Raw genomic sequence first — 288,358 nt, forward strand, 5'->3', positions numbered from 1 at the left:
ATGTTTACTACTGCAATTCACACAGTTTGCTACAATATGGGAAAATACAAGTTTTGTGCACCAATTATATAATCTTTAGACGACAGTACCAATGATAGTGTCTAGTTACATACCATTATGATGTAAGTTATTCATAGTCTTTAGGCATATTTGTGTCTTGTGTTAACTTTAATAAACAAATGTTTCACTGTAAATGCCAGATTTCATACCTGATTATAATTTGATGAAATCCATGGAATTGTGCAAGAAAATTGAAGGATAAAAACAAATAATAATAACATGTAAGTGTTAATAACAAAAAAATTATACTATGTGAAATAACGTGCATCCTTCATATTAAATATATCATTTCATTTATTTTTTGTAAATCTGAAGCAATTTCAACAACTTGACTGTTAGTTTACATTTAAGTTTCAAATAAATGGATTCATGAATGATAACAAAAAAACACTGCAATGTAAGATATGTGAATATGTTTTTGAGGCCAAATATTTCTATATCTAGAAAAAATAGTAAAACGTAGAGGTGGCAAGCAGTGTAGAGCTTTCTGAACTAAGTGAGATTGTTAAATTACCCAGACACAGCTCTGCACACATACACACACAACCTGTATAGGATAATATGGGATTTCATACCAGTGCAAAGAATGGGACACCATGTTCCTGTTCAGTGTTAAAGTTCTTATAGCTAACTGTCAGAAAAATTTACAAGTCCTACAATTCTGTTCAAGTGTTAAAAGCTCATCATACTAGCTGTCAAAGCATCTGTAAGTCCAGTTGGGTTTTAGCTCAGTGCTAGAGTGCACAATTAACTATTAAAGCTACGTTTTTATAACTCCTGCACAAAATTTTACAAGTCCATGAAACTTTCGCTCAAAAAGTTTCAGTGATCGAGACACTGTTCATACTACCACACATCTGTTCTTAGTCAAATCTCAAAGTAAGCTCCTTACAGCCAATATGGCCACCATCCTTAGTACATGCGCTCAGCTGCAATGAAATTCTCAAATTTACACTTAAGTTATTGATATTACACATATCACATATAAAAAAAAGGAAGGAAGATTACTGTTTAACATCCCATCCACAACAAGAAATACTGAAGAAATACTGAAGAAGAAAATTGGCCACACCATTTCAAAGGAACCATTCCGGCATTTGCTTAAAACAATCTGGGGAAATCATGGAAAATCTAAATCTGGATGTCATTTTGAATCAGGTTTTCATTAGCTTTCTCTTGGTGTCCACAGATTTTAACTGGACTCCTTAGTTTTCTTGTTATTTACATAATATTCAGTGAGACAGTTTACTTCCATTATTACCTATTAATCATTATTAAATTCACATGACTACAGACAGCTACTAATGTGGCCTGGTATAGACTCACACAGAAAGAACAAACTTCCAGGTGGATAAATTATTTCTTAGCAGTAACATAAACAGAGACATTTCTTATTAACAACAAGGGTTGCTTAAATCAGTCATATTGGTAACTGCTTACAACTTGATAATCAGGGACCAGTCTTACTGCAATATAACATGACAAACTATCACTGCAAGTCTAACAGAAAAATTTCTTTGCTGAGATGGATCCCAGTTTGGACAGCTGCCTGAAATGCACAGTCATGGAAAAAAATCTAAGACCATTAGATACCAGGTCCTGGCATTAGAGTCCACAGAGAAAAGGTCACAGTGTATCGATCATGTTGGACAGCTGGTGACTCCTAGGGGACTCCGAAGGCACTGGCATCCAGAAAGAGCATCAGCTTCAGCTGGATCCTGGTTTAGAGCTGGAACTGATGGCTGTGTGGACACTTCATAGAGGAGATCCTTGTTCAATTCAGGCAACTGAACTGTCCTCATAGCAGACAGATGGCGCCCTAAATACCTACCCAGCAGAAGGAGATCCAACTTGTGGAGGAAAAGTAATGCTCGTGATTGCAGTGCTGTTGACGCTGATACCAGTGCTGCTGGTGGCGAGGCTGATGCCTCTCGTGGTGAGTCCAGCGCCACACTTTTCTGTGGCATCTGCACGAGGTTCTTTTGACAACAAACTGGACTGCTGATATTGATGTCCAGAACGTGTCCATATTCACAGTACTAGTTCCAGCTGTATTTAGATTCCTGGTACATGAGATGGCTCCAGCAGGAGATGCTTGCAATACTGTGCTACCTGCCAGTCGTGGGCATATGCCAGGTAGCTGTAGTGGTACATAAATAGTCATGATGCAGCAGCTGCTGCAGTCTACTTTCTCTTACTCACCACTACTTTTACTCATTTATAAACTTTTTTGTGTTAAGATAAGATTTTTAGTTCTTGGAATGAACATTCCGACTCATAATTCAAAACGTATTACATAAACAAAAATTCTAACACTATATTTTGATAGTACTGTTCAACTGTTATCTTCAGACACGTGCTTCTTTAAATCGCTTAAGGTATTTGGAAGTTATTAATTTCTTAAGTTCATAATATTTTCAAATCTTACATCTACAATATCTTAAGTACCATTCTGTATACCAAATGGATGTTTAAAGTCACTTTCTTGTCTCATTTTTCTCTTTCATTTGGTGTTCTTGTTTAACTTGTAACTGTTATATATGACTTTGTACACAATGCTGAGGAGAGGTGGGCTACTAAATGGTGCTGCTGCTGTCATCATAGGAAAGTTGCACAGGAGCAGGAATGATGAATGAACAAGAAAATACAGTAAACAAAATATTTACTTACTGATGGCTTTCACCTATTGTATGAAGGCTCATTACACACAATGCAGCAAGGAATAGAGGTCAGCTAATACAACAGCAATAAGGATAGGGCTCTCTGAACTAAAGCACGAATGATGGAGTCAGAGCCATGCTACGTGGCATCTGCATAGTTTTATTCTGAGTCTGCCAGTCGTCCTATATCGTGACAGCAGAGGGTGCTCGTGGAATGGAGCTGCTGGAGGCGTGACAGAGGTGTGGTTCAGAGAGCATGCATAATTGGGTCCACCAGATCCTGCATGACCACTATTGGCGTCTAACAGAAACTTGTGTTGCTGTTGCCAACTTATAATGCCCGTGGGGTGGTATCTATTTGTGAGACCACAGTAACTATAATGGTTTAGATTTTATTTATTTTGTGGCCACGAAATGAATTTTGAACCTCTGAGTCTGTGCCACAGTTCCATCTCAACCACTAGTGTCCTGTAACAACCAAGTGTCCAAGTTTTACACATTCCTGGCATTAATTCTCTGCGTTCCCTGTTACCCTACTGTTAGGTGGTTTGCTTCACGGTCTCTCATTCCACCAGTTGCGGAGTCTGAAAATGTTGTCTGCTGCCAGCAGAAAGCTCCTGTGTTTAATGTCTCAAATCACCCCCATTACTGCTCCATGAATGCTGGAAGTGGAGTCGCAAGTAGCACCAATTGCACTTAGAATTCCATGCCTGGCAACAATTGTACTTAGAATTCCATGCCTGGCAAAGTTAATTAATCAAATGGAACACAAATTTCAGAAGTTACAGTACCACAAAAGATTTAAGCCTATAACTCTTACAGTTCATTTTCATATTGTCTGGTTATTAGTTTGTTTTGCATTAGACGTGAGATTAAGTTTCATAGCACAATTAAGTGTTTCTCATTGCAGGAATATACTTTTCTACTACACCCTTCATCGTCTTTCTGGCAACTCTTGTACTCATTACATGGATGCAGCTTAATCATCAGTACATTTGTAGTCTCTCCTGCCAGCCATGCAATTTGGTCACTAGCAAGAATTGAACAGATAATCAAATGAATTACCTGCAAAATGTGAATCTGAATAAGAGAACAACCAGTTACATTGAAATTCATAACCTCTACTACCCAGAAATGTAACAATCAAAACAAAATTTTATGGACAGACATGACACAAACAAACAGACTGATAATGTTCACTTGGGACACTACTTAACACAGACGTTTCATGTGCTTTCCAAATGAGTTATGGCAAAATGTGCATCTGAATAAAAGAACAACTGGTCGGATTGAAATTCATCCCCTCTGCTATCCAGATTGTAACAATCAAAACAAAATGTTATGGACAATCATGACACAAACAAACAGATTGATAATGTTCACATGGTATTGGTTAATACAGACTTTTAATTTGCTTTCCAACTTGTGACTTTCAATGAAAGAAACAACCCAAGCCATTGATACTGTACAGCACTCACACAAAGCCTCTCCGGTCAAAATGAGATAAAAACATGACGTGGTCAAAGGTCAAAATATATAGATTTTACATGATCAAAGTCATGAGCAAGTGTTCAACTCAATATTCCAACTCTCTCATTTTTAAAAAGACAATTGCAAAGCCATTCCTGACCACAAGTTGATACAAAGTTAAACATAAAAAATTGTAGCACTGGACTTTAAAAAATGAATTAGTATTAATCCAGAAAAGCAAGTAGATCTGACAAAACATATTCAATACTGAACCTAGCTTCCTATGATGACAAATCTCTGAAATATCCCACTCACAATCAAAAATCATAAAATTAGCTGTCGAGCTGACATTCAATCTGTTGCATAGGACGATCCCCACATACCAAAACTTTCGCTTATAACCAAAAGAAGAACCTCCTCACAACAAAATTACCCCACAAAATTGACTAAACTTACACACAATAAGTCATTAGCTTCGTATCTAACATCTAAAATTATCACGTCCTTGACTTACTGTACTTGCTGCTTGTACTGATCAATTCATCAGCAAAGATTTCCACCTAAATATAATTCAAGAATACCGTACAGCTCAAAATGCATCTACAAATTAATAACTAAGCTACATTACAGGTACTCATCACTGATCTGCTTACCCTAACCTTTCTCTCTTCACTTTTGCACTTACTTGTTAAATTTCCTCCAACTCATCCATGTTAGATTGTTCTACATACAAACTAGCCACTAAATTCTCCCCAGTGAATGTCCTCTTCAATTTCAATTTCTTTCCTCTGCCTAAAGCATTCAGTTCTAGTGTTTTGTCTTCACAACACATGCTGCCTTCTGTTTCCCCTAAAAGCTGTTTTTGATTTATGTAAGTGACATAAAATATTGCACCCAAAGTTACAAAGTAGTTCTTTATGTTGATGATATGCCCATCTGCGTAAAAAGGAATCATTTAATGAACTAAAGATCCATTGTAATAATGTAACAAATGAAACAGTTCAATAATTTAACGAAAGCCACCAAAATGTAAGGACCAGTAAAACATGTCTCATGTATTTCAACAGTAGTATTATGATTAAATTAAATTATACACAGGCAATGAATTAGTAAAAAGAAGAGTTTAGTGTGAAATTCTTTTTTTAAGAATTCAAAGCAATCTAAAATGGAACATACATGTTGACACTCTAGCATGTATGTTGTCTATGAATATATTTGCAGTTACAATATTATGAAAAGGATAGTTGCTGCTCAACATATAACATAGATGCTGAGTTGCAGATCGGCGCAACAAAAAGATTATCACAAAATGAGCTTTCAGCCAACAAGGCCTTTGTCAAAAAACACACACACACACACACACACACACACACACACACACACACGTAAATGCAACTCACACACAAATGACCAGTCTCTGGCAGCTGAAGCCAAACTACAAGCAGCAGCACATGATGGGAGGCAAGCCTAGTGGGATTAAGGAGGATGCTAGTGTGGGGAGGGGGAAGGATAGCAGCGTAGGGGTGGGACACAGTAAAGTGCTGCTAGTGGGAGCTTGCAGGGACAAGGTGTAGAGAGGGTAGAGCAGCTAGGGGAGATGGGAGGCTAGACACTGGGTGGGGGAGAGAGGAGGTAGTGGAAAAGGAGAGAAGTTAAAACACTGGGTGCAATGGTGGCTGTGTAGTGCTGGAATGGGAACAGGGAAGGTGCTGATGGATAAGGATAATGGCTAATGAAGGTTGAGGCCAGGATGGTTACAGGAATGTGGTATATACTGCAGGGAGAGTTCCCACTTGTGCAATTCAGAAATGGTGGTGTTGGTGGGGAAGGATCCATATGGTACAGGCAGTGAAGCAGTCACTGAAATGAAGGATATAATGTTTGACAGCGTGCTCAGCAACAGGGTGGTCCACTTGTTTCTTGGCGACAGTTTGTCGGTGGCCATTCATGCGGACAGACAGCTTGTTGGTTGTCATGCCTACATAGAATGGAGCACAGTGGTTGCAGCTTAGCTTGTAGATTACGTAACTGGTTTCGCAGGTAGCCCTGCCTTTGATGGGATAGGTGACGTTCATGACCGGACTAGAGTAGGTGGTGGTGGGCAGCTGTATTGGACAGGTTTTGCATCTAGGTCTATTACAGGCATATGAGCCATGAGGCAAGGGGTTGGGAGCAGGGGTTGTGTGGGGGTTGATGAGGATATTGTTTAGGTTCAGTGGGCAGCAGAATACCACTGTAGGAGGGATGGGAAGGATAGTGGATAGGACATTTCTCATTTAAGGGCATGACAGGTAGTCAGAAACCTGGTGAAGAATGTAATTCATTTGCTCCAATCCTGGGTGGTACTGAATGACGAGGGGAATGCTCCTCTGTGGCGATTAGGGAGGAGGTTGTTGGTTTGGAATCTGTCGGGCATTGGGAAAGGTAGTGTTCAGTGGCGGTAAGGCCATGGGCATTATAGACTTTAGTGTAAAGGGATGTATCATCAGTAGTGATGAGCAGAGAGCACTGTGTGGTAAAGGACCAAGAACTGTGGAGAGTCAATGGAGGAAGTGGTTGGCATCTTTTATATAGGAGATATAGGAGGGTAGGTTGCAGGTAATAGGTTGAAGGTGTTGGTCTGTGAGAGCAGTGATTCACTCAGAGGAGGCACGGTAACTGGCCACAATGGGGTGTCCTTGTTGCTTGAGATTATGGACTTCAGGAAGCATGTAGAAGGTAGGAGTGTGGGGAGTGGTAGGGGTGATGAGAGAAATGGACTCTAAGGAGAGGTTCTGAGATGGGCCATAGGATTTGGGAAGAGACTGGAGATCCTGCTGGATTTCTGAAATGTGGTCTCTGTGGCAGTTTTGTATGTGGATGAATCTGACAGCTGGCAGAGTCCTTCTGCCAGATAATCCTTGCAGTTCAAAACAACAGTGGCGGAGCCTTTGCAACACATAGAATTATGAGTTCGGAATCAGTTTTTAAGTGGTGGATTGTGGTTCTTTCTGCAGATTTAAGGTTAGTTTGCACGTTGAGGGATTTGATGAATGATGGCGAAGCCAGGTTCGAGGTTAAGAAATTCTGGAAAGTTAACATGTAGTGATTTGGGGACAGTGGGAGTGGATCACGGTTGGATGGAGAAATGTACTGAGTCAGGCAGTGTTCAACATTGGTTTTTGGTTGAGTCTGATTGGTAGCAATAGTGGCAAAAAAGTGTAGGGATCAGGAGAAGGAGAGGAGATATTTACTAAGAACAGTCCTGCACGATTGAATTTCAGAGTGGGGCAAAAGGTGAGACTTTTGGAAATGACTGATTTTCTGTGGGGCAAAGGCTTTTGGAGGAAATGTTCATGACTGTGTTTCAGGTCTGTTTAGGTTCTGGATTCTGCATGGTTTTGCAACCCCAGACATTACTCTGAACATTACTAAGAAAACCAGACTGTCTGGGCTAATCCCAGATGTATGGTAAGCCTATCACTCTTCAAACCACCCATAGAATCATCCAGATCATTTTTTTCAAATCATCTTTCAAATCTCTAATCATAACTCTTAGTTGACTTAACACTGAACGAAACAGTGACGACTCTTGTAAAATTTTACCAATGTGTTACAGTGTGGTGGCCTATAGCCCTTTCACTTACAAGGGTAATAATTGTAACTATATTAAATATATTATACATACATAAATTGAACTGGTTAGATCTAGTTAAATTTAATAAGTAATAATTTAACATAGCGAGGAATAAAATAATAGAGAAATGGAAATAGTGGGAATCAAACACAGTCCGCTGAAGCAGAAGTATGCTACCTCGTCTGTCTGACATCTGCCAGTCCAGTTTTCTACATAGTCTACACATAAATCTTTAGAGAGCATTTTACCTTTTCCTATAGCTTAATCAGGTGAAATATATCAAGGAACTTGAAATGGGCATCTACCTGCTTGTATTAACATAGTTTGAGCCAAATTGGAGAGCCTCAACTGACATGCACCTGCTGTTAGATTTACATTTGGAGAAGATGCTATTTAAATTGCACTTACTCTTCATAAGATCTACTGGAAAAGGGCTTCTTTAGCATATCATCTAAAGAAAAGACTTTCATTCTAAAAGAAGGTGGCATTTTCCACTTTTGTTGCATTAATTATATTTGTTCACCACTAGTTTCAGCCTTCTGTGCATCTCAAGTGAATTTGTGGCTATGCATGAGAAAACTATGCCTTACATGTTGAAAGATCAGTGACTTTAAAATTTAGTGTTTTCTGTTCATTTTGGTTCACAAATGCTGTCTTGCTGCTTTGACAGCTTGACGTTTACAGAGGCATATAATACCTTTGTAAATGGCAAGCTGTCAAAACAACAAGAAAACACTTGTGAACCATTCAGAAACAAAAATATAAGGACCCTGACATTTCAGTATGTAAGGCACAGTCTTCTACTGTAGAACCACAAAATCACTTGAGAATGCCCTAGAAGGATGAAACTAGTCCTGACCAAATAAAATTAATACAGCAAAAGTGGGAAACGCCACCTTCTTTTAAGAAATTCATTGCTGTGGTACACACTATAGAAAAGAAAACAACTTTCATTTTAAGTTTGCTACTATACTCACCTTTTCATACAACCATCCATAGCCTTTTGACTTACACGGGCAGTAATTGTAACTAAAATGAAAATATTATTTATGTGAATTGAAGAGTTTAAATATATTTAAATTTTATAATAATTATTTAACACTGTGAGGAATAAAATAAAATATGTTACATGCAATATCAAAGAAAGATATAGACATATTGCTGTGAGCAATGTAGCATTCATAGTGCCGGAAGGGGTGGCATCACATCAGAGAATATGCAATCAAAAACACACAGCAGCACCTCTTCTCTGAGCTGATTGTAGTGCGGTTGACCATTATCTCAGCACTCAAAACTGGTTTCTAGTTACCACAGAGAGTGCACTTGAAACATGTTTCTATCCATTTTATTTGCATATCAGCACACAATCAAAGAGAAATGGTGTAATTTTAGCATGATTTTGGCTTGCATTCAAAAGAAATGGCGTAATTTTAGTGTGATTTTTGGACTGCATTAGAACAGGAATGGCATGTTTTTAGTGGGATATTTACAGTATTGGCAAACAATAACCAGCCGCCACTGGAACAGAACATACAGCTAACTGAATTTTTGCCTACTGCATCCTAACTCTGTGCGCTTCTAGGTTTCCTTCCACTAGTGACCAACTTACAATCATTGGGTGATTTCTTAATTTCTTGCTGTGTCACTGGGTGATAAGAGAACTGAAAACCAGGAGTTGACCATGCATACCAGCTGTTTACTGCCACCACTGCCAACCGCTTGCTGTTCTGTGATGGTTTGATTCTGCTTCCAGAAACTGTCAAATGCTCCCACCATCTGCCAGATGCTCAGGAACTATTGCTTGTTGACTACTAATACCACTGCAACTTTCTCTTGTTACCTTAAGACACTCCTGCACTATTTAGCCAGTTTGTAAAACAAAGCAATCCCAGAAATGTGAGTAAACCCGTGTTAAATACTTGCCTTTCTTATAAACTTTTCGGTATTCTGTCAATTCAATGGTCTTAAAGTGCATGACCAATTTAATGTTCATTAGTTATGATGGTGTCTAGGTGATGGTCACACACCTGTCATATGCCCCAACAAATAGTTATGCTAAAAAAATTTTTTTAAAATCTATCAAACACCAGATCGTTAATATTAAGAAATAAAATATTTATTAAAACTTTAAGAATAGCAGACAAACTTCCTTGCAATTATGAAAGTAATAAGTGCAACACACCTCACTACAGTTCAGTGTTAAAAGTCCTTGAAGCTTACTGATAAAATTTTTTACAAGTCCAGTGGTTCTGCTCAAAAGTTAAAGTTCACTATGCTAGCTACAGAAACCTTTACATGACCAAATGCATAGCTGTTCAGTGCTAGATACACAACAAACTATTAAGACTTACATATGGTTTCAGAGCTCCTGCACAAAAGTTTACAAGTGCACAAAGCTGTCGTTCAAAGATTTCAATCACCTTACTCTGCGATGGACACACTGCTTATGCAACATACATCTATCATAGGTCAAATTTCAAAGTGAACTGCCAACAGTCATTATGGAAACCACCCTTAAGTAGACATGATCTGTCATAAAGAAATTCCAAAATTCACATTTAATTTCTTGCTACTATAGACATTACTCATGAAAAAAGGAAGGAATATTAGTGTTTAACACTCCATCAACAACAAAGTCGTTAAGAGATGGAGGCATTTGCTTTAAGTAATTTACAAAAGTCACATAAATACTAAAGCTTGATGGTTGGATGGGGATTTGAACCATTATCCTCCTGAATGCAAATCCATATTGCATAGAAATTAGGGCCTGAATTTCACCAGCTTTCCCTCACTGTCCATGTATCTTAGCTGGGTTCCTTAGTTTTGTTGATATTTTCATAATAATCAGTGAGCTAGCTTTATTTACTCTTATTTGCTATTAATTATTATTAAATGTAATGAAATATGCATGATTATATGGAGCTACTATATTGTGGTGTCTCATACTGCCATTACTTTTACTGATTTATAAGCCAATTGCATTAAGTTACATTTTTTAGTTCTAAGATTGAATGCTCCAACTCATAATTCAAAATGTGATTGATGACACTGTCCAAGTGCTAGTGGTGCACATTTGGTTCTTTAAAACTGATTAAGGCATTTAGAAGTTATTAATTTACGAAGTTGGTAGATATTTTCAAACTTCACATGTATAATGCTGTTCTGTCTACCAAGTGAATGTTTAGACTCATTTTCTTGTCTCATTTTCCTCTATTGTTCAGAGTTCCTGCAAAAGTTATAAGTATAAAGTTTTAGATTTTATGTATTTTGTGACAGTGAAATGAATTTTCAGCCTCTGAGACTGCGCCATGTATGCACCTAACTCCACCAGATTTCTGCAATGACCAAACAGCCAGGTTTTACCTGCTGTTGTTAATTCTCCATTTATTAATTAATGCTGCCCTCCTGTTGAGGTGGTTTACTTCACAGCCTCTCATTCAGTCAATTGTAGAGTATGAAAGTGTCATCTGTTGGCAGCAGAAAGCTACAGTTGCTACCTCCTCACAAGCAATGCTTGCCTGTGTCAGAAATCGCATGCCACATCCTGGCATGTGTCAAACCAGTGCGCATCTAGGTTCATCAGTGTCTCAATTGGGCATAAACATCCTGACCACTGTGTTGCAGAGAGTGCTACAAAGTAAAAACATGGCTGTTTGTTTCATCAAAACTGTGACTGGGCTCTTGGCACTATGAACCTTTCAAGTAATAACTTGCTCTTAATGCGTGCTCACATCCCACAACAAAAAGAACCTTAACTTTCGCCAAGAAGCATATACAGGGTGTTCCATTCAGCTTGACCATCCCAAATAACTTTTTGTCCAGAGGGAAAAAAAAAAAAATGTATCAAGCAAATGTTATTTAGCTACCAGAAGGACATTACCCAGCATGACTGCTTTTCTTGTAACTTTGTTCATTATCATTATCAAGAAACAAATAGCTATATGTGTTTTTTTAAAACAGTATCCTATTTTTTCTTTTGGTAATACACTCCCTCTCCTCAACAACTGTTCAGTAATGTAGCTCAATGTACCATTCATGTAAAAATAACGTTATTAATAATGTAACCCCAAACTGACCTTTGACTGTCTTGTACTACACACAGTGCTGATAATCAGGGAAAGACAACACATCTCCTTGCTGCAGTTGACGATAAACAGATGGAAATACATGGAAAATGCACATTTGTCATTCAGTCAACCTTCATTTGAATGTTTATGTGAGCACAATGTACAATTGTGAACTATTACTGATCACAAGAGTATTAAGTACACAAATATAGTGCAAGGAGCAATGAAACATTCAGGCGGTAATAGACCACTAACTCCTAATTTAATAGCAGTAAAGTAAAGGGGCCTTATTAGCAAAATAGAATGTACTGCCTCGTTTAGCCTAAGGTCTTTACAGAGAGCATGGTGACATGCATACTACATTAAACTTGCAGGTTTTTCTTAAATTTTCTTATTGAATGGTAACAAATAGTTTTATACAGAGATATGTATACTTTACAGTGATGATTGATTAAACGTGTGGTTGGGTTGGTACATAATCATAATTTTTAAGGGTGATAAGTGTAACCAGGAATGGAGTATACTAACTACCTACATATCTGTCTTACTTGTAGGGAAACAGAAGCAAGTATGAGGTCAGTATGATTTTTGTAGTTTGAAGGTACCATGGAAACGTAATTGAAAGTAAACATGTAGCCCCTGGAGCAAGCATAAAAAGTTGAAGAGTAAAAGTTCAATTTTCTATATTCAGTTCGATACGTCCTGGATCATGACCCTTTGACCAGGATGGCAATTGTTTTCTGTCGCTAACATTGTTCGGGTTGGCGTAAAGGGATGTACAATTGTAGCTGCTTCTTTCTTGTCATTATTATTATTAAACATTTGTGTGTGCACATTTCTTAAGTCATGTTGTCATTGTTTCCACTTTCCTCCCAGACATTGGGTCACTTGGCAATAATTTACTTCTTGTTCTTTTGAAACTTTTGGTTAAACTTACTATCATCTTAACCGTATCGTCCTGATTTGGGCTATTCTTTTCATTATTCATGCTATCTAGATTTTCCTAAAATGGTAACTGGTTTTCAGCAGCCCAAACCCGGTACAAAATTTCTTTATGTACATAATAGAGTAGTTGTATCACTAATATTTTAGCTAAATGAACTGTGTCCTGTTGTTTGTCTAAATATTTAGATCATGTTAAATGACACTCAATATACTTTTTAAAGCTTCCCCACGGAGTATTGTAGTGCTTTTGATCGAGTAATTCTAAAGTTCATTTTTCTTGTATTGATTGTGACCAGTATTTATGACTAAATTTCTATTGAAAATCCTTCCATGAAGTAAATTCTTCCAAGTGAGCATTCCTCCACTCAGCAGCATCCCCTGCTAGGCAACTTCTATTTTCCAAGAATCCTACCCCACTTTTGAGGTGAAGATCTCAAAAAAAAAAAAAAAAAAAAAAAAAAAAAAAAAAAAAAAAAAAAAAAAAAAAAAAAAACAAAAAAACACCACCTTGTAAGAAGTATGTTGGGTATACATCTCTGTTAGGTTTAAGCTTTGGGAAATGCTTGTATAGATTCATGCTACTGCATAATTGTAGTCCTTCTAAATAAAGTATTTGCATCTAAAGATTTCCCTCTACACTGACTTTCTGTGATTTCTTGTTTCATTTTAGCTAACTGATCCCACAATTGTTTAAATTCATTATTTGGATGAGTTACTTCAACCCCAGAAAGCTGTACGCTATTTAAAGTTCATGCGCTCTTGAAATTTTTGATCTACTAAGGCCTGTACTTTTTCCTCCAAACCCACAAAGGTATCACGTAAAGAAATGGAATCTCCATTCTCCCTCCCTTGCTCTAAAAGTTCAATACGATTTTGCTCATCTGAGATCTGATTCTTTACAAGTTTACACTTCTTTACTGCAAATTCTTTGCAAACTGTCTAAATCAGTTTGAATTTCCTTAATTTGTTCTTGAATTTCATTATGTACAAGGTCACACTGTTGAAGCATTTCAGTATGAATTTCATTTTTTAAAACATTTAATTTATGATCTACTGTATTCACTAAACGTTCCTCCAAATGTTCAAGTTTCTCATCAAATTGAGCAAATCTGCATTATTATTGTTAAGTACCTCCTCCTTAGATGAATGTATTTTATTATTAATCTCTTTAAATCGATTCTGTATCTACTTAATAAATTCATCGAATTTTTCCAAAATTGTTTCTAAATTCTTTTTTTCTGAGGTGGTCATCTTTCTTGTGATGACAGGCATAAACAATTGTTTTATTTCTCATCTTAACACTCTTATTGTCTTAATTGTTTTCTCCACTTGTCTTACTACAAAACTCACAACACACACTATTTTTTAAATTGGTTGCAAGCACAGCTCACTGTTAACTTTATACTGTGTGCTGCCAATTGACTGCATGTCGAATGCTAGTTGCTCACAGCTGTATGCTGCCAACAAACTGGGTGTACGCTGCAATGTGCTGATGACTGCATGTGCGCTGCATTCTTTTGATGACTGCTTGTAGCCTGCTTGCTGTCATTGGGTGAATATTGGTTCATTTCTCCCCAACAAAGTTCTTCATTCTTTTTCACTCAATTTTATTATTCATTTCTGATTCAGTTTGACGTCTGTACTGTAGAGGATGTCTTGTTGTTTTATTTCCACTACCCTTGGCAATGCGTTTTCTCCTTGGCACTTTCTTACGAAATTTTCTTGAGAACTGGTTTTTTGTTAAATTTTATCTGTCTTTTAGCTGCTAAGGTCGCCACGTGAAGTGTTTCAGATTGCCTTGAGCTATGTGTTGGTATGTTATACTTCACCTCATGCACCAAACACTTAAATAAGTTGCCATCTGAACACTCCTTTTATATATAATGAATGTTGCTTACTATATGTTCAATCGCTGTTAAGTATTATTAAACGGGGTCCAGCTTGTGTGTGTCCTGAATCTGTGTGCTTCTTCCTCCAACCTGGCTCAGACTTTGTATCCTTACAGGCTGCAGATAAAGCTGCTGAAAATTAACTTCTCATTCTCATTTACTCCACCACATAAATAAGAAGTGAGTGTCAATTCACCTTCTTATATTATCTTCAAAATTACAACTCAGTATATGATAAATGAGGACAGCTACCAACTTGTATACTGCCACTCTGTACTACATATGTAACAGATCTGATATTCAACTTGATAATTAACAATTACAATACATTTCTTGTCTTCGATGTTTCATGTTCTTAGATTTCATGGAGCTCTTTCTTCTGCACCGCCCAGTCTGTAGAACTCCTATCTCCACCTCAGCAGGTAGGGTTGTCTGACTGCGACCCACTGCCATACAGTCACTGGATTGTTAGCTATGGTATGAGCATCTACGATTTGAAACACCTCCCAACAGTGGGGTGCTCACCACTTATCAACTACTCTTAATCAAGAACATCTTTTCTCTGACATTTGTATTTCAGGAGGTGATACCTCTCATTCAAGAAATGGGATGTGTCACTACAGTGTTTATATGAATGGTATGCTGTGATACACTACAGAACAGTTCTTGGGTAGAGGAAGTACCAGGATGCTACTTTAAAAAGCCTTGTTGTATGTTATATGTTAACCAGGGACCTAGAAATGACGGAGAGGCTCCATCTCCACCACAGCTGCAGTGGTCCACAACCCCACGACGACTACCACAGTCCACTTCACCCCTCCGCCGCCCCACACCAAACTCAGGGCTATTGTGGGGTTCGGCCCCCGGTGGACCTCTCCAGGGAACGTCTCACACCAGACGAGTGTAACCCCTATGTTTGCGTGGTGGAGTAATGGTGGTGTAGGTGTACGTGAAGAACTGGTTTTCGCACCAATCACCGACATAGTGTAGCTGAGACGGAATAAGGAGAACCACCCACATTCGCCAAGGCAGATGGAACAGCACCTAAAAACCATCCACAGACTGGCCGGCTCACCGGACCTCGATACAAGTCCGCTGGGTGGATTCATGCCGGGGACCAGACGCTCCTTCCTGCTCTGGAAAGCCATGCGTTATATCGCTCGGCTAACCAGGCAGACCTTAAAAAGACTTACTGCTGTTCATACCTTTCCAATGAAAATAGTTACAAGAAAGACAACCCTGGTGCTTAATGGTCTTCTGGTAGCTAAACAACATTTGCTTGATACATTTTTTAAATTTTACTTTTGGACAAAAAGTTATTCGAGGTGCCAAGATAAATGGGATACCCCATACAAAAGTGATGATATTATCCTAGCTTTTGAAACTATTAATTTCTTCCTTGGGGTCAGGTTGGGGAAAGTTAAAAACGAAGGTATGACCCTTGCCCATTATTCTCATTGCTCATGGCATTTCACTGATTCCCTTAACGTTTCGAGTCTGGTGTGCACGTGCACTGAAGAGGTCATTGGCCTTCCTCCTTGCTGTGTGTGTGTGTGTGTGTGTGTGTGTGTGTGTGTGTGTGTGTGTGTGTATGTGTGTTCTTTCGTGTGCGTCCAAAAGAACAGACACCACATATATACAATTACTGAATTTCCTTACTGTTCTGGTGACAGAACTCCATTAAATTCTGGTACTGTATTAGAAAATGAAGCTTTTAAATTGATCCATAAATTTTGTGCTAGCCAACCCTAATCACATTAACCGAATATCCATAGCCAATCACTGCAATGATTGGATTGTTCAGGTACAACTTTAGTTTAATGTCCCTCACACAGACAACACAATAGGTCAAATAATGCTGAACATACACATAACCATAGGGATGAAGTAACTTATCCACCTGGAAGTCTTTTCTTCCAATATTTCTATTTCATATAGGATTTTCCACTATTATATTTTCATATTAAGTTTTTTTCCTCAAAACTATTATTGCTGATTGCCTCTGTTTAAAATTATGTTGCATCTTACTATCATTAATGTATCTTTCTGGAACCAGAATTTTCTCTCACAATTCCAGAATTCTGGACATTTTATAACAGTCCACATTGTGATATCAGTGGAATAATGAATACTGGTACACCTGGTACACTAAACTTTCTCATTGGGTAATGTAGATGCTCTGAAGAGTTTCTGTTAGTCATTGAGGACACTATATATGTGATGTTGGGGTTGTTTAAGGAACATATCACACGGCAGAACCCATTAAACAAAAAATTCTGATTAAAGTACTCAAACACACACTAACCCTTATTCCTTCCTTTCTTTCCTATGTGTATATGCAAAATCTAATATGGGAAATTAGAAAATAAAAATTGATCAGTAAAAAATAAAAGTTCATTTTTATTGAAGATAATTTTTTATATAACTACTTTCTAATTTCACAAAGTAGAAATGGCAAAATGCAGAAATAGTGGACTCAGGGTCAAAGGGTAACAAATATTTTTTTTTAAAAAATAACTTCCTATACAGTCAATAAATATCTGCATGAAACAAAATGAGAGATTCATATAAAAACTATATAAAGAGCTAGATTTTCCAATAAACTGATTTCTTTTTACGTAGGTAAGATGTGTACATAAAACAGTAATAAATAACAAATTTTGCATGCAAAAAGCTCAAACTTAATTCAATAGTATACCTTTTACAGCAATTTTTTAAGATCAACAGTTTCTGGAACATTATGATTAACACTATTATAACAACAAATATTCTCTCTGCAAATATATAACAATAATAACAACCAGTCTGAAATATAAATGCTTCCAAAACTTTGGTGTGTAGGTACTGTCAACAAAATAAACGTAAACTGATACTCATCCAAATGGCAAGGAACTATAGTATTTAATTATATGACAGCAAATGCAAAAGAACATTGTTTTCACATCATCTCAGTATTGTTTTGCATGGAAAATGCAACACTCCTGATTACCTTTCAAAGGTACATTTGTAGTCACCAGCAACAAAATGAGCAGTCTCAGAAAGTGGAATGTTTCATTCGATATACTTGTGATATTTATTTTTCCATAGGTTGAGGTGACAGCTCTCCAGTCAGGCATTCAGGAAAGAGCTCTAAAGCAACAATATCCAGAAGAGTATATGCAAGCTGCAATAAAATAACAGTTTATTATTTAAAACACTGTAGACTGACAGAGAGGATATAAACAATGGTTTTTGTAATTAAAAAAAAGGGGAGTGGATATATGGACACACATATCTACAAAAGTGATTGAGCAGAAAATGAATGTTAGTAGTGGAATGAATAAAAGGGGAGAGAAAAATGTCTGCAGGTGAACTGTGAAAACAGTGTTCTGGAAAAATTTAATGCAAAGTAAAAGAGGAAAGAATCAAAGCTGGCAAACCAAGAGAAGTACAACAAACTGAAGGAAAAGCAAGTAATAATGAAACGAAAAGATTTTGGAGTTAACACACTAGGAACTCCAACAAGAGAAAATTGAGGAACTTAGATTCATATATAATGGGCATATGAAGAGAATGGGGGAGACAAGGAACAAGTAGCTAAAAGGAGTGGAAGGCAACCTTCTGAAGAGAGAAGACTGGTCCAGAGCGGTAACAGAGGGGTGGTGTGCAAACCGGAGAAGATAGAGAGGCTTGTGTTCCAAGAATATGAATAAAAGGATGAAGAAGGAGAAGATGAAGAATAAGGTGGTGGTGGTGGTGGTGGTGGTGGTGATTAAGATTATTGTCAGCTCTCAGCATAAAGGTGTGCCCCGCTGTTAGTGAAATATATCTGGGATTACTGATCAACACAAAACATTTTCAGTATAGTACATTTATTTATTGATTTATGCGCTTGCTTTGTACATGACACGTTACACAAGCAGGAGGCCTGTTACTGAGTATTCACAGTTTTATGCTTTGTTTTGAAGCATTCAGTTTTAATATATGCAAAAAATCACAATTTTTATTATACTTATTGGTGTTAACATATTTGTAAGAGGTGCAGAAAAATTGTCTACTTCTACATACAGGTTCTATTGTTCACAACTCTAGTGTACGAAAATAAGGAAATATGTTAATTTTCTAGAAAGAGTGAGAAGATGGCGTGAAAAATTAATTAGGTGGAAAAATGACTTGGCTACATATATACTTGGGAATTGACCAAAGACTTATAACTAATTATAAATTTATGAACAATTAGATAAAAACTTTTCTCTGCGGTGATGAGGGACTTTAAGTAAAGCTGCATGAGAAGTTAAAACTGTCTGTCGGTCTAGGACTTGAATCTGGTATCTGCCTTTAACAGGTAGTATGTTACTGTCTCAACCACTAGAGAGGTAATTGGTCCTTGAAGTGTTCCCGGACGTGATTCTGACAAGAGGCAAAGGTCTGGGTTTCCGTCCCAGTCCAGTACACAATTTTAACTTCTCAGGAAGGTTAACTTCAAGAACTCTGTAAAGAGTTGTATCTTTATAATAAATTAAAGCTTTGTTTTTGGGCAGGATTTCTGCTTGATCTCGGTTCTTCATAATTTATGCACTGTGAATTTGGAAAGCTTGACTAGTAAAATGTAACTTTAAAAGTACTTTGGTCCCAATTCAGTGCACAGTTAGAATTTTTAAGAAAAGTACATTTCTTTAAATATTCTCTTAGGCTGGTATTAAACTATCAAATTTCTCTGAGAAAGACATTTGATTGAATGTTTATCATATTTCTTTTACAAAGATCTTTCTAGTGGAGCAAAAAGGAGTATTACATTGTTATCAAATATTTTGTCATATTTCTTTCAGAATGGCCAATGAAGACTTGTTACCATGCTTTGCAGTTGTATTCACTACAACTACACTGTGTTTATACTGGAGGGGGGGGGGGAGGGGGGGGGGGGTGTGCAGAAAGCACTGTGCAGAAGCAAGTATGTTTCTGTCATTGTGCCCATACATTGGAGGCTGTGCTTTTTTGTAAGTGCTGTCGTTTTTGTGTTGTTACTTTCATCTAGGGAGTGATTTGCAACTGGAAGTGTTTTTAGTGTGTGCACACAATGCCAGGTTGTACTGTCATTGGCTGTAATTCTAACAACTGCAACACAAAAGGAATGGAACTTAAGCTTCATGTATTTCAACAGCATACTTCATGCTGTTGAAATGCCACAGAAAAGATGCCGTGAATGTTGCATATGACAGAATATGTTCTCATCAATTTAAAGACACTGATTATGACACAGAATTGTGTTTGGAACTGCTAAATTTACCATGGAAATAAGTGCTGAAGTGTGATGCATTTCCATCATGTAATTTGCCTTGCAGTAGTAGTGCCAATTTTGAAGGATGTTTTAGTGATGATGAAATTGCAGGCTGGAATACTGATTGACAGGGAATGTATTTGTGTTTTGTCATTTGATGAAATAAACACTGATAGCAGAATTTGTTATGATCAGCAAGATGACAGGATACTTGGACCCCATAGAAATGTCCTCATTTTACGGTGCAAATGTTGTTTGCGATCTGGAAGCATCCTATCAACTTCAATTTTGATATTCAAATGACAGTGGCACTCTTGACCAAAATAACTGTTTCCTTGGCAAGTATTTTCTTTGCTGTCATGGCTGTAGTAGCAGACATGAGTGCAAAGAATACTTCTGTCTGGAAAGAGTTTGGCATTACTCACAAAAACACTTGTTTTCTGCACCCAAGTGATCCTCTGAAGTGTTTGTGGGGTCTTTGCTGGCATCCCACATTTGCTAAAACTCTTGAAGATCCATTTATTTGATCAAGGCATTACGTTGGAAAACAAGGCAGTTACAAAAGCCATGTTCGAGAAACTGTTAATTTTGGACAGTAGCGAGATAAAAATATAACCTTAGTTATCTCAGTAACAAATTACAGTGAAGGGCAGAGAACAACAGCAAGTGTGCCCAGCAGCTCAATTACTATCTCAAACAACTGAACAGGCAATTCGCTATTTAATGCCTGAAGAAGGACACACCAGTGATTTCATACTGATGGCAGATGAGTTCTTCAGTGTGTTCAGTTCAAGGAGTCACAAAAGTAATAAACCACTAGCCTATGGATTTGGTACGGGCCCAAGAACAATGCCCACATAAATTTTATAAATGCTGCAAGAACTTGCATGTTGGCTCTTCAAAGCATCTTCAAAACTGTTCGGTTACTTCTGGGCCTGTCTGGAGAATTTTTCCCTTCCAAGAGGCCCTGAACATTTTTATGATCATCCATCACCAGTTGTGGTAAAGAGCTGGATAAGACCGTTGTTGTTGGGAGTGGACACCTGCTGTATACCTCTTTCAAATGCATTGTCTGTTGAGCCAGGTGAGGAAGGAAGATTTGTGACTGCAACAGTGTTTGGCAGCATCCAGCCAGATATGTCTGAGGCATTGGCAATGGCTGAAGGACAGAAGAAGAGCGAAGACCTAGATCTCGCAGTTGCAGATTGGCTTCTGACTGCAATGTCGAAGGATTCAATTATCTTACTGGATACATAGCATACTGGAGCAGACAGCATGACAGATCACTGGCCATATCCACTGGCACATTGCTCACGAAACTAGAGGACACATGAAGTGGATGGCTGGGCATAATTTCTTGAAGGGATTTCTTTGTACCCTCAAAAAATTGGCTTGAAACAGCTAGCAAACGTGAAGTAATTTTTTCCCAGATCCAAGGACACAACAATTTGTCCAGGAAAAGTGTGCTATACTTTCTGAGTATTTCCCCTCTGTTCACCCAGAAACAATAAAAATTTATGCCAGGATGAAAATTTTTATTTGACTATTCTGGCTGTCATCAAAAGACAAGGCAAAGAAGACAGAGGCAGCACACCATTGCATAGCAAAGAAGTGGCACTTGTTATCACCTTAGGGTACAAATCAACAGTATTTTCAGAAATTAAGTTTGCATGAACCTAGATTAGAGACAGAAGTGAAGGTCCTCTGACAGCATTTGTTTGACAACTACCTAGCAAGATTTCAAGACTGATGGTGCCAAGGTTTGACTTATTTCCTAGCTTTGTTGAATAGTAGGCTTGGTAAGTAAAATCGCATTTTGCAGTGCTATCAAAAAGTTCTTGATCTAATGTACACGACAGTGTCTACCTATTAACTGAAGTTGTTTTAAGCTTGTGATACATACAAAATGAAAATGAGCATTAGCTGTATACCTCTGTTTATTTGTTAAAACTTTTCTTTTGAGGCAACTTGGAAAATTGCATTTATTTTGACAGAAAACTTTAAATGTAGACTATACTGTGCACTTATTTTCGGATGGTTTGATTCGATAGGGGCTTGAATCTTTTTAAGTCAGCAGTGTCTGTTTAAAATTTGTAGAAGTTACAGACTGTAGCAATAATGTTCTAGCAATATCGGAATAACAATTTACATTTCATTATTCCAGTAGAGACTAAAACATACCACAAATACATTGCATACATGCATGGCCTGCATGCTATAGCACTGTTTTTGAGACAGACACTGTTCCATAGTGGTGTCACAGCATCAGTCAGCATCCCAGCTTCCCAGAATGCTTACTGCCTAATCTTATTTTCCTATGGACCTTGTGTTTACATTTGGAAGAAGAATGAAAAAAAAAGGAAACATACTTGAGTGAAGCCTTGGGTGTCACAGTGAGATGATAAAAGCACTCAACAAATTTGTTACTGGGGTTCAACATTGAGAATGAAAAGTTGTATAAAAATTATCTGCATATGGCAAGAGTACATTCCACTATGCACTCAGCAAAGTGGTTCCTCACATTATGAAGCAGGATACGCGCCTCAGAAATGCTATATCCATGTTTATAAACAGTAAATTAAACCTATGGTAAAATATCTTACGTGGATATCAATCAACAGTGAGCTTCTGAAGCCCTTTGTTGTATTACTATTATGTCTTGAATTTATGTTTTGTACTGCATGTACATTTAGCTGGCTAAATGGCCGTTAGCTGCTGGAGGCAAAATAAACAAATAAATGTTAACATTTAACTAATGAAGTTAAGTTTGTCCTTGCAGTAAACAGAAGACGATCACTTTTTTTGATCAAATTTGAGGTCAGAAGACAGATTTAATTAAATAATATTAGAGAAGGAAAGTTGCTACTCATCACACAGCAGAGACGCTGAGCTGTGATAGGCACAACAAAAAGATTCACACAATTATAGCTTTTTGCCACAACGGCCTTTGTCAACAGCAGACACATATACACACACACATACATACACTCACACAAACGCAACAAGCACACATGTCTGCTGTCTCAGGCAACTGAAACCACACTGTGCAAATGCAACTCGCATGCACGTCTGCAGTCTCAGGCAACTGAAACCACACAGCAGTGTGGTTTCAGTTGCCTGAGACTGCAGACGTTTGTGAGAGTTGTGTTTGTGTGAACGTGTGTGTATGTGTGTCTACTGCTGACTTAATGGCTGGAAGCTATAATTGTGTGAATCTTTTTGTTGTGGCTATCACGACTCAGCATCTCCGATATATGGTGAGTAGCAACTTTCCTTCTCTAATATTGTTCTATTCCATTCTGGATTTTCCATTGTTTGATTTAATTAAATGAATTTGACAAAAGGCAACATTTGACAGAAGTTTCCTATTATGTTATGTCAAATATACTGGGCAAACCAATATTGTCAAAAAATTTGATACGGTAATACTGGCTTTAAGTAAAAAAGCGTAATTTCGTACTTTCTACACATAGCAGTTATTTTAGTAATGATCAAAGTAGTTTTTCCCGAGTATTCAATTCATATGCTATAAAAGTTTCTGCTCAGTCTAGAGCTGGTGGCACACACAATTTTGTTTTTTTGCATCACACATTCTTCTTCATAATGAGGATGGTTGTCTGCCACAAACTGCAGCTTTCACAAATTAGCAAGGGGGACTGGAATGAACCTCCCTGACAAGATACAGCTGAATGCTGGTTCAGATTTTAACATTAGTTCTAATGTTGAGTATCAACTTTGATCTGTCAGAATAAAACCTATGAAAAATCAGTTGAGTGAGCAACAAACAGTGCACATCTTATCCCTACCAACTGCAGCTTTTCCCACCACCTCCAATTTTTAATGGTCTTAGAAACAGCTGCCGATCTCATGTCTGTACTGAATATGGCAGCAGGTGTTATATGAGCCCCTTCAATCACTCTCTGAAAGCTAATCACATTTTCCTATTGGGCACACACAAAGATTTCCACTATGTGGAAAATTTCTTTAACTTCCATATTTGTTGAAATAATAATAATAAGACTATGGCCATGGAAGAAGGAGAAATCTCTATTGCCAAACACATTTTTGATTCACTTAATTACACTGAACTCCTGCTCGAAATTGTACAAATTAATGACGCAGGAATGATCTCATTTCAGCTTCAAATATGTAAATAAGAGAACTCTATGACAGGTGAGATAAATGATTTTTTTTACTTCATAGAAATTTGAAACACTGATGAGATTGGTTGCTGCTGTTGGTGTCATTCTCTGAAGGTGACAACAAGTCATTCTGAATAATCTCAAATTCAACTTCATACATAAATATAATGCTATCATCTGAGATATGCAGTATCCACAGTGAGTTGTTGTTGTTGTTGTTGTTGTTGTTGATGATGATGATAATATCTTCAGTCTGGAGACTGGTTTGAGGCACCTCTCCATGCTAATCTATCCTGTACAATCCACTTACAGTTACCTACATCCATTTGAATCTGTTTATCCTACTTGTCTCTCAGTCTGCCTTTACAATTTTTTAGCCCCCATGCTTCCCTCCAGAACCAAATTGATGATTCCTTGGTGTCTCAGAATGTGTCCTATCAGCTAATCCTTTCTTTTAGTCAAGTTGTGCCATACACTTATTTACTCCCAAATTAAATTCAGTGCCTCCTCATTAGTTATGCAATCTATTCCTTTAATTTTCAGCATTCTTCAATAGCACCACATTTCAAAAGCTTCTATTCTCTTCTTGTCTGAACTGCTAATCATTCACTATTCACTTTTAAACAAGGCTACACTCCAAACAAATAACTTCATGAAAGACTTCCTACTAATTAAATGCGTTGATGATGCGAACAGGATTCTCTCATCCAGTTGTCAACCTCACCTGCACAGGGTGCACACTGCCTAGCAGGTGAGGCTCTGTCGACCATATAACCATAGCAGCAAGTGCACAGCAATGCTGTACCATACTCACCCAGTTGAGTTACAAGCAGTGGCCGGTAAAGTTCAGAGATAGCAGCCCCCTCACCAGTCTTAGATGTGATGGATCGATGTCCCATTCAGGGACTCAATAAACATATTTACAGCACTTAATTATCATCAGAAAGAGGAGACAGATTACGTGATATGACACGGGCAATAATGGGAATAAGAGGAAATGGTTTAATGAAACTTGGAAAGTTGCAGCTGGTACATTAGGGGAATTGCTCTTAAGGACAGGACACTGAATTAGATAAACATTTGAATGAAAAGGAAACAGATTTTTTGGCAATTACAGACACAAAGGAGAAAATGTGGAAATATGTAGATGACTATATAATGACCTACAGTGGAGTACAACAGGAGCAAAGAGCAAGTAAAGGTGTTGCCGTCTATGTTCGAAGAAAATTGTAAGATGAAATACTGACCAATGAATAAGTGAATGAAAGCAGGTTGCTAGTAGGAATGAAAGGTCCAAGAGGATTCTTAACAATAATAGTGTCGTATGTCCCTGAAGAGTGCAAAACTGACAAGTGCAAAACCTTGGATAAACAATCACAAATGACACTAAACAGATACAATAAAAATCAATTGTACTCATGAGATATCTCAATGCTACAATTGGAAATATACCAATTCCAAAAATATCAGGCACATTTGGAGAAAACACATGTAAATAAAAAGCTACAAGATCTGCTTCCTGTAATCATCCAAATATGACCAATAGCTTATTTAGGAAGAAAGACATATACAAATTTAGCTGACTAGCAACACTATATACTTCTGTTATATGTTATACAATAATAAATGAGAAATTTCCTGAAAAGGTTAGAGATACCACAGTTTATCAAGAAGAAGATATTGGATTAGATTACTTCTTATCAGTGTCAATAACTGACATCTACGTGAAGTGGAGAACATCAAAGAAAGCAACTAGGGAACTAAAGGAACAACAAGTTTTTAAGGTGTACCTTTTGGAAGATAGCAGTATGAGAGATCTACACCAAGCTCAGATGATAAAAACATTAGCAAATTTGGAAATGACTTGGAAGAAGAATCAAAAAACTTAAAACAACAGTAACTAATGAGGTACAGGGGAAGAAATGGAAACACAGGAAATAATGAGTAGTAAGGATTTGGAAACAAGAAATGGAATCAGCAATGAAAGAAAAACAAGAAGTTTTCAACCTGTACATAAATAATCTCACAAATGAAAGCTATAATGCATATAAGGAGGAAAGACTTAATGTGAAACACTTAACCTGTAAACTATACGCAGAATCATGGGAATGCTTTATTAGCAATACAATCAGTTTAAAGTGATTAACAAACTCAGTGCACAAGAAAAGGATAGTACATTTGTCAATAATATAGGAGATGAGGGATGGATAGACTACTACAAAAAAATTATGGTGTGATAAGAGTGCAATTCAGACATTAGCTGAACTAAATGACATGAAAGACCTGGATGATGGTGATATAAGTTAACTGACGGAAGCTCTAAAAGTTACAAAGAAGAAGAAAGACACTGGTTTATATTGTATTAAAAAAAAAACTGTGGAAATATAGGGTGTTATTTCTACATGATGAAACAGAGTGTTATTTCTATGTGATGAGAGACGAAATGGTGAAGACAGCAGAGATCAAATAGGGAAAAAAGTCTAGGCCTAGTAGAAATTGTTGCATATCACAGGAGATATTGAATTTATATATCTAAAAACAAAGATGATGTGACTTACCAAACGAAAGCGCTGGCACGTCGATAGGCACACAAACAAACACAAACATACACACAAAATTCAAGATTTCGCAACAAACTGTTGCCTCATCAGGAAAGAGGGAAGGAGAGGGAAAGATGAAAGGAAGTGGGTTTTAAGGGAGAGGGTAAGGAGTCATTCCAATCCCGGGAGTGGAAAGATATGTGTGTGTGTGCGAGTGTATACCCGTCCTTTTTTCCCCCTAAGGTAAGTCTTTCCGCTCCCGGGATTGGAATGACTCCTTATCCTCTACCTTAAAACCCACATCCTTTCGTCTTTCCCTCTCCTTCCCTCTTTCCTGATGAGGCAACAGTTTGTTGCGAAAGCTTGAATTTTGTGTGTATGTTTGTGTTTGTTTGTGTGTCTATCGACGTGCCAGTGCTTTCGTTTGGTAAGTCACATCATCTTTGTTTTTAGATATATTTTTCCCATGTGGAATGTTTCCCTCTATTAAGAGATATTGAATTTAATTGATTAAAGGAGAAAATACAAAAAGGAGCAAAAGAAGCAAGCAAAAATGAACAGAAATGTCTAAATAAGGAGAGTGATGGGAAGTGCACAATGGTTACACAGGAATGGCTAGAGAACAAATGTATTGTTGTAGATATGTGCCTGACTAGGGAAAGGCAGATGCTGCCTTTAGGGAAATTAGAGAGATCTTTGGGGAAAAGAGAAGCAGCTGTATGAATATCAAGATGCTCAGATGGAAAACCGTACTAAGCAAAGAAGGGAAGCTGCAAGGTGGAATGAATATTATAACTTCAAGAACAATGTAATAATTCTCATTCCAAAGGAGACAGGTGTTAACCCGTGTGAATACTACCAACTATCAGTTTAATAAGCCATGGTTGCAAACCACAGACACAGTTTATTTACAGAAGAATGGAGAAACTGGTAGAAGGGTAGAAGCCAACTTGTGAGATCAGTTTGGATTCCAGAGAAATGATGGAACACGTGAGGCAATACTGACACCATGACTTACCTTAAAAGACAGGTTAAGGTAAGGCAAACCTACCTTTACAGTATTTATAGATTTGGAGAAAACTTTTGACAATGTTCACTGGCATATAATCTTTAAATATCTGAAGGCAGCAGGGGAAAAATACAGGGAGCAAAAGGCTATTTGCAACTTGTAAAGAAGCTGAATGGCAGTTATAAGTATTAAAGGACATGAAAGGGAAGCATTGGCTAACAAGGAAGTGAGGCAGTGTTGTAGCCTATCCTCAATATTATTCAATCTGTACATTGAGCTAGCCGTGGAGAAAAGCAATGAGAAATTTGGAAATGGAATTTAACTTCAGGGAGAAGAAATAAATACTTTGAGGTTTGTTGTTGACATTGTAATTCTGGCAGAGACAACAAAGGACTTGGAAATGTAGTTAAATGGAATGTACAGAGTATCGAAAGGAGGATATAAGCGCAACATAAACAAAAGCAAAACAAAGATAATGGAATGTAGGCGTAGTTGAATTAGATCACAACATGATGCTGAGGTAATTAGACTAGGAAATGAGAAACTACAAGTTGTAGATGTGATCTGCTATTTGCGTAATAAAACAACTTATGATGGCTGATGTAGACAGGACATAAAATGTAGAATGACAATCCAAGAAAATTGTTTCTAAAGAAGAGAAATTTGTTAGTGCAGAATAAAAATTTAAGTGTTACGAAGTCTTTTCTGAAGGCATTTGTCTGGAGTGCAGCCTTGCATGTAAATGAAACATGGACAATAAGCAGCTCAGACAAGACGAGAATAGGAGCTTTTGAAATATGGTTGCAAAAAAAGCTGAGTAGCATGTGGTGTAGTGGTTATGATACTAAACTGTTGCAAGGAGGGTCGTGAGTTCAAAACTCACCTGGACTGTACAATTTTAATTTCGGCCGGAGGCAGTTCGCTTGAGCTCTTGTATGTGCAAGTGCTGAATAAACCTTCGTTAAGTGAAGTTAGTGTTTGTCATTTATCGAATTACACCTTCTTCTACGCGACAATATGATGTAACTAATGAGGAGGGGCTGAATGGAACTGCAGAGAAAAAAATCTATGACATAACTTACTGAAAGAAGGGATCAGATGATACGATGCATTCTGAAAGGTCAAGGAATTTTTAGTTTAGTATTAGAGGGAAGTGTGGAGGGTAAAAATTGCAGAAGGAGACCAAGGAATGATTACAGTAAGTAGGTTCAAATAGATATGGGTTGCAGTAGTTATTCGGAGATGAAGAGGTTTGTACAGGATAGAATAGTGTGAGGAACTACAGCCAACCAGTCTTCAGACTGAAGACCACAACAACAACGATAACAACAATATTCCTAAAACCAACAATATAGGAAACATGAGTCTGCCTTGAATGAGATTTTCACTCTGCAGTGGAGTGTGCGCTGATATGAAACTTCCTGGCAGATTAAAACTGTGTGCTGGACCGAGACTCGAACTCGGGACCTTTGCCTTTCGTGGGCAAGTGCTCTACCAACTGAGCTACCCAAGCACGACTCACGCCCCATCCTCACAGCTTTACTTCAGCCAGTACCTTGTCTCCTACCTTCCAAACTTTACAGAAGCTCTTCTGCGAACCTTGCAGAACTAACACTCCTGAAAGAAAGGATATTGCGAAGACATGGCTTAGCCACAGCCTGGGGGATGTTTCCAGAATGAGATTTTCACTTTGCAGCGGAGTCTGCGCTGATATGAAACTTCCTGGCAGATCAAAACTGTGTGCCGGACCGAGACTTGAACTCGGGACCTTTGCCTTTTGCGGGCAAGTGCTCTACCAAATTTCCGCTCCAGAGTGAAAATCTCATTTTTTTTTTTTAATTGTAAGCGGCAGTACTGAGCACAAAAGCAAGCTATGCAGCGAGCGGCAACAGGCCGTAAACACTCATTATCAGAAAGTGACAAACAATGCATGGCACAATACAGTAATGTATTTTCAGCTTAGAGTGACGTAAACACCTATAACAAAGAGAACGGCACTTATCAGATTAAAGAAAAATAAGCAATCAATTCAAACCAGACGAAGCCCGTGAAAAAGGAAAGGTACCCGTATAAATATGGACGGAGCGCCTGACGCATAGCAATGGCTACCTTTTTCTCTCACCTTGAATTTCGAGTCTCAAATTTCAGGTGCGGCTTAGATTCGGGAAAATTTTTTTTTCCTTGATTTAGAGTCTCATTTTTCAGGTGTGGCTTAGATTCGAACGTGGCTTAGATCAGCTATTGAAATTTCTTCGCTTTGTTGATAAAGGCACCAGGTCAGAAATACGTGTACGTGACAAATTTGCGCCGCTGCGTGAAGTATTTGAAGTATTGAATGGAATATTCCCACGGTACTTCAGAAGTGGACCTGACAATACAATTGATGAAATGTTGTGTCTTTTCAGAGGTCGTTGTCCTTTGAAAGTTTTCCTCAAAGACAAACCTGGAAAGTATGGAATATTAGTCAGAATGTTTTGTAGTGCAACTGAACGATACATAATAAAAATTGAAGTGTATGCTGGAAAAGACAGTAGACCTGCCAGTGAACAATGTCCTATTGAGATTGTGAAGAGACTGGTGGAGCCAATAAAGAATACAGGCTACAATGTCACAACTAGCCGCTTCTACACTTCTATAGGGTTGGCGGAGATTCTCTATCAAGACTACAAACTTAGATTGGTTGGGATACTCAAATCAAACAGAAAACATGTACCGCAGCAACTTAAGACGATAGCAGGCAGAGAGCTGTATTCCTCCAAATTCGCATCTTCTATGAAGCCACCAGTAATAATTACATCACAAAGGTAAAACCAAAGAAAAATCTGTTGATGATGTGTGCACAACATCGTAATGCAGGAGTAGAAGTTGATACACCAAAAAAGAAAACACACATAAGCCTGTACTATAATTCCACTAAGGGAGGAGTGGATACCATAGATCAAATGGTCAGGACATACTCTACAGAAAGGGGTATGAGAAGATGACCACTGTCAATGTTCTACAGCCTACTTGATATAGCTGCAGTTAACTCACACACTGTTCGAGATGAATGCGTCTAAATGGAATGAAGGGAAACCAAATGCCAGAAAACTGTATCTCCATGAATTAGGCTATGAACTTTTGAAACCATACGTAGAAGAGCGAGCCATGGATTTGAAAGGACTCCAGTTGCCTATTATTTGCATGATGGGAGAGATCCTAGGAAAGAAACTAGAGGCAAACAAAATTGCTGGAAATGAAGAACCAACTAGGAAAGCAAGGTGCTACTTATGCTTGAAGAATGCAAGTAACCAAAGAGCAAGACACAACATTACAAAAACCAAGTTAACATGTGGAAGCTGTGGGCACCATCTGTGTAAGACTCATTCAGAATCAACCATTTTGTGTGCAGGAGGTAAATGTCATCTGTAAGTGAAAATATTCTCTCCAAGTGAAAAGAGTCTTCCGAGAGTTTTCAACAAAGCTGTATTATTCAGTTAATAGATCAAAGAGTGCATAGAAACTTTAGACAGCCTTTGTATTCAATTACAAAGCTTCTTATCTTGTTTACACAAACTTTCATTGACCAAGATTTGACCATTCTTGGTTGTTATATTCACCCTATGAGTGTTAAAAAATTAAGCTTTCAATTATGTTGTCACTATTTCCTGTTAAACTAATATCTCAATGGAAACAGAATTACATAAAATAAATACATATTACAACAAATTACAAGATTTACAACTTATTGTAACACGGGCAAAATTTGCCCTTGGTTGGTGCTCCGTGTAACCTAAAATACCTTGGTGTTTCTAGGGTTAAATAATGTTAGCAACAGGCTGCAGCCATATTTCAAACCCTTGCCAACTACTGCTTCCCTTCTCAGGCCCCTGTACTCTCATAACGGCAGTCTAGTTGCTGTACAACATGTATTAACATTTTGTTCCCTGTATTTTATCCCTGCTACATTCAGAATTTCATGAATGTCTTCCAGTCAAAACTGTCAAAAGCTTTCTTTAAATCTACAAATGCTGTAAATGTAGATTTGGATTTCTTTAACCTACCTTCCGAGAAAGGTAATAGGGTCACTATTGCTTCGTGTGTTCCTACATTTCTCCAGAATCCACAATTATCATTCCCCAAGGCCAGCTTCTACCAGATTTTCCATTACTCTGTACATAAAATGTGTCAGTATTTTGCAACCAGGCCTTATTAAACAAATATTTCAATAATATTCACATCTGTCAACACCTGCTTTCTTTGGAACTGGAATTATAACATTCTTCTTGAAGTCTGAGGGTATTTTGGCTGTCTCAGGTATTCAGAGTTGGTGGAATAGTTTTGTCATGGCTGGCTCTCCTAAGGATCTCAATATGTATGACGGAATCTTATCCACTTCACAGGCCTTATTTTGACTTAAATCTTCCAGTGCTCTGTCAAATTCTTCTCTCAGTATCACATCTCCCATTTCATCTTTGTCTACTTCCTCTACCATTCCTATAATATTGTCTTAAATTAATCACTTTTGTTGATGGCGTCTATACACTCCTTCTACCTTCCAGCTTTCCCTTTTCTGCTTAATACTAGCTTTTCATCAGAGCTCTTGATATTCATAAAATTGCTTCTCATTTCCCCAAAGGTATCTTTAACTTTCCTTTGCATGGTACCTATGTTTCCCAGAATCTTATATGCTCCTGCAGCAGTGGTCGTTAAACCAATACCGACATTGTGCAGCAGCACCTTGGGCCATTTGTGTATTCATCTTATTATTAACTAGTGACCTACATAAACTGGAGTGTTATGAACCCCAACAGACTAGTATAGTAAGGAAGTGATAAGCTGGCCGTTGGCCCTCAAGTACTGATTGTTAAATGTCGTCACCGTTCAAAACACTTCGTATCAACCTTTCTCTGACACCAAAGTTGTGGTGCTGGCTATTTGAGCAGATGATTAATAACAATAATTGTTCTTATATTCAAATGCATTATGCAACATGAAACACGATCACAAATATTTACTAAGCATCCTGAATGTGTTTTCTTGTACTCAATGTATTATATTACAACAGCCTTAAGTTAATTTCACATTTCTTGCATTTGAGGGTGACTGTCTGTGTAACGCACATTCACAATTCCATGTTATTTTCGTGTGAAAATTTATACCACACCACCTGCTCAGTACGAGTTGACAGTACTGGAAGACAAGCATTCCCATTCTCTAACCCAGAAGTGGTCATGCTACATATCCCTCTGACCCTGAGGTAAGCAGCCAACTTCACTTAACTCAGGGCAGAGTTCACCAAAAATTAAGCCCATCTTTAAAAGTTACTGTCTCATTAAGTGCTTTCATTCATATGTTATAAGGGTGGTTCATAAACTTCTCAGAATCACCATAAGAGGTCAGCACTAGTGCAACGAGTCATTCACATGATATTCATTGGACTGTTGCCTGTGAACACGAGCTACGCCAGTGCTCTTGGAAGAGCACTTGTTGTTCCCGTGTAGTGATTTGCGAAGATGGAAAGAATAGAGTGATTAAGTAGTGAAAGGTATGGAAGCAAAGGACACTCATGCTGATTTCCAGAATACACCGGTGGACTCTGCTCCTTCATATTCAACTGTTGCCAACTGGACAAATGAATTTAAATTTGGTCGGGAGAGCTTAGATGATGATCCATGCAGTGGTCGGCCAAGATGTGTCACTACTTCAGAAATTATTGCAAAAGTGCACAAAATGGTCATGGAGGATCGCCAACTGAAAGTGAGTGAAATTGGTCATGCTTGGCATATGTCATCTGAAAAGACATATCACATTTTAACAAAGAATTACAAATGAAAAAATTATCAACAAGATGGGTGTGGCTCTTGATGCTGGATCAAAAACACAGGAGAATGGACAAAGTAGAATTACATGAACTAAGGCATGGATTGTTGCCACACCTGCCTTATTCACCTGATATGACTCCATCAGACTTCCATCTCTTCCCAAAACTGAATTTTTTTTTTGGTGGACAGATTTATTTCAAACAAAGAACTGATAGCTGGAGTTGACAATAATTTTACAGGCCTGGAGGAAAGACATTTTCGATATGGCATCAAGGCACTGGAACACTGTTGGACCAAGTGCATTAATCTACAAGGAGACTATATTGAAAAATAAAAAAAGTTTCAGTGATGTAAGTGCATTTTTTTCTATTCCATTCTGAGAACTTTTCAAACCACACTTTTATTTAATGATTTCTACTAGGCTTTGGCTTTTTACCTAATTGATTCTCTGTTGCCTCTCAAAGCTGTCCATCCATCTTCTACTGTTTTCCCTTCCTCTGTTTCAGTCAAACTTTGCCTAATGTTCCCTTTGAAACTCTCATATCTGTCCTACCATAAAACAACCAATCTAAAACCTTCCAGTATCACAGGGTCTCTTCCATATGCAGACAACCTTCTTACATAATTCGAAAACCAAGTGTCAGCAATGATTAAATTACGCTCTGCACAAAGTAGTGTCAGTGAAGTTTCTCTTTCATTCCTTTCCTCAGTCGACATTCTCCTACTATTTTTCCTTCTCTTCCTATCAAATTTCAGTCCCCCATCACAGTTAAGTTTTCTTATCTATTAACTATCTGAATAATTCCTTTTATAGCATCATAAGTCTTTCAATCTCTTCAGCTAGTTGGCACATAAACTTGGTGTGAGTTGTTTTTATGTCTATCTTGGCTATGATAATGCATTCACTATGCTGTTTATAACAGCTTACTTGTATTCCTATTTTGTTATTCATTATTAGACCTACTCCTGCATTACCTCTATTTAATTTGTATTTATAACACTTACCTGATCAGAAGTGCCATTCTTTCTGCCATCACACTTCACTAATTCCCTCTATATCTAATGTCAACCTATCAATTACACATTTTAAATTCTCTAACCTCCATACCCCAGTAAGTGATCTGTTATGGCTTGTGGAATGTCACTTTTGTTTTTCCTGATGATAATATCCTCCTGCCAGGAGATCCAAATGAGGGACTATTTTCTCTTGAAAATTTCACCCAAGAGGACATCATCATATAACCACAAAGAAAAACTACACACACTTGAAAAAAAATGATGACTAGTTTACCCTCACTTTCAGCTGTTCACAGGTCCAGCACAGCAAGCCCATGTTGGCTAATTTTATAAAGCAAGTTCAGGCAATCATCCAGACTGCTGTCCTTGAAATACTGATGAAGACTGTTGCCCCTCTTCGGGAACCACATGTTTGTCTGGCCTCCCTGCAGACACCTCTTCATTGTTGTTACACCTATGGTATGGGTATCTGAATCTCTGAGTTACCTGAGCCACCCCACCTCAGCACAGTCTATGGGGGGTGGGGGTCAAAATATGAGTAATAAACACTTTGTGCGACACAGTATGTCTGTAGTAATTCAAAGCGCATTATGTTAACATTAAGTTATTAGCTTCTGTTTTGAGCACAAGTAAGAAAGATCCTTTCTTTTACTGACATCTCAATTCGACCACAAACTGATTATTAAAAGGACAGTTGAATTCTGATTGGCTCATTGTCATTTCTGTTGTTAAAGTATCTGAGATATACCTATCAATAACATAAAGTGATAGTGTTTTAAAGCAAAACTAATAGATTTAATAATGAAATCTACACTAATCGAAGAAAACACACAATAGTGACTAAAGTCTGGTTCGGAGTCACTATGTAATGTTTCAGTTCTTCTTCATCTTATATGCAGTTGGGAATCACACTGATGTGATGTGAAAGCACTTATTCATATTTGACAGCACACATTTGCATGTATCATCATCATCATGATCATCATCATTGCCATCATCATCTGCTGTAATGAAGAGTTACAGCTAGCTGCTAAGCATAACACAAAGTTTAGAAGTGCTCTCCCTTTCAGATCTTGCTCAACCACTCTTCATTCTGCACTATTCCCCATTCCAGGTTTCTACATCTCTCTTTCACATCTTAAGAGCATGAACGCAGTTTGAACCACACTGTCTGTCAGGCTCATCATCAGGCATCAGCCAAAAAATTGACTGACAGCTTAGGCATAGTAAATCCAGCATCCTTTTCTAGACATTAATGGACTGGATGGCACAATGATTTTGTGTTTAGAACTAAGCCCTGACAAAACAGTGAGCTATTTTGAGCATTCATACAAATTCTGTAGTGTGCATGAACATATCTACGTAAGAAATATCCTTAAATCTGCATATTATAATTACAAAAAATACTTCTCTGTCTACCTTCAAGTCATAGCTGGGGGCAGCTATACATTTATAACAGTCGATGAAGGAGCATATGGAAGATGGAATGACAGCAGTGTCTTTGAGGGTGATGCCATCTTATTTACTCCTAGCCATTACAGCCCATGAAAGGCCTTGACCCCTCTAATGATTGCAACTCATACTTTATGACCTTCTGCTCATTTCCTCCATCTTCTAGCTCCCACCTTTCTCAAGTCATTCTCTACATCATCCAGCCATCATTTCTTTGGTCTCCCTTTCCACCTTCTGCCACCTGAATTTCCTCTGTAGACCTTGACAATCTATCCTTTGACATCTGTTCTACATGGCCCAACCATGTTAATCTTTTGCCCTTCCAGTTCCTTATTTTACTGTATTCTCCATTGCTCTGCTTCACTCACTCCTCCAAAAATCTTTCTTAATATTTTCCTCTCCCAACTTCTCGGAATTTCTCTTCTGTCACAGTCACTGTCCATGTTTCTGAGCCATACATTACCACCAGTCTTATAACCATTCGATTGACAGTCACCTCTGATTTTCTGGTTATTCAGTCATCTTGGAGAGCACATGAAAAATGTGAAATATTTACATATCAAAATCAGTGCTGCAGACTTTGTTATGATTGCATATTTGTGCTTGTCACTGACAAATTAAACTGTTTTTTGAAATCATATACTAGTCACATTTAAACTGTGTGCAAGACCGTTACTTGAACCTAGAACCTTGTATTTCGTGGGCAACACAGTTACTAATTGAGTTATCTGGGTACTATTCATGACCTGCCCACATGGCTGTACTTGTACTTCCACCAGTATCCCTGTCCTACCTCCCAATTTTGTAGATGTTCTCCTGAATATCTTTTGAGACTAGCACTGCTGTTGGAAAGAAGGATAGTACTTAAAGGAATACAGGAGACCTTCCATGAAGTCTGGATGGGAGGACAGGGATACTGGTACAAGTACAGCTGAAAAGCTGGGTTGTGAGTAGTACATGAGTAGTTCCATCAGTAAGAGCATTGTCCACAAAAGGGCAAGGTTCATGGTTCAAGTCCCACTTCAGTACACAGTTTTACTCTGTCAGGGAGTTTCAAAACAGTGCAAACCTGCAGCAGCATGGAGGATTCATTCTGGATACAAAACTTTACTTACTTTAATTACAAAAACCTTTAGAATGAAAAAAAAAAGTTCAAAAGGTACGCTCCTGCAAAATTAACAGCCCCTAATTAACATTTTAGAGCATATGTTGCAAGTCTTTGAAACATGCAAAAAATTGTGAACCGTTTAATATTCTGACAGACAGGTGTCACATATAGGCAGTCTTCATTGCATGGAATGTACATGAACCCATGTTGCGTTTCTGGAAAGGTATTGGTGAAAATCTTTCGCTGCTGAATTTCCCTGAATTGTGTTAATAACCATCAGATGTAACACTGCATAGTATACATTAGCAGAACGAATGCTTCTGAAGTGCAGTGGTTTGTTTCTGTTTATACAGATGAATGTCTGCCACTCATGGTCTCGCAGTAGCATTCTCGCTTCCCGAGCACGGGGTCCCAAATTCGATTCCCGGCGGGGTCAAGGATTTTCACCTGCCCTGAGATGACTGGGTGTTGTTGTGTCATCTTCATAATCATCATTCATCTCCATTATGGTTAGAGGAAGGCAACGGCAAAACACCTCCATTAGGAGCTTGCCTAGTATGGTGGTGCGGGTCTCCCACATCGTTCCCCTATGCTCTGTCAAGAAGCATGGGACTTCATCATCATCGTACAGATGAATATGAAAAAGAAGTAGACGATGTAGGTGAGACACACTGCTAAGCTTGTCATCTCCCATTGACACATCATAAGCTTCAAAAATGTTTTGAATGTATTTTAACAGAAAGCACTGATACATAATGCACTACAAGAAACTGAATTATTTTTTGGCCTATCTTCTGATATCTAAAATAGGAAAACAATTTGAAAATTCAATATTTAAGAAATGTAAGTTTTTCAGAAGAAATTTATGTAATTCACTGAGAACTTTATGATTTTTTATCATTTTGAACAATATCTACTTTAATCTCAGATGTAATTATTCTTTAATTTATAATTCATGAGATCACAGCACATAACATTCTTATTAACAATTACCCTACTGAAAAGTCTGATATGATCATTAAATATTTATGTTTATTATACATAAATATTGGTTGTGTTCGTTATAATTCAGCACTATGACAAGATTATAACTTCAAGTTTTTGATCTTGATGTCTTTTTTACATTACCTGTTTGTTGAGAAGTGGGCTCTGAAGTGCAGTGAAAATTGTCAAAATCCCATCCTTGTATCTGCTGCCAAGCCATGAGTTGAGAACCCCTGGCAACAATGACTGAAGCTGACTAAGAGTAAAGGTGGCTCGTGCTTTTAATTCCAGTGCTGTCGGTGAGGAACCTTTATGGCCAAAGACAGCTCCTGTAAATGAATATTCTAAATATGAGTGACAAAATGAAATATGGGCTAAAAGGTAATGGACTAAAAGAACAGAACAACATGTCAATATATGCAGATTACATTGGCAACAGCAAAATGTATCTGAACTAAAAATAACAGTACTTTCATGCTTAACAACCACAAGTAATTTTGCGCTTATCTTGCATCTTATAGTGTTGTATCTTTTGGTGGTCAGTCCATGAAATCTAGAAGATTGTGAGGTGACAAAATTGTTGTAGCAGACTACAGGCAAGTGAATTGCCTAAACTTATTACGTATCATCATTTAGATATCAACCTGGATTTTTCGTAGTTTTGTCTGTTAGATAGGTAATGATGGATAGTACTTTGAATTATTATTGTGTTATTGGTTTTGTGCACGAAAAAATGTTGTTGTAGAAAGACGATGTACATTGGGACTGCAGTCTGAGAATGTACATTGTTCTCCAGCCAGGCAGAGTGTTGCAATGCTGCACACCAGGGAGCAAGCAGCGAGAGTGGGCTGGCCACCAGAAACATTAAACAACAGTTGAATAATTGTTAAAAGAAGTAATGATACTGTTCATTTGTACCTTTTAATGGCTCAGGATGATTTTAAAATGGTCTTATTGGACAGAATTAGTTTGACTGAGAAGTGGATTAGAGGTAGCACCAGTCTGGACAAATGGCTGAGAGAGCTGTTTGCTCCATGGATAGCCAGGTGTAAGACTATGAGGTGGTAAGTCAACTATCTGGTTTTACTTTGTGTAGTTTAATGTCGAAGTTCCAGAAAGGTGCAATCCGTTGTATAAAGTTATCCAAGGTTCTAACTCATACTATTTTACTGCCGCCAACTTACATTTCGCGGAAAGACCACAAAGATAAAATAAGAGAGATTAGGGCTCGTACAGAGGCATATAGACAGTAATTTTTCCCTCGTTCTGTTTGGAAGTGGAACAGGGAGAGAAGATGCTAGTTGTGGCACGAGGTACCCTCCGCCACGCACCGTATGATGGATTGCGGAGTATGTATGTAGATGTAGATGCAGATGTATTGAATCGAGGTTCCCTGACAGATGATGTATTGTGGAAAATTTGGTAACTTTGTTAAGAGCTATTAAATGCTGGAGCATAAAGAGCTGGTCTGTGGTGTGGTGGAATTCAGCCACAGATTGTTGGTTTGATGAAATGTCTTTGGATGCATTATTGTCTGACCTTGATGACTGTTTTAGAAATCAGCTTGGCTTTGACTTGTTTCTGTAGCACGAGAATCATACTACTGCTCACAGAATACTAAGGTAAGTGAGTGGTTTCTGGTGTTTTTGCAGGATATTAAAATGAGTCTTGAGTACATTATATCAGATTGAAGGCAGCTTATTGTTTAGCAGTATCCATTTTGTTGCAATTATGGAATATAATAGTGGTGTGAGAGTTTTGGTTTGTCCCAGCAGAGAATGAAATCAAGCTCGAGGTGAGTAGTAAAAGTTGGTTACAGGAGGAACTCTTAACTGAAGCATGAATGTGTCATTCTCTTCAGAAAACCAGGACCTGATTGGTCCAATCTGCAACAACATCAGTGGGATTTTGTGCAAACAGGCCAATGTCTGAAGCAGCTTAGCTTTGTTTTCCCATGTTAAATACAGATATAAAGTGACGGTAGCACTAGCTGTTTATTTTTGAATAGGCTACATTAGTTATTGTAGAAAGACGATGTACACTGGGACTGCAGTCTGAGAATGTACATATGTTCTCCAGGCAGGCAGAGTGTTGCAATGCTGCACACCAGGGAGCAAGCAGCGAGAGTGGGCTGGCCACCAGAAACATTAAACAACAGTTGAATAATTGTTAAAAGAAGTAATGATACTGTTCATTTGTACCTTTTAATGGCTCAGGATGATTTTAAAATGGTCTTATTGGACAGAATTAGTTTGACTGAGAAGTGGATTAGAGGTAGCGCCAGTCTGGACAAATGGCTGAGAGAGCTGTTTGCTCCATGGATAGCCAGGTGTAAGACTATGAGGTGGTAAGTCAACTATCTGGTTTTACTTTGTGTAGTTTAACATCATAGAGGGAGACCAAGAGATGAATACACTAAGCAGATTCAGAAGGATGTAGATTGCAGTACGTACTGGGAGATGAAGGAGCTTGCACAGGATAGAGTAGCATGGAGAGCTGCATCAAACCAGTCTCAGGACTGAAGACCACAACAACAACAACATTAGTTATTGTGTCTTGGGGAACCTGGGCGCTTGAACAAAACATCTTGTATTATAGACAAGCTTTTCTCAACAGAGCATCATATGTGGTCAACAAAAGCAAAATTAAAACTGTTTTTTTTTTTTTTTTTTTTGCCCCCCAGGCTTGTGATCTTTCCTTGCCTGATGTTCAGTTTGACTGAAAAAATCTTAAGATCATAGTAATAGGAAAGAAAATGTAATCTAAGTAGTAAGTAAAGTGTCAAGCAAAAGACTAAGTGATCAAAGATCATAGTCAGCTTCCATAAATGACTAAATGTGTTTGATATTAATCTCCAAAACAGATAATGAAGCACAGAAGTAATGAATTTGTCCTGTAAAAATTATATTAATTTTAGTTATTGTATTGAAGGATGAGAAGAAGTAAGCAATACAAATAAAGCACAAGAAAAGTTCTTGTGTAATATGCTAAGCAATAGGCAATAGGATGGATTATATCTCTCACTCCGTAATAGAAATATCTTTGTCCAGTTTTGCAGTAAATTTAAAACAGAAGGCAGTGAAGCCTATTTAATATTAACACAAACCAGATAAATGCATTAGTTCATAATGGGTAAGTCTCTTCTTTTTTCTTGCTTAGTGAGACAGTAATATGACCGTTATTTAATATTCATGGTAGCTAGCAAAATTTGTCTCTACTTATATTCACAGGCAATTTGCATGAAATCAGAACTCAACATTAATAATCATGTTATTAACATTAATAAACTATGTTATTAATATTAATAAAGTATGTAGATCAGCCATATCTAGTGCTGAGCTTTTGTGAAGTGGCAGTAGTAAATAGCTATTTTAGTGTCATACTGAACTGATCAAAACTAAAAGCAAATACTGTATCTTTAGAAACCTATACTAAGTTATCTTAGACTGAAATATGCAAACAGTTGAATAGAAAATTTGTGGATAGTTGTGGTTCATAAAGCAGGGTGTGATTAACTACATTCACATAGAATTCAGGCCACCTCAAGGAGATGTGCAGTATGCCGCACACATGCTGTTCCTGTTAGAACAGTGTGGATGTGTTCTTCATGTAATGTGGTGATGGTGGTGGTGGTGGTGGGAGGATGTATGGGACAGGTCTTGCATCTAGGTCTGTTACAGGGATATGAGCCATGAGGCAAAGGGCAGGGAGCACGAGTTGTGTAGGGATGGACGAGGATATTGTGTAGGCTTGGTGGCCAGTGGAATACCACTGTGGGAGGAGAGGGAAGGATGGTTGGTAGGATATTCCTCATTTCAGGCCACAACGAGAGGTAGTTGAAACCACAGTGGAGAATATGATTCCGTTGCTCCAGTCATGGGTTGTACTAAGTTACTAAGTCCTGAGGGGAATGCTCCTCTGTGGCCTTCTTAGTATAGAACAGGTGGCAGCTGTCGAAGTGGAGGGGATTGATGATGGTTGGTTGGTTTGATTTGGGTGGAGGTACTGATGTGGCTATCTTTGAAATGGAGGTCAATATTGAGGAAGGTGGCTTGACGGGTGGAGGAGGACCAGGTGACGTGAATGGTGGAGAAGGTGTTGAGGTACTGGAGGAATGTGGACAGGGTATCCTCACCCTCGATCCAGATCACAAAGACGTCATCAGTGAATATGAACCAGGTGAGAGGTTTGCGATTCTGGGTGGGTTAGAAATAACTCCTCTACATGATCCGTGAATAGGTTGGCACAGGATGGTGCTATGCGGAAGCCCATTGCCATAACCTGTATTTGTTTATGTCTTCAAAGGAAAAGATATTGTGGGTGAGGATATAGTTGGTCATGTTTATTTGGTTTACATACGTAATACATACTAGTGCATACTAACACTATTTTCTATGCATACGAAAACAACAAGATGTGTTTGATCTGACACCATCTTGTGGTAGGAATGTTAATAGTAATGGATAACCCACTTACTATACAGCACATCAAAATCTAACATTAAATATTTTGGGAAGGCAGCTAGACAACACACAGAACTATAAAACCAGTACCACATGCTTCTCATTGTCATTTGAAACAATGGGAAGGCACACACCAGCTCTCAGGACAAAAATTAAAACATGCTCATTTCAAATAGGATGTATCAACACTTATGTTTTAGGTGCCCTCCTTCTCTATTTGGAAGACAAGGAGAGCATCAAGGATATTCTACACGATACAGTTTGCTTGATACAACTGTCCAGTGAAAAGATAGGCACTCTGAAAATGAGAGAAAATGAAGAATTTCTTGCCAACATGTCTCATTTGCTCCAGGCCCACATGACAGCAAAATAATTATACACAGCAGATAGGAAACTTCTGGGAGCCCCAGCATGAGAACATATTCGATGAAGCAACAGATTAATTGCCCCAGGTTATGCCCATCCATGCAGACATTAATAAAATCTAAGTGCCAATTTAAAAACTCATAAAATGATTTTTCATGTAATTTGGAAAAAAGAGCTTCTTACACACCATCAGTACTAAAATTAACCTATTCCTCTCTAGCAACCAGGGGGATCCCCTACTCCATTCCTGGCTTAGGCATTAGTCTAAAGGCTGTCCCTCACACAGATCCCAATGGCCCAAACGCCTGTAGGTGGTTGTTGTACAAAGATTCTAGTGGTGTTCAGCATACAAAGATGGACACTGACAATTTGGGAGCAAACTCTGCCCTGCATGCAGTGGTATAACTAGGGTAACTGGCACCCAGAGCACTCTTTGAATTTGCAAGCCCCTTCCCCCTGCCAACAACTCCCGACTATTTTTTTAGATCTCATTGCCACTTGGCCCATTTATTAAGATCAGCATGACCTTTCTGTTAAGTAAAAGGTGCACATTTTGATAATAATGATAAACTATAGCTGACATATTCATCCCAAGAGAATTAGCAACTGTACTGATATTTAAAACAATTCTCACTTATTCTTCATTCTCAATAGCACGTTTTTAATTACATGATGTGTTTCAGTCTCTCTGGTTCATCTTCAGATCTAAAACAAAGCAAAACTTAATATGTAGAATCGAATATTTTACAATGAGTAGAAAAGAACTGTACATAAATGTAGAATTTACCTAAGCTGTTGTGTCAGCAACCCATCTTGCCTGTATCAGAACCTCATGCTAGAGTACTGTTTTAAATAGAAGATGATCCAGAGAGATCAAAATATGGCATAATGAAAAAGTGCAACTGAGAATGAGGAATAAATGAGAATTGTTTTAATAATGAAACAAGTCAAAGCATAAAACAACACAGAGTCAAAAGTAGAACTGCTTGCAACAGTATTGCAGTTCATTGTTGATTGTTTCACTGTTGATAAATGCAAAGCAATAAAAAAGCAAACTTAAAATATAATCTTTACACCTTGCTCCCTTGGCATAATGAAAGTGGCTCTATCTATCACTCAGAAAGAAGAAACAAGCGCCTCTGAACCAGGGAGAGGTATGTACTATGGAACCTTTGCTCAACACAGTCCACTTCAGGTATGCTCTTGATTTCCTTTTACACATCCATTTCCTTTCCCATTTTAGTGGCTTAAACATGAAAACACCATTCCCTTCTCCACCTTCTTCTCCCTCCCTCTTCCAGCTGCAGCCCCATGGAAACAGTGCCCAATGTACGTATCCCAGTTGCCATACCCTAGTTCTACCACTGCTTGGCAAACCATGGAAAGAATCCACCGTGAGAATAGTGATGGATTCCAAGAGTGCTAGTTCCACAAGGTAAGCAGAATATCTGTGGAGTCTGGAAAGTAGAAGAGAGGTACCTGCAGAAGTAAAGCTGTAAATGCAGTTCAGAGCAATGCCTGAAATGAGCAGTTGGTAGAGTACTGCCCATGAAAGGCAAAGTTCCCAGTTCAGTTCCACATTGGTTTAATCTGCCAGGACTGCCAGTTTCAAAACAGTAGACACCCCTTGGCAGAGTGAAAGATTCATTCAGGAAATATACGATGGAAGGGAGAGAAACTAATTATTAATGTCTAAAGTACTTCACAAATGATTAGTAAAATAAAATATTATCAAGTAATACTTACCCTGAAGAAGTCGTATTAAATGCGCAACACGAGGGGGCACAAGAAGATTCCGAAGCTTGGAATCCAGGTACACACAACATAAAGAATTAATGGTATTGTGGCATAAGGAACGTACGCCTAATGCAAGTCGCAGTACAGACTGCGAGGCTCCAAACACACGTACAACTGAAACATATCATTTAATTTCTGTATTTCTTACTTACTGAGTTTAGAAAGACTACAAAACATATTCTGTGAACAAAACTTCATTAAAATATAACATATTTTCAAGAAATACACATCTAGGATAGTCGCCCATTTCAACCTTCAGATTTGCTCATAAGCTCATTGCGATGACGACACAGTCATAAGGTGCAAAGGGAATGGGCCACCGACTGACATACCGTGCAGCAAGCCTGCGAGTTCCCACTGCTCTTGTAAGACACGTGAGACTCATTGACACACATATGGTGTTTGTCACAATGTTATTACAACGAAGGAGAATGTTCTATAAAAGTTAACAGGCTGGATGTACATTCTACTGGAGAGAAGCAGAATACACCGGGATAGTTCCAGATTGGACAATTTCAAGTTAGTAGTTGTTTAACTTTGTCAGAAATTTGTAACATTTAATGTCAGATGAATGAGGTACACAAGCCAATGTTATCAAATTTTTTCTAAAATTTTCCTTGTTCACCCTATCACCCATTTGAAATGAGAGTGCCTAAGTTTGTTTTCACAACTCCTGCAGTTTCTGAACACTGGCTTGTTAAAATTATGAAGACTGATGAATTTCTTTTGACCGTCAACTTTAAGTTATTTCAGTTCCATTTAACACTAAAAAGCTCAATTGCAAAGGTTTGGAGATATTGCCAGATTATCACATTAAAAAATAAGGTAAAACACAAGCTGAAACTTAAAGTAAGTTTTGCTACAGGATTTAGGAAAAGTTTTCTTTACTTCACCAGAAAACGTGAATAATTTTCTTATTTACCAAAGCAACTGTCCACCACATTTCAGCATGTAACCATGTCGCCAACAATCAGCACGATATTAACGATATTACTGTCTTTGATTTTTTCTTGCCGTTTAGTTTTGAAAAGTTGCTTTTAATTTTGAAGTGGTAAGAGAATAAGATAGGGAATTGTATTTGACAGAATAAATATGTTACTGTTATTTTTAATTTCAGATCAAGACGAAAGAATATTGTGTTTTATTGGTTAGAACATTAGAAAGGTTTTATGTTAAAGGTATCCCCATAAAACTGTCAAAGTTGATTTTTGGAAGAGAAGAACATAAGTTTCATGACCACTTGGTAGGCATAAATGGAATAAAAGCAGATCCACACAGGATATGAGCCATAAGAGAATGTCCAGAACCTAAAAGTACAAAACAATTGAAACCATTTCTGGGATCAGCAGGATACTATAGGAAATATATCCAACGTCAACCTAAAAATGTTGTTGTTGTTGTTGTCTTCAGTCCTGAGACTGGTTTGATGCAGCTCCCCATGCTAATCTATCCTGTGCAAGCTGCTTCATCTCCCAGTACCTACTGCAACCTACATCCTTCTGAATCTGTTTAGTGTGTTCATCTCTTGGTCTCCCTCTACGATTTTTACCCTCCACGCTGCTCTCCAATACTAAATTGGTGATCCGTTGATGCCTCAGGACATGTCCTACCAACCGATCCCTTCTTCTAGTCAAGTTGTGCCAGAAACTTCTCTTCGCCCCAATCCTATTCAATACCTCCTTGTTAGTTATATGGTCTACCCATCTAATCTTCAGCATTCTTCTGTAGTACCACATTTCAAAAGCTTCTATTCTCTTTTTGTCCAAACTAGTTATTGTCCATGTTTCACTTCCATACATGGCTACACTCCATACAAATACTTTCAGAAATGACTTCCTGACACTTAAATCTATACTCGATGTTAACAAATTTCTCTTCTTCAGAAACGCTTTCCTTGCCGTTGCCAGTCGACATTTTATATCCTCTCTACATCGACCATCATCAGTTATTTTGCTCCCCAAATAGCAAAACTCCTTTACTACTTTAAGTGTCTCATTTCCTAATCTAATTCCCTCAGCATCACCCAACTTAATTCGACTACATTCCATTATCCTCGTTTTGCTTTTGTTGATGTTCATCTTATATCCTCCTTTCAAGACACTATCCATTCCGTTCAACTGCTCTTCCAGGTCCTTTGCTGTTTCTGACAGAATTACAATGTCATCGGCGAACCTCAAAGTTTTTATTTCTTCTCCTTGGATTTTAATACCTACTGTGAATTTTTCTTTTGTTTCCTTCACTGCTTGCTCAATATACAGATTGAATAACATCGGGGATAGGCTACAACCCTGTCTCACTCCCTTCCCAACCACTGCTTCCATTTCATGCCCCTTGACTCTTATAACTGCCATCTGGTTTCTGTACAAATTTAAATAGCTTTTCGCTCCCTGTATTTTACCCCTGCCGCCTTCAGAATTTGAAAGAGAGTATTCCAGTCAACATTGTCAAAAGCTTTCTCTAAGTCTACAAATGCTAGAAACGTAGGTTTGCCTTTCCTTAAGCTAGCTTCTAAGATAAGTCGTAGGGTCAGTATTGCCTCACATGTTCCAATATTTCTACGGAATCCAAACTGATCTTCCGTGAGGCCAGCTTCTACCAGTTTTTCCATTCATCTGTAAACAATTCGCGTTAGTGTTTTGCATCCGTGACTTATTAAACTGATTGTTTGGTAATTTTCACATCTGTCAGCACCTGCTTTCTTTGGGATTGGAATTATTATATTCTTCTTGAAGTCTGAGGGAATTTCACCTGTCTCATACATCTTGCTCGCCAGATGGTAGAGTTTTGTCAGGACTGGCTCTCCCAAGGCTGTCAGTAGTTCTAATGGAATGTTGTCCACTCACGGGGCCTTGTTTCGACTCAGGTCTTTCAGTGCTCTGTCACACTCTTCATGCAGTATCGTATCTCCCATTTCATCTTCATCTACATCCTCTTCCATTTCCATAATATTGTCCACAAGAACATCGCCCTTGTACAGACCCTCTATATACTCCTTCCACCTTTCTGCTTTCCCTTCTTTGCTTAGAAATGGGTTTCCATCTGAGCTCTTGATATTCATACAAGTGTTTCTCTTTTCTCCAAAGGTCTCTTTAATTTTCCTGTAAGCAGTATCTATCTTACCCCTAGTGATATAAGCCTCTACATCCTTACATTTGTGCTCTAGCCATCCCTGCTTAGCCACTTTGCACTTCCTGTCGATCTCATTTTTGAGAAGTTTGTATTCATTTTTGCCTTCTTCATTTACTGCTTTTTTATGTTTTCTCCTTTCATCAATTAAATTCAATATTTCTTCTGTTACCCAAGGATTTCTACTAGCCCTTGTCTTTTTACCTACTTGATCCTCTGCTGCCTTCACTACTTCATCCCTCAGAGCTACCCATTCATCTTCTACTGTATTTCTTTCCCCCATTCCTGTCAATTGTTCCCTTATGCTCTCCCTGAAACTCTGTACAACCTCTGGTTTAGTCAGTTTATCCAGGTCCCATCTCCTTAAATTCCCAACTTTTTGCAGTTTCTCCAGTTTTAATCTACAGTTCATAACCAACAGATTGTGGTCAGAGTCCACATCTGCCCCTGGAAATGTCTTACAATTTAAAACCTGGTTCCTAAATCTTTGTCTTACCATTATATAATCTATCTGAAACCTGTCACTATCTCCAGGCTTCTTCCATGTATACAACCTTCTTTCATGATTCTTGAACCAAGTGTAGCTATGATTAAGTTATGCTCTGTGCTAAATTCTACCAGGCGGCTTCCTCTTTCATTTCTTAGCCACAATCCATATTCACCTACTACGTTTCCTTCTCTTCCTTTTCCTACTACCGAATTCCAGTCACCCATGACTATTAAATTTTCGTCCCCCTTCACTATCTGAATAATTTCTTTTATTTCATCATACATTTCTTCAATTTCTTCATCATCTGCAGAGCCAGTTTGCATATAAACGTGTACTACTGTAGCAGGCATGGGCTTCTTGTCTATCTTGGCCACAATAATGCGTTCACTATGCTGTTTGTAGTAGCTTACCCGCACTCCTATTTTTTTATTCATTATTAAACCTACTCCTGCATTACCCCTATTTGATTTTGTATTTATAACGCTGTATTCGCGTGACCAAAAGTCTTGTTCCTCCTGCCAGCAAATTTTACTAATTCCTACTATATCTAACTTTAACCTATCCATTTCCCTTATTAAATTTTCTAACCTACCTGCTCGATTAAGGAATCTGACATTCCATGCTCCGATCCATAGAACACCAGTTTTCTTTCTCCAGATAACGACGTCCTCCTGAGTAGTCCCCGCCCGGAGATCCGAATGGGGGACTATTTTACCTCCGGAATATTTTACCCAAGAGGACGCCATCATCATTTAACCATACAGTAAAGCTGCATGCCCTCGGGAAAAATTACGGCTGTAGTTTCCTCTTGCTTTCAGCCGTTCGCAGTACCAGCACAGCAAGGCCGTTTTGGTTAGTGTTACAAGGCAAGATCAGTCAATCATCCAGACTGTTGCCCCTGCAACTACTGAAAAGGCTACTGCCCCTCTTCAGGAACCACACGTTTGTCTGGCCTCTCAACAGATACTCTTCCGTTGTGGTTGCACCTATGGTATGGCTATCTGTATCGCTGAGGCACGCAAGCCTCCCCACCAACGGCAAGGTCCATGGTTCTTGGGGGTGGCGGGGGGGTGGGGGGAGGTGAGGAACCTAAGAATAATCCAAAGTTATTAAACTTATTGAAGAAAAACACTAAATGGATTTGGGGTGATGAGAAGTCTCAGGCCTTTAATGAGATTAAAGTAGCCCTAGTGGAGGCACCCATTTTAAAACGCCCACAGATGGCCAAACTTTTCAAGTTAAGTACTGACGCCTCAGAGTATGGAATAGCGTGTGCATTGTTCCAGGGAGAGTGGGATATTAGCAAGTGAGTGAGAAAATATTACGCTACCTTTTGCGAGTCAAGCTCTAACCAAACATGAGTTGAACTACAAAGCAACAGACAAATAAATTACTTGCTGTAGTGTAGAGTATTAAGAAAATGGTGCGTGAATGATTAGGTACAAACAGAAGGATGTGGAGTTCCCTTCAACATTAATTTTTTACCAATAAGTAATACTAATAATGAAGTACGAAACCTAGCCTTAAGAATAAAGAAAGATATGACTGACAATCCATATTTTGGAGATAAGAGAAAAACCTTAGGCCAAGGAGGAACAACAGATAATGGTATTGTAGAATTGGCTAGGGTAAATCATGTTTTGTTTTGGGGAGTACAGAAAATTAGACTCAAATGGAGACTGTGTGTACCGAAACCCATAGGACTTCATTTAGTTACGTTTGTTCATCATGGTTATGGATGCTTAGGGGTAGAAAAATGTGTTCAGCGTGTGGTAAAATTTTACTGCTTTAAGAATTGAAGTAAAAATCTACTGTCTGTACTGCATACATGAGAAACTTGCCAAAGGCTGAAAGACAACAATCAAGCAATAATATGTAAGTTATATCTGCTAATACCTAAATGTTTGCATGGCTTCATGGCTGCTGATTTCTTTGGCCAATTATCAACAAGAAGAGAAGGGGTAACTTTTGTATTTGTACGAGTTGAGTGTTTGTCTAAATATATTAAACTCTACCCTATTAAGTATACCAACCCAGAGGAGGTGATTAGAACAGGAATATCCTCAGAGATAGCAAAGCCATATAGATTGTTGACCATCAATGGCCCACAGTTTGTGAGTAAAGTGATTAGAACAGGAATATTCCTCAGAGATAGGAAAGCCATATAGATTGTTGACCATCAATGGCCCACAGTTTGTGAGTAAAGTCTTTAAAGAGTTTCTAACATGGGAAAATGTTAGACACACTGTATCTTGAAATACCACACAAAGTAACCCTTGTGGACTTATCATGAAAGAAATTGATAGGTTATGTAGGAAGTACTGTTCAGACAGACATACACCATGGGCACAGAAAATACCACAGTTATGAATAATACTTAATGAACAATATCTATGGTTTATTTCTCAAAAAAAAAAAAAAAAAAAGCCAGATAAATTCATAGACGAGCCACTGTTGAAACTGTTTAAATGGCCAGACAATGATGATAATGTACATGGAGACAACTTAAATGATGTTATAAAAGAAAATTTACAATGAACAGTAGATAAAGGCTGCATGAATATTATTAAAAAGCTATGACACCTACTTTTGATGTGGATGACGTGGTACTAATCAAGGAAGTACACCACAGTTCAAATTTGAAAAAGGAAACAAGTTTTTCCCTCAGAATATTGGTCCTTACAGTTTTAAATGTACCACATCCCAAAGCAGTTTTCTCGGTCAATCCAGAAACCGGTCAAGGAAAGGGATTATATAATACTGATATGTTACAGCAGTATACAATACCATTAAATTAAACTTGGGAAAGAAAGACAGTAGCAAAAAGTGTGTAAACAAATACTGTCAACTGTTATTTAATCAGCTGTTAAGTATTTCTTTCATGTAAGATTGCTGACCAAAGAGGCAACTTGCTGGGGCCACTCCTGTTCCTTATTTATATAAACGATATGCCCTCTAGCATTACAGGTAACTATAAATTATTTCTGTTTGCTTATGACACTAGCTTAGTAGTAAGGCGTGTTGTGTGCAACATTGATTCAGTTTCAAATAGTGCAGTTCATGACCTAAGTTCATGGCTTGTACAAAATAAACTAAAGCTAAATCAAAGTAAGACTCAGTTTTTACAGTTTATAAGGTACAATTCAACAAAACCTGACATTTTAAGTTCACAGAATGGGCATATGATTAGTGAAACTGAACAGTTCAAACTTCTAGGTGTTCAGATAGATAGAAAACTGTTGTGGAAAATCCACATTCAGGATCTTGTTCAAAGACATAATGCTGCCATTTTTACTATTCGAACGGTATCTGAAGTCAGTGATCGTTCGACATGAAAATTAGTCTACTTTGCTTATTTTCATTTGCTTATGTCATATGGTATTATATTTTTGGGTAACTCTTCCCATTCTAAAAGGATATTTTTGGCTCAGAAATGAGCAGTTTGGGCAATAAATAGTGTAAGTCGACAAAAGTTTACAAACCTTTTGTCGACCCCTGTTCACGAGTCTGGGTATTTTGGCATTGGCCTCTCAATATATATATCCCTTACTGTTGTTTCTTGTTAACAATATTAGCTTATTCCCAAGAATAAGCAGCTTTCACTCAGTTAATACTCGACAGAAATCAAACTTGCATTTGGATCGGACTTCCTTAACTCTTGCGTAGAAAGGTGTACAGTATACTGCTGCATCCATTTTCAATAAGCTACCATTTGAATTCAAAAATCTTAGCAGTAATCCACGAGCTCTGAAATTGAAACTGAAGAGTTTCCTCATGGGTCACTCCTATTCTGTCAAGGAGTTCCTTGAAAAATTAAGCTGATTCTTGTTGTATTGTTGACTGTGTTTACTTAAATTTATTAGTTGATTTTTTGGGTTCATAAACATTTTATTTTTATCTGTAATTCCTTTTATGTTGTAGTTTTATGTACTGACACGTTCCATGACCTTGGAGCTTTGCTCCTCAATTTGGTCCCACGGAATTTGAAGTGTAAATAAAATAAAAATAAAACAGGATTGCATGGTAGGGGCGATTTCATATATAATGACTACAATGGACTACTCTCATGACACAATGTCATGATTATCAAGGACATCATAATGATTATCTTTTAACCGTGTAGTAATTTCATGCGTTGGGGGAGGGTTTATAGGGGAGGTGTGGGATTTGTGCGTACTACATGTCATACAAGTGTGTGACCCTGGTTTAAGGAGCATCTCCTCCAAACTGGATAATAAACTGAGAAAGTAAAAATTAGCTAACTCTGTAGTTTACCACGAGTATTTAAGTCTCTGCATAATCTGATGTTTGAGTCTAAAATTATGTACAACAAGTGCTTCATCCAAAGACAAGAATACAAATTAATGGTTAAAGAGGTGAAAGTACTCTAAAAGAAAGCAATGTAATTATGGTTTGCTCTATGTCAATATGCGACAAGAAAGAGGAGCTTGTGGCGAAACAGGCGCTGTATCATTGGAGAAATACAGAGGCGAACGAGTATGCCGGGATTTGCCCAGTGCACTGCTAATAGTGCCAAGTCACCACAAGACATCTGTGCATAGCACACAAGCATTGTGCCATAATTTAAGAATGGAATTAAACGTTAAAGTCGCTTTTACAAACTTTATTAGCATGTGCTTTAGTATATTAATTTGTAAACTGTCAAATCTCAGAATGATCAGATCAATAGTTTTCCCAAAATACGTCATTTTAAGAAAAAAATAAGTGGTGCTAAATAATAAAGCTAGAAACCCAAAAATTGGTCATAATGTGCAGATGTATGTCAAAATTAACTGGTACAAGACTCAACACGATAAAAGAAACATTTTGCCCAGAATCCGCATTTTTAAGAAAAATTGAAGGTGCTAAATATTTGACTCAGAAATATGAAAATTTGTATAAAGCTTCAGTTAAACATAGAAACATTAATTATGTAGCCACATTGAGCTACCTCTAACAGTTTTCGTGTAATTTGCAGAAAACAAAATTTGGAACTAAAATGTCCTTATTTGTAGTAGGTTAAGTATCTGTTATATTAATGCTAGAATGTTTTGGTTACAGCATGTGATGAAACCTAGTAAATAACAGAGCTATAACAAGTTTCAAGACCTGGATGTAAATCATAACAATACAAGATCTCTTAAATTTGTAGTTCAGAGGTGAGGTTCTACTGTCAGTTCCGTTCTGAAAATGCTAGACGGTACAGTTTAAATGCAGGTGAGCTAAAACATTTTCTGTGATTTTAACCAACTTAACTACATGTATACAAACAATATGAAGATTCTAAATTAATAAACAACAGTGTTATGAAATATTATGTGTCCGAGAAAGCGGCCGTTTAGAGGCTGTTACCGTGGGCATAGGGCAGATGACAGCAGGTGTTCCCTTGGCCATCTGCTGCGCTACATATATAAATACAGTCCAAGATGCAAGACTAGGCTTCACTGGATCACTTGGATTTCACAGAAGTAACTGTTAGTGTGCTACCCGCAAAGTTAACAAATCCACGTGGCAAATGGTGATACTTATTTTCCAGTTTTGTGGTGAGCAATTAATTTGAGTATCAAAAGCCCCCTAGGGTGAAAGACAACCTAATAGGAACTTACTGTAGACGTCGCCTCTGAACTGCTCATAGAGCTTTTTAGGATAGAGAGATTTATTGTCGATATTAACATTATGAATATTAGAATGTTGAGCGTGTGAAACTTTACCAAATACAGCTATCAATTAGAACTCAAAATCTTCATTTACCATCATAGTCCTGATCCCACTGAGCAAACAGAGAATAGAAACATCTCTTTCAGTGGACTGGACAAGAATGTGGACTTGCAGACTGGGAACTATGGTCAGTATGTTCTCCATCGCTTTCTGGTTGACCACAGAAATAGTTTCCAGGCTCTCGTAAAAGATGGCAAACAATATTCTAATATTTCGAATATTATTTCCTATCACTTGTGAATTATTATTACTAGAAACCTATCGCCCCGCAAGCTATTAAATACAAAACAAAGTTACTGAAAATTCTAATTAGAGAATATGTATGTTTGAAGTGATTGCTTGTTAAGTGTATGATCACATCTTTTATCTTCGTAGAGGAATATGTAGTGGTCCATACCATTCATGGAAGGACATATATCATGTATGTCAAATATAGAGCTCAGAGTAGTTTGTAAACACCAGGCCCATACTGGGGAAAAGTGTTACTCAACAGGTGCAGAGTCTATTTGTTGGGGAACATTTGTAATCTCCGTGGAGCAACGAGGAACAAATATGCTCTGGTACCATGGAAGATCCCCAGCACCAAGGAAGATGAATATGATGTATATAAGTGATTGTCATTGTACACTATTCACAGAATGTTAAAGAGAGGTCCTTGAGACAATAATGTTAGTTGATTCCCATGAAACGAATAACCTTTTTGTGAAAGTTTGTGACAATATACAGAGGTAAATTGGAACCAATCTACAATTTATTTAAATCGGAATGCAGTGTTTCATTTTATAACCGCTTCACTCATAGAAATCTGTGCAGAAGAAAGAAGATTGCTGCTGAGGAAGAACAAGGCACGGCATAGCAGGTCCTTTAGGCAAATCACAAGAGTTGCAAGGCTGAATATCTACACCAATCTAATAAGGGGCTGGTAAGGCAGCAGTGATAGGTGTAGCTGAATGGAGTAATAGGTCTAGAGCAGATGTTGCTCCACCAGTCAAAACATCACCACAATAGCTAAATGCAGCAGTCATCATCCACTAATAAACACTCTTTATCAAAGTGCACTCTTCCATACACTGCTAATTGCAGATCCAATGGCTCTATTTAAGTTTTTATCACACAGTCTAATTTCCACTGCTTGTGTAACTATAGAGCTCCAACAGTTCAATCCACAGGCCAGAATTCTCATATGTTTTAATATAATCTTGTGTTTATTTAACAAGCTGCTCTCACCCACAGCTGATTTTTCAAAATTCCTGTACTTACAATTATATTGATGTTCAACACAGTGACTGGCAATAGTTTGTAGACTGCTCCACGTAACCGCTGCCACACTCATCAGGAGTATTATAAATCCATGGTACTCTCAGGCTGAGATTATCTTTAACAGGTTGCAACATATCCTTAACTTTACTGGGAGGGTGAAAGACTGGTCTGAATAATTGCCTGTGTAGATCTCCAGCTATCTTACTATTGTTACATTGCACAATGACAGTTGCATTGTGTGTTGGTTCTCTTGACTTTGTTGAACAGCGTTGCATCTTGGGCTTCCTCAACAGAGTCGACATAATACCACGAACTGAATACCTGATCCTTCTGAACACCAATATCACATAAATAATCACAGAATTGAGGTGCTACTTGTCCAAAATAGTCCTGGCTCTGTGTATTACGGTGTTCGGCTTAGCTCTCTTTAAGTTAGATGGTGAAAGCAATGCTCATTTTGATGCAAATCTATATGCATTGGTTTTTGCACAAAGAATGGCTTAGCCATCTGTCTGCTTCGCATTCGACCAACACATCTAAGAAAGGCAGCTTTCTGTCTGTCTCCATCTCTGTCATAAATATTATGTTTGGATGCATATTGTTCATATGGTCAATGAAATGTTGCGGCTACTCACTGCCATGCAACCAGATGAAAAATTTATATGGTAGAAGCAAGATGGATGGAGGAGGCATTATTCAACACTTGTTCCTTAAAATGGTCCACGAAAAAAATTAGCTGTGGTTGATGTCGACAGCAGAGCACAGCCTGTTAAATTAACATATGATTATGTTTTAGAATATGAGAATTCTGGCCCATGCATCATACTACTGGAGCTCCATACATAGAAAAGCAGTGGAAATTAGGCTATTTGATAAAAACTTCAATAGACACACCAGTTACGCACTTAATAATGCATGACAGATGCATGCACTTTATGAAGAAAGAGCACAGAGGCAGAATTCTCATAGTTTACCACCTGACACTAGAGGTGGTGCTGCAAGTTATGCAGAGCACAGGTGAATGTACACAGAGTCACCTACCTCAGTACATGCCATTTCCATGATATTTACATTTACATACATACTCTGCAAGTTACTATACAGTGCATGACAGTGTGTACCCTGTACCACTACTAGACATTCCCTTGACCATTCACTCACGACTGTAGCAAACAAAAAACAACTGTCTATATGTCTACATATGTGCCCTTCTTTTCATCTTCATGGTCCTTAATTGAAATATACATTGGTGGCAATAGAATCATATTACAGTCAGTGGTATTTGTTGGTTCTCTAAACTTTCTCTATAGTGTTTTGTAAAAAGAACATCCTCTTCCCTCCAGGTATTCCCATTTGAGTTCACAAAGCATCTCCATAACATCTGTATTCCTGTCGAACTTATGGGTAATAAATCTAGCAGTACACATTTGAATTGCTTAGATGTCTTCCAATAATCTGACCTGGCAGGGATCCTAAATGCTTGTGCAGTAATCAAGAATGAGTTGTGCCAGTGTTCTATAGTGACATCCTTTATAGATAAGCTACATTATCCTTGTATCTCCCAGTAAACTGAAGTAGACCATTCGCCTTTCCTACTGCTTATCTTACAATCTTATTCCAATTCATGTCACTTTGCAATGGTATCGCCAGATATTTAATCAACATGACTGTGTCAAGCAGTAAACCACTAATTCTGCATTTGACACAACAGAATTGTTTTTCCTACTCATTCATTTCAACTTACATTTTCCTACATTTTGAGCAAGCTGCCACTCATCACACCAAATATAAATTCTTTCAAAGTCAATCTATATCCTCCTACAATCATTATATGACAACACACTCCCACACACTAAAACTTCATCAGCAAACAGTCACAGATTGCTGCTCACCCTACCTGTTAGATCGTTTATGTATATAGAGAACAACAGTGATTCTATCACACTTCCCTAGAACAATCCTGATAATACCCTTGTCTCTGATGAACACTCACTGTCAAGGACAACACACTAGATTCTATAACTTATGAGGTCTATGAGCCACTCACATACCTGGGAACCTATTATGTATGCTCGGACCTTCATTAACAGCCTGCATTGGTGCACTGTGTCAAATGCTTCCCACAAATCTAGGAACATTGAATCTGCCTGCTGCCCTTCATCCATGGTTTGCAGGATACTGTTGCAAGAAAAAGGAAATTACACAAGAGATGCTTTCAAAATCCACTCCGATTTGCAGACAGAAGTTTTTCCATCTGAAGCTCATTTATTATATTCAAACTTAAAATATGCTCAAGAATTCTATAATAAACTGATGTTAAGAATATTAGTCTGTAATTATGCGGGTTCATTCTTTTACACTTCTAATATCCAGGCACTTTTTCCAGTTGCTTGGGATCTGGTGCTGGGTGAGAGATATGCAATTAATGCAAGCTAAGTAAGGCACCAATGCCAAAGAATACTGTCTGTAAAAGTGAACTGGGATTCCACTTTTACCTGGTAACTAGTTTTCAACTCTTTCAGTCGCTTCTCAATGCCAGGAATGCCTATTTCTATGTTCTCCATAAGGCAGCCAATGCAATGATTATGACTGTGGAATTTGTACGATTTGCACATCGATTTATAGACACACGATCTATATTAGCTTTTTCTGTTAACATTTCCGCATTCTATTTTGAATCAAGAGTGTAACAATAGCTGCTTCCTTAGCATTTTCTGAATTTTGTTATTGAACAGCGGTGGGCCTTTTCCATCCTTAATCCATTTACTTGACACAAACTCCACCAGAGAGCAATTTAAAATCAGTTTAACTTCAACCACATTTCCGCTATATCTGTTATCCCAATTAATTGATCTCCATTCAGTGTTTAAGTGGGAGGCTAACTACTGCTTCTCTGCTCTTCTGAACATAAAATCTCTTCTAACATTCTTGATGGACTGATTAATTTTGGTAACCACCATGGATACAATGACATCATGATCACTAATTCCTGTCTCCATACTGACACTGTCAATAAATCCTGCACTTTTGTAACTACAAGATCTAAAATTCTTCCACTGCATGTGTGTTGTCAAACTAGCTGCTCAAGATAGTTTTCAAAAAATGTCTTCATTACTACTTCACAAAACTGTCTACCCACACCACATGCTATGAATCCATAGGTGTCCCTGGTCTATACTCTGTAGACTGAAGTCACCTGCAACTAATGTTGCATGATCATTGTACTTCCATGTTACTGAGTGTAAACTTTGTTTGGATGATTCTACAACTATTATGGCACAATTGGGTGACCAGCATAAACGTTTCATTACTAACTTGAGTTCACACAGGCTGGTTACTACAGTCAAACTTAATTTCAACTTCTACACACAAATTATTTTTGTTGGCTGCAATGAACACTTCTCCTCCTATGGCATTTAACCTACCTTTTCGAAATATGTTGCAGGCATGCCTTGTTAAATATTTTGAAGCTTTCTATTTCAAATTTCATGGAGAGCAATAAATTCAGGAACTTTGTTATAAATGATTTGGCAATTTATTGCTAAGATTTTGACATTCAAACTGTCTTTATTTTGCACATAGTCTGATTTTGCTCTCCACATATCTATTAGCAAATGTTGATCAGACAACCTCAAGCAATCGCATAGCCTAAAAAGTCGCTATGTGCTCTCTGCAAGTACTTTTCTACGCCAATAGTTGCTTCCTTTGTGTAGTACACTGCTGACCTATTGAAGGGAGTCTTACAATTCTCCAGCTCATACAGAAAAAATCTGCAGGCACAACCATCCCAGAATCGATGGAGCTTCTGGTTGAGACCCTCCACTTGGCTCCAAACCAAAATACTCCAATCACTTCAGGGTACAATACTGAAAATAGTGAGCTCTGCTTGCATCCCGCACGTGAGGCCAGCTGTCTTTCCCACTTCCATCAGCACCCCATATGAACTGAGGATGGCCTCAGAACCCAAGCAACAGGCTTCATTGGTGCCAACATGAGCCACAGTAAGACGATGACTACCACCTGCAACCTCAATAGCCACAGGCAGGACCACCTCTAAACCTTGGATGAGGTTCCCTGACAGACATTAGCATATACTGGACTTCTTTCCACCCTTGGACATTATTTCCCTCAAGTGCTCCTTAATACACCTAACATTGGAGCTCCCAATAACTAGTAAACGCCCTCCCTCCATGTGCCTACTCAAACTCTGCTGAAGGAGCGGCCATTTGTCCACACACAGGGTGAATGGCTGGGGCATTGAAATCAGCTGTAAATCTCAGATACCAGGCTGTGTAGTCGGTTTAGTGTCCCCAGTCTTGCTGAAGTTTACAAATGGTGCAAACTGACATTGACAGTGGTGATGACTCACTGACTATCTACTGGCAATATGTGATCTACATTAATGGTGGCAATCTATAGTGTAATGGGCTAAGTGACTATAATGTCTAAGTGTCACTGGCAGGTGACAAATCAACAACTGAGCTAACTGCTAATAGAAAGACTGTGAGATATAAAAGGAGTGTTCAAAAAGAAATGAGCCGGAGGCATAATTACAGACACCAGTACCTGTATGTTAGAAGTATTGACCCTGGCTGTTGAGACACTTGTCCCACTGTGACACAAGGCGGTGAATGGCTGTCTCATAAAATTCCCGGGACTGCGATGTTAACCAGTTCCGCACGTACTGCTGTACATCGTCGTCTGAGGCGAGTTTGCCCCTCAGAGCCTTTTTAAGGGGACAAATAATGGCATAATCACAAGAAGAGAGGTCCGGATTGTCTGGAGGGTGGCCGAGAACCTCCCATTTGAATGTCTGCAGGAGTGCCGCGACTGTGTTGGCAATATGAGGCTTTGCTTTGTCGTGGAGCTGAATGACCCTACAGGTGAGATTGCATGGTTGTTTTGACTTGAGTGCTTGACGAAGGGTGATCAAGGTTTGTGGGTAACACTGGGTATTCACTGTTGTCCTGTGCTGAAGGAAGTGAATCAGAAGGGGGCCATCTTGGTTCAAAAAAGAACATTAGCAAAATCTTTCCTGCACTCATTTGGATGGTCTTGGCTTTTTATTTTTTGTTGGTGGTGGTCCTGGATGCTTCTACTGGAGACTTTGTCGTTTTGATTGTGGTTCGAAATGATGACACCATGACTCATCTCCAGCCACCACTCGTACCAGGTACGCATTCTTTTCCCGAGCATAGCACTGCAGGTAAGCAAGACAGTGGGCCGCGACATGCTTCCTGGTGTGGTTGAAGACTGTGGGGCACCCATTGGGCACACACTCTGTGCATGTGCAGTCGTTCCTTCATGATGGCGTGAACACTTCCAACGCTCAATCTGACCATGGCGCCTATGGCTTTCACTGTCACTCGGCAGTCCTGGGTAATGATTGCATCCACCAGCTGGACGATTCCATTGGTAATGTAGTGTGGTGCTCCAGACTGTGCATCATTGGCTAACGACACCTGTCCTTCCCTGAAGCGCTTGTGCCGCACCTTGACCCTTGAAAGGGACATGCAGTGTTCGCTGTACACTTGTGACATTTGTCGATGAATGTTCGTTCCTCCTACTCCTTCCGCTGTCAGAAAACGAACAAAACCTCTTTGCTCTTCTGCTGATGCCTCCATATCACTGTTTGCAATGCGACCGGCAGTGCTGGACAATTTATGCATGCTGCTGCTGGCTCTGTATAGTTACGTGATGTGCACACGTGCCCTCTAGTGATGGGCTGTGAACTTCCATGCTCTGGTTGGAACCACACCTCATTACTCACGCCATGATATTAGCTTCCCATCACTGGTTTGCGCATTCCCGACACTGGCACATTTCTTTTTGAACGTGCCAGGATGAAGCAGTATACAGAACTGTGTCTGTATAAAAAGCTCAAGTTCAGAGGCAGGTACCAGTTAGATTATTGGTTACTTTTATGCATCGTAAATTATGGTCATTAATTTGTGGTACCATGTGAAATGTATCATTGGGATTTAAAGAAATATTAGCTCATGTTTGATCAATTGTAAGAATAATGCGATCTCTCTCTCTCTCTCTCTCTCTCTCTCTCTCACACACACACACACACACACACACACACACACACACAAGATATTTATGAGGTGGGAAGCAAACGTGATTTCAGTTTGGATGAAAAGTTCTCAATGAACTTGCCGCGTCTCAATCAGATAAAATCCCAAGCTTTCTATGACTGCCTCCATCATCATCACTGTCATCATCAGGGGTCAAATCTGACTCACGAGTTATGAAACTGAGGCTCCCACTTTTATGCCAGAGGATGGCATCAGATTGGCTACATTAAGTAGAAAGCTCAGTTGGATGCCACATGCAGTTCGAGAATCAGCAGAGAGCATATTATATCACTCGCTCCTTGGTAGAAGAGAGTTTACTTATTTAGCTTTTTCTATGCCATTCTGTAGTTGAATTCTCAAATTCCTTGCATGCTTCTGTGTTTCAGAGGTGTAGTCTTGTGTTTTAGTAATGGTGTGGTACACATTTTCACTGTCCACATTGCCACTGTCGTGTTTTGTTTGAACAGCCAGTGACTATTGTAGAAATCTCAGTGAGGTGCCAGCCTCCATTCACGAAACAGCAAGAGAATAGACTGTTTGTGTCTGTCATTGTGGAGTGAACTAGCATTAGCTGACAGGCTCACTGTTTTTCTAGTAGCTTGTATTTGTGTTCTTGTCAAGTGTGGTAGTGCAAATCTTTGCCTAAAAGCCAACAAGGCTCATTTTAATCTTTTTTTACTTGCCTATTGTTTCCAATATAATTTTAGTAATAGGATGGATAGGGAGGGTGCAAGCAGTTGTGGATGCAGGAGGAGCTGTCCACAATTTACGAGCAGCTGAAAACGCTGTCGGTTGAGGTCAGCCTTCCACAGGCCACTGCCTTGGGGTGTAGCAGTGGCAGAGAAACTGCTGTGTTGCATGGTGCAACTCAGGTTGCATTTGTTTTTCTTACAGGCTCTGTTGCTGAGACATGTACCAGCATACCAGACAGAGGGCAACCACTCTCACAGCATAGTGTGTGGTACGTTGTAATGTGCTCGCATTGCTTGAGGCAGAGATTCAACTTGCACTTAGAATCGTTGCAAATACCGTATTTACTTGAATCTAAGCCGCACTCGAATCTAAGCCGCACCTGAAAAATTTGACTCGAAATCAAGGGAAAAAAAAATTTTCCGAATCTAAGCCGCACCTGAAATCTGAGACTCGAAATTCAAGGGGAGAGAAAAGTTTTAGGCCACACCTCCAAATCGAAACAAAGTTAGTCCATTGTAATATGAGACACAATTTAGGTCGAATGAATGACGATACGGTTACAGTAGTTTGGTTTGAGTTGTAAGCTTAGCAGTAGCCATTGCTATGTGTCAGACGCTCCGTCTGTATTTATACGGGTACCCTTCCTTTTTCACGTGCTTTGTCTGGTTTGAATTGATTGATTATTTTTCTTTGAACCAATAGGTGCCGTTCTCTTTGTTATAGGTGTTTACGTCACTCTAAGCTGAAAATGCATTACTGTACTGTGTCATGCATTGTCGCATTCTGATAATGAGTGTTTACGGCCTGTCACCGCTTGCGGCGTGGCTTGCTTTTGTGCATGCTACTGCCGCTTACAATAAAAAAAAGAGAGGAATTGTCTCATAAGCGAAACAATGGCAAGAGACTGCTATTTGTTGTTACTTACACTGCTGCTTTCTTTGATAATGATCAACAAGAACCAAATAATAGAGTGTGTATGATAGAAGATGTTCTGAACGAGAGTTTAGCGAAAATATTTCTCCGTTTGATAATCTTTGCAGACGCCTCTTTAGTACATTAAATTCTGCACAGAAATTACTGTCATCTTAGATTTAAAAATCTAGTCAATTGCCGTGCTTCATTTCTGACAGTATCACTATTAGGCATAAGAATAATACGAATATAAACATGACATGATATGTATATTCTTCCGCGTTTGCTGTTGTCTCACTCTAGTTTCGTAGTTTATTAGGCAGACAGGATTTAAATGAGATAGCAGCAAACACGAAAGAATACATGGCAAAACGTTTATATTCGTATTATACTTACTGTGAAGAGAATACTGCATGTGATTCACAATTCATAAAAGTTCCTATTAGCAACCATCTCTTCTCACAGGTAGGAAAAAATTCAGAACGTAAAGTTGGCCATATTTACAAACATCCCAAACAGTCCTGCCAATCGGATTTTCGTAATACATTGAAATGCTGTGACATTCGAAGATGAACAATACGGAATTTGTATTTACTTCGTAGGATAATGTATGAAAATGCAGTGGTCGAAACTCGAAGCGGAGAAAAAAGCTCGCCTTCCATCTTTTTTTTTTTTTTTTAATTTATTTACTTACGCAGAGGTTTTGGCACCAGTATTTACCTTTGTGCCTGCAAAACACCTGTGTAGCGCTACATATATTCGACGGCAGAAGTTAGTTGTGGCGGCACCCACCAACATTTTTCAGTACATCCGCATACTTTGCACTTGATTCTAAGCCGCAGGTGGTTTTTTGGATTACAAAAACAGGAAAAAAAGTGCAGCTTAGATTCGAGTAAATACGGTATTGGTGAGAGACAAATCAGTTAAGTTGACATATTTTGCACATTTTCATCCAATAATGTCATACAGAATAATGTTCCAGGATGTCTCATCTTTAAGAAAGAAAATCTTCATTGTGCAAAAATGTGCTGTGACACTAATATCTTGTAGACTGCATCAGAGTACATTTATTCCCTTATGAAGTTTGTTGTTAATAGCCCACTGCAGTTCAAGAGGAACAATGAGGTATGTAATTACAATACTAGAAGGACAAATAACATTCATTACTCCACATTAAGGTTGTCTTTAGCACAGAAAGGGATGCACAATGCTGTAAAAAATTTTTTTTTATCATTTACGCAGTGATATAAAACACCTGACAGACAGCAAAGTAAAATTTGATAACAAACTGAGAAAGTTTCTCCTTGACAATTCCATCTATTCTGTACAAAAATTTCTGATACGGTAATGTGTAAAAAGAGGTGAGTAGGAATTATTAACCCATTTTTTCTATTTGTAAATTATATGTTCAGAATATAACAGTATGTACATATTAATTTGCGATGTGAAATGTATAATGATTTGTTCTGCATCATTAGGATCTATCGTGCAAAATGATCCATGAAACATGTTACTAACTAACTAGCTAACTAATTAATTCAGAAAATATCCTTGAACAACCTATGAAATTTTGTTAATGTATTTTAGGCTCATTACGTAAATTTTTAAAAGGCTTCTTCATGAATTGAAAGATGAAGTTACAAAGCACAAGTTTTCAAGCAGATGTTGAAGATTTTTGTCTATAAAAACTGTGTCTATTATTTGCACTAATACTTACAGCCAATGTCACTGCAATTTTTGTTACTTTACCATATTAAACTGAATCGATTGTTGCTAATACTATTGTTATACAGTTGCACCAGCAATGTTACATGGTCCAGCCACTCTTATTTGAGTTTTATACAGAATTCTCAAATCACTGACTATTAGTAATCTTTTACACACACGCACACACACACACACAAAACCACCACCACCACCACCACCACCACCACCACAACACCATAATCATAATCATCATCATCATCACCATCAACAACAACTCAATGTATTTACGGTTTTTTGTTTTGCTTCATGTACTGCCATGTTCCAACATTATAAGATAATATTATAAATGTCTCAAAGGGTAAAAAATAAAATAAAAGCAATGAACTTCATATGATATCAATTGCTGACTCGCTTTTTCAAGTCATTTAATCATTCAGTCACACATTGTGTTCCATATATCCCACCACGACAGAGATGCGGAATGGATAAAGTTATACATTAACAGGCAGAAGTAGGCAGTGCTAACTTCTTCTGTAAAATATATCAACAGATTATGACTAGTACTAATCTGCTCATATGACAATTATTGGAATTACTTTTAGATTACTGCAAATATGTATATTAGGAAACAAATTGCTATTTTATTTACTTTTTTTAAGGCACTGCTCCTCTGCTTTCACTACTCAGTTACTGTTTTCACCCAATAATTCAAGCAAAGCATTAACCTTACACAGAACACTATCAGCTGGATATCTACTGAATGTTCAAGTTCTGTTTAATAGAAATTATATCTAGAAAAAATTACTTTTATTTCTGTCAATGATCACAAAACGTTTGGTCCTGAAACTAATGGTTTTGGTCAGCAATGACCATCTTCAGATCTGTTTTACAATGTGTCCTAATATTCTCCTGAATCCCCCAGGATCACTCTTTTAATCTGCGACAATGTCTCAGCTTTGGAAATTATATTTACATTCTTGAGTCCCATTTTTCCAATAAATTTTTAGAGGAGTGGCTAATGAGATATTCTAACAATGGAAAATCCAGGATGGAATGTAACAATATTATGAGAAGGGAAGTTGCCACTCACCATGTAGCGGAGATGCTGAATCACAGGTAGAGACAACACAAAGACTCTCACAATTAAAGCTTTTGGCCATAGGCCTTCGCCAACAATAGACACACATACGCACACGTGCATGTGCACATGCACACGCACACTCACGCAAACACAACACACACACGATTGCAGACTCAGGCGGAGGCCTGCGGCCTATGGTCGAAACCACACTGGTTTCAGTTGCCTGAGACTGCAGTCGTGTGTGTGAGTTATGTTGTGTGATTTTGTGTGTCTATAGCTGACAAAGGTCTATGGCCGAAAGCTTTAATTGTGAGAGTCTTTGTGTTGTGCCTATCTGCGACTCAGCATCTCCGCTATATGGCGAGTGGCAACGTTTCTTCTCATAATAATGAAATATTCTTTTATTCGGTTTTTAAATATCTGGAGATTTTCAATTTCCAATTTGACATCTAACTGCAAACAAATACAGACTTTTGCACAAGAGTATAAAGCTCCATTCTGACTTGTATAGGGTGATGCGCGCAGTATTTATTGTTATTCTAGTATTGCAGCCATGTCATTTTTATTTCTTTGGAACTGCCTAATACGAAGTTTTGTAAGCACAATGGAAAAATCATGCACATGTTAATATGAGAGAAAGCTAATGCATTGTATGTGGCAGAGATGGTGGAGGTGGGGGTGGGGGAGATAGACAGGTCAGAAAATAAAACATATAGAAATTGAAAAGGGAGTGAAGAATGGAAACTGAAACTGAAGAAATTAACGTAAATTAAGACCAGGTGGGTGGTGAGAACAAAGGAAATGCTGTAATGCCAGTTCCCACCTGCAGAGTTATGTGGAACTGGTCTCTGGGGGAAGAATCTAGATGGCACTTATGGTGGAGCAGGCACCGAGGTCATGAAAGTCATGTTGTATTACATTTTGTACAACAGGATATTGCGTTTTGGCCAATGTACACCATCAGCCTATGCCCATTCATCGTAACTGATAACTTGGTGGTAGTGATGGCAATGTAAAAAGCTGAACGAACAGTGCTTACAAAGCAGTTGCTACATAACCTATCATTTCACAGGTTGCTCTCCCTCTAATAGTATTACCGTATATACTCGAATAATCCGCGCATATTTTTTCCCGAATTTTAGGATGAAAAACTGGGGTGCGCGGATTATTCGAAACATTGTTGGTGCTGCTCCGCCTCCAACAATACATCCCATTATACTGTTGCATTGTTGTGGCCTCAGTCTGTGACGCATCAGTAGCATGTTAGGAGTGAAGTATTAACGTCTTCAAACTTGTTAATTATGGCTACAAGTTCTCGTTATCACTCGTACACTGCTAAAGAAAAAGTGAAGATTATTGAAGAAGCCGAGAATATTGGAAACCATGCAGCGGGAAGAAAGTACGACGTGAGTGAGAGTCATATTCGCGACAGGCGAAAAAATAAAACGCTGCTTCAAGAAACTAATAGAAATCGCCGGGCATTTCACAACCAAAAAGCGAAGCATCCGGACCTCGAGAAAAGGCTCTGCGATTATGTAGATGAGAAGCGACAATACGGATGCGCAGTGACGAGTGAAATGTGCCAACTTAAAGCATTGTCTTTAGCCAAAGAACTAGGCATTACCAGTTTCAAAGCTAGCCGGGGCTGGGTATCAAGATTTTTCAACCAAAATGGTTTAGGATTCCGGAGGAAAACTACTATCGCTCAGCGGCTTCCAGGCGATTACGAGGAAAAAATAGTGAAATTTCATCATTATGTGATAAATCTGCGCCATAAACAGTCCTATATATTATCGCAAATTGGTAATGCGGATCAAACGCCAGTCTATTTTGAGATGCCGCTCGACAACACAGTGAAAAGGAAAGGAGAATCCAGCATAATGATACGAACCGGTGGCAGTGAGAACAAAGATGTACAGTGATGTTGTGTGTAACTGGCGATGGACGAAAGCTACCACCTTACGTGATATTTAAAAGGAAAACTATTCCGAAAGTATCAGTAAAAGGCATACCGGTATTAGTGAGAGCGAATCCGAAAGGGTGGATGGACAATGAACTTATAATTGACTGGGTGACACATGTTTGGCAATGTCGTCGTCGTCCTTTTTTTGCTATTGTAGGCACACGTAGAGTCCCGGCTGGCGGTGATAATGTTCCCCGGCTGCCCGCCCGTCTAATGGGCCAGCCGGCCAGCTGCACGCCACTGGCCGCCCGCCCGGTTGAGTTTTAACAATGTATCAACCTGTACAGCAGTGTTGCTTCAAACCAGTAGTTATTATACATACTTTTGAACACATCATAACGTTGGAACAATTTTTTTGTAAATAAAACAAATTAAAGCAAAAAATATATTTTTTTCCCTCTTCCTCAAAGTTTGGGTGCGCGGATTATTCGAGTATATACGCTATGTGTTTTGCCATTTACAGAACTGGTATAGGTGGTGGTAGGAGGGTGCATAGTGCGTGTCTTACAGTGGAAGCGGTCACAAGGGTAGGGAATTTGAGTGCAGAAGGAGCATAGGATATTATGGAGATGGAGAGGATAGCAAAGAGCTATTCCAGGCCTGCTCGGCAAAATCCCATACAGAATGGACCTCCTTTCAAGGCATCATTTTAGGAATCACAGCCTTGTCGATGTAGCTGATTAACGCTTTCAAAATCAGGGTAATACTGAGTGAGTAACACGAGGTGTACTCTTAAGTTGTTTTTTGGTGGGATCACCAGTACCAGGGCCACCACATCCAATCCTAGTACTGCTGAGCCTTCCCAAAAGCAACTTAGGAGTACATCTTTTGTCAATCAGTATTATTTTCATCTTGAATGTACTAATCAGTTACATCGGCAAGGCTGTGACTTCCTAAAATCATACCCTGAAATTAGGTCCACTCTGTCCAACAGTTTGCCCACAACACTTGGAATAGCTTTTCGTCCCCTTTCCAACCTCTACAATATCCTTATCAGACACTATGCTGTTGTGACAGTGCCATGACATTTAACAGTGCCGCCACGACAGTACGCGCAAACAGTAAGAGGCGCTCCGCAACTCGGCTGAGCGCGGGAGCGCCACCTAGCTACGAACGGCGCCAGCCGCATGTCACGGCACGGCAGTCGAATAAGAGATACTGAGTTGTTATCATGTAACGAGCTATTGTTTCTAAGTGAGTGTGTTTGAATATCCACGCAATTATTGGTGATTAAAGGTTATAACACTTTTTGGCGACAAGGTCGGATATTTTCACTGCGTTGTGGATTTGTGCGTTCATGACAGGGAAGACATGGAACAGCTTATGCAAGCGCTCATTGAACAACAAACACAGCTGACGGCTGCTATTCAGGCGTTGTCGACGTCGCTTACTCATCGTCTGTCTTCCTCTTCTCTGCCTCCATTCCCTCCTTACGACGAGGCCACTGAAGATTGGGAGGATTATGAGAAGCGTTTGCGGCAACACTTCTTGGCTTTCGGCTTTGTCGATGCTCCTATGTGTAAGTCGTTATTTCTATCTTTGATTTCCCCACGGATCTATCAACTGCTATCTCAGTTAGCCCCTCTGTGGGAACCAGCCTCTCTGTCCTTCCAAGAAATGTGTGACTTATTGTCTACCTATTACCGGAAAAACACCCACGTCATTGCCGCCCGCGTGGCGTTCTACCGGTGTCGTAAACAGCCCCATCAATCTTACCGGGCTTGGGCGGCGGAACTACGCGGTGGTAGTAAATGTCAGTTTGTCACGGACACTCATCATGAGTCTTATGCTGATTCAATGGTTAGGGATGCTATTCCACGGCTTGCTCCTGATAAAGAAGTTCGGCAACGTGCCCTACAACTGCCAAACCCGTTGTTGTCGGAAGTTCTAAGCATCGCTCAATCCTTTGAAGTGTCTCACGCTGCTGGCGCGCAAATAGACGCGTGGTGTGATGTAGGCGCTGTACAGTCAACTTTCGACACGGACAATTTGCCTGTTTCACAGGAGAACGAAGATGTGGCGGCGGTTCACTCGCGTAAGCAACGTCGCGTTGGGCCGCAACACTCGAAGCGAAAACAGCAACCACAGAAGCAGGTTCGTTCTGCACTTCCTTCTTGTCCACGTTGTTTCATACAGCATGACAGGGCCGCGTGTCCAAAATGTTGGGCCACGTGTAATTCATTTAGGAAAAAAGGCCACATTGCTTCTGTGTGTCAGTCCCCTAAAGTTCCTGTCGACGAGGACGAGGCATCGGACATGGATGTTCACTGTGTGCTTTCTCAAACAAATAAGTTGTTTGTTACTGTTCGTGTTCTGGATAAAGACATTTGCATGCAAGTGGACACTGGCTCTGCAGTAACTCTCATTAATTCTCGCACGTATTTGGAGTTGGGCTCCCCTCTCTTGTCTCCAGTTACGCGAAATCTGAGAACTTATAATAAACAGAAAATTTCTATCATTGGCCACTTTGATGCTTCCACTGCCTACAAGTCTGTTGTTAGGCCCCTCACGTTTTATGTGGTGGATCATGCGGGCACTGAAAACCTGTTCGGTTATGATGCTTTCCAGTTGTTCGGGTTCTCCATTGATGATGATGTGCACCTCATATCTGAGGATATTCCGTATCAACAGCTGGATGGATTGTGTTCCGAATTTTCATCCGTGTTCTCTGCTGGTCTGGGTCGTGCCAAGGATTTTGAAGCCCACATTACTCTTAAACCTACAGCTCGCCCTAAGTTTTTCCGGACACGCCCTATTCCGGTGGCGTTGCGTGCACCTGTCAAGGCTGAGATAGACAGGTTAACAGCTTCAGGGATTCTCCTTCCTATTACCTCCAGCGAATGGGCATCGCCAATCGTGGTGGTTTCTAAACCAAACGGGAGTCTGCGATTGTGTGGCGATTTTAAAGCCACTGTCAACGCTCAGAGCCTCATTGACATTTATCATCTTCCCCGTCCTGAGGAGTTATTTATCAAGCTCGCTGGGGCCAGTTCTTTTCCAAACTTGACTTATCGGAGGCGTACCATCAGTTGCCGTTGGATGCTTCTTCCAAGGAATTTCTCGTCATCAACACTCCTTGTGGGTTGTATCAGTACCAGCGGTTACCATTTGGCATCGCTAGCGTGCCGGCCATTTTTCAGCGGTTTTTGGAACAGCTCACAGCGGTTTTTGGAACAGCTCACGACTTCCTTTCCCGGCTGCATAAACTATCTGGATGACATTGTTGTCACGGAGGCCTCCACTGAGAAGCACCTTCGCAATTTGCATTCACTGTTTCGGACTTTTCCACACTTCTTATCGCTTCACGCCTCTGGATGATCGCAGCCCTGCTGAACTCTTGCATGGCCGCCAACCGCGCACTCTACTGCACCTGCTTCACCCTGTCAGGCCTTGTGCTGTGTCCCCTAGTGCGGGAAAATACTCGGTGGGCACGAGGGTAATGGATCCTGCCCTAAATGGATTCCGGGGGTGGTCAAGGCTCTTTGCGGCCGCCGGCTTTGTGAAATACGTACGGACGACGGCATGGCTGTTCGCCATTATGACCAGATGTGCCCACGAGTGGTGGCCACGCCGGTGCCACCGTCCCTTCCTTCGCCTCCACCAGCCTGAGAAGCCAGTCCTGTCGCTGCTGCCGATCTACCGTACGTGTTGATGCAGCCGACGTCGCTACCGCTTCCGAGTACGCCGGAACCGGCCCCAGTCGCGACGCCGCCTTCTCCGGGACCCATCTCGCTGGAGCACACCCCCAGGTCCACGACACCTATGGATGCTGCTCCGGAGTTTTCACCCATCATCTCGTCCAGGAGGCACGTTCCACGCACGAGCTTCTGTCCTGGACATTTTTGATCATACTCTCGTGTCTCTCCGCGGGATCTTCTCGGGGCCTCACAAGAGGCCATGGATGTCTTCGCACTGTCCATGCCTCCGAGGAAGTGAGAGTTTTTTTTTTTTAAGGGGGGAAAAGTGTTGTGACAGTGCCACGACATTTAACAGTGCCGCCACGACAGTACGTGCAAACGGCGATAGAGGTGCTCCGCAACTCGGCTGAGCGCGGGAGCGCCACCTAGCTACGAACGGCGCCAGCCGCATGTCACGGCACGGCAGTCGAATAAGAGATACCGAGTTGTTATCATGTAACGAGCAATTGTTTCTAAGTGAGTGTGTTTGAATATCCACATAATTATTGGTGATTAAAGGTTATAACATATGCTCCCTCTGCACCCATTTCCTACGCTCTACGCACCCTCCTACCATTGCCTATACGAGTCCTGTAACTGGCAAAACATATACTATCAAAAGGAGAGCCACCTGTAAATGACACACCATGTACCAGCCTTTATGCAAGCACTGTTCAGCTTTTTACATTGGCATGATTACCACCAAGTTATCAATTAGCATGAATGGGCATAGGCTGAGGGTATACACTTGCAACAAACAAAATCGTGTTGAAGAGCATATTCTACAACAAGACAGTCATGACCTTGGTGTCTGTTTCTCCGTAAGTGGCATCTGGATTCTTCCCCCAAACACCAGTTTCTCATAACTCTGCAGGTGGGAACCAGTATTACAACATGCCCTTGGTTCTCACCACCCACCTGGCCTTAAGCTTGGTTCTCACCACCCACCTGGCCTTAATTTATGTTAATACTTCCATCTCAGCATTCCATTCTTCACTTCCTTTTAGTTTTCTACAGCTTTTCTGACCTGTCTATTCGCCTCCCACTCCTGCCTCCCCCTCCCCCCTCTCCAACCTGTACCACATACAATGTACTTAGCCTTCCGCTCTTATTAAATCATATATGATTTTTTGTCAGTAATCTTTGTATTGCGTATTTCCCTATCTTCCATCTTTAAGCTCTCCAATTTTTAAATCTTGTCCATTGCAGTCTTTCGTCTTTCCTTCTCATCCTGTCTAGTATGTCTCCTTGAACTGGTTCTGGAAGATTTTTCCAAAGTCTCCCCATTTCCTAAACTTGACCAGACCTTTTCCTTCAACCCTCTTCCTTCCCCGTCGACCCTTCTGCCAATGAAGTAGCTACCGGCTCTGAAGGTTTGCAAATTTCTGTACCTTTATATGCGTGTTCTCCTCTTGCTGCTTGGTCGGTAGATCTTACATATATTTCCTAAGATTCTCTGAAATAGTTTGACTACCTGAAAAGTAATGCTACAACTCGGAAGATTGTGTCTTCACTTTTTTCAAGCTTTCTAAAAGATCAATGACAACATCTTATTTTTGACGTGTCACCTTCGGCCCCTCTCATTCCTTCACTTCTTTCTCACGATGCCATGTATCTCACACAGAATAGTGCTTATTTCAGCAAACTATAAAATGCACTCAATCTCCATCAGAGGAATATGACAGACCACTTGGAGTTGCACAATTCACTTCGTACATAAACTGATATAACATTTAAATTTTGTGAGGTGAAGAGCAATACATCTTTTGAGAGTCCACCAATAATTACTACTTTTTATTTACTTGTCTGACAATCAGCACTTCATTGTAAAGATGAGGAGTGGTCTGTCATTTCAAATACCATTCATCTCTGAATTTATGGATTTTATTTGACGAGCCAATGGCAGAAGAGAACAAATGTGTGTCACAGCACGTGAAAAAGATGTGAGCAGTATGAATAAACATAGCTAGTTTTGTATATATTCAACAGCAAAGTGGCAGTGAATCAAGTATATAACACAATGACCTTAAGTTACACTTCACAAATCACATTAACTGCAAATACAGCAACTTACGAAGATAGAGCACACAGTCATAGAATCCTTGAATAGGCAATGCACTTCCACCCATTCCTGCCCCTGCCAGAGCAAATAGTGGTTGATGACGGTCTAACCCAAAGTTGTCTCCAAATACAGGATGAGTGAGACAACGTACTTTCTGAGGCTCTTTAGCATTAACATCTTTCCATTCATACTTGCTGAAACAGGAAATACAGGCTTACACAATGTCAATCGAAAAAGCATACTAATTTCATTTAACACTCAATAAATTAAGACTTGTGTGAATGAAACACACACAAAATACATCAAATATGTAACCAAAGCTACTTATTCTCCGAAAGAAAGTAACAAATATGATACTTTTATCTTCTTTTAGAAAGAGGCATGTTTAAGAATTGATTTCCAACTTGCATTTTGTTGTTGCAGTGTTCCATCAGAAGGTCGGTTTGATGGAGCTCTTCACACTAGTCTATCCTGAGCAAGCCTCTTCACCTCTGCATAACTACTGCAACCCACATCTATTTGAACCTCTTTACTACAGTCAAGCCTTTATGCCTGTCTGCAATTTTTTCCACTCAAACTTCCTTCCATTACCAAATTGATAATTGCTTGATGCTCCAGAGTATATCCTATTACCTAGTACTTTTTTTAGTCCAACTGTGTCATAGATTTCTTTTTTCCTTAAGAGTGATTCAGTACTTCCTCATTAATGATTCATTCTCCCCACTGAACCTTCAGCATACTTTTGTAACATCACATTTCAAAAGCCTCTATTCTCTTCATGCCTGAACTGCTTATTGCCCATGTTTCACTTCTGTGCAAGGCTAAACACCACACAAATACCTTCAGAAAAGACTACCTAACATTTAAATTTATATTTGATGTTGACAAATTTCTCTTTTCAGGAATCATCTTTTGCCATTGCCAGTCTACATTTTATATCTGCTCTAGTTTCGTCATTGCCTGTTATTTTTTAGTCTAATTTCCTCAGTGATTTGTAATTTGATCGGAGTACATTCAATAACCCTTGTTTTTCTTTTGCGGATGTTCACCTTTAATCTGTTTTCAATACACTAATCACTCTAATGGTACTTCGCATGTTTTACTTAACTTGTATGCCAGGTGGAATAGTTTGGAATGATCTCAATAATTCTGAGGAAATGTCACCTTCTCTGGGAACCTTGTCTCCACTTACATCTTTTGGCACCCTGTCAAACTCTTCCCATAGTATCGTATCTCACATCTCGTTTTCACCTACTTTCTCTTCTATTTCTATAATATTGCCTTCAAGTTTGTTTCCCTTATACAGACATTCCATATTTCCATATATTCCTTCTACATGAAGATCAGATTGAAAGAAAGTATGGTGAGATAAAGGAAATTATTCAGATAGTTAAGGGAGATAAAAATTTAATTGTCATGGGTGACCGGAATCCAGCAATAGGAATATGAAGAGATGGAAAAGTACTAGGAGAACATGGACGAGAGGAAGGAATGACGTATGAAGCTGTCTCATAGAATTTTGCACAGAGCATAATTTAATCACTGCTAACACTTGGATTGAGAATCATGAAAGGAGACTGTATACTTGAAAGAAACCAGATGAATTTCGAAGGTTACAGACTGATTATATGTACAATGGTAAGACACACATTTCAAAATCAGATTTTATATGGTAAGACATTTCAAGATGTATATATATAAGATCATAAATATTGGTTATGAATTGCAGACTGACCTGAAGAAGTTGCAAAAATGTAGAATAATAAGGAGATGGGACCTGGATAAATTGAAGGAACCAAAGGTCGTTGATAGTTTAAGAGGAATCATCAGGCAATGTTGGATTGAAACCGGGGGAAAAAACTACAATAGACGATGAATGGATAGCTTTGGGAGATGAAATACAAAAGGCAGCAGAGGATAACACAGGTAAAATGATAAAGCCTGGTAGACATCCTGGATAAAAATGGAGATACTGAATTAATTTGATGAAAGGAGAAAATATAAAATTGCTTCAAATGAAGCAGATAAAACGGAATACACACGTCTAAAAAATGAGACTGATGGGAAGTGTTATGTAACTTTCTGAATATCAACAAATTTTATGGCAAGGCAGTATTAATCAAAAAAGGAAAGTTGGAAGGTGGAAGGAATATTTAGAGTGCCTCTACAAGAATTATGAACTTTAAGACAATATTATACAAATGGAATAGGAATAGATGAAGATGATGTGGAAGATATGATAACTGCGAGAAGAATTTGACAGAACACTGAAACACCTAAACAATACAAAGCCCCTGGGATAGGTATATTTTCATGGAATTATTGAGATGTTTGGGAGTGCTAGCCACGACAAAACTACTCCACCTAGAGTGCAAGATGTATGAGATGGGTGAAATGTGCCCAAATTTCACGGAGAATGTAATAATTCCAATTCTTAAGAAGGCACGTGTTGACAGGTGGACTACTACCGAACCATACATTTTATAAGTCATGATTACAAAATGTTGATACTAATTATCTAGAGAAGAATGGAAAAACTGATAAAAGTCAACCTCGGGAAAGATCAGTTTGGATTCCTGAGAAACGGAGGAACACACAAAGCAATACTGATCCCATGACTTATTTTAGAAGACAGTTTATGGAAAGACAAACCTACATTTATAGCATCTATAGATTGCTAAAAACCTTTTGCCAAGCCCACAATCTGAAATTTAAAAATTAGCAGGGATAAAATAGAGGGAGAGGAAAGTTATTTACAACTTGTACAGAAACCAGACCACAGTTATAGATGTCATAGGACATGAAATGGAAGGGAGTGATTAAGGGGTAGTCTATCCCCAATGTTATTCACTCTAAATATTGAGCAGGCTGCAAAGGTAACCAAGAAGAAATTTAGAAGGAAAATGAGAATAAATAAAAACTTTAAGGTTTGTTGATGATAGTGTAATTGTTTCAGTGATGGCAAAGGTTTTGAAAGGTCAATTGAACAGAATGGATAGTGTCTTGAAAGAAAATAAGATGAACACCAGTAAAACAAGGGTAATAGTGTGTCATTATTATCATCACCACCATCACCATCTTGCGCATGTTCCATGGCTGGCGATGCTCCTCGCTTCCTACATTCCACTTCCTCCAATCATGCTAGTCTCCTTCTTGCAGTCCTCTGGCATCCATTGCACCCCGGACCTCTGATTCCATCTCCTCCTAGGTTGTCAAAACATTCTTTTGTCTGCTGGTGTCCACTGCCACATTTTCTTTGGTCAGAGGTTGCTGTCCATCCTTTCTAGATGTCCATACCATCTCAGACATTTCACCTCTATGGTGAAATTGATTTAAATCAGGAGATGCTGAGGTAATTAAATTAGGAAATGAGAAACTAATAGTTGTAGATAAGTTCTGCTATTTGGGCAATAAAATATCTGATGGTGACCAAAGTAGAGGGGATGTAAAATGCAGACTAGCAATAGCAACAAAAGCACTCCTGGAAAAGAGGAATTTGTCAACATCTAATATCAATTTAAATGTTAGGAAGTCTTTTCTGAAAGTATTTGTCTGGTACATAGCACCGTGCAGAAATGAAATGTGGACAACAAGCAGTACAGACAAGAAGAGAATAGAAGCTTTTGAAATGCAGTGCTATAGAAGAATATTGTAGATTAAATCTTTAATTTTGTTTTCAATTGATAGTACTGTAAGCATTTGTAACATCTTGATGTGTGATACTACTGTTAGACAAGTAAGGAAGTAATAAAATGGGGAGGAGGGCAACACACACCTGAGAGAGATAGATAGAGAGAGAGAGAGAGAGAGAGAGAGAGAGAGAGAGAGATGCTGCAGATATTAACTTTCTGTCTGCCATAATAGTAATCAATGTAATCAAATGTGCTTTCATTACTAATGAAGACTGCAATGCAAAAGAAAGAAATCTTCATCCCTGAACAGAATCTTTTATTAGAATTATTCATCTTTGTGCAAGTATGGAAGTTATTAGTTTAATAGAGCAACAGCGATATCTGTAATTTGTATGTGGTCAAGAGGAATGCTTGCCGTACATCTGGGATTAGCCCAGTCAGTCTTGGTTTTTTTTTTTTTTTTTTAGTTCTGTCTGGGGTTGTAAAAATGTCCAAGGTTTGAAAATTTTATTACTAATGAGGTTCTCTCTCTCTCTCTCTCTCTCTCTCTCTCTCTCTCTCTCTCTCTCTCTCTCTCTCCCCCCCCCCCCCCCCCCTCCTCCCCTTCTTCTTCTTTTTAATTATCTTCAATCTATATGTTCGACAGCACATTTTGAAACATTCTCTTATGGCCTCCCCTCACCCTGCGCCCTAGAGCTGACCTAGAAGCAAGCACTGACTCAATGAGGACAAACAGCTAATGATCCTTCCACAACTTTTCACCTGGTCATTTCGCAACACAACATTGACAACGTGTTTATCTTGTTTCCATGTGTGAGGTATCTCATTTACACGTTTCTCGCCATTTTATCTCTATTTGACTTTTGTTTCATCACTAAGCAATGTATAAAAGAAAGTGTTTGCTTAATGTCAAAATGCAACAGGAAAACAAATTTTTGAAACTGTGTAATGACAGTAACAATGAATGTGTTTATTGCACACAATGTACCAGAGAATTTTCTGTTGAACATAAATGAAATTAACTACCATGTCGAAACAGCTGAGATCTTTTTAAGACTAAAGATGAGAATAACAATGATCTGGAGTGTGCTGCTAAAGAGTCTACATTTTCGTAGCATACTGTTAGGAATGAACACCATTTCTGAAAATAGTCACATCTAGTGATAAATACACTGACTAAATAAATTTAATAATTCAGTAAAATGTTTTAACTAATTTCAAAAGTGTGCCCTGACTGGATTATTAAATTAAAAACAATGATTCAATCGGGGCTTTTAGAAAAATCACAGGATGAACGCTGGTAGCAGATTTATAAAGCAAACAGGATAGTCAGAAAATTTTTGTCTTCCTTGAATATACTCCTACAGCACTGAATCTTGTTTTCTACAAACCAAGCAAGGGTACAACTGAAAAGAAGCAAGGGGATGGCTAACTCACGGGATTAAACAATATTGTGCTAGGAAGAGAGACCTTCCTTATTCAGAGGACATGGTATAGTGAACTGTTGTAATTCCATTACTACCAGTATCATAAGAGCCTACAATCTGTCATTAAGAATAAAACTTATTCACTATGTTCCAAATATAAAACATCCAAGAATAAAACAAAAGCATTCTGAACTCTATTAAAAAAAAAAAAAAAAAAAAAAAAAAAAATGAACAAAAACAGTAATTCAAATGGAATTGAGTACAAATGGTCGCCCAAAAGAAATTGGTGCCCCGGAAAGCATCTCTGGCAGAAATGGTAAAGCATTCAAAACATTGGTGATGAAATTCAATTACTTCCTTACAGTGGCAGCAAATATTACACCTACTAATAAACAAATAAAAAAGCCAAAATATAGGTGCAACAGATTTACTTTGGCAGACACTACATGAACCACCAAGTAACATTAATTTCAAAAATACTATCTCAACCAGAATTACAAAATTCACCAAGTCCCTAAAAAGTAGTAATGCTTGCTGGCTATAATGGTGTTTCTAGTGCAATACTAAAATCTTGTTCTGACTTGATAGGACTACCCTTAAGCTATCTTTGTAGCCAGTCAACAATGTAGGGAGAAACATATATTGCTAGTCACTGCAAAGATGACAGACTTGAGATGCAGACAGTTACAATGGAAAGACTGTTACACATTTAACTCTTGGCCAAAGCCTTCTTCAGAAAAGGAAAAATACACACACATTCATTCGTACAAGCAAGCACACCTCACACACACACGACCGCCATGTGTGCATAAGGTGTGCTTGCTTGTACGAATGAACGAATGTGTGTGTGTGTGTGTGTGTGTGTGTGTGTGTTTGCATGTTTTTCCTTTTCTGAAGAAGGCTTTGGACAAAAGCCAAATGTCTAACAGTCTTTTCATTGTGGCTGTCTGCAACTCAACGTGTCATCTTTATAGTGAGTAGCGCTCCATTTTTCTCCTTACATTGTTAATATTGCAACTGGGAATTTACATTGTTTGTAATTAGCAAATGACTCCCAATTTCCTGGTATGCTTAAATATTGTGTATCAACATCCACCTATAAATGACAAACAAGTAGCTCTAATTACACTTCTATTTCAGTCTTTAATCTTCTCAAACATTTTTGAGAAAATAGCTGGTTATAAAATACTGATTCAGTTACCTGAGCAGAATTTGCCAAGTGCCTGCGATTGTCTGTCATTTAGGGGTCTTCATACAGAAAGTACTACAGGACTTGAGCAATGAAATTTTGGCAGAGCTAAACAAAAAAAAAAAAAAAAAATATACGGTTGGTATATCTTATGTGACCTTGCCATTGCCTTCATGCACACCATAAAATTCTATCTGGCAAATTAATTATTAAGGCGTTAAATGGCATAAGAGAGAGCAGTTTGCACTGACAAACTGTGTCACAGGCATGAAACAAACCACAAAGTAGAGGATCATAACATGGGGGGTCCACAATGATAGCATCTGGGCCTGTTCTTGTTAACCTTCAAATACGATTTTGCAATGACTTTAAAGATGAAGATGTTTTGTGGTGAAACAACCATCATAATTAAGGCTCAAACAGAACCTTAGCAGACATAGTGCAGATGATATGATTGCATAGATTTTCCCTGGGTGATGATCTGTACTATGTTAGTCAGACTTGCAGTCAGATCCTCAAATCAATTTTACATAATGTTTCACTATTACAACCGGGTGCCATCTTCAAATGTGAAGCTGAACTGGTGAGAAACCAGAGCCATTGCACATCTATAGGCTGTGGAAGGCTCATGGTGTGTGTGCCGCAAGCACCACTGGTTATGAGTGATGGGATGAGTCATATATTGCAATAAAGATGTTTGGCTCTAAGATCTGCTGCTGACCTTGTCAAAGCACTGTGAGGTCATACATGTTAAATGTCCACAGTATGTATGATTAGTTTGAAATGTGTACATAAAAAGCACGCTAAGGTGGTCAGCACACAATGTGAAAATGACAACAAAGGATGAATGTTTTATACCATATTAGGATTCTGCCTTTAAAAGTAAGCTTCATATCAAAAAAACAGTTATGTGAAAATAAAAAATTATAAAAATGTCACTGACACTGTCATCAGCCTTTTAAAGGGGAATAAAAATGTATATTTTACATAATTATTTCATGGAATGATGGAGACCAGTTTTCTTCTGTGTGATTTAGTTTCTTGTCAAATAAACCCAATGAAAGTGTTTGCATATCAAAGTATCATGTGACTACTTAAGGGTTAAATCCCTTTAAAATTCTCTCATTTTTGGAGATGCTCCCAGCACATGGATGGAAAGCAACTGGTTTACATCCACCTACTGGTACAAATTCCGAGGCATGACAAATTGTTTATTAGAGTAAACCCTCTGCTTGAAGACAGACCTCAGGTGTTTTTCTTCTGACAAGCTGTCAGAATCGGAGATTGCCTGACCCTTTTGTGCCAGCATCCTAAAGACCCCACTGTGGTGATGCAATGGATGGCAGCTCACTGCATGAGGATACCTCACAATGTGTATGTGTACAGATTTGTGATAGAAACTGTGACCTCGAGTTCCATCATCTCTTTTATAAACCAACACATCCAACAAGGAAGCTTCATGACATCTTCAAGTTTCACTTACTGCTGGGACAAAGAGAATTAAAGAGTTACAGGAACATCCACATACCTAGGAAAACAGGTTGCTTTCCAAGCTGTCATCTTCAGAGTCCTATTCTCAAAATCTTCCACAAATAAGTTCACAACTATGAGTGATAAATGCTTCTTCACAGGCACTCCTTTACACTGTTCCAATGATAAATAAATAAAAAGTAAGCTGAAGTCAGCATATGATGGCAGACCTTTGTGGAAATGTCTCAACTACAATGTATTGCTCGTATCAGCACTCATCATCAATGGCATTTTCTTTCTAATTTACTAGGTTAAATTTAGCTGGCATAAGCAAAAATGGTATTAAGTAATATAGTGAATGTTTGCTGTTAAAGCAACATACGGATGATCTGCTTGCCTTCTGTTACTGTGTACATAGACTTGTTCCACTTCGTGATGAGATCTATGGAGCACTGTAAATGATTGAATTAATTATATAACTAACTAATTAATTCAGGCACACATATAAAGCAGGAGAGCTTCTGTAAAGTTTGGAAGGTTGGAGACAAGGTACTGGCAGAAGTAAAGCTGTGAATACCGGGCGTGAGTCGTGCTTTGGTAGCTCAGATGGTAGAGCACTTGCCCGCGAAAGGCAAAGGTCCCGAGTTCGAGTCTCCGTCGGGCACACAGTTTTAATCTGCCAGGAAGTTACATATAAAGCTATTTATGATGGAAAAGCACTACAAATCCAAATTTTAGTCACCATAAGTCATAAAGAACATTTACAGTTGTATTCACAAATCAACTGAGCGAACAGAACACTACTTTTCCTGAAAACAGTATCATACTGGATATGCTAAACGAAATTTCTCACATTTCCAAAAGTATTATGGATGCCATACAATTCTGTGAAGGGTTAGGGCTGTAGTTTGATTTGTGTGGGAATGATGTAAATCAGAATGCTTGTTACAGCTTTAAGAGCACCCTGTGTTTCTGTAAACATACATGAAATTAGCTGTCCGAAAATGTGTAATTATAACCTAACAATGGAAAATCCAGGATGGAATACCAACAATATTATGAAAAGAACATATCACTGCACACCCTACAGATGAGATGTTGAGCTGTAGACTGGCACAACAAAAACACTGTCTGGGGTCTCTGGCCAGAGACAGGAATCATGTGCGTGTGTGTTGAGCTTGTGTAAATCTGTGTCTGTTTTCTACGTTAGGAGCAAGACATTTAGCAGAAGCCTCAAAACGTACAGCAGCTTTTTTTATTGTACCTGTCTGTGACTCAACGTCTCCTCTATATGGCAAATAGCAATCTATCCTTTTCATAATATCATTGTAATTATAGTCATTTTGCAGCATAGTTCAAGTTATTCAATAATTTCTATTTTTATTGATCCATTTCTCATCTGAAAGGAGTAAAGCACAGCAAAATTTTAAAAGAAGCAGTTTTAGCTTCCAGGTAACACATATATAATACCACTATTCCCACTTCTGTGGAAATGTCTTTGCTGATTGGCATATGACATTGTCAGTCTAGAAATGGTTAATTTTAATTTAACATTCCTTACCTTGAACGATTTTTGCCTGTTTCACAGGTTGAAAGGAATGTAGCCAGGAAAGCATCAAGATGCTGACCTCTCTCTTTCCGTAACCTAATGGGAACTGTTCGACGAATCATTCGACCTAGACCTTCTGGTACTCCAACAGAAGCAGGAACAAATTCAGAAGGAGAACGCAGGAAAGCATGTAGTAAATCACTTCCACGCAGAGTTGGTTTCTGTAGCAGACGTTGCAAAAAGTCCTCAAATACCTGTGCAAATGGAAACCACGCAGTTCATTATTCTGATAATCACTTACTTGGATTCAAGGCCATTACTTACTTGGATTCGAGACCAGTCAGGTCACTGCTAATAATAATAACAAAATCACCACAGTAACAGAATATTTCTATTGTACAACAAAATGTGCATAATACTTCAAAATGACTACATAACAAACTCTCAAAACGCTTAAAAATTATGTTTTGAAATGAAATGTATACTACTCTGCTTTATAATGCCACTGAAAACACATGATGAAGTTCATAATAAGAGAAACAGTGGCACATAGCTGTCACAATTTACGTGTGTGTGTGTGTGTGTGTGTGTGTGTGTGTGTGTGTGTGTGTGTGTGTGTGTGTGTGTTGGTGGGGAGAGGGGGGGGGGGGGGGGGAGGTTGTATGTGTGTGCTCATGCACACTCAACTGAATGATGCATATATGATAACAGATTCAGTATGTGGATGGAAGAATTTACCCATTCACTCTTCCACAACTTCTCAGTCTGATTATTTGATCTAATCTTTCCATTTAGATTTCTCTCCAAATATGCTATGTCCACCAATAATGCTCTTGCCTGAAGTAAATTGGTACTGAAATCAATCACCATGTAAAAGTAATAATACGCTATACTATACCATCATTCATGCTGTTGCCAAAGTGGGTCAGATTTGCATGTCAGACACTGAAAGAACTTATGTACTGGACTGTACTATTAAACACCCTTTTTAACAGTGTGGGTTACAATCTGATGCTATCTAATTGATGCTACTGTTCTGCAAGAGGAACTACAGCCAAGAATTACATGGGTATTTTAGGTGTATCTGATTAATACAGGAGTTGTTTCCTACATGGAACGCTAAGTTTGAAGATTACAATGTCTCTATTCACATTTTTAACTCTGCTTGTACAGAGTTTAATGAAACATAATGAATTTTACTTTCACTTAATTTGTCCAGTTACCTAACTTGAAGACTATTCAGCATGTATGGTCAGTTTTAGAGCAGATTCACTCAACCCCTCCGCCCACCCATTTGTTGCATTCATTGTACAAGTCACAGCTGTAAGACAGAGCATGGTCACTTGTTGCACTAACCATATTTGTTCAGCCTTTACAATATTATAATTATCTGTATTTGTTCTTAGCAGAAGGTTTTACCCTTCTCCTTTTTTCTATAAAGTAAGGATAGTATCTTACAATTTTTTGCCACAAAAAACTTAATTTCAAGTTGCTTGCAGACAAGCACAATGAGAAGACTGTTGCACATAATAGCTTTTGGCCAAAGCCTTCTTCAGCAAACGCAAACACACACACACACACACACACACACACACACACACACACACACACACACAGAGAGAGAGAGAGAGAGAGAGAGAGAGAGAGAGAGAGAGAGAGAGAGAGAGGGAGGGAGAGGGAGAGAGAGAGAGAGAGAGAGAGAGAGAGAGAGAGAGAGACAGAGACAGAGAGACTTACACACAAGCAAGCAGACCTTATGCACATATGACTGCTACCACTGGCAGCTGTAGTGTACCACACTTGTTTTACTGTGCCTCTCTGCAAGGTGTCACCTTTATGGTGAGTAGCAATCTATCCTTTTCCTAACAGGTTGATATTCCAACCTGAGGTTTCCCCTGTTTCGTTATAAGTTGAATAGAGGAACTGTAAGTCATCTGTCAGCCTTTCTGACACAGTGTTAATATCATCTGAGCTACTCAGACAGTGAACATGATTCAGGAAGTGATATAAACCATAAACCTACCATTATTGTTCTGAAGCATTTCAAGAACAAGTGTGTTGGAAAACTAACACAATGGACAAGAGAATAGTAATAGAATGCTGGACAGTGAAGTTTGTTGAAGTAGGACAAGGGACAGGGGCAGAATGAAATCTGCTCTCACCTAGCAAGCAAGATGTGACAACATGGAGGGAACAGTAAATCAACTTGGAGCAAACCGTAAATACCATCAACGGTAGAAATCCATATTCTAGGACTAGAACAAGACATACTGTCATTTTAAGAGCTACAAGATTGTTTCTGTGTTTTGACACTACTGACCACATGGTTAAATGAACAACATGGTTGAAGTGAGAGTGAAAATGTTATTTTCATTCTGGTATAACATGAGAAATTACCAAGACTTGAAACAATCCATATTTGCATCACTTTTTAGGTTCACTATTATGACCAATTTCTGGGGTTAATGTAGCAGGTATTTACACAATGGCATATCTACTCTAGACATCACCCTCTCCTGAAATACTAAAATTGTTAATATACCTATGCAACTTGTAGAAGGAATTCTTTGGCAGCTGGTTCTCATGGGAAAGGCCAATAGCTTGCATCTCTACACCTAAACAATACAGCATATGTTTTTAATTAATCAATTTCATAGTAAAGTATTTTACAGTTGGGGTTTGGCTGCAGAGCAGGAGACCAATTGCTCTATTGGTTGCAGTGTGTGTGTGTGTGTGTGTGTGTGTGTGTGTGTGTGTGTGTGTGTGTGCGTGTGCGTGTGCGTGCGTGTGTGTGCATGCGCGTGTTGTGTGTGAATGTAAAATTACATGTACATGGAATGTCACCTCCTGAAGATAAAGTACTGCCCAGCTACACTGTCTATTTGTAGTAATTCTGAAGTTTTCTTAAGTGCATTTTTCTTCTGATGTGTAAATATGACATTGCGCTTCATAATTAATTGGCTGTGTGAGCACTCATTATGATCATGTCTTAAGTGCAAATTTAATGATGGTGATCTGAGGTAGTTAGCAAATACACACTATTCTGTGAATGCAGATAATATTACATGTATTTGACAAACTCAAAGACAAGTGATGTAACAATGAGAAGAGATCCATTTTTACTTTTATTTTATTAGTTTGCAAGTATTATCACACCCACACTTTTATTTATATATGGGTACATGGTAAATAATGCATGGGAGAACTTTCCAATCAGATAGTGCACAGCACTTACACTCCTTTAACGTAACACAGATGATATGATGTAACTTAAATTTTTTGAGAGAGAGGATTGTTGGCTGGTGCTTACAAAGGTGAATTTTCTATCTGACACAATATCTTACAAATCATATTTGTTAACCTTCATCTCTGACTGTTTGTGGCAATCAGTTATTAAAATTTGTCTTCCATCACCTGTCGCTTTGACTCCATAAATTCCACACCCCGTGGTCCAGATATTACTCTCTTTGGTGGAAGGTGTATGTCAGTAAATTCACCATGAAATTCAGTCAGCTTTGATTCAAGTACATAAAAATCATTATATCTTCTATCCACAGTCCAATGATATGATTCCGGATCATCTAAAGAAAAAAAAAGAAGACTAGGATTTTAGCACCTACATTGAAAGAAGTACATATCAAACATGAAAAATACCAGGAAAAAGGCACTTTAAATCTGGATGGGACAAGTGGAGTACGTCCGCATGTGGGAGTAAATTAAGGTAGTAAGTGAACAGAACAATAAACAAAAATTAGCAATAATGGAACAGAGATTTTGAAAGACAAAAACAGTAATGTCTGAATAAAAATTGGTATCAAAGATTAGAGAATGTAGGCATTTTGTACACAGATGGGCAGCAGGCGCTAGGCAAGGCATTCCTCTCCTACGAGGCCGGATAGGAAAGTCTGAAGGCTCTTATGAAGTGCTGCAGATATTTGCCTAACTTGTAAAAAAAAACTTCAGAAATTTGGGACTAAAATCATTTCTGTAATAACAGAATTCTACAAGTCTTAGAAAGTAAGGATATCGTTATAATAGAGGGAAACATTCCACGTAGGAAATATATATCTAAAAACAAAGATGATGTGACTTACCAAATGAAAGTGCTGGCAGGTCGACAGACACACAAACAAACACAAACATACACACAAAATTCAAGCTTTCACAACAAACTGTTGCCTCATCAGGAAAGAGGGAAGGAGAGGGAAAGACGAAAGGATGTGGGTTTTAAGGGAGAGGGTAAGGAGTCATTCCAATCCCGGGAGCGGAAAGACTTACCTCAGGGGGAAAAAAGGACGGGTATACACTCGCACACACACACACACATCCATCCACACATATACAGACACAAGCAGACATAGTCTGTATATGTATGGAGCAGACATTGTCTGCTTGTGTCTGTATATGTGTGGATGGATGTGTGTGTGTGTGCGAGTGTATACCCGTCCTTTTTTCCCCCTAAGGTAAGTCTTTCCGCTCCCGGGATTGGAATGACTCCTTACCCTCTCCCTTAAAACCCACATCCTTTCGTCTTTCCCTCTCCTTCCCTCTTTCCTGATGAGGCAACAGTTTGTTGCGAAAGCTTGAATTTTGTGTGTATGTTTGTGTTTGTTTGTGTGTCTGTCGACCTGCCAGCACTTTCATTTGGTAAGTCACATCATCTTTGTTTTTAGATATAAAGTGAGGATATCGTATTTTATAATCAGTATGGATACATAACAAAACAGTACCGCATAATGAAAGGAGTAAAAGTAACCACACATTGTATAGTTGTCACATAGAGCACAACAGTCATATAAGCAAAAGTGATACTGAGCTTTTGGGCAATGTCCCTTGAAGTTAACTAATATAAACACACAACACAAACATGGGTACACTGGCCTAGCTACCTATACTGTCTGAGTGCTGAGAAATAATTGGTGGATGGGTGGGTTGGTTGATTGGTTTGTGGTGTAGGTAGTGGTGGTGGCAGTGGTGTTTAAGGGACTAAACAGTAAGGTCATCCAACTCTTGTCTAAAGGATAGTCCACCTGGAGTTGGTGCTTCAATTATGATGTTGGATTGGTAAAATCAAGGCACTGAAAGCAATACCAATGCCAGAGATGAGATACAATTGTATCCCCAGAAGCTTATTTGTACTGAGAGGTACCTTCCTCCCATCTGCCCCCTCTCTACCCTTGCCCATCCAGTGCAATGTAAGACAGCAGCAGAATAAGTGAAAAGGCTAAAACAGTAATGAACACCCATAGCACTTCCAACAGTAAAACAAGGCATGAGAAATAATCAGGTCAGTAGGTGTGTGAACGCAATCAAGTGACCCTGGGGATCAGCATGGGGTGGGAGGCATCCCTTCCACAACTGTCCCACCCCAGTCTATTATAGTCAATGTGATAAAAGATGAAAACAGAACCCATTCTCAGAGGGAGCATACAATCCTGTTCATCTGTTCTTTTGCAACTAGTACCAAGGGCAAGGAATCCTTAAGGTCTTGCCTTCATCAGAGTGCCATATGAAGGGAACTCCCAAAAAGTAAACTAGGGTGCAGCAAAGGAAAGGGATATTCACATCTAAATGTAATTAAAGCAGTGTAAAAGAGGGATGACCATGGCAGCTGATGGGAAGGTAGAGTCCAGGTCCATCTTCGTCCAGAAAGGAGTTCAACACATTATAACTGAGAATAACTACCACTTTCTCCCTGGAAATAAAGTATCAGTTCAACTGTAGAGGCAAGAAGTCCAGAAGACCACACTTGGGGTGGACAGCCAGAAGGAGCAAGCATTTCACTAAGATGTGTGTCGAGCTCCATAACAACTACATGAGGGTGGCTAATTAGATAAGATAAAACTACTGGTTAATCTGGTGTGAAGATGATATAGGGTGATGCATGTCTTCTGGAAAAAACAGAAGCAGGATAGGACTGCAGCTACAGTCTCCCCAATACTATGGAGTTTATTGGAGGGGACAGTTGCCCACTAGATCTGTTCCCTTTCCAAATGAGTAGACACCTTATCTGATCCCATAAATCTGCACCTGAGATCATCATAGTAAATGTTGGGTAAGTAACTGCTTGTCTAGCCAGATGGTTGGCCACTTTGTTCCACAGGATACCTGCCTAACTTGTGGTGCATAGAAAGACAGCTGAGCAGGTAGTATGACTAAGGTCAGAGAGAAGATTATGAATAGTGGATATTATAGGATGGCAAGAATAATATTTGTGTGTAGCCTGGAGGCTATCAACTGAGTCACTACAAATTAAAACACAGCTGAGGGCAGTCTGTTTAATAAAATGTAGGGCTCTGTTAATGGCCATCAGCTCTGCCCTAAAAACATATTGTTCATGACTGATGGGAAATGTAAAAGCATACCCTGTCTTATTCATGTTGTTACAGCTGTCAATGTAAATTATGGTAGCACCGTGATATTCCAGAGGAACTGAGAGCAACAGACGCCAAAAGGTATGGGGTGAATGAAATAATAGGTCCTTCAATTGGTCCTAATTATGGAATGGGTACCAACCAAGGAGGAGAGCATGGGAGTACACTGGGAGCCCACTCTAGGGGGGGCAGGGGGGAGGGGGTGGGAGTATGTGGACGTCCCAGCAGAGTGTTTCGAGTTGCATTCCAGTTGGAGAAACCAAGCCAAGGGGAATGTTGGTATTAACACTTCCTGTATGAAAAAAGAATTGATAAGTAAGATGAATAGTAAATTGTCATACAGTGATTCCATATTAAGTGGGCAATAGTTGGTACCATAGGAACTGAATAAACAAGATCCCTGCCCTGGGTAGGATAGTGCCTACGGGACTTGTCCAGTAGGTGCCACTGGCCAGTCTACTCCACAATCGTATACTGTATCCAAAAACATGGCAACCATAGTCCAGTTTGAAAGAGACCAAGACCTCATAAATACAGAGCAGTGTAGTGCAAACTGCACCCCATGATGAGTGGGCAAAGAAGCATTACACTTTTGCCTGTAGCTAGTATTATGTTAATGAATGTAGGGAAGCCGTGTCAGCTTTTTATCAAATCGGGACTGACTAATACGTCCATGTGCTCAGTCCCCAAGCAGAGTTCTGGGCCAGAACAAATCCTGATCCAGTGTCAAAAATGCACGATTCACATTTATGCAGGAGAAAACTGGAAGCAATTGGAAAGGGTCCAAGTGGAGGTCCTTCAGATGACTCCTTGGAGCTGGTGTTCAGCCAAGCCTAAAGCCTGGAGGCTATACCAAACACAAAAGTCATCAAGATAGAGCGTGGTGATAACCATTGGCCTGATGGCGGTCACTAGCCCACTGATGACGATAAGGAAGTGTGTGAATCAGTGCGGAGCCCTAAGGGATGCTACTCTCTTGGACCCATGGGGACTGCCTGTAACCTAAAACTACCAGTGATATAAAAACTGACAAATTAATATAAGAAGGATACCTCAAAAGCTCCAGTCTTGAAGGGTAATTAAAATATAAAGGCACCAAGGTGTGTCTTATTGACTGTGTAGGTGATAAAAAAACTCAAATGAGAGGTTGATGTTTAGAAAAAGCCTGTTGGATTGCCTTTTCCAACCTAAGCAGATGGTTGGTTGTGGATCATCTTTTCCGGAAACCACACTGATGAGGACAAAAGACCCCATGATTGAAGAATCCATCACAAAGCATAGTTGTCAGACTACCATAATTCAAGCACATCGTGGATGATGTTGGTGAGGCTAACCAGTTGGTAGCTGTCAATGAATGTTGGATTTCTCCTTGATTTAAGAATTAGGGTGATGAGACTATCTCATCACTGTGAAGGGTAGAAACACCTTCTAACCAAATACGGTTGAATATCCTGCGTAGATGGAGTCTGTGAGCTGCATTCAGATGTTGGAGCACCTGATTATGGATTGAATCAGGACCTGGAACCATATCATGTGATGAGTCGAAAGCTTAAAGTAATTCCCAGTCAGTAAAATGTTCATTATAAAATTCAGAGTTAAGGGGGCGATGTCTTCGACTTCTCATTTATGTGTTCAAAAGGTAGCTGGGAAGAAAGACGACATCAGTGTTGTTGAGACATTCAGCAAGAATAGACGCATCAGCAGAAATACCACCGTAGCGCAGGAGAGACAAAACAGTTGTTGATCTCTGGTGACTCAGTATGCTACAGAGCTTGACCCACATCTGTGATGAAGAGGCATATGTTCCCACAGAGGAGGCATAGCACTACTAACATTATTTCTTACCACATTTAATTATGTAGCCTTTGCATGGGACTGGTTAAAAGTGTAGAGGGCGGTCTGTGAATGATGCCACTTAGGTAGCAGCAAAGGTACGCTAATTGCCAGTTGGCCCTTCAGAGATTATGGGGGTGGGGGCTGATCCACATACCACGGTTGTTAAGTAGGGACAATCACACAGTGGCAACAAAATATTTTTACATCAAGTAAATATCCTGTAGCCCATAGTATGATATCCTTTAGCATTCTCGTTGCACATCCTATAAAACAGCTTTCAACAATCACTCATATGTTTGTCTACTCTTTATGTCTGCTTTACACATTTATTTGGCATTTTTTGCCATTAATGTTTATGTCTCAGTTCTGTCTCCAGTCTTTCTTGCAAGGCTCCCCTCCAATGATTGTTCTTGACTCCATTTACATTCTTCTTCTCTTCATACAGCTACGTACCACTTGCAATGGACACTTTTGTCCACCTACCTACATATGTGAATTCATTTCAGAAAAGAATCTGCACCTCTACCTAAAACTCAGTTCCTCATCCTGTCCCTGGAATGCTGTTTTCATGGAATTTCCCCAAGGGCCTAATCATAAAAATTCCTTTCTATGTATACCATACCATCCTCACCTTTTTCACAATTATCTACAAGTTTTCAGATTCCACCAGCCACACGTCACCAACCCAGTAATACAAAACCAAATTTCCATGCTAAATGCAATCATAATTTTACACACCCCATCACTCAAATGGTAGTCTTTGCTCTCCAATAACTGGAGGAGCACTCCAAACTACACGTCCAAACGTTATTCAATCTTTTGTTACCCTGGGCCCATCTTGCAATGCCACTGTCCAACAGTACCTATCCTGCTCTCAGTGAACCTTCTCACCTCAATGTCAAAGCATCCAGACCATCCCTAGCTGAATTCTAACGTATGCCATATTGCCTGAGGCTCCCAAACAACATTCCACAAAGTTCAGATAAACCCTGAATACTGTTGTCAGCCTATCCACCAAGAATCCCAAAACCACAGCAGTTTTAGTCCTTTGCAAAGATCTCACACATTCAGCCTCACTCTCAGATTCAATTACACCAGACTGGTCGAAGATCTACTCCCCTTCACCTGTACCCTACAGTGGAAAAATTTTCTTGCAAACCAACCATCCGACCAAAATTGAGCAAAAGCTAACACTGAATATGTTTCTCCCAGTTCATACCCCATTCAACCATGATTTCTTGGCAGAAGAAAGAGTAGCCATCCACTGTGTTAAAACACTCCCTAGTTTGATCATGCTTCCTACTACAGAAGCTCCATCATTGTTGTGTGTGTTTTTGGTTTAAGATTTTAACATAATTGTCTCAGGGCCAGCTAACAAAGAGGACATATCGGCAGGTACATTAAACTCGGACCTCTTAATTGAATATAAAAAAAAAACAGCCATTTAAATTGTGGTACACTGAAACTGCCACAACAAGCACTATACACTGGACGATCGTCACACTGCAGAAGAAAGCAATGGCTCTCAGGACTGTGTTCTACATGTAGATAAAAGGGAAGCAGTTCAACTTGCCTTGTGGGTAGAAGAAGGAAAACCATGGTCACAATGTTGACTTTCTAGCTGAATACATTATTATCCATAATTTCTCGCATGATTCTGTGCCTGAGCAGTGATATTATCACATGCAGGGGGATGGCCACTGATCCACCTAATTATCACTGTAAGCCTCCCTGGTTTCCATGTTTACTAATTAATTTCTATGAATTCTACATGCCCTTGTACCCAGCAGAATGACACCTCTTTCCCCAACATTTGCAGGTTGAGAAGGGCTCCCTGAATAATGCGGACTACATCGGTTGGATACCATCATTTTAAAGACTGAAGAACTCTCAGGGAGTCAAAGTGTATGAGGAATTTTGCAGCCTGAATATATCTAAACTGCTGAGTAGTAAACTATCCTTTTCATAATAATGTTGTTATTCCATCTTGATTTTCCACTGATACAATTCTGTGATATGTGTAATGCTGAAATTTATATTTAAGATTCTGATTTAAAAGCTGCATAACTGCTTTAAAGATACTTAATTTGTACATGTAAGGTGACCATTAATTTTCATATTTTGATTGCTACTGTAATGTGCTATCACTGAGAAAGCCTATTCTACAATATGTGGTCAAAGGCATATAAGGAATGTGAATCTGACATTCACACATTTCATTAAAGTGTCCCTGGCAAAGTTTAAGCTATCATAAAGACAAAGGACAACACACCACACATTTATGTCCACTAACAAATGACCAGATACTTTTGATCAGAAGGTGTAACTGCAGAAATGTCATCAGATAAAACCAATATTAAGTGTTCAGATGGTTTTGGCCTGAGTCCTTTATGTTATCAACTTTTTATTCCTTGCTTAACTATTGATGACAATTGTACTATTGTGCAGATGTCAGTATATCTGCCTTTATCTCTTCTTTGGGTGCACAAGGTTTACTATCCATTATTACCAAGTATAGGTCTCTCTAGCTCCTTAAGGAAGGTTTAGCTACTGCACTTCTACGAGTGCAATTTTTTTCCCATAACTGGTCTCAGTGTCAATATGTTAACTTTTTGTGTCAGCTTTTCACAGTGGTCACAAATGATGTTGCACAGATAGGTGCCTGTTGCACCTTATATTTGTCTTTTCTTTCTTTAATTTTTCCTCCACTTTGCTGGAAGGTACTCAATGTGTTACTTTAATTTCTTGTATCTTTTACATCTTCAAGTGATGGGACAATCTTGAATCCGGACTGTATGACTCTCATCCCAATTAACGTACGAGGGTGGAGATGAAGAAACTGTGTTGGGTGTTTGGACATCTTAGTCACAATTTCTGTACGTTGGCTGACCTTTACACACCAGTAAAGTGTCTCCAAAATTGCTGAAATTTTAAGCACATTAAAGCGTTTGATATACCAAATCAGACTTTGAAGCATATATAGCCTGCTTTGATATATTCAGGATAACTGAAAGTCAAAATAAATGCAGCTAGTTCTCCTTTGCAGTTCCTCAATTATTTTTTTCATGTTTTGTACATCAGTCACTCCATTGGCTCCCCACTGTTCCTTTTAATTCACTTTTGCTGAAATTTAGTGTGTGTTGGGTACTCATCAAGTTGTTTCAAATTCTTTATCAGTGTTGTTTGATGTGAAGCAGCAATTTCCACTACAAATTTCCAATTTTGGAGGCATTTTATTGACTTCAGCAATTTTAGAATCCCATAAAAAGTCCTCTGAATATAGAAAGACAAAACTTTTCTAATGTATTGTTGTCTCTCTTTATGATTAGAAACATATTCTGGCAGTTGATCTACATTCTGTTACTATTACCTGTTGAATGTGTGTGTTGAGAAGATGTTGAGAAGAGCTGAACTCTTCACTACCTCTACTGAGTTCAGTGTTACTACTATCCAATGGCCCAGCTGATCCACTGGTAGTATTTTTATTTGCTGGAGGCAACATGGGCATTCAGAGCAGCTGTAGATATACATACTAACTCAAGCAGAGCCCTGATTACCTGGGCAAGTGTTATACAACCCCACAGGTTGCCTTATAATGACTGTTTAACCACAACAACCTCCATTGTCTTAGCATGTGGTACAACTTTTTCTGTGATATTCTATGGTCTACTGCTGCAACAAACAGTGGCCACTGAAGTATGTAACGAACTTAAAATTACAGAGCACCAGCTGTTCTGAGTAGCACAAAGATATGTATTCAACAGACATGAACTCGGTCACCTGAGATTGTGCTCTCTCAGGTGCTTACCATTTAGAACCACCTAAGGGGCACATATAACTTACAAGTAACTACAAATACAGTGATAATTATGCTTTCCCACTGTCATTATGAACCACAACATCACCTTGCATAAGGCATATGCTAATTTTATGACTCTTCCATCTACAGGCCTTGCCACAATTATCCCATCCCAGATGTCCAGTATAACCTCCAATAACATCAAATCTCAAGGTCCAACCCAGAATATCTCTCCTGACACAGTCTTCCTATTCTCCACATCTAAGACTCTGTCCTCTCCCTGCACCCCACGTATCCACCTTCTTTGTGCTTCCTAATATCTATAAACCAAACTGTCTGATATCAAACCTGCAGAATGTCCAAGGGCAGCCTCATATGCCAACTTGCTTACTGATCATCTGGAATACACCTTTCTAGCTACCCATGTAGAAATATGTCTAGTTCAGGTCCAATGATGGTTCTTTGTGCTATGAACTGAAGATGAAGACTCACCAGTCTCGTCCTTACAAAGCCGCAACTACTCCTATACTTACCATTTCACCTGATCCTATCTGGCTCAGCAAAATGTCACACTCCACCTGTTAGGTAGCTCCATAAATATCTATGTACATATGCAGTCCATCAGCCACCAGTACCCCCACTTCTTTTAGTGCCACCCATCCCACATTAAACACATTAAAAAATCTCTCCTACACCATCTAGCCATCTGTTGTTCTCCTCTCCCACTGTTCTATAAACCCTCACAAACAAACATGACCACTTCACTATATGCCACACGATACTTTCCCTGCTTGTGCTACAATGGGTATATATATTGCCACATTTCAACTGTTTCCTGCTGCCTCTACCTCACAGACATCAGTATCCCTTCCTCCACACTTCCCTTCCTCCTCCTTGTTCTTCCCACATCATCTGATAACTCCTCACCCCTGTAGGATTACAGTTCCAATACAATGTAGCCAATCAGGACAAATTAGCTGTGTATGGGTCTGTTTAGTTTTGTTAGTTAGCTCTGAAGGTCATTGTCCAAATGCTCAACAAGCATATCAGTCTTTTTTGTGTGTCTGTAGACCACTTAAAAACTCAACTATGGGATAAGAGGTTATTTTTACTCCTTTCATTAATTGCATTCTACTCAGAAATCTCTGTCACATAAATAATATGTGATAATGGTTATTCTAAATAAAGTTCACAAACAACAGTTGACTAAAAAATGAGTAGCCAAGCTGATGAAAACGTGGGGTACTGATGTTAACAGCTGTAATGTAAGTAGATTAAATTCATGTTATGTGGTAGCAGCAGACATTTACCGGAACAAAATTTGTTGGAACATTTAGCTTCAGAATTAGAGCCCACAATTTGACAATACAGAAAAAATATTTAGTGACCAAGTACATGAGTCTTCTAGGACCTCAGATTATTGGATAAACAATAGGATAGCATAAAATGGAAAAAGACAGATGGGCAAAGGGGGGAAAGGAAAGAGTACTAAGATATTTGTTTAAATTGAGGTGTTTACAAATCAAGTGTGTCATCTACACTGTGTACCACTTATCAAAGATAAACCTTTGTAACCCAAAGTTGTGAAATAGCAGTGCTTCTGCAGCTGAAAATTTATGTCCTGGAGATCTGTTTTATTAATATTCTAGAAAAGCTTTTGCCTTAAATCATGTAATTTTGTTTCACTCTGATAATACAATATATGTGGTATTTAATTACCTTGCAACTTAAATTATAGCTAGTATCTGAACCATATTATGTAAAAAGTAGTCCCACAGAAATGATCAGCTGGGTATAAAAAGATCAAGCCTGCTAGAGGATGGGAGACAATTGGTGAGTGACATAATAGTGCGTACACAGACAAAGTAACACATTGAAACTGTGGCTGTAGAAAAGATTGTTACACTGATGGAAAAAATCACAACACCAAAAGATAATTAATGTAGAGTAATGAAAGTTTGGGAATGCATTTGTCCAGGTAATGCCTGAATTTCTCTAAGGCTATAGATATTGTGATAAGAAATAGCTCAGTAGGGAGTTCAGTTGAAGATGATTAAACATCTCTAGAAAGGGCAATAAGGGAAGTTGGAAAGAAAAACATAGCAGGTAGCTGTGAAAAAACCATGGGTAACAGAAGAAATACTTCAGTTGATCGATGAAAGAAGGAAGTACAAAAATGTTCAGGGAAATTATGGACTATAGAAATACAAGTCACTTAGGAATGAAATAAATAGGAAGTGCAAGGAAGATGAGGTGAAATGACTGCAAGGAAAGTGCGGAGAAATCGAAAAAGAAATGATTGTCAGAAGGACTGATCCAGCATATAGAAGCAGCCTTTGGTGAAATTGAAACCAAGGGTGGTAACATTAAGAGTGAAATGGGAAGTCCACTGTTAAATGCAGAGGAGACAGCAGATAGGTGGAAAGAGTACACTAAAGGCCTCTATAAGCAGGAAGACCTGTCGATATTGAAGAGACAGGGTATACAGTATTAGAATCAGAATTTATAAGAGCTCTGGGAGACTTAAATAAGGCAGAAGGGATAGATAACATTTCATCACAATTTCTAAAATCATTTGGGGGAAGTGGCAACAAAATGAATATTCATATTGGTGTGTAGAATGTATGAAACTGGTGATACACTATTTGACTTTCAGAAAAAATATCATCCACACAATTCCAAAGACTGCTAGAGTTGACAAGTGCAAGAATTATTGCACAATCAGCTTAACAACTCAGGCATCCACGTTATTGACATGAATAATATACAGAAGAAATGAAAAGAAAACTGAGGGTGTGTTAGGTGATGACCAGTTTGGCTTTAGGAAAGGTAAAGGCACCAGAGAGGCAGTTCTGACATTGTGGTGGATAATGAAAGTAAGGCTAAAGAAAAATCAAGACACATTCATAGGATTTGTCGTCCTGCGGCCTGGGGCGGTGGGGGAGGGGGGGGGGGGGGGGGGGGAGAAAGAAAGGAGAAGGAGAAGAAGAAGAAAAGAAAGAAAGAAAGCATTCGAAAATGCCAAACGGTGCTAGATGTTTGAAATTCTTAGAAAAATAAGGATAAGCCATAGGGACAGATGTATAATATACAACTCATACAACAGCCAGGAGGGAATAATAAGAGTGGAAGACCAAGAACGAAATGCTCAGATTAAAAATGATGTATGACAGGGATGTAGTCTTTCAAACCTACTGTTCAATCTATGCATCAAAGAAGCAATGATATAACAAATGAAAGGTTCAAGAGTGAAATTAAAATTCAAGGTAAAACAGTATCAATGATACGGTTTGCTGATGACATTACTATACTCAGTGAAAGTGAAGAAGAATTACAGGATCTGCTGAATGGAATTAACAGTACAGAATATGGACTGAAAGTAAATTGAAGAAAAAGAAGTAGCAGAAATGGGAACTGCGAGAAACTTAACATTAGCATTGATGGTCACAAAGTAGATGAAGTTAAGAACTTCTGCTACCTAGACAGCAAAATAACTCATGACGGATGAAGCAAGGACGAAATCAAGAGCAGATTAGCATGGCTGAAAAGGGCATTCCTGGCCGAGAGAAGTCTGCTAGTATCAAACATTAGCCGTAACTTGAGGAAGGAATTTCTGAGAATGTACATTTGGAGCACAGCACTGTATGGTAGCGAAACATGCACTGTTGGGAAACTCGAACAGATGAAAATCGCAGCTGTTGAGATATGGTGCTACTGACAAATGTTGAAAATTAGCTGGCCTGATACGGCAAGGAATGAGGGGGCCCTGTGCAGAATTGCAGAGGAAAAGAATATATGGAAAACACTGACAAGAAGAAGGGACAGGATGACGGGACATCTGTTAAGACGCCAAGCAATAGCTTCCATGGTATCAGAGGGAGCAGTAGAGGGTAAAAACTGTAGAGAATGACAGAGATTGCAACACATTCAGCAAATAGCTGAGGATGTAGGTCGCAAGTGGTACTCTGATGAAGAGGTCGGTGCAGCGACGGGCCATATCAAACCAGTCACAAGACTGATGACTAAAAAAAAGTAACCTATCTAGGTGATTAACATTGCAAGGTCACAGGTTAATGTAAGCACGAGATATGCCCTTGCAAATATGAAATGATAGTACATTAATAACTGGTGTACCTACCAGAATGTTGAATGCAAGCACACAAATATGCATGCATTGCATTATACAGTGGTCAGATGTCAGTTTGTGGGGTGGAGTTCCACACCTATTGCACCTGTCAATACAGGGACAAATAATACTGGCTGTGGATGACGCTGAAGCTGTCATCCAACGATGTCCCAGATGTGCTCAATTGGAGACAGATCTGGTATCAAGCAGGAAAGGCAACACATCGACACTCTGTCGAGCATGTCGGGTTACAACAGCAGTATGTGGGTGAGCGTCGTACTGTTGGAAAACACCCCCTGGAATGCTGTTCAAGAATGGTAGCACAACATATTGAATCACCAGATTGACATACAAATTTGAAGTCAGAGTACAAGGGACAAACTCGACATGCTCCTGCTGTCACACAAAATTGCACTCCAGGTGTGTCTAGCACATGGACAGGTTGGTTGCAGATCTCAACTGGCCTCCTCCTAACCAACACATGGAAATCACAGGCACCAAGGCAGATACACCCTTCACCAGAAAACACAATAGACTCCCACCCTGCCCTCCAATGAGATCTTGCCTGACACCACTGAAGTCACAAATGGTGAAGGTTTGGGGTGAGTGTAATGCACGTTACAGGACATATGGCTCAGAGCTGTCCTCGAAGTGCCCGATTTGTAACAGTTCGTTGAGCCACTCTGGTGGCAATTGCTGCTCAAACTGCTGTTGCAGATGCAGTATGATGCGCCACAGCCCAGCCATATGCTGAACACAATGGTCTTCCCTCTCAGTAGTGCCACACGGACGTCCAGAACCCGATCTTCTTGTGACTGTACAATCTCGAGACCACTGCTACCAACAATCAAGTACAGTGGCTACATTCCTGCCAAGCCTTTCTGCAATATCATAGAAGGAACATCCAATTTCTCGTAGCCTCATTATACAACCTCATTCAAACTCAGTGGGGTGTTAATAATGGCTTCTTCATTGCCTTAAAGGCATTTTTGACTAACAACAGCTCACCGTGTCCAGTCACAAAGCCGCCACTCTTATGTGACTGCTGCAAAATTTGAATAGACACCATCTTTCAGATGTAGAAATATGTCTACTAACTTTTGTTTATGTTGCCAGCTCCTTCTTGGTGTTGTTATTTTTATTTTCTGTCAATTTACATGCCTGGGACATTAATTGGCCTGAAAGCTGTATATTATTAGCAGAAGACCAGAAAAATTCTGTAGAAGCATAACAGAGCAAGGTGACTATATACGGGTTTTCAACATTGCATCTGCATGCTTTCCAATGATAATAACAGTTAACGTGTCAAATGTCCACTGGAAAATATTTTTAAATATTGGGGCAATATAGAGAACAATGCATAACTGTTTTGAGATGTCAAATGCCAACACAATGAGAAGAATCTCATGTGTGTCGTATCAGGGCTGCTGGCAGCCTAAGCCCAAAGAGGTTCAGAGTGATATCAGAAAGCACCACAACACAATGGTGCAGTGTGATTTGCTTACCCTAAAGATGAAAGAGTCACCACTATTGGATGTTGCTGAGAGGAATTTACTGCGCACATAGCAGGGCGTACAGTCAGAGCATTGAATTTCGTGTGTACGTTTGTGTTTGTTTGTGTGTCTGTCGACCTGCCAGCACTTTCGTTCGGTCGATAGACACACAAACTGGTCTCAGTCAATGGTCCATGTCCATTCAGCTGTATCTCATGTTTGGGTTTATGTTCTTGCTCTGTAACTCAGTATTTCGTCTTGAGTACCTCCTCCTCAAGACTTTGTCTCCATATGGTACCCATCACGTACCCTCATAATTAAGGAAGGAAGAAAGGGAGTGAGGGAGAAAAATTACAATTTAATTTCCTAAACATGAAACGGTCATTAGAGAATGTGGACAAACTCAAGTTGGGTACGGAAATAGATGTATCCTTTCCAAAGCAGCCATCCCAGCATTTTCTTTAAGTGATACAGGAAACTATAGAAGTCCTCTGGACAACCATTCGGGGATTGGAACTGCCATCCCCCGCCCCCTCCCCCCACCACCAAATGTGAGCACAGGTTTCTTAGGCATGGTACCATCTCACTCGGTCACATGCCCTTGAAATGTTGTCTAGTTGAAAACCAAACTAGTACCGTTGATGTCTTTTGTTATTGTTATCTGTACTTCAGTTTGTCCAGCTTTCATGGGCTGAGTTCCCTTAAACTAAAAATATTTGAGTAGCAGGCAACAACATTAACAATTAGTTTGAAGAATCTTCTACGTTACTGTTAGAACTTATCTAGATCATTCACTACAGGACACAATAATGTCAGAGAAACACTGTGCAAGCAAACGAAATCAGTAATCACATGAAGAGTGTAGATAAAGCAAAAAGGCAATTTTTGGGAGCCTCCATTTAGTGTACGCACCAAGCCACTTCTTAAAACCAGATATATTAATTTTTGACTACATATAAGCTACATTTAATACACTTTAATAATTATTATTTTTATCTATTATGTAACAAGATTTTTCAAGTTTCATTGGTGTCTCTGTGTGTGGCATATAAAAGTGAAACTTACGCCTGAAACAGGAAATGCTTTCACAATACTGACTTCTTTCACAATGTTATGATAGTACACAGAATGGAGCAAGAATCTAGTCATTAACTGTCGAGAAGCATGATCAATTAATAATGGGGGTTTCATGTTTTTCTAGAGCTTAGAGATGTTTATGCTGTATGTTAAGCATTGAACAAAGGAGATCAGTAGAGTTTCCAAATGTTTCGGACAGCTTAAAATTCTCTAAAAATATAATGTATGGAATCAAACACTTAAATAATTTTCTAATTATGATAAGTAAGTATATTAACTTAAAACATAAAAAAATGCATATACATACCTTCTTCTCGAACATCTATCCGCTGAACATCAATACGGAACACAGGAAAAGATTTGCTGTTAATGTCTGTCTGAGTTTCGACAGAGGGTATTGATATCCTCCATGCACTCAGGTCACGGTACGTAGAAACCTCTGAGAGCTGGAGTTCTTCTGCCTGCCAGTGAATAAAAACAATAAAAGTAATTCATTACCTACTTACATAAAAATTTCAAAGTATGTACTACATGATAGTCCACTGTATTCCATTAATGATTAGGCAACACATCCTCTGGAATTATCATGGAGCCAGTATTATGCAAGTGTACTCTTTACTGTCACAGCTTCTCACTTTCTATGGAATTGTCTGCATGATTTGTTATAAGTGTCTGTTTTCTTCAATTCCTGCTGCAACTTGGTGAATGATACCTGATCCAGTTTAGTGACTTCGATCTAGTTACCATTTGAACTAAAAAGCTGACACCTATCCTTAACCTTGTGTGGCAAAATAAGGATCAAAATTCCCAACACCACCAAGATTGGAATGTGCTATCTCCATATCAACCATTCCTGCACTAGTGTAATGCTGTGGAGATGGACACAATCAGTAGAGCCAACTGTTATTATAACTGATTATATTTTCAATCATTTTTCTCTTATTTCAAAAAGAGTGGGCCAAATGCTTAATGGTACCGTAACTCTACAATGCAAAAATGGTGATGAATCTAACTCTATAACCCCCACTTGCATATGATAATATTTTAAGGTATACATGACAAATTTTTTCTCAGTGTTCTTTTAATATTGTAACATATACATGGCAAGATGTTTCTCAGTGTGCTTTAACAGCCTGTAACTTCAGCAATTGCATTGTGCTACCTATTCTTTCTGGGAATCCACTCACTAGTATCGAAGACTGTTTGTCTTTGGTTTCTTACTTTAAAGAAACCAGCTGTTAATTAAACAACATGCAAGAGGGATTACAACTAATTTATGCTGTAACCACTTTGATTTGCATGTTGGTATATACAAAATGTTGTGTAATGTGTGTGTTGGATGCTTCAAACATGCATTTTGGTCAACTGTGAAATTGTGTGCATACAATTAAACCTCAAACAGTTCTGCTGAATGCAAATGTTATCCAAGTATATTTGTTACATTTTTACTGAGCCCTGGGCATATTCTATGAACATTTACAAAATTTGTTCCATTTTTGTACTTACAAATTCTGATTCACCCAAGTCTAATAACGCATCATTGTCAAATGTATGTCCTTCTACAGGCTGGGCTCTTAATGCACCTTTGATCTTTCGAAGGTGGCTGCGAACTTTCGCTACTGTATCTCCTTCAGCTGCTTTCTTGAATGCTCTGTTAATTAAAAACAGGATGTTATTATGCTCAGATCAATACAATCTGCCCATAGAGTGAGCTGGAATCAACGAAACTATTGCAGTTATGGTCTAATATCAAATAATCTCTCAGAAATACACCTTTGCTACATGGAGGAGCCAAAACATTACAACCACATGCTTAACGGGGAGTTGGTCCATCTTTGGAATGTAGCACAGTAGCAATTCTGCACAGCATGGACTCAAAAAGTCATTGATAGGTTCCAGAGGTATGTGGCACAAAATAACTATGCACAATACACAAAGTTCCAGTATAATACGGGCCAGTCATTTGTGGCCATGGAGCTAGAACCCAATAGTGTCCCAAATGTGTTCAACCGAGTTCAGATCTGGCAAATTTGCTGGCTAATATTCAACATAAGTTCACCATCATGTTCCTCAAACCAGTATAGATAGCACTATTTTGGCCTTCTGACACAGACAGTTATGCAGCTGGAAGACATCACCAACACTGAGGAGATATCAAACATGAAGAGATGCAGATCACCTGCAATAATTTCATGTAGCCTACAGCTGTCATCACACTTTCAATTACTACCACAGGTCCCACGGAAGCCCGTAGCATAATACTGCTCCCACCAGCCTGTGTCCATGGTGTAGTACATGTTTCAAGCAGTCATTCATGTGGACGACAGCATCTCTGGACATGACCATTGACCTAGAGAAACAAGAATGTGATTCATCCAACAAAGCAATATGTTACTGCTAATCTACACTCCAATCTCAATAATCTGATGCTCCACTGCAATTGTACCAATTAAGTCGACATGGGAACAAATAAGGGTTGTTTATCGCATACACACATCTTCAACCCTGTGCGCTGAATGGTGTGCTCTGAAACATTCGGACCAGCACCAAGGCTGTACTCTGCCACAGATTGGCACCTACCTTTCTTTACAGAACAGGGAGGTCTCCATTCTCCACGAGACGTGGATGTCCAACACATTGTCACCTACTTGTGGTTTCACTGCTCTTCAACCACTTTCCATAGGTGTTCTCACACAGAAACATGCAAACAGTTCGCAATTCCAAGATGCTTATTCCCAGGTATCAGATGATAACAATCTGCCCCTTGTTAAGGTCACACATGCCAGAGGATTTTATCATTTGCAGCCCATATCATCAATCAACACTAGAATTATTTCTCGTTAGTCCCTGCTCTACTTTTTTACTTTCCTTTTCGCATCATATGCCAGCAGTGTCACCAGGCAACATTCAGTCTCATGATGGGCAGTGGTCATAATGTTCTGGCTCATCAGTATGTTGGTCTGCAGCAATTTAAGAAAATAAGTGCAAAGATTTACGTAATTTGTTTTGTGTCTGTTTCACAATTACCAGACCCTATGACAATGTATTGGCAGAATCCACAATACCAAAGAGGAAATTAGTAACTTAAAAATTGCTGTAAAGCTGAACTGATTTACTTTATTTGTAACATTATGTAATTCCATGCAGTAAGTACCGGAGAATGAACTTACAATAGAACAGTTATATTCCTGACAAATGAGACAGTCATCTAGCAACAAGTAACAAAATAAGAAAAACTGGAGCAGGGCAGATACACACACAAAAATTAGAATACGTAGAAAACAATCATACAACTTGGAGGCATGTTTAAGGAACACCATGAACTTAATTCCTAACATGAAAGATAAGGCAATGTCAGCATTCTGTCTCCACAACCCAAACTATATTCCTCAATGTTGCAATCCACTCTTAAACACATCAATAAAACATACCTTTACCGTGTAACTCTTCTCTATATGAGTATTGATACTGTGAAACCTATTGTATGCTTCAGTTCACTAAATATAACACTTTTGAGTGTGAGTTAATCTGTTATAAAACTATCATTATCAGCATATGTACCAGTAAATCACTCTTGCCACTGTCACTGCAATTATGACCTAAGGCTGATATGATGTCATGGTCCATACATTTACCTAAAGTCAATAAAATTGAGAGAGAACACCTCTGAGACCACGACTCCCATTTTCCACTCATTACTCTTATGTCAGAGATGGTCAATGAAAATTTTATTCTGCTCATTGCGCCACTCACTGTCCAATCTGGCTACTGTATTTGACCCTTACATGATTTTTTTTTCTTTTTCTTCCATCACCTCCAAGTTCACATCAACACATGTCATTGTGGAACGTAGGGCAATTGCAGGAGGCATTATGCTAATACATTGATTTTACTCTTCATGAGCCATAAGTAAGTCTTATAAATTATTTCAAAAGTGTCTCATTAATGAGGCCTAATACTTAAGTTATGTCGCTTTCAAAAGTGGTCCAAAAACATAGTATGTGTTTTAAATAAAATATTTTTTTCCTTTCTTTACTGCCCTTCAAAATATAGAAGGCATTAGACCAAATACAGCGAGATATTTCTGTTACATATTTCACTATTAAGGAGAGAAAAAAAACTGACCTGCACATTTTAACATATTTTCTATGCTGGCATGACCACAACAAAGTTTTCCAACTGAATGAATGGCACAGACAATGTGTCTCCACAAACAATATCCAATATTATCTTGCCGAACATGTTATGAAAGTGGTCAATTGTTTTTTTACACTGGTTTCTTGACTCTTCTTTTTCCCATTGCCTCCTGCAGTCTTCCTTTTTACCCTTTCATATTTAAATGAGCCAGATTCACTTTAATATATTTTATGTTTCTTTTGTCTCTCCCTCTTCCAACTTTGCCAGCCTTTCTTATGCTTACTGATATCTTTAATTCTCTTTTCTAAATAGTGTTTTCTTTGAAGAATAGCATTCATCCAAAACTGATCACTTACTACTAATTTGTAGCAGGTACAACAGTGTTTGAATCTTGGTTGTTACTCCAGTGTTAATGGTGAGTGGTTCTCTACATCTTCTCTCTCATTTGATCTGGATTGTTTGAGCGATTTTCTTTCTTCCCGTATCTGTATATCTCACCACTTGTTTCCATCCTTTCCTTTATATAAATAACTTTAAAAAGCTCCAATATGGAGAGAGACAACTATGCTTTCTAATTTACTCACTTTTGCCTTGATTAAGTATTAACTGTGAATGATTTAAGCATTTCTGAAACAAAATGTCCAGGAGAGCACATCTCGCAAATATTAGCACAAACAAGATTATATTTGAAACAACAAATTTAATATAACTGAGGAAGCAGCAACTACCCTGTTAGTTTGATTATGTTACATTTATCTTGAGTAAGTGCAGATAGTTTATATCAATTTAAAAATAATTAACATTAATGCATTTTCTAACAGCTGCTTAACATAGGCTTTGGCATTTACTAACACCCCTAAAGGTTCTTTTTCACGATACAACCTATGCGACATGATGGATGAATGAAGGAAGGAAAGAAAGAAAGAAATAATGAATGAATCCTTGGAACAGCTACTGAATTATTTAAGCAGACTAAAAATAATGAACTGAAATGAAATGAAATGAAAGCCTGATAAAACAAGCACCATAGAAAAAAGACACCCATCTGCCTTTCCGAGGTCAACATTTCTTTGTAAATACAAACTAAATACTATTTACCTGTGGACTGTGAAGTCTATCTATCTGTTTCATTACATTAAACTTACTACAGAGTTATTACTTTTTCTCTACAGTGAATCCTCACATTAATTTTTTCCTTGAAGTATTTAGAATACATTGCTGATGCAGCCACTCAATGTGAATGGAATGTTTGTTATTGAAGTTAACGTTAATGATATCTTTATTGTTTTACTATTTTAACAACATTAAGCTAAAGTAATTTACAAACATCATACAGCAATTTGACTCACTTGGTCAAGAAGAAAATCAAAGTTTTCACCACACTGATGATGCAACAAAGAGTCACAAAAAATGTTCCCATAAAGCAACATTTGCAGCTGCAATTTCCCTGACAAAAGTGAGTTTTTTATTTAAAACAACAATCATGCATATATAGACACACACACCACTGTGGCAACAACAATGATTGTTAACATGCATTTGGAAGGGCAGACTAGAGAGTGGTAACTCATGTAGAGAAAAGAGAGACTGGAAAAAAATTCAGAATCAGGTGAAGGGCAGACAAATTATTTTCAGATATCTCCTCCACCCTTCTGTCCTGATTCTGTCATTTTCCACACTATTTTTCTCCTGACCTGACAATATAACACACCTCCCCCCCCCCCCCCCCAAAAAAAAAAAGAGAGAGAGAGAGAGAATTTTTGTATTTGCACTAAAAAAAAGGGTGCACGGCAGTGTAATTTTCTTCACATTATATCATTCATCTAAAAGTGACTGATTACCTTGCACATCATATGCTCATTTCTTGTTCTAAAATATACTACAACACTGCCATATAATTGCAAAGATTTAACTACAGTTAACTGCACATGCAGAATCACACAATTCAAATACGGCAGACAAATTATTACAAATGAACCCAAAAGCCTAACTAGAAATACAGCAAGAGACATTGATAAAACACACAATTATAAAAATGCATAAAAGAAATAAATTTAAATAAAGACTCCTTACACATTATTTTATTGGATGAGAATAAAAGAAGCAAGCAAGGGTAGACAGTGGGGACATTCCTTGCTAGAAGACATATGTTAGTATAAACAAAGGTTAGTATAAACAAAGGTTGTTAACATGCATTTGGAAGGGCAGCCTAGAGAGTGGTAACTCATGTAGAGAAAAGAGAGACTGGAAAAAAATTCAGAATCAGGTTAAGGGCAGACAGATTATTCTCAGATATCTCCTCCACCCTTCTGTCCTGATTCTGTCATTTTCCACACTATTTTTCTCCTGACCTGACAATATACACTCCTGGAAATTGAAATAAGAACACCGTGAATTCATTGTCCCAGGAAGGGGAAACTTTATTGACACATTCCTGGGGTCAGATACATCACATGATCACACTGACAGAACCACAGGCACATAGACACAGGCAACAGAGCATGCACAATGTCGGCACTAGTACAGTGTATATCCACCTTTCGCAGCAATGCAGGCTGCTATTCACCCATGGAGACGATCGTAGAGATGCTGGATGTAGTCCTGTGGAACGGCTTGCCATGCCATTTCCACCTGGCGCCTCAGTTGGACCAGCGTTCGTGCTGGACGTGCAGACCGCGTGAGACAACGCTTCATCCAGTCCCAAACATGCTCAATGGGGGACAGATCCGGAGATCTTGCTGGCCAGGGTAGTTGACTTACACCTTCTAGAGCACGTTGGGTGGCACGGGATACATGCGGACGTGCATTGTCCTGTTGGAACAGCAAGTTCCCTTGCCGGTCTAGGAATGGTAGAAAGATGGGTTCGATGACGGTTTCGATGTACCGTGCACTATTCAGTGTCCCCTCGACGATCACCAGTGGTGTACGGCCAGTGTAGGAGATCGCTCCCCACACCATGATGCTGGGTGTTGGCCCTGTGTGCCTCGGTCGTATGCCGTCCTGATTGTGGCGCTCACCTGCACGGCGCCAAACACGCATACGACCATCATTGGCACCAAGGCAGAAGCGACTCTCATCGCTGAAGACGACACGTCTCCATTCGTCCCTCCATTCACGCCTGTCGCGACACCACTGGAGGCGGGCTGAACGATGTTGGGGCGTGAGCGGAAGACGGCCTAACGGTGTGCGGGACCGTAGCCCAGCTTCATGGAGACGGTTGCGAATGGTCCTCGCCGATACCCCAGGAGCAACAGTGTCCCTAATTTGCTGGGAAGTGGCGGTGCGGTCCCCTACGGCACTGCGTAGGATCCTACGGTCTTGGCGTGCATCCGTGCGTCGCTGTGGTCCGGTCCCAGGTCGACGGGCACGTGCACCTTCCGCCGACCACTGGCGACAACATCGATGTACTGTGGAGACCTCACGCCCCACGTGTTGAGCAATTCGGCGGTACGTCCACCCGGCCTCCCGCATGCCCACTATACGCCCTCGCTCAAAGTCCGTCAACTGCACATACGGTTCACGTCCACGCTGTCGCGGCATGCTACCAGTGTTAAAGACTGCGATGGAGCTCCGTATGCCACGGCAAACTGGCTGACACTGACGGTGGCGGTGCACAAATGCTGCGCAGCTAGCGCCATTCGACGGCCAACACCGCAGTTCCTGGTGTGTCCGCTGGGCCGTGCGTGTGATCATTGCTTGTACAGCCCTCTCGCAGTGTCCGGAGCAAGTATGGTGGGTCTGACACACCGGTGTCAATGTGTTCTTTTTTCCATTTCCAGGAGTGTATATTGTAGAACAAAAGCAAACTGGTGCTTTTCATTTATCATTATAATATTGTTCTACCAAGAACCGACAGAAGATTCTGTTAATATGATAAACAAAGGTCTTAATTTGTGGAAGAAATTGCTCAAACTGTACAGTTGGAGCACAATATCATACAGAAGTAAATATAGGATTGTGCGAAAACCAGAAAAAAAAGAGGACAGCACATGTACCAGTAAATCAAAGACACAAAAGCCATTAATAAGTACTCTCGCTTATCAATTAAAGAAAATATAAGTGCCTAAGAATGAGATATAAAGCCAACAGTAAATTTCACTTAGGAATGAAATTAACTAGAACTGCAAACAGGCTAAATCAGAGGTGATAAGAGATACATGTAATGATATAGGGAAAGAGATGATCACACAAAAAAATCAACACTGTCTAGAGGAAATTTAAATATAACTTCAGAGAAGTAATAAGTGAAAGGTTTAAATTACTTTGAGTAGTTGTGAAACCTTTGTTAAATGTTCAAGAACAGGGACGAGCTTAACGTAAAACTGGAAATGACACAGCAGCAAAAGAAGTGAAAGAATTATTCCATCTAGTAAACAAGAACGTGCAGTACAACCTAACTGACAAAGATATCAGAATTACACTGGTACATGTGAAAACAACTTTCTTCACTAAAATACATTTCTGTGAGAGTACAACAGTAAAACATGTAAATAAAACACAAACTGTGATGAATGGAGAGGAGGAGAAATTAGAACATTTAATAGCGGTCCTATTTAAGAATGCTATATATTACGTCGACAGGTGAGGTATGAGAGACAGAAGTAAGGTATGAAGTCTATGTAATACCTTGACCAACAGAAAAGAGTGGCAGAAGGAACATCAGTTATAGCATCCAGAGTTCACTTTGTGGTGGAAAGAGCTTCAGTGAAAAAAAAATTTAAGGGTGGGCAGAGATTGGAGGAAGCAATACAGATTACAGCCGTTTTTTTTGTGTGAAGCAGTTGTGTAGAGATGATTAGCACAAGAAGGAAAAAAATTGAGGAGGCTCACCGGAGCAAAAAATCAGTCACCTGGTGCAATACAAAGATGAATCATTAAGCCTTTACAGATGGTACAGAACTGAGTTATGTGCTCAACTGCAGGCATACTGCCTCTACATGAGTATATGGAAGTAGTTGGATATGGTGGTGTTTCGCGGTACGCTGTTCAACCTGTCTACAAGCGGTGTGGTGTAGCCACATGGCCATGAGATATGGTGTCAGAATTGTGGACAGAAAAAGATCCTGACAGAGAGAGAGATAGGAGATGCATTTAACGGCTTGTGACACAAAATCACTTCCAAACCTGACAGGAATTGCTGCATGCAGTTAATAAAGGTCCAGCATCACCTGTTAGCAGTAGAACATTGAGACAGGAACTGCACACAATGAAGATTTGTAGTCAATCACCTTGCAAGAGTACATTGCTCACACAGGCACATAAAGATGGTTCAAATGGCTCTGAGTACTATGGGACTTAACTTCTGAGGTCATCAGTCCCCTAGAACTTAGAACTACTTAAACCTAACTAACCTAAGGACATCACACACATCCATGCCCAAGGCAGGATTCGAATCTGCAACCGTAGCGGTCACGCGGTTCCAGACTGTAGCGCCTAGAACCGCTTGGCCACTGCAGCCGGCACATAAAGATGGCAACAGTAAAGTTCATCAGGCTTCAAGAATATGTGACTGGAATTCGGAACACTCCCCCTCCCTATTACATCGTGATGACCTGCAAAAGTATCTGATTTGAACTCCATAGAAAATTTGTGGGACATCTTAGAACAGCAGGTAAAATGCTGATATCAGCATCCCAACAATTTTGTGGAATTGTGCGATCAAATCCCCAGCGAGTGGCTTAACCTGGATGTGATTTACTTGCACAACACTGTGGACTCACTTCCTAACTGAATCCAGGTTGTTATAAAGTTCAGGGGTGGAGTTACAAGATATTAAATGGTGCTTGTAATGATTTCTCTACGGGTGACTTATTTTTTGTCAGGTGAGCTTCAATAAAACACTGTTTTAATGGATGCCGGACACAGTGTACATTCAGCACTAGTAGTAATTGCGGAAAATTAAAGACATTTTGAGTTTTACAAACTTCAGACTGAGGATGAGCACTTCAGTGATTGTAATGAGGACAATCAAAATATATTTTTATGGAACTTTTGAGAATAATTACAATGTTTCTGATGGTAAATAGAAAAATTAGTACAATAATGGAAATTTCACAATCGAAATGATGATAAAAAATATGGAAGGCCACTATTCACTTACAGATAAATGATGTGTAACGCACAGGAAAGCAAAACACAAAACTTATTTTTTTCTTCTTCAGCACTGCTGTAACTCCTTTCAAGAGAAATGATCTTAGGATGAAGTGTAGTGCAAGTGCATGAAGAACACGCAAAGCTTGAACATGGTCAGGTACATGCATATAATTTAGGCTATCGCTTGCAGGTGAGGGTCACACAGATCACTCATAATTGAACAAGCTACATAATTTGGCTCATTCTTTTGAACAGATTTTATATATACACTTAAGCATGTTCATGGTTTTTCTGACAGTTTTCAGATACTTATGTTTTATTCCAATACAATTTGGATGTATCTAGTGATAAGCAACAAAACTAGTAACAACTCATAAAAAAACTGCAAGGACAAAACAGCATGCATAACTGTAATACACCATTTATAACATCAAAAATTCATCTAAATGTTGAAATGAGGTGTATTTCATTGTACATTATAACTTCGCAGTACCTTCCCTTTGCTGGTGATCCTTGCTGCATTGGGGAACTGAATAAAAAATGATGGTTAAGACAAAATATACTGCCTATAATAAATAAGGTAATAATGGAGATCAGAGAGTACAATGACATATAACAAAGTATAGTGAATATATTTGTTTTTAAGCACAGGGATATTTAGACACACAATATACTGACGAAAGGCATAAAACCAAATCACATTGTCAACAAAAAACATAAACTTTGGAGAGCACTATGCAAGAATTGTATGGTTGATCAAAATGTGAAAAGTGTGAGAGAGGGAAGGAAGGCAGCTGACAGATTCCTCATGTTTTCTGTACAGGAAGGAAGATTAGGGTTAAATATCACATCAGTTTTGAGGGATCCAGAGATGGAGCTAAATCTTGGATCATAAAAAGAAATTGGCCATGTTCTCTTCAAGGGAGTCATCCTAGTACCTGTCTAAAATTGCTTAGGAAGATCACAAGAACGCTAGATCAGCGTAGCCATATGGGAATTTGAATAGCCATTTTTCCCAAATGTGAGGACATGCTCAGTATGTGTTCTATGGAATAAAATTTGTGAGATATTGTTAACTACACTATTCTACATATAATACACTCCTCCAATAGTTATCTAGCTTGACAAACACATCGGTCTCTCAGTTTCACAGATGGATGGGAAGTAATGTGTATCGAAAACACTTTTGCCAACCACTACAACTTGATTATTAAGATTGCTTTTCACTTGTTCTCTTGGGAATTAATACTGTGCCAGTTGTCCAATTGGGAAGTATGCACAGTTCAATGAGCTATCTGGTTTTCTCCTTGTAACTGAATGACTGTATGTGTACAGGTTTTCAGCTGAGTTTACAATCTCATTTTTGCATGTATTTCAAGACTGACAGAGTGAACAGTAAAAGTAACTACACACAATACAGTTGAGGTGCCCCAAGATGGGTTGCAGTGCTAGGATAACACAGCTATGTGTGTTTTGGTTATTTACTACAGTATAATTTAAACTAGTTGTCACTTAATGTTTAAGGTCCAAAGTTACGGCATTGTCAAATCAAGTACTGTCTGCAGGCAGCTGCAACAGTGCTTCACTCTCCACTGTGATAGGAAACTGCTTTAAAGCCTTTAGCTTCCAAAAAAATCAAGTAAAAAATGTCTAATCCACATAAGATGTATATCTCTATAGTTCTCTCATCATGTCAAATCTCTGCTCTTAGTTTTAATTAGAGCAAAAGTTACATTAATTGTTCTGAAACAGATTAAATTTTCCCATCAGCTTCAAACTTATCATGTCATACCTCAAAAACTATTGCTCCCATACCAATACTTCCCCCATCGCTGATGATTACCAAAATATCTCACTCAGCAATGAATCTTTTAATATTTTTGTGTGCAATGCATTTTTTATAAACATGCTTCTGAAAACCGCATTTTTATGCAATTGCATCAGTATTTCACGTATAACAAGTATGAAGTTTAATGTCTCTATCTCCCACAAAACAATGTAAAAGTTCTGAAATTTAAGTATAGTATCAATCTCCGTGGTATCTCTAAGCACGTCAATTTTTTTTTAATGCTCATTAGGGCCAGAGTTACATTGGTTATTGAAATAGGAGAAATTTTTTAAACTCTGTCCCAGATTCACCCAAGTTTCATCAAGCCAAACAATATTTTCAAAATGTGTTCTCAGTAATTCCCTAAGAAAGCAGCAATGCCAGGCAGCAACATCTTGGCATCAGATATCTGGGTGGGGACTTGTCAGGAAGATGTCATAATCAGGAAAAACAAAACTGGCATTTAGGAGTTTGGGGCATGGAATGTTAGATCCCCAGGCGGATAGGTTAGAGAATTTAGAAAGGGAAATGGAAACGTTGACATAAGATATAACGGAAATAAGTGAAATGTGGTGGCAGAACAGAGCTTCTGGTCAGGTCAGAACAGGGTCACCAACACAAATCAAACAGGCAGTAGTAGGCCAAAACATGAATAAGAAAACAGCAATGTGGGTATGCTAGTATGAACAACAAAGTGAACAAATTATCATAGTTACAATAAACACAGAGCAAGCACACACCACAGTAGCACAAGTTTATTTGCCAACTAGTTCCAGAGATGAAGATTAGATTGAAAAAAAGTATCATGAGAGAAAAAGAAATGGTTGAGATGGTTAGAGGAAATGAAAATTTAATTATGTTGGGTACAAACTTGGTAGCAAGAAAAGTAACAGAAGGGAAACTACTAGAACATGAAATGGGTAAGAAAATGGAGGAGGAACCACTTGGTAGAATTTCGCACAGAACATAGAAGGCTGTACATACAGAAGTGACCTGGGCTCTCTAGAAGGTTTCAGATCGATTATATAATGGTACAACAAATAATTTGAAACTAGATTTTAAACTTTAATACATTTCCAGGAGTCGATTAGGCTCTGACCATACTTTATTGTTTGTAAACTGTAGATTAAGATTGAAACAGGTGCACAGAATACAATAGAAGATGAAGTAATGGAGTCAGCAGAGGACCACATAGGTGAAAAGGCAATGCCTAGCTGTATTTGGATAACACAGGAGATACTGAATTTAACTGACAAAATGAGAAAATATAAAACTGCAGCACATGAAGCAGCTGGATGGGAATACAGGTGTCTAAAAAATGAGACTCTTAGAAAATGCAAAATGAATAAATAGAAATGGCTACAGGATTTTAAGTGTAAGGCTGTGGATATGTCCTTGACTAGGGGAAAATAATATTGTAGAAAGGGAAGAAGAAGTAGATGAAGACAAAATGGGAGATATGATACTGCAAGAATACTTTGACATAGGACTGAAAGATATACATGGAAACATGGCCCTTGGAATATACAGTATTCCCACAGAATTATTGAGATCCTTGGCAGAGCCAGCCATGACAACATTTTCCACGTGGTATGCAAGATACACAGAAGAGACAAAAGACACGGTGTACCTCCTAATACTATGTTGGACTATTTTTGCCTGGCAAAGTGCAGCAACTCTATGTGACATGGACTCAACAAGTCATTGGAAGTCCCCTGCAGAAATATTGAGCAATAATCCATAATTGCGAAAATGTTGCTGGTGCAGGATTTTGTGCACAAGCCTACATCTCAATTACATCCCATAAATGTTCTATGGGTTTCATGTTGGGTGATCTGGGTGGCCGAATCATTTGCTTGAACTGTCGAGAACATTCTCCAAACGAATTGAGAACAACTGTAGCCTGATGACATGGTGTAGTGAAATATGAAGTCCATGAATGGCTGCACATGATATCCAAGTATTCTACTACGGACACGAACTAGCTTTACACGTGCACCCTGGGTAACGCTAAATGAACTAGCAAAGTACAGGCGACCAGATAATCCTTAGTTGATCTCCTGGTCACGGCAAATCACGATGAATTCTAGCAAAACGAACCCTTTGACTAGAGAACTCGGATTGCTGATTCGAGTCTGCCACCTGAATATTGAAGGCATAAGTAGAGCCAAATGCATGTACTTGCATGAAGTTTTAACAAAGAACGACATTGACATAGTCGCAATTCTGGAGACCCATACTGAAGATGACGAGCAGCTAAGATCAAGGGGCATAATATCTGGCTATGACCTAATAGGCGCCACACACCACAGACATTATGGCACGGCAACATATGTCAGGAGAAATATCGAAGAAGTGGCTCTCGTATCAACATCTACCACAAACGAGATTCACGAAGTCATTATAAAAGTGGGTGAAGTCACAATAAATAATATATACAAGCCTCCAGGGCAATTGTGGCCCCCACAAGCCCTTCAAATCCTGCCTCACCCAGCAATATACGTGGGTGACTTTAATAGCCACCATGAACTGTGGAAATATCGAATATCTGACCAAAACGGCGAAGACCTGGTGAAATGGACAGAAGATCATAATACTCAACTAATCTTTGACGCCAAAGACTGAGGTACATTTAAATCAGCCGCTTGGCTAACTGAGACCTGCCCTGACCTCAGTTTTGTTACAACTGACAAGAACAACAAACCCCTGCCGGTCTCTCGCAGGGTACTTGAGGATTTCCCCCACTCTCAGCATTGTCCAGTGCTCTTAGAAATAGGTCTTACTATTCCCCTGATATCCTCTTATCCTCGTCCTAGATGGAACTTTGGGAGGGCAGATTGGGCTGCTTTCTCGGAGAAACTTGATAAATGCCTTGGATGGATACCCCCAACGTATAAGAACTACGAAAGATTTGTTGGAGCCGTCATCAGCTCAGCTAAAGTTAGTATGCCCAGAGGATTCAGAAACGAATATGTGCCAGGATGGAGCGAGGAAAGTGAACGGCTTTATAGACAGTTTCTGGACAATGGGGATAAAGAAATTGCAGACGATCTATTACATAGCCTAGACACGGCCAGGCATGCTAAGTGGATGGAGACCGTGGAACAAATGGATTTTACAAGATCAAGCAGAAGGGCATGGTCTTTGCTTCGGAGACTTGGAGGTGGAGGTAAAAATCTGCGAATGACCAGCGCTATGTCCCCAAATACAGTTGCGGTTCACATCAGCAAGACGTCCAGTGCCCCAAAGGAACGAGCCCATACTATAAAAATTAAAAAGGAGCTTAAAGAGCTAAAATCGACAGCAGAGAACAATACATCTTATTCCCAACCCTTTTCAGTCGAAGAGTTAAATATGGCCCTGAACGATATAAAACCAGGAAAGGCCCCAGGGTTTGATGGGATTCACCCAGAATTTCTGCTCCACTGTGGTAAATTTGCAAGATTATGGCTTGCACGATTCTTCTCTAACGTGTTGCAAACTGGAAAAATTCCGCATACTCTCAAAAAGGCTAAAATTGTTGCCATATTAAAACCGGGCAAACTGAGTGACCAACCTCAGAGCTACCGCCCAATCGCCTTACTCAGCATGATCTATAAATTACTGGAGAGACTTATGTACAACAGAATGAGCGAAGTCATCCTGGAGGCTGTACCGGTAGAACACGCGGGCTTTTGGCCGAAAAGAAGCTGCACGGATCAGGTCCTCGCTCTAACAACCTACATCGAGACGGACTTCCAAAGACAGCAAAAAACATCAGTGGTATTTGTTGACCTGACGGCGGCGTTCGACACTGTCTGGAGACAGGCCTGATTTATAAGCTCCTCCGCATCGTGCCATGTCTAAAAACGGCTAACCTTATCAACGAAATGCTCTGTAATAGACCATTCCAGGTTGTCATCGGTAACAACAGAAGTAAATTCATGAAACTTAATAATGGCCTGCCCCAAGGTTCAGTACTGGCTCCACTGCTTTTCAGCATGTATATAGCCGATATGCCTAGGACGAGATCCAAAATGTTCGGATATGCGGACGACTGGGCCTTGGCCACACAACACCGAGTGATGGAGGAAACTGAGATCACACTATCCAGCGATTTGACCACTCTAGGAAAATACTTCCGTGACTGGAGGCTCCAACCCAGCCCATCCAAAACAGAGGCCACTTGTTTCCACCTGAATAACAAATTAGCAAACAAAGAGCTCAAGATCCGCTTTGATGGCGGCATTCTTCCATATAATAGAACACCAAAGTATCTGGGCGTGACACTCGATAGAACATTGAGCTATAAACAACACCTTGTAAACACTGCTGAAAAAGTCAGAACTAGAAACAACATTGTCCAAAAGCTTTGTGGCACTAGTTGGGGGTCCACTGCCTCCGTTCTGCGTAGCTCTGCACTAGGACTTGTCTATTCTGCAGCAGATACTGTTCCCCAATATGGTTAAATAGTGCTCACATCAAGAAGGTGGATGCAGTCTTGAACCAAACGATGAGGCTTATCTCTGGAACGATCAGGTCAACTCCTGTCCAATGGCTGCCTGTATTGAGCCATATCCCGCCGCCACATTTGCGCAGAGAACACGCACTTCTCAGGGAGTGTTGAAAAATTCAAAAAACCCAGATCTTCCTATCCACACCCTGAGTAATGGAATTGAGCAAAATAGATTGAAATCCAGACACCCCCCTCTCGCAAGTGCCAAAGATCTGGTAAAGAACGCTTTTATTCTTGAGGACCGCTGGAGAGAAGAATGGGAGGAAAAGACACCGCCTCAGGTTAACACCTTATTGGGAACATCTAACAGACCTCGGGGCTTTGATTTGCCCCGCAAAATCTGGTCTACCCTTAACAGGATCAGGACGAGCCACGGCCGTTGTGCGGACTCCTTGTACAAATGGAGCATAGTGCCATCACCACAGTGCGACTGCGGCGCTGACAGGCAGACAATTCACCATATCGTGGTAGAATGCCCTCTGAGGGCCTACCCTGGGCCAACAAGGGACTTCATGGATGCGACTAACAGTGCAATCGATTATATTTCTAACCTAGATGTTTGTTTGTGATATTGTAACTGCTTTGTGTGTTATGTACTTTTAGATTTTTCATACGTGATTTGTACTTGTCATATGCTAAATAAATAAATAAATATCCAAGTAGCTGAATGTCACAATTTCCAGTCAATGACTGGTTCACTTTGACTACAGGACCCAGTCCTTTCTTTGTGAACACAGCTCACACCATTATGGAGCCACCACCAGCTTGCACAGTTCCTTACTGACAACTTGGGTACATGGCTTCATGGGGTCTGCATCACATTCAAACCCTACCATCAGCTCTTATCCACTGGGACTGAGAATCATCTAACTTGGCCACAGTTTATCAGTTGTCTATGGTCCAACTGAGATGGTAACAAGCTCAGGAGAGGTGCTACAGGTGATGTGCTGCTAGCAAAGGCACTTGCATCAGTAGTCTGCTGCCACAGCCTATTAACGCCAAATGTCATTGCACTGTCCTAATGAATAAATTAGTTGTCTGTACCATATTGATTCCTGCAGTTATTTCATGCAGTGTTGCTTGTCTGTTAGCACTGACAACTGGATGCAAACACAGATTTTCTGTCGTTAAGAGAAGGCCATTGGCTACTGTGTTGACCATGGTGAGCAGTAATGCCTGAAGTACGGTTCTCTTGACACTATGGATCTCAAATTATTATTCCCTAATGATTTCCAAAATGGAATGTCCCATGCATCTACCTCCAACTACCATTCCACATTCAAAATCTGTTGATTCCCATTGTGCAGCCATAATCACATTGGAAACCTTTTCACATGAATCACCTGAATACAAATGACACCTCTGCCAATGCACTGTCCTTTTATACCTTGTGTGCGCAATACTACCACCATCTGTATATACGTATATCGTTATCGCATGACGTCTGTCACCTCAGTGTTTGTAAGACAGGGCAACACCCTCAGACTTGACGAAAAATATAATATTTCTAATTCTAAAGAAGGCAGGTGTTGACAGGTGAATACCAATACACCATTAGTTTTGTAAGTTGTAGTTGCATCAATTAGTTACAGAAGAGTGGAAAAACTGGTAGAAGCTGAGTTTGGTTGTTGTTGTTTTGAGGGAAGAGACCAAATAGCGAGGTCATCGGTCTCATCGGATTAGGGAAGGACGGGGAAGGAAGTCGGCCGTGCCCTTTCAAAGGAACCATCCCGGCATTTGCCTGAAGTGATTTAAGAAAATCACAGAAAACCTAAATCAGGATGGCCGGATGTGGGATTGAACCGTCGTCCTCCTGAATGCGAGTCCAGTGTGCTAACCACTGCGCCACCTCGCTCGGTCGAAGCTGAGTTTGGGTTTTGGAGAAATGTAAGAACATGTGAGGTAATGTCTTTGAAATTTTGAATGTCACAGGGATGAATACAGGGAACAAAAGGTTATTTACAGCTTTTATATGAACAAGACTGCAGTTACAAGAGTTGAAGGATGTGAAAGGTAAGCAGTAATTGAAAAGGGAGGAGATATGGTTGTAGTTTATCTCTTACATTATTTAATCTGTACAATGAGTAAGCAGTGAAGGAAATCAAATACAAATTTGGAGAAGGAAATAAAGTTCAGGGAGAAGCAATAAAATCTTTGAGGTTTGCTGACGGCATTATCAGAGGCAGAAAAGAACTTAGAATTGTTAAATGGACTGGATGTTGCCTTGAAAAGGGACTGTAAGATCAACATCGACAAAAACAAAACAAGGGTAACGGAATGTAGTCCCATTAAACAAGGTGATGCTAAGGAAATTAGATTACGAAACGAGACTTTACAACAGAAAGCTGAGTTTTGCTGTTTTGACAGGAAAGCAAATGATGATGCCTGAAGTAAAGAGGATGTAAAATGTAGACTGGCAACAACAGATAAAAGTATTTCTGAAAAAGAGGATTTTGTTAACATCTGATGTCAATTTAAATGTTAAGTCTGAAGATATCTGTCAGGAGTGTAGCCTTGTACAGAAGTGAAATATGGGCAGTTCAAAATATAAGCTTTTGAAATGTGGCACAATGAAAGAATCCTGAAGATTAGATGGGAGGTTCAAATAACCAATGAGAAGGTACTGAATCAAATTTTCAACAACAACAAAAAAAAGGGATAGTTGATAGGACACATCAAGGACCATTCAGCTGGATAATGGGGAGAAGTGTGGGAGACCTAGGCATGAATGCAGCTGTTAGGTTCAAAAGGATGTAGTTTGTGTAGCACTTATTCAGAAATAAAGAGTTTTGTAGATGCACAAGTAACTTCAGGTGTACCCCAGAGATTGCTTTTCGTATTTTACATTAAGGACCTTGCAGACAATATTAACAGTAATATCAGGCTTTTAGAAGATGATGCAGTTATCTATAATGAAGTAATGTTTAAAGAAGCTGTGAAAATATTCAGTCAGTTCTTGATAAGATTTCAAAGTGGTGTAGGGCTTTGCAGCTTTCTCTAAATGTTTAGCAATGTAAAATAGTGCACTTCACAAATCGAAAAAACATAGTATCCTATGATTATAATGCCAATGAATCACTGCTGGAATTGGCCAACTCACACAAATACATGTGTGTAACACTTTGTAGGGATATGAAATGGAAATGATCACATAGATTCAGTCAAGGGTAAAGCAGGTTGTAGATTTCAGTTTAGTGATAGAATACTGGGGACGTGCAATCTATCTACACATGAGATTACTTACAAATCACTCTTGTGACCGCTTCTAGAATATTGCTCAAGTGTGTGGGACACGTAACAGGTAGAACTAACAGGGGATATTGAAAACATACAGAGAAGAGCAGCACAAATAGTCACAGGTTTGTTTGATCTGTGACAGATGGTCACAGAGATAATGAAAGAACTGAACTGGAAGACCCTTGAAGATAAACATAAAATATTGCGAGAAAGTCTATTTACAAAGTTTCTAGAATCAGCTTTAAATCATTACTATAGGAATACACTATGACCTCCTACGTATCACTCACATGACGATGACAAGATTAGAATAATTAGAAGAATGAATGCACAGAGGCATTCAAACAATCATTCTTCCCAAATTCCACACAAGGATGGAACAGGAAGAAACCCTAAAAACTGATACAACGGAACATACTCTTGCCATGCACTTCATGGTGGTTTGCAGAGTATAAATGTAGATGTAGAAATCAAACAATGGAAAATCCACAATGGAAGCTAACAGTATTATGAGAAGGAAAGTTGCTACTCACCATACAGTGCACATGCCGAGTCACAGATAGGCACACAAAAAGGCTCTCACAATTAAAGTGTGGTTTCAGTTGCATGAGACTGCAGCCTTGTGTGCGAGTTGCATTTGTGTGTGTGTGTGTGTGTGTGTGTGTGTGTGTGTGGGCATGTGCGCGCCCTCATGTGCCTATTGTTGATGAAGGCCTTACTGGCTGAAAGCTTTAATTGTCAAATTCTTTTGTGTTGTGCCTATCTGCGACTTAGCATCCCCGATATGGTGAGTAGCAACTTTCCTTCTCATAATAACACAGATGTAGATAGACCAGCAAGAAGAGCTGCATCAAACCAGTCTTCAGACTGAAGACCACAACTACTAAATGAAGGCTACTGTCCAAAACCTAAGCTTTAAGTCTCAAATCTTATTTACGTATCTGCCGACTGACAAATCCATCAACTTTAAGGTTTATAAATTATAGAGTGCAGGAATCAGTCTTCCTTTTTTGCAGATTTTATCTGGCAAATCCAGATTTTGGCTAGTGCCCAGCCATTATCAATGCACTATTTTCTAGTTTCAATGCATGTCCTTTAAAAGAACTTGTCACCGATGCCCAAACAGCAGGGAATGGACATGCATTGAGACTTTTCTAGTTTCAATCCATGTCCTTTCAAAGAACTGTCACTGACGCCCGAACAAGAGGGAATGGACATGCATTGAGACTAGAAAAGTCTCAATGCATGTCCATTCCCTGCTGTTTGAGCATCAGTGACAGTTCTTTGAAAGGACATGCATTGAAACTAGAAAACAGTGCATTGATAATGGCAAAGCACTAGCTAAAGTCTGGATTTGCCAAATAAAAGCTGCAAGAAAGGATGACTGAATGCCATGCTCTATAATTTATAAGTCAGATCACAGTCGCTGAGTGCACCCACACTCCTAATGGGAGGTAACCTGATAAACTTTAAGGTTAGTGTTAGGTTTCACTCTTTATGATCTGTCCACAACTTTCAAAATGAATGTCCCAGTAATGCTGATATTTGCAGCCATTCTTCCTCAGTTGCTACTTCAATTACATTTATCATCTAGATGAGGACAGATTTATCAGTCTTCTGCAAGTGAATGCTAATTTTTTTTACAAAACATGCTTATTCATGTTACGCATTATCAGAGGTTTTTTTCTTTTTTGTGTGTGTGTGTGTGTGTGTGTGTGTGTGTGTGTGTGTGTGTGTGTCCACAGACTCTTCTGTAGGCACTGACTGCACACAATAAAGGTTTCAGTTAATAGTATGCCATACTTATGCATTTCAGTTCGCCCTCCTTGTACCACACTGCACTTGGCCTTGCTAACTTGCTGTAATCAATCCTGCAGCAATTTAACAAGGCCATAGTGAGGGATCTGAAATAATAGATTCATATAGGGAATAATTCACAGTGGAAACTCCAGGTTGGAATATCAACAGTATTGAGAAAAGGACAGATTGCTACCGTAAAGATGACATACTGAGTTGCAGACAGGCACAATGAAAAGACTGTAGCAGTCTTTTTATTGTATCTGTCTGCAACTCAGTATGCTATCTTTAAGGTGAGTATCAATCTACCCTTTCCCTAACATTGTTGAATAATTCACAGCATCATTTATATTATATAAAAGTTATGATCAGAGGCACTGCTATGGTCGGCAAACGAAGTTGATAAATGTCTGTACTCTTACAATCTAATTACTCCCTGTACATAAATAATTTAAGTTCCACACTGTAAAAATTCAGAAAATACCCAAGTGAAAGCCTAGAGACCACAAACACATAAAACTAGGATTACTCTTTGTAATAATTATGAAAACTGCAATTCTGCTGAATGAATGATTTACTTATCTATAATTAGTTCTGAAACCAAGCAACACTTGACAGAAGAAATACATGTTGCCAATTGAAGGTGTTTTTGAGATCTAAAACTAATCATGTATAAATAAATTATTCACTGAACACAACTGTAAGTAGTAACAATGTTTTTCATATTGCTCTACTTCTAAATATTTGTGGCAATGGCACTATGAAGAAATTGTTCATTAATTTTGCTCCCTCTAAGGAAATTGTAAAATATTTTACTCATTACAAGCTGAATAGTATTTGTTAACAAAACTAATAATTATCTATCATGTTGCCCCAATTACGGGACACAATATTTGTTACCTAAAAAATGGAAAGAGCTAAACAAACAGCAACTTAAAATTCTTTATATTATACATAACTGCCACAGAAGTTTGAATAAAAGTAATTCTGCAAGAAAATAAGAAATGGTAGACAGTACAAACAAAGCAATGCAGAAAATTTTCCCTCATGTTTCTGATACAGAAAAATTATAGGACACTGATTTGGAATAGCCAAGTAACTAGTTAGATACTAGCTTAGTTGGCAGCTGCAAAGATAATGATTAACAATTAATGAGAAATAACATGACATTTGGTATACAACAGTGATCAAAACATTTACAACAGTTTTCAAAACATATAACAAGAAAATTTCTGAAAGTAATGACACACATTTAAAAACAAAAGTAACAAAGGCTGAAAATCTCTTCCACAGAGTATATGTTCACCTCCAGCTGTTACATGCACTTACAAGTGACCTAGCATGTTCTCTATGATGAGGTTCTGTAGCTCTTTCGGCAACTCATCCCATTCTTGAGACATAACTTTGACAAAAGCTTGGAGATTCTTTGGGCCATAGTTCCTCAACTCAATACATCCCTGACCTGCCCTCTACTAATCAAATCTAGAAGACTTGTCTGGTCAGTATATGGTACATAACTTCATTTGTGAGAAATTAAATACCCAAGCAGCTCAATGTGCAGATGTTTTTCAATCCATGAAAATGAAGTTTGTACAAATACCACCTATGAAAAATCTTACATGTGGTTGCAGTACCTCAGAGCTGTAAAACTGAATGATAGCAATACATGTCCAATCACCAATGAAGATATGAAGTATCATTTGCTCATCTAATATGATGTCTTCCTATATCAGAATCCACTCAACAGCAAACTGGTGCTCCTGTGATTTTACTTTTAGAGGCACCACCCAATGTCACTATGGAAACTAAGTAGCTGGTGTAACATTACTGTTGGTCATAATGGTGCCACTACCTAGATGACGCGCATCATCAGAATTGCCCTCTGATGAGGCCACGTCGGACTTCTGCATATAACATGGCCCGTGGCCAGTCGGAGTCCATTGTAATATCATCTGTAGAGTGTGTGGCAAGTGTGCTTTTGGTTTGGCTAAGATGTTTATATTGTGGAATCTATTTAATTTTACTCAACCTTATCAGTCCATCATCGTGAGTGGGACTCATACTGTCAGGTTTTTAGTATTCAGAGCCACTGCTGGGAGCTCCTGACATACAGCGTGTCAAAAAACTAGAACTACTGAGGCAGCTAAAGGATATGCAGATAATTTTATTGCAGGCATTGTTGGATTTAACTGAGAAATTAGTGTCCGGTACGTGTCTTTTTGTGAACTGGTTATTCTTAGTTGCACTGGGCTATCACAAACATTTCATGTGCTTAACAACCGTCTTCAAAGATTGGAAATATGTTTGGGGCACATTCTGTGCTTTTGAGATAGCAAAAACATCATCAAACTCTTGAAATGACATGTTTTGTACATTCAATGCTGTTGAGATGGCATCTGTGTGTGACCCACTTCAAGGCATCCAAAGATCCTATCTTACAAAAGGGGATCATTGCATCATGACACTGCACTTCACCAACTTATGACACACTGTTTACAAAGAAAGTACAAACATTATAGATTGAATGCACTGCTTTTCACTACATCTGAATCATAAGTTACTCAAAAAAGGGGGAACCCCTCTGCAATAGAAACAGTACATTCCTGTTTATAGAGAAGTCTTGTGGCTCATTTTTCTCATTTTCCCATTTTCCTCTTTCCTTGATTATGCTTAACTTTTGGATACTAGAACATGATGGCAGAGAAAAACTATGATGATCATTTACAGTAAGGTAGTGCCAGTTTAGTATAACACAAGAACTGTAAATAAACTGTTCAGTAATTGAATTAACAAGAAACTTTAATGGAGGCCAATTGTTACTGTGAAAGAAACAATAAAAGCAGACACTAAAAATATAATGGGAATAAGCTTTAGCAACTATAATGTGCAGATGGTGTGGAGAGACGTTCAACGACTGAAACAATCTGGCTGGTAGCAATACATTGCTGGACAATGCTTTTTTCTATAACTTGACTGGGCGGAAGGTAGAAAATGATTATTGATAGCATGGAAGAAATATACATTTTAATCTCATGTCTCAATTTGTGTTCCTCTGGTAAAAGCAGGTTTTAGATCTGATTTTTTAACTTCTTGTTGAAAAATATTTACTGCTGATTTCAAATTTTTAATGATATATGAATTATGAGAAGCTACGGTATGGAAATTCCAGAATGAGATTTTCACTCTGCAGCAGAGTGTGCACTGACATGAAACTTCCTGGCAGATTAAAACTGTGTGCCGGACCGAGACTCGAACTCGGAACCTTTGCCTTTCGCGGGCAAGTGCTCTACTACTTGAGCACTTGCCCGAGAAAGGCAAAGGTCCCGAGTTCGAGTCTCGGTCCAGCACAGAGTTTTAATCTGCCAGGAAGTTTCGTATCAGCACACACTCCATTGCAGAGTGAAAATCTCATTCTGGAAACATCCTCCAGGCTGTGGCTAAGCCATGTCTCTGCAATATCCTTTCTTTCAGGGGTGCTAGTTCTGCATGGTTTGCAGGAGAGCTTCTGTAAAGTTTGGAAGATAGGAGACGAGGTACTGGCAGAAGTAAGGCTGTGAGCACGGGGCGTGAGTCGTGCTTGGGTAGCTCAGATGGTAGAGCACTTGTCCTTGCCCGCGAAAGGCAAAGGTCCCGAGTTCGAGTCTCGGTCTGGCACACAGTTTTAATCTGCCAGAAAGGTATGGAAATCGTTAACAATGACAAGATTTATATATTTGTCATGGCAACATTGTCTCCTACAAGCATAGTTTTTATGCAGATGGATGCCATAATTCTACATACCTTGAGCCACTCTTTGAGAAACCACTGGGAAGTCTTTGGCCACACAACAGAACGAAGTACTGAAAAAAAGAGTTATTTTAAATGAATAAGTTGATTATGTCTATATACACTACAATTTGTGAATGTTGCAGCACCATAAAATTACAATCTCAGATTAAATACAGTTGGCCCACACATGGTCTACAATAACATAAAGGAATTATGCAAAATACTGAGTAGGGAAGCAAATTACAGGTGCAAAATCCATATTGTGGGAGGCACCAAGCACTATTACTTGTTCAGTAGGTGTCATGTCAAGTCAATGAACAGACAACTAAATTATTGTCTTTCCAACTGAAAATTATTCCTCACTTTTCCGTGGAAAATGTGAAATACAGTGAATAGGTGGGCCATGTAGCGCTCTCTCTCTCTCTCTCTCTCTCTCTCTCTCTCTCTCTCTCTCTCTACGACTCTCTCTTTCTTTCAACTATAGCAACTGTTGCTGTGAGTAGCCACAATTTGGATTATCTGTGAACATCCACATAATATCCAATTACATCCAACCCCTCACATCATGTACTGCCGATTAGTCTAGGACTCTTATCAGAGTGGCGTGTTTCATCATGGTTTTATGTAGTAAGTTTGAGAGCATTACAGTACTGCTGATTAAAATTCAGTGGTTGTTTCTATAAGAAACACATTGTGAATTACAGTGAGGTTTATTGTTAAAATTCAGGCAGCATATAATGAAAGAAGAATGGGCAACATATTACTACTTCTCAATATATGTCTCTCAAAATGGTACTGATATGCAAATCATAAAAAAATTTGAAGTAGTCGTATTTGTCATGCTCCTTTTCTGAATGGAATAGGGAAGGGGGTTACATTAGTGGTGCCAAAGTACATCTCATCACACACTGTTAGATAATTTGTGGAGTAGAGATGTATATGTTAGATTCATGTGCTATCCTACAGTTTCTACTACTTTACTATATGATGTATAAGGCATATTACTCCACAATCATAGAGGAGACGTTAAGAAGTTCAGGAAATGAGCACAAGGTATTGAAGTTAGTGCAATAATAGTATTACCATATCATTACTGAAATGAAATTCTTAAGTCACCCTTGGTTTCCAAATGTGTGATAATCCTTAGGCACAATGCAACCAAAGTTCAGGGTGAAACTAAATTCCCTTTACAGACTTTGACGACATGTTCCTTACATCAAAAGAAGAAAAAATGTCAGTAAACATGGGCTCTAAAATGCATACCTTAAGAGCTATGAGAATTGTTCAATAGGAGAGATGTTTTTCTCACTAGCAAAAATGAGTTAGAGCTCATACTGCTTGAAGTACTTTAGAGCTCACATTTACTGGACAATTTTTTCTTGCTTTGGTCCAGAGCACCTCATGCCATAATATGAAAAGCAAAGAGCTTGTAGTAGAAGAGATGTGTTTCGCAATATTGAACATGAAAAAGTGCTTATAGCTCTTAAAGCACACATTTTACAGCCCATGTTTACTAGACTTCTTTATTATTTCTGTGTAAGGAACCTGTCCTTATAGTCTGTAAAGGGAATTTAGTTACACTCTGTAATGTAACACATTTGTATAAACCATGTTTTATCACATATGGTAAATGGGAAAAATGAAAAGAAAGGTTTAACTCTATGTCCCTCAGAGTGAAAGACAGTGCAAAAGAGAAGGGACATTCCTATAGACTCTTATCCGATGGACAGAAATAATAACCAATAGGTGCTAGTATGTTTCACAAAAATGTGTGTACTTCAAAGAACCAGTGAGATATTTTATAGGGTATTCCTCAGTTCTGTAGAACTAATTACATCATCGCACGATCACTTGTAGAAGTAATACCGGTTCACAAATGATATCTTCTTGCTGAGGTCTTAAGAGTGAGGAAGTCTCCAAGTAAGGTAAATTCATGCAACAGTGTTCTGTAAATCTCACAAAAAATAAATTTCATGAACGTCAAACCAAGCAAGGTGTACATTAACAAAAAGAAGCAGCTGTCTGTAGCTTACTCTGTACACGGTATTAATAATGGCTTAGCATTAGACTGCTAAATTCTATTTCTGATTACGTGGTTTAAAATGAAATAATAAATTAACAACAATGACACTGTTTTGAAAAAAGCTTACGATGTATCACATGTTCTTAGCAACAGTTCTTTATCCATTGCTGTTTACTAACTGCATAAATGTTTGTGAGCCATCTGATAGCAAATACTTCATACATTGTGATCAGTAGATAACAGGCCAAGGAACATGCACACCAGTGTCCTAAACAATGCCAAGCTGGCTAGAGCCATAAGAATAGAAGTCATGCTGCAGTGTTTACGAAGTATGGCCCTTAGCTATTACATCCTAATCAGTCTACTACAGGGTGGTACAGAATAACAGGACTGTTTGAAATGAGTAGTGGCAGCCATGGGCAGGTGGCAGCACAGTGGGTTTGTGACAGTTAGCGAGTAAACAGTCCACCATTTCAGTAATCATGGATCACTGGAACGGACAACAGCATGCTTTAGCCATAAAAATGTTTTATAAAAACAATGATAGTTTGACAGTGGCACAGAGGGAGTTTCAACATTTTTGTAATTTAGGACACTATGATGCCGTTCCGTCGAAACAACAAATAACTTCGAAGCGACTGGATCTGCCCTCAAGAAGAAACCAACAGGACGACCAAGAAGTGTGTGTTCTCCAGCGAACATTGATGATATATGTGAGTCTGTCTTACGGAGTCCACGGCATTCAATTCATACGCAAGCAGCAGTGGTTGGAATGTCCCAGGGGAGTGTTCACAGAATTCTACAACTTGATTTAAAATTCCATCCATACAAACTACATATGGTGCAACAATTGAAGGACAACGATTACCTGTTGCGATTAGGATTCTGTCAACAAATGATAACAAAAATAAACAATGACAATGAATGTCTAAACAAGTTGTGGATGTCAGATGAAGCACATTTTCATCTCACAGGTTGTGTGAATAAACAGAACTACCGTTACTGGGCAAAAACAAATAATAATGACGTTCATGAGCGACCTTTACACACTAGTAAAGTGACAGTATGGTGCGGTGTTTCATCATATGGGATTACCAGACACTATTTTTTCGCAAATGAACAGGGAAACACAATAACTGTCAATGCTGATCGTTATGTGGAGATGTTACGAACTTTCATTAAACCTGCATTGAACAACTTTCCAAATGTCCAAGAAGCCTGGTTTCAACAGGATGGAGCCACATCACATACTTCATGGCAATCAATGGCATATGTGCAAGAATTGTTCTTCAAAGAATAACATATAGCACAACTTCCTTGGTCTACATTCTCCCTTAACACATCACTCATTGAACATGTCTGGGATGTAATTAGCTGGCAAGTTATGTGTCATGACTGTACAGCAACCATTACTGATGTTTTGTGAACAAACTTACAAACCATATGTACAGAGATGCACAAAAGATATATAGAGGTTCTCTATTATTGCATCCCAGAAAGTGTAGAACTCTAATTAAAGAATGTTTGATCTTTAGAGTCTCAAAGCAGTCCTGTAATCCTGACCACTTGTATAATGAAACAATTTGTTTTTCTTTACACTTCATCAGTGTATGATGCTGCTGTTGTCTTCAGTCCGAAGAGTAGTTTGACACAGCTCTCCATGCTACTCTACCCTGTGAAAGTCTCTTCATCTCCAAATAACTATGCAACCTACACCCTTTTGAACCTGCTTACTATATTCATCTCTTGGTCTCCCTGTACAATTTTTAACCCCCCCCCCCCCCCTCCCCCCAATCCAACACATACACTTCCCTCCAATACTAAATTGGCAACCTCTTGATGTCTCACAATGGGTCCTATTAACTGATCCCTTTTCTTAGTCCAATTTCTTTTCTCCACGTTTCTATTCAGTACCTTCCTCATTGGTACATGATCTAGCCATCTAATACTCAGTTTCTATTCTTTTCTGCCTGAACTGTTTATTGTCCATGTTTCACTTCCATACAAGGCTACATTCTAGACAAATACCTTCAGAAAAAACTTCACTGATACTTAAATCTGTGTTCACTGTTAAAAGATTTCTCGTCTTCAGAAACACTGCCAGTCTCTGTTTTATGTCCTCTCAACTTCGGCCATTATCAGTTATTTTACTGTCCAAATAGCAAAACTCATCTATTACTATATATACGCTATAGCTGTAATGAACATTTGTTAGGATATATATATATATATATATATATATATATATATATATATATATATATATATATATGTCTGCTTGTGTCTGTATGTGTGGATGGATATGTGCGCGTGTGCGAGTGTATACCTGTCCTTTTTTCCCCCTAAGGTAAGTCTTTCCGCTCCCGGGATTGGAATGACTCCTTACCCTCTCCTTTAAAACCCACTTCCTTTCGTCTTCCCCTCTCCTTCCCTCTTTCCTGATGAGGCAACAGTTTGTTGCGAAAGCTTGAATTTTGTGTGTATGTTTGTGTTTGTTTGTGTGTCTATCGACCTGCCAGCGCTTTTGTTCGGTAAGTCACCTCATCTTTGTTTATATATATATTGTTGAGTCGTACTTAAGTAAATAAATTAGTGAAATCAAAGTGAACTGGAAATTAGAATATAAATGGAAAACTTGGTTTAGTTTAGAGAGTTACATACTGGCATTCAGCGGGCAGAACAGAAGAAACAATGACTGTGGAGTCAGCGAGTTCCACATAAGCGGGCGCTGTCGATTCAGCCGTCAGGGCATCGCCCGACCGGCTCACGTGTTTCTCAGTTGTCGCATGTGAGCAAAGGCCCTCGCCTACATTCCAAGAGCCAATGACCGACATTAAGAAGATTCTTCGAGAAGCTTTTCAACGTGACGGAAGAGGCAATGACCAGCTCACGTGTTTCTCAGTCGTCACATGCGATCTGAGGCCCCCGCCTACATTCCAAGAGCCAATGACCCAGGTCAAGAAGATTCTTCGAGAAGCTTTTCAACGTGACAGAAGAGGCAATGGCCGTGAAGTCGTTCACCTCCAGTGAACTGAAGTGAATAAATACGCGAGACGCGGTGGGCCCGAGAGTTGAAGACGGATGAAGACAGATGAAGACAGATGAAGACAGACGGAGACGAAGACGAGAGACGAAGGAAGAAAAGAAGAGTAGCAGTAGTTTTCAGTCAGTTTCTGGGCTGAAGACCGTCATGCAAGAAGAGACTGCTTCATGCACAGATGCACCAAGTCCGCCGCTGTAATGGAATAGCAAGCAGCAGCCGCGGCGCCAGAAGACAGAAGTTAAAAGGTATTTGAAGTCTGGTTTTTACATACCCGGGTGACTCGTGAGGACGGGAAGGAGACGGCCTCACATCAGTAGTTACCTGTGAGCTGGGATGAAGACCTGACAGCCGAAGACTGGCAAGCGGGAGTCCGTGGTTCGAGTTCGGGACACTGGCCTTCCGCCGCCGCGCCGCTCCGCTGGTCGACGCACAACACACGCGGCCGCTTAGAGAAGAGAAACACTGGGACGCCACATTCAAGGTATCACCATCCGATGCACGACGTCGCTCGCAATAATTAAACGGGCCACCTCGCGCTGCGCGTCTCCGGTCAGCTGGGCGAGACGGCGACACGAGATACACACCGCTACGCGTAATCAGACGCCGCCGCCGCCGCCGCTGTCGCAGCAGAAGGCTACGCAAACGACACGGCTGCCGCTCTCCGAACCAGAACGTCCCAGTAAGATACAGTTGTATGAAACTTTCAATAAAAGTTATCTTATGTAAAAATGATGTTTCATTCGACCTCATACCCGAGCCAAGGAAGAACCCACCCTGCCCACATGTTAGAGAAAAGTTAATTTATTTAATATTTTCACCCTGACAGAACGCTTAGAATGCTCATCCTGACAATTGACAGCATCAAAAGAGAAAACCCAGTTACATTGAGTGACAGAACTGTCAGATTTAGTAACACAACTGTTACATTTGGGTGTCAGAAGCCGTTATAGTTGTTACAATTGGTGTCTCAGTTGTTACATTTGGTGTCAGAGAAAAAACCTTTGGCTCAATATGAGGTGTGAATGACAGTCACTAAAGGTCCCCAGTTATTATTTTTTAATGTGTGAAGGGATAGAGGTTTGCATAGCAGTCGTAATATTTTCTTTATTTAGAAGTGTATTTTCTCTCATGATTTTAAGAGTTTGTCGGAAATATTTAAACATCTTTTGAATTCAGTGTGGTAATATTGTGTAACTAATAGTTTGTAAAATGATGACACGAAATCGTACAAAGTCAGAGTCAGCACCACAAGCGGTTTCTACTGAGGAAGCTATTCAGATCTTAGTTAATCAGATAGAACAGCTTAAAAGTGATAATAATGCATTATTTAAGCGGTTGAGTGAGGTTAGGCAAACCAGTTCTATCCCTCCCACCCTAGATTCCTCAGCAGCAGCCTTAGTAACTCCTTTTTCAGGTAAACCTGGCGAGGACATAACAGCCTTTTTTGATGATTTAGTAGCAGCTGCAAAGTTAGGATCATGGTCAGATGAACAGCTCTTACAAATGACAAAGTTAAGATTGACAGGAGAGGCTAAAGCACACGTCTTATACCATGAATAATTACGGAATGCTCCAACATTTGAGGAATTGAAGAAAGGATTGCTTAAACGTTTTCAAAAACAGAACAGCTGTAGATTTTATAGGGAACAGTTAAACGCTATCACTCAGAGGCAAAACGAGTCGTTAGAAAGCTTTGTAGATAGGATTAGAAAAGTTAATATTAACACCTATCAGTTGACAACTAGTGATGAAGCAAATAAAGTTATTTTACAAGAGGCAGAAAATAGAGCTCTGGATACATTTTTACGAGGGTTGCCTCCTGAAACGTCCCGTCGTGTCAGGGCAGAGTTTCCTAAAAATTTAGCAGAAGCTGTATCTGTGGCGACAGCTTTTGAAGAAATTGACATTGCCACCAGATACAAGGAGAAGCGAAATATATTTTCAACAGGAGTACGATGTTTTAGGTGCGATCGACACGGACATATAGCAAAAAACTGCAGACAACCTCAATGCACTAATTGTCAAAGAATAGGTCACACATTCAAGGAATGCAGGTCTAAGAAAGTTTTTGGAAATAGAAATCAGTTAAACTCAAACGGGAATGTCGGAGCCGCCGCCAGGCGTTCCCAATAAAATTTCATGCCATTAAGGCGAATGTGAAGGCGGAATGCTGGTTATCTGCTACCATACAGGATAAAGAGGCAAAGATACTGGTGGATACAGGCGCAAACGTATCAATAGTAAGTAATAAATGTATTGGAGAAAAGAAATATGAGCCTCCAAGGTATAGATTGAGTGGAGTAGGAGGAGGTACAGTTAAGTCATTAGGATGTACATCATTGATTTTCTATATTCACGGTGTACAATTTCAGGAAGATGTAGAAGTGGTAACAAAGGTAACTGACGGGTACGACGCGATCCTAGGGTTGGATTTCCTGAATAAACATCACGCTAAAATCGACCTCAGACAGCAAACTGTAGAACTTAGCGGAATAGTGTTTCAGCTAGGTGACACCGCTGCAAAGGGCCCTCTGCCGCAAGATTTCTCTAACCGGAAGGCGAAATCAACTATACTGCGTGCAACGTCCTTGAAGGTTGATTCGCGGGATCAGATACCATCTGGCTCAGGAAAACTTCTCTGGATGACCATTGACCACGAAGTACCTACAGATACAGTGTGTCTAATAGAGCCTTTAGAGGAAAATGAGGAATTAGATGTATCACATTGTTTTGTACGTAGGAGTGTTGTACGGGTTCAAGACGTTGAGGGAGAAAGAAAAGTACCGGTACATATTGACAATTTCGGAGTGGAGGACAAAGAGTTGCATAAGGGAATATTAGTAGCTACAGTCAGTACTTTTGAAGAGGAAGATTTCATTTGGTCAGATATTAATGATGGTCAGAAACCAGACGCCTATAAAACCGCATTGCGCCAGAAGATTGAGCATTTGAAAGGAAAGGATAGTGACACGATAGAAGCAGTTTTACTTGAGTTCCAAGATTTATTTAATGCAGAAGGTCCATTGCCAGCAACAGACATCACACACCATAGGATCCCAACAGGAAATAGCCCCCCAGTTTATAGGAAGCCTTATAGAGTTGTGCATCACTTACAGCCAGTACTGGATGAATTTATAGAACAGCATCTAAAAGATGGAATTATAGAATATTCTGATTCGCCTTATAATTCAAATATTGTAATTATTCCAAAGAAGTCTCCCGACGGTACGAAACGATATAGATTTTGTTGTGACTACAGACACCTTAAAAAACAAACTATCTCAGATGTTTATCCTCTTCCAAACATTACAGATATCATTGACAGTTTGGGTAACAGTAAATACTTTTCAACAATCGATTTACGTAGCGGATATCATCAATTGGAAGTCGCACCTGAAGATAGGCATAAAACAGCATTTTCTACCCCTGGAGGCCACTGGCAATTTAAAAGAATGCCTTTCGGTTTGAAAAATGCACCAGCAACTTTTCAACGACTACTCGATGGAGTATTGCGAGGACTCAAAACTCAGCAATGTTTTGTATATCTAGACGATATTATTGTATTCTCCAGAGACATTAATGAACATGCTGTGCGTCTTCGTAATGTTTTTCAGAGACTTAGAAAAGCTAAATTAACATTAAATATGGAAAAATGTAGTTTTGCATTGACAGAGGTTACATACCTTGGGCATGTCATTAGTGAAAAAGGAATTAAAACAGATCCTCGATTAATTTCGGCAGTTAAGGACTTCCCAACACCACAACACGTTAAGGAGGTACAAAGTTTCATTGGTCTCGCATCGTACTATCGGAAATATGTTCAAAATTTTGCTGAAATTGCCCGACCCTTAACCCAATTGTTGAAAAAGGGTGCAAAATTTCATTGGTCTGAAGATTGTGAATCAGCATTTCAAACCCTTAAAGATAAGTTAACACACAGTCCAGTATTAGCCTACCCAGATTATAATAAAGAATTTATTTTATCCTGTGACGCAAGTGGTCATTCAGTAGGAGTTGTTTTGAGTCAGAATATTAATGGCGCTGAACACCCCATAGCCTACGCTTCGAGACAACTAACAACGGCAGAAAGAAATTATTCCACAACGGAGAAAGAATTGTTAAGTGTTATTTATGGTATCAAATACTTTAAATGCTACTTGTATGGTAGAAAATTCAAGGTCATTACAGACCACGCAGCTTTAAAATGGTTACTTGGATTAAAGGATCCATCTAGTCGTCTTACCCGTTGGGCCCTATGTCTTTCCGAAATGGATTTCGAAGTTATCCATAAACCAGGCAAAAAACACACGAATGCAGATTGCCTAAGTCGGAAAATAGCACTTTTGGAAGCAACAGGCCGAGATACTGAGGACTGGAGAAAGGCACAAGATGAGGATACAGAATGTAAAAAATACGCAACTCAAAAACAATTTTGCTTTGAAGATGGTGTATTATGCCGTAAAACAAAACTTGGACCGCGAATTGTTGTTCCCCAACACCTTAGACAAGAAATAATGGCAGAGGCCCACGATCATATCCTTGCAGGACACGGTGGACAGCGGACAACCGAAAGACGAGTAGCAGAGCGATTTTGGTGGCAAACCAGAAAGCAGGATGTTGCGCAGTACGTTCGTAATTGCATTGCGTGCGCACAAAGAGCTGAACTTTCTCGTTCAAAAATACCCTTACAGCGGCTCCCCGAGGCTTCATGTCCATTTCAAATCTGCGGAGTGGATCTCTACGGGCCATTTCATAAAACACCTGCTGGTAATAAGTATGTTCTTACAATTATCGATCACTTTTCCCGCTACCTAGCTATGGTGAGTCTCCCAGATCAGCAAGCAAATACAGTTGCCCAAGCTTTAGTTAACAACTGGATACTTAAATTTGGCGTACCTGAAGCTATTATCACGGATCAGGGATCTAATTTTATGTCTGAATTAATGAAACAGCTGTGCCACTTACTAAAAATGCGTAAATTACGCACAACTCCGTTACACCCTCAGTGCAACGGGCGCACAGAAAGAGTTCATCGGACAATTGGCAAGATGCTTAGTTATTATATTAACGAACAACATTCTAATTGGGATACGTATTTACCAATAATCGTGTCGGTATACAACGCCAAAACGCATGAAGCAACTGGCATGTCACCTTATGAAGTGGTCTATGGGAAAAAAATGCCATCCCCTTTTGATGTAATCAGGCAGAAAAACGGAAAAGTCGGAGAAACAGTAAGAGATTTCAGTCGAATGATGAAGGAGGTATGGAAAAAGGTTCAAAAATCTAATACAAAGGCTTTGGAACGACAGGAAAGATTAGGTAATACCCAAGCTAAATATCCAAATTACAAAATCGGTCAGTGGGTTATGCTTTCAACTCCTTACATAGCTAAAGGAAAAACGAAGAAATTTGTAACAAACTACAGAGGTCCTTATCAAATTATTGAGATCACGTCACCAGTCAACGTTAAATTGCAACTGCCCACCCGAACTACCATTGTCCATGCAAGTCGTTTAAAACCTTTTAAGGGCGCTCCAGATGTAATTCCTTCAACAATAGTATCTGCTTTTCCGAAGGGTGGAGGAAGTTCCCGTAAAGGAAAAAGAGTGGCCACGCCAGCACAACATACAGACATGGCACCATACAATCTTCGACCAAGAGTGCGAATGTCCTAGTTGAATCTTAGTAGACTGTGGACAGTATACAAATGTAAATAATTAATAAATTATAATGGTTTATTTTTTAAGAAAGAAAAGTTGAACGTAGAAACATGTAGATCTTGTAGTTAACAATGTATTCCTTCTGTTCTTTGTTTTTGTTTTTACTAGGTTGGTAGGTTCATAAACATGTTGTTTGCTTTTTTCAGAAAACGCCATGCAAGCATTTCCTACATAAAACCTATCCTACCTCAATTACTCCCTTGACAGTTCCCTTCTGAAGTCATAAACTCACAGCAAAGCAAAATTGATGCCAATGTCATGATGCAACATGTCTTAAAATTAAAAGGTGAACACAAAACTAAAATTATAATGCTAGGAACGGGTATATCTGGAACCTTTGTGTTGGTGTTTCTGCTTTCTTACAGTTTTCTTTTATTTAAGACGAAAAAATAAGCCAAATAATAATATACCACTTCATCAAATCCCTGTTAACTGGATACCACACTCTTAACTGGTGTACTTCAGCAGTTACTTTTGTGCATTAGCGTATTAATTTTGTTTATTGTACTTCATTCTTTATTAAACAGTCTCTTGTTAACATAAACAATACTGTAGAATAGATATTCTTGCATTAGTATAGGGTAGATTAAACAGCTGTTGCTATGTAATTTTCTAAGTGCAAAATCTATTTTTTGTTTATTCATTGTCACCAAGATTTGTTACCCTTATTACAACCATTTATGTGTGAACTATGTGATTCATGACCGTACAGTGCTTTTGTAAAGTGATAAAGTATTTTCCACATACTTAATTTGAAGCGTATGTAATCTTCTAAGTCGAGAGTTTTCAGTGCTTGTGCTTTTTCCGTGTGAAGAGTGGAGGAATGTTGAGTGGTAAATTCGAGGGCGAATTTCTCCGAAGGGTGGAGGAATGTTGAGTGGTACTTAAGTAAATAAATTAGTGAAATCAAAGTGAACTGGAAATTAGAATATAAATGGAAAACTTGGTTTAGTTTAGAGAGTTACATACTGGCATTCAGCGGGCAGAACAGAAGAAACAATGACTGTGGAGTCAGCGAGTTCCACATAAGCGGGCGCTGTCGATTCAGCCGTCAGGGCATCGCCCGACCGGCTCACGTGTTTCTCAGTTGTCGCATGTGAGCAAAGGCCCTCGCCTACATTCCAAGAGCCAATGACCGACATTAAGAAGATTCTTCGAGAAGCTTTTCAACGTGACGGAAGAGGCAATGACCAGCTCACGTGTTTCTCAGTCGTCACATGCGATCTGAGGCCCCCGCCTACATTCCAAGAGCCAATGACCCAGGTCAAGAAGATTCTTCGAGAAGCTTTTCAACGTGACAGAAGAGGCAATGGCCGTGAAGTCGTTCACCTCCAGTGAACTGAAGTGAATAAATACGCGAGACGCGGTGGGCCCGAGAGTTGAAGACGGATGAAGACAGATGAAGACAGATGAAGACAGACGGAGACGAAGACGAGAGACGAAGGAAGAAAAGAAGAGTAGCAGTAGTTTTCAGTCAGTTTCTGGGCTGAAGACCGTCATGCAAGAAGAGACTGCTTCATGCACAGATGCACCAAGTCCGCCGCTGTAATGGAATAGCAAGCAGCAGCCGCGGCGCCAGAAGACAGAAGTTAAAAGGTATTTGAAGTCTGGTTTTTACATACCCGGGTGACTCGTGAGGACGGGAAGGAGATGGCCTCACATCAGTAGTTACCTGTGAGCTGGGATGAAGACCTGACAGCCGAAGACTGGCAAGCGGGAGTCCGTGGTTCGAGTTCGGGACACTGGCCTTCCCCCGCCGCGCCGCTCCGCTGGTCGACGCACAACACACGCGGCCGCTTAGAGAAGAGAAACACTGGGACGCCACATTCAAGGTATCACCATCCGATGCACGACGTCGCTCGCAATAATTAAACGGGCCACCTCGTGCTGCGCGTCTCCGGTCAGCTGGGCGAGACGGCGACACGAGATACACACCGCTACGCGTAATCAGACGCCGCCGCCGCCGCCGCTGTCGCAGCAGAAGGCTACGCAAACGACACGGCTGCCGCTCTCCGAACCAGAACGTCCCAGTAAGATACAGTTGTACGAAACTTTCAATAAAAGTTATCTTATGTAAAAATGATGTTTCATTCGACCTCATACCCGAGCCAAGGAAGAACCCACCCCGCCCACATGTTAGAGAAAAGTTAATTTATTTAATATTTTCACCCTGACAGAACGCTTAGAATGCTCATCCTGACAACTGACAGCATCAAAAGAGAAAACCCAGTTACATTGAGTGACAGAACTGTCAGATTTAGTAACACAACTGTTACATTTGGGTGTCAGAAGCCGTTATAGTTGTTACAATTGGTGTCTCAGTTGTTACAATATATATATATATATATATATATATATATATATAGAGAGAGAGAGAGAGAGAGAGAGAGAGAGAGGGAAACATTCCACGTGGGAAAAAATTATATATAAAAACAAAGAAGAGGTGACTTACCGAACGAAAGCGCTGGCAGGTCGATAGACACACAAACAAACACAAACATACACACAAAATTCAAGCTTTCGCAACAAACTGTTGCCTCATCAGGAAAGAGGGAAGGAGAGGGGAAGACGAAAGGAAGTGGGTTTTAAGGGAGAGGGTAAGGAGTCATTCCAATCCCGGGAGCGGAAAGACTTACCTTATATATATATATATATATATATATATATATATATATATATATATATATGTGTGTGTGTGTGTGTGTGTGTGTGTGTGTGTGTCATCAGAACCAGGCTTAGGTTATTAATATGGCACTATGGCCACCAAACATTGTTTCCAAACTTAGCAGAGGTTTCTCATGACAGTGTGGGACAGGTACCCCTGGTGGAGAGGATAAAGTGCAGAGTTTGAATTAACCACAACTTTAAGGAGTTTTTTTTGTCATGTGTAGCACAACATATTTCAGAGATTTATTCCCATTATCAAGTACTTTGGGAGTTCAGATAAGTGTTGGATGTGGTGTCTGCTTGTATATTGTTCTGCCTACACTTCCCTGAAGCTGCCTTTTTATGTCCTCCAGATGACTGCTGGGAAAGAGGGGTGGAACGAAATACACAAGCAGACATCACACCCTTTACTTACATAAACTCCCGCAGCACATGAAAATGGGAATATTTCTGAAATGCATCATGCTACACATGCTGTCTTATTATTTCAATCATATCTGACTCAGCTGAAGGCTTCCTAAAATCATCATTTATGACTGATCTGATTAGTTCAGAGAGGTTACTGAGATGATTTCCTTTTCTAATTTTTTACAAGGTAAAATATATCTAAAACACAGATGATGTGACTTACCGAATGAAAGTGCTGGCAGGTCGATAGACATACAAACAAACACAAACATACACATGAAATTCAAGCTTTCGCAGCAAACTGTTACCTCATCAGGAAAGAGGGAAGGAGAGGGAAAGACGGAAGGATGTGGGTTTTAAGGGAGAGGGTAAGGAGTCATTCCAATCCCGGGAGTGGAAAGACTTACCTCAGGGGGAATGTCTGTGTATGTGCGGATGGATATGTGTGTGTGTGCGAGTGTATACCCCTTCTTTCCCCCTAAGGTAAGTCTTTCGGCTCCCAGAATTGGAATGACTCCTTACCCTCTCCCTTAAAACCCACATCCTTTCGTCTTTCCCTCTCGTTCCCTCTTTCCTGATGAGGTAACAGTTTGTTGCGAAAGCTTGAATTTCATGTGTATGTTTGTGTTTGTTTGTGCGTCTATCGACCTGCCAGCACTTTCGTTCGGTAAGTCACATCATCTGTGTTTTAGATATATTTTTCCCACATGGAATGTTTCCCTCTATTATATTCATATCATTTTTTACAAGGTAATATACACAATGAAAAATTGGCATGCTATAACTGTCTGCCAGAGTGTGACACGACACTAGATTCTGGGCTTTCAGGATCAGTACCTTATCTCTAGTGATGATACTGCGTTGATCTTTTGACTAAGAAAAGACACTGTAAATACTATACACTTCAACATGATTTGTGTGAACAAGATTAGATTTTAGATTAGAAAGTGTTTGTTAGAAACAACGATAAAATCTTGTTACTAAGTAAATTCAACATTTGTAAACTTTTTATGAAGGACTGTACTACAAGAGACAAATTCAGGTGGCAACTACTTGATGTCTCCTGGGAAAAAATCTATGTAGACATATACACTTCAGTGTGATGGGAAACTGCTTCATAATAACTGCAACATACTGGAGAGAACAAAATAAAGTGCACTGTAAGGGAACAGAATTACACAAAATTTTAAATATAGAAATTATTTAACAATACTACACCTTCCATTATGGTGCCTGGGAAAAAAGACAACAAAATCATATAAAAAAATAACCAGGTGAGATGCAATGTGAAGCAATGGAAGGAAGATTAAAAGTTTAATGTCCGATCAACAATGAGGTCATTAGGCAGGTGGACATGCCCATATTAAGGAAGGTTGGGGAAGGAGATCAGTCACACTCTTTCAAATAACCATCCCAGCATTTGCCTTAAGTGATTTAGGGAAATCATGGAAAACATAAATCAGGATGGCCGGATTCAGATTTGAACTGTTGTCCTTCCAAATACAAGTCCTGTGTTCAAGCCGCAATGCCAACTCACTCAGTGATTGTGATGCAGCCACCGAAGTCAAATATGTTGTGCTTAATCTGCATATTCTGCCACTGGGTGGTCATCTCTGCTCCTGGCCACAGTATTGCAGATGCTATTAATTGGAGAGGACAGCTGGTCACTGGACATGGTCACACGAAAAGCTGTGCAGAAGTTACAGTAGAGTTCATATGTGACTTGACTGCCTTCACACGACCTTGATCCTGATAGGGATGGATATTCCTGTGGTGGGACAGGAATATACTTCACATCATTTGACATTCAAAGCTACTGTGTAAAGACTATGAAGTACTGGAAATTTGGAAGTATGTATTTTCTGTTTGTGTTGTTATTTTCTCAAGGGTATTATGTACATATAGTAAAGTGTTTTACCATATATGCACAGGTAATCCACTCTTGATAGAGCTCTTGATTCTGAAGAGGACAATTTGATACTATATGAAATGGACTTATCCACTAGCATTAGTGATGTCACAATAGTAAAGGACACATGTCACACATTTGTGTGGCACATAGTTTGTGAACAGCAGCTATATCCATTCCATCTGTAGAAAGTCCAGGCACATAAGAAAATATCACCTATGAACAGTACAGCTTTCCTGTAACACAACTTAAAAATTTCCCCCACTCTTTCTGTAATATTTGAAGGTAATGTTGAATGATGAAAAAGCAAAGTTCTAAAAAATGCAAAGTTAAGAAAAATATAATACTTCAGAGGCTTCTGACTGATGCAGACCAAAATTATTCCATGATCACACTAAAATAGTTTTCATGATTGTTCTAAATTATTTTTACATTACCCTCTTTTTTGGTATGATAATCCCATAAATACAATGGCAGCTTTTTTTGAAAAGCTAAACAAGATGTAGGGAACAGTTATGTTAACTGGACCACTTTTGCTTTAAAATTGATCTGAATCATTATCTATGTAACTTACCTCCATAAAATTTCATAGGAAGTCAAGGTTACAGGTTTTCTTTACAATGAGATGTTCAAGGACTGTGTAGTACTTTCACATTTTGTGAAATCTAAACTAATTAACTCTTTTGCAAAGTGGCCACTTAACCTAACTGGTAAGATTAACTGATCCAGGTAGAAAAATCACTGAAAATTCACTTAGTAATTTTAATTTTAACTTCAGAACACTGTAAAGGTGTATTGCAAAAACATTGAAATGTTAGTTGTTGATAGATCAAATACAACTAATCAAAATTTTAAATAATAACAGTCTTAGTAAAGGCTGTATTCACACACATCAATGTTGAAATAAATCATGTCTTCAAATCTTTGGCATAAGTCTTTAAGCAGATTAGGAAGTTTTGTAATAATATCAGCAGTGCTAACAAATGCATTTTCATCCACTATGGAAAATCTACTCAAAGGTATGTATTGGAAATTTGTGGCAAGTTCCTATGGGACCAAACTGCGAAGGTCATCAGTCCCTAGGCTTTCACACTACTTCATCTAACTTAAACTAACCTACGCTAAGGACAACACACACACCCATGCCCCAGGGAGGACTCGAACTTCCGACGGAGGGGAGCCGCGGAATCCGTGGCAAGGTGCCTCAGACCACTCAGTTACCCAGCGTGGCTCAAAGGTATGTGCCGCTTATAGATAGTCACTTGAACATCTGAATGAAGAGACTACTGTTGTGAAGAAGTCTCTTCACAGCAGTTATAAGGTTGTAACCATAGTCTTTTCTTACTCCATGCACTTTTAACAATTATGAAGTTGCTGTCTTTAATCCTCAAAAAATTCTTATCTGCTTCAATGTCTTTGTTCCAAGAGCAGTCAGATTCTTCTGATACCCAAGAGTGCATTTTCATCGGACAACAAATCTGATTCTTCTAGAGTAGATTTCTTGTTTTTATTTTTACTTTTTTTATTTTTATTTATTTCCTAACAAAGGCTTCTTCATCCACGTGGGCCATAACAGGTGAAATTACAAGGATAAGAGTTCTCCTTTCTTTCAGCCATGACTATCTCTTTCACGGGGACCACACTGTGGGAAGCAAGGCTTCAGGAAGCACAAATAATTCTGTTTGGAGATTTTTTCATGAGGACGAGAAGGAAAGAGTTTATGAACCAAGGTACCAGAAACTGAAGGAACTGGATCACAGAAGGTGCCAGACAGGATGGAGGAACTGGACCTGGAACTGTGGTAGGGAAATTAATATTTTTTGAAACAATTCCTTTCTTCTCAGATTGCTCAAAAGACCAGTCTGTCACAGATGAACAGAAAATCTGCTTCACCAAATGTTTCATCATAGAGGGGCATTATTTCTACAGGTTAGTAAACTTTGCTGATATTAGAGGAAGTTGAAGCACATGGAAATGCTTCACGCACTAAGCCTGAAACATCATTGATACGAAGTGCCTGAGCAGAATGATTTAGTAGCCACCTATCACAAGCTCAGCCATTTTCTTTGGAGAATATTATTTCTCTTATTGACATGTGGCTTTCGGGATTGTCAATGATGAGCTGTTTTGACTTTTCTTTGCTTGGTCATTCGTGTTCAACAAAATGTGCCAATCCATCCATAAATATGCCTCCAGTCATCCATCCTGAGGTGTGAGCTCTCCCTGCACTTTCAGAAGAGCTGTTGAGGAACATATGATCTTGAAACTGGATACATGGGAAGACAAGAAATGGAGGAACTACTTTTCCAGTGCTCCTGATAATGCCACACATGGTTTCAAGTGTGCCTCTCTCTGCTGAAGTTATCTTCCCCACTTGCTTCTAGCCACATGGAGACACTATCCTCCCAGCTTCTGTGCCATTGTGAGGCTTCTTTCAAATTGATATAAAATTTACCAACATTTGACATATTGAAACTAGTTGCATGATGCAGACTAGTAAGATATTATGCCTCCCATAAAAGAATGAAGCCATTCCTTACCAGCCATTTTCTTCTTGCCAGTTTGGCAGAAGTTCCCTCTTGTTAGTTGCCGCAAATTCATATTCTAACTTCCTTGTAAGTGTGAAAGATAAACCACAATGCATACCAGCAACTTCTTTTATGAACAAAAACAAGTTCTTCTGCTGGTGTGAACAACTTTTTGTATCCATTTCAAGGCCTAAAGTTTACTTCATATTGATCAATACATTTGCTGAGAACATGTTTTTGCATTATTTGAGGAATTTGAAACTGATTAGATGCTGCATGAATATTAGTTCCTTCTTGGATATCTGCCACTGGTAGTTTCAAATCTTCCATTGAATATGATCAGTGGTTGGTCGTGCGATTACGAGCTCATGACATCTGAAAGAAAAACTTATAATTCAACAAACATATGTCTACAGTACACTTCATCACAATTTGTACAAAGTATGATGAAAAATGCTTCTGCAACTAAAAAATTTTTTAAATTATCAAAGTCAATTATTACATTGGGATTAAATGGGCCATTCCACACAACCTTAATCGAACCACATAATTTTTCTTTCTAAGTCACTAAAACAATTGCTTAAAATGGGTTAATAAAAATCAAAACAATCTGCTGAATAGAGCAAACACTTAAATTTTTTGTGGCTTTTCCAGTACTTTTCTTGAAATAACAAATAAACAATAAACAGAATGAGTGGGACAACAGTTTCTGGCCTCTCTGGAAATGAACAAAGCCACTTAAGACAATTGCTTGTTGCTTTTCAACTGTTTCTAATAGTGTATGTTGTATGCTCCAAGAAGTTTCTTGAGCCATCTGGTGGAAGACAGAGGAAACAACTTCCCCTACAATATACATAATTCTTGAGTAGCAAGATTTTCTGTGCAAAGGGGAGGGGGGGGTGGCTAAGCAAGGAGGGGGGGGGGGGGGGAGGAGGGGTGCAAGAAAAAGAGAGAGAGAGAGAAGATTATTTTTACATATGATGCAGAGACATGCACACACTTTATTTGTAACAATAGTAACATACAGATCATTGCCTCACACTTACATCATCACTCTGATGGAAAAGTGGGCCCAATGTGTTCTCCAAATGACTGTATGCAAATTCATATGCCTGAAAAAGAGGTGGTGTTGTGCGTAGTTTAACAATATTTCGTGCTGGCTCTTGTAGAACTGCAACATAAAATACCATATGCTACTGAAAGATATTTAAATGTACAGTGCTGTAATAGTTTCATAAATGTATAATTCAACGAGAAACTAAAAACAGTTATGAGTGTGCATGTTTCACTCCAACATTTCTCTCAACAAAAGCCTGTTCCTCTTTTTAGACTTTTTTGTTTTCATATTTTAATTCTAATAATAACTATTGATACACAAAAATTAATACAAAAATGCAGAACAAACACATCTGAATTACAAAACAAAATAACAGAAAAACAACACAAGTTTGAGTGAGCACACAAAGCTCACTGAAGAGTAATTCCCTGAAAATTATTGAAAAGTCAAGCTTGAAGTCATTAAACTGAAATGTACATGACTGAATTAGTGGGTGAATGATGTTTCATTCTTTGAAAATATGTTTCAAAATGTTACTTGTACATCTACATCCATACTACTCAACCAACCATACAATCATGGCAGATGGTATCTTGTACTACTGCTGCTCATTCGTTCTCCTGTTCCACACACAAATGGAGCAAGAGAAAAATAACAATCTGTTCACCTCTGTACCAGCCCTATTCCTTGTATTTTGTCTTTGTGGTTCTTACACATGATGTATGTTGATGGCAGCACAATCGTTCTACAGTCCATCACAAATGTAAGTACTTTAAACATTTGCAGTAATACGTAGCAAAAAGAACGTCTCCTTCACTCCAGGGATTCCAATTAGAGTTCATGGAGCATTTCTGTAAAACTCGCATGTTGATCGAACCTACTGGCAATAAATCTAGCAACATGCCTTTGAATTGCTTCAATATCTTTCATTAAACCAACCTAGTGGCGATCCCAAACATTTGAGAAGTACTCAAGAATGGGTTGCACAAGTAGTCTGTACAGAGTCTCCTAACTGAAATCTATCATTCACCTATCTACAACTTACCATAAGTGATAATTCCATTTCATGTTGCTGCACAACATTGCACCTACATATTTAACAGATGTGACTGTGTCAAGCAGCATATAAATAACACTGTAGTCGAACGTGATTGATTTTCCTACTCGTCTGTATTAACTCACTTTTCTACACATAGAGAAAGTTGCCATTCATTGTGCCAAATACAAGTTATGTATCCCCCTACAGTCACTCAACTACTCTGTAGAATCGACAACAAACAGTTGTAGTTTGCTGCTTATCCTATGTATCATATTGTTTATGTATACAGAGACCAAGACCTGTCCTATCAAAATTCCTGGCTACTCCTGGCAGTAAATTTTTCTATGCTGAACATTCACCAGTCAGGGCAATGTAATGGGTTCTAGTACTTAAAAAGTTTTTGAGCCATTCACATACCTAGTCCGTATGCTTGGAACTTTCTTAGCAGTCTGCAGTGTGACACTGTATCTAGTGCTTTCTGGAAGTCTAGAAATATGGAAACTGTCTGTTCGCCCTTCATCTGCACGTGCATTTTTATCCAGTCACTTGTGACTTTGTGGTGGGCATGAGGTTTGTGATAAAGGAAAGTTAAGTAAGGAGCTACAGCCAATGCCTCTATGAAACTGAACTACGATTCCATATGGTACTAGCCGCTTGTTTGTTTTCAGCTCTTTCAGTCGTTTTTCAATGTGAGGGATGCCTATTTCGATGTCCTCCACACAGGAGTTTGTGCAGAAGCAAATGGTAGTGTGTCTATATGATTCTCCTGTGTGAATGATTTTTTTAACATAAAATTTAAAACTTCAGCTTTTCTTTTGCTGGTCAAGAAGTGCCTGAATAGAAATCTTCGACCTACCTGGTGATTTTTACACAAGACGAATTAGTACACGGCAAGCTCATGGAATAAATTACCTCACCCAGCAGGTCAACCCAAGGAACAGACTCAAACAATTCAACTACAAAATTATATGGGTGTATACAAACAAAATCTTCTCATCATAATCATATGTGTAATTCTTGTAAAATGCATAAAAATGTATTTTTTATTTGATGTGTGTTTTTCTGTTCTTCTGTGTTGAACAAAAGCTCATTAATGCCAGCAGTCTAACAGTAAAGACGGAAATCAAGATTGAGACATTCGTGTGATTTAATCACTATGCAACTAACCTGAAACAATTCAGCCATGTGTTACTTTTTTCATTTTAAAGTTACATACAGAGAAGGTAATCTATAGCCTTCTGGTTTCCTTTCATAGGAACATAAACATTAAAGCCTGATCTTTCAGATTGTATTTCAGTTCAAAAATGAGTCAATGTAAACACAAGTACAATTTTCATGTGATTTGATTAGACTTTTTCATAAGAGTTACATAACCAAACAAACAACATACACAGATCCAAAACTAGAGATCATTCATATTGACTCGTCAAGTGCCTAAAGCATATCTCCCCCGCCCCCGGTGTGTGTGTGTGTGTGTGTGTGTGTGTGTGTGTGTGTGTGTGTCCTACGACAAACACTGAAGCAAAATCTTTACAAACGTTAAAAGCATTTGACTAAAAATAATCAGTTATCACATACTACTTTTACATACTCTAATCAGCAAGAACATTATGACCACCACCCTACTACCAACATAAAATCGTCCAGGAAACAGCAGCATCACATGGAGAGGAATGACTGCTAGTCAGACACACGCATGGTGCATGTAGTATCAGTGAGCATGCTGTCTGAGTGGAGAATGAGGAGGCCACACAATCTATACGTGTTTGACCAATTGACAGGCTCAGCACAGGCATTTCAGAAAGAGCACAACTTGTTGGGTGTTGGAAGAGTGCTACGGTGAGTGCCTTCAACACATGGTGGAACCACAGTGAATCTATGTCCACATGTCGTTGAGTTTGGGCATCCACCCCTCGTTATAGATGTCGGAAATTGTAGGGTGTGCAGATTGGTAAAACAGGACAGGCAATGAACTGCAGCGGAACTAACATCAGATTTTAATGCTGCAGGGTACAAGTGGGTCTGAACACACAGTGCATTGAGCATTCCTAATGACAGATCTCCACAGCCAACAAACCACGCATATTCAAATGTTTACAGCATGACATCGGCAATTCCAAATGAAATGCACATGTGACCATCGGCACTGGATGCTGGGGCAGTGACAGAGCATTGGATAGGCTGATGAACCCCAATACCTTCTTCTTCTTCTTCTTCTTCTTGACAATGGGAAGACACAGATCTGTCATCTTCCAGGGGAAGAGCTCGTTGACACCTGCACTGAAGTGTGGATACAAGCTGGCAGTGACTCCATTATGCTGTGGGGGAACATTCATATGGGGATTCACAGATGCAGTGGAGCTCACACAAGGCACCATGATGGCCAAGGAGTATCACATACTGGTTGCAGAGCACTTACACTTCTTCATGAGGATCTTGTTTCCCAACAGTAGTGACATTTTTCAACAAGATAATGTGCCATGTCACAAGTCCAGGAGGAACACAGTGGCGAGTTCCAATCGATTTACTGGCCCCCCATTCACCAGTTCTGAACTCGATCGAACACATCTGGGATGTGAATGAATGTGGTGTTAGAGCTCGGCGGCCCCGCTCCACGAAATGTACAGGAATGGCATGGGTTTTCAAAGCATTCATTGAAATTAGGCAAGATGCACTCAGCAACATGTCTTGACACAGTTTCGTGGTGGCCATTCATTCAGGTGAGCAGCTAGTTGTTTGTCATGCATACATAAAATGTTGTGCAGAAATTGTACCAAGTGTATGACATGACTGCTTTCACAGGTATCCTGCCTCTGATAGGATAAGATTTGGATATGTATTAGGTTGGTGTACTGGAGATATCTTGCATATCAGTCTTCCACAGTGATATGACCCATGTGGCAAGGCTTTGGGAGTGAGTGTGGCATAAATATAAACTAGGATATTTTCTAGATTGTTCAGAGGAGAGAAGGACTGCTGATAGAATGTTTCTCAGTACTGGGCACAGTGACAAATAGTCAAAGGCTTGACGAAAGATGTAGTTCAGTTGTTCCAGTCCAGGATATTACTGAGTGATGAGGGGGATCCTCCTTTGCTTCTTGAGGTGGTCATAGCATTATGGATGTGTGAGGATATAGCACAGTAAATTAGCCTGTGGACTATGTTTGGGGCGTAGAGCCAACCATAGGAAAACCTTCAGCAAACTAGGTTACAAATCTCTTGTCATTGCAAATGCACTGTCATCATTTTTATCAAAAGCAGAGTTTTATTTCACATAACTGATCTGAAACACACATTATGATGAATGAAACCATGTATGCAATACTAGTTGTTGCAGAGCAACCTGTTGGTTTCCTATGTGATGTACATCATCCACATGCCACAAATGTACTTAATGGTTCAAGTAAAGTAAGTGTCATACTGTCACAATAGATCACATTAAAAACATGTTATTTCAGTTGTTGCAAATTTTGTGTCACACTTTCATAAAAAAGTTAGTTCTTGAATTGATGGTTAACATGAGCATGTGCGTGTGTGTGTGTGTGTGTGTGTGTGTGTGTGTGTGTGTGTGTGTGTGTGTTAGTTTTTTAGGACATTTGTTGGAGACCTAACTGTTGCACACCCAATCATTGCTCATGCGAGGTAATACAGTCATGTATTTTTTATGCCTTCCTACAACTATTACAGGAAAAACACGTTTTAACAAGAGTTGTTTTACGGTCCTGAGATCGTTTTCATGTGATTCCACGCTACCATTATTCGACTGACTATAAATCCAAACTCGAAGATCTTGTTCATCTGTGTATGATCATCTTACTTGTGAAGGATTCAATCTTACAGAAAACTAGTGTGTAGTATCAAATAGCTACAAGTATTCATAAATTGTTGAAAGAACCAGATAAAGGTTTCAAAATATGTTCCTATAATCTAACAATTGAGTAATAACCTATTTGTCTAGCTTCAGTGCATGCCACAAATAATAAATATTCTGGATACTAGTAGATGATGCTAATAATGCAATCACATCTATGCCAATGATAAACCTGTAAAACCATCATCTCTGTCTATTTGAACACGCTAATTTCCAAAACTTCTAGATGAATTTTCATGAGGCTTTTACAGGTAACTTTTATCATACCTTAGGGCAACATATAGGTTTTATTTCATCAAAATTGGATACATAAAAATCGTAATTTAAAGTTTTACCTAAAATTGTGTGGTTAGCGTAGCGGTTCAGGTGATTATATCACCAAGACATAGAACCAAAGGAGGGCACTGCGAGATTTGTAGTACACCAAAGAACCAATAGATGGTGCTGTTAGGTGTTTTTTTTTTTTTCTTTTAAATCTGAGTGACAGATGTATTTTCATAAGTTTATCTCAGTAATAAAATTAAGTGCCACAATCTTTCCTTTACGAATACAAACTAGCAGTGAATTTATGGAGTTAGAATACACAGATTTACCGATTTTGCATTGTGTATTAAAAACTTGACAACATTGCTTAGCTTCTTTCGATATGTTTTATTTATATTTGACTGTTTTCCTAGAAAAGTTATTTTATTTCAGTGACAGGAGTATTTTTGGAAGTTTACGTCAGTGACAGAATTAAGCACTGCAGACTTATCTTTAAGAATACAGACTAGCATTGAATTTACTTGGTTAGGAATAAGGAGTTACTGAAGTTGCTTTGTGTACTAAAAACTTAGCAACTTTGCTTTGCTTCTTTCAAAAGGTTTCATTTATATTCTTTGCCAGGAAAAACAAATTTGTTAAGTTCATTTTGTGATTTGGGTGCCTATGCATTACATTTTGATTTCATTTTGTTTATGTATAAAAATGCCTAGAAAGTGGTCAAGTCTTTCGAAATACACCAGAATGGCTAAAAGACAAATCTATGTGGTCTCAAGAAGCCAATTAAGATCATGATGCGAGACTTGCTGTGACTCAAGAACATCAAGCCTTAACTTGGTATCTGAAAACTCCTTCCGAAAACGAGATGAGATATAACTCTGATGGGAAGCATCATGCATTATCCCACTCCTCAGAACCCTCCACTCACAGTGGCTTAAAGTTAGTAACCAATGTTTGGATCTCGTACTATGGAAAGTTTCGAGAAGCTGTGATAAATTGTGTGATGTCTTGGTAACTGTGGAAGATGTCTCAAATATAATTCTGGAATCCACAAAAAGGAAAACCGTGTATGCAGATGTTTGGCCACCATCTGCTGTCGACAAGATGAATCCAAACCCAAATCCAAAAGATCAGCAGCTGATGCAAACGTGTTCCGACCCCATGAGCTGCAATGGCAAAATCTTTGGAACATTTCAAGGAAAGTTATGACTGAGTCCAGAAAACTGGCTGAAGTACTGAATGCACAGAGCTAAATTATGGACAAAAGATGGTCAGTCCTGCAGGGCAACATGAAGTGGCTCGAAAAGTTTGAGACTAATGTTTATACGCAACGATAATGTGTGAACTATTCAAAGGACTGGTAATGTCTCTACAGAATCCAAAATTTAATGCAGCCAGAATGAAATGTTCTGCATATTTTTCAAAAGCAGCTCCTGTGAAATAGGACTGCAGAATCATTTGATATGCTGTTAGAGAAAGCCAAAAATTATTCTAAGAACCTATATCTGAAAGGGTCAATTACCTCAAATCTAAGAAAAATTGATTTAAACGCACAGAAATATTGTCTGTTCCTGAATAATTGACTCATGAATGAAGATTTATGAAAGGTGTGTTTTAAATTGTTGGTCTTTTTCCAGTGAAGACTGAGTAAAGGTTTAAATTAACAAATGACAGAGCTGATCCTCCTTGGTAAACAAAACGGGTCTGAACACTGTTGCAGAAACAACAAAATAAACATGCCAAATTTAAACAGATGCAAAATCTCCAAGATTGGTGATCTTTTATAGTCAAAATTTAGCATGGACTTCAATGTGAGATGCTTATAATAGTTTCCACAACGAGACTTTGTCTTGAAACCTGGCAGAAGATCCAAAGAGATCCTTGTCGTACGTGAAGTACGCTAGTGGCAAGACACAATCAGTGCCTTCTTTGCACGATAGCAATGGCAATACTATCGAAGACAATGCTGCCAAAGCAGAATTACTAAACACAGCCTTCCAAAATGCCTTCACAAAAGAAGACAAAGTAAATATTCCAGAATTCGAATGAAGGACAATAAAGAAGGTAATATTATTCTCAATAACCAGTATGGTTTTAGGAAGGGACAAAACCATTTACAAGCTGTAAATGAACTAATCTCTAAAGTAAATGCCTCGACAACAAACAAAGTGTATCTGGTATTTTTTGTGACCTCTCAAAGGCGTTTGACACAGTAAACCATAAGCTGCTGCTCCAAAAATTGGGTACCTATGGCTTCCATAGAAAATCTATAAGATGGTTTTCATCTTATCTCAAAAACAGACACCAAAGGGTGGTGATACATCAAAAGGGAGAGAAAACTTGCTCTAGCTGGAAAGAAATTCAAGCAGGCGTTCCCCAGGGCTTGATATTAGGACCACTTCTGTTCTTATATTACATAAATAACATGCCTAGCAAAGTAAATACAGATACAATACTTTACGTAGATGACTCAACTGCTTTAGTCTGCTGCAAAAACACTGATGAATTAGTACGGACCATGAAACAAACTCTACAAGAACTTGAACAATGGCTAAAAATAATGCTATGAAATTAAATTTTGAAAAACCCCAAATTATACACTTCAGGACCAAAGAAACTACCGAATGAATATCGCAAATAGAATATTCAGTAAAGAACTGATCACAGTTGATTCTGTAAAATTTCTTGGGATAACTTTAAATAAAAACTTGCAATGGACTGGCCATGTGGACAGTTTACTAAAGAGATTAAATAGTTTAGTTTATGCAATGAGGGTACTACAAAAAGTAACGGATTTAATGGTGAAGAAAACTGTATACCACGCGTATTTCATAACAGTTATAAGATACGGAATACTTTTTTGGGGTGCAGAAAAGACAAACTTGCTTCGAATCTTCAAAAAAGAGAGAATAATAATCAGAGCAATGACAGGAACCAATAGTAGACATTCATGCAGACCACTATTCGAAAGCCTGGACTTCATGACAGTCCCTGCCATCTTCATACATGAGATACTTCTCTTTGAACAGAAAAACTCGCATCTGTTTGAAGGAAATACATTCACACCAGCCTATGAAACTAGACATAAATTGAAATACATGCTACCTTGTCACCGACTCACATTACATGAAAATACTCTATATTACATGGCTCTGAAGATCAGAAACAAGATAAGGTCAATATTTGGGGAATCCACATTGGAGACCACTGGCACATACTTAAAAATCAAATGTTATTATAGTCTAGAAGAATTTCTAAATGAATAAATAGCAAATGTTATACGAGGTGCATTCAAGTTCTAAGGCCTCCGATTTTTTTTCTCCGGACTGGAAAGAGATAGAAACATGCGCATTGTTTTAAAATGAGGCCGCGTTCATTGTCAATACGTCCCAGAGATGGCAGCACCATATGGCAGATGGAATTTTACCGCCAGCGGCGAGAATGAGAACTGTTATAAATACTTAAAATGGCGACTTTTCCTTACTTGAACAGCATGCAATCATTCGTTTTCTGAATTTGCGTGGCGTGAAACCAATTGAAATTCATCGACAGTTGAAGGAGACATGTGGTGATGGAGTTATGGATGTGTCGAAAGTGTGTTCGTGGGTGCGACAGTTTAATGAAGGCATAACATCGTGTGACAACAAACCGAAACAACCTCGGGCTCGCACAAGCCAGTCTGATGACATGATCGAGAAGTGGAGAGAATTGTTTTGGGGGATCGCCTCCAGAGTTGGCATTTCTGTGGGTTCTGTGCACACAATCCTGCATGACAACCTGAAAATGCGAAAAGTGTCATCTAGGTGAGTGCCACGAATGCTGACGGACGACCACATGGCTGCCCGTGTGGCATGTTGCCAAGCAATATTGACGCGCAACGACAGCATGAATGGGACTTTCTTTTCGTCGGTTGTGACAATGGATGAGACATGGATGCCATTTTTCAATCCAGAAACAAAGCACCAGTCAGCTCAATGAAAGCACACAGAGTCACCGCCACCAAAAAAATTTCGGGTAACCGCCAGTGCTGAAAAAAAGGTGGTGTCCATGTTCTGGGACAGCGAGGGCGTAATCCTTACCCATTGCATTCCAAAGGGCACTACGGTAACAGGTGCATCCTACGAAAATGTTTTGAAGAACAAATTCCTTCCTGCACTGCAACAAAAACGTCCGGGAAGGGCTAAAAACGTCCGGGAAGGGCTGCGCGTGTGCTGTTTCACCAAGACAATGCACCCGCACATCAAGCTAACGTTACGCAACAGTTTCTTCGTGATAACAACTTTGAAGTGATTCCTCATGCTCCCTACTCACCTGACCTGGCTCCTAGTGACTTTTGGCTTTTTCCAACAATGAAAGACACTCTCCGTGGCTGCACATTCACCAGCCATGCTGCTATTGCTCAGTGATTTTCCAGTGGTCAAAACAGACTCCTAAAGAAGCCTTCTCCGCTGCCATGGAATCATGGCATCAGCGTTGTGAAAAATGTGAACGTCTGCAGGGCGATTACGTCGAGAAGTAACGCCAGTTTCATCGATTTTGGGTGAGTAGTTAATTAGAGAGAAAAAAAAAAAAAAAAAAATCGGAGGCCTTAGAACTTGAATGCACCTCGTAGTTTAGAGGAATTTATAAATAGGAGTAAGGAGTAAGGATACAAGTACAAATGGTATACTTTCGAAGTCATATAGATACAAAGCAAACACGTTCACTGTATATTCATGTTTATATATAGAATTATAGTTTGAATGGCAGTTTGTATTCCGTTCAGTACATCCATACTTCATATAGGTGTGTGAAGTCTATGGTAATGATTCGATGAGCTATAAAAAGATTTAAAATATAATGTTGTATTTTCATAATAATAAGCAATGTGTGTATCACGTATTTCCTATAGTATAAAAATACTGTAACAACTTAGGTTAAAGACTGACGAGTCACCAATGTTCTCAATCGAATGATTGTATAAAAACATGTTATGTGACAATAAAGTAACTTGAATGCACCTCGTAGTTTAGAGGAATTTATAAATAGGAATAAGGAGTAAGGATACAAGTACAAATGGTATACTTTCGAAGTCATATAGATACAAAGCAAACACGTTCACTTTATATTCATGTTTATATATAGAATTATAGTTTGAATCGCAGTTTGTATTCCGTTCAGTACATCCATACTTCATATAGGTGTGTGAAGTCTATGGTAATGATTCGATGAGCTATAAAAAGATTTAAAATATAATGTTGTATTTTCATTATAATAAGCAATGTGTGTATCACGTATTTCCTATAGTATATAAACTACTGTAACAACTTAGGTTAAAGACTGACGATTCACCAATGTTCTCAATCGAATGATTGTATAAAAACATGTTATGTGACAATAAAGTATCTTATCTTATCTTATCTTATCTACCACCATGGGTAATGTAGAAGTAGATATCCTCGGAGTAGTGACGTAACTTAAATCACTTAATAAAAGCAAGTCTTCTGGTCCAGACTGTATACCAATTAGGTTCCTTTCAGAATATGCTGATGCAATGGCTCCATACTTAACAATCATATACAACTGTTTGCTTGACGAAATATCAGTACCCAAAGACTGGAAAGTTGCACAAATCACACCAGCGTTAAAGAAAGTTAGTAGGAGTAATCTGCTAAATTACAGGCCCATATCATTAATGTCAATAAGCAGCAGGATTTTGGAAGATATATTGTGTTCGAACATTATGAATTACCTTGAAGAAAACGATCTATTGACAGACAGTCAATACAGATTTAGAAAACATCGTTCTTGTGAAACACAACTAGCTCTTTACTCGCACAAAGTGTTGAGTGCTATCGACAAGGGATTTCAAATTGATTCCGTATTTATGGATTTCTGGAAGGCCTTTGACACTTTACCAGACAAGTGGACTCTAGTGAAATTGTGTGCCTACAGAATATCATCTCAGTTGTGTGAATGGACTTCACAGATGCCACATTTTGTAGTAATTGACGAAAAGTCATCGAGTAAAACAGAAGTGATTTCTGGCATTCCCCAAGGTAGTGTTGTAGACCCTTTGCTGTTCCTTATCTATATAAATGATTTGGGAGACAATCTGAGCAGCCATCTTAGGTTGTTTGCAGATGAGACTGTTGTTTATCAAGTAGCAAAGTCATCAGAAGATCAAAACAAACTGCAAAATGACTTAGAAAAGATATATACTTATGGTGCAAAAATTGGCAATTGCCTCTAAATAACAAAAAATGTGAGATCATACATATTAGTGCTAAAAGGAATCTGTTAAACTTTGGTTACAAGATAAATCAGTCAAATCTAAAGACTGTAAATTCAACTAAATATCTAGGAATTACAATTATAAACAACTTAAATTTGAAGGAACACACAGAAAGTGTTGCGGGGAAAGCTAATCAAGGACTCCATTTCATTGGTAGGACACTTAGGAAATTTAACAGATTTACTTAGGAGACTGCCTACACTATGCTTGTCCATCCTCTTTTAGCATACTACTGCACAGTGTGGGATCCTTACCAGATAGAATTGATGGAGTACATCAAAAATTCAAAGAAGGGCAGCATGTTTTGTATTATTGCAAAATAGGGGGGAGAGAGAGTCCCTGAAATGATACGGGATTTGGGATGGACATCATTAAAACAAAGACTTTTTCATTGTGAAGGAATCTTCTCATGAAATTCCAATCACCTACTGTCTCATCCGAATATGAAAATATTTTGTTGATGCTGACCTACATAGGGAAAAATGATCACCACAATAAAATAAGATAAATCAGAGCTCGTACGGAAAGATACAGGTGTTCGTTCTTTCCACATACTATACAAGATTGGAATAATACAGAGTCACGAAGGTGGTTCAATGAACCAACTGCCAGGCACTAAAACATGATTTGTAGAGTATCGATGTAGATGTAGATGATCTAAAGCAATTACCCCAATTCGAAGAGATACTTGTTATGTCTTCCGTAACCAAATATCCGTAAGCACAATGTTTGCGAGAGTTGCTTGGAGTACACACACAGTGGACTTTAATCTGAACAAGCTTCATGTACAGCCTGAAATTCTGCGAACCACTGTGACTGGTGTACGACCATGTATGGATCCTTTATTCAGGGCTGGTTTAAACCACAAGAAATACAAGCTGCTGTTTGGTGTGCCAAGCTAAGAGGGCACCACAACTGCAGGACTTCTATACAGGACACATGACAATTAATAGTAACCTGTAACGAAGCAGGGTTGCCCACTGCTATCCTGTTTTGGTTTTACACTCCTTCAGTAACTTAGTTAAGCAATGAACTTTTATTTTTTTTCATTTTCACTACTCAGATTCCGACTACACATTCTGTGGCCTTCAACCTCATAGTACAGAATTCAGAAATAGTTTAAATAAAATTCCCCTAGTAAAATCTATTATTTCAGTACATTCTAATGTCTATTCTGAAAGTAATAAGCTAATCTGTTTTATTGGAAATGCATACTATTAACAGTTATGGACAATGATGTATATTGTGCAATACATATTAAGTAAAATTCGAGTGAGCTAATAGATCAAATTCAGCTATAAGACTGCATCCAAAAGAAAGCCTAAATTTTACTGATTCCAACAAAGTGTTTAAATTAACCTAAAGTATATTAGTTAAATAGATATTAAGACTTAAAATCCGTAGACTGTATGACTTTCAGTGCCAATTGTGACCAAACTACCAAATAATTCCGAGATCTGTTTCGATACTTTTGCTACCTTTATTTTTCTACTAAAATAACTCCAGTCTCAACTTTGTAAGTGCATTAATTAAGAATTTTTGAATATGTAAAAATTATTGTTCAAAAGGGCTGCCGTGGTTATAAGTTGGGAATTCCCACGGTGGATGCATAAGTTAGTTCCGCGTATTTAAATTGATACAGCTCACTCATGTTATTTAAACAATAAAACCCAATAGTTAACTTCAAAACCAGTTAGAAAGGATCATTTTAACCCTGGGAAATTATAAACTATAATAGATTAACAGAAATAGTCAAATATTCAAGCGCTCATCTATATGAGGTCCGAGCTGGTGCAGTTTTCAGCTAGTTCTCAGTCAGATTCTCTTGGAGCAAAAGTGCGGCAAGTTGGTTAATTTTTCGGTAATTGTAATTGTGAACTTTGTTAAAGACTGGAAGTTTTTGACCTACGTAATGTGACGATTAAGTGTAAGAGGCCTGGTCACATGAATATTGTGTGAGCGAGTGATAACAAATAAATCGCACTGTGGTTGACATAAATGTTCAACAATGAATACGATCCTGACTTTTGATTTTGGAAAACTTAACCTAGGATCCTGGCTTCTTAATTTCAGTGTGATTTAGGTGAGGCGGACGCAGCTACCGGGAAGACAATATTGAATAAGCAAAGCAAGGTAGGTAGAGAACACTGCGCACTATCTACTGGGTGAGGAAATGTTTCAGTACCGGTACATCCGATTGTGACGTGAACTTTAAGTGGCACTAATAAAAGGACATGTCCCGGCACGTTACAAGTGGTGCCCCGGGTGAGGAGACATGTCACGACACGTTACATGTGGTGCCCCGGGAGAGGAAACACCCTGGCACGTTACATGTGGTGCCCCTTTGGCTGAGAATATCAAACTTACGAGCCTTAAGACTATATTTGGAAGACTGACTTCGAGTGAGAGTGAAATCAGTGGCAACAATGGCAGAAGTGAGAACCGTGCACGTATAACTACATCCAACGCACTTTAAGAATAGCCGCAACAGTGGCAGCCAATCAACGCGACGTGTTTGCAGCAGCGGCGGCCATGATGGAAGCAGCAGCCAACCCACGCAAGCCGGACAAAGCTGACCAGGGTCAGTGACAGCAGGTGCCGAATACGAATGGGAGCAGTTTGGCAGATCGCGAGTTTGCAGCAACAGCAGCAGTAGCAGACCACAGACATCATAAACAAGACACTGGCTGACGACCGACAGAGAAGACACCCGGAACTTTAAGGTACCGTACGAGCAGTATATATATTGTAACTTTCGTCAAAATGGAAAGTAAGGAAAACATTAGTGACATTGCAAGTGGAATGAAAGGGAGTGACACTTTAGGGGGTACAAAAGTTGAAGTATTAAAATTCACAGATGACAGTGGGTATAGGTCAGAATTAAATTTGACTATAACTGACAGTGAAGTAAGTGGTATTCAGGGCGAGGAAATTAAAGCTTCGTTCACTGCAATTAGAGACAAAGTAGGAAGAGAGGGGGGGTAGTGTTGATGGAAAGGACTTCAGTGAGGAAAAGAACACTGGTAGTGATGTTCAAAGGGCACAGGCTTCGTCAAATAAGAATAATTTACAAGATATGCTCATGCAAATCATGGGGGCTGTGAATACTATGGGTAATGATATAATTAGTGAAATTAGAAATGAACTTGGTAAGGTGAGGAGTGACATGATTAGCATGGGTACCAGAATGACCATACTAGCTAATGACATTAAAAAGGAAGTTAGTCTCATTCAGGAAAAAGTGTCTGGATTAGAACAACATGTGAATGAAGTAGAAAAGAGCTGCGATAATAATATGATAAAAGTAAGGGAAGAGACTGATAACAAACTTAAAAAAAGTGAGTACTAATTGCGTTGAGGGGAGAAGGAAGTTATGCGAATACAGTACAGGCTATTGAGAAAAAGGATAAGGCCGACATTATAAGCAGTGCAGATGAAATTATTGTTGATGGAGAGGTGTTTTGTGGTTCTGATGCAGAAGGGTCTGGTAGGAATTTCGCATGGTTATCTGAAACTGATAGTAAAGGAAACAGTGAAATGAAGGTTATCAATGTATATGACGATTATACTAAGTATGAAGTTAACACTGAAATCATTCAAAGTGATACAACAGAAGTGCTTGCGTGTGCAAACGATGTGCAATGTGTAGAAAATAATTCAGAAAACAAAGTAGCTGAAACATCTAGTGACAATCTGCTCCACTGTCTAAAAGTTGCTTTCCTGCTAGAATCTGATGACGAAAATGATATCGGTGATAGTTCAGATGATGAAGGGTATATGAGTACAGATAAGAATGAACATACTAACTTTCCCTATTGTTCAAAAGTTGCGTACTTAAGTGAATATGGAGGTGAGGAAAAGAGTAGTGATGACTCCAGTGAAGATGAATTTGCAGGTGTAAAAGGAAGTGAATATACTTTTACTGAAAGAGGGTATGAAAAAATTAATGACATTTTACCAAAGCAAGATACAGAAAGTAGAGGAGAAATGCATACCATCACATTTCCGACTTTGATAAAGGTTGGATTGTAGCCAATCGCGATTGCAGTTTATTGTATCGCGGCATTGCTGCTCGCATTGGTCGAGATCCAATGACTGTTAGCAGAATATGGAATCGGTGGGTTCAGAAGGGAATACAGAACACCGTGAGCTGGATCTAGGGTGATGACACCCTATCTACATTCCTCCAGAACCTCAATATCTTCTCCCTCAATGGCCTCGTATCACTAGCAGTTGAGATGACAGGCATCTTATCCGCATGGCTGTAACGGATCGTGCAGCCACGTCTCGATCCCTGAGTCAACAGATGGGGACATTTGCAAGACAACAACCATCTGCACGAACAGTTCGACGATGTTTGCAGCAGCATGGACTATCAGCTCAGAGACCATGGCTGCGGTTACCCTCGACGCTGAATCACAGACAGGAGCACCTGCGATGGTGTACTCAACGATGAACCTGGGTGCACGAACAGCAAAACATCATTTTTTCAGATGAATCCAGGTTCTGTTTACAGCATCGTGATGGTCGCATCCGTGTTTGGTGACATCACGGTGAACGCACATTGGAAGCGTGTATTCATTATTGCCATACTGGCGTATCACCCGGCGTGATGGTATGGGGTGCCATTGGTTACACGTCTCTGTCACGTCTTGTTCGCATTGACAGCACTTTGAACAGTGGACATTACGTTTCAGATGTGTTACGACCCGTGGCTCTACCCTTCATTCCATCCCTACGAAACCCTACATTTCAGCAGGATAATGCACAACCGCATGTTGCAGGTCCTGTACGGGCCTTTCTGGAGACAGAAAATGTTTGACTGCTGCCCTGGCAAGCACATTCTCCAGATCTCTCACCAACTGAAAACGTCCGGTCAATGGTGGCCAAGCAACTGGCTCGTCACAATACGCCAGTCACTACTCTTGATGAACTGTGGTATCGTGTTGAAACTGCATGGGCAGCTGTACCTGTACACGCCATCCAAGCTCTGTTTGACTCAGAAACTTATTCGCCTGATAATTCTGATTATGCCATAATCATGCTGATTATGAAAGTTACAGTATCACAAGAATACTCTCACAGATGTCATTCAGAAACCTGTACCAACTTAAAACTTGAATCAGGTAAACAGTGACTACTTTTCCTTCATGTTTGTCAAGTCTATGCTGGAAAAACAATCATATGGATGTCATGAAAGAAGCTGTTTCCAGAACTGAGGAAAGGAAAGCTAAGTTTGAAAACTGTGTGTAAGAACTGTGGAATCCAAAATGTAAGAAATAAATGCCTTCTTGTTCACAGAAATTATGATTCCTCTCTTCCGTTAAGATGTGATCCACAGTGTTTCTAAAATAATAATAATAATAATGGGGTTTCTCAATGACTGATTGTTACTGTGGCCTACAGTAAATCTGATCTGCCATTTGTAAATGGTCTCAAAGAAAAGTACTGTAAAATTAATGTCTTCCCAGCTGTGTGATATCTTTCTCAAGCTTATAGGAAGGAAATTATTACCAAGAAGCAGGACCTATAAAGTTGGGCCCATATTGATGATTCTGAACACTGAATTGTTTCTCTTTGTAGAATGACATAGTACTCACTGCTTAACACCTTCACACACAGTCAATATTATATTTTTGCCTAACGTTTTTGGTGACAGGTTATTTCTAATTCATATTAGACAAAAATCAGTGATTAAGTTTTCATACCCCGCCCCCCCTTAACCAACAAACAGTAAATTGGTTTGTGAAAATAGGCTTTCCTGGTATATACTGCTGATGAAATCTTCTCGGGCTTCCATCTGGGTAGCTGCATCCAGATGGAAGCACGAGAAGATTTCATCAGTAAACTGGTTTTCTTGCATCCCCACCTCCCACTTTTAAACTGTTGTTTTGCCACTGTTCACATATCATGTTCCATAAATCTCATTACAGATAAGAACATTCAAGAATGCGAAATGCATTAAGTTGTGTAGCTCTTCAGAAACTCAAATCTGCCCTCAAGGGCAGGATTTCGAGGATATTGAATCAAGTCCACAAAATAAGATGGTGATTCTGAAGAGCACTGCAGTCATTGCACGAACGATGATACGACTGAGTGGCAATAAGAAGGGAAGTGCATTGGAAATTAATGCTCAATGCTGAGGCAGTTCGGGAACTTACTGAACCTACGGTGCATTTATTTTTTTGTGTCACACATGGCATTACCAACATCTCAACTCTTGCTGTATTGTACTAAATAATTCTCTACACCATCTATATCATTTTTTCTAATTTTAGTACAAATATGAGAGAAGGAGGGAGAGGGAAGGGAGGGAGGGAGAGAGAGAGAGAAAGTTGGTTTTAGCTCCTAACTCTACTGAATTAGTTAATTACCAGTATTAAAAATAAGTGCATGATACCAAATTAAGAATTTCTTACTTGAGAACATTTCCTCCACTACAGAAGGGCTGAACTCAATATGATCAGGTGATGCTGGACTGAAGTATACTGAATATAGATCCCAAGCCTCTCTGTACAAATTTTCAAGATCCTCGTCACTCAAGTCAGGTGTTATCATTTTGCGGTTGAATTCTTCTACAACACAGAATGGGGAAAAACTTCCTAAGTACATACAATATTTCAGACACCAAAAAAGTAAATATAACATAATGAACACAAAAACTAAACATGCATCACAACAAAGTCTAAAAGTTAAACTAAAGATGCATTTACACTGAGCTCAAAATACGTTCTGCAACAATGATCACAACATTGTTTGCAGCTAGTACTGGACTACCTATATTTGCAACATGTTGCAAACACGAAAATGTCTTCCACTGTTGTATCGATACAGATAAAAGAAATGTTGTTTCGGGATCTGCTACCACTAAATGCTCCTATTCAGTGGTAATGTTTGTTTATACTCTGTCCCATTTTGTGTAGTATTGCATTTTTTCTTCAGCTGCAGTGTGTGTTCCTTTTCGAAACAGAAGTGGACAAAAAACAAAATTTACAAATTTTTGGAATGTTCGAAGTTCCAGTTACAGAAATACTACATTTAAGCATAATTCTCTTCAAAAAACAGCTACACTGCTTGGCATCAGTAGCAACGGTGTAGATAAAAAAACTGATGCCTCTTGTAACACAGTACTGATGTGAGAAACAAAAAACTGAAGACACCAAGAGATATGGAAGCGTGACAGATTCTTTGTATCAACCGAAGTTATTTGGTTTCAATTGTCTATGGTTACTGCATGATACTTAGAAACCAAATGAAACAAGGGATACAAGGGATAAAGAGGTAAGCAAAGTTATGCTTGCTTACTTATGTTTATTTGTATTCAATATTAAACAACAATACTCAGCTGTTATTATTCTGCCATGGCAAAAGTCCTTATGGGCTTACAAAATAATTGCAATCCATCAGAAATTTCTTTGTATGTGTTTGAACTTTCCATGATATATTTGGAAGTGCAGTAATAAATGATTCAGCAGTACCTCTTCTCCATGTTCCTGGGATCACTTCCCCTGTAAGTAGGAAATAAAAATCAAAGCTTCGTTGTGGGCTGTAATGGCTCCTCGACTAGGCATTTTTCCTTAAGAATATACAGAAACACACTGTTGTCATGGTCTTCTCTGGTTGCAACAACCTTGGCTTTCGAAATACATAAAACACTGAGGCTCTAACACCAAATGTATTTTCTACAACTTTCCTTGCTCTAGGAAATTGGTAGTTAGAAAAATCTTTCTTTTGAGCCTTGGTTGTCCTTTCACAGGTATGGCTTCAAGATGTTTTCCTGTAATGGAAAAGCAACTGCCATGAATTTGTGTGGTAGTGGCTTTGTTCCTCCAGGTAAACATTTACAACATGGCAAGTTTGTTTGTTTTTGTGAAATAGGTCACTTATAGAGGCATTCTTAAAAATACTTCCTTGGCACATAACACAGGCACATAAAAAGTTGTAATTGGTGTCAACAACAGTATGCAACACAATGCTGAATGACCCTTTGTAATTGTAAAATTCACTCCCACTAGCAACAAGACACTTTAGAAAATATGCCTCCTGTCAGTTGCTCTCACACAATGAAGGAAGTGGAATATCTGGCTCAATACACTTTCTTTTGCCTGCCATTCACCTTCAGTCACCAGCAACTGAAACAAGTAAATTTGACTTATGGTTCCGAAACAGCTACCTGCAGAGGGTGCAGAAGATGCCGCAGGTCCACGTGAACTGCAACAAGTACGTCTCCTCCACAAAAACAGATGGAAAGAGTAGAAGTGACCCTTTAAACCAAGTCATGTCAGTGTTGCAGACTGATCTGCACAAACAACAAAAATGACAACAGGATTCATTAAGTGAATTTGGGACATATGTCATCAGCAAATTACATGAGTTGCCACACTATGAAAGGGCAGTGTCAACATTCATGATACTCCCTATGAGGCAGAAATGCATTCCTTTAGAAGGGAGCAGTCAATATTTAATGTGGATGTGGCAGATGGATCATCAAATCCAGATTCCTCCATCACCTTCACTAGAAGTGCCACTGACATTAGAGTTGAAGGAGCATTATTTGTTAAAAATAATAACGATGGTGGTGGTGGTGATGATATAACTGTGAAATAATTATCCAAGGCTATGATAGGAATTTCCCATAGCCAAAAATAGAAGAGTAACAGTAATTATTGGCTTCATTGGAACTACTCTACTGAAAATTGTGTCTTTCTTTTAAGTAATTCGACCTATTATATACATTAGAATTTCAAAATCAGACAATGACATCCTCATGAAGTTATGAAAACCAGAACAGTCTTCCAAATTCAGCTCATGTCATTCTTGCAATGTCTTCTATAATATTCGATGGCTACATATTTTTCTTTATCTGCTTTTTTTGTCGAGTAGCTGCAGCACATACCCTTAATTCTTCCTCTTCACTAGTCACAGTCTTGCTCTTGTTGCAAATACATAATGTGAAATGTTTTCTGGCAGTTCAGTGCAGCAGAAGATGTGATGCAAACCATAAACACTGTTGCTGACTTTGGTGGAACAATGTTGGGAACAGAAATGTTTTTAAACTCAGTGTAAACAAGGCTTAATTAGTAAAAGTAGTGCCCGGGAGAGTTAGGTCAGTTCTCCTACCTGTTGTCTTTCCCTCATTTTTAAGTGTCAATGAGAAACCTTTGGCCTAGAATGGTTTGGTCCATGACTCTAAGCACACACTGTAGCCACAGTGATATTTCTGCTACAGGTGCTATCTAGGGTAGCATCGTAAGCAGCAATGATTACTGGATGAACACTTATCATTAATGGGGTTAATGTGGCAATATTGTGCAATAATCATTCTTCATTTGGCTTTGGAATAGTTTGCTTAGCTGGGTTCAAAAAGCGAGTGCCGAAGGCTTCCAATTTGTGACCACTGAGCTGTTAGGCAAGAACACTATTGTGGAAATGTGCAGAAAAGTGGAGAGGTAGCTTCTACACTTGCCACTTCTGCAGTCAGTTTTGCTGCTCCTTAATATAATGCTTTTTAATGTCACAGTAGCACAGACTTCCCACTTCTTTGCAGACTTTATCAGCAGTCATAATTTTTTTTAAATCAAACATATTTTGTGGAGATGGTTTTCTCTATTTGGAAAGTATTAAAAAACAGATGTCCAAAAGTTGCTTGTCTGCTGTGAGTATCTAGAGTTAAGCTAGTTAATTCTGCCAATCTATGAGTACTAACTAATATTTGCCATCTTAACACTGAAAGGCCATGCTTTAGATAATCTATTCCTTTATTTAGTCACAATGTAGTTCAATGCAATTTGTCCAATGCTTTCAGTGAATAGATTCCATTAGTGAAATGTAATTCAAGGAAGTCGTCAGTACAATAACCATCTATGGCTGACAATGGGCATAAAATTTTATTCAGCTGCAAATTCCTTTAGGTGCATGGCAAAGGGGAAACCAAAGTGTGCAAATTGTGGTGAATACGGGGCTGTTCCAACAGCTCGTACTTCAGAACACTCAAGTTTTCCATTGCCAAAGTACCTCTACAGGCAGATATACTCTCTTTCTCTCTCTAAATTTTTACATCCAGGCCTCTTATCAAACAATTTTTCTATGCCTTTCGCCTTGGGCCAGTCCTTCCTTTGCTCTTTGGAAGGTAATCAGTTTGAAGAACACCTTTTATTACCCAATTATCACAGACAAAACTAATTTTCCCAATCCTTGAATAGTGCCGCCATTTCCCACAGATTACTTTGCTATTACATTTCTGGCATGAAGGGGAGATCATGTCTCACCTCTAGTAGGAAAACGGAGTAGGAAATCAATTTCTTTTCAAAATCGCTTATACATTGCTGAGAAATCTGGTTTTGCATTCAAAAATGGATTATTCTTTTTGCACAAAACTATCTTGTGGTTATTTATTCTTATCAATTATAAACTCCATTTCTTCAAAGGATCAAATGGTGCTTTCGTACAGATCTTTCAGCCTATTATCTGATCTTTTGTCATTCATTTTTGTCAGTTCTTTGTGGAAAATCATTTGAAGTGAATTGAATTTCCCTGCGGTTGGGCAGGAACTGGTGTATAGTGTGCAATACTGCCCTTAGGACTTACTGTAAACTGAACGAGTATCAATACTTTTAAAGTTTTTCAGTCTTTTTCAGTATAGCTCATATGGTGAACATTATTGCACAATACTCATGAATATGCAATAAATACTGAATTTGTGAGAGAAGTGGGGGTAAATCTTGTTGTTAAGTTCATCAGTTAAGGTAGAATGTTCTTTTCATTTCAGATCATTATTCTTCACACAAACTTTCATAACTTTTATCTGATGTAAGACAACGTCTCACACCACATATAGTAAGAGTTATTTTCTCGAAATTCTTATTTATAATTACATTATATGCTGCCCACAGAAGATCAACATCCAATTTTGTTTGCTGACCGGTTCTGCAGTAAATTCAGCTTTTGGTGCTCATGCTTCTTCCTCTGTTATCCTTGAAAATGAGGAGTGTCAGAAGAGAATGATATAGGTGTGTTACATACAGAATCAAGGATTTTTTTCCCATTATCCAAGCGTACCTACATCCAAACAGAACTGTAGAATGTTGACTGATCCCACTCCTTTTAGGAACTGAATAAAAGGATAAAGTAAACTCTGGTCCTTCAGCACCCCTGCCATATCAAAACGTAATGCCTGGAAATAAAAATCCACAAGCTGTAAATATCATCATATAAATGTAATAACCGTAAAAAAATTAATTACATTTCTTAAGCATTAAATTTTAAGATCAGAGAAGGAAAATGCAGTCAATGAATGAAATATTCAACAGCCAAAAATTATCAGCAAAGCATTAGTTTCGGGACATCTGCTTTTTTATAATGGAATTTGCAGACATCTTAAACATGAATATTACCATCAACTTCTACTTAGTTAGCACTTTAATGTAAATGTAACAAAAACGGATTTTTTTCAAATGCATACAAATACAAAACAATTTAAAGGAATCTACAGGGTGTGTTCATAAAGTAATGCAAGTATCATCATAAAAAAATATTCAAGACGTAGTTTAAAATGTTTATAAATCTTAGAAGAACTTGGTAGATCGTGCATCTACATGTTTTTACAGAGTGCTCCCAAGGCACGTGCCTAGAAGGCCTCTGTGAGAATCTTGTTCAGAGTATTTATCAAAGCTGCTTTGATTGCTTCAATGCCATCAAAGTGGTGTCCTTCGAGGGCAGCCTTAATCCTTGAATAACAAAAGAAGTCTGCGAGAGCCAAGTCTGAATTTTTAGGAAACTGAGGCAGAACTGCCAGACTGTGCTTTGCCAGGAACTTGTGAATGCACAGAGCAGTATGACTTGAAAGATTGTCAAGATGGAGCACCCACATAGTAGCTGTCTCCTTTCGCATGCAAAAGGACCCTTTTTCTAAATCTTTCAAGAACATCCATACAGTATGCAATGATAACGATCTGTCCTGGATGTAGAAACTCCTGGTGGACCAGACCCTTAGTGTCAAAGAAGTCAACCAGCAATGACATGCTCATTCTTACCTTCTTTTGATGCTCATTCTTGCCTTCTTTTGCTTGTGAGATGACTGTGTGTGCTATTCAGCTCTCTGGTGCTTTGTCTCCTGGTCATACTAAAATGCATGTTTCACCCCCAATAATACACTGCCTGAAAAAAATCATGCTCAGTTTGAACATGTTCTGGAAGTTCACTCATGATTGTTACTCAATTGGCCTTTTGCTCATACGTCAACACATACACAGGGGACCAGCTTGGCCCACATCTTTTATCACATGTTTATGACATTTGTAATGAAATGCAGAGCAGTTACCTGAAGGATCAATGTCAATGCAATCATCGTAGCATTTGTTCAATGGTCAGAGTTCAACAAATCATGCACGCAAGTCACATTTTCATTAGTAAGGCTAACTGTTGGCTGTTCAGAGTGGGGTTGCCCTGTTTGGTGTATGACTTAATCATATTCCACAGTTTGATCATCTTCTCCATTGCACAACAGACACCTTTTAAGGTGAATTAACAAAATCAACAGTGCTGACGCAACCACTGCTTGGAGCCAAGTGACCTTGGGCCGGTTGTGAAGCCAAGTATCTCCCAATCTAGCCCAAGGTCCAAACACAATGTCACATGCAGTAGCTTCCCAATAAAATCACTTGTGTTACTTTATGAACACACTCTGTATATGACAAATTAAAGGAATAGTAATGTGCTGAAGCAAAGTTTAGCTCTCCCACACTAATGTTAATAAGCTGAATGGGAACTAGGCTAAATCTGTTTCAAATATGTCACATCAAAAGAAGTTCTATAAATAACTGATCTTACTGATGCATGTTTTGGAGGTGCCACAGAGGAAACAAAGTGTGCCAGAAATTGAACAGTATCAGGCACTACAGCTGGATATTGTGTTAGAGGCTGTTTATCCACCAAAAGTAGTAGCAGACTGTTAACAATGGCTGGATCAGCCAGTACATCCATTGTAGGTAAAAGCACCCATCCTGACAGAATCTCTCGTATTAAGACATTAAAATTTCTGTAAACAGAAAATATAATTATTAATTACACACAGTGCCGTACAGGTTCAGTGTGGAAAAAAAACCTATAGTTTAATATGTGCCACAAATGTTTTAGATTTTCATGGATTCGGTAAGCTGTGGACATTCTGTTTACAGCCCTAATCTAAATAATGACTTCCATACTCCTTTAGATGACCTGTATATGTCATTTTGGAATTACTAATTTCTTCTTTCTGCTCCTTTTTCAGGCTGCCAACTGACATTTCAGATCAGTATACAACACTGCTCATTGAGAGTACAGTAAGTAAATGTTTATATTACTTGATGTTTTGGAACTGCAGCTGGATGACATCAACTTCACACTGTGATATTTCAGCTGACAACTAGACAGTTATCTTGAGGTCGAGTTAACACAAAATTCACAAAATGCTTATCTGTTATGATGGAGAGTGATTTTTGGGTGGTAGTGATTTTTGTGTTCATGTCTTAATCACCATGGAGTACTGTACGAACATAGTCAAGGCTCATTTCATATTCATTATCTGGAAGTGAAATTTCTGTCCAGAAAAGAAGACGAAACAGAGTTTAATATCCAATTGATGCAGACATCATCTGAGACAGACCAAAGCTAGAATTGATAACTACAGAAAAGGAAATCAGCTACTATCTTGTTCATCACCATATCATCTACCTCAAGCGATTTGGGGAAACTGACAACAACCTTAATCAGGAGGACTGGAGGAATCCAAACTTTTCTTCAAATTGAGGCCATGTTAACTTTTTGCTGTGTCATATGACGCTGTATCATATAAAGCTGTATTATAGATCAATACGTGTGTTTCTTTAAGTTGTTCTGTCAGTTTTGTCACTGTTGTAGAGTTTTGTAATGCAGTATAACAATCATTTTAAGAATTATCATTTACTTTTGTTTAAAATAACTATATTCTTGTTTGAAATACACATCACTGCCATAAATATTTCCTGTGAGTTATCTAAGCTAGAAACAAATCCGTCATTTTATGTTTCTATGAGCAATTTTTAATTTCATGGAGTCCCTAATTTTTGCAAACTCAATGTGCCTCTAACTTCTTGGCTCGAAAACAAGACAGATGATTGAGGAGTCTCAACTGAGTGTTTTAAATAAATAGTCAAAGCTCAAAAATAGTGGAAGAAAAAGCCTTAACTTGCATCGAACATTAGCAATTGCCACTCAAGAAAATGAGTAAGGTATAAAGAGAAGATTCCAAATATACGTAATTTGGATTTTTTAGCCAATAATAAGAACTTTGAGTAAAGTGGATGACTAAAAACAATGACAGACAACCAGTGTATATTGTACATATTAAGCTCAGAGGTGACTGCACAATATTTTGTGGATGAAATGACAACCCCCCATGTTTTGACATATCTCCTGTGCTCTAATCAAATGATTAGCACATCTATGGTACGAGAAAAATAAATCACAATTCATCATTCATAACATTCATTATATGCATTTGAAATATTAGTTTCTGATCTGTGCCTTGAGGCAGGCTTTACATCAAGGTCACTAAAGATAGAGCACCAGCTCAGTCTCACAAGTACTGGGATATGAATCTGGCATGGTCTTGCTGAAGGAATCATTCTGACATTCACCTAAATTGATTTACAGAAATGACTGTAAAACTTAAAATTATGATACTTTAAGTTACAACAACAATATGGTGATCTGAGCTCCATTCCCCCTGATTATGAATTCAATATTTTAACAAATGCATCACCTTACCCAGTCTTGATTTGTAGACTTTCAGCTGTTTGTTTTTGTCAAGACAGATACAATGGTGTTAGGGTTTGTTTTACCATCACATTCTTAATTCAGAATCATACTGCACCAAGGCAAATGTTTCTGACTTTTGCCTTCACATGTAAAAGTACTCGGGTTGCACTGCTCTATCACTTGTCTGATGATAATATAGGTTGGAGGCCACATTGCATTATTGAAAAAAGGGAAGAGAACATGCACAATAATAAATCAAACTGACACACCTGCAGTTAAGCTGCTGTTGCTGAACAAGTTGCGGTAAGAGCAAACATGTGAGCTGACGCAGGTACATAAGCTCAGCTTCTCTACTGTGCACTGCTGGGTGAAGACGTGGGCCCAAATAACGTAGAGCAGCACGTTCTAACACAGCTCTGTCTAGATCTTCCAATATTCCACTTGTGGCCTGTGTTCCACCAGCTAGACGAATACTACCTAGGAAGTCATCTAGGTGACGCAATCCTACTGGCAGTAACTTGTATAGTATAACACGAGCAACATCCACCTGCCAAAAACACATATTTAAAAAACTGTTACAGCTACAAAGGCCCAACCTTCAGTTGCACAACTCAGCTAATTATACACATTACAATGGAAAAATATTAATAATATAATAAGTTAAGAAATGGTGACCCATTATTCCATGTTAAGTCACTTACTGCTAATGGGTATTACACATCCAGAAAAGAACTGAAGTATTTTATAGTACACAAGAGTTTACACCCTCTATCTCCTTAAGTGCACAGAAATTTACATATTAATGTATGTATTAATAAAGAACATTTTGTGGTGATATACACCACTCCAGAGGAGTGCTGAGAGATGATGGACATCTTCAAGATGGAACAGTGATAACATACATGTTTGAATGCGAATACTGTGTATGTGAGGTCCAGGGATCACTGACTTATTTTGAAGAGGTACAGAGGTCCTAAGGAGATATATAAATAATTTTGACGTTTGGTTATTATATAGGATAGAGAGACAAATGAAGTGTTCTTTTAATATTAATGCCATGCTGAGAGTCTGTGTTGGGATGTCATGATTAACAGGGCTATTGATGTATTAACTTTAATGATGTAAAGATTTCATGTAAATATACAGTTTATAAATGGAAATGGAATTCTGATATTCCTTGAAAGAAGTTAACATTGTGGTACTGAGTTTCTTAGAAGCAATAACAATGCAGTTGGAGAAGAATTCCTGCAAGCCTTTCAAGAGATCATGGTCAAGAATAAAATGATAATACTAACCATATATTAAACATGTCATGTTCCATCCATTCCATTGTACATGATTTAATTAATGATGATTTAATGTTGTTTCTTTGTTACCAGTTAGTTGCTCAACAGTGGCTTTGTGTAAACTTCATAGACTGTACAATTATTGCAGTAAGGAAATTCAATACTGCTACTCTAACTTCCTTGAATGATACACAAAGATCATTTGTATTTATAATCTGCAACTGTCCATAAATATATACATCAAATGGATAAGATCAAACTTCTGTCAAATCATAATGCCTGTGGTGTTGTCCGAAGAGCAACGTGCCAAAGCAAGGTTGGTACCTCACAACGCAACCACAAGAAAAGATAAGTCGCCAAGTTGCATCGACAAATGAGAGATACTGGTGTAGCCACGTCCAGAAAAATTACGCTACACCATCACAACAGCTCTTCTACTTAGGCTGAACACAGCACCGCTCAGCCCAGTCCATGATCATCAACTAAGATGACAGCATTGTCTTCTAGTAAGCCACCTGTGTGGTCACCGTTGTCTTATAGTAAGCCACCAGTGTGGTCACCGTATTATACAGAATACGAAGTGAAAATTATTTTGAAATGTACTCTGAGTGAGAGATTTGTATTTTGTCTGTATCAAGCGATATGTTAATGTTCAGATACAGTTGCAAATACTAATGACATTCCTGTGGCAGTGAATGTACAAAGTTAAGTTATTCTTGTTATCTATGTTGTAATAAAGTGAACTAATTTTCGCTGTTATAGTATCCATCTGGTCTCCTCTCAGAGCAAGATAAAGAATCCACCTTTGTACTGATGAGTGTATTTTCATCTGGTAAAACACTGTCCAACACGAAATCTCTACACAGAAATCTATCCAGTGAAAGAAAGAATATGGATGACACACTTCATTTTCTGATCAAAATCATAACTATTATCAAAAATTTACATTCTTGAAGGACTTCACTCTTTTCTGAAGTAGGAGGCCAATGTTAGGAGCTTCTATATTTACATCAATGCACATACTTCCTGTCATGGAGTTATTGTGATAGCTGTCCCATCTTGAAGACATGTCCATCGGCATGCTTCTCAACAGTATTTTCACTCTCCTCTATGATAATTTATTTTATGATTTTTCTTCACGAGTAGTCATTTGTCAGTAAGAACACACAGGGATACATATCACTTCTCTGAGTGGTACGTAACAGCACAAACAAAATTCTTAAAAGTGTAAATTCAGTTTAAAATGTAAAGGTGCATATTTGGTTGGATACATACACTCTTTAATTTGGAATATAGGAGTAGAGAAGTAGGGTGTTAATAATTTTGGGAGATACTAAATACAGTTATATAGTTTTAATGAGTATGAACATCCACAATCAGAATCCCGACTTGTGTTCAAGTCATACTTACCTGAAGTATTCTACGCAGTAATACTGATGAAGAATAGCGTATTGCATGTTTAAGCTCTTGAATGAAGCTCTCATCTGTTGACAATTCTTTATACCAGGCATACACAAATTCCTGCAGAGTTCTGTCCAGAAACTAAAAAAGGAAAAAAAGTAGCACTTTTATTACTATCTTTGTGTTACTTTATTAATTTCAGTTCTATATGCACAAAAAACTCAAATACTTCAATTGTTTCTGTTAAGCTATCTGGGCATTAAACACAGGGACAGGGAATTACTTATTTTCACACAATTCATCTCATGTTTTGATCAAACTGCTATTTTCTTTGTCTCGTTCTTTGTCTCTTATGGGGAAAAAGTAGGAACAATGGCCACAAAAAAGAAGCTATTAAACAACACTACTGTAAACATAAACCTCAAAGACATATGTAGTCATCCCGTTGTCACATGATAGAGAAGGAGGTGAAATAAGAATCTAGTCCACATTCTGCACAACATTGTAGTTCAGAATCTCAGAACAAAGGAGAGAATGGGACAAGGGTGTCTGGGGAAGAGACAGCAACAGAAGAAAGCTATACAACAGATGTTCAGGTTATGAGGATGAAAGATAACATGAATGGCGAGACAAAACCACATGATAGGGAGAGGGTTTACATCATGTTTGACAAAACAATTCAAATGTTTTGTGAAATCATATGTCTAAAAGTAAGAAATAAAACAGTTTAGAGAAACATTTGATGTGGCTTTAAATGATGCTCTAAATCATCTCCTTTTTATCAGGAAAAGAAAGAACAATGACGATGACAGCACTCGTACAGGAGACATTACTTCTTGCACCACATATATTCTCTTTCCTGATATTTGAAGGATTCTCTATTCAAACATTTTTGAGACTGGAAACTGTAGGAACTTTTTTATACGTTCAGATATATGTGACAGAGGGCAACACAACAGCACACTGCACAGTCTGCATAAACTATCAGATAAATATGAACTAGTACTCTTTAAAATTTTAAGGTTATAAATTAAACACTTAACTTTAAATTCTTAATTGGCACCTCATTTGCAGTACATGATTTCAAGTATCATTCAAAGGCACATTAAATGCTTCTCTATTCCAAGTTATTTCTTACTTTTTGAGATATGGTTTCAGAAAACATCTGTCCTTTTTTTTCCATTTTCTTTTATTTTCTAGTTTTCTTCAGAAAGCATAAAACACAACACATTCAAATACTGATCCTAATTCTATAATTCCTAAGGGCGTATAGATCAAAAGAAAGCAGTAGTAGTTTCAATTTTGTTTTGATTTGATATTTATTGTATTTTTCAACAAAAAGAAAGAAATCTACAATTTCAAAAGTGATGAGAAGTGGAACTCTTATAGCCCCTACAAGCTCTTCAGACAGTCAACCTTCATCAAAGAGTTGTCTGATCATATTGGTAGGAACTCCTTACATTCTAAAGTGTTGCTCTGCATCAAACACGGGAAGGCCTCTCAGACGTGCCTTTGACAATATCTGGGGAAGTGCAGTCATAGAACAGTCAATCTTTCTCAGTGTGTACAGGGTGCAGAAAAATATTTTGACCAAAAGTGTAGGGTAGAAAGACAGCATCAGAAAAAGAATTTGAGTTTTTGTTGTTACAGAACATAACTGAAATCTGATGTGTTGATGTCTTTATTCAAAATGAAGTGTAATTAAGAGAAAATTTATATGGTAACAAAATGTTTGGAATAACCAATCATCATGAACACAATCAGATGACCATATTTCAGATTTCAATATGTCCTAAAAAGGTCAAAGTAAAAGAAAAATGAGCACGCTCTTGTACACAGGCTTGCCATCACTTAATTAGCCAAAGTATGTCATAGCAAATGTTCAAACTGACCACTGTTTTCACACTGGCGTGGCGCAATATAATTATAGCAGTAAATATTCAATTGTGATCCCTAGTTCCTACACTCAAATTCCTTCATTTCTACACTTTTGGTAAAATTATTTTTCTGTGCCAAGAAGCAGCAGAGAAAGAGTGAGACAGAGCAACTGAGAGAGAGAGAGAGAGAGAGAGAGAGATAGAGAGAGAGAGAGAGAGAGAGAGAGAGAGAGAGAGAGAGAGTGCAAAGATTGAGACCACAACTGGAGGCAAAGTAAGCCCTATCACTTGTGTGCAGTTATCGCTCAGCTCAATGTCAAAGGCAGATGAAGTCATTGAATTTTCATGCTGATTCTGTTCACGTAATTGACAGCTATTGGCTGAATAGCATAAAGATGTTTATCATTGGTTAAAATGTTGAGAAGATAATTGAAGCGAACAAGAACTTCAAGTGGTTGTTGAGCTTCGTGAAGCTGATCTTGCTGTATCCACTGAATCTCAACAATTTCACCCAATGCACCATTGACGAGATCAGCGGTACTGAAATAATTACCCTCAACATACCTCAAGCACTGACTTTGATGCTGATTTTCATTTCAGTCTTCCATAGCCATTGGTACATTGTTCATGGTGATTTTTCAGTGCTGGCTTTCTGTATATTCTGACATTTCAGAGTACATACTTATGGCACAAACTTTATGAACTTCTGCAGCCTGTTCTGCAAGTCGTTGCTTGTTCCAGGCAATACACTGTGCATTTGTTGGATTGTTATAAAGCAACTGCTTCACTCTCTCTGATTTCAAATCAACTTCTGATATAGTTCTGCTATAGAGTACGTCCATATCATCAGAAGTGAAGTTGCCTTTGCAAAGTCAGTTCAGCAATTCAGACATTATCTTGCAGTCACAAACTCTGATTGAGTTCCACAAAACTGAAAAGGTGCCACAGATTAAAAATATGCTCTTAATACTCTGGCTGCTTGAAAATCTAAGAGCCAAGAACTGGACGCTATTAAAACAGGTCTTCGATGAGAAGAATATTTAAACTACCAAATTCCCCACTTGGTCATATTTTGACTTCTTTGAGTCACCTGTCAATCACAGGTAACATTTCATGTGAATAATTGAGTGTTCATCCATTATATCCATGAATATTACTGAATTTAGCAAATGGCACATAAGTGATTTAGTGTTGTTGGTCATTTTGAAGGGTAAAAACACAATGGCAAGTCATTCCATTTATGTTCTCAGTAGCAACACCACTTGGAGCACCGCGAAGAATACTGTCAGCCTTGATGTACGCTATTTGCAATTTGTATTAATTTGTGCATCACTCTAGGCATTAAGCTTCTGACAGTTCCACCACCTCCATAAATGAATAAACTTAGAGGTAGAACGTCTGCACTATTCATGTGCAAGTCAATTTGCCATTTGACAAATTCGTGGATTTTTCTTTGCTTGATTGCGAGTGCATGGTGCCTGACTGTTTGTTCATCATACACAATGAATTTTTGCTAGAATGTTGTACACAAAGCCCATACTAAAGTCAGGCTCTGCAGCAGTCATAACTTCTCTCATTTCAAACCTGAAGTGACAATCTATGGCTCACAATATACTAAGAGCTTCATGAGCATTCAACAGCTCACAACACCTATTCTCAAGATATTTTTTACCTGCAAGCAATGCCAACTGCAAAGAATCTCTTTTTGAATGAAGTGCTTCCTGAGCACTCCCAAAAATTCAGCATTGTTGCTATATATAAGATTTTCTCCGTTTCAAAACGGACAGTACAAAAGTAACTGTTTGTATGCAGTGTTTTAAGCACTGATGAAAGCTTTCTTTTCCAAATCTTGATTTTGCAATCTAAAAATCGTGATTTTGACCCCTTCAGTGTCACCTGCAATATCAACCTCATCATCATTGGACTCCGTTTCGTGGGATTTATTGATTGGCTTATAATTTGCTGCAAACTCTGGGAGGCAAAATGAAAATGACAGAGTCCAAAAGGTTTGCATCCAACACTTCCCAAAACAAAGCAGCCTTGGCCTTCCTTATTTTTCTGAATAATGCTGAACAGTACATTCTGTCTACTTGAGAGACATGACTTCAGATTGTGCAGCATCACAACTTTACTGCTTCTTGCTTTGACGTCCCTCGACTGTTGATAATGCTGTGTGCCATCAAATGAAGAGTTACTTTTTGTTGCCTCCTTTCCACCGTTTCTACAGCCATGTACATATTTTTGTTGATCATGTCTCTAAGCTTTGGCAATTTATTTCAAAACATAAATGGCAATTTCAATGTAAGAACCAAATGGTTGAATGTCCATATTGGTTTGCCGTATATTGAGACTGTTAAGATTGCAGTAACTGAACATTAGTAATTGGCCATTGACTCGTCTGCTTCTCATCTGCAACTGACAAATCAAGTACTATTTTTTTTATGTCCACCATTTTCAGAACTTGTGTTCTCACAAAGTTCATGAGGAAAATCAAATCTGTACAGTTTATTCCCTTTCCTGTAAGTCTTTTACCATTTCTGTACATGATATTTCTGTCCCAGTTGGTGCAATTGCTCATCAAGCTTTGGAACATTGCAATGCACTACCTGTTCAATGTACATGATTCCAGAAGCTGAACCCATATCAGGAGCATCTCAATCCAGAGCAGAATTTGATTATACACAGGACTCCTCCTCTGAAATTGAAAGCACATGAAGTAGTGAATGACACAGCTTCTTTCAATACATTTCTCTTCAAAATTACATCATATAAGTGCTTGGAAAAGTGATGATAAAAATAGTGCCATACAGGAAACTAATGGTCCCCTTTCATCCAATGTCAGATTCTAATGCATTTTGTCATTGACACTGCAGTACAGCACCAACAGAATACTCATCACCTCAGGCCACAAAAAGTCATTAGACCTGACAGTGAGGAACCAGGGACGAAGTTCTAACCATCTGACCATTATGACGAGATTGCTTGATACATTTCTCCAATAACATAGATAGGAATGTATATTCTTGAAATGAAGGCTCAGATCTGTGACCTTCACCACATTTGATGTTCCATAAACTGATATTAGTATTCACGCACTCTTCCTCTGCTCCACTATGAGGATAAATAAGTTATTCACTGAACCAGAATCTTTTATCATTAACCACTGCAAGCTGCTAGAAATACTCATATAGGTATGTCATTAAGGAAGTTTTGCATTTTTCTGCAAATCCATTTCTTCCAACTGGATAAAGATACCAGACATCATATTCTTCCGAATATTTTTGGCATGATGGACAGCAGGTTCTTTTCAGTTTTAAATTGTATGACAAAGTGTCTGTTTTCTCCCTCTTTCTTCAAACACTTTGTTTATTAGTGTTGGCTGGAATTTTTTATTCACCAGCAGAACATGATGTCAACCGCATTTCTGCCTTTGTCAGAACCAGACATTCCAGACATTTGAGTATCTGTTTCAGTTTCAGCAGAGTCTGAAACAGCATCCCAATGAGCAGCTATTAGTGAAATACTTCAATTTTCCTTTACAACTAATTAAGTTTTTCTTAATCACCCTGATTCCTTTCAAGAATTTTCCCCCCAAAACTACACCTTACACTGGCCCATTTGATATCCCATTCGTCAATTTCGCACTCTTCACTTGACTATGAAAATATGGACTAAAATCAGTAATTAAAAATGTTTAATTGCCTTGATTACATTCAACTCATTAAAACCTTTTTTGCAAAATTATACCCTACACTGGTCAACCCATTTGCTCGTTTCCCACTTGTCATTTGGCTGAATATGCAGACAAAAATAATGTAATTTATTATTAATCTAATGCAATTTATAGGGAGTTTTGTTTTCATTACAGTTCAACATTTGACCAAAAACAGTCTCACCACTGTCAAACACTGTTAATAGTTTCAAAAATAATAATAAGAAGAAGGTATTAAATGAAGCACACTGATAATACGGATTGTGATCAAAAATTTTCAATTTTTTTTCTAAATAGTTAGCATTTCAATGCTCATTGTTAAGAAACTAAATGAAAAGAAAACAGCAATTTTTATATGCTGTTACACTTCTAGTGCATCCCATCAGTAGCAGTGTTACCACATTAGTGGCTTTCCAGTTACAAATTTTATGGAACACATATTTCACTGTTGTAACAGGAGAAAAATTCTTCAGGCAACTCTATCTGTTCTTGAAGGCAAGTTATACTAAAAATCAGACGTCAAAGAGAGAGCTGCAGTAAATTATCTCCAACAGTTACATAGACAATCTAGTCAATATGATTGGCAACAAAAGGAACTATCTTCTTAGATAGTGTAGGTGAGGGAATATGAAAATGCGAGACTATTTACATAAGTTATAGAGAAGCATAAAGAAAGACACGAAAATTTTTGTTACCAATGCAAAAAATGGTTGTTCAAAATGCGAGTGCAGCTAGCAGCAAAACATTCAATCATGAGCAGGAATATGCAGAAGATTTAACCTCAAACTCATATTGTAAGATGTATGCTTAGTACTGAACATACAAGGAAGAGAAATTTTTGTCTTTGTGATGGCACTTTTGAAGACAGTGTAAAGGGACATCCTCCTCTAGCATTACTTTTCCTCAACCGTAGTAGTCGATATCAGAAATATTTTTCAAATTTTGGACAGGTCAATATTATAAAGGCTGCTTTTCTGAAAAGTTTCATATAATTTTACTCACACTATATTATATTTCAAGCTAAAATTTATGAAAAGGAATTACTTTATTTTCACTCTCACAATCGATATGTACTAGCTCTAAATGCACAGTTAAAAAAAAATTTTTTAGGGAACATTTGACACTACGAAATATTTAGTACACTTAAAATTTCTATTATTTATTACAAAATCTAGTACTGTTTATTATGTTTATTTCTGGATTCATCTATAAAATAATAATCTAAACTAATGGAAATTCATTTGTCGAGAAAAACTGTAAACCCTTTGGAATATTCTTATTAGCGTAGAGTGGGCATGCTTCTGATGTAATCGGGTGTATTTTTGTATTTTGAATGAACAATGTAATTTCAGCTATTTTAATGTGAAAATTCAATAGACAGTGTGATATAGTGAAGTGTGAGACAATAAATTATTGTAATAACAAAAATTCTGCAAAGGCATTCTTCAAAATTATTTAGATCAACTGAACGATGAGAAGCTAAAATGTGAGAATTCCAGCTCCAGGAATCAGACCCCTAGACAGGAAGAACTGACGTCAACTGCATGAGAAAAGATAACTAAAAAGTTTATTGTAAATCTTACTGTCCAACTTTACCATAGTGGACAGTAACAACAACAAAGAAGGAGGGGTAGATAACAACAGTTAAATTTGTATAAAGGATTCCACAAACTATGATTGTGTGAAATAAAGCTCATATTCATGAGGGTTGGAGGCCATAGGCAGAACACATAATGCAGATGCTCCACTCCCACCATGTAAATGGTGTAATATCGATAATTTCAAGTTTGCTGTCAAGTTTTTGATATTATTTCCCATGTTATTTAGACAGCTTTTGCAGGCTTCTCTTCATGCATATCCAGCACAGACATATTGGTTGCTGACTGCCTGAACTACAAACAAATTGTCCACAGGCCAGGCTGCTATCTATCCTTTTATAACAATGATCTTCTCAACAATAACAACGATATTCCATTTCAAGTCCACTACCAAGGCATTTCCAATTAGAGATTCATATCATTTCTCGTGAGATCCAAGCACTCTGAGAACTGATACCAAAGTTAATTTAATCTAAATACTTTGCCCTTTTTTATTAAATTACCCAGTGTCTCAATATACCAATTGCATCCTTCAAAAACTTTGTATGCTCTACCCTGGCTACTAATTTATGTTGATGCATTATATTTATTGAAGGAACTGAACTCCTTGCAGTAGAAAATTGGATGCACTGTGTTTTTTCAAAGTTCAGAGCAAGCCCACTCGGAGAAAACCAGCCAATAACTTTTCCAAACATATTATTTGTATCATTTTCTGCTGGAGTTTCTTTTGCTAGGTTAATAATGATGCTTACATCATCAGCAAACAATGTCAGTTTAGCTTCTTGTTTCACATAAGAAGGGCGGTCATTCACATACATCAAGAACACAAGGGGACCCATGATCGAACCCTGTGGAACACCTAATGTAATTTCACCCCAGTTAGATGAAGTGACAAACCTCCTTAAATCAGATCTAAAAGTTTCCTGGTGTACATATTGTTCCAAAGTATTTCAGGAGAACTGCTGGATGTTTATAACTTCTCGCCACAATATTTCGGCGCAGAATCTTCTGGCCATCTTCAGGTGATACTGGCAAAAACACACTGGGCTCTGGTATTTAAACCCCCCACCCTTCCCATTTATACCCTCTCACCACACTTCATATGACGGATTGTGAAATATGAACGTAGATGTAGAGTGAGGAGGCTGTCCATCACAAATGGAGCAAGCCATTGTAGCTCAAATCTCCCACAATAAATAGGCCTAAGCCAGTCACCCAGGAAAGTGAGATTAGAAATGGAAACTTTTATCACTGTCAAATTAATGTTTGTTTGGGCCAAAGTGAAGCACTGCCCAAAGCTGCAACTGACTTCTCAACTCTGCTTTTAGAACTTTGTACATTCATGGTAAACTAACTGAACACTGTCAGACTGTTTAGAAAATGTTAAAAAATATATTATTGATGATCAGTTTCAGCTACATCTACATCCACATTTACATGGATATCTGGTAATCATGCTTAAGTGCCTGGCAGAGGGTTCTTCAAACCATCTTCACAATAATCAATTATTATTCCATTCTCAAACAGAGCGCAGAAAAAAACAAACACCTATATCTTTCCGCTCAAGCTCTGATTTCTATTATTTTATTATGATGGTCATTTCTCGCTCTGTATCAACAAAATATATTTGATGAGCTCTGATTTCCCGTATTTTATTATGATGATTGTTTCTCCTTATCTAGGTCAGCATCAACAAAATATTTTCGCATTCACAGGAGAAAGGTGGTGACTGAAATTTGATGAGAAGATTCTGCCGCAGTAAAAAATGCATTTGTTACAATGATGCCCATCCCAAATCCTGTATTATGTCCTTAATACTCTCTCCCTTATTTCACAACAATACAAAATGTGCTGCTGTTCTTTGAACTTTCTCGATGTATTCCATTAGTCCTATCTGGTAAGGATCCCAGACCGTGCAGCAGTACTCCAACAGAGGATGAACAAGCGAAGTGTAGGCGGTCTCTTTAGTAAATATGTTACATTTTCAAAGTGATCTGCCAATAAAGTGTAGTCTTTTGTTTGCCTTCTGCTCAACATTTTCCATGTCTTTTTGCAAATTTAAATTGTTCATAATTGTAATTCCTACGTATTCAGTTGAATTTACGGTCTTTAGATTAGACTGACTTATCATGTAACTCTTATGTTTACTGCTGTGTTCAATAAACTAATAGAAAAATGCTATTAAAGTATGCACTTTACTAACACAAAAAAATTACAACTTAACGTAATACCCTTACAACAAAAGTCTATTTCAATAAAACAATATTATGAGAAGAATGGACTGCTACTCAACTTACAAGAGAGATGTTGCACCACAAACAGATGCAACAAAAACATTGCTATACATCTAAGCTTTTGGCCCCACAGCCTTCTTCTAAAGTAAAAAACAGACACACACACACACACACACACACACACACACACACACACACACACACACACACTGCCTCTGGCCATTGAGGCCAGACTAGAGCAGGAGGATTTTACAGGTGGAGAGGAGGTACTGTGAAGACATTTGTGCCCAGTTTACATGGTTTTCCAGGATTAGGTTTGTGAGTCCTATGGACTGGCAGAATGTCAACAGAGAGAGATCACTGTGGAAAAAGTGATTGCACCCAGAGCTGGGTAATTTGATGGTATGGCTATTTGGGGGGGGATTACATGAGCTGGGCAACAATACGGGAACAGTATGTGGGACTGGGTTCTGACTACGGAAAAGAAAACTTTTCTGTATTGGCGTAGATGGGAGGAGAAAGAATCCATAATGGAGAAAAAAAACACCTGAAAATATGCAAATTACATAAAAATATGTGAGAAAAACTAAACTACACCTGAACAGGCCATGAAGGTCTAATGGTACCAACCAGCTGCTGTGTCATCTTCAGTTCATAGGCACCACTGGTTACGAATATGGAGGGGCATGTGGTCAGCACACCGCTCTCCCGGCCATATGTCAGTTTACAGTAAAAAACATGAAAAAGACAGAACAAATGAAGAATAGGGGAAAATGTGAAACCTGAGGAGTAGAGGCAATTGTGAAAGGCGAAAATGAACTAAATTGACGTGAAAATACAATGAGATCATAGAGAAAAATAAATAAAAAACAATAGTGTGGAATGCAGGTTGGTGGGGGAGTTATGTATGACGAGGGGGAGAGGGGGGGCAGAAGATGTGAATGGATTAGGTGAGGTTAGTATGTACGTGATTGAGTAAGAGACGAAAAGCAGAGGGGCGGGGGGGGGGGGGGGGGGGGCAGTATTGATAGGTTGACGTTCAGCAAGTTTGTGCGGCACAGAAAGGTAAGGAAAATAACACACGAAAATGCACAAGAGTGAGGCATGAAGAATGATCTGTTCAAAGGACTAAGATAAATTAAATTGACAGGAATAATGTGGGACAAGAGATGCTGCACCAATAATAAGTGCAATCACATCAATGTGTTTCATATCGAGACAGTTGATACCATGTGGCTCATAACTCACAACATGTGCAGTTTAGAAGGCAACAGGTAACACACTGGAAAAAAGACAAAGAAATTAGAGACGCTGAGTAAAGCATGCAAAGGAAAACAGCAGTGTGCTGCAGGATGGAAGACAATCCGCTAGGCGACATCAAACAAGGGAAAATCCAGGGGGGATGACGATTATATTATGAAAAGGATAGATTGCCTTTCACCACACAAAGGAGATGTAGAGTTGCAGACAGGCATAACAAGAAGACTGCTATGTATTTAAGCTTTTGGCCACAGACACAGGTCATGTGTGAGAGTTGCTCTTGCATGAACATGTGTATATTTTCTACTTTAGAAGAAGGCCTTTTGGCTACAAGCTTAATTGTATAGCAGTCTTTTTGTTGTGCCTGTATGGAACTCAACATCTCCTCTCGATGGTGAATAGCAATCTATCCTTTTCAGAACCCTGCTGTTATTCCATCTTGGACTTTTCACTGTTTGTTTAACAAAACCTAAAGTATGTGTAACACGAGTGTGCTTAAACTGGCTTGTATTAGTAAGTCATTAAACACTTTGGACTTTGATGTGGTCTGTGTTTATGTGCTGTCGAATATCATACTCAAGTAGCATAGAACTGAAGCAGTTGGAGTGAACCCATAAAGAAACCCAATTCACAAATTATTTAGTGACACTGAAATTGTGTATTTACAAAACCAAAAGTAATGCCTGCAGAAGCAGGTAAAGGCATTATGAAGTGTGCCGTACCATAAGTTTTTCACCCTCACATTATGGGGTACTGAAAGTAGTGAAGGGCTTATGGTACAAAGGTTTTCTTAAGAATTCCTTATTGATTTTCAATCTGGTTCTTGTAGCTTAGTCAATGAATATGTACAACACTAGCCCCCATTGAGATTGGATCCATAAGCCTATGCATCCTTAACTTGACAGCATAATCCCGTTATCCAGATGCCCCGGCACCGCTGCAGGAGGCTCAATGGTAAACAATTCAGTGACTCTTCTACTGACAACCAACCTCCAAGGCAAGGCAAGAGCCACAACTGGCTTGCGAAGCATATCCATAAGTGTGGCTGCTCAATATGCAGGGGTGCAGCCCTGCATACACCACAGTTTTTCTTACACTGCAACTGAAAGATATCTCAGTTGTTGTTGTTGTTGTGGTCTTCAGTCCTTAGACTGGTTTGATGCAGCTCTCCATGCTACTCTATCCTGTGCAACCTTTTTCATCTCCCAGTACCTACTGCAACCTACATCCTTCTGAATCTGCTTAGTGTATTCATCTCTTGGTCTCCCTCTACGATTTTTACCCTCCACGTTGGCAACAAATGCCAGCTGTGGATGACACACCCCTGGAGAGGAATTCATAATGCATTGCATCCTTTTTGTGCTGACAGATGTAAAATATTATCTGTTAATACTACCCACTGTATTAATTTCTTCTTAAGAAATTAACATAAAGAAATAATATCTCACCACCAGTAACAGTATTGACTAGGAATGCTCAATAAGGAAGTGAAGATATTCAAACAAAAATAAAGTGACCACCACCCCTTTGATTTATTTTGCTTTGCAACAAAGGATGCATTACTCCTACATCTGACTTCCAAATCTTGCCTATTGAATGCAAATGTCATACAAAGGTTAAATGGTTACAGTTCATTACAAATGTAAATTACAAAAACTTCTTGAAAGTGGAAAATTAATTGTGAGAGAGATCTTTCTTGAAGCAGGAAAATCTGTTTCCAGTGTGATCTGTTTGGTGACATTTGCCCATACCTGACACAAGGGTTTCAAGCTGCAGCTGCTGCCTTCACCTCTCTATTAAATCCAAAGCGAACAATACATCACGAACATCTGACCTTTTCCCATTTGCGATTCTATTTTATAACACTTACACAATCTTCAAAAGTTTTGAGTATTTAATATGTAATTTTTAACTGCAAATTCAAATAAGAAAATCACAACTGATAAATACAATCAGCATGTTGTAATTCATGGTGTCCATTTGGTTTATCGAGATTTTAGGCCTATCAATGCAGAAGCAGAAATACATCCAAGGTGCGCTGCACTGCTTTCACCTGGTTAGACAGTGGCCACTGCAGGGCAATGCAGCCCCAAGCTCTATTACTTGTGGGTTAGAAAGTGAAGCAAATTATATTTGAAGTCCCCAGAACTACCTTTAGCAGACAGACTAAATGCGGTTTGAAAAATAAGGGAATGTTTGGATTTGAACTCACGACTTTTCATCTATATTGCATGACATTTACTGCAAGACCATGGGCAGGTACTGCTCTGTAACAGCTGGAGACAGTACTTCCAGACAGTTTCACATCCTACAGTGCTGCCAGATATGCAGAGGGCTGGACTTAGAATTCTGTGTGTAACTGGGACTTAGTCTCTACAGCAGTCACACTTTATATCAAAGAGTGCACATAAGAAATGCACTGATGCAACCATTTACCAGTTTTGTTGTCATTACAAACATCTGATCTAACATAAAATAGATGATGATGATTAATAAGGAAAAGTTGTCATCACAATGACGGCTGGTATCAAACCACTGTGTTCTACTAGGCATGGTACTGTTCAAGGTGGCACATCCTTGTCTTCTCCTAACCTTAAGGCCCACTTACAAAGCCAGTTGTGGGGAACCTACAGTATATCATGGATCCCCGAACCAATCTAAAAGCCGTTTGCCCACCACAACCATTACACAAAACTGAATTCCATCCAGGAACAAATTCTGCATTTATTGGAAATCCTATCATAATCCATGCCATCTTATACCAGTTGTGAACTATTAAGAATCTGTTACGTAACGGTAGTTTACCAGGATGCATAAGCTTATGGCCCTCTCCTGTAGTGCTTATACCTAAGAAACACACAGATGGAACCAAGATTTATCAATTCTGTTGTCATTACAGATATCTAATTTAACATAAAGTATGTGCTGATAAATAAAGTAAAGCTGTCATCAACACAAGGATTGGTTTAAACACTACAATGTTTTACTAGACATGATCCTGTTGGAGGTCAAGTGCTCTTGCCTTCCTTTGACCTCCAAACTAACTTGCACGATCAGTTGTTTGTGGACCTAAAAAATAAAATGAACTCCCAAACTATGGTGCATTCCGGCACTGCATTGTCTATCTGGGCAACATAATTTTGTTCTCCAGGAGTCCTTAAGAATTTTTAATATGGCTGTTCAACAACCTGAAAAGGCCAGAAATTGAATACATCTACAACTTTGTCTGCAGAATGTCACTTTGAGCCCATGGAAGTTCAATATACAGGATAAATCATCAGAAAGGCCAGAATTCAAACATATGCCCAGTTACTAGAAGCTGTATGTAAATTTTCTGTGCAACATATATGGTTAAGGAATAATATCTTTTCGAGGCTTAGCAAATTATTAACATAGGTTTGTTCCTGATCCTCTGATGCACTTGTCAAAGAAAAAGATTAAAATTCCAATGGATAATATGGACTACGAGGAAGCCCTAAGGTGTGAGGACCCTCATGGTGGACAGGTCCTGCCTTGGCCCACATCTATTACAGCCAAGCTCTTTATTCTGTTGTACTCTTCAAATGACTCTGCCTCAAGACGTGTCTTAAAATGAGAAACCAGAAGGGTACAAGCTTATAACTGAACAGTGTTGAGTATAACTACACATCATCAAAGATGGAAGGGCTAAGTCTGATCTACGGTGTGATGTAGTTCTGGTGTCACCTGCATTATTGCCACCTGCAGCCACTGATCTACAAACTTAGTACCTCAGTCCATAGGGTCAAGAGTGAGATGGCCATTCCTGACAAGCTAGTCAAATGTGACACATAACATACTGTTAGCTGTGGAATACACAAGTAGATGTAGCTTCTCACAAATCAGCCATGTAACACATGAAGTAAAAGCTGTCAATGTTCCTCACAGATTTCAATTATTTTTCACTGAAATTAAAACAGATTTTTTTTTTTCAGGTCTGTTAATTGGTTCACTCAGAACCTAAGTTTGCAAAGGACAGGTATCAATGAGTTTAGGTGGGAGTGAAGCAATTCCAGGAAAATATGGAACCTTTGCCCCCTCTAGGTGAAGGGTACTGCACAATGTGAAGGATAGATTTCTCTTACAAGCCTTGGCAAATGCATGATAGAGCTCTAGAGAACACTGATCTATTGGGAGGGGGGGTAAACAGCTGTCAGTGACATACAGCCATAAGGATCGTCTCTCATTAAGACAAACCAATTAAGCTCTGTGCAAGATCACTAAGGTTAGTTCATATGATAATGTACCACAAGGTACAGGGGAACTACTTTGGATGAAGGTGGAAACGGAACTATCTGTAAACATCATTTGTGTGGTGGAACCACTGGAAGAAAACAACAAGCTAGATAAAACATGGTGTTCTGGGTACAGGAGTATTACACATGTGTAGGAAATTGACTGTTGACAAGTAGTGCCCAATGCCGAAGACCTGAGTTTGTCTAAGGGATTATTAGTCACAATTTAGATATTCTAAATGAAGATCATTTAGACAGGTCAAGTTTGGACCCTAGCCATGAGCAAGCTGTTAGTATAACAGCACTGTATGTAAAAGTAGAGTATTTAGAGGAAACAGAGGGAGAGTAGCAACGGAGAACTTACTCTTGGAATTTGAGGACCATTTAATCCTGATGGCTTGTTACCAGCAACCCCAGCAAACACATTACAGGATCCCAGCTGGGAATCAATCACCATAAGGCAAATAGGGTGCTACATCACCTACAACAGGTAATCAACGAATTCATTAACCAGAAGTTATATGATAATATCACTGAGGAAAGTACTAGCCCATGGGGTACATGTTTGGTAATAATACTGAAAAAAGCTTGGGTGGTACTGTGATTGTAGATAGACCGTGGGGTGATCACAGTTCTGGCAGTGCTGTGCCTCAACAGCTGCAAAAGGGTGAGTGCACTGCAGGACCAACCAATGGAGGAAGGAGTACTCTAATTCAGGCGGAGAGACATCATCCTAACCAGCCACCACTGAATATTAAAACTAACTCACAATGCATGGGAAGTGAGAACAAGGTACAGGGGGAGGATGAGGCTTCCTCGGAGCTGCACCTTAGGGACAGGAAAAAGGGAGTATTGATGAGACACAGGGAGAGTACCAAATACTGCATGTCTCCTAAATACTGTATGTCTCCTAAATACTGTATGTCTCCTAAATACTGTATGTCTCCTATGAACATCTCTGAGAGCAACTGCAGCAAGCTGTGGATTTACTGCCACACACATTGCAATGAAAGAAGTAGGGGTAGTTAGATACGGGATGTAGTTTACTGAAAATAGTATTTGGCACCAGAAACACTGATGACACACAGGGAGCTCAATGACACTCAAAGTGCAGGGGAATGTACTAATGCTTTGATAGAATGGCACATGGCAAACTAACAGATCTAGGGCAAGGAGTTCTGATTGACACCAGAATGCTGCAAGGGTAACAGCAGACCTAATGTGTTATGTAGAAACTGGCACCAGTACAGTGAACTGGAATTTAGATACAATGTAGATCCAGTTAGACCTACTGAACAGCAGGTTAGCTGTAGTGAGACTTTCATGAACACTGGCCGACAGCGTAGGGGAAGCCTGATTTGAGATAGCAGAATTATAGGAAGCTATACACCATACAGTGCATTGGCAGTTAACCCCTATCCTGCTGTCACCAAACAGTTTCTGGCTGGCCTGTGTAAGATGCAAACAGATACATTGGAATTTATTACTCCTCTGGACAAGAAAGCCTTATCACTATCCTACCATCTCATGACAGTAAAGGACCCGTTCCCAGCAGCAAACACCGATGCTCAGTATAACTACTATATAATTTACCCATAATTGGTGAGATAGGAGTCTGGGCAAAGATGTCCACGTCAAAAAAATTAAGTTTCACCAGGAGCAGTATATTGGTAAATGGCATAACTTCTGATATTTTACGGCCAACTTTACGTCTTCCAGCTACCATAGCAGAAGCTATGATAAACAGAACACATTATCTATGATGTTGGCCTGACAAACATTTAGATAAACTTCGTGCTCAAAATCTGAGTTCTCTATACAGTGCCTTAGAACCCAACTTCCTTAACTCTCTGGACAAAATCATAGCAGCACAGAAAGGATGTATTTCTGCCGAGCAAATGCAACAATATCTTAATGAATACAACCAAAGTCATGGTAATAAGCTTATAAGTCTTGGGTACAAGATTAGTTTGGACTTTCATCTGGGTAGCTTATATCAATTAAAGACAGGGAAGTTCCCACCCTGTTAACTGCCTGATAACTGAGTACTGACTGAGTGGGTCACCCTTAGCAAATAATTATTGATTAAGTATACCACCCCATTCATTGGACATTGTATTCCAGGCTGGCTTAGCATAAGAGAAAACTGAAAGGAATGTTCATAAATGTAAAATTGTAAGCATATTGTTAAGAGACTTCCAAAGCGTGATCCAGTGGACCAGACCTTCCAAAGAGGGAAAGCATGTTGTGTCACTGCCTTTCAAACTGGTGGCTGTAACTTTTGGCCAAGCAAACAGAAAGCTGTCTCTGTGTTCTGATAAAAGAGAATCTGTAGAGAGGCCACACAGACATGACAGAAGCCTCTGCCTTGGCCCTAGAGTCACACTAGTTGCCACATATTCAGCCCCTGCTGCTGCAGCTGGGGCTGGGACACTGCTGACGCAGCCCAGTGCAGGGGTCAGGCTTGCAAAAGTGACCCGGATTTCTCCACAATCAAGCCTGGGCCAGTAGCAGTTCCTTGGTCTGCACAATCGATAAAGATGTCCTGTCACATCAGGACTGGGACAAACAACAGTAAATAACAACCACCCACCATGCAGTATCTGTCATTGGCTGCAGCCAGCTCTGAGAAGTACTCCATGACAGTCATCAACCTGATATGGGTCATCCAAATTACAGCTACTACATCCAGCTCACACTAGCTGCAAGACTATGGCATGCACCTTGTATTGATACTGCTGGGAGACAGACTGGTGTCTTCCAGCTGGTATCCATGTGCTGGCTGGCTTCAACTAAGTTTAAGACACCTACCTCGAAGCTCATAGTTCACAGATGCACCCAACTCACTGCTGAGCTGCTGCCTGCATTGCATGCTCACACTCAGCTACTGCAGACTTGTGTTCACTGGGCATTGTGCTGTATCCTACAGTGGGGTGCTCAACCGACTGCAGTGCTCAGGTGATCCCTGTACTAGGCTCACTCCACACAGTTAGCTGGTCATTCATCTGCACCAAATGGTGTGACCGACTTACTATGGAGCTTGCCATCACTGCGTGCCAACTGTCTACCTGAGCTGATGCAACCCTGCACTCAACGAGTTGCTGAGAACATTTCCCCACTGACGTCATCTGCTTGGCTTGGCAACTCCGTGAGACAACCACCTCCTGAGGCTGTGTACCGAGTTAAGCACACACCCCTGGCCATCACTTGTCTCTTACTACATTTAATAAACTGGGTATGGTTTTCTCATTGCTTTTATTACTTTACAGCTGCTGTCCATCTGGCTCTACATACCTGCTGCCCTGCCAAACATCCTGTTATCATCACCATGGCCTGCAACAAGGTCAATAAACACTTGAGCCATCCTGACTCCATTGCCAATAGGATGGTCTGGCTTGTACAGAATAAACAATTTGAATCATTAAGACATACTAATTTGAGTATGAGCAATGGATAATAACACTCATTTCAACAATTTGCTGTCGCTAAGAACTCCATTCCCTGGGTCATATGAGGACGGATTTAAAAATCAGCTAAAATTCTATTAAACAGTTGGACATTTTGCAGAGTAACAGGACTACTAAAACACATATAGATTTACTACATCTTCTAAACAGATGTGAAATGTTGTTTATTGGTAGCTATCACAAGTGACTGAAACTGGATGTTTCATAGAAATGGACGAAAGTAAGCCTTGTGCAGTGACAAAGTATTTTTTTCATGCATACGGACTGCAAATAAACACAAATTTGAGATACGTTTACAGCAACTTTGCATCAGTAATCAAGGCAGTCCATTTCTGGATTAATGAAACTACAAGTGCATATGCCAGCATTGCTTTTTTGTATCCATATTTTGCAAACCACCTTGACATATACCACGGAGGATACTTCCCGTTGTAGAACTTATTAGAGGGTCTTCTCTTACAGAGGTTGGGATGGATGACTGCTCAGTTTCTCTATGAGTGCTGAATATTGGTTCTCAAACTTTGTTCAGTAGGCTTTCACAAGACAGATGGCATCTTGTTTGAAGCACCGACCATTTCAACTCTTTTGGCATTTCTGAAACGCCCTCCCATGATTCAAACAAATCTGTAACCATTCATATTGCCCTTCTCTGTATACATTCAGTATCCTCTGTAAGTACTATATGATATTGATCGCACAACCTTGAGCAATATTCTGTACTCTGTTCATCATAAGAATAAACCTGATGTAAACAAACACAAATGTGAAGATTAGTCAGCAGTTGTAGCACATATCCGAAATAGACATACACACTGGATGTAGCGTCGTAGATGCCAGCATGGTAGCTCAGCCTGTTTGGTCAGAGGTTTACCTGCTCTCTGTAATAATAATAATAATAATAATAAAAGAAAAAAAACTGAGTGAACAGATCAACAATAATGTTGAACGGGTGTCATGGGGTGACCACCCTGAACAAAGGCAACAAACAATAAAGAACAAAATGAGATTTACAAAAAAGAAAAAAAAGAAAGAGTACATTGATAAACTGGTGCAGTTCATGGATCGCTGGTTCATGAGTCGCCTTGGTCATTCTTCCCCCCCCCCCCCCCCCCCCCATTTGAATTACCTGCATCTCATAATCATAATTGTAAAATTCATCATCATTTTTGTGAATAATGCTTCTCTTCTTATTTCTAATTAACTATTGCACACGAAATTCCTGCTTTCACTTCACATATAAGTTCTTAGTTACCTATATTTTATGAAAGATTGTTAATAAATGTTGCTTAAATTAAGAAAACATAATAATTTATTTTTTTAGGACAAAATGAAAACCCAAATACTCTCTATTTGGACATCAACTCCTCTAGTAGCAGCTTCATCTACAATATCATCACAAGGAGGGAAGAGTAGGTATACAACAGTAGATGTGCTACCACTCCAAGTGAACAATTTTTTAGTAAAAGGCAACAAGAGGCAGAAATCCAAGAGATAAGCCCTGAAAAACGTTTGAAAACCAATCACCATAGTGTTCAGTGTGTTAGCAATAAGAGCATGGATCTTAAAATATGTTACCTTAACGTTCAAGGACTGAAAGATAAAGAACTTATCATAAATGAGTTTGGACTTGATAACCAGTTTGATATTTTTTGTCTGAGTGAACACTGGGCTAATGAGAATGAACTTGCAGTTGCCAAATTTGACAATTTTAGTATAGTAAATAGCTACTGTAGGAAAAAGCACATTAGAGGTGGTGTGGCAATTTGTTCCAACCAGTCACTCAATTGTACAATAACCAAACTAGACCTAAATTCCTTGTGTGATGAACAGCACTTTGAAGTTACGGGTATAATCATTAATAGTCATAAGCTAATAGTAGTATCCATGTACAGATCACCAAAGGGAAGCATTAACATATTTTTAGAAAAAATGGACATGCTATTGAGTGAATTAAGTAATATTAAATGGCTACATTATGATATTGCAATAGGAGGTGATTTGAATGCTGATTTTGATGTTACTAAATGTAAGGGTAGTGTTGCAGATCTGGAAAACTTGCTAAGACAATACAATTTACATCATGTTAATAACAGGCCCACAAGAAACAAAGCATGTTTAGATAACATCTTTGTAAACTTCAAGACCACTGAAAACACATGCGAAGTTGTAGTGTTCCCATTCTCTGACCATGACTCCGTATCTCTAAATTATGCAAGTAAAATTCCCCTCAATAGGTGCAATGCAAACAGACCTGTCCCAACAGTTGTGATTACCAGACCCATAACTGAGGATAAAATTAAAACATTTCGTAATTCCCTTGCTGACAGAGACTGGTTTGGCCATTGTAGTGTCGATGGACATTACACATCAAGTAATGATCTGCCAGCCAAAATAATATTTGATAGATTTTTTAATGCATTCTTGACCCTATTTAACCATAGTATTCCCATAAAGAAAATAAAAATAATGGACAGCAGCCACAAATCCAGATCTCAAAACAGACAAACTATATGGTACACTAAACAGCTGACAGATCTAAAGAAACAAGTTTTGTTACTGTACAACATATACAATAGTATGAAGTCTGACTGTGCCAAATCAGCCTATGTGGAATGCAGGAATGAATACAAAAAAGCCATCCTGCAAGCCAAAAAAACCTACAATGCCAACAGCATACATAATTCCACCAATAAATGCAAAACTGCGTGGAAAGTAATTAACAGTGCTGCCAGAGATACTAAAAAAGACAAAATTAATATCCCACCACAAACACTCAATGAGTTTTTTATTAATTCAGTGAAAGAAATAGGAGACGCAATTATCAAACCAGACATTAGTCCATCAGAGTTACTCTCCCAAAATTGGGGTAGACAGTCACTAAATACAAGCATGGTAACCTTCTCCGAAGTATCGCCTAGATATGTACAAGGCGTCATAAAACAACTGAAATCATCTGATAGCTTAGATATATATGGCATATCATCCAACCTGCTAAAAAAAGTGTGTGACTGCATTCTCTACCCCTTAACCCATTGTATAAACAAGTGCTTACTTGAGGGATATTTTCCTGATGAGTTAAAACTGTCTAGGATCGTCCCAGTATACAAAAAGGGAGATAAAGACTCTCCATCTAGCTACAGGCCTATTTCAATAGTACCCACATTCTCCAAGGTAATAGAATGCATCATGTACCAACAATTATCATCTCACTTTGAGAATCTAGGAATAATTAATGCTACACAATACGGGTTTAGGAAGAATCTGTCGACCATTGATGCAATCAACACGGTAGTCAGTTACATCCTCAAAGTTTTTGAGAACAAAGGCTTTGCTCAGGTCTCATTCTGTGACCTAAGCAAGGCCTTCGACTGTGTTGAGCACATGCCACTACTAGAGAAACTAGAATTCTACGGCATCAAAGAAAACAGTCTCAGACTATTAAAAGCTTATCTCAACAACCGTAAACAGGTAGTTTGTGTTGGTAAGGAAATGTCAAACATAGAAAATGTTAGAGTAGGTGTGCCTCAGGGATCTGTACTGGGGCCCTTCCTGTTTCTGATAATGATCAATGACCTCCCCTCGTTTATTAGATCCACCACTGTATTGTATGCAGATGATACGACTTTTCTCCATAGCAGTAACAGTCTTAATGATCTTAAAACCTGTGCTGAAAATACACTCACTCATGCAGCATATTGGTTCAGAGCAAATAGTTTCCTGCTAAATGAAAATAAAACTCAGCAGATAATCTTCACTCTAAGAGACAAGCCACTATCTGATGACCCTAGTTCTGTTAAATTCCTGGGAGTTTATTTAGACGAAAAGTTATCCTGGGGCCAACATGTAAACTATATTAGTAGTAAACTATCTAGAGTAATTTATTTATTAAGACAACTCAGAAATTGTGTACCTGAAACATACATCAGATCATCTTATTTTGCATTTTTCCAGAGTATAATATCCTATGGCATTATCTTGTGGGGTAACTGTAGTCATATACATGACATCCTATTATTGCAGAAGAAAGCCATTAGGATAATTACAAATTCTTCACATAAGGCTCACTGCAAACCCTTATTTACTAAACAAAAAATTATGACTGTAATAAACCTCTATATATACAATGTCTTAATCTTTACAAAGAAGAACCTACAAGATGTGAAACGTAGAGAAAATGTACATTGTTACAACACAAGAAGCATCAAACACATATACACGCCTTACCACAGACTATCAAAATCAGTAAATAGCTATGAAGTCACAGGGCACAAGCTATTTAATAAGCTGCCACATGCCATACAGGATCTTCCTGAACATACATTCAAAGAAAGACTGCATGAATGGTTTATTGCCCACCCATTCTATGATATCAATGAATTCTTCAACTGTAAAATGCAGTAATCTAACAGATGACCCACTGTACATTGATTGTAATATAAGCTAAAATATTTCAGTAGTCAATACCTTATCACACTGTATTATAAATTGTAACTTCATTTGACGTTGTCAATTGCTGTAATGGCCTAAAGACAATAAAATCTTTATTATTATTATTATTATTATGTCCATTGTTTAACACCACAGATGTAGTCTCACACGAACCACAGCAATAAGTATCATAGAAACATGAAAAACAATCATTTTCAGAGCATCGAGCAAACCACATGTATGCTGCATTTTTACATTTTGCTTTGTACCATTACAATATGAACCCAAAAGAACTGGTCTGGTGCCGAGTTAAGGGATTTGTTGGGAAAAATAACAAGACTGTTAAGGTGCCTGATGTACTGGAGTTAACGCATGCATTTTTTCCACGTCACTGCTGGACGCTAGAGGGATACGAACGGCACATTATACAAGAAAAGGAGAAAAAGTGATGGATGGCTTTCTGGATTCTGTCATTGATTGGCTCATTATCAATGTAGCAGATGACAGTTACAGAACTGAAATATATTTATCAGACATGAATAAGGAAGGAGCTAAGAGATTACCAGACAACTGACTATAACTAATACCTTCAGTGGCTTCAGTACTCAACATTACAATGAAATCCCTGCAGTATGCTTCTGGATCACAAATAGCTCACTCATAAAAATTACCCTGTGATTAAATTAGGAATTTTCATCACTCTTGTTCGCGATTAGAATACTATGTTAGGTGAGGACGAGAGCATTTTAAGCTTTCCGTCTGGTCACATAAGAAGTGGGCGGTTTTGCTAGAGTTTTCACAAATATTATTTCACTGTTGTTGTAGTCTTCAGTCCTGAGACTGATTTGATGCAGCTCTCCATGCTACTCTATCCTGTGCAAGCTTCATCATCTCCCAGTACCAACTGCAACCTACATCCTTCTGAATCTGTTTAGTGTATTCATCTCTTGGTCTCCTTCTACAATTTTTGCCCTCCACGCTGCCCTCCAGTACTAAATTGGTGATCCCGCAATGTCTCAGAACATGTCCTACCAACCGATCCCTTCTTCTAGTCAAGTTGTGCCACAAACTCCTCTTCTCCCCAATTCTATTCAATACTTCCTCATTAGTTTTGTGATCTACCGATCTAATCTTCAGCATTCTTCTGTAGCACCACATTTCGAAAGCTTCTATTCTCTTCTTGTCTAAACTATTTATCGTCCATGTTTCACTTCTATACATGGCTACCCTCCATAAAAATACTTTCAGAAACGACTTTCTGACAGTTAAATCTATACTCGATGTTAACAAATTTCTCTTCTTCAGAAAAGCTTTCCTTGCCATTGCCAGTCTACATTTTATATCCTCTCTACTTCGACCATCACGAGTTATTATGCTCCCCAAATAGCAAAACTCCTTTACTACTTTAAGTGTCTCATTTCTTAATCTAATTCCCTCAGCATCACCCGACTTAATTCGACTACATTCCATTATCCTCGTTTTGCTTTTGTTGATGTTAATCTTATATCCTCCTTTCAAGACACTATCCATTCCGTTCAACTGCTCTTCTAAGTGCTTTGCTGTCTCTGACAGAATTACAATGTCATCGGCGAACCTCAAAGTCTTTATTTCTTCTTCATGGATTTTAAAACCTACTCCGAATTTTCTTTTGTTTCCTTCGCTGCTTGCTCAATATACAGATTGAATAACATCAGGGAGAGGCTACAAACCTGTCTCACTCCCTTGCCAACCACTGCTTCTCTTTCATGTCCCTCAACTCTTATAACTGCCATCTGGTTTCTGTACAAATTGTAAATAGCCTTTTGCTCCCTGTATTTTACCCCTGCCACCTTCAGAATTTGAAAGAGAGTATTCCAGTCAACATTGTCAAAAGCTTTCTCTAAGTCTACAAATGCTAGAAATGTAGGTTTGCCTTTCCTTAATCTAGCTTCTAAGATAAGTCGTAGGGTCAGTATTGCCTCACGTGTTCCAATATTTCTACAGAATACAAACTGATCTTCCCCGAGGCCGGCTTCTACCAGTTTTTCAATTCGTCTGTAAACAATTCGCGTTAGTGTTTTGCATCCGTGACTTATTAAACTGATTGTTTGGTAATTTTCACATCTGTCAGCACATGCTTTGTTTGGGATTGGAATTACTATATTCTTCTTGAAGTCTGTGGGTATTTCGCCTCTCTCATACATCTTGCTCACCAGATGGTAGAGTTTTGTCAGGACTGGCTCTCCCAAGGCCGTCAGTAGTTCTAATGGAATGTTGTCTACTCCTGGGGCCTTGTTTCGACTCATGTCTTTCAGTGCTCTGTCAAACTCTTCACACAGTATCATATCTCCCATTTCATCTTCATCTACATCCTCTTCCATTTCCATAATATTGTCCTCAAGTACATCGCCCTTGTATAGACCCTCTATATACTCCTTCCACCTTTCTGCTTTCCCCTCTTTGCTTAGAACTGGATTTCATCTGAGCTCTTGATATTCATACAAGTGGCTCTTTTTTCTCCAAAGGTCTCTTTAGTTTTCCTGTAGGCAGTATCTATCTTACCCCTAGTGAGATAAGCCTCTACATCCTTACATTTGTCCTCTAGCCATCCCTGCTTAGCCATTTTGCACTACCTGTCGATCTCATTTTTGAGACGTTTGTATTCCTTTTTGCCTGATTCATTTACTACGTTTTTATATTTTCTCCTTTCATCAATTAAATTCAATATTTCTTCTGCTACCCAAGGATTTCTACTGGCCCTCGTCTTTTTACCTACTAGATCCTCTGCTGCCTATTATTTCATTATTTTTCCAATTTCAGTGACATTCAAAGCTATACCGTTTCTCTGCTCATCTCTTTTTATATCTTAACTGCAACTGCTCATATCACAACTTGACAAAAAGAAGGGACCGGTTAGTAGGACATGTTCTTAGGCATCAAGGGTTCACAAATTTAGCATTGGAGGGCATCGTGGAGGGTAAAAATCGTAGAGGAAGACCAAGAGATGAATACACTAGGCAGATTCAGAAGGATGTAGGTTGCAGTAAGTACTGGGAGATGAAGAAGCTTGCACAGGATAGGGTAGCATGGAGAGCTGCATCAAACCAGTCTCAGGACTGAAGACCACAACAACAACAACATGATTGTATTCACTGTACTGGTCACAGCTTGGCTTCCGCTTCACGTGAAACAAAATCCAATGAGATTCAAGCAAATACAGAAGCATACATGGTATAATGTTTACATCAGGTTTGTCCTTATGATGTACACAGTATAGTGTGTGTTGTGTGACGGTTCTGTAAACCACCTCAATTTGTACAGTTGCTACATTTTTGCAGTATCCCAGCAATAAGCTCTAGCTACATCTAAGCCAATGGTAGTTAATTCCAAATGTGACTCATTGATATTGTAGTCATAGGGTACCACTTTTCAAATATTTTAAACCACGTTGCCAATCTTTGCATTATTATAAAATCGTATGAAGATCTCAATGGATATTTGCTCAATGCCTTGCAGACATTACTACATTATATGTAACTGCATTATCTGCAAAAAGTCTGAGGTTAATATTAACATTATCTGCTAGGTCATTAACATACAACACGAATAGCAGTGGTCCCAACATACTTCTCTGGGAATGTCTGAAGTTACTTCCACATCTGTCTATGGCTCTCCATCTGCGAAAACTTGCTACATCCTCCATAAGAAGCAATCCCCAAACCAGTCAAATATTTTGTTTTCTTTGGCAGTTTCTTTAGTGACTGCATAACATGGAGCATCCCTCCCATCATGAACTATCAGCTATTATTTTGGGCTTTAGACATACTTCCTCTACATGCTCATGCCCACAGCTACATGTTTTGAGTTCCTGTGAAAATGCTGAAGATAGATGGCCTCAAAATTTGAGGCATATCTTTTTTGTAACCAAGGTCACATTCAAAATTGTTTTTTATTAATGGGTTTCGACAGGTAAGACTATCATCTTCAGATGTCAGTTCTTAAGATATTGATGTTCCTCATACTGAGAATGAGAAGGAGCGTATGTTGTTTAAAGAATTTCTTTGTAGCCAATACCACATGCAAACCTGTTTTTTTATTAACTGATTTAACAGGTAAGACTGTTATCTTCTGACTGAAGATGACGGTCTTACCTGTTGGAGCCAGTCAATAAAAAAGAGTTTTGAATGTGATTTTGGGTACAGAAAATTCATTACAGTATATTATAATCACTCCCCCCCCCCCCCCCCCCTTTCTCATTATGAGAAACTTCAGTACCTTAAGAAAGTTCATAAATTGTGAACCAATGTCTCACAAACAGAATTTTGTAAAAATGTTTATAGGTGCCATGTCATTGCTTATTTTTAGTAGCCAATCGAAGGTTAATTTATGAATAGCCCTCATATCTCACAAGCAGCTTCAGTCTGAGTGATGAACTCACCTCCTCTATTTTATTTGCCGTTAGTCTATCCTTTATTACAAACTTAGATTTATGCCCAAAAATCTCAGTACTGTCAATTTCATGTTGCAACTACCTTTCTGTACCCAGTATTATGTAAGATCGACTGCTTTTTAGGAGTACTTCAAACTACTTACTTCACGGGGAATGCTTCAACAACAGATAACAGGAATTGTGATAGTCTCATCTATGGGGGACATTTATTTGTGTCTTATACTAATTCTTCGGGGTCTCATACAGTTACCATTATCTGCAATCGATGGCGACTCAACTAATCTAAAAATCCTTGCTTGCACCCCATACACAGGTGATTACCCGGTTAGCAGTCTCTGATGTGTAGTGCATTGTAAGGGAACACTAAAGTCTCAAAACTAAGGTGTGAGTCTAGAACATCCAGCCTAGGTTCTCACAGACCTCTGGATGTCTTTGGTTTAAGCCTTTCACGTCAAGAACCAGAGAGACAGGTTTGGTTCTGAGAACAACACTGCAAATTTTGAGGCTTTGATGGAATTCTGTGTGCAAGACTTGTGATTTCAACCTTCTCTGCCAGCCACTGGAATGATCCCAGTATGTCCTCCGAGCCCAGGCAATACATATTGTCCATTCCAATGAGCACCTTAATATGTAGCTGCTTGCATCTTGTTCCTTCAATGCCTGTTGGAATAGCCTCTTCAACATTGGACATCCAGCCAAGGTTCTTTCTGCAGAATTTGTCTGTAACATTCATGTCACCGTCACAGAAGACCATAAAGGTTTGTGAGATTTTAAAGATGAAATGTAGTTCATATGATGTGATCTGATTTAATAATGATGTAATGTACTGAATGAAGTCTTGCACAAGAGGTGATCGAGTGTATAGTGAGTGAAGATTTGTTAATTTCACTTCAAAACATTAGAGGGAACACATTTCAAAACTGTATGGGTCAGTTGTGGCATAATCTGAAGGACTTGTGTAATACATATTATGTAACTAAAGACAAAATGAGTATTCACCATTACATCTTGGAAGCAGATTCACTATCAAATAGTTGGTTTGCATAAGTAAAAGCACGTGAAAACAGTGACAAACTTGTTTTCTTTTTGGCAATAAACGTACTCACCACTGCTTATTTTGATTTAAAGGGCATAATCACGATTGACAATCTGTAAAACAGTTAGACACTGGTTCTTATCACACAGTGTTGTTTCATAGCAAACAATCAAGATCAGCATCCAAATAGGTCGTCTTGCGACTGAGCAAAGTGTCCGCATAAACTTTGATATTGGAATGGCTGATATACAAGGACTGGGCTTCAATACAGTACCTCATCAGTTACCTGTTTGTTCCATGTTACTTTCCCTTTTTCCTCAGTCAATGAGTTTGTTGGAAGACCATTTTGCCAAATGAATAGGGTCGCTATGGTGGAAAAAGGCACTATTCGATGAGAGAAACACATTTCTTTTCTGAGTAATGAAATAACTGGAACTTCATGGGATCAGAAGTATTGAGCTTTTTTAAAAAATTATCAATCCACCCTTGTACCAGAAGAAAATTTTATTTTAAGTTTTGGGACTGTCAGAAAAGGAACACTCTAAATCTCTTTAACAGATAACATCAAAATAACCTCAGCACTTCTACATAATATCTGAATTTTCTCCTGTCCATCCTGCATATACAGTATTGGTAATGACCAACATATGGTGATGTGAAATTAGATGAAATAGTTGGAGCACTCAGTGCACTATCCCTGCTTATAATCCAGAACCTTATACGAATATGAATTAAATGCACCACTATTTACTTTCGTATGTCTTCCTTTCTGCTTCAGGGTGTCACTATCTTCTCCACCTGCCATAGTGTGAAACTAAACAATTTGATACAATGCGAGCAATACAACATTACAAAGAGCCTACATGAAGTGGAAAGCTTACATACAATGTTGTTTATTTTCATAAATGACTTAATGTAGACTATATGAAAATGAACTAAAAACAAGATTCAATAATGTTGCTACAAATTAATGTCTGCCCAAACATTTTCTTTTCCAATAAGTTACCATTAAGAATTTTCAAATAGTTAAATCATTCAATGGAGATATTCTAATGCTACAATAGGATGGTTTCGACATAACAGTAGCATAAAAGAGTAGTCATGTTTGTGGGGGAAGAGCAACACAATTACGCAAGTACAGAGAAATAGATAATTCTGCCATAATCCTGACCTCTTCCAGGGCTGTATCAATCTCCCTCGGTACATCGAGGCCAAGCCAGGGCTGCTGTGTGGCAGGCTGATGTCGTTTGCATTGTCCTCGGCCACACACAGCACACCGTTGGGACTGTGATTTCAGCATCCCTGCTTTTCCACGCACCACAGCGACAATGTCTGGTAGTTCCTGCCATTGGCTAAAAAGAATCAAATAGAACAATTAGTACTAAGATTCTTGTTGCTGTAAATTACATGTCAGCCCACTTTTTAAAATATGTACAATATGTTTGATCATATGTTTACCTCATAGTGAATGTTATACATCATGTATCAAATCTGATAACTGGACATGTGGAAACTTACACAGTTTAGTGAGTGTCAGTAGTAGATTTTTGCATGCGTGGGTAGCACTGCTGTCACACACTTATACCAAGTTAAGCAAGAACAGGTCCGAATGCAGACGTAACATAGCAAAAAATAATGTGATCACAGTCAATACTAAAAAGGTGGATTAAGAAGGTAAAATTTAAAAAACAAACAATGGAAACTCCTGGTAGGAATATCAGAAATGTAGGAAGAGTCAGACTGCTGCTTACCATGGGCAAAGGAAGACACATTAAGTTGCAGAGAGGCACAATTAAATGACACTTAAGTATAGCTTTCGACCACAGCCTTCATCAGCAAAAGCCACCAGAGTTGACAGTCATGTTGGCATGAGGTGTGCTTGGCTGTGTGTACAATTGATGTGTGTTTCACTTTTGTTGATGAAGGCTGCAGCTGAAAGCTTTACTCAAGTGTCTTTTAATTGTACCTGTGTGCAACTTAATGTGTCTTCTTTACGGTAAGCAGCAATCTACCTTTTCCTACATTGATGAAGATAAAGTTTCATTTATTTTCTTATTTGAATTTGAAAGCAAACATGCAAAAGCTATACACAATTAATAAATTTAATGAAATTATTAATCATCATGGTGAAAATAAGCCCAAAGATAATTGTTTTATATTTCAATATTTTCACCCATTTCTCGTCATTATTTAAGTACCGTAGCTGAATGTAATCCTCATGTTTTATTGGTCACAGCATTTTGTTCTTTTCAAAACTGATACCAATATCGCAATTTTCATTAATGATTTGCACTTGTTACATTAACATTTTCGTCATAGTAAGGTCATTATTTTTATTGACAGAAATCTCACAACTCTTAAAACTTTTTGAACCTTCCAAACATTTTGTTACATTTCACAAAGTAACAAATGTCAATTCATAAACTGTAGTAGTAGTAGTAGTAGTAGTAGTAGTAGTAGTAGCAGAAGAAGAAGAAGAAGAAGAAGATCCATTAACACAAACAGTGGACAAACAGTTTCCATTATATTATAATTCACTGTGAAGAATAAGTTTTCCAGAATAGTGTTTCAGCTTTCTTTATCCTTACTTATAAAAATGAAATGGAATGAATAACAAAAAAACATTAAGAAATAATTTGATCTTTAAATTAAAATTGTTTTCTAATCCAAAAGTATGAAATTAGCACTAATACTCTGTTCCTCTCATTACCTAAAATGACTACACATAAAAATAACATCATATAATGCTACACCAGAAGATTAGTTAAAAATCTGAAATCTCTCTATAGGACCACAACTAACTCAAGGAGTGATGCTTAAGTTTTTATGATTATGCATTTTTATCTGCTGGTATACAGAGAGAAAATATTAAATTTTAAAATTGGAACATGGAACACCCACCATTTGCATTAGGATATGAGACAGAGACAGCAAAACACAGTGAAATGGGAAGTCACAATGCAGGGTGTATGGACAAAAAACTGACATACCAGGATCGGAGTCAAAATGAAGATGATGTGTGATTACATTTCAATAAGTGTCTCCTACTTTCTGTATTTTAAGATTTGACCCAGTTGAACTTATTCACATTTCTTTAAAGCATTCCTCCAAAGACTGCAGATTCACTCCTCAACATTTTTAAAAAGTTAAAAAACTCTCCTTTAAACAAAATGAATTAATTATCTGCAGTCAGTATTTGCTATTAAGAACTTCCAACTTTTTAAAAACAACAGTTAGCTTATGTTACATGAGAGTGCAGGCATATGACATGAACAAATGCTAAGCTTGAATCCAACTAATAGCTTTACAAAAGTTTTATTCTCTTCTCTTTTTCCAAAAATATTGTTGTGTTATATCTTCACTGAAGGCTCTCATTATGCAGTATTCTGAGGTCCTCCCTGGCACTCTCCACATTCCGTTGGTAGCTCCACACAGCACTTGTTAGGACGTAGGGAGCAAGGACGCATGTACTCAGGGGCAGGGAGGGGGGGGGGGGGGGGTTGGCACTCCGCCCCTTCCTCCCAGCTTTTAGGGAAAGTAAAAAAAATAGTAGTGTAATCAGGTGTTTTTCTTTCAATAAAATGATTTAAAACTTGGTATTGTGTAAGTTTTTAACAGGGTCAGAAATAGAACTTTTTAGTGGTTACTTACAAGTTGCCATTCGTCTTCCAAAATATTAAAAATACTCCATATCCCAAGTCTTGTCCCCCCCCCCCCCCCCTCCCACATACACACACATACAAATCATCATATGGGCATTCTTTGTAGGGACTTCTGCTGCTGAACTCCATCTGTCACACAAAGAGTACCCATGACAAACAACAGAATAGGAAACAAATATCTAAATGTAAACAAAGAACCACATATCTATATAGACCACCTTTTGGGAGTACTCTGATCTCACTTCATTATTATTAGAACTATAACAAAACTAACTATATACATGTTTTTCACTGATAGACAAAGAGGGAATAGAAAATTTTGCAAATCTTTGTATAAGGCAATTGAACCAGACTACAAAATGGATTGACTGACTAATTAGTGGCACCTGCAGCCCATTCTTAAATTCATTAGATATGGCAAAATAAGAATAAGGTTAACTATCTATACCGGCAACAGCCTTGCTGCAGTGGATACACCGGTTCCCGTCAGATCACTGAAGTTAAGCGCTGTCGGGCGTGGCCAGCACTTGGATGGGTGACCATCCAGGCCGCCATGCGCTGTTGCCATTTTTCGGGGTGCACTCAGCCTTGTGAAGCCAAGTGAGGAGCTACTCGAATGAATAGTAGCAGCTCCAAAAACCATCATAACAACCGGGAGAGCGGTGTGCTGACCACATGCCCCTCCTATCCGCATCCTCATTGAGGATGACACGGCAGTTGGATGGTCCCGATGGACCACATGTGGCCTGAAGACTGAGTGCTTTTTATCTATACCACATTTAGATAATAATACAAACCCAATTACATTATTCAAATGAAAAGACACAACTTAAGAGACTTTACTGGTCACTTTCAGATATGTTTTTATGTATACAGACTGCAGCAGTGAGTGAAAATTTGTAACAAGGCCAGGAATTGAACCTGGGTCTCTTGCTTACTAGGCAGGTGCATTAGCCCCTAAGCCACATTGGAATAGTGGTTCACACAACTGCTCACATTACCTTGGCACACCTCCCTCCTCGATACAAATTCTCACTGTCACCATATTATCATTTAAAAAATTTCAAACAGTACAAATTCCATTTTTACACAACCTACACCCTGGTTGTCATTGTTTAATAAATATCATCTACAAAACCAACCTACAGAAATGAATAAAATTATACTCCAGTAACCCAAATGTAGAAACTCATCAAGGGATTGACACAACATTAATTTACAGCATGCCTCTCATAGCAGAAGACTTTCAAAGGATGTTTTCCTTTTTTCAGTATTGCCATACTATCATTACCATTACTGGTGGGATCTCCTATATGAGCTAAATTTCAACCAGAAAATTGGTACCATCCTGAACAAGCGGAAAAAAAGGTAACACTCTGCACAGAGAACAAAGAGTACTAAAATGACAGTAAACATTTATACTCTCTACACATGTCTCCACCCACTCACAATACATCAACATAAACCACGATCTGTGTCCTCCCCTTAAAGGGTGAAAGAAAATGATTCCAAGACCATAATATTGAATGATGCTACAACTCTTCATGACTCTCTAGCAAGATTGGAAGAGGTCCTCAGATCACAATACATTTATATTCATGCTGATGCCACACACCTTCACTTCACTTTGCACTAGTCAGCTTTCCTGCTCTTCATGCTATAATCACACATTCATTTTTTATTCTCTAATAATGACATACAGTTAATAGAAAAAACAGATGTGATTATCTGAGAGACTACCTCAATAATATCCAATCAGATTGTGACAGTGCCAAACACTTGCTTGACAGTGCCAAACACTTGCTTCTCCAAAGTGACCAACCATGGTTTGAATATTACGAACATACTTGAATGCTCAAAATTTTGAAACTGTGCACAAAGGTCCCATGATCCAATCTTTCCTTAGGTTTCTCTCCCTCCTTGCTTAAATATTTCTTAATATTTATTACCTGTATTACTATGCCACATACTGCAATATTTGCTGTTGGTATTTCTGTCACACATTTTGTAATATTTTTTGTTTGCATTTTTGTGTCTTTTACAAAAATGTATGCCAGTTCTCCACAGCCAAGAGACAGTGGATGAAAAAGACATACAACCACAAGATTCTGAAGGCCACCTGGTATTACTGAACGTAAAATATTATGCACACCTGAAGTAAATATTTTCACTTTATGACTTACGTTACAGGTTCTCAGAAGTTTCTTTACAATTCTAAATATAATCTCAAATAAACAATTTTTTTTCATATGCAGAACTAAAATGTAAACATTTTAATTGTTTGCTTATCTCTTGTTTGACATATTCAAAGTTTTGGTAGTTAGTGCTGTGTGTACCCAGTAGAGTAGATGATGTATCCCCATCATGTAATGAGTTCCTACCTCAGCTTGTACAGCAGTAATAGAAAATAATGTTTTATCATCTATCAAATTTCTAGTGCTATCAGTTCCTTCATTGTCTTCCTAGTTGGGGTTCTATTTAATTTCTAAATCCTGCAAGAACTTACACATTCTGATTTGTCTATATAACTTCTTCTTCTACTATTTGCACTTTATTCATTGGAATATCCTGTACTGGTTTAATGGTATGTAACTGATTAACTCTGTTTTCTAATTTTCCTTTCAATAAACCTAAACAGTCACTGAAATCTTGTACATGTTTGATAGCATTCCATTCACTTTTCAAGTTTTTCCATCTTCCCATTTAACTGAGAACCCAAATCAAGCAGTTTATCAACCATATTATAAAATCTTTCATCCATTTCAGGAAATCTGTTGTCTACTTGAGAAAATCTTTCAACTACCTGAGAAAATTTTTTTGTTCATAAATTGAACAATACTTTCTAAATGCCTCCTCTTCTACCGTGAAAGTCATGGTCATAAATCTCCACACAAATATAATTAAAAAGAGTTACAGAAATGGTACTGACAATAATTAAGAAGGTACTAATAATGGTGATATATATTTCCTTATCGAAATCATTGAGAAACCAATGAAATTCACTGAATACATTCACCATCTGTATTGAAATACATCAAACGCTTCCACTATATAAATTTTCATTTACCTAACTAGATCAGTGTAAAAATTAAAAATTAACTGAAGAATAACTGATAACTTACTTAAATCGCACCCACCAGATTTTGATAAAGTTCGTAGAGACTGCACCAACTGCTCACCAGCATGTGCTCGATCGTCATTGGTAGCCCACTGCACTGGCTGCTGGTTGTCCCTAATATGTGGAACTATTGGCAGTGAAGACCGGGTACGAACTGCCGCTAGACAACTATAGCATGCCCACTGCACTCTCTTACATCGCTGTCTCAAAGCATTCGTCCCGAAAAAGGAGCTTGATGCCTATCATGCGTATACTGCACGCATTGCTTCCATTTGTATTGTTGACTTCCAACTTGTGATTCTTTGTTGCTGAAGACTACTCAAAACTGTATTAAATTTCCAGAACATCATCTTACTTACTAGTGCCCACTAGTCCAGTCCAGATGATAGAAAAAAAAACTATACCTTCCAAAAGGTAGAGTAGAAGATTTAATTTTTTTAACTTAGTCAAACAATGGGAAATCCAGGATGGAATAAAAATAATGTTATAAAAATGACAGCCTGCAGCTGCCACATAGAGGATATGCTGGGTCGCAGGCAGGTACACAAAAAGACTATGGAGGGTACCTTACACACAAAGTAACTTGGTTTTGAAATGGTTCATTCAAATCAATAGCTTGAAGTTATGCTTCTCACCTGCAATTTTATTTTGGACCTCGATTTGCTATTGTATTTGGTGGGTACCCATGCAAGGGAGGAAAATGTAACACAAAGAGTGCTGAGAGAATTTGTAGGTCTACAAAACATTCTTCAGTTGAAGACGTCATTGAGTCACAGAAGGTAAACCAGGTCCCTCAGGACAAGTTTTCGTATAATAAACAAAACAAGAATTGCATGACTACACTTCTTAAAATGGAATTTCAAGAGTTTAGCATTGAGGTGGGCGACAGACAAGATGTTGACATTATGATTGTTAATCAGTGTTTCAAGAACCGATGATTTTGGAAGTATGGTCATAGTGGGAGAAGATGCTGACCTCTTTATCTGATGACTTGTTGAGGACAAGGCATCAAAAACTTATTTTCTCTGAAGCCAGGAAGAGGAAGTGCAGGAAGCAAGTGGTTTTGCATTGAATCTTAAAAGTTTGACAGTGAACACATTCTCTTTGCTCATGCCGTTATTGGATGTCATACAAGACTCGCTTTTTTCAATCAACGAAAAATGAAGTTTTGCAACATTATTAAGAAACACGAACATAAACGCAGCACATGATACAGTCTTAATCGCATTGTATAGTGAAGGTGTCAGCAGTTCCCGGATTCTAGATGATTTCCGGTACCAGCTATACACCAAGTCTGCCACAAAAAGCCAATTTAATCTTGCATGGTTGCCACCCAGAAAATATGCTGTGCAACTGCATTTGTTACAGAGTTCCAGCAAGTTCAACATTAGATGGGTAACTGGAAACCTCCTGAGAAATGTGCCTGGGCTTAACAGCAACCACAGTCTGAAGCCCATTGTAATGAGTCAAGATCCAGCACCTGAGTCAGTTCTCTACACTGTTTCGTGCTCACGACGCTGGGCTGTGTTGAACTACACTTCTGCAGAAAATCAGGCTTGAAATGTTCTTCCATTTGCAAGAACTGCAGTGGAGTCAGAATTTTTATATGAAGAAAGTGAAAAAGCATACGTAAAATTAGGGAAAGGCAACAACTTGCAATCATTGCAATAAAGGTGTTTTTTTCATTGCAGTCAGACCTTTTCACAAAATTTCAATCACAACTTTCTCCTCTGAATGCCATAATATTTTGTTGACTCCCAACCAAAAGGGAGAAATGTCAATCATAATAAAATAATAGACATCACAGCTCTCATGGAGAGATCTACATCTGCATCTACATTGTTACTCTGCAATTCACACTTAAGTGCCTGGCAGAGGGTTCATCAAACCATTTTCATACTACTTCTCTACCATTCCACTCTCGAATGGCGTGTGGGAAAAAGGAACACCTAAATCATTCCATTCGAGCTCTGATTTCTCTTATTTTATTATGATGTTCATTTCTCACTATGTACGTGGGTGTCAACAAAATATTTTCGCATTCGAAAGAAAAAGTCCATGATTGAAATTTCATAAATAGATCTCGCTGCAAAGATAACCTTGGCACTGAAACAAAGGCCTTTGTTTCAGTGACTGCCACCCCAACTCGTGTATCATATCAGTGACACTCTCACCCCTATTGCACAATAACATAAAACGAGCTGCTCTTCTTTGCACTTTTTTGATGTCCTCCGTCAATCCTACCTGGTAAGGATCCCACACCGTGCAGCAATATTCTGACAGAGGACGGACAAGTGTAATGTAGGGTGTCGTGGGTTTGTCACATCTTCTAAGTGTTCTGCCAACAAAGCGCAGTCTCTGTTTCACCTTCCCCACAATATTATCTATGTGGTCTTTCCAATTTAAGTTGCTCCTAATTGTATTTCCTAGGTATTTAGTTAAACTGACAGCCCTTAGATTTGTGCGATTAATGGTATACCCAAAATTTATAGGATTTCTTTTAGTATCCATGTGGATGACCTCACACTTTTCTTTGTTTAGTGCCAATTGCCACTTTTTGCACCATAAAGAAATTCTCTCTAGATCATTTTGTAATTGGAATTGAGTGTCTGAAGATTTTACTAGACGGTAAATTACAGCATCATTTGCAAACAATCTAAGGGGGCTGCTCAACTTATCACCTATATCATTTATGTAAATCAGGAACAGCAGAGGGCCTATGACACAATCTAGCGGAATGCCAGATATCACTTCTGTTCTATTTGATGATTTACCATCTATCACTACGAACTGTGACCTCTCTGAGAGGAAATCACAAATCCAGTCACACAACTGAGATGATACTCTATATGCATGCAATTTGATTAATAGTCGCTTGTGAGAAACGGTATCAACAGTCTTCTGGAAATCTAGGAATATGGAATCCACCTGAGATTCCCTGTCGACAGCACTAATTACTTCATGGGAATAAAGAAGATGAATGATATTGTGTGCTCATTTTTTCCACTTGCTCTTTGGGGAGTGGAAAAGTCAAAAAATAGTCTAAAAGTGTTTTTATCAACCCTTTGCCAAATGCTTAAGTGTGAACTACAGAGTAGTCATGAGATGTAAAGATACTTGCCTTTTGTTTCCAAGGTGCTGTTGAGAAGTTGTATGTGCTGTTTTTATGTTACAAACTTTTTACCCATTGGAACCAACAACACTTCTCCCCAACAGATAGGGGTTTCCTTTCTTCCCTATCTTCTTTCTTTTTAACCTATTTCCACAAAACTACCTTTCCTATATTCTTCTGTTGTTATTGGTAGGTCTGGACATTCCTCTTTCTGCGCTCACATGTAGTGTTGCAGCCCACTTTCTACATCCAAAATACGTAAATGTTCTAACCAAAGAACAGTGTAATCTATTGCTTGAACAGTACACATAAGTGGAAGACAAGGTACAATCAGATTAGGAACGCACAAGTGGCAAATAGGGCCTAGAACTTCGGCCTATAGAAACATCGGTTCCCAGGAGGCGCAGCCAGCAGGCTGCACACACAGTTGCTGTTGTCTTAGCAGGCTGGGTAGCCTCTAGTGACTGAATCAAGCAAAAACTTCAAGCCCGAACTATGAAGCAATGTACACACAAAATTTGTAGTTACAGCACTCCTCTTCCACAGTGAGAACTGTGCTCATGTCCATTTCTTCTGTGATTGATGCAACTGGTGTGTAGTGTTGGAAATGGCATGAGCACAGATAGGTGCAGCACCCCCCCCCTTCCCCCTTCGTCCTCTGAGAGGCCATACAGTAGGACAGGCAACGCTGGTGCAGCTTCCATGTCCGAGTCCAAAACCCAGGGAAGGAAGTGGCAGCAAAAGCGGCAGAAAAGTTATAACTGGCTGTGATGGAGACGGAAGTGTCAAATGTATCAGCTGTGACAGTGCACGAACTGGCGTCCCACTGTGGCTGACAGCTGAAGTGGGCTCCCATAGCAGAGGAGACAGTTGTGAAAATGTCAGCAGCAGCTGCAGAGAAGGTGAGGGCACCAGCTGAGATGCAGGAGATGACTGGGCAGATGGAGGACGTGAGGGCGGTGGAGGTGCACCCATAGCGCAGCCGCCTAGGCGATGTTGTGGCTGGTCAACGTGTTGCGACGTCCTCCCCTCAGCAGTGCGATTGATGGGGAGGCTTCAGCCATTTGTACTCTCAATTACAGTTGGCACCTGTTTCAGCTGGCAGCCAAACCAGTGAGCTCAAAGGGCTGTGCCAGGCCAGGAGCATTGTGCCAATGGATGGCCTCACATCGGTCAAAGCAGATGTGGCAGAGTTCTGGGCTGACGACCATGCAACAACTCTGTCAGACTCTTATCGCTAAAGAGGGGTGAACCTATAAGAACTAGGGAATCAATCAAGAGCTACTTCCAGTGACATAACCAAAATGTATTGTTTTATCTGAGTCTTAAATGTCCATAAGAGTCATCCTGCTTCCCCAATCAATTGAGGATGAAAAGGAGTAGCCGTCATATGAAGAGTACCACTTCTTCTACATAAATCTTCAAATTCCTGAGGTATGAACTAGGGGCCATTATCTGTAACTAACACAGACTGAAGACTTCCCACAGCAAAAATTTTTGACAAAGCTGAAATTGTTGTCACCGCAAAAGTGGACAGACAATGCACCACATACATAAACTTAGAATAATTAAGACAAGCCAGTAGAAATTCAAAAGAGGTATCACAAAATCTACATGAACTCCTTCCCAAGGCTGCTGTGGATCTGGCAACGGAGACAAAGCAGCATGGGGAGCAGCCTGCTGGGTGACACACTATGGGTAGACCCCAACAACTCGCACTATTTTCCCATCCATGCCTGGCCAGAAAACATGTCTGAGTGCTAACGCTTTTGTACATGACACACAGCAGTGGTTCACATGTAATAAATGCCTAACTTCATGCCAAAGGGTGGACAGGACTACAACCTGGGGAGCAGTGTCCTGCATAGCTAACAGCAGCACACTGCCCAAGATGATTTTGTAGTTAAAAATAATTTCACAAAGGATCAGAAGCACAGCCCATAGATCTGTCCAGCCAGTCATGTTGTGCAAAAGAAACAGTTTTACTTAAAACAGGATCTGCAGCTTCAATTTCAGTGCTAGTAATTGGAAAACTATCAACAACATTTTGAGGTTGAACATCTAAATGAAAACAAAGTAATTTCTCCTTATCAAACTCTGGATTCAGATCAACCGGAAAATGTGATATGACGTCAGCATTTGCACGTTGATCGAAAATTTATCTCATAATTGCATTGTGACAGGGAAAGCACCCACCGCTGTAACTGGTATGCAGCTTTGTCTGGCAAGGATGCCAAAGGGTTAAAAAGAGACACCAGTGATTTGTGGTCTGTGATCAGGTGAAACTTACACACGTATAAAAAAAACATGAAAGTTTTTAGAGCATATAAGATCACCAAAGTCTCTTTCTCTATCTGAGAATAATGCTGTTGTGCTGAATTTAAGAGTTTAGAGGCATATGCAATAGAGTGTTCAGATACATTTGCATACTTATGAACAAAGATGGTGCCAAGGCCAAACTCAGACACATCATTCACTAACATGGGGCCTGGCCCGACTGAAAAGTTACCAAACAGGGGACCGACTGCAGCTTACAATTCAATAACTTCAATGCCTAGTCGCAATCCGGGGACCAGTGGAAAGGAACATCTTTATGTGATAATGTCTGGAGTGGTTGTGCCACAGAAGAAGCATATGGTACGAATTTGTAGCAGTACACAATTTTGCGTAAAATGCCTGTAATTCCTTAATAGACGTGGAGTGTGTCAACATGGCAATAGCATCAATATACTGGCGCAATTGTTTAATGCTAGCAAGCAACACTACAAAACCAAAATAAATATTAGATGGTTGAAAAAACTATGTCTTGTCCAAATTGCACTTTAACCCTGCAGACTGTAAAACAGAAAATGGAGCATGAATGTTCTGCAAATGTTCCTCTGTAGAGGCATCAGACACTACTATGTCATCTAAATAGTTGATGGATCCTGGACCTGATGCAATAAGTTGCTCTAAATAGCATTGAAAAATAGCAGATGCACTTACCACACCAAAATGCAAATGCTGGTACTGATAGGACCGGGGCATTGATAACTAGTAGGTGTTTAGGTTCCTCGTCATGTGGGAGCTGTAAATATGCCTCTGCCAACTCAGTCTTTGAAAAATAATAACCCCCTGATAATTTTCCTGACAGCTACTCAGAGCGCAGCAAAAGATAGATATCACTGATGGACTGTGCATTAATTCAGTTTTACTTGATCCCGTTAAGTTATGGGTTCTGGGTGGACCCAGAAAAAACGGCACCAGACAGACTGTTTCATCGTAATAAGAGCCTGAAATTCTGTTGCACAACCCAGTCCTGGGAAAAGAGAGACAAAACCAAATGCACTTCATCATCAATGGAGAATCCAAACAGTTTAGAAGTGTCCAAACAAAACAGATTTTCAGTGTAAGCATTGTCCACAATTAGGAACATTAATGAACGAAAGTCACAGGGGCAGAAAATTGTCCCAGGATGGAAATCTGTTGTTCATTATAACTCATCAGCCTCCGCGACACTGGAGTCAGATGGGGAGAACGCAAACTCACACAAGTCTGAGAACTGACCAACATTGCTGCTGGAACTGTGTCCACCTGTATTCTCAGTGGTCTCTTAAACATAAAAACAAACTTCAATGTATCACTTGCTTTGAGACACCATCACTGCCGATACACTGCTCGCATCCATGTCCATTTCAACCTCAATGAAGTTTGGAAAGGAGTTACATACAGAAGCACTGTGTCCTTTCTTATGCCACCTATTGCACGTTAACCGGCACTAGGGACACATGGTCCATTTGTGTCAAATGAAGCAATATGGGCATGAAGCAGCAGAGCACGAGGCTGTCACTGTTGTGACGCAGACTGTTGTTGTGGTTAATACTTATTACCTATATGATGCTGAGATGTCTGCTGGACTTGTGCAGCATTTCCTTGCAAACTGAGGTGGGGTCAGAGCAACTGATTTCTGAAAATTCTGACCAGGCTTCTATCTGAATGCCTGTAGCTGTGAAACTTCAAATGACTGAGCTACGTTCAATACAAGAGTAAGTGTAGAATTTTTACACCGTAGAGCTCATTCTCAAACTTCCCTACCAGGAAAGAAACATATTATTGCATCATGACCCATCCCTTATGGATACTTGTCACAAAATTACAATTATGGCTAAGTCCATGTAGTTCTGCTGCCTGTGCCATGTTTGACTGTTTTGGCTGCTTTTGGCTGTGGTAAAACTCCGCATGAGCTGCATTAATATGAACATGTTTACAGTGATAGGTACAAAGTACCTCACAGCTCTAATTGAAAGAAAAACTTGAAGGTTCTTGTAAGGAGGCGAGCTGACACAACTGATGCCCATGAAGTGAAACCTATGACAAAAAAAAGGGACCTGCACAAGTTTACGTCTCTTACCTGAAATAGCTGGAAATGTTGTGGTAGGTGTTCTACGTAAGTGTGCCAGTCTTCTGCTGCACGATCAAATGCAGGAAACAGTGGCAGATATGTTGTTGTTAGTGGGACCGAAGATTGTGACAAGCACTCATTAAACTGGAAATGGCAACAGTCAGCACCTGCTGTTGCTTGAGAAGAGATTTAAGCACTGCCTCCATGGAAATTAAACTCAAAGGACAGAAGTGGAACACATAGTCTTGAATACCATACTCATCACCAAAAAGAGTTCTAACTCATGAACACTGTAATTTATTGCTTGAACAGTTCACACTTATGGAAGACAAGGTACAATAAGATAAGCAACACACAAGAGGCCGGTGGAGCCCTGCACTCCAGACCATATAGACAAAAGTTCTAAAAGGTGGCACTGCCGGCAGGCTGCACACGCAACTTCTGTCATATTAGCACACCAGGTGCCCCCTAGCAGCCGAATAATGCACAAACTATGAAGTGGTGCACACACAAAACTGGTAGTTACAGCACTAAGCTTTTTGAAAGTGATTGACAGTACTTTATTTTTACAAGTCCGTCTTAATCACACAGATGTCTTACACTTTATTACCAGTTTTGGCTACTGCCATCTTCAGATCTGTTAAAAAAATAAGTATTGTGTAAGCAACAGGTTCAGTTAGTTAACACCAAATCTAACAAGTCCTAGTGGTACACAACATATAAAAGTATAAAATGTTTATAGCCACATATAGCAGCCATACATACAATTAAAATATTCTGATGTAAATCATCATCAAGTTAAACAAGTGAGTACATGGTATATGCTGATAATACTCAGTTTGCACCTGATATTTATACATGCCAGCAGAGGGCACTTTAGCTAGAGTGCATACTAAACCAGTGTCGCCAATATGATGATTAAATTGTGGTATGCAGAGCCATTAATTAAAAATAATTTTTTAAAATTACTTCCCATGACAAAATGAGTGTCTGACAATAAAATGCATACTGATGTGAAATTGGATTCATACTTAAAATACCATATAAAGTACAATTACTAATATAATAAAGCTACGAATTTGCGAATGAGATTAAAGATGTACCAATCCAAGCTGGAGCTGCATGGGCTTCTTTCAACATTGTTAACCTATATACTAACGTCCTGATAAACGATATGTTGGAAATTATAAGGAAGAACTTGCTAACATATAAGAAGATTAGTCAGGGTGAAATAGTAAAACTTTTGGAAGTTTTAGAAATTGTGTTGTCATTTAATTAGCCTATTTTAAATTTAACAAGATATTTTATCAGGACAGACGGACTTGCAATGGCCAACAGTTTGTCTGGTACTTTAGCTGAGATATTTGTGAATGAGCTAGAAAATAAGTTTTTTGAACTATTACTGATGATATGTAGATGATGATATACTACTGTACAAAGGTGACGAAAGGGAAATATGTGAGAAAGCGGAAAGAATGGGTGGGGTGCACGAAAAAATTAAATACACAGTTGAATTTGAGAAGAAAGATGTATAAGTTCTTTGGATCTTAGGTTAACTAAGAGAGATGAAAGACATAAGATTAGCATATTTTGGGAGATAACAGCCACTGACACAATTATAACTGCGAAATCCTGTCACTCTGGGAAGCATAAATGGGCATATTTCAGGGTTATGATCAACAGGATGCTAAAACTGCCACTTACCCTTAATGACGAGGTAGAAGAATTAAGCGCAATTAGACAAGTAGCTAAGGCAAATGGATATAAAGATCATGATGCAATGAAACTTTATTACAAACTAAACTTAAAAATATGTGACAGGAAGGTGTCAAGAGAACCAGAGGGCAAGAAGTTTGTTGCTATGAAGTACAATGGTACATTTTCCAACAGAATTGCGCAGACCTTCAGAAAAACGAAAATGAAAATTGGGTGTCAAATGGTAGGTACAATTGGTTGTAAGCTACGGCATATAGTTGACAACAACAGCAATAAATATATGGGGTTTGGTGTTTATAAGATCAACTGCCAAGACCGTGACAGTATTTATATTGGTCAGACAGGAAGGAATGTCCAGACTCATTTTAGAGAAATACGTATAATCAGAACAAGAGTGCTTTCGGTACACATTTAGACAAAGAAAGACATTCAGTAGGAAGCACAGACAATAATATGAAAGTGTTGCATAGGGCGCCAAAGGGACAGTTACTGAACTTACTCGAAGAAATGGAGATTTATGTGCACAGGAAATGACAAACGGAATTACTGCTGAATGAACAGAATGAGTTAAATCTAAATACTTATTTTGATATATTCAGAGACCTACTAGTTTGAGTAACGTAGCGCACCCTAGCGGACTGATGTGCGCCAGCTGCCGCTGACAAAGAGACTGGGCCTTCCTCTGAAAGCTTCACCACAGGAAAAGAAAGATACCATGACATGTCGCCACTGAGACAAGACACTGGATAGAATATCAACTACCGATTTTTGACTTTAATGTAGAGTTACTATTTTATTAATTCTACTACAATTACATTTATGGTGACTGATATGTTAGGCTGGAAGATTTTTAGATATTTTATTCACATTTTATACTAGCTTTTATGTAAGTTGTATGTTTTACCTAGTCAGGCTAGTGGGTTTATTATATTAGTATTTGTATTTTTTATGGTACTTTAAGTATGACTCCAATTTCACATCAGTATGCATTTTATCGTCAGACACTCATTTTGTTATGGGAAGTAATTTTAAAAAATAATTTTTAATGAATGGCTGTGCATACCACAATTTAATCATCACATTGGTGACACTGGTTTAGTATGCACTCTAGCTAAAGTGCCCTCTGCTGGCATATGTAAATACCAGGTGCAAATTGAGTATTATCAGCTTGTACCAGACGATGATTTACATCAGAATATTTTAATCGTATGTATGGCGGCTATACGTGCCTATAAACATTTTATACTATTATATTTTGTGCATCACTAGGACTTGTTAGATTTAGCGTTAACTAATTGAACCTGTTGCTTGCACAATACTTATTTTTGTAACAGATCTAAAGATGGCAGTAGCCAAAACCGGTAATAAAGTGTAAGAAATCTGTATGATTAAGACGGACTTGTAAAAATAAAGTGCCAAAAAAGATTGACAAATAATTTATAGACTTTATGTCTTCAATGAATATATGAGTGACAGTAGGTTGAGTCCCTCAACCTATTTAGGATCAATATCCAACACCCGTTCTATATTTCTTACATAAAAAGATTAATTATTACAATGATGTATTTGACTACCAAAGTAACTGAAACAGAATACAGGCTGGACAGAAACAAATAATTCTACAGCATGTACTTGGTCTCAATGCATGTCATTTTGTAAAGTAGGTAAAATTACCCGAGAGTGGTGCAGTCAAGGTGACTTAGGTTTTCAATATCACAGTGAAGCTCACTTTATCTCAACACTTGTAATACAGTGCCTATTAAAGCTGTAATTACAAAACAGTAATAACATACATACATACATATTAACATGTTACAAACAAATCTACAACTTTTAAAGAATATAATTTCAAGATGCGCAAGTTCTTTGGTGTGATTTGAGGTTCGTCCATTTCAAGGACAACGCAACTGCAGATAAAAGTGATTGTATATTCATGATGCGAAAACTCTTTGTTATGATCCAGAGTAAATTTTGCTCACAATATGGACTGGGAGAGATGCTAGCAGTGAACGAGTCGATGGTGCCCTTTTGAGAATGACTTTTATTTCGTCAGTACATCCACAGCAAGACCCAAAGATATGGAATCAAGGTATTCAAACTTTGTAACCAAGCCGGTTATACACTTAAAATGATTGTTTACACAGGACAGTTGTACAATGTCAGCAAAAATCTTGCAGAAACAGTAGTTTTAGACTTAATGGAAAAACATATAGATAAGGGATGTACAATTGTTACTGACAACTATTACACAAGTGTGTCATTAGCTAGACATTTGCTGGATGGAAATACCAACATTGTAGGTACCCGGAGAAAAACAGAAAGCATTTGGTCCCCACCATTACAGGACAAATAAGAAAAGGCAAACTCATTGGAAGAGAACCTAATGGAATAGTAGGAAAATGGCACAAGAAAAGAGATGTGATGTTTTTCTTACTACTAACCATGGCATCGAAATGCACATTACTGGGAAGAAAAGCAAGAAAACCGGAGAGGAAATATTTAAGCCTGCTGTCATTTTGGATTATAATGCAGCGTAGCAAGGAATCGATGTGTCAGACCAGATGTCAAGTTATTTTTCACTACTGAGGAAAACAATAAGGTGGTTCCATACTGCGGCGTTTGAAATTATTTTCAACATAGCAGTTGTAAGCACTCACTTTTTGTACAAAATATTTACCACGACAAATATTCCTATGAAGAATTTTAGGGAGGAAATAATCATGAGCCTTTTGGAGAACATTGTTGATACACCGCCTTCCAATCAATCTTCTAAAAGTTTCAAGAGCCACAACCTAGTAGAGAGCATGCAAAGAGACAAGTAAAATACAAAAATCTTGAAGAGCTACAGAAGTTGCTACTTAAAGATTTCAAGAGATAAAGGAAGAAATGAAGGGCATAAGCTTGTAGTAAAAACAAACACAATCTGTAAGGAATGTCATGAATTTGTTTGCATTTCCTGTTTTTCAAAAACACACAAATTGTAAGAAAAACAATTTTTGTTCCTATGTTTGTATACGGTTTATTACATACAGCTAATAAATAACAGTCAAGTGGGTGAATTTTCATATAAATTGTTCCCTGTTTCTTTATCACGTCCTGTATGAAATGAGATAGCCAGTGTTCTCATGGTTCACTGTGACAACCTCTTTGAAACTGGTTTCACTTCTGGACCATGAGGATGCTGGCTACCTAACAATTTAAGCCCTCTTTTGCCGCTTTTCGAGTTTTCATACATTCAAGGTGCAATTCACATTATTAGAACATATGTTAATAGTCACACAAACCTAAGACAACGTATTAGTGACTGTGAAACCATACTGTATGTACTGACACAGTTGTTAGATGAATATTCATGACATACTGTCATTAAAAGATGACAAAAAGATGGAAGGATACTTTTCTAACATGTGTTTAAGTGTCAGTGTGTAAGATTGACTATGATTTAAAAAATTAAATAAAAACTACTTTGAGATTGTTACCTTAACTATTCTCTTGGAGTATTAAGGTTATTATTTATTAGGCGTTGTGTAATTTATGTAATGTTTTGCTGCACCTCACACCACCTGCATTTCAATAAATTTCCCTTACATACTTAAATATAAACAAGCAAATTTTCAATTGAACATCCATTCTCTTTTGTTTGGCAATGTTCACCATGTTACATTACACATTAAGTCTGGAGTGGCAAGGTCATTATTTTACTTTGGATGAAACTGCTATTGTTGGGGCATTGTCCAACTACGACAGAGGATCTTCAGTCATAAGCAGAGAGAAAACATTTGTCAAATAATAGCTTTGAGTCTTAGCTGTTCTACAATAATGTAAATCTTTGTTTCAGTCAGATAGGCCAGTAATTGATAGTAACAGTATTCAAGTTTGCTTTGCATGAATACAACTAAATAACTGATGTGCTTTTATGGCATACAGTTGAGCTATGAAGCAGTTGTTCAGTAACAGAATATTCTGGAGACATTAATGGATGGAAAATGTACTGGAATTGGAAGGAACTTGGTAAATATGCAGCGGTACTAAATCAATGGTGTACACTCTACTGGGAGAAATTGTAAGAGGTCTGCTCTAATCAAGAAACTTTGGGTTGAGTCCACTGAGTTCAGGTAATTATGACAGACCTCTTCCTTTTCTGAAAACAACTTCATTTCATCAAGCAGCTTGAGAAATTAGAGTTGCCTGAGGCAGAACACTGCATTCCTTAGTAAGTCTAAAGCAGCTGCTGTGTAGCTGGTGCGCCAAGGGTTGCTTACAACTGTTCTTACTGCCTCAAGAACAACTCACTTCATCTATGCATGGCACATTGAGGTTTAGTGTCTTTTTTATAAATAATTCTACCCTCATTTAAGCTAAGACTATTATTTGCTGTGGCGTATGACATTCCATTGTTGTGCTGAATACTTTAATGGCTGTTCAAGCTTGTCATCAAATTAGGGATAAAGAGAATTTGCAGTGTTGGCCATCCCACATCCCTCAGTTCATGAAACTCAGCTTAGGCAAGTCTGAGTCCAACTGATGTTGTTCCAGCTTCCCATGCTGCTCACCATTTAGCACTACACAGTAAGAATGGCTGACATAATGCTACAGAAACAGTGAGCAACAATGATGTAGAGCACTTGGAAGGCTCAACACTAAAATATAGATAGAAGATAATGCAATTTAACAATGTGAACTACAAATCTATTAAAGTAAAGAAAAGTCTTTACTCTTACCTGAAAACTGAGCTAAAAGCAATGAAACCTCCTATATATGCTCCAAGAACTAGTAGACCAGAAAGAAAACTGAAATAAACAGAAAACAATGACAAGCATTCATAACACAAACAGATAAATGAAGTTAAATATTCAAGTACTTAAACTGTCTACCAAGGAAACGTACTGTAGAATGTTAATGTAAAGCCCTTGGTGAAATATGAATAATTTAAGCAGTAAAGATAACATATTACCAAACATTTTCATGCAAACATGTGTGCACGCGCACAAACACACACACACACACACACACACACACACACAAATGCACAGGTGTGTGTGCGCGCGCGCGCGCGCGCGCGCGCGCACGCACACACATACACACACAAAGTAAGACTACACTGTTCTAGTTGACTGCATCATACCAGTTTGACTGAGGTGAGAATTAGTGTCAGGTGGAATGGGCAACAGGGGAAAGGATGTGAGGAAGGATTAGAGACAGGTGGTTCATGGCTGGGAAGGAGACAAAGGTCCACAGCATAGGGACAGAGTACCCGTGAGCTTGTTCAGACCACAGAAAGGTGTAACTCGGTGCTACATGTATGTATTTATCACCATAGCTCTGAAGGATCATTTGCCTGAAAGAGAGCAATATCTTATTTATGAGTCTACCGACAACTCGGCACTTCAACTATTCAATGAGTTGTAATTAAATTACTTGTGCAGAAATATATAAAACAGTAGAGCAAACTATATAAGTAGACAAGTACAAATATAGAATTTTACTTTTTCTTCAATTTTGCCTTAATATTAATAGCAAAGTATAAAGGTATATTTTTACATCAAAAAGTATATTCACAAGTCTAGCTCTAGATTCAAGCAATAAATTGAAGTAACAGCCATAGCTTGTCATCGACACAACATTAAGATCAAGTCTTGAAGTACAATGAATCAGCCACAAAAAGCAGATGAAAAAGATAATGAAGAAAAGAAGAAAACTGGTACTAAATCCCGATGAATGTAAGACAGAAGCAGCACGAAAACGTGATAGACAGGAGAAGAAAGAAGAAATAGTAGTAGGATAAACAAAAGTGGCAGAAGAAAGAGGAAAAAGAAACAGGGAGTTAAGTGCAGAAAGAAGAGGAGTGCAAAAAAGAATAAATCATCAGATCCATGTAACTGGCTTTTTTTTTTTTTTTTTTTTCGTGGACTGCACTTGGACTATCTGCTCGTATATCTGGTACTGGAACTTGTGCTACAGACTGGTCTTATTTTGAACGTTCCTACACCAGATTTCTCTTTAGCCTGCGATGACTATGCATCTTTAGACCTATCATTGTTTGTGTCTGTACCCATTCCTTGGAGCTTCTAGGGTGGTACTGTAATAAATATATGTAGTTCAGTTATGAAACCAAGTTCTGAGCTATGCTACAGACCCTGTTTCTGTCTGGACACACTTAGATTTGAACATGTGCTAAAGACTTAAACTTTCTTGAAACATTCTTAAACCAGAGTGTGAGCTGGATAAGCTTCATCATGTAAGTGTGCATATAAAGTGCATTCCATGGAGCTGCTGAAGAGCTAAACAAAGCTGTATAGTAATAATACACCAATAACAACAATGTAATAAATGAAAAATATAGCACTTCCTTATTTATTCAGTAGTGATTTCGAAGTTCAGGATAGAATTGGAATTTTTTAAGCTGTCATTGGGGAACAGCTACCACCATAAGAAAAAGCTGCATGAACATCAGTAATGATAACATCAGGAAGAGATGATGGCGGAACAGGAACAGCCAGTTGCATGGCAAATGCAGAATATAAAATTCTTTGAAAACAAGCAACAGCTGTTAAAGCAGATCCTACAGCACTAAGTCCAGGGATTGGACAAAGATATTTAAACACTGGAAGAAATGCATGCTTGAACATAAATGTAGATGACAGCCAAGCCCACATGTTGTGCTTTTGTATTTGACCACAGATGGCATCTGTGCAATGTCCTCAATACACTGCAAGTGTCAACTGTGGTGAGAACAGTGTTCTGTGTAGCTGTGAGTGCACTATGTTGGAGCTAAGGTAACTGAAATCATCTGCTAAGTCCAACACAAATGAAAGTGTCTGCTGAGTGATAGTGACAGACAGCCATTGAAGAGGATTGTAAGGAAAAATAAGGGGATGACAGCTTCAAAAGTCACTGCAGAACTGAATGTCACACTCATGAACTCTGTCAACACCAAAACAAAAATAAGGAAGCTCTACAAGCAGGGAATCACAGGGAGAGATGGAATTCCAGAATGACACATAAGTGATGCAAATGTCCATAGCAGGAAAACGTGGTGCCAAAGTCATAAAACCTGGACCTCAGGTCAATGGGAGAAAGTTATTCGGTCAGCTGAGTCTTGCTTCATATGGTTTCCAAGTTCTGGCCGACTTTAAGTCCCAAGAGTGAAACAAGGCAGAGGCTCGGCGATACATTTGGGCAGCCATATCAAGGTACTCCGAGGCCCCCATGGTTACTCTGCAAGGCTGTGTTATTGCCAAAGGTTATGTGACCATTCTGGCTGATCAGTTCCATTCCATGGTGTAATGTTTGCCCCAAGGGTGATGCTATGTTCCAAGATGACAGAGCCACTGTCCACACAGCTCTCATAGTCCAGGACTGGTTAGTACAATGATGAGTTGTTATATCTCTCCTGGTCACCACAGTCATGAAATCTTAATATTATTGAGACTTTGTGGTTTACTTTAGTTAGAAGGTGCAGAATTGCATCTAACTCTATTGGTGCTACCTGAACTTCCCACCACAAAGAACCTGTATTTATTCATTCTCAAATGAGTGAAAGCCATTTCAAAACCAACAGTTTCCTTGACCATATTTGGCAAGGTAATGTGTTGCATACTTGGTGTTTCCATATCTTTATCCAACCCCGTATACTCAAAGAATTAAATCAAATAGTTGCTACAATTTCTAATATTTTTAGTGAGGAAAGTAGCAACTTAGACTCTTATTAGCAGTAGCTGAATTTTCAGTCAGAGGTTGTTTGGGGACATTTCCTGAGATTTCTGAAAATGGAACACTGCTTTCTGATGGCCCATTACAGAGTAATTGCATTCAGTACTGCTCAGTTCTGTCTTGGATTTGTTTATATGACAGTGTTACTTGTATATTACTAGTGACATAGTCATTTGGATAGGTTTACTGATGAACTGGTTGATATGCACCTCATGTAAGAGGTTGCCGAATGCAGTGGAAGACCAACATCGTGATGCTATGCTGAGCTGTTGTCACAGTGCTGACAACCACATCACATTACTTTTGCATCTGTACATAGTCTGCGGGTTGCTGCACTACTTAGTGTTTTGATCTGTTTATTTTGTTGCCTGCATGTTATAAGCTTTTCAGCTGTTGTGAAGGTGGGTAATTAACATAAAAAATTAAATAAAACACAATTACATTATTACTTGCCCTGAGCTACTGAAGACCACAGGTCTGTTATACCAAAATACCCAGAAAATATCTATGAACAACATCTGAGATTTTATGGAATTCAGGTTCACCTTGTATATTTGAAGATTTGCAATGTGATTGCCAGTTGTCTTCCAATACGACACTCAACAAGCTGATTCAGAAACTAAATCCTCTTTTAGAAGACCATTTTAGCATGTTACCTAGTAATCTCCACACACATATACAGAAATGGCCACATTGAAATTCATGCAGTGCCAGAAAAAGGATAGCAATCACCCTCATTTTACTGTGATACGAAAGAACTTTGATGGTGTTGCCACTGCTTATCTCTGATCTAAAAGTACAGTTATCAGACTTTAAAGTTGTCTAGTCTGTCACTGGAGGAAGACCTCACTATTCCAACAACTCACAAAGTCTCTGCAGCAACTCAAAGAACATTGACTGTGACACAGTAAGTGGCTGAAGTGTGAGAAAGCAAAAATCTATAACTAAGCTATCATTACTGTCTTCTTTATCCTCTAATGCTTCATTCTCTTAACATTTTACTCCATCATAATAAAGTTATAGGAAAATTGCAAGTTAGTGTCATACGTAAATTACTTGGGGGTTACCCACTCAGCTAAATCTCGCATAGATTATTTTAAGATTCACACTTGTCTTTGTCTATTATCAATGAAGATGTGTATCAGTCTATTGCATCTCCAATGCAGCAATTAATGAAGTTTAGACAACTTACATAAAGCTATTACCCCTTACAAGGCAAACTGTTATTTCAGCCAGTTATATAAAAGTTAAATAAGAATTAACATTATGTGCTAGTTGAAATAATTTTTAAGGTTTCCAATACACTGAGGTGACAAGTCATGGGGTAGTGATGTCCACTTAAACATATGGCGGTAGTATTGTGTACACAAAGTATAAAAGGGCAGTTCATTGGCAGAACTGTCATTTGTACTCAGATGATTCATGTGAAACTGTTTCCTACATAATTATAGCCATGTGACAGGAATTAACAGACTCTGAACGCAGACTGGTAGTTGGAGCCAGATGCATGGGACATTCCATTTCAGAAATAGTTAGGGAATTCAATATCCCAAGCTCAAATGTCAACAGTCTGCTGACAATACCAAATTTCAGGCATTACGTATCACCACGGACCGTGCAGTGGCCAACAGCCTTCAGTTAATGACCGAGAGCAGCGGCATTTGTGTACACTTGTCAGTGCTAAGAAACAAAGAACACTGGGCAAAACAACTGCAAAAATCAATATGGGATATACGACAAACATACTCGTTAGGACAGTGCAGCGAAATTTGGCATTAATGGGCTACGCAGCAGACAACCGACTCGAGTGCCTCTGCTACTGGCACGACATCACTTACAGTGTCTCTCCTGGGTTTGTTACCATATCAGTTGGACTCTAGATGACTGGAAAACTGTGGCCTGGTGGGATGAGTCCCAATTTCAGTTGGTAAGAGCTGGCGGTAGGGTTCAACTGTGGTGCAGACTTCACGACGCCATGGACCCAAAATGTCAACAAGGCATTTTGCAAGCTGGTGGTGGCTCCATAATGGTGTGGGTTGGATTTACAAGGAATTGATTGTGTCCTCTGGTCCAGCTGAACTGATCACTGACTGGAAATGGTTATGTTCATCTACTTGGGAGACCATTCACAGTCATCCATGGAGTTCATGTTCACAAACAATGTCATGTCACCGAGCCACACTTGTTCATGACTGGTGTGAAGAACATTCTCGGCAATTTGAGTGAATGATTTGGCTACTCAAATCGCCTGACATGAATCCCACCAACATTTACGGGACATAAACCATGCACCAGCAACACGTTTGCAATTGTGGATGGCTGTAGAGGCAACATGGCTCAATATTTCTGCAGGGGAATTCCAAAGACTTGTTGAGTCCAAGCCATGAGTTGCTGCACTAGGCAAAAGGGTGTCTGACACAATATTAGGAGATATCCCACTACTTCTGCACCTCAGTAACTTGTGTTACTTAAACATCAAATTCGTGAAGTTTTTAGCGTAGTTTCAGAGATCATCCCTCTTGAAGGTTTGAATTCTATGGCACGATCACAATGCCCCCCCCCCCCCCCTAAAAAGTTGTACAACTACTTAAAATGTCACATCATAATGAAATCATCCACATTATCATGTTCTGTTATGGCTGAACTAGATTTATTTGTTCAGCAGACAATATAAAGAAGGAATTAGATTGACTGCGCCAATAAGAGGTTATATGTGTTTCATCACGCCAATGGGTCACATCACTGGTCACCAAGCATAATCTCAAAGAGTCATTATCGCCCTTTGGCACACTCAGATTTTTGGTCTTTGCCCAATCTGAAGATGTTACCTCCCAAATTCCATGATCAGAGGAATTAATTGCCGGATTACAGGAGGGATATATATTTCAAAGATAGGTAGATGTCTATCTGCAATTCCACCCACAATAACAGACAAAGAAGATAATGGTTATTAATATGCTTTTTGGGCTCTTCTTCGAATACAACTGCTTACCATGTGGAACCAGATGTGATTCTATAACATATTAGCACAATTTTGAGCAATCAGTATATCACTTTTTCAGAGCACAAAATATACTGATGACAACAGGCACAATCTAAACACTCATTTGATGAACCTGCAAACATTATTTCACACTTTATAAAGCAATAGTCTCAAAGTCACTACACGAGATCCACTTTCTTTCTACCTGCACTAAATTTCTTACAACACTGCAAATCAGCAACAACTAGACAAGAATGGTCCCAGAGCAACTCACAGCACATACAAACAATCAACAAACTGCCTGCTTCTAACAGTCTCAAAAAATTACAGTCCTTTATTAGCAATGTGAGTTATTGCACTGTTTTGGTATCAGCATGAGCGGGCCACAGCAGGCAGTCTACTGGGTGACCAGATATGAAACTCCAGTTGTATGCACCCTTAATACTGCTACCTCAGCATCCTGCACTCCACAAGCTGTCCTATAATGGGCCAGGTTGCCTCATGACAGCGCCTGGACAGCGCTTTTCAAACCTACATGTCAACAAGCAAGGCTTTTTGCCAAAATGACAATGCCTGGACAAGTATACCTAGGCCTTCATACAGCCGAAGTTCACTTGGACTGGAGACTTGTCTCTCATCATGCAATGTTGGACCTGTTCTGTTCTGACATCACACTAGGCTTCTGACATATTTCCTACATGACTATGGCCACATGACAGGAATTAATAGACTCTGATGGTGCCATGCTGTGCTTCCACTCTGATCCTGACTTCTACTCCAATCTCAGCACAATATGGGTGCCTCCTCTGTCCACACCAGCTACTATATGCAGTCACAGGCCTGCTACTTGCCAGAGCTAGCTCGATGCTATCAGATTTGGAATTGGGTTCACTCTACTGGAGCCATTAAGTGCATGCCAGGATTCATTCTATGCTGAGTCCAACTTGCTGCTTCCTGGACTGCCTACAGCACCTGCCACCTCTCTGTGTTCCCACCACCTACTCAACAAGGCTGTCCCAGCAGGCTGCTGCAGCACTGCCAACATCACAGTCCACCTCCTCAGTGGTTTCTGTATATGGACACTTTCTGACTTTGCTATCACCACAAACCCAACATTACCCATTGCTTGAGGTCACCCAAGCTCAACATCCTGCTATCCTTGGTTAACTACATAACAGTCAGCAACCTGGACTGCTACAACACAGAGTTAATAACCAACGTTGTTAAGCACTGTAATCCATTAAATCAACTAAAGATGGAAGGTATGACATTTGTAGAGCCTCTGAACTGTCAGGAGAAGTTTATTAGACTGAAAGCTAATCTGAAATCAGCTCTTTATAAAGCAATGTCTAACCCCAAAAAATGTTTGATCATGTTGACAAATTATGTCCCAGAAGGGCTCTGAAGTATGTTTTTTGGACAAAAATGCGAAAATCTCATGGCAATCAACAGCATACATGTCAAAGACAACAATAGCCCCCTCAATGAAGAAAGATATTGCTATCTCTAATATGCAAGTTCATTGTCTTCCAAACCTACCTTCACCCATTCTGTAAAAAGGATGTGTGTGATGTCATTTGAATGGAACCAGGAAGAGAATACAACAATGACAATACTTTTTTCACATCAATAGTTCTTTTATTTTTTATATATTTTTAAATGTAGATTGTGGTAATGAACTTCTGAGATTACTTACTCCCAGACCACCAATCCCTGCAGCTGGCACAATTCAAGAGTTTGTTTTTCTGCACTGAGACACAGGTTCGAGCACAGACATTTTGGGTAATTTCATATTTGAGAATAAGAGGAGGTCATGACTAGCTGGGCCATGGACATACACTGTCGCAGTGGTTTGACATGGCTTGGAGCTCAGATAGTGTGCAGAAAAGAATCCCTATGGTGCTGGGTGAGATGGATACAATCACCACCTTCAAGGATGTCAGATGTTCTCTTTCACAGCCCAAGGCCGTTGTGCACTGCTCCCACTCCACATCAGGGCCACAGGGATTCTGTTCTGTACACCATCCCACCTCCAGCCATGTCAAAGCATTGTTACAAGCTATGTCCATGACCCAATTACCCTAAACACTTCTTATTTCATAAACTTTAAAATACAGGATTTTGACTATAGGTAACACCCACAATCAGAATGGGTTCCAATGAAGATGGCGTTTTGTCTTAGATTCCTGTGTAACAAAGACCCCGTTGATACAAACGATCTATCATATGTCACAATGCCAGTCTCGCAGAACCATGCTTTTTACTGATAATAATGCAAAACGAATTGTCATTATATCCAATAAATATAATGTAATATCTCCGAAGCTTGTAACGAAATGGAGGAATTATGGAAGGTCAATGTTTAACGCCCAGTCTAGGAGAATGTCATTAGAGACGGGGCATCACCTCGAACTGGGTTGTTAGCCGTGCCCTTTTCCCATGTACCTTACCAATATTCACTTTAATCGATTTACGAAAATCATGGAAAACGTAGATCAGCGTGGCTAGAACGGGATTTGTACTTCAACCCTGCTGAATGTGAGTAGAGTGTATTAAGCAGTGCACCTCCTCGCTCTGTATAGTTAAAGGAGGCTTGTGGATAACCGTTAATGGTATCACGACAGATGTCCAGCGGTGTTTACTGAAGCTACGCAAAGCTTATATAAATGAGTTTACGTCATGCAATTTTGTGACAAAAAGTCTTACAGCTTACCTTAAAGATAGGATAACAATTAAGGCAAGAGTAAAGATGGATAAAACTGAGGTGCGAGCAAATCTGTCGTTCCACAAGAGAAAAATAATAGTTTTCACATGTGATTCATCCATTTTCTTAGAACAACAATACAATGTAACGAGAAAGAAATGACATCACGGCGCATTACAACAATGCAAACTTCGTATATTTGACACAACTGCCCTCATGTTTACACACAAATCAGAGTTCTTATACTATTGACCGTCAAAGACATCAAGGTAAAAATTAGTAGAGTTGTCATGACGCACGGCCGCCTATAATAGAGGTGGCCGTGTATGACGTCAAAAACTTGAAGCAGACGTCCGCCATCTTCATTGCCCCAGACTTTACCAGTAGATGATTTGATTGTGACGAGTCGTGAAAGCTGTTTAATTGACGATACTTGCTTGTGTTGTTTATAAAGGTACTACTCACTCCGATCGTAGTCCAAAATATAAAGGAGTTACTTCACAATAAAGGATGGCAGCCAAAAACAGTTGCAGGATAGAATTTTTTTATTAAAATTTTTTTGGCTGCCATCCTTTATTGTGAAGAATTTTAACAGTTGCTGCTGCAGCCATGTTTAAAATCTTGATAAAGGAGTTACATTTGTTGGAATGCGTGTTTCGTCATATGTATAAAATACAGATTTCTCAGAAGAAAGCGAATGAATATTGAATGAATAGAATGAGAAATGCCTGTGTTAATATGTTTCATTGGCTGAAATATCAGGAAGAAGCAGATTATTATGGTAAAATCCAATTCAAACTGGCTGTCACAGCACAATCACATCTTGGCACTGTCACATCAATGTGAATTCACACTGTCCATCATACAATGTCAACTCGCATGGCTATGATCAAGTTTTTTTGCGATCTTCACAACACGATTTTCAACTGGAATTTTATTTCCAATTCTTTTTACTCGTGAATTGTACACTCACTATGCGATAGCTCATACATGTGGGTGCTGGAGCCCGCTTTTGTACAAAAATGACATTCATTGGGCTCATATGGTTTGTATCTGATCTACTTTTCACACTCCAAGTTACAGCCATATTGCAGTCAGCTTAAGTGAAAAATATTAAACACGATATTGGTATGTTTAAAAATCTACCTTATAAATGTAGTAGATGCCAATGTGATACACTCATGTCGTATAATTCAGACTGCTACCTCATTGCTTCAATTACTTTCGTCATTTACCATAAAATTACGAATTGTAACAAAAGAAACAATAAAAAAGCAATTTAGAACAAATAATAAAAAACAAACAACAAGCAACTGTTATCAACCACGAAAACCACGGCGAATCGAAATAAGGATATGTGTGCATGGCCATGTTTCAGGAGAAAATGAGCTTAAGGGTCAAATGATCAACAATGGATGGATGCCATCAGCCATCAAAACTATCTTCCCAATAAACCTTGACAATGCTGTAATGTGACGTGACGTGACATCCACTGTGGGTGCTGCCATGTGAAATGAATTATTATGCATTACTTAGTTGCTACAGTACATTACTTACATGGTGGTGTAGCAATATATGTAAAAACACGTAGTAATTGAGAGTATTAAACTAATATTCATAGTAGTGTATAGGTCACTCAGTAATGACCCACATACCTTCCCTGAGAAACTTGAGGGGCTCTTAATGTACTTTAGTATACCAAAATGGGAGAAATATAATACTGCCTTTGAAGGAGACGTCAATTTACGTTTTGATGTTCTGCAGAATAAAGCACTGTGACAGAACTCATATACTTGCTTCAACAATTTAAACTATATACGTTAACTGTAACCTACAAGGGGTTCAGCCTGTCTAGACAATATATTTACAAATATTAAGAGAACTTGCATATACACTAATATAATTAGTTTCCCTTTCTCAGATCATGATGCAGTATTTATCAGTCTTAGTAATGTACCTTCAGATTGCGCCGACCCAAAAGCCAAAATTGTGACTACTAGGCCAATGAGTACAAAGAGGATGGACATGTTTAGACATGCGCTCACTTGTTTGAGTTGGGACTCCCTTTTTAGGATGCTTCAACATTGTTCCTCTGATATAGTTTTTACTGAGATTTTCTGTGTATTTTTAAATATATTCGAAAGTAACATCCCTTTACCAAATGTACAGCAAATGTTACTAGTAATTACAAAAAAATAAAAACATGGAATGGCATACTCCACAGCCAGGGCAATTGAAAAATACTGTTATTCTGTATTCTGGGATGTATAAAATTGTAAATCAGAAGTGTACAAAGAATTGTATGCTAGAGCTAAGTATAAATACAGACTGGCAATCAATGAAACAACGAAACTTCATAATATAATAAACAAATACAAAAAAGCTTGGAGTGTAATTAACTCAATTGCTAACTAAACAAAGAGATGACATTGTCATAACTCCAGAAGAATTTAATAAATATTGTATTAAATCCATTGAAGAAATTAGTAGTTTGATAAGCAAACCTCCTGAAACTGCACCTAATATAATGGACAATTGCTATAAAAAGCCTTTCCTGAGGACTTTCACGTTCACAGCAGGTGTCCAAATACTATCCCGAAAACAGTGAAAAATTTCAAATCTTCAGCTAGTGTTGATTATTATGATTTCCCATGTAATTTGTTGAAAGATGTTATAGACTTATATATAATTTATACTTTAACTAATTGTGTAAATGTCTAGTTGAAAGTAAGCTCCATGATAAACTAAAAATTTCTAGAAATGTCCTTATATATAAAAAAGAGGTTAGAAGAACTGTCCCACTAGCTACAGACCCATATCCATAACACCTGTTTTTTTCTAAAAATTTTCAAACAATAATGTACAATCAAGTTTGTGTTTACTTGGGCAAATCAAATATAATCAGCGATAAACAATTGGGATTTAGGAAAGGTAAATCTACAACTGACACAATGGATTCCATAGTAAAATTGTCCTAGTTTTGTGACCAGAGCAGAGCATTTGATTGTGTAGAGAATAATATTTTGTTGAATAAGCTACTGTATTACGGTTCTGATGGCAACAGTATAAATATGTTTAAATCTTTAGTACAGAATCGCCAACAAGTTGTAGAGAGAATTTGGTTTATGTTAGGTCTGGAGTGCCACAAGAGGCGATGCTCAGACATTTACTGTTTCTGTTAACAATTAATGATCTGCCTTAAGTCATAAATTCCCACACAATAATGTAAACCGATGACACAACTTTTCTAAATTAAAGATCAGATCTAGCCACACTGAAAACATTGACCGAAAACACATTTGCTCGATCTTGATTATGGTTCAGAGTGAATGATTTCTTGCTAAATGTATGTAAAACCCAGCAACTTTACTTTAGGTTGAAGGAGATGCCTAACTGCCATAAAGTAGAAACCGTTCAATATTTACATGTTACTATTGACAACAAATTGACCTGGGAACAAGTCATCAAAAATATATCAGGTAGGCTTAAAAGAGTTATTTATTTAATTAGAAATTTAAAAAGGCATGTTCGAGATAACTATGTAAGATCAGAATACTTTCCTTTCTTCCAAAGCATTATATCATACTGAATTTTCTTATGGGTAGTAGTTGTCACAAAAAGGACATAGTAGTTCGGCAGAATAAAAGTGTTAAGATTAATCACTGATTTCAATAAATCAGAACACTGTAAAACTCTGTACATTAAATTTCAATTTCTGACAGTAATAAACCTATTTATTTATAATATTCTGTTGTAGATTAGAAACAATTTTCAAAATTTAATTTGAGAATTGATATTCTATTAATCATGTGTAGGTATGCCACATCATTGACTACACATCATTGACTATATAAGTGACAGAACTCCTACCTAGTCCTAGCACTAAGGATGTTTAACAGACTAAGCAAAGATTTCAAAGAATTCCCAGTAAATATTTTTGTAGCCAAATTGTATAAGCTACTAGTAAACAATCTTTTTTACACTTTGGATGATTTTTTGGGGATGAACGTACTGCGTTGTAATATGTGGTTTCTTCTTTTAACCATTTCATGCAAACTAAAGTACATGGAGAAATGTATGCTCTTAACTTTGTCTGTTGCTGTAACGTGCTGAATGACAGTAAATTATTATTATTTTTATCATTATTATTATCATACAAATAAATTCCATTTAGTAATCGATCTGATCCTACACACAGTGCTTTTTTCAGTTCAAGCTGCAGCCAGACTGTAATCCTTTTCATTGTAAAATATTAAATACAGGACTGGTATTATAAAAATCCACTTTATACTTTTTAAATGAATGGCAAGTAATTTAGTAAGCCCATTTCATAGAATTCCGAGTGCCACCTCACTGTTTCAATTAATATTTCATCATTTATTACAAAATTATATATTTTAACAAAAGAAATAACGAAAGCAAACAATTTATAACAAATAACAAAAAGATCAAACAACAAACAACTGATATCAATCCCGGAAACCATGATGAAACGAAATATGGAGAAGTGTGCATGGCCATGTACTAGGAGGCAACATGCTTGGGGGTCACATGATCAACAATGGACAGATGACAGTTGACACCAGACATTCTTACCAAGAAACGTTATGTGATGGGATGGCCACCGTGGATGCAGCCATTGGAAATACATTGCAGAATGTCCTGATGGGACGTGACGTGATGGGCAGTGTGAATTGGCCATAAACCATATTTATGATTTTCTTAATAATAGATTTTCTGGGGTTCAAACGTTCAGAACATTTAATCTTGTAACCATGTCTTCTTTCCTCCTGCATAGGTCATGTTAAGTCGATAGAGGCTGTTGCTGCATGTTGAAAGTTTGTGTCTGAGTTACATATTTCCTGTTGTTTATCAATAAATCAATTTCAGTACAGCCAATTCCAGATATGTCTCACACTGAACATGGGTCATCTCTGGGGCACCCAAAACCTATATTGTAGTTAGTTATCAAAATCAGTAGCTATTTTTGTGTGAGACAGGTTCTGGAGGATTTTTCTCTGAATCTAAACAGGTGCACCCTCCGAATATTAAGTTATTCTTGTAAATATAAAGGTTTACATGAATGTCGTAAACCCACAATCTGTCATCATCACAGTTTCCCGATCTCAGACGTATGCCCTATGACTTTTTTTCGCTACGAATTTGACTTTAGAACAAATGCTAGTGTCTCAGTACTGTCTCGTACTCTCTTCTGTGTTAGTGAATGAATGGAATATTTTAAAAAAGCTGAATTACAATAACATGAATATTTACTTGATTAATTTGTGTGAATGTAGGCTTTCCCAACATATGTTGCTGATGAAATCTTCTCAGGCTTCCATATAGGTGGATGCATTTGAATTCGGCGACTTTTCAATGGCACTTATTCTCATCATCTTCAGGTGAAGTTTTCATTTGTATTATTTTCTTTTGTTCTTATCCGATAATTTTTAATGGCTTTCAGCACTTATTCATTGTTGATCATCTTAATACAATGATGCACTGGATTGGCTGCCAGTGTCACAGTCTTAAGTGCTCACAGCACATTCCATAAAACAAGTCTATCTTTATTAAGGTACATGATCATGGAATCCAATGCCGATTTATGAACGTTTTTATTGAAAGTGAATTCTGACACACAAAACTGATTTATCATCCTTTCACAGTCACACATCATCATGTTAAAGATACATCTACAACATAGGCTACACTGATTTTCAATGGTCATTTCATCACTGTAGCTTGCCATTCTCTCTTTACCCTTTATATTAACTATAACCAATATTAACAACTAAATGGAAAGAGCGATTATAAATGGCTTGACAGCGAAAGGACTTATAATCATCTAAAGTTGTTTGTTATTCTATGCTGTACGTACCACATCTCAATAAAGAATTTACATTTAAAAATGGAAAATGAAATATACACTAAAAGGATGAAAAGTCGTGGTTAAATCTAGAGAAACCCATTCATCAAATTCAGGAAACATTTTGAGAATGTCAACACATCACTATCCGAGGCATGGGTAATCTGCACAGTGTAATTTTAGCTTCTCGTGCTGTGTGTAGTGTGCAGTACAGAAATTTTCGTCCATGTCATTCCATAACAATATCTTCTGTGTTAAATTTGGACTTTGTCAATAAGATTACTCAAATGTAAGTGGTAAGATGGCTGACTCCATAACATATAATAAGTAATGCCTAATACTGTTTTACATTATTGTACCACTCTTCCTGAGTTAGCTATTGTTACCTATAATCCGATTAAAATTTCCAGATAGTTGACACTTCATGGGCTGGAGCTGGTTTCCCCAACAAACAGAGCACTCAACATAATGTCTGCCCTCACCTGGCCCATTAATTTCATATTTCATCACACATGATAACTTCCTTTAAATTCACTTAATTGGCTTCAATGTATTTTTTTTTAATTTGTAATACTTTGTACTTTGCCATGTTATTTTCATTATTCTATTGACTTTTATTTGTCCTTATTTTTCTTCCTGCTGTCCATTTTTCATTTGGAGTCTGTCAGTATCCTCTATAATATCACCAATATCCTCTATAATATCACCAACCAAGACTACTCATCAGTTGGTAAAGTGGCAGTTCGTATAGCCAGTGTGAGGCATCATGTAACCAATGAATGATAGCAAGGAATTGTAGTTTTTTTATCGTTCAAAGTCAGATTTTTCTATCTGAATTTTCTCATAGAGGTTTACTTTAATCGCTGTGAATAAAGCGGTCATATTTTTAGTTCTTCCACAGATTGCTGACCGCCGTTTTCTCGGATACATTGCACATCATGAGGTTGTGGTTAGGTTGGGACATGAGTTTAAATTCAGGGCTACAAAATGCGTCGTCTGGCGCAGTTCAGTCATTGGTTACTTAAAATTAGCTGTCGACAGAGCATCTTACAATCCCACCATAGCTCAAGGTGGCAGCTTCCAATATTGCTCTGCATTACACATTAACAGTGTTTGTGTTGTGAGATGCTGTATTTGTGTGTCACCTATTAGTGAGTGGTAGCCAGCAGCCAATATAGCGACACTGTAGCATTAAATGACAGACATCAAATATCAATTAACTTTAACTGGACTATAACAGATATTTTTCAGATTGTAGTAATTCAAAGTTTTGCTATTGTATTTTTAATTTACATTAATGTTATGGTAAAATGACTTCACAGGAAGATAGTAACATAGAACTTAACATCGAACAGAAGAAGTTTGCAAACATGGAAGTTGAAAATGCATGGGTTTCAGAACCCAGTCCAGAACTGCACTCTGAAACTGATGCAGATATTATGACAGATAGTTTGCTGTGTGAAAATGATGGCCATACAGTGATTTTACAAAATGATAGTGTAATTCATCAGTCTGATGATAATGTTTCATGTGAAGTACATGTTCCAGTGGATGATATTTCACGTGAAGTGAAAATACAAATAGCTGGTCAACCAAATAATCTCATTTTTCTATTGTTACCAAATTTTAAGACAATAAAGGACGACATAACCACACAATTTGAGAAGAATTCTAAAAAATTACAAAACTTATCGAAGGAATTACAAAATAAATCCAAACAATTACAAAACCAATCCTAAGAATTTTAAGAATAGTGTAATGATTTGAAAAGAAAAACACTGTACTAACATAAACAAGATGACTGCAAACTTCAACACATTGTTATAACAGTATGATACTCTAGCAGATGGGGTTTCATAATCAAAGAAAGTTTATTGTGGTTTTCTGGAACCTGTACAGACCTCACCTGAAGACAAAGAAGAATTAAAATGTACTATTCTGCAGTTAGAAAATAAAGTCGGAACCTTTGTCGAAGATCAACGTGTGAAAGCTCAAAAACAGTTAAGTGAACAGTGCAAACACATTGTGGTTGATTTTTCACGTTAGGTTTCATAAAAAGATGTAGAAGTAAATGCCAGACTAAATTCAGAACTAGAGCGTCTTGTAGATGAAATGGTCACAGTCACTATGTCTGAGCGAGAAAATGCCGGAAAATCGGTAAAATCCCAATTAGAGCATATAAAATTTACTTTCAACAACGATCTGCCAGAAAAGAAATGCCAAATAAGTGTCCAGAACACGACTGTACAACAGGAATTGTCTACAGTTGGGGGCATGTTTGAAAGTACCCCACCAATCGTAAGTAAATGATTTGGTTTCAGAATGAGATTTTCACTCTGCAGTGGAGTGTGCGCTGATATGAAACTTCCTGGCAGATTAAAACTGTGCCGGACCGAGACTCGAAATCGGGACCTTTGCCTTTTGCAGGCAAGTGCTCTACCAACTGAGCTACCCAAGCACGACTCACGCCCCGTCCTCACAGCTTTACTTCCGCCAGTACCTCGCCTCCTACCTTCCAAACCTTACAGAAGCTCTCCTGCGAACCTTGCAGAACTAGCACACCTGAAAGAAAGGATATTGCGGAGACATGGCTTAGCCTCAACCTGGGGGATGTTTCCAGAATGAGATTTTCACTCTGCAGCGGAATGTGCGCTGATATGAAACTTCCTGGCAGATTAGAAGTGTGTGCCGGACCGAGACTCGAACTTGGGACCTTTGCCTTTTGCGGGCAAATGCTCAAGTTCTTCCCTAAGCAGCTGACTCCCACCCCCTCCCCACCCTGCATCCCGTTTTACCGCTTCAAAACTGACGCTACCTGTTAGAATGTGAGAAGACTTCTTACAAATAATAATATTAAGAACATTTTGATATAACAGTACCACCCTCACAGTAACAAAGTTGTACGCATGTTCAGAGAATTCAATCGCTTGATAAGAACTTATGCTGGTACACAACACACACAATGGAGAGAATTTCTTGAACGACTCGAAAATATTGTAAAATATTTACCTATTTACACAGCACCTTACACACTGGCAGAATTACTTAATAACAGAATTACTTAATAATCATAAAGAAACCAACGAAATAATTAATCTATTGCCTCGCCTGCCTAAAGAAGCACCTCCTCTGGAAGAAAAGGTAAGGAATACACTTGCTGCACTCACTGATCATGCCAGAATTAGAAAAAAAAATATGGCAAAAGATTAGGTCATGTCCACAAATATTTAGTTGGAGAAACAGTGCTACTCAAATCTCATTTAAAATCATTTGCTTTACATAAAAGGAACAGAAAGTGACAATTACTCTATACAGGATCCTATCAAATAGTCAACATACATCATCCAATGAGCTATCTATCGGACTTTCTTGAATCTCGCAAAACTAGGCAACTTTATTGTCAGCAGGTTCTGAAAAAATATCTACATGTGTACCAATAATTATCTTATTCTCTGATCTGAGAAAGCTTTAGATGAACTAGCGTTTTTTACGAATGACTTGTATGAAAACTGAAGTAAGCGAAGAACGAAACCGACACTTTTATACAGTGAATTTTAGATTATCCAAATTTGTGTAAATAAGGTACAAAGGAACGAAAAAATGGTTCAAATGGCTCTGAGCACTATGGGACTTAACTGCTGAGGTCATCAGCCCCCTAGAACTTAGAACTACTTAAACCTAACTAACCTAAGGACATCACACATATCCATGCCCGAGGCAGGATTCGAACCTGCGACCATAGCGGTGGCGCGGTTCCAGACTGTAGCCCCTAGAACCGCTCGGCAGCATCGGCCGGCTATAAAGGAACGGATCATTGCTTAAGATAATTGTGCTGTAATATGTGCAGATTTTGTTAACTATAGAGAATACTGCTTTTATTTATTTAACAAATTGCTATGATGAAACACTATATTTGGAACTAAATTGGTTTTGATTTGATTTGATTTTATCAGGGAAGCAAAAACAACACTGGGCAAGCCCGCTGCTGCCTGCACCGAAAAACAGAGTTTATTGTGCGGTTTCGCTTCCTGAGTCTCTAGTAAAGCCAACCAATGCCCTTGAACAGTGCAAGGAGATCCTTTACCAGTGTTTTGCTAGACACAATTACTTCACGTCTCTTTAATATGAATATTCTGTGTCTTTTAATCTTCAATGCCTCGCATTCGGAGATCAAATGTGATGTCGTTTCCTCTCCCACACCACACATCCTACACTTCAGGTCTTTTTCTATTATCCCCATTGTATGTAGGTGTTTTTTGAAATTCGCATGGCCTGTCAATAGTCTAGCCATGAGTTTCATGTCTCTCCTGTTCAAGCCCAGGATTGAGAGACTTCTCTTAGAATATGGCTTCAGCATCAATATCTTGCCATATCTTTGCTTTTGGACCTTATCTACACCCTGTCTCCTTGTCCAGTCTCGTAGTTTTATTTCGACCATCGCCTTAGTGATTGTCAGAACAGGTTCCGGTCCAATAAATGGTGTCATCGCCCCTATCCTGGCCAACTACCGGCTTGCTCATTACAACTAATCAGGGACCCACAATAGTTTTACCCTACTGGTTTCTCCTAGCTCCACAAGGACTTTGTGGCAGTCTGCCATGATCTCTGATCTTGTTGCAGAGACTGCCAGTGCTTTCAGGGATGCTTGGCTGTCTGAATAAATGAAAATGCTACGACCTCTGTAGCACCTCCGCAAATTCTCCTCCACGCACAGCCTGATAGCGGATATTTCTGCTTGAAACACAGTGGCCATCATCCCTAGAGAGAGTGCACTCTCCAGCCTTTTCTGCACTCCGTATGTCCCGGCCCCAACACCTTGGTCTGTTTTCAAATCGTCAGTGAACCAGACTATGTGCACAGTATGGTACCGAAATTTGTTCTCCCAGGCCTCTCTACTTCCAATTACTACACTGAAAAGATTGTTGAGAGTTATTATAAAGTCGGCCACAGTTCCCCAACCAAATCTATGTCTACCTCACTTAGTATTTTAGTGTGAGATCCTTGATACCCCAGTGAGTTCCAGTTTTTGTGAGTTTTTAACCTGTGTGCTCCAGCTGCTGCCTCCATCTTTACCCACAGGTGTAATGGGGGCATGTTCAGCATGGTTCCCATCCCATTAGTGGGTGTGCTGCTAATTCCGCCTGTAATGGCTAAGCAGGCGCTTCTTATGTTAGGGGTCCACGATAGTTTCTCATCCAGGGTCACCATAGATGTTTCACTATCCCCTTCACTGATAGAGTTTCATCGAGCAGCTTGAGATTCCAATATGTGTGTTGAATCTGCTTCCTTGTAAATGGTACTACAACAGTCTTCTTAGGACTGACCCTTAGAATCTGTTTCCTGCACCAATTTTGCACAATTTTCAATGCTCCTTGTGCCATAGTTCCGACTGTGCTTGAAAATTTGCCAAATATTACTATGACAAGATCGTCTGCATGTCCCTGGGAAGAGTACTTTCTAGAGTTTAATTCTGCAATGAGTTCATTCATCACAAGGTTCCACAATAGAGGTGACAGGACCCCTCCTTGCGGACAGCCTCTAGTGGTGTTGATTACCATTTTTTCTTGCATCATGGTGGCTTCTACCTTTCTACCACTAAGCATAGCTCTAATCCACCTGCAAATGGTGGTCTCCAAGCTATGCACCTCTGCTGCCTTAACCATGGATACGAAGGTCGTGTTGCTAAAAGCCCCTTCAATGTCCAAGAAGATGCACAGGGCTATTTCCTGAAAGTGTAGTGCTTTCTCCAACTTCCCAACAAGTTGATAGAGTGCAGTTTCACACTAACATGCACGTTGACCAGTTTGTCTAATGTTTTAAGAAGAAAGGAGGCCAGCCAGACTGATTGATCTCATACCCTTGGCCTTGGTATGATCAATTCTCCCTGGCTATGGAATGAAGTCAACTTTCACTGCCCTCCAGACGTTAGGAATGATTCCTGCTACTAGGCTAACCCTAAATAACCTGCGTAGGAATCTCATTAAGTTCACTCCTGCTTGTTGTAGGAGCGCAGGAAAAATTCTATCTGGGCCAGGTGACTTGAACAGTTGGAATGTTCCCATCGCCCATTGGATTTTACTGTGGTCGACAAATTCTCTGGCAGATTCCCAGTTCTCCCTTCGAATACCTGAAAACCGATATCTCACAGGGATCTCGTCCTGGTCTATGTTGTCTGTCAGAGTACATTGAGGAAAATGAGTCTTGAGGAGTAGTTCCAGCGTTTCATGTGCTGTACTTGTATACTCCCCACCCTCTTTCCTTAAAGTTCCTCCTGGATTAGTCATATCCTAGTGAGGATTTTGTGAAGTCTGGCCTTAACAGCCATACCCTCTACCTCCTCACAAAATATCTTCCTGGACCCATGCTTTGCTTGCTTAATTACAAAATTGTATTTGACAAGGGCTTCCCGATATTCTGCCCATTGTCCTTTCCTTCTCTGTTTCCTCTGTGATTCCAGGTTGTTGTTCCACCAAGATACATTCCTATTCGTGCACTTCTTGGTGATAGAGCAGTTGTCATGGTAAAAGGTCATGATGGCAGAGGTCACTGACTTACGATAGGCTTGAGTCGAGGTCCCTCCTATACACCTCCCAGTCCATTTTCCTGGGATTCCTATAGGACATGGTCTGTCTGATACCCATTTCAACCTCGAATGTGATATACATGTTGTCTGATGAGAATGGCTCTAAAGCCACGTGCCATTGTTTGACATAACTACTCATCAAAGTGGAACCAAAAGTTATGTCATTTACCTCTTCCCTTCTTATATTCCTAAATGTAGGTTCCTTGCCCCTATTGAGGATCTCTAAGGTAATAGCTAGAAGAAATTCTAGAAGGTTCTCACCTCTACTGTTGGTGTCAGTGCTGCCCCACACTAAGTTGTGGGCATTAGCGTCGCATCCAACCAATAGTTGGTCGCCCTGTTGTGCACAGGCTTCCGTCAGTCTCCTCACCTCCTGAGAAGGAGGCGCACTGTCCTTGTAAGGAAGGTATGCCGAGGTCATTAGAAACTTCCTTATGGTACCTTCCTCACGTTGTCACATCCTGATGGTCACTAAATCCCTAGAACAAAAGTCCGCCATTGGCATGAAGGGGATTCAATTTTTTACATTAATGCACGTTCTGGAGTTCCTTACATTTCTAGTGTAAACAAGCTTAACTCCAGTGCCACTGAGGCCCGATACACTGCCTTTATATAAATAGGGTTCCTAAATCAGCGCCATATCCACTTCTTATTTTCCCAGAAGACGACTCAGGGCAGCAGTGGCCCCTTCACTGTGTTTCAGTTTTGTCTACAGTACATTCAGTCTCCATCTTTCCGTCATTGTCGCTTCTTATGTGTTTGATTACCCTGATGGCAACCTCCAAGAACCCCAAGAAGTCCTGTTCCCGCATTGCCTTCAGGGACTTCACCCAACTTCCACCACAAGGGTTTGGACGTTTGGTGCAACCTTCTGGTTGATTACCTTCCAATCCTCTGTCGAGACTTTCGGGTTTTACGCCCTGTTTCCTCAATCAGAGTCTCTGGAGAGGTATCTTTAAGGAGTTTTGACACCCAGATTAATATCTTTGCGGTCTTAAAGAGCTCAGCCACTGTCTTTACCAGCAGCTTTGCATCCTCCCATGGCGATATTAGGGGCACCTTTTCCTTAAGAAAGTCCATTTTATCTACCCCCATACAAACAAAGATAAGAGTGCTGTGATCCAGATAGATTCTCCTGAATTTGGGTCCTGGACCAGCGTTTCCCCCGGCCCCATTTTCTCAAAGAGAGCCATCTGCACGAGCTCCTCCTGCTGTGAGGTGATCTTAATCAGTGGATTGCATTGCCAGATAACCTCCATCCTAAAAACTGGGACTGCAGTACTATTGTTCTGTTTCCCTATTTCTTGCTTTGGCTTTTTCTGGATATGCTTATCCAAAGAAGTGGGAGTCTTAAATTCCTCTCTTGTTTTCTTACTGCCTTCCCTCGAAGTAGAAGGGGGTTGTATAAACCCTTCGCCCTGGGACAGTCTTTTCTTGGAGGTCTTGGGCTCAAGTCCTTTCAGTTTCCTCCACTATTTTTTAGGAAGCCACTGTTTTCCTTCCTTTACCTTTTGTTCTCTAAGAAGTTTCCTCCTCTGAACCCCAGACAAATCTCTGATCTTAATCTGGTCCAACTTCTTAGCAACAATTCCCACTTCTTGAATGGGTGTTCCCCCCTTTTCAGCTGAGGTGATTTTTTCCATCGGTTCCAGCCCCAATGTTTGGGTGTCTGATGTCTCAACTTGCCCCTCAGTACTGCTATTTTCTTTTTGTGTCCAGTTTGGTTTTATTTTACTTTTTATTATTCCATGGTCATGGAACGTGTCAATACATGAAATTATAACACGATATTAGAAACAGATAAAATGAAATATAAAAAAAATCATATTCAGGTGACAAGTCGTAAGTTTAAATAAAGAAAATCAACAATGTAACACTGGAATTTGCTTAATTCTTTAGCTCTTACAGGAGCTCCTCGACAGAATAGAAGGAGTGAACCATGAGGAAACTCTTCAGTTTAGACTTAAAAGCGTTTGGGCAACTGCTAAGATTTTTGAGTTCTTGTGGTAGCTTACTGAAAATGGATGCAGCAGAATGCTGCACTCCTTTCTGCACAAGAGTCAAGGAAGTGCATTCCACATGCAGATTGGATTTCTGCCTAGTATTAACTGAGTGAAAGCTGCTAACTGTTGGGAATAGGCTAATATTGCTAATAACAAACGACATGAAAGAAAATATATACTGTGAGGGCAATGTCAGAATTCCCAGACTATTGAATAGGGGTCGACAAGAGGTTCTCGAACTTACACCGCATATAGCTCGAACAGCCTGTTTTTGAGCCAAAAATACCCTTTTTGAATCAGAAGAATTACCCCAAAAAATAATACCATACGACATAAGCGTATGAAAATATGCGAAGTAGACTACTTTTCGTGTTGAAGTGTCACTTGTTTCAGATACTGTTCTAATGGTAAATAAAGCAGCATTTAGTTTCTGAACAAGATCCTGGACATGGGCTTCCCACAACAGCTTACTATCTATCCGAACGCCTAGGAACTTGAACTGTTCTGTCTCGCTTATAATATGCCCATTCTGCCTGATCAAAATATTGGTTCTTGTTGAATTGTGAGTTATAAACTGTAAAAACTGAGTCTTACTGTGATTTAGCATCAAATTATTTTCCACAAGCCACGAACTTATTTCATGAACTACATTATTTGATAGTGTTTCAATATTACACACAAGATCCTTCACTATCAAGCTGGTGTCATCAGCAAACAGAAATATTTTTGAATCACCTGTAATACTAGAAGGCATATCATTTATATAAATAAGAAACAGCAGTGGCCCCAGCACCAACCCTTGGGGAACGCCCCACTTAACAGTGCCCCATTGGGACTGAACATCACTACCACTCTCAATATTGCGGAGAATTACCTTCTGCTTTCTGTTCTTAAAGTAAGAGGCGAACCAATTGTAAGCTACTCCCCTTACTCCATAATGGTCCAACTTCTGAAGTAATATTTTGTGGTCAACACAGTCAAAAGCCTTCGTTAAATCAAAGAAAACACCTACCATTCGCAACCTTTTATTTAATCTGTCCAAAACCTCACAGAGAAAAGAGAATATAGCATTTTCAGTTGTTGAACCATTTCTAAAACCAAACTGAACATTTGACAGCAAATTATGTGAATTTAAATGCTCCAGTAACCTTGTATATACTACCTTCTCGATAACTTTAGCAAACACCGATGGTATAGAAATAGGTCTAAAATTGTCAACATTATCAATGTCTCACTTTTTATAAAGTGGCTTCACTACCGAGTACTTTAATCGGTCAGGAAACCGACCACTCGTAAAGGAAAAGTTACAGATATGGCTAAGTACTGGGCTAACATACATAGAACAATACTTCAGTATTCTGCTAGATACCCTGTCATATCCATAAGAGTTCTTGGTTTTTAGTGATTTAATTATTAACTCAATCTCCCTCTTGTCAGTATCATGGAGGAGCATTTCAGGTAACAGTCTCGGAACACTTTTTTCTAAGAGTGCTATATGATTCCCTGTTGGGACTACGTTTCTATTTAGTTCACCTCCTATATTCAGAAAGTGATTATTAAATACTGTACATATATGCGACTTATCAGTAACACGGACATTCCCACTACGCACTGATTCTATATCCTCAACCTGTCTCTGGAGACCACAGGAGTTCAGGATCTAATCGGTCCACACCACTGAAACCACATGTGGTGCAAGGCTAATTACTCAGGGAGGTCGCCCGGTACCCATGAGGTTTCCACTCACGACACATCCTCCCACGTGCCATGCACCCCTCAGAATGGATGGCATCACACCTTGGGTTGGATATTGAGGAGTTGGGAAAAGACAAGGAATGGATGTGGGATGACAGGTAGTTGTGGGACACACTTAATCTGGCCCCACAGCCGGTATAGCCCTCAACTTCACACAAACACAAAAGCCTCTCCACCCGCACAGACAGTGCTACTTCAAGGTGGTGACCCCCAGAGAGGTGGAACTAAATTACTTTATGATTCATCTTACTGCAGATACAGTTTGCTTAAATGTGCAATTAACAGAAAACTGAAATGAAGACATTGATGTGTCGAGCTGGAACTTGTATTTATGAAAGGACTTATGTTTTCTTCAGGAAAGGTCTAATAAGTAACCCTCATTTTTCACTTACTGGACAGTGGGTGTTTCACTAGATGTGGTTGCCTCTGTAAGTTACGAAGTAATAGGTGAAGGAAATATTTATTGTGGTAGGTCACCATAAGAAACGTTACACTGTCTGCGGAGCTATGGACATAGTTTATTTCGTTATTTTCCAAAGAGCTACAGGGAAAAGATAAATTTTTTAAATGGAATAATAGTTGTTTCTATCATGCACTGGAATTAGTAACACCAGCTGTGTATACATTAGTTTAAATTACATTCCTATCACCTTTAGCTTGGGAGCTACAACCCTTCAAAGTTTCTGGGGCGGATACCACACACGTTGCACATATGCACATAAGGCAATGCGCCTTCTAAATGTGGTGCGGCCGAGCTGTAAAGTCGCTGGTGTCATGGAGCGAGATGCTTCCTCGATGCACTGTTATACGGCCAACTGTCGCTGCACACGACCTTATACCCTACAGTTCGAGCCACACAAACAAATGGGGCTCAATACACCACAGTTACTGACATCGCATGACGATTGCATACACGAACAGTGAGTACGTTGATATGTTGCTGATGCTCAGTGAGTGCCGACACAATGCCACTGAAGCAGCCAAGGCATATGCAGTGGGATATTCTAGGCGAAGAGCTCCTGCAGCTATTACGTTCTTATGTGCTGTACAACGACTTAAACAGTCAGCTCGGTAATGCGCTGCAGTAACAGACGAAGAACTGCAAGAAGTGAGGAGATGGAAGTGTTTGTTTTAGCTGCAGTACACCACGAGCCACATGTCAGCTTACGAGCCGTTGCTGTAGTTGCTGGTGTCTGTCTCACATCTGTGTGGCATATAGTACATGGCCACAGTTTTCTCCCGTTCCGCCTGTCACTGACCCAGGAGCTTCATGGGAACGATTTCCATGTGAGAGTTACATTCAATGGGCCAAGCGTAATTTCACGCTGGAGTCTCTACAAAGTGTTATGTCCTCTGATGAGACCACGTTCACAAATTATGGTGCAGTGAATCGCCATAACGTGCACTACTGGGCTGCAGACAATCCTTGATGTGTATGACCTGTCGACCATCGACGTAAGTGGTCTATAAATGTATGGTATGGAAACCTTGGGGATGAAATCATCAGTCCACATTACTTCCCAGGTACACTGACAGGTGAGATATCGCGCGTTTATAGTCGACAGTTTGGGTGGTTTCCTTGAACATGAGTGTCTACACACGAGAGTACATATGTGGATGCAGCACGATGGTACTCAGCCCATTCTGCGTGTGCTGTTGTGGAGGAACTAAACAACAGGTTTGCAGGAATGTGATTGGGGCGCCATGGTCCTCATTCATGGCCCGCAAGGTCACACGATTTAACACCATTAGATTTCTTTTTGTGAGGATATCTAAAGGATTGTGTTTATGTGAGTGAGCCCACGTCCCCAGATGATCTAAAACGGCGCATCGAGGGCACATGTTGCTCCTTGACACCGGCGATGTTACATCTCGTCCGCAGATCCTTTAGAAGGCGCATTGCATTATGCATTCAGGAATATGGACACACATTTGAAAACTCATTTAAATCAACTTCCCACCACCAGAACATCCGTCACCCACTACACAGCCATATATTATGTACAGCATGTGGTATCTGCCCCTGAAACTTTGAAGGGTTGTAGCTCCCAAACTAAAAGTGATAGGAATTAATTTAAATTGATTTATACACAGCTGGTGTTACTGATTCCACTACATGATAGAAACAACTATTGTTCCATTTAAAAAATTGTATCTTTTTGCTGTAACTCTTTGGATAAAAAAACAATAAACTATGTTCATAGCTCTGCAGGCAGTGTAACATTTCTTATGGTGATCTACCGCAATAAATATTTCCGTTATGCTAAGGAATGGTCACATATGAGCCTGCCAACTGTGAGGTAACTTTTCGATTCCGCAACTGTGAAATCCACGTGGTTTTGAGGTAAAAAACTCATCAAGCCATGATCAGAGGGCATTTTCATCTGGAAAGAGAGTCCCTTAGAATGTTGTTCGATAGAGCGGAAAAGGTAAGAACCTCATGGTGCAAGATGAGGTGAATAAGGTGGGTGTGTAATGACTTCCCAACCCAACTCTAGAATGGTTTTTTTTTCAGTCTAGCAAAATGGGGGCAGGCGTTATCTTGGAGTAGCATCACTTCATGCAGTCTCTCTGGTCGTTGTTCTGGGATTGCGTCTACAAGACATCACAGTTTCGACAATAATTAGTGTCATCAGTGATGGTTACACCTTAGGAACCAATTCGTAGCACACCACAACACCAGTGTTGCACCAGATGCATAACTATATCTTTTGTGGATGCACTCTGGTCTTCGTATTAGGATTTGGTGCTTTGTTTCGGCTTAAGCATTCCTTTCTTTTCGTTATATTAACGTAAAGACGTCAATTATTATTACCAGAAATGATACAGGATAGGAACGGTTGGTGTTGTTCACGAGCTAATTGATGATGAGCAAGTAGAGATGCAAATTAACTAGTTGATGACGAGCAAGTGGAGATGCACATTAGGCGACCCACTGATTCTTGTGATTTTGGCTTAGAGCATGAGGTACCCATACACCCGATTTTTGAACCTTACCCACCACAAGCAACTGTTGCACAAAAGGTAGAGTGATACCAATTCATTATATTTGCCAGTTCTCGAGTACACTGATGAGGATCACTGTCAAATAAAGCGTTTAAACGATATTCATGAAACCTCAAAAGTCTTCCTGAACGTGGAGAGTCACTAATGCCAAAATGTTCCTCATTAAAATGAGAAAACCATTTTCTTGCCATGGTCTGTCAATTGGCATTATCCTCATACATGGCACAAACGTTTATAGCTGCCTCCACTGCTGTCACCCCTCTATTGAAATTGTTGGTGCAAGCTGTGCAGACTGTTGTTCAACTATTAGAACCAGTCAGTTCTTAATATGATAGAACCAGACTACCCCAAGTTCCCTCAATTAACTTACCTTTATTGGTTGGTTGGTTGGTTAATTTGAGGGAGGGGCCAAATCAGCAAGGTCATTGCTCCCATCAGTTTAGGGAAAGATGGGGAATGAAATCAGCCATGCCCTTTCACAGGAAGGATCGCGGCATTTACCTGTAGCGATTTAGGGAAATCATGGGAAACCTAAATCAGGATGGCCAGATGCAGGTTTGAACCGTTGTCCTCCTGAATGTGAGTCCACTGTGCTAACGACTGCACTACTTAACTTGGTATACCTTTATTGGTCGCAGCCGCAGGAGACAGCGAAAAATATATGATTTGTCTGATCGTTCTGAGCTTACAGTTCCAAATCATGGAGAGTTATCTTTAACTATGCACATACTCCCTACATGAATGCAACATACAAGACATAAAAAGCATAATCAAAGAATAACAAACCCAAAACGCACATATATAAAACACTACATAACTGCATGATATCATCACATTGGCCGTCGTGGTGGATGCAGGGCTGAAAAGTGGACACAGCAACCAGATCCAGAGGTACGTGTTGGCAGTTCCACTGATGCTGTAGCCTGCATCGGTGGCTGTGATGGTGGTGATGAAGCAGTTGTTGTGTGAGGTCATGGTTTTGGAAGCTCTGGGTTTTTGCTGCTTGGAAGATGTAAACTGGTTTAACCCTATCCACAGAAACAGTGGTAGCCTTGCCGTTCATTGAAATTGCAATTGTTTTGTTTCCTGTTGTAACTACAACGTGCACTCCTGAGCATGGCAGCTGCAATGATGGTTTGATGCCTTCTGTGCACAACACGAATTCTCCTGGAAGCCCCAATGCCTCGCCGTACACCAGTTCCACCGAAGAAGCGCCTAGATCTGGTCTGAAAGTGATTCTGAGGGAGAATAGCACCACGGGGAGGGCCTTGGTACATTCAGTGTTGCGACACATTGGTGCTGCCTCAACTGACCAGTGCTGGCCGGGTGATAGTTCGTCGTTTTGTGGGTAGCTGAACTGCAAAACTTCGCGAGTTGACTGAAGCGGTCAGATTCCAGTTGTCGTCCTCTGTCTGTTGTGATGTGTAACGGACAGCCAAAGTGTGGCACCCAATACGACACAAAAGGAAAGCAAGTGTTTCTGCTGTAATGTCCACCAATGCATCTTCTGGCCAGCAGCTGTGATGATATATCATCATAAGTATGTAACGTTGGCTATGGGATGATGGCAATGGGCCAAAGACGTCGATTGGACGTTATTGTAATAGGCCATCGTGATTGGAAAGTCCCGTATCAATGTTTCCATATGGCACTGTATCTTCATGCGTTGGCATTTAAAACATCTCGTCCATTCACGGCAGTCTTTCCGTATTCCCAGCCACATGTAACGATTTGTCACTGAGCGAATAATCGATCGAGTACTGGGGTGACATAAATTATGTAGAATATTGAAGACATCCCTACTGAAGGCCATAGTCAGGAACGGCCGCGGTTTTGAAGTGGCCATGGCACAATACAGCTAGACATCACTCCCTGGAATTTGGAAAAAACTGGACATTCAACGTCGATATTCCTGTTGACAAAAGTCTTTGTAGTTCGCAGTCTGATGTTCAGCGGCCGCGAGTTTGGCGTACTCGATCGTGCTAGTAACGCTTCCGACCTAAGACAAACAATCAGTCACTGTATTGTCGATGGCGGAGATGTGCCTGACGTCCATGCTGAACTACGAGATGAATAGTAGGTGATATGTGTTGCCAAGCTTAACAGGTCGTATTGTTCTTGGGAAAGGCGTAAGTTGGTCGGTGTAGGTAATAAAGTCTCTGGCTTGTAGGTGAGGTCTGAAGTGTATGATGGACTCATAAATCGTCAGACCTTCTCTGTCATATGCGCTCCACAGTTGATGTGAGAGCGATAGTTCGCGTGAGAAAAGCGATAGTGGTTGCCATGCGTTGCTACATCGTTCTTGCAACGCTGCAGCGATTGTCATCTGGTTAGTGTTAATTACCAGTGTCAAAGATGCAATAGGCTCAGGAAGAGCCAGAAGTGTGGCGTCTGCGATGCTCTTTTTGGCTGGTTCAAACGCGACACATATGCAATCAGCCCATGCTATGGGAGTTACCCTTGTTCTTTGGGCCGGTGAGTGCTGCAATTAACAGCTTCTGTAACTCGGCAGAGTGTGGCAACTGACGGTGTGTAACGTCTAGAGAAACAAAAACAATATATTATGTAGTAATTAGAGAATTAGATGTATCATATTGTGTCATTGTATAAAATTATGTATTTTTTTTTATTATTTATTTCTGAAAACGTCTGCGTCGGCGAGTAATAAAACTGACACAGAAGATAAATGTTAAACAAAGATTAAATAAGGAACTAGTATATAATACGTGTTGAATATGAAAGTCTTTGTCGTCTTAATTTGGAAGTTGTGCGAGTAAGATCTCCTGTTGTTGTCGTAGAGAACGCCAATGTAGCATTCTTTTGTCGAGACTAAGCAATGTACGCCATTACGTGTGAATTCACAAAGGTCTGTAATCACTGAGATATTTAAAGGTTTTAATAGAGGTGTTTAAATGAAAACTTGTATTATTTATTGTTAAGCTTGCTTGCATATTATCCCATCCTGTTGAGACATTTTTCAGTTATATAAATATTATCTGTGGTGCTGAGCTGCGTGGAGAACGAAGAGCCGCTGCCGCGGCGTATTTAAACGACTTACAATATAGTCGAGCATACCGCAAGGAAGCGGTAAAATAATAGTAAAATAATATTATTTCTTTTAGCTCCCAGACTGGCAGTGAAGATCAGCAGATTTTATGATGTGTTGCAGATTGACGCGGGCTGCTGATAGGATATAATTTACAGTGCAAATAATTTAATGTACCTTCAGAATCTGATAGTAATCTTGCTGTGCTCCGTTCTGATCTGGCAAACTTTATAGTGACAACGTATTTTGTAATGAGAGTCTCATGTTCTTGGGCTAGTCGTGGTATGAAATAGCATTTTAACGAGAAATAAAATCCACTGCGAACTTGTGTTTTTGAACGATCACACGAAATGTAACATCAGTGTTCATAACAAAGTAATTTCAACTTTTAATCCTATGAAGTAGGGAAGATATATTGATTCTTAGCATGAGTTGCAGTTATGAAAAATCGTTCCTTAAATTGTAGGCCAGATACAGAACAATGAGACTTCCATATATACATTTTATTCCGCTAAAAGGTAATGATGATAAAGAAAAGCAAAGCACAGCATTGCTAAAAGTATTTCACGTAACTCTTTTCGTAAATGTGTTGTTACAAAGAGAATAAATAAACCAAAGAGCAACAATTTTACAATCCGCGAGAGAGTTGGACGTGAAACTGTCGCCCAAAAACGCGGGGCCCGAATTTGCAGTGGCCACAAATATTAAATTTTATGTATTTTTCTTTCAGTGTTGATTGTTATATATGTGTAGATATATATGTATTTAGTGATAAATGTATGTATGTATATCATGATCAATGCTATGTTTTAATGAATGTGTAAATACTCTTTCATGACAAACCGTACTACTGCAAACGAGTCTGAGAAGACGATCCTGATAGTACTGAGAAGCTGTAACGACTACGTAATCCGGGGGCAGCCGAACCCCGAGATAAGATAAACTAAAGGTAAGACTACAGTGTAGTTGTCCTGTTTGTAGAAGTCGAGCTCCAGTGAAGTGATCTCATTTCGCTTGTGGTGTGCATATTGCGCGTAGTTTGATGATAGTGTTTGTGACAGGACAAAGTTGATGGTAGATAGTAAGTTTTAGTGTGCAGTTAGGGTAGATAAATTAACGTATTTTGTGTGCCAGGGGCAAAACTGTCAGACTTTGTGGTTTAGTAAGCAATTTATGAATATGGTTAAGTTGCGTAGTCAACGTCCGAGCAATATGGATACTGAGGAACAACAATTAGTTAGTGCAGGAAATGTGGAACAGGGTACCTCAAGTAGTACTAGTACTCTCTTTGAGGATATAACATGTGAGAATGTGGGGGCAGGGGCAAAGGAAGTGGTGCCACCGCCCATTAGTCCTCAAGGGGATGTAGAGAAAGAAGTGGTACCACCACCAGAAAAGCAGGAACCAGAGAGTGGTAATCTGCCTGGTGGGTATTCGCTTCAGGCTATATTAGAGCGCGTGCTGAATTACCAGGCAGAATTTGCGCAACAGCAAGTCGAGCGAGACCGCCAGCAAGCTGAGCGAGATCGTAGGCTAGCAGAAAATTTACTTGCCCAGCAAGCTGAGCGAGATCGCCAGTTAACAGAAAGTTTCCTTGCCCAGCAAGCTGAGCGAGATCGCCGGCAAGCTGAGCGGGACCAACTTGTGCAATCGTTAGAAAACATGAAAAAAGAGATTGCAGATATGAAACAGAATTATGAGTCGATACCTAAGGCCGTGCAGGAGCTGACTGAACAGGTCAACAACCTGCAAGTAGCAAACACTAACAGGGTAGACGAAATAGGTGTATTAGCCAATCGAGTAGAAAAGCTAGAAACAGATTCCACGCAGCTTGTAGAGCAGAAGTGGAACGAACAAGCAACTAAAATTGAAACAGAATTCAACTCATGGCTAGAAGTGAAGGAGTGTGAGATTGACAAGAACATTAATTCCAAAGTACAAGCAGCCATAGCAAATAGAGGATCCGAATCGTTCAGTACCGCAGTGAATAGTCAGGTACAGAACGACGTGCAAACCATCAAACAAATACTCAGTGAGGATATTCCGCAGTGGCAAGTGAATATGAACAAACGGATATCCGACCTGGAGAAGGGTTTAGCACAAAGCAGAAAACATTTGGAACAGGAACCTCTGTCGCCAACAGCCCATGGTTTTGGCAACGCACAAACTTATACGCGATACAACAATGGGGAATCTGTAGTCGATAATGCGAAGAGCTGTAGCTTCGGTTCGGAGCACACACCATATGTCCAAGGAGCAAAACCATGTAGTTCAAAAATATTAGTGGAAGAAAGTTTAATCAAAAATAGACAATTTCAAACGTTTACTACTGAACGGAAATCAGTACACCCAGTAGTATTCATAAAAAGCTTTAAAAATATCTTGCCCAGTGTGTGGAACGAAACACAGAAAATTCAATACGTAATGTCGTACATTCAAGGTGATGCAGCGTTGTGGGCTACAGAAGTAGCAGACAGCTGCATGACATATGAACAGTTCGAAAGGGCATTTCTATCGAAATATTGGTCGCCTTGTATACAAGAGCGGCTAAGAAAAGAAGTATATAATCCCGAACCGTACTCACCTCGTCTGGGGAATTTGAGACGGTATTTTGAAAAATATATAAACAAAACACGCTACTGGGACGAGCCTATATCACCAAGAGACATAATAAGACTACTAAAATCACATTTACCCATTCATATCAAAGAGAAATTAATACACGTACCAGAAAGCGATATGGAAAACTTCCTGTCTGTTCTAGATTCTATAGACTTGATACAGGAAGACGCAAAATCAGCGTGTGATCACTCGCGGAATAATGGGTCAGGATGTAAACATGACAGAAATAGTAGTGCACAAAACCACAACCATGGAAATGGTGGGGGTGGTAACAAGCGGCAAGAACATTCGCAAAATGGTAGTAATGGTAGAGGCCAGAACGGGTATGGACAAACAACCTATAACAAAAGGCGTCGATTTGACGACCGGTACGAATCTGGAATGTCAGGGACCAACCGCGGGAAAAATGCGCGAGGTCAGTGGCAGAGCAATTATAGTGATAGTAATCGAAATTGGCAGCAAAATCAGCGAAGAAGCCCAGAGCGACAGGGTAATGACCGGTATGACAACAATAGACCACCGCCGCAAAACGCGCTTATTGCGCAGCCGTGGCGGCCGACAAATCAGAGCGTACATATAGTGGAGGTCGCGGACAATAGCCTTCCAAGTACTTCACAAGTAACTAATTCAACAAACTAGAATCGGCCTCGATATGCTCTCCATCGATGGCCGAGGGATAGAGTGAGAGCAACACGAGTGATAATAATATACCTGGGATACGTATGCTGCGATACAACGATGGTGTCAGTATGGATAAAGATCTACTGAACGAACCACACGAATGTAAGAAAGATAATAACGAAAATGTGCAAGCTATTATCGAAGCGAAAATCAATGATGTTGCAGTGAATATAATCATCGACACAGGTGCCTCAGTAAGTGTAATGAGTATGGAGTTATTTAAGGCACTGGGAAAAGGACATAGCATTCCGACTTTCCCGGTTAATAATTGTAAGGTGTCTGGAGCCATTGGTGCACAGAGCCAATCAGTTAAGTACCAGGTGCAGGTGGAGATTTGTAAGGAGGGCGAAGCCATAGTGAGCTCGTTCCTCGTTAAAGGATTGAAGGTGGCCTGCATTCTGGGAGTAGATTTTCTCCGTGAGAGGGATGCATTGGTCGACCTCTCCTTGGGGAAATTAAGCATAGTTAATAGGGGTAGGAGGATTGAGTTACCTATGATGAAATCGAAGGAGGTACTTGTGCCGTGTTGTAATCGAATCAATATCAAGGGTAGGAACCCTTGGGTACTACACCTTGATGATTTGTCACATGCAGCAGACCTCTATTACCCGAATTTAGAGGATCGAAATTTTGAAACAAATGTTGAGGCATTTCAAACCAAAGTGCAGGAATCTGAAGGTTTAAGCGATAAACAAAAGCAACAGTTGACGCAGCTGCTATCGGAATACACTATGGTATTTACCGACCGACCAGGAATAGTCAAAGGGTACCACTATCACATAGAGGTGATGCCCCACAAAACATACTGTCGCGCAACTTACTCCATCCCTTGGTCGAGGAGGGAATTAGTAGCTAAAGAGATTCGGAAGATGTTAGATTGGGATATCATTGAGCCCTCCTTCTCTCCATACAGTAGTCCTCTTGTAGCAGTGGCGAAAGCCAATGGAAAAATCAGGCTAGTGTTAGATGCGAGGGACATTAACAAAATTATCATACCTGTCCGGACTCGCCCTGAAAATTTAGATGAGCAGATACAACAGAAATATAATGTAGGAGATCTAGTACTTATTCGTAACCACGTTAAATCCTCAGCCACCTTAAAACAGAATAGTAAGTGGCAATTGCTATATTCAGGGCCTTTTGAAGTAATAAGCGTGCCACACGAATGTAGCTATTTGTTAGCACATCCCCATACGGGGAAGATCAAAGGATTGTATCCACGTAAAGATGTGAAGTTATTTATTCAGTGACATATCACATATAAAGAGTAATAGTTGTAAGAAGATTTTAATTGTGTTTTAGAATATAAGTATGTTAGTATTAAGAAAGAAATTTGTGTGTAATGAAACTTGGAGGAAGTGGATTCAGAAAGTAGGCAATAGCTTACACAGGAAAGATTTTGTTTACAGACAATTAGAGCCATTTAAAAATTATAGGCTCATTAAGCAACGAACAATCTTCTTGTTGATAAAGTGAGGATTAATTTCTTGAATCATTATACAAAGGATTAATTTCTTGAACCATTTTCTATGTGTAGTATGTAAGTGCAATTAATGATGCAATCTAATATAGTAAGGTAACTGTGGTAATTGTATTAGGATAAGGAACCCTGAGAGAGAGAGTCTTGACTAGCCAAACATGGACTCTGTAATATGCAACAATTATATGATGTTTGCTGCCAGTAGTGATATGAGAACGACACTGGAGCATAAGCTAAAAACAAGCCCGTTCCGTGGAAAATCCGCTTTCTATATAACAATGCTTCAATTGAAGCCTGTGTACTTGGTACACGCCCTTGAATATTCATTACGCAATACGCGAATTAAGTCAACCAATGTGGAACCTACACTGTAGTCATATAGGAAAAATTATCAAAAATAATGCTAGTGCTAAATGAAGAATTTATTGATCAATATGCCCAAGTCAAGCTGTCATGCACATGGTAAAATCTGTTTGATAGATAGGTGATAACCAGGCAAGCTACACTGATAAGAAAATTAAAAAATTTTTACAAAAGGGCTGTATACGACTAGTAACAATATGAAAAGTGTGTTGTGATAAGGTAAAAACAAATAGACGCCATGTAGATGAGAGTGAGTATGCGAAGAACAGTTAAAAGGTATTAAAAAATAAACTGTGCGCATAAACAATGGAGGAAAGGACGGAATATTGTGTGTAGCAGGGACAGAAAATGACTGTTGTATCTGCACCAATATATACGTCGATAAGTCTAGTGTTGAGTGACAGACTGTCCTAGTGCAGTGCTCAACGAACAATAGACAGTGGATAAAAACAGTAGTTATTGATTCGTTCGGAGTCGAGTTAAACGAACATCGCTCGACGGGGACATTTAGTATGTGTGTTACGAAACATTTTCACGTGTTGAAAGACGCTCTGGCAGTGTACCAACCGTGGAGTGAGTGAAAATGTGTAGTACAATGTGCGTGTGACGAACCTTGAATACCAGTGTCACAATGCCACAAGAAACCTGTTATCACGCCAAACCATCCTGTGCATACCAGTGAAGCGACGGCTTACTGAACAATAAACGCTTTTAACAAGTTGCATCTTCTTCCACAGCTAGTAATCTGTGTCCTTAAAGACAGTACACCGTTGTGGAATGTTTGTTTCATGCGCTACAACGGGGAGCCATGCGGAGAAGCCGAGACGAGTGCCGTGCCGCCAGCCAGCCGGTCGCGGTAAACCACTGCCACTCGCCGACATCGGCGAATGGTTCGCCGCGGTTCGCGACTGCTTGGGCGCCACGTCAGCACGGCGTCGCTGTTACTGAGAGCCGGTCGTCGAACCCAGCGGCCGTCGGCACGCGGCGTTCCAGACGACGCTACTCAACAATTGCTTCGCGCCGCCAGCTCCGTACAACATTGTTGTCATTCAAATGAACTATCAAATATGTGTTTAATGCACTAACATGAATAGGGTTTAGTGGACACGAAATGACGTGACAAACATTTGTTTTTTTTTTCTTGAGTTATTCAATACGGACTCAAAGTATTCATTGGTTCAGTGATATATAGATACAATATGTTTTCGTCATGTTAATGAAGTATACTCGCATGAATGCTGGACATTTTAAACCAATTGTCGCGAGTAAATGCAAGGACGATTCATGATACTACTGTAAAAATGTGTAACAAGTGACTTTCATTACAATCCAAAACACAAATATTATATGGGTAACAAAGAGACTAAAGGTTTAACATGCTCTCACAAATAGCCTTTGTTATATGTGAACATTGGATAGAATCTGAACTTTTGGTGATCAAACTGGGTATTAAAACAAACCAGACGAGATGACCATGGCTCCGGCGCAGTTTTCCCAGGTTTTCTGATCGCACGTAGCCCGAATGGGGGAGCCAAATAAATGTAATGACCCTGGGACTAGGTTGACGGTCACCTCGCAAAGTGAAAGAACAGTATAAAAAGTGTAATTAAACCTACAGTGTAAAAGAACTAAAAAGTGTAAAGTGAATGATCCAACCAAGGTAACAGACAATAACCAAACAGACGTTAGTGGCAGCATATTGCCGAACATTTCCAACGTTGGTCAATTGCTGCCAGGGGGCATTGTAACGTCTAGAGAAACAAAAACAATATATTATGTAGTAATTAGAGAATTAGATGTATCATATTGTGTCATTGTATAAAATTATGTATTTTTTTTATTATTTATTTCTGAAAACGTCTGCGTCGGCGAGTAATAAAACCGACACAGAAGATAAATGTTAAACAAAGATTAAATAAGGAACTAGTATATAATACGTGTTGAATATGAATGTCTTTGTCGTCTTAATTTGGAAGTTGTGCGAGTAAGATCTCCTGTTGTTGTCGTAGAGAACGCCAATGTAGCATTCTTTTGTCGAGACTAAGCAATGTACGCCATTACGTGTGAATTCACAAAGGTCTGTAATCACTGAGATATTTAAAGGTTTTAATAGAGGTGTTTAAATGAAAACTTGTATTATTTATTGTTAAGCTTGCTTGCATATTATCCCATCCTGTTGAGACATTTTTCAGTTATATAAATATTATCTGTGGTGCTGAGCTGCGTGGAGAACGAAGAGCCGCTGCCGCGGCGTATTTAAACGACTTACAATATAGTCGAGCATACCGCAAGGAAGCGGTAAAATAATAGTAAAATAATATTATTTCTTTTAGCTCCCAGACTGGCAGTGAAGATCAGCAGATTTTATGATGTGTTGCAGATTGACGCGGGCTGCTGATAGGATATAATTTACAGTGCAAATAATTTAATGTACCTTCAGAATCTGATAGTAATCTTGCTGTGCTCCGTTCTGATCTGGCAAACTTTATAGTGACAACGTATTTTGTAATGAGAGTCTCATGTTCTTGGGCTAGTCGTGGTATGAAATAGCATTTTAACGAGAAATAAAATCCACTGCGAACTTGTGTTTTTGAACGATCACACGAACTGTAACATCAGTGTTCATAACAAAGTAATTTCAACTTTTAATCACTATGAAGTAGGGAAGATATATTGATTCTTAGCATGAGTTGCAGTTATGAAAAATCGTTCCTTAAATTGTAGGCCAGATACAGAACAATAAGACTTCCATATATACATTTTATTCCGCTAAAAGGTAATGATGATAAAGAAAAGCAAAGCACGGCATTATTAACAGATATTTCGCGGCTCTTTTCGTATATGCGATAACCAAAAACGCGAAAGGTGCTAACAAAGTAACATGCCGAGAAATCGGCGCAATTCCATAGTCGTATTTGGGTATGAAATCCGTAACATGGCTCCCACCTTTTCTGGCTGTGGCAGCGATCCTGCCACTGTTATGCTATACTCTAGGCAGTCCACTTGGGGCTGGCCAAAGACCCATTTAGAGGCGTTTATGTCTTCCAACCTCTTGGACACTTCCGTTAAATGCTGCCGATGTTAGTCTGTTGATAACGAAAAAAATTTAAATATAGTCCAGGTAAGCGATAGAAAAAGTTAGGCCGTGCAGCACTGAGTCTATGAAGTGAAGCGCTGTTTGAGTTGTGTTCCCGAGTCTGCAAGCTATAAATTTGCTCTCAAGCAGGCCGAAATGAATGGCTTCCACTTGTCTCCAGTGGTCAGATATTTCAAGTTTGGTTGTATTTAACGCGAGCTGGCACAACGACTCGCATACTTGTATTAGACTTTAGTGAAGAGCCAGATATATGGCTCAAAATTATTTAGAAATTGATTTTACACTTTCGTCCGCGTCGGTCAACTCTCTTATTAGCATATTTGATGTCCCAAAACGATTCCTATGAGATGCCCATTTACCTGCACAGCATCTGTAGGTCCGTTTTCTCTTCATGAACGTCTCTATGAACTCTTCAGCTGAAAGCTGCGCAACTCCCGATGAATAGTTGCATTTATCGCGCAAGTAGCGTTTCAACTCAGGTGTGTGGAAACTCTAACATGCGTGTAAAGGTAGTGGTGGGGAAGCACATATAATAAATTCAGGCTTGTGGTAAGCCAGCTTTATAATCTTGTCACATTATGGTCGAAGTCATAGTTGTAAAAACATTAAACAGACGCATGACTCCTTAGATGGAAAAATGGGAGTGAACGCCATAAGACCGTCAAAATGCGCATTGGGAGCAACAAGCTGGATTCATGACTTCAAGATCGCGTACTCGGCTCCTGAAGCGAGCGAATTTACTTAGCGTCTGAATGATGACTGTGCCTGCAATGAAGGCCGCTCTTACCAGAACATGCGTAGGGTGAGTAAAGTAGCTGGCAGCAGTAGAGGCTGAAGAAGATGATTTCCACACTCTCTCTGTACTTAGGAATTAAGTACAGATATCCTCTAGTGGCAGCAAGATTCGTCTCATCGTCTCTCCTATCCTAATCTGATGTCTTAATTCTGCAAAAGCCTAATATGGAGTGTATACTTTGCAGAAGTCTCAAACCAAGTATTCCCTTTCTAGTTGTTCTGGAACTTTGTTGTTTTTCGTCAGGGCACGAACTTTCTAGCTTAGTGGTGGATTAAAAAATTTTGCTCTCCTAGGCACACCATATTATATGCCCCCTTGCATGAAAGCATATTTTAAATAATAATTATTACCCAATCACTTCACAATTGCCGTTTTGGGTGGGAGCACTGTGAGTTGTTTCCATATTCTGCTATTCGTTGCTCTGAAGGACGCGTCAGCGGTCTAGTCGCGCTCAATCAAAGGTACTATGATTCCTGAACTGTACTTGGTGTACGGCAGCGGATGAAAGTATCTTAAAACTGCATTGTGTTAACATATTCTTCTGTCGAAAGACAACAGAAACGAACACAAGGAAAATCACTTTTCTCTTATGGCCTAAAAATTCAGCAGAACGTATAGGAGACAAAGGATTTTTGTTATACATTCACTTTTAATATGTTCTTTTACACGAAACCGTTGAAAATGAAAATAAAAAAGTTGTGTTACAATCTAAAAATAGAAGCGAACGTGTCAGTTTTACAGAGGTGCGTTCAAAATTAAAATTAAACTGTCGTTTTATGATCCTTGACTGTGTAGTAGATAAAAAAAAAACATGTTCGGTATTAATACGTGAATCTATAGGAAAGCGTAAGAAATGAAAGTGAAATAGAGATATCAGTGCACGAACTAATAACTAAATACAGACAAACAAACACTGAACTGGATTTGCTATTACATACACTCCTGGAAATTGAAATAAGAACACCGTGAATTCATTGTCCCAGGAAGGGGAAACTTTATTGACACATTCCTGGGGTCAGATACATCACATGATCACACTGACAGAACCACAGGCACATAGACACAGGCAACAGAGCATGCACAATGTCGGCACTAGTACAGTGTATATCCACCTTTCACAGCAATGCAGGCTGCTATTCTCCCATGGAGACGATCGTAGAGATGCTGGATGTTGTCCTGTGGAACGGCTTGCCATGCCATTTCCACCTGGCGCCTCAGTTGGACCAGCGTTCGTGCTGGACGTGCAGACCGCGTGAGACGACGCTTCATCCAGTCCCAAACATGCTCAATGGGGGACAGATCCGGAGATCTTGCTGGCCAGGGTAGTTGACTTACACCTTCTAGAGCACGTTGGGTGGCACGAGATACATGCGGACGTGCATTGTCCTGTTGGAACAGCAAGGTCCCTTGCCGGTCTAGGAATGGTAGAACGATGGGTTCGATGACGGTTTGGATGTACCGTGCACTATTCAGTGTCCCCTCGACGATCACCAGTGGTGTACGGCCAGTGTAGGAGATCGCTCCCCACACCATGATGCCGGGTGTTGGCCCTGTGTGCCTCGGTCGTATGCAGTCCTGATTGTGGCGCTCACCTGCACGGCGCCAAACACGCATACGACCATCATTGGCACCAAGGCAGAAGCGACTCTCATCGCTGAAGACGACACGTCTCCATTCGACCCTCCATTCACGCCTGTCGCGACACCACTGGAGGCGGGCTGCACGATGTTGGGGCGTGAGCGGAAGACGGCCTAACGTTATGCGGGACCGTAGCCCAGCTTCATGGAGACGGTTGCGAATGGTCCTCGCCGATACCCCAAGAGCAACAGTGTCCCTAATTTGCTGGGAAGTGGCGGTGCGGTCCCCTACGGCACTGCGTAGGATCCTACGGTCTTGGCGTGCATCCGTGCGTCGCTGCGGTCCGGTCCCAGGTCGACGGGCACGTGCACCTTCCGCCGACCACTGGCGACAACATCGATGTACTGTGGAGACCTCACGCCCCACGTGTTGAGCAATTCGGCGGTACGTCCACCCGGCCTCCCGCATGCCCACTATACGCCCTCGCTCAAAGTCCGTCAACTGCACATACGGTTCACGTCCACGCTGTCGCGGCATGCTACCAGTGTTAAAGACTGCGATGGAGCTCCGTATGCCACGGCAAACTGGCTGACACTGACGGCGGCGGTGCACAAATGCTGCGCAGCTAGCGCCATTCGACGGCCAACACAGCGGTTCCTGGTGTGTCCGCTGTGCCGTGCGTGTGATCATTGCTTGTACAGCCCTCTCGCAGTGTACGGAGCAAGTATGGTGGGTCTGACACACCGGTGTCAATGTGTTCTTTTTTCCATTTCCAGGAGTGTAGTTTTACAGACTAGTGTGGAAAAATCAAATTTGTTTTATAATCTAATAGTTAACGTGTAAAGCATTAGGGTCTGTGTAGCTAGATGCTGCATAATAAGTGTACACAATATCTTTAATCCATGTAAGAGCTGAACAGTTTTGTACTGCAGCTACTGCTCTCATCATAGCTCCTTCTAACGGTGTTAGAAAAGCTTGTACGTATTTATCGACAGAGCCGAACTACAGTACATTATTTATTAGCACTTTTTTATCTGAGCGTACTCACCGATAATGTATATTTCCGCGATAACTATACATCGCAGCAGACGCCAAGAATACGCATCAGTTCTAATATACTACAATATCAGTATGACTTGACTGTACAGCGCCGAGCGGCTGGGTCATCCGGGTATTGTTTAGTATTGTCGGGAACCTTTGGTCACGTCTGCACGTAAACAAGGTTTAGTTCCGCATTCCACCATCGGCTATTGTAAAATAAACAGATAATACTTAGTTTGTAAATCTAATGAATGTGCTCTAAGTTATAATAAAAATCACATTATAATCTCAAATTTTTAAAACTAATATGAATAAATAAACAAACTCACCAGTAAGCAAAGTTTGCGTCTGGATCAAAAATGGGTCAAATTACTCTGAGCACTATGGGACTTAACTTCTGAGGTCATCAGTCACCTAGAACTTAGAACTAGGCCTGCTTAAACCTAACTAACCTAAGGACATCACACACATCCATGCACGAGGCAGGATTCGAACCGGCGATCGTAGCGGTCGCGCGGTTCCAGACTGTATCGCCTAGAACCGCTCGGCCACCGCGGCCGGCTTTGCGTCTGGCTTTGACGGCAGAAAACTTGTTGATCGTATCTTCATAGTTCAGACGGTTATCAATTAGGAGGTCGGCTTCGATGTGAAGAATGGACAAGGCGTTCAATCTCTCCTCAGATCAACGTAGAACGTAGGTACGATTTCAGTCTTTTAAGAGCCGAAAGCGAGCATTCTGGTGAACAATTTGTAAGTGCCATACATAGAAATATTCTAAGAGCAATGTCAACATTCGGAAACACCTCCCTTTTCGAAAAAATTAACTCATTTCGACTAGTATATTACTAATCTCAGAAGACTTCAAAAGTTCCGCGAAATGTACACAATCACTAGGGAAGACAGGGTCTTAATCTGTCGTATGACGGTTGGAGTATTGCTGCACGTTCAGCAGTGTCGTCAAGTGAACTGTTCTTAAGGTTACTGAAAACTGTGAAGGAGTCCAGCAGTATTCTATAGCTTTCCTTCCTCCTCACTATGTCGACGTACAAGTTGTCGAGTACTGGGAGAAATGTTTCGACTCTAAATTTTTCCCTTCCAGTCAGAAAAACTTCTTCAGAGTCCGCTTCTTCGTCATCATGAAGTTGTTTTCGTGATCTTTTATTGAAAAATGTACATGCTTCCCGACAACAGCTTACAGCACTAGTGCCGACTAAATTCAAAGAATGTGCTGCTCATGGCACATAATGCGATTTCGGATTTCGTTCTTTAATGTGTGCCTGCAAACCAGTGTAGGTTGCTGACATATTGCTTGTGTTGTCATATTTCTCGCCTCTACGGCCCGTAATATCTATGGAATTTGTAGACGGGACCTTTAGTACAGCTTCAGCTAAGTTTTCGGACTTGTGTCGCGGGTTTGGTAAAAACAGAAGGAAACGTACAACAGGTTCACTATTCTCGTTCACATATCTAAATATGAAAGATAATTGATCAATATGTGAAATGTACGCAGTAGAATCTACTATTATAGAGAAATATTTGGCCTGTTTTATTTCACTTATGATAATCCTTTTTATTCATTCAGAAAGAAGCTCTATATTTCGTCACAGATTGTTGAAGAAAGATAATTTGCATGTCCCTGCCCTGTATTTCCATATCGTTCAGTGTGTTCTGTGAGAAAAGGATCAAACTCGGCTGTAAGTTCAAGAGACATCGTAAATTGACCATTATGTAATGAATGGAATCTTTCAACGTGTCCACGTAGGGGAAGTCCACGTCTTGTTAGGTTCTTCACTACTGCATGGATTCTCGTTCTCGCCTTTCCTTCGATAATTTCCTAAATGCCGACCCACTTAAAATTGCATGTTTGCTTTTTCACTGTTGCTCATGCTAAGGCACTTACAAAATCGGCAACCAACAGTCAAAAGAAAAGAAAAAAATTGTAAAAGGAAAGAAAGAAAGACTGTACCCAGTTCCAGTCGCACTACACTGCACATGAGCGCAAAGCCATTTACTTTGAACACGGCACACGAGCACGAGGATTTTTCCTTTAAACACGGAGCGATGAACTGAGCAACTCAGTTTACTCGACATAAGTGTGCTATGAAAGAACGACAATGCAGAATAATTTAATTTCATTGTCGCCTGTTTCTCTGTTGTCAGTGAACAGTAGAAGTACACTTGCCAGCTAGAATTCATCACAAAAAGAAAACAGGACAGACCCTTTTTTGGCTTCTGTTTCCCGCGTCGCCAAAATTTTAGCTGGGACGCAAATATATTCTTGACATTGTCTTTCTAATTTAAAAAACAAATAATTTTAGCAATTTCTTACTGTGAGGTGTGCTGGATCGACTCTTATTCCACTTATTCTTCTTATTCTTGTAACATTTTAGCGCTTTCTACGGGCAAAGAAGACAGACTACAAAGTTTAAGTAGTCTTTTTGGCAGTTGATGTGGTGTGTTGTCATTTTTGTGAACACTGCTGTTATGTCTACACACAAACGCACCTTTTGTTCCAACGTAAAACAAACATAACCTTTCCTCGAAGGAAAAAAGCTTAGTTAAGGAGTTTAATATAATACTTGCAATGCCACGTACTATTCAATTGCATGGAGTAGAAACTCTGTTATTGTGCAGGCTGCAGCACAATAAATGAGACAAATGAAAGTTGGTTTCTTCTTCTTTTTTCGCTAAAAATAATCTAAATAAATAAATAAATAAAATTATTAAACTGTTGTGAAATGTATTTCACACATTATTAGATTTTCTGGTTACGTTCTTTTCGTATGAACAAGTGTTTAAAAATGTAAAACCTTCCCAGTATCAACATGTTTTGTTAAACGGGTGTCATTAAATCAAAAGCTCAGATATTGAAGACAATAGAGCTTTCACATTAATTACATCAATTGAGGGCTGACTTGATACTTTCCTGTAATTTCTACAAGAAATTTAAATAGAGTCAGGTTTTACATACTGAAGCTCACACTTGTTACAGTATTAAAGAAAGCGCTGATTAGTTTATCACAGCTTTTCAGGGGTCCCAGTATTTTCACGAGGAAAATATGGTAGGGTTAAGTAGAAGCTGACAACATTCTCAGAATAATAACGTTTCAAACATTGTATTGTAGACTGCTGTCCTGACACCTTACTTCAAAATACTTTGAACAATCATGAAGATGATACCAGACAGAAATCCAGTGTCAAATTTCCATTAAGTCACCAAGAAAACTATTTATATTTCCAGGCTTGTATCGTCGAATTTCGTTCATAAGGCTTATTTAAACTAGTAAGTTGTTTAACAATATTAAAAATTTTTATCGTCTGTAAGTGCAGTTATTCTAAAACGTAAAAGTTTAAAATGAGTGCAGAGTAAATGCCGCCCCCTCCCCCCTTAAGGTGCCACTCCAGACTTGTGCCTAGTGGGCCTATACGTAAATCCGCCACTGTGCTATGCCAATTATGGCAAAGATGAGTGCCAACCAGTACTACTAAAGTAAGACGATAAACAAGTTCCCACTCCCATATATTTTTTCTGTGTTGAACCAACATAATTCTTACGAGTGGAGGAAATCAGAAAATCTCTCCCACTCCATGGCACAATTCTGAGTAGAGCCTATCCGATGTCTGCACCTAGGCACAATGAAAAAGAAAGGGTTCTTCCGAAATTAACAGTATGACCCAATCAGAAAGCTGGATTCTGAAATTTTAAACCATATGTTATACCAAAGAATTGTAACAAAAATTCACATGGTGTGAGGGAATCCACACTTGCCAAGAGATCTCTTTATCTGACAGACAGGTTTCTGTGAAGAATTCCATGTTTCTTTCAACTGAAAAAAAGCGTGTCCCGTAACGCTCCTGGAGAACAAGCTGGGGAACAAGAGTGGATGGGAATGCCAATCTGCCTAACTGCGACAGCGACTCTGCCCCAGTGCTCAACGTTTTTATGAGAAAATTCCTCTTAAAAGGATTCCTATCTCGGGCAGCCAGCTTGTAAGCTTATAACACATGGAAAATTCCAGCATACTACATAGTAAGAGCAAAGAAACAAACAGTCAAATGCAAACAGCCACTGGCCATGCTAATCCAGATATGCAATTATAGAGCAGTGTAAGTGAATGGTTACTTGATCAAGGGAGTTTGCAGATCATCCTCTGAAATATGTTAGTGGACAGTTAGAGAGAAAAACTGCCATTTTACAGAGTGTTATCTCGGTAACAGATTTACGGCAGGGGGTGTTATGGTGATATACAAGTCTTTGATCCAGCATTACCAAGTCTCCACTCTGCAGCTCACCAATATAGAAGCTATTGCTGTGGCGGTGGAAGCTATGAGTACTCAAGTACTTGGTACCTTCGTAGCAGTTAGCCAACCATCCAGGAAACATCAGCATTGGAAATGCCATAGGGCTGTTCCAGTTTTGACGAAAGCTATTTATAGTTGGTGACATCAATGTGAAGAACCCAGAGTGGAACTCGTGCATCGTAACTATCAGTGGCCTGCAGTTCATCTGTGCTGTGGAAAGAGATCAGAGGAAACTCTATGGGCCAGCAGATCCCAGAAGATATATGTACTTGAGAAGCCTCTCTGATGTCATTGACATTGGAATAACTAAAGACCTCAACTGGTAGATTGCTGCAGAGGTCATATCAGCTTTGCCTTATGCTCACTGGCCAGCTTCCTTCCGCCTAGCCCCTGATCCAATTTCAACACGAGTGGGCCTTAATACGAGAAAAATGGCCTGGCACCAAAATGAACAGAGCAACACACATCACCTCAAGGGTGCCCAACTTGCTGTCCATGCCAGTGTCGATGATGCTTCATTGCCCTTCCACGAAGTAGTCGCTGGGCCACTGCATTCCATATGTTGGTTAGAAGAAGGCCAGTTGAGAACCTAGAACCAACCTTTCTGCATGCTAGACACATTAGACCTACACCTGGAATTAGGGTCTGGGGTGCAATTTAATATAACAGCAGGAACACTCTCATGCTTATCTGATGCACCCTGAATGCAAATTTACATGCCAGTCTGGTGATTAGACCTGTTGTGCTGCCATTCATAAACAGCATTGTAGGGTGTGTTTTGAAACAGGGTAATGCTCACCCATAGGCCTCTGTTGTAGACCAGTGTGCTCGACAGAGTATCGATATGTTGTCTTGTTCTGTTCAATCACCGGATCTGTCTCCAATAGAGCACAAATATGACATCATTTGACGTTAACTCCAATGTTATCCACAAACGGCATTAACAGTCCTTGTATTGACTGAACAAGTGCAACAGGCATGGAATTCTATCCCACAAACTGACATCTGGCAACCATAAAACACAATGCAAGCTAGTTTGCATGGCTGTATTCAACATTCTAATGTACCAGCATTTCATATTAGCAGAGGCATATATCATGCTTACACAAAACTGTGATCTTGCAATTTTTATCACTTAAATAAGTTACCTAGAAAACGTATTCTCGAATTTTCATTACTGTGCATGAATTACCTTTTGGTTTGCGTTTTTTACGATCACTTCAAGTGAGCAGTAGCCTGCTGTTTAGAAATGTCTGCGTTTAAATTTCGAGGAAATTCAATACATAGCTTTGATAACATAAGAAGCTAACTGGCACTGTGGTGTAATGGTTATGATACTAAATTGTTAGATGTAGGGTCATGAGTTCAAAACGCATCTGGACTGTACAATTTTAATTTCTATATTCGGATCGAGTACATTCTAGAAGTATCTACAAATTTCAAGAATCATTGTACTGGAATGTTCTGTAGCTCTATATATACTGCATGTATTCTCGCCGGAGGCAGTTCGCTCTGCGCTCTTGTATGTGCAAGTGCTGAATAAACCTTCTTTAAGTGACGTTAGTGTTCGTCATTCATCTAATTACACCTTCTTCTATGTGACAATATCAATAATAGAAAATTAGAATTTTGGTGTGCTGCCTTCAAATGCAGCAGCCAGACATAGTGTTGGACTACAATTCAGGTTGTCTTTTCCATGAAAGGGGTACTGGTCATACCATCTGCTACAGTTACCTCACACATCTGATTATGTCAGCGGCAGTCTCAGCTGCTCTGAGGAGAGAATCTTGGATCTAGACATTATGGCTGCTAAAGCTCTTGTATTTTAAACTTGACTGACTGTAAGTCATTGTGTCAATTGTTTTGTCATGTAGCATTATTTGTCTGCTTTGCTAATCGTTTCTAAAGTACCTTTTATCCCATTTTAAAGATCGTATTATTTTGTCACATATATTATATAAAGTATTGATTACTTGTCTCTACATAGTTTGGTCCACTGTAAAACTTTACTTTCCTTGGAAGCAAAATTATTAGAAGTACAAATATATAATGAGAGTATACTTCTGATGCTTTATCCCTGTGAAACATAATTTAATACTTGATTATAAACAAATTGCTTTACTTAACACTAAAGAGAATTCCCAGACATATCATTTTAACCTCTGAGCCATGGGACGCAGCTACATGGAAACAGAATGCCACAGCCGTCTTTCTTGATGTTGTCAATGTATATGATAATGTACATATATGTGCATTGCTACAGAAATTGAAACTGCTGTAATTCTATGACAGCTGATTCGGGAACTAACACTTTTATCACTGTAAGATGCACCTGGGTTCACTTCCGGAATAAAGTAATTGGACCACATCTTCTACAAAGCGCAATTCTCAGCCCATATTCTTTGCACTCTATGCTCCCGAGACAGAGAGATACCCCTCCTCCTGTGAAAATTCCCCAATATGCTGATGATATTTGTTTGCACATGTCAACTAACAGTCTGGATCAGGTAGTGTGTGATTTGGCAACTGGTGTACTTGATAAAACATTGCACAGCCATGGGTTGTGATATCTCTTCAGTATCAGTCATTATATCTTTCGTGAGACACTCTTTACCGGGCTGTTTGCATGATGTCCAAGTTTCACCTCATAAAATACCAGTCAAATCACTGGCAAGATTTCTTGCTGTTCTCTTTGATTCTAGAATGAGCGGGACCCCATATTCAAACAGTCATCAGTAGATGTGAGATAAAAATGAACATCATTAGATCAATGATGAGGGTTTGGTCAGTAGCTCACCCCAACATTATATTTATCTTATTTTGCATGTTGATATGCTCCCATATAGATTAGGGAGGTAATGCTGCTAAGAAGTATCTCATGCTGATGGGTAAACTACAGTACAAAAGCCTATGCATCTGCCTCGGAGTTAAACTTTCCTTCCTCACCAGCCTGCTTCTTCTGGAAACAACAGAAATGCTTTTATATCTTCTCAGGACAATACTGTGTGTTTGTTAAGTTTTATGGAGAATGGTAGATCCACTGATCACAAAGTATCAGTAGTAGTAGTAGCTTTATTCATCTGTAGATCTCTTTTTACAAGGATATAGGACATGTCAAAGTATTAACAAATTTAGATCAATTTAAAATAAACTAATTCGTATACACATATATTTACAGACTTCTAGGTAGAGACAATTATTAGATTTACTCCTGGTATACAATACTTTTTTTACAAATAACTTACTAAAGAATGTAATGCCACATTGTTCACTCAAATATATATATATATATATATATATATATATATATATATATATAGAGAGAGAGAGAGAGAGAGAGAGAGAGAGAGAGAGAGAGAGAGAGAGAGAGAGGGTGGTCCATTGATAGTGACCAGGCCAAATATCTCACAAAATAAGCGTCAAACGAAAAAACTACAAAGAATGAAACTCGTCTAGCTTGAAGGGGGAAACCAGATGGCGCTATGGTTGGCCCACTAGATGGCGCTGCCATAGGTCAAACGGATATCAACTCCGTTTTTTTAAATAGGAACCCCCATATTTATTACATATTCGTGTAGTACGTAAAGAAACATGAATGTTTTAGTTGGACCATTTTTTTCGCTTTGTGATAGATGGCGCTGTAATAGTCACATACTTATAAGTACGTGATATCACGTAACATTCCGCCAGCGCGGACGGTATTTGCTTCGTGATACGTTACCCATGTTAAAATGGAGCTTTTACCAATAGCGAAAAAGGTCGATATCATGTTGAAGTACGGCTATTGTGATGAAAATGCTAAACAGGCGTGTACTATGTATACTGCTCAGTATCCTGGTCATCATCCAAGTGTCCAGACCGTTCGCCGGATAGTTAAGTTATTTAAAAAAACAGGAAGTATTCAGCCACATGTGAAACGTCAGCCATGACCTGCAACAAGTGATGATGCCCAAGTAGGTGTTTTAGCTGCTGTTGTGGCTAATCCGCACATCAGTAGCAGACAAATTGCGCGAGAATCGGGAATCTCAAAAACGTCGGTGTAGAGAATGCTACATCAACATCGATTGCACCCATACCATATTTCTATGCACCAGGAATTGCATGACGACGACTTTGAATGTCGTGTACAGTTCTGCCACAGGGCAAAAGAGAAATCACGGGACGATGACAGATTTTTTGCACGCGTTCTATTTGGCGACAAAGCGTCATTCACCAACAGCAGTAACGTAAACCGACATAATATGCACTAATGGGCAACGAAAATTCCACGATGGCTGCAACAAGTGGAACATCAGCGACCTTGGTGGATTAATGTATGGCGCGGCATTATGGGAGGAAGGATAATTGGCCACCATTTTATCGATGGCAATCTAAATTTTGCAATGTATGCTGATTTCTTACTAATGTTCTACCGATGTTACTACAAGTTGTTTCACTGCATGACAGAATGGCAGTGTACTTCCAACATGATGGATGTCCAGCACATAGCTCGCGTGCGGTTGAAGCGGTATTGAATAGCATATTTCACGACAGGTGGATTGGTCGTCGAAGCACCATACAATGGCCCACAGGTTCACCAGATATGACGTCCCCAGATTTCTTTCTGTGGGGAACGTTGAAGGATATTTGCTATCGTGATCCACCGACAACACCTGATAACATACGTCAGCGAATTGTCAATGCATGTGCGAACATTACAGAAGGCGAACTACTCGCTGTTGAGAGGAATGTCGTTACACATATTGCCAAATGCATTGAGGTTGACAGACATCATTTTGAGCATTTATTGCATTAATGTGGTATTTACAGGTAATCACACTGTAACAGCAAGCGTTCTCAGTAACGATAAGTTCAAGGTACAGGGTACATGTATCACATTCGAACAATCGAAATAAAATGTTCAAACGTACCTATGCTCCGTATTTTAATTTAAAAAACATACCTGTTACCAACTGTTTATCTAAAATTGTGAGCCATATGTTTGTGACTATTACAGCGCCATCTATCACAAAGTGAAGAAACTGGTCCAACTAAAATATTCATGTCTATTTATGTACCACATAAATACGTAATAAACAATGGGGGTTCCTATTTTAAAAAACGCAGTTGATATCCGTTTGATCTATGGCAGCGCAATCTAGTGGGCCAACCATAGCGCCATACGGTTTTCCACTTCAACAAGTTTCTGTTCTTTGCAGTTTTTTCGTTTGACGTTTATTTCGTGAGACATTTGACCCAGTCACGATCAATGGACACACACACACACACACACACACACACACACACACACACACACACACACACACACACACACACACACACACACACCAGCATCCCTCCATACTGAGTGAGATGAAGAGCTCAGAAAGAGGAAGAGGTGTTAGTATTGTGCTATGCATATCTTGGGGGTAAGTATTTCTAGAAAGGAAAAAAGAAGGAAAAAACATAAAGTGAAGGTTTTATGTGGAATGTTCCATATTTTATAATCATTATTATTATTATTATTATTTATTTGTATAGCATTTTTTATCAAACCCCTACTCTGTTTCAGCTAAGTAATCCTTCAATGTATAAAATGTATTGCATAACAGGTACTTTTTAGCTGCCTTTTTAAATAAGTGTATTTTTGCAATTTCTTTAATCTATTTTGGTAATTTATTGTACAGTTTTATTCCTTGGTTGAAAATGCCGTTTTGAGTTTTATGTTTATTTTTTCTTGGTAAATGTAAGTTGAGTCTATCTCTTGTTGCTTGGTCATGGACAGAGCTGTTTGTGCAGTAATTACCAATGTTATTTTTGATGTGTACAACTGACTGGTCAATGTAGTCACATGGTGCAGATAAAATCCACAATGTTCTGAACAGATCTTTACAATGAGCTCGACAAGTATTTTTGGTTATTATTCTTATGGCTGTTTTCTGGAGTTCGAAAATTGTGTTCATATTTTGTGCATTTGCTCTCCACAAAACAATGCCATAGCTAAGAATTGAGAGTACATATGAATAATATGTAACTAAATGACACTACATGTTGCATACTGATGATAGGATTCTAAGGGCACAACATACTGATGACATTCTGTTTGCAAGTACCTTTGTGTGTTCACACCATTTGAACTGAGAATCAATTTTCATTCCCAGAAATTTTGCATTTGTTACACAGTTTATAGAGGTGCCATCTACATTTAATTTAAAATTGTCATTTTTCCTCTTAAAACTGAAACTCATGGCATTAGTTTTCTTTATGTTCAATGTCACCTTGTTACTTATTGACCAATCATAAACTTCCTTAAGAATTTCGTTTGCCTTCTTGGCAAAGAGTTCTCTTGTTTTCTCAGTGACTATAATATTGCTGTCATCAGCGAAGAGGATACTTTCATCATGAGTAACACTACTGGGAAAGTCATTGATGTATATCAGGAACAGTATTGGTCCTAATATGCTAACTTGCAGAACCCTTGTGTTAATGTATTTTGGTTCTGATAAGTGTTATGCTAAATGTTTAGATCTGTTTGAAGTATGTGTTATCTCTACTCTTTGTACCCTATCTGTTAATTATGATCAAAACCAATCATTAGCTACCCCTCAATTCAATTCAATTCAATTTATTAGCATCCTTGTAGTACATCATCGAAATGACATAGGACTTGTCAATAAACATTACAATTTAAAATACATATACATGAAAATTTATAATTGAATTTACTTGTCACTTAGACAATACAATTTTAATAGAACTTTTAGAACATTAACATAAAAATATACAAGTAGGATAACAACGTACAAAAAAAAGTTAGTGATTCTCACATCAAAGATTATTTACATTCTTACATTAACACTGTTTCACATTTTCATAGAAACAGCAAGTATTTAAATGTGAGCAATTACACATATTTATTATGTCAGAGAAATATTAACTGCGCTTTTATTGTCAACAATTCATAAACTCTTCAATACTGTAAAAACTATTGCTCAATAACATGTTTTTTAATTCTCTTTTAAATATGTGCAGTTTTGGTATTATTTTTAGTTCTTTGGGGAGAGCACTGTAGAGGATTTTGGATTGGTATAGTACACTTTTGTGATACATAGCTGTTTTATGAATTTCTCTGTGGAAATCATTCCTATTCCTTGTTTCGTAGTTGTGAAATTCTCTGTTTAATGTAGATAATTCCTCGTGTTCTTTCAAGAAACATATGCTTTCATATATGTATAAAGATGGTAGTGTCATGATTTTCAATTCTTTGAAAGCTTGCCTACAAGAGTCTCTATATCCTATACCTTTTATTATTCTGACTGCCTTCTTTTGTAGTCTAAATGAGTGTTTTGTTAGACTGGTGTTCCCCCAAAACTGTACGCCGTATCTTAATAAACTGTGCATGAATGAGAAATAAACACATAACACTGTTTAAATATTACATGAGCTTTTAAGCATTCTAAGCATATAACATTTTTTAATTTGGTTTTCTCACATATACTGTATTCAAAATCTTTTTCTATGCATTTTAGTTTACATTTAATTTCTTTTGACTCTACCCCTGTCCTAACATAAATACATGTCCCACCCCTTTTATGGTTGATTCTACAAAATTTGCTAATCATTTCAAAATTTGGAATAATTATGCTAGACGCTTGCATTTCTTTTACCCAGTGCTCACTTATGCATAGTATGTTAATGTCTTTTAGATAGTCAGTTAATAGAACTTCTATTTCAGCTAATTTACTTTCTAGTCCTTGCACATTTTGGTATACAACTGTTAAAGTTTAACGTAGAGGATTTGCTGCACTATTTACCTTTGTACTTTCTTGTTGCTGACACTGTAAAGATTCTGCCTTTTCTTCTTCTTCAAATTGCGAAGATCCCATAAAAAATAGTCACTACGCACAGCAGCTCTTCTTATCCTCAGGCTCTTCCTTTGAGATGTCTGCAGAGCGGCTGATGAGTTTCTGGATCTAATTGAATGGTTCTTGGCTGTTGGTGTGGTTGCAGTCCTAGTTACAAGTGAGCATGAAGCATTATGTGTGTCGAATGTGCTGACAGCTTCATCCTTGGAGGTTTCAGGTGCACATGAGTTTACACTAGGTTTGTAGGCTTTCTCATCTGAAGAAATTGTTTCCTCTTTAACTCTGCTGGATGTTCCTGACATTTCTGCTGGTACCCCATATTCTACCACTCCTTCAGATACTGGTACCGGTATGTTAGGTATCTCTCTCATCTTAGACGTTTCCTTGCAAATTTCCATTTGCTCAGTTACTGCTATGGTGAGGATACCAGGCAGTTTGTGTTGATCATTGAGATTATTTATTGTTTTCATAATTTGAGCACAGACATACAGTTGTCCTGCTCTATTTCGGAGATCTCCACTGTTTATGAAATGTTGTTTTCTGAAATCTAGCTGAACAAATGTTGAATTTGGGTAGCACTTTGTTATTTTGTGAAGCTGTCTGTTAGTTTTTTTTATTTCTTCGTTAACACGAGATTTCTTAAAAAAATCGTATGGAATGCTGGTTACCATCACATGTACATTTTTGAGCTGTTCGAGCGTCTCTCTTAGCGCTCGTCTTGCTGATAATACATCATTGCAGCGGACGTCTACTCCGCCCCCTAGGATTAGAACACAATCATTTTTCTTTACCTTGATACTCAGATTTTCTCAGTTGTTGACGATCTCTTTCAGTGGAGCATCAGGTTTTATTACGCTAGTAACACTGCATCCGGAGTTATATAGGGTTTCTGCCAGTCTTTTTCCGAGACTGTCGGCAAGTATATGTACAGTAAAAGCATTATTTGTTGTGCTCAAGTCTTCCAAAGTTTTGCAGTCTATTATACGATCTTCTTCCTTTTCACACTCTCTATGTATTATATTATTAACAGATTTTAACGTTTTGAGCACATTATGGGCTGAGTTGTTAAGTTTTCGCTCGAGGTTTCTGTTAACAGTTGCTTGTATGTTAGGTGTAACGAACTTTTCGGAGGCTTGTTTACTTTCAGTTCTCACGACACTTACTGCTTCCACTCTCTATCCGCAAGATTTTATTTCGTCACATATTTCCAGAGCATTGTATCTGTTTTGTTATTCCTAATGCTTCTAATTTATTTAATAGAATCTTGTGGTCGACTGTATCAAACGCCTTAGAAAGATCCAAAAATATGCCTGTGACACATTCATCCTTATCAAGAGCATCAAGTACAACTTTTTGAATTCTGCTATGGCTGCCTCCGTATTTTTGATACTTCAGAAACCAAACTGTGATTTGTTTAAAAGGCTGCATTTATTCACATAATTCATTAAACTGTCTTTCATAACTGCTTCTATTATTTTTGAGAATGCTGACAGCAGGGAAATGGGCCGGTAATTTTTTGTGTCTTCTGCTTACCTTTCTTAAGCAAAGGTACAACTCTTGCCTGTTTTAACTGCTCTGGAAATGTCCTGCTCTGGAAATGTCATTTATTTTATTTGTTAAGGGGCTTTGTATAATCCCTATGCATTGTTACAGTGCACACATTGGTACTTCATCTAAGCCTACTATCAATTTATTTTTTAGTTTTTGAATTGTTTCACTGACTTCATTCTCTGTTGTTGGAAGTAACATCATTGTATTTAGTGCAACATTATTTACAGGTGTTATATTTGTTCGGGGGAGTTTTTGCTGTAACTTATCTGCAATATTTGAAAAATGCTCATTTGCATAGTTTGCTAAGTGCTGTGTATCATTTATTACTTTATCCCCCTCCCTTAGCAGTATGTTATTCTGTGTTTGTTTGCCTCTCCCCATTTCCTTTTTTATAACACCCCAGATTGCTTTGCTTTTGTTCTCTGCATTATATATTACTTTGTCATTAAACCACTTTTATGCTGCAATCAGCACCTTCCTGTACTTCTTTTTGTATCTATGATAGAAATTTAAGAATTTTGGGCCAATGCGAATCTTTTTCATGGAACTGAAGTGTTTAAGTGTTTGAGAGGACTTCTTAATACCTGCTGTTATCCATCTGTTTTGTGAGATGTTGATACAGACATGCATACTTTTGGAAATCTCTTTTCAAAGTTGAATTTAAACAACGTGGAGAATTTAGAGAATTTCATATTCACATTGGTTTCCTTACACACTTCATCCCAGCTTCGTTTTTCTAGTTCTTTTGAAAAATCTTTTATTTTAATTTCTGATAGATGTAGTTTGTAGGCTTGTAGTTTAGGGAATGATTCGATGCCTGATTTTACTGTTGTTATTTGACAGATATGGTCTGATAGTCCGAGATCTTTTACTGCTACGTCACATTTTTCCCTGTCCATATTTATGGCCATATGGTCAATTACTGATGAAGTCATTGTGTTAACCTTTATTTCACTTATGACCAATAGGGACATGCCAAAACTTTGAAGGATGTTTATGAAGGTGCTGCTGGATTCATTTATATTAGTGTTGATGTTAATGTCCCCACACATAATTATGTTGACCTTTGTACTTGAGACTTTATCCAGAACTTCTGTTAACTTATTGAAAAAAAGTGTCCACACTGCCACTGGGAGGTCTATACACACACAAAATGATCAATTTCTTGGTGATATCAAGCCCTGTTAATTCAATAGCTGATATTTTAAAGTATTTGTCTTCACTTACTGTACTGAGGTCACATCTTGATTTGAACTATGTTCCTTTTCTAATATAAATGCATGATCCTCCACCTCTTAAGTAGTTCTGCAGTAAGAGTTTGCCTTTTCATGCAATGATAATACTACATGTTGGATTTCTTTGTGTCTACACCAGTGCTCATTAAAACAGACCTCTGTGCAGTTCAAAGATTGGAGCTGAATTTCTAATAGTTGTATTTTATTTTTTATTGATTGTATGTTTTGATGGAGAATTGTTAAGTCTGTGAAATTCCCCATGTTACTCTTTCCAATGGTTTGTTCTTCTTTGTGACATCTGGTATATGTGATATTTGAGGTGATAAAATCTGTCTTGTGAGTGATTGTTGCAGTATTTTTTAAAGTGCTGGATATACTATTTAGGCAGGGGAATCTGTTGTCTGGATTTATCCTAAAACAGACCCACTTTTCCTACTTATGACATCAGGTATTTCACCATGAGTGGCCCATGGTTCACCCCCTATATTTTCATGAATCAGCTGTACCAATCTTCCCTCCCCAGTCCTGTTTAGGTGTAGGCCATGCCTAGTGGAACCCCATCTGTTGATAGTCCCGACAGGCACCTGAGAAACATGAGCAAAGTTGGCTGTCCTCAGAGCCATCCCTAACCCCACATTGATTAGCCTCACAGCTCCATCAAGGTGTGGTCGATCATGACGCTGGAACAGTTCAACAAAGTGTACGTTCTGCCATGAGTCAGGTAAGCTATCTTGTCCAAACTGTTTCCTGTCCACCCTCTATCACTACACGGTCCTCTTTTGTAAAGTCCTTACATGAAGACCCTAGGTCCTCTATAAGATGACTTAGCCCTGCATTTGGCTTGAAGATACTGGTGGCATGGTACGCTGCCCCTAAACTCTCCTGTAACTGAGGGCCTACACTTAGCCCATGGCTACTACCTAGCAGCAGTACTTCCTTCTTCCTAACACTTTGTACATTCCTAGGCTTCTTGGCCTCGGCTGAAGTGTGCTGCACATTTCCTGCTCCTCATTCTACCTGTGGCTCTTCTCCACTTAACTCTGGCAGTGGTAGATACCTGTTTTCGGTGTTGATGATAAAACTGTCAGATCTCCTTCTCTTTCTTCCTATCCTCCCACCACCTGCCAGTTCCCAACCACCCTCCTCCCACTTATCTCTCTTGATCCTTACGAATTCCTTCCTCCAACTGTGCCTGAAAGGTAGAGATTTTCCTCTCCTGTTCCCCATTCGGAATGTTCCTACTGCATACTCTTCAGTTCCAGGAGAGAGCCTTTATGTTCTCCCTACATTCTCCCCACTGCATCCTTCCCCAGTGAAAATATTTCCTGCAAGATTGGCAACAAATCCCTCTACTCCCTACCCTATAACAACTCCCACATTTCTCACTCATGGTCATTTTCGAAAGAATAATTAAGTTTAAAGAAATTTTTAATTTTGTCAAGGACGCGAGATTGGCTGTGTAAACAAAAAATGACACAAAGATCTTATGTGCAGTGTTTATTTTCCTACTGATTTAGAGATACAGTGACAGAAGAATGAATTTGTAATTAATTTGCTTTTAGTGAATGTTCGTAATCAGGCGTGTTTGGTCAGGTTTTTAAACGTTTATAACTCGGAAAATTAAGGTCTAGATCGGTTCTATCTAGCTAGTAAACAATACGAAATGTGTTAATTAAATACGATTTGGAAACGTTTAATTACACTTTTATTGCTACAATAGACACTGATGAAACTAGTAGCAGTACGAATTTGCACTATCAATAAAACTTGAATAGAATTTTTTGTGTTTATGTCACGCAAAATTTCGGGTTATGTCGCGATTATTGGGACTTCAGCTAAAGGACAAGTTTTTTCAAGAACAAGCGCTGCTGGGACGCTAATATTCAGTTGTGTGACAAAGACGGAGACTACCGCAAGTATACAAAACAAAGAAAATTTAAATTTGACTCTATTTCCTCTCAAACAAGTTCTTTTTGCGGATAAAGAAAATACCTGTGATCTTACTCGGCGGCCATCTTGCACAAGAAACACTCTGATATTAGGAATAAAATGCATCCAACGGAACGCAGTACCTTGTGTATGAATAGTACGAATACCTGGAAGTACTTGCAAACTAGAATTCACCACACTAAACTCCTTCCAATGTTCCAATATGACTATCACGGCTCCTCTCAATAAGTTCCTGTAACATTAGTTAGTTGCTTGTCCCAGCAATGGAAACAGAGAGTTGGCCAGATGCACTCAAATTTATAGCGAAAGCTCAAAAAAGGATATGGAACACGATATGGGATGGCATTTTTCTGCTCACAAACTGCTGAAGACATGAAGTTCCAACTGCTGGATGATGTTTCCATATTATCGTTGAAACAGGCAGTAAAATATGCATGCTCTTTACTTGTGTCGTAAGTAGTAATGATCACTGACTCACAAAAGATACTAAAATCTATTAACAACGGCAAATAGAATAAAGAAACTTTCAAAAATGCCCTGAACTTCTTAGATCACTACCATCAAGCTAAAAATGACTGGTCACATTAGACAATTTGTTTGGAGCAACCCACATTCTGGCATTGTACATAATGACAAAGCAGACTAACTAGCAAGAGAAGCTATTAGCAGCAGAAGACCTCTGATCAAACGACAAGCGATTTTTGTGTGACAGGTAGAATGATCTGATAGTCAACAAATAGGAGGTAAAAGATACACCAGTATATAGCAAAACATGCCAAGACAGCTGTAGTTTCTGAAGTTCAAACACTCAATCAACATAATATCTAATGTGCAGATATGTCTCAATCATGAATCCTTCTACACCTACTTACATTGTATCAGCATATCAGGGACACCTTACTGCCGATGTGATTACTTCACAATTTGTGATGGAATCACATTCTCTTTCAGTGAAAGCATTACAAGACCCTGGCTGAGTCAACTTTTTACGGGAGCTATAGACACTTGATCAGTGTAAACCCCTCTGTACTACTCCAGTTCTAAAAATAAAAAATTTACTCTATGGTTAGATCTCAAGTGATGTGAAAGTATAGAACACACTTTGATGAACTTATGGCACCACACATTATTGGCAGTGCTAGGAACAAATGAGTTGTTATTATAGTAACTGCTGCTTCTCAGTAGCAAGTTATTTTTTGCCACCTCTAGTGTGCAACATATCACATGCAGACCAGTAGTAGCCACAAAACAATAAATGAAAAGCGCAAGGCCCATGTTAAAAGATCGAAAAACAGAGCAACGGCAGTGCCCCAAGTGGTATGGAGACAAACTAAGAAAACATAAACAGGGCAGGTTGAGTTCCCTATAGCTTATACAGTACTTTTTGTGGTATTGCTTCTACTAATAACAATTTTCGGAATGTTTTTTGGTAGCACCAGAATAAAAAAATTAAGTGTTAATGGTATTTTATGCATAATTCAAGAAACTTGCACTAGCAACCAACGACTCCTTGTAAAACGCTCCTGCATCTTAAAAGAAGTGTAAATGCTTCAATCCAGAAGCAGACCCAACATCAAGATTAAGAGATAGGTATCACAAACAGGAAATAGGAATAAAACCAGTGAAATGAAAACAAAATGAATTACTGCTTTTTTATTTCTTAAGCACACAGATGACACTTGCACACGTTAAGATTTACCTCTAAGCTGCCAAAAAAACTTTGAAATTTTGGCTCAGTTTCTCTTTAACCATATTAATTCTTTTTATTACAGATGGTGTGTTTCCCAGTACCCAAAGCCCAGATAAGACTGTGTACCCATGATCTGTATATTAATTTTGCTAGAGAACAAAAAAATTTACGAAATGTAACACTCATAGAATTACTCCAAACCAGTTTCACTTGATTCATTTCTAATATTACTAGGTGCATAAGAAACACTTGTCAGTTGTTTTGGAAACACACCCATTTAGCCCATGCCTAGCTTTAATCATGACTTTTTTCCCGAACAATCAACCTCACAGACAAACACATTACCACAGTTCACATTAAATGACAATTCAAAAACACTTTTCCACTTCAGAAGGATCAATTGAGGTCGTCTGGGAAATCTGTATAAACACTTGTTGTTAACTTTCTCAGTTGAACCTACATAGAATCAAGATGAACAGTTCATGAATTTACAGGAGTATTTTGATATCTGTTTTATTTCTAAAGAGCAGAAATTTCTTCATTACATTCACTAGAAGAACCATTAATGATAATCTAACTTATTTAAATAAAGAAACTAAACCACACTGTTTAATTCATGATAGGAAATAATACATTTTTTCATCAGCGATATTTAACCTAAATTATAGACTGTTACTTTATTGTAGTCATCAATGAAACACTGATCACCTTCATCATTGCTGACCTCAGTTCTTTTTAAGTGAGTATAAAATATTTATAGTAGTTGTAAATTATCCTATATTAGACATTGACCTATATAAAAAAAGAAATTTTAATAAGCCTGGTGAGATAAAAAAGAATTATTAATGACATCATCAGCAACAAGATACTATTCACGCAAACTAAGTTAACACAGTGGTAGTTGATGGGAGGAATGGTAAATGATAAAAACCGTTCTGGCCACTCACATGAGACAGTGTCAACTTAGTTTGCACAAACGACCATGCTTGTGTTTTCATGAAATTACTGGGATTTCATATATTGACCTGTAGAAAAGAAGCTTTCATTAGGCATTTTTTCCATTCCATTCATGCATAGAGCATGGGAAAAATGATTGTTTAAATTCCTCTGTATGTGCTGTAATTAATCTAATCTTATCCTCAGAGTTGTATGGGAGCAATATGTAGGGGGTTATCGTATATTCCCAGAGTCATCATTTCAAGCAGATTCTTGAAACTTTGTCAGTCAATTTTCATGGGATACGACGGGTGCTTGAAAAGTCCTCACAAAAATAGGAACTACTTATTTGTTTGGGGTAAACCTTTTTTTTATTTTTTGACAGTCTCCTTTTAGACTTATACACTTCGTCCAACACTGTTCTAATTTGTTGATCTCTTCCGAATCGTGGGAATTGTCCAAGTCTGCAAAATAGCTATTAGTTGCCGCAATCATTTCTAGGTTTGAATAAAATCTTTGTCCCACCAGCCATTCCTTCAAATTGGGGAACAAAGAGCAGTCTGAGGGAGATAGTCTGGAGAAAAGGTGGGATGTAAGACGAGCTAGAATCCTATTTCCATTAATTTTGCGACCAAACATGTTGAGGTGTGTGCTGCTGTATTGTCGTGATGGAAAAGGACATTTTTGGGGTCCAATTGCCTGCATTTTTCTTGCATCTCGGTTTTCAGACAGTCCAATAACGATGATAATATGCACCTGTAATAGTTGTACCCTTTTCCAGATAGTCGATGAGGATTATCCCTTGCGAATCTCAAAAGACAGTCACCATAACCATTCCGGCCAAAGGTCTGGTCTTCACCTTTTCTTGGTGCAGATTCTCCCTTGGTAACGCATTGTTTTGATTGTTCTTTGGTTTCAGAAATATAGTAGTGTATCCATATTTCATCCACAGTGACGAAATGACGCTTTAAGATCTGCACATTTTTCCTGAACAGCTGCAAACCATCCCTGCAACACTTCACACAATTCAGTTTTTGGTCAAGCGTGAGTAATCACAGAACATATCTTGTGGATAGCTTTGTCATGTCCAAATGCTTATGCAAAATATTATGTACACGTTCATTCACCATAGCACTAGCAATCTCACACACCTTAACTCTTTTGTCATCCATCACCATATCACGGTTTTTTTAAATGATTTCTGGAGTCGTAACCTCCATAGGGCGTCCAGAACGTTTGGCATCACTTGTGCCCATATGGCCACTCCGAAAATTTTGAAACCACTTATAAACTGTTCTAATCGAAGGTGCAGAGTCACTGTAATGTTTATTATGCTTCTCTTTAGTCTCCTGGGACGTTTTGCCTTTCATAAAGTAATGTTTAATTACCAAATGAAATTCTTCTTCAGCCAATTTTTGACAATCACTCGACTTCCTTGATTCACACGTATGCCAAACACAAATAGATAGACCAATGTGGCTGCAACTTGGCGTGCGTTTTTTTCAAAGATGCTACTAACTAAACATGACCTTGATACATGCCGATGGTGAAATCGCTCGGACTTCGCATGGACTTTTCAAACGCCCATCGTAGTTTCCATCTATCTTCAGGAGTCTGCTAGTTCAGTTCTTTCAACATTTCAGTGACTTATCGCGAGGCAGACAAACTGTGACCATTTGTGCTGCCCTTCTCTATATATTCAATATACCCTGCTATTGTCAGTGATTGTTAATGTCCTCTGGCCCCACAGCTCACAATGAATGCTGCATTGTCAACTTGGCTGGAAGTGCAGAAATAGTCACTATCGTACGTTACACTCCTGCACCTTAGCAACAGTGCGGATTGGCTCACTTTAAAAATAAGGTCCGTTGCCTGTTTATGTAACACTTAGTATCTTCTAGGTGTTTCAGCTATTATGAGAAAACTCCAGAATGTTACAGAAATCAGTCAACTGTAGTTTCACACAAGTAAAACATAATAGAATCCTCAAATATGACAGAAGTTTACACAGTAATGAACGTGGAGAAAGACTGAGCGCTGATTGGCCATCTGCGTTGCTGTCTACTGTGCATCCCAGGCCCAGAGGCCATAAACACTCTTGCAGATTATAGACCTGTTACATTTCATTAGTACTTGTTCCATATATCATGAATATGATATTTCATAATGATGTGGAGTGTGTCACTTTAACATAAGGTTCTTTTAATGATTTTTCCCAATTACTACCTCACACCTAAAAATTA

At 39.0% G+C, this 288,358-nt stretch overlaps 1 protein-coding gene and 1 pseudogene across 2 annotated transcripts; one reads left to right on the forward strand and one right to left on the reverse strand.

Moving 5' to 3' along the window:
* Nucleotides 1-17,291: 17,291 nt before the first annotated feature.
* Nucleotides 17,292-232,942, reverse strand: LOC126457801 (sorting nexin-14-like). 2 transcript variants are annotated; one of them, XM_050094398.1, is made up of 19 exons: nucleotides 232,700-232,942; nucleotides 224,012-224,080; nucleotides 204,473-204,653; nucleotides 175,017-175,148; nucleotides 172,590-172,867; nucleotides 170,374-170,581; nucleotides 168,604-168,718; nucleotides 163,965-164,120; nucleotides 146,090-146,214; nucleotides 126,755-126,813; nucleotides 112,111-112,146; nucleotides 102,894-103,038; nucleotides 101,695-101,848; nucleotides 86,097-86,263; nucleotides 82,695-82,936; nucleotides 73,428-73,609; nucleotides 44,596-44,760; nucleotides 38,165-38,349; nucleotides 17,292-17,870 (listed from the first exon to the last, which is right to left on the reverse strand). In XM_050094398.1, the coding sequence occupies exons 1-19, from the start codon at nucleotides 232,810-232,812 to the stop codon at nucleotides 17,781-17,783; spliced, it is 2,802 nt and encodes a 933-aa protein (XP_049950355.1). In that variant the 5' UTR covers nucleotides 232,813-232,942; the 3' UTR covers nucleotides 17,292-17,780. The 2 variants fall into 2 exon arrangements, with proteins under 2 accessions (XP_049950355.1, XP_049950356.1); XM_050094399.1 differs by lacking the exon at nucleotides 112,111-112,146 and having other exon boundaries at nucleotides 17,294-17,870.
* Nucleotides 207,413-207,530, forward strand: LOC126459562 (5S ribosomal RNA; annotated as a pseudogene).
* Nucleotides 232,943-288,358: the final 55,416 nt, after the last annotated feature.

Source organism: Schistocerca serialis, chromosome 2, assembly GCF_023864345.2.
Source record: "Schistocerca serialis cubense isolate TAMUIC-IGC-003099 chromosome 2, iqSchSeri2.2, whole genome shotgun sequence".
Classification (NCBI taxonomy): Eukaryota; Metazoa; Arthropoda; class Insecta; order Orthoptera; family Acrididae; genus Schistocerca; species Schistocerca serialis.

What these genes read in the sequence shown, in the direction of transcription:
- LOC126457801 (XM_050094398.1), bottom strand. Translation starts at nt 232,812, where the DNA reads ATGGATGAATCACATGTGAAAACTATTATTTTTCTCTTGTGGAACGAC. An exon ending in AGTGGAGGAAATGTTCTCAA is followed by an intron (nt 146,215 to 163,964) that starts GTAAGAAATTCT and finishes TTTATGTTGCAG; the next exon opens with TTCTACAAGAGCCAGCACGA. An exon ending in TTCTCAAAGAGTGGCTCAAG is followed by an intron (nt 112,147 to 126,754) that starts GTATGTAGAATT and finishes TTTTTTATTCAG; the next exon opens with TTCCCCAATGCAGCAAGGAT.